The 240,994-nt window shown below is 36.5% G+C and overlaps 1 protein-coding gene across 1 annotated transcript; it reads right to left on the bottom strand.

Annotated features, from left to right (window-relative positions):
• Positions 1–2,682: 2,682 nt before the first annotated feature.
• KCNH7 (potassium voltage-gated channel subfamily H member 7) lies at positions 2,683–239,135 on the bottom strand. The gene is made up of 16 exons (XM_056350514.1): positions 238,284–239,135; positions 236,019–236,249; positions 101,004–101,159; positions 92,969–93,001; positions 86,456–86,884; positions 78,402–78,616; positions 57,818–58,243; positions 47,186–47,585; positions 46,270–46,469; positions 35,502–35,754; positions 31,838–32,043; positions 29,073–29,172; positions 17,622–17,885; positions 12,472–12,640; positions 9,073–9,265; positions 2,683–7,722 (listed from the first exon to the last, which is right to left on the bottom strand). The coding sequence occupies exons 1-16, from the start codon at positions 238,357–238,359 to the stop codon at positions 7,456–7,458; spliced, it is 3,618 nt and encodes a 1,205-aa protein (XP_056206489.1). The 5' UTR covers positions 238,360–239,135; the 3' UTR covers positions 2,683–7,455.
• Between the last annotated feature and the right edge of the window lie 1,859 nt (positions 239,136–240,994).

Below are 240,994 nucleotides of genomic sequence, written 5' to 3'. Positions count from 1 at the left end.
CAATGGCTGTTCATCTGGGTCAGTAAAATCACTTACTGAATAGGTCTTACGTGATAAACCCATTCCATGATTCACTATAAAATCTCTAAAAGAAAATGATTCAAGCAAAGAAGTGTCTGGCTTGATGATAGATATTTAGACAGCACTTTTGATCAAAATATTTTGTGAAAACTTGGGCATCAATGGAGAGAAATGACCAGCTTTATTACCCAGATTTATCTTAGGATTTACTAACCAGAAGTTATCTTAGATTTTTCAGTTCCTTAGTCAGTGAAGTTAGAAGGAGTAGACATGGATATTACTTCCAGCTCTGCTTGAGGGATGGAGGTCAAAATGATACATGGAGATTGCTGTGTGTGTGTGATTTTCCAAAAAGCTCTAATTTTGTGTCTCTGTTCTGTGTGCTTCAAGCCAGTGAGTGGTGTCCTGTGTAATCCAGTGCATTTACGTTTATTCCCATGGTGCTACGAGTATAATAAATGCAATTTTTTTCCCCCCTCAATGTTTTGGTATAGATCCTTTTTGAAGCCCTGTTAGTGATTGCATTTTAGTAACTAAATTCAAGTCAACCACAAATGAAATGTTCACATCCTGTTTCTTATGACCGAAATAAGTGCATTGCCTTTATTTGTGCATATTTAGATTTCTTGCAAATACATTTTCATGTTGATATAAAATACTGAATATGTGAAGTGTACAAGTGCTTTTATTTGTACAGTAAAACATTTTCCAAGAGATCTTTTCTGAAAGGAAAATAGTAACTTACTTTAGCCACATCATTATACAAAAAACTGTTATACAAACAGGATTTGCTAGAGCTCATAGTAGTGAAGTATATATCTAGACTAAATTTCCAAAACTTCCTTTTGCCTTTCCAACTTTGTCATAAAGTTTCAGTATAGAAAATGTAAATAATGCATAAAAGGGGCAAGTACTTCCTGTGGGAGGCTTTAATTTGGTCCATCTAATTTCCATTTCAAAGAGAATAGCCATATTCTGCATTCATTAATAATCAAATAACTTCCCAAGCGGGTATTCAAAAAACTCCAAATAGCTAGATGAAGAAAAATGTTTCTTCATTAATAATGCAGCTCTATCTACTACTCATACATAAAGATACAGTGAGGAAAAAGTAAGCTTGACATAGCAGTGCCTTCATGCAGTTACAGACTCTGGGACATGCTCCTTTAGTAGCATTGATAAACCCCAGCGTTGTCTTGATTTTCATATGCCATCTATTCTGTGGATCTGGTTTGTTTTTTTTCCCATTAAGCTATTTGCTGGTTAGCTTCTAATATACTGTTTTTCAAGTGTAGAAAAAAAAGATGTATAGATTAGATGGTAGTATATAAGTGACACCAGGACTGCTGTATAAGTACATATCATTCCTAATAAAACTGAAGAAAATGTTAGGTTCAGAGTAATCATGTTAATGGACCTTCCACATGCTCTTTTTATTCCAAGTAAGAAAGAAGCTACTTAAAGATTATTTCTGTGTCTGGACAGCTGTTGAAAATATGCCAATAGCTGCAAACCAAATGTGTCTCCAATCTGAACCAATTTTACAATTTGCCAGTATTTTCATTAAAAATTTGATGTTAAATTTAGAAGTGAGACTAGGTCCCTTGCTGTTTGTGCACAGCTGCCAGATACTGCAGATCAAACAAGTGCTTTCCCCTGTATTTTAGTGGGGTTTGCATTTATGATAATGAGGTAAGTGTAACGTAACAGGGAGCATCGAGGTTGCATTTTCATTTGTGTGCAAAAGAAGAGGGGGAAAAAGTTGCCACCCCCGCTCTTTAGTAACTTTACTAAATGCATGACTGCAACCATTTGGAACAGCTGCAAGTAATGGTGTGGGTCTGAATAAGGTATCACAGATTACAGCTTAAAACCAAACCAAAATTAAAAAAAACAACTGAAAATCAAAAACCACCAAACTGACAAGCTAGTACCTTCAGCACACAGACCTTGCTTATCAGACCCATTTTAATTCACTTTATAGTTGCTCTTGTTAGTGAATATAAGTACAGGCACCAGGTCAGCGTTTCCTGCTTTGTTGGCTGCTGTCCGTAGTGCCGGAGTGTTGGCTCATACCATGTCTGGAACCTGTGTTTGTAAAGAAGAGGAGGGCAGCTGTCTCTTTGACTTGAGCAGAATTCACCTGGACTTGGCCAAGAATAATTTGACAGCCATTTCCTACAAGCAAAGTGCATTATTCTGCAACAGGAGTAGTGCAGCGCGTGTACAGGCTGTGTGGTAGCGGGGCATGGTAAAGCATTGCTTCCTTCTCAGAAGGGCTCAGTGCTGCGGGTGCTGAGCCGCAGCAGTCTCTGTGAAAGAGAAGATTAAACCCTGAGAAACTTCTGAGAAGGATTAGGATGTTAAAAAGACACTAAATTTTTATACCTACTGTTTAATTCTGGCTATGAGGCTTATGCTTGAGCTCTTGTGGATATCCTACATTTTGTTAAAAACTTTTAAAATAGCTTGGTTTCATGTAGGTTGAAGAACTGTTAAAAGAATAGATTTACCCTGTTCTAGAAGCCTGTCTGAATGAAAAAAACTAAAAACCTGGTTTCATTGAGCAGAACAGACTTTTCTGCTGCATGCATCAGCATTTGATGTTAGTTTAACTATGCAGGCTTTTTTTTTTTTTTTTAACCTTGAATAACTAGAAAGCACAAATCATGCTTGGAGTGACCATAGATGAAGTTAATCTAACAGTTTTTTCCAAAGACAACTGTCTTACAATAGCTTTGCTGTTCCTAGAAACAGTGAGTTTGATTTGAAGTGGCAGCTTTCAGTTTTTTGGGTTTTGATCAGTTAAATCTTTGCTATTGAGAAATTAATTGTGCCTAATATCTTAATTAACAAAACGCAGCACAACTTCACATAGAACAGTCAGAAGGTACTAAAATTGTGTACAATGCCAGCATAATTAATAATGCTTTTTCAAAAAAGACTGTCTGTTCATTTCCTTCATTTCTCTCATTGTCAAAATTGTAATGGATTTTAGTCAATTCCAGGTGACTCAATATAATTATATTGCTCTACAGGAACTAGGAAATCTGGGAACTGTAGCATTTTAGAAGCTATTTGTTTTTGCTGTGACAAAATACCATCAATTTGAGATTCTGAAAAATGTAAGAGGGAGGAAAATGACGTCTATCATACTACCCCCAAAATGTAAAAAGTATTTAACAACAGTTATTTAATGTTGGCAATGTTCCAAATTACTATGTGTTATTTCTCGGAACAACTAGCGCGGAATGTATTACACTTGTGGTGCATTTGAGGAGTCTGTGCAGATATTTTGGTGGAGAAAAATTCTTAGGTTTTCTTTATTAAAGTCAATTTTTGCAGTCTCTCAGTGATATTGAAAATGCCACTATACTATTGAAGCCACATATTTTCTGTATGTAAATACAGAGAGCCTGTAGATGAATGGGGAGGAGGTGCCCACTAGACCCAATTCTCAATCTGAGGAAAAAATACAATAACATGTAACTGCTGGGTCCATTGGAATTAACCCAAGAGATGAAGAGTCCAACCTTAAATGCTGGCGTAGACACCTGTTTGCAGTGTGAGACTATTTAAGAGAAGACTATAGAAACACCAAAGCTGCTAATCTGCACGTGTGATGTCACACCCCACTTTCAGGTGAGGAACCATGCCTTCCGCTGCGCTGCTGGTGCAGCCTCCCAGGACTGTTTGTGCCCAGGTTAGCTTGGCAGCTCCCAGATGGGAGGACAGACACACAATTTGTCTGTGGGCAAAACTCATGTTGCTTCACCTGAACAGGCAGCCAGAGGCCATACGAAGCAGTGCTTTGCAGCATTTTGTGTGTTTGGTGGGTCACGCAGATGCTCTGATGAGTGACCTGTGCTCACCAGAGAGAGGAGATTGCTAGGGCACAATTCCTGCAGCAGGAAAAGGGAAGATGGAGTCATCCATGGGCAGCCACTGTGAGATGGGAGGCCAGAAAACGTGCGTTTGGGGAGTGAACAGTGTGGGAACGCGAAAGGAAAGATGTGCGCTTGGTCACATGCTTCCTGGAAACAGCAGAATGAAGTAGGTCAAGACACTGACTTATCTGTATTACTGTGAATTTGTGCATGTACATGAACATGTAGGTGCAGGTTGCTGCACGGTTTAAATATCGAAAAGCATCTAATCTGAACAAAATCTGTTGTTTGCTTTGAACACTGAACTAGACCCATAGCTGGTGGAAGCTAACGAACTTCATGAAGACCTCTGCTGATTTGTACTGTCTCACCTCTTATATTTGGAGTGATTATCCCAGTTGCTTTGATACTTCAGCTATATCAGCTGTTCTTGAATTTCCAGGATACTTCTCTGTATCTACAGCTTATAATTGATAGGTATGTTTAGTCACAAGTTTTAAATGTGAATAGCCAAGATGAGCGTTACTAAGCTCAAGCAAGATGAGAACTTATCTCCCAAAGTCCTGAAAGCCTCTGTGGATATGTTGCAGCTGTGTTTTGTGATGTGTGGGTACACAACCCCTACGTTTTCCCAGATTGATTTGGATAACACAGACCCATTTCTATTAAGCCAAAAACCGACTGGGCTTAAAGGGAGCTGTGCCCCCCCAAAAAAACCCAAAATGAGAGACAATTTTTGCTGTTTAAAAAATTAATGCATTTCAAAAAACATTGATTTGTACCTGTCTTTGGAAGAAGAAAGCTTGAAGCAGTGGATCTTCATGCGCTTCAGTGTACGTCAACATGAAAAGAAGGTATCTGAGAAGGCAGATCTTTCTGTGGCAGGGAAGGGGCAGCTAGAGTATTGCCAGATATGTTGTCATCTTTCACGTTTTGTGTCTTCATTCATTGGCAGATGTCTAGGGAGCTTAGAATCTCCATAACTTCACAAAGTCTTATCTTAGTTGCCCCCATTTGAGATTTTTCTTCTTGACAAATACAGATGAAGAGAAGGGAAGGAACAAAGCCTCTCTGAGCCAGGAAAAGGAGAAAGAGATGGAGCTTTTCCTTCACTTGGGCTAATTGAAATAGTTGTTGCTTTTCTTCTTCACCAGTACTCCTTCCCCAGTCCACCTGTTTTGCTCAGTCTCTTTGCAGTAATGTGAAATACGAAGTGATGAAATTGGACAACAGGCATTTTGTAAAGCAATGCTCATGCATTATACTTTTAAAATTAATTTTATTTTTAATTTATACCAGACTTTTTTAAATGTAGCATAACCACAAATACTTTTTTAGAAAATGTGCTACCTTGTTCTTTGTAACAGACAATATTAGTTACTAGACTGAGATAGAGCAGAAATTGTTAATGCTTGCTACTTAAAAAAAAAAATAAAAGCAGAAGCTATTTCACTTTGTTACTCGGCACTCCTGTTTCAATGGAGTTTATGCAGGTAAAGATTCTGACTGGCCCAATGATGCTGTTACCTAGGACCTGATCCTGCAAGGCACTAAGCAGTGCAGACCTCCTGTCATCATGGTAGAAGAAAGAACAGTCAGCCTGTTGTAGCATTTGGACCTCTCAGCAATCAACAGTAGCATGAGGCAGAAGAAAATTTGATCTTGTGTGGGAAGGGTTGGTTTCTCTTTGCACTTACAAAGGTATTCAGTTAATTAATCTTTGTATCTTTATATGCAAATGTAAAGCAGAGCCTTGCTTAGCAGCTCAACACTCACACTAATTTTAAATGAGAGAAGATTCAGCCACCTTGGGTTTATCTGCTGGCAGTGTATGACTAAAACTGTTGTGCATCATTCTAACCCCAACATACTACATATATATATATATATATATATATATATATAGGTATAAAATCTATTAATGTGAGGTTTTACCACTATTGCATTACCCTGTAGCACTGGTTTAGAACAGAGGGTTTAGTTTGTTTTTAGTTAATATTTTACTGCTCCCCCACTAACTGGGTTACGTGCTTTTCTGAAACCAGTTCTCTTCCTAGAGGAATTTCACATTAAAGCTTTAAGATTAGAAAATCATGTGAACATTTTTAAATATTTTAAAACAGTAATAAAAATGTCAGTTTCTTCTAAAATAAACACAACATTGGAAGCAGAATAATATTTTAATAAAATTAAATCTAAGTATTCACAAAGCATTATGCACATACAGTACATACCGTATTTAAAGCCTACAGACCTTAAATCATTTTATTCTAATGTAGTCAGCTTTAGACACAAGCTAAGCTTACTCGTTTTGTAATAAGAAAGTTTACAATTGTTCCTGAAAGTGATTTTACATATATACATATATATATATCTATCTATATATATATCTGTACTCCTACATGTAAGTGTAGGTATATACACACACTTGTGTGTATGTGTGTATATAAATACATACACACATACATACACACATATGTACATATATAAAATACACACATGCACACATACAGGAATGTGTGCGTGGTGTGTGTGTGTGTCTACATACATATGTGCCCTATCTAGGATCATTGTAGAGGGGCCAGTCAGTAAAAACCGATAACTGCAAACAACCATCCTAATAATTATAGAACAAAAATGTGTAAAGTATTTTTCAATTAAACAGGTTGTTAATAATTTGTATTGAACAAAAGGAACACAGTCTTCTGTATTATATAGAAATCAGATTTATTGCATTTGATTATGTTTGTGTGACAGATGAAGGGTGCCTGCCTGCTCATGACAGCTAACGTCCATGATGCAATTTTTATTTTTTTTTTAAAGTAGTGGAAACAAATTATTTATTTAATGCAGTTTTGTGGATGCAACCTATGGTGATACTTTCCACCATGTGGCAGTTTTCCTGCCTGTTAAAATACTGCCCTACTTCAGCTGGTTTAGAAGGAGGCTGGTTTCTCTGTCCGAATTGTTTCAGATCCAGAAGACTTGGTTACCTTATTCTTTCTCTAGATTCAGAATCATTGTGATTTATCATAAAAAGCTCACTACAAGAAAGATAAATCAATTTTCAAAAGTGAGCTAGAAGATTTCGCTTGAATTTTGGCTTGGTCAGGTAGGAGTTTTTTCTATGTCAATTATCATTATTGGTCTCCTTTTTGCTCTGGAGACATATCCACAATAAAATACTATTTCCATGACAGTAGTAAATGGGTAAATGGTAATCTCCATGCAACGTTAACTGTAACTTCAGAACATGCATGTTTTTTTAAAAAAATAAAAATATAAGGTGCCTTGAGAATGCTGGCAGTTTTACATTTGGAACATACAGTTAGTGTGTGTGTGTGTATATATATATATATATATTTACATCAGAACATCTCAACTTTACCTTACAAGCTTCATATTTAGGAAAATATACAGTACTTTTGCATATAATGGTATATTCCTTGTAGCCCCTGAGTCAAGTATAGAGATTTAAATACAAAAAAAGGGAAATTCAGCCATTAAAAGCACTTACATTTTTATGTGAAGTAATAGTATAAAAGTATTATTTCCCAGGAAGACCGGGATCAGAAACATGCCTATGAAGACTCAAGATTCCTACAGTGCTTAGTGAAGGTTCTGGCAAGGAAGGGTGCCGAACAGGCTGGAGATAAGTTTTACAACGCTGTGGGGGACACTCTACAGACTGGTCACTTTCTTGATCTAAAAAAGAAGCCAGGTTGTCTTCTGAGGCTGTGTTAAGATGCACTCCACTTGAGAGGGATTCTTTGGATTTAAGTTTTGATTTTTCAAGGTCTAGAAATTCAGGACACTGGAAGGGAGGAGAAGAAACAAGATGGTAAATAATTAAATTTTTCTCTTCCAGACTCTTGTTCTGCCCAAAATTAGCACATTCAGATAGCTGCTGGAAAATTTTGTTTGAAAATTAAGCAGTGTACTGAGATATTTTTACATGGTACTACACTTGATTTAATGTAATTGAATGCAATTCTGTTGATTAATAGTAGAAGCCTGGATATCTTGTCCCTCCTTGGACTTGCTTATATGACATCAACACACACATACGAACAGCCCTTTCTGAAGGACAGAATATTCTCGAGATCTAAGAGTACGCATTTCAACATTCTCAAATTTACAGTTTTGTTTCAGAACATAACTCTGGAGGAAGCGCATCATTCTGTACATTATAACTATTTGGATTCCAGTTTCAGTACGCAGCACTTCCTTACTTTTAAACACGGAGTTCATGTGAAGTTTGCAGGGCACCTGCTGATGTTTTCAGGGAGTGGCCATATTTCTGTTCAGAGATGTGTTTGTATGTTTTATGCAGGTATATATGCGCTGTGGGCTTACACTTCTGAAAGCTACGGCTGCACATTTGCTGTCCTGATAATCTTTATGCATGCAAACTGATGCCTTCGGATGTGTTGGACTTACTGTGCCCATATGTGTTCCAGCGTACACATGAGTGATCTGACACAGGCAAGCATGCTGGATTTACTAATTGTGTGGTGCACAACTGATTTGGGATTCCTAGACATGCAGCAGCCTGTTTGGAAATAACATGCCACATCCCTGCCCAAGCTGTTAAACTCCAGAGATCCCAAATAAATTTGGAAAGTCATCCAATTTTGCCTGAACAGAACTGGGGTAGAAGATGTGTATTGGGAGACACAGGTATGTCACAGCTCTGTATGTTTATATTTCCAGCAGTAACAAGGGACTGAACATAAGAAAGGTTTTAGCCCCCCCCACTTCCATATGTGTATGACCAGCTGGGCTTGTCTGGCCTGTACCTTGAGGAAAACATAGTCATGGTTCTTCTCAGGACTTCATAAATGGGACCTGTGGCAGATGCACCCGTGCAGGCAGGTCTCGTGCTTGGAAAGTGTTTGTGGTTTACAGCCCAGTCTAGTATTTGTCATTTCTGCTAACTTTTGTTGAAAGCATGATGACAAAGTATATCAGTCTGATTATAAGATCGTTGTATGGATCTTCAAGATATCTACTATATCTAAGTCCACTGTGGAGATGCTAAACCAAAATCATAATTTCATATTTGTTAAACTTGTTAACAAGCACCTAGATTGGTATGCATTTCTTCTATCATTAGCTAAAAAGATTAGCAAATCTCTCATGATCTTATTGCAGCTGTACATACCTGAGATGAAGGACTGAAACTTCTGTCTGTTTTAATGGATGCTGCGGGCTGAAGCTTTTGTATCACCCTGATTGCTGGCTGTGGATACTCTGCACCTGCAGTCACCATGCTGTAGGCAGGCGGAATGAGTGTTGACTGCCTTTGCAGAAGCTGCAGGATGGTTTGGATATCAGCAGTCATTTGGGATTCAAGCCTAGGGAAGTAACACAAAATAAGTTAACTCATGTTCAGGAATAGGTATATTTTAACGTACTGTTTGCAGATACAATCAAGAGGGACTGCAGCTTCTTAATAAAGCGAACTATTGCTTGTTGACATGACCGTGTCTTAATGGGAAAGAACAGAAGAGGGAGTAGTGAGCCCTTCCAAAGCTTGCTGGCGCTCCCTTTGCTTTGCAGAAGGTAGCTGTATGCTCGCCTCTGATCTTTTTGCTACATTAAGATTGTGTTCATTGCTATTCCTTATGTTTGCAACAAAAAGTAACACGGGGGACCGGTCTTTGGTTGAAATGAACTGGAATAAAAGTACTCTTTTCGTTGTAAATAAATTGATTTGTACTGGCTGAGGATGGGATGCTATTTCTGATGCATCTGACAATTCTGACATTCCCAATGCTAATACAATGTACTGAAATAAAGAGAAAAACATGTTTGTGTTTTTCCACAGTTAGAAAATGAAAGATGCTCTCAAGATCATTAAAAAAACCAACAGCCCAAGTCTCCTTACTGTGAAAATTTATTAGGCTTATCGAGCCTCAGAATTAGAGTCAACATTTCTGATGCTCAAGATAGTAGTTTTTTTCTCTTTTTTTTCCCCTTTTCATAAATTTGTATATGACTTCTGAAACACCTGAGCTGCTTCTGTTGTTTATACTTACAATTCCATTGTACTGAAATGTTTTTCAAATGGTTTTGCCAAGATCCATGACAAACTCAGGAATAGGCAATGCCTGCTGAGCCTCCCCAGCTGCTGGAAGGTTACGGGACATGCTATGACAGACTGTAATACAGACATGCAGCCTTCTCTATTGCAACTCATCTTCTGACAGAGTAAACAAATTCTTGTCAGCAGCCTTTAATGTTGTGAATGTTACTACCTGGGCTGCCTACAGCAGCAGAATTGATCCTGTGCTGACAGATTTTCACTTTTACCAGGTGTTTCACTGATATTATTTTTTGTCATGTTGGAGTTGTCCATTGCCCGTGTCATTTATTTCTAAATGCATCTATGAAATTAATCTGAAGGTATGCTCAAAGGGTATTTAGGATGCTGTTTCTTCCTTTATCAGCAGAAGCTGGTTTTGTGGCATCAGGTCTCACAAAGGCCCAAACTTGGATGTTGCAGTCAGTCATGCCCTACTTGCTCTCTTGTTCAGCTTTCCTGGATTCTTTGCAACTTGCAAATGTGCTGATTTCACACAAACGTGATGCTGACGCCACAGGGGAAAACACTGCAGCAGCAGCAGCATGCCACCATCCAGAGAGACTCCATCTGCTAAACCTGGACTTTAACATCTCAGTCAATAAAAGGGATTTAGCACTGGAGGACTTGCATCAATGATTGTCTTTGGCTTTGAATTAACTCTAAAATTGTTCCCTTCTTACTTTTTTAGCGCTTGATGGGTTTCCTGGTACTTCAAGTCAAACAGTACCTCTGGTAGTCTTTATTCATCATCACTGCATATATAACTTCTCCCTTCTTTCTCCAAAATTTAAAACAAGTCCATGTCATGCCACACAAGGAGGAACAAACAGGAAAACCTTAGATGCTTGGCCCACAGCCTCCATGAAATTCCAATTGCTTGAAGAGGAGAAAGAGAGAGAGCTCTAGGGACATTCCTCATACAGTGGCTTTCCAGCCTTCTATATCCATTTAATAATTTGAGTTGTTATGCTGAGCCTCTAATATGGCATGGAAAAGTTCAGGAAGAATTGACCATGCTTTTTAGTCCAGCAGGTCAGGTCTGACATAAGCAGGAAAGAATACTGGCTGTTACATTCATAGAAGACCCAGCAAGGTCTGAAAGCATGAAAAGCTTTAAAACCATGAGAAAAGTAAAAGAATAAAATGATCTAATAAAATCCATAACAATTTAAATCTTAGATTATCAGTAGCAATGATCGTTTCTAACTCAAGAAAATACTGAGAACTTGGAAAAGAATTTGATAAAACTATGGGTAAATTTGAGATATAACTTCAGTTTCAAGAACTTGAGATTTCAGGAAAAGAAATGAATGGAATGTGACTACTGCAATTAGAAATTACAGCAATTTAGGCTTACATGTTAAAAATGTCATTTAAATGTACCATATAGTATTCAGAAATGAAAAAAACTGTGGTTTGATTGGCTTATGGTAGGTGAAGGAAGCAACACGCATTTAACCTGACTTTAAACTGCTTGCTAAAATATACAGCAGAAAATGCCAATGAAGAGCTACTAAAGTATAATTAAGGCTGAGTGCATGTCATAGTATTTGTCATGGAAAATATTAAAAGTAATGGAACTGCAGAGTGAAAAAAATAAAAAAGCCACAGACCTGAGCATAGGGCAATTTAAAATTAAGTAAAATTACATGGTAAATTATAGTGTTGGATGGATCAAAATTCTGTAACCATATTTTTAAAATGCTGTAAGCTATTCTGCTTAGCTGCCAGCAAAGAGTAGCATATCAGAGAGCAAAAGAGAGAAGGAAGAGACATTTTATTAAGTAAAGGTAATAATGGATTCTGACAAAGAAAACATCTGCTTTCTGTTGTAACAGGTATAAGTGTTTTGCCTTGGCATACTCCCATGTCTTATTATAGATAAAGTTGCAGAATAAGTTAATGCATCAAAAAGGGAATTTTTCTGCAATATTTTTTGAAAGAAGGCAGCTGATATACTTTGGGTGTCTAAGAAAGAAAAAGTACTTCAGATATTGAAGATACTGAAAACTGCGATTTTGTGGGCATGTAAATATCTAAGAATAGCATTCTGGGTGAGCTGAGATTTAAATTTAATAAGTTTAGGTGCCTCAATACAGTTTCCTGGTTAAATAGCTGGTCTCCTAAACAGTCAAGGAGAAAGGCTCTTCTGCAAGGCAATTCAGAGTAGCTAATGTGGGTACCTAGGGGTAAGTGATGTGAATATTATGGCAATGCATTAAAAAATTTGTACCCAGCATTCCCAGGACAGGTTTTTCCAAGATTCTGGAAGACTGCACTTAGGTGATATTTAGGCTCCTCAGAATACATGTAGAAAACAAAGTGATAATCCCAAAGTGTATTTTGGGCTTCTGAAGATCTGGATGCTTTTGGAAACTTCCTGCACAAATTCATTCCTTCTGTAAGCATCATTAATATCAGTTGTATTATGTATACTTTCACACATATGTTTTTTCTGATCATATCTGTTTTTACCTGTTGAGTTGTTCTTGAAGTAAATCTAATCGATTCTCCACTTCTCCATATATAAACTCACTTTCAGTTTCACAGATCCCCCATGTAACATGAGGTAACGCTGACTGAATTGGGGAGTCCTGGTACTCCTGGATAGTCTCCTGCTTCCAGTTTCTTTTATCAGTGATATCTGTTGAAAAACAAAACGTATAAAAGTATAGATTTATATACATGCTTTTAGAGAGAGGTTGGCACCCCTCAAGCCTCCCACTTACTCATATTTCTCAAAACCTTGAAAGTCAAATTGGTACATGGGCACACTGCCTGAACAACTTTCCTTACTTCCTCTCCTTACTACTATTTAAGAGAAGATAAAAGCGGTTCCATCCATGCTAACATTTTGAAGCTGTAGATAAACAGGCAGCTTTGTCTAGTCAGAATCATCGGAGTTCTGCCACTAAATGGCTCCTATTTTTTAAATTTTCTTTCTATCATTTTACTAATGAACCTCCAATTTTCTCAAGGTGTTTTTTTAGCAAGCCAATATTCGTTGAAATTAGATGTATTTTTTCTAAGCTAAAAACATTAATTGATGTATTTGATTGTCTTTGTGTGTTTCAGACACCTGGCTAAGACCTCTTGCCCTTGAACATGCTGTTGAAGTGTATCTACTGTTTAGGTTTTTGGTGCAAAGGAGGAGTAGATGCATTGCATTTACAGCACTAGGCATGCATTACAGTGCATTGGAACATCCACTCTAGAGAAAGCTGCCAGACCTCAGCTAGCTGCCTTTCTTACCAATAATTCTAACACTGCTTGTCTTAACAAGGTTGGTGGAGTGTAATGTGTTTTGTCTGAGACAGAGGCAGTTTAACGCAGCTCATACTGCTTGAAAAAGGATACTGGTTATTATTTTCAAAAAGGAAATTGATTTTCATTGATGTGCCTTTTAGCATCACTAATCTCCAACCCAACCCTTACATCATTATGTAAAGCATGTCTCAGAGACATTTACAGTACGGTAGGGTGAAAGGTGCCAGTTCATTTTGTTTAATAATTTGTGAGTCCTAAAAGAATGAAATATTCAACATTGTTGGGTCAGTCAGAGATCACTTTAATGATAATTGGTAATTATTCCTCCCCCCCCCCCCCCCCCCCTTTTTTTCCCCCCTGTTTGAGCTGCAGATAAAATTTTGGATTAAGAGAGAGAAAATAATTTTATTTCAAGCTAAAAATAGCCCAGTTACATTATTAGGATCTTACTGCAGAGTTTCAACTATCTTGCTGAATTTAGTTACCCTTCTAATCCTCATGTATGGTATATACAATACTAAAGTATTTAAAAACACTCTTTATATGAGTTGTTTATACTTATTTCTTCATGCCCAGTCCTTTGTGGAAAAAAAAAAAAAAAATAATTTCTCCAGTTCTGCTCTGTACCTGCTGTGCCCAAATTCCATCCTTCTTGTACCTCCCAATTCTAGGATCTCTGTGATCAGACATTGCACCTTAGCACTGAAACAGAACTCAAGGGTCTTCCTTCCTTTTGCTTGGATTTCTGGTTTGAGCTATTTCTCCTTCCTTTTTCAATTTACTTAATTTACACTTCTTTGGATTTGTTAATTAGTATACATGCTTGGCTCCAGGGAGTTTCTCCTGTTCACTAAGCTGGTGAAAGTTTAAAAATAATTTATCACGGGATATACTAGTTGCATGTATCCTTATTAGATACAGAATGAAGATCTTGCTGTGAGTTTTGCAGCGCCTACAGGTGACACATTTAGGTTGACAGTGCTCTCACATCTCCCCCCTGCTCTGCCCCAAGCCTTTGTTACTGAGTGAACCTGTTATGCAGTCAAAAATTGCTCAGTACTGCTCAGATTCTCCTCTCCTGTGTTAAAAAAAGGCTGTTAAAACTTTAACACTTGCTCAATACAACTCCCATTAGGGTTGTATCTGTAATTATTTAACTACGTGAAGTTGCAGAATTTATTAAAAGTTCTTACTGCATTCAGGCTGCTGCTTCAACATGCAGCTGGACAAAATCCTTGACTGTCTGTAAGGTGTCAGCCTCTGCTGTGTGAGCAGTTGGATTTGAATCCCACACCGCCCAGCAGTCCTGAATGGTTTGCTCAGAGCATCTCCTAACACTCCTCTTGGCACTGCATGCTGACAACTCAGCACAGGTTACATTCATTTCACACTTGTGACATTTTTCTAAGAAACCACAGCAGCCAGAGCCACGTTTCGAAGAAAAGAAAAAAACAGTGTGGGTGACATGTGAGAGGTTTGTCCAAATGCTATTAGCTAATCCTTTCAAACACATCTTTGAGCAGTGTTGGTCCAACTAAAGAAATTAAAAAAAAAAAATAATCGTGTTCAGATTTAATATTTCAAGTAGATTTAGCCAGGAAGGGGAGCTCTCACTACAAGACTTCAAGTGGAGGAAGAGACTTTCTTGTCATTTTTTATCTCAGAAAGGTGCTTACTGCATTATCTGATCTTTGGTTAGCAGGTGGTAGAAGGTTTCCTGGAGCAGTAGAGAGTGTCTGAATTTCATGTGGCATGACCTATAACTGATTTTATGCACCAGGCAGAAGAGGAAGGGGAAAGAGTTTTCATCTTGGCCACACGGAAACCTGTTCAGCTCCTCAGCCACTTAAGCCAACAGAAGGAAAGAGGCAAAACTGTCACAGAAACATGTAATTTGGTTTTAGTTGGCACACATGGCACAATTTGCAGTGCCCAGGAAGCTGGAAAGCTCTCAGGAAAGTGAGTGGAGCAGACTGACAAATTCAGGTGTAAATTTTAAACTATGGGTATGGGTGCAGTGGGTGCTGTAAATCCAGTGGACTTATTTTTAAGCAGTGAATTTCAGGAGTAGAAACTGAAAACATAGGCCATACATTTCACTGCTTTTTAATGTCCTGTAAAAACCAAGTTGTTCATAATTTTACACAATAAATCATTAAATAAAATCATGTATTTTTTCAATCCTGTGGATTATCCTAGGGAAATCACAGCTGTTTCTTGTCCCAGAATATGTATTTGTAGACCATTACAATAAACATTTAATTTGTGACGAAGCCAATGAATTGGCTCTTGATTTATAAAATAAGTTCAGACACTATAAGCAAGTTAATATACAGTATTGTACTGTTCTAATCATCTTTTCAGGTACTTCCACATACACGAGTAACCCCAGAAAAGCCCAACAGCAGTTACAACTTTATAACCAACTATGGTCTTCCAGGGGCTGAAGAATCCTAAACTGAGAACTAAATCAACCAATGTATAACTAGGTTCACTTTAAGAATCAGTCTCATAGCCCAGTTAATGACCAAGTGAAAATAAAAAATAGCATTTTTCCACAATATATAGATTAAGCAGCTACAGAAAAAATATTAGGTCTTCTCAAGAGAGTCATGTTTTAACATTAAAAGGTGCATTTTAGGATTGTGAGGAAGAAGTTTAGGCATTTTCTGCCCACATTATACAATCTATTATTAATAGTCTTTCCATTCATCGACAGTAATGACCAAAACTTAAGACAGAACTAAAGATAATTAAATAAGTATCAGTCACAGTGGTAATGAACTGCAGTGGCTTTATAAAGTGCTTTTGCATTCAAGATTTATAAGGTACCATACTATATGAGGATTATAAACATACATACATACAAACAGAGTTTATTTCAAAATTTCGTTATGCTTATAACTACATTTATCGTAAGTTATGATCAATCTCTAATTAATAGCAGGAGTAAGAATTTCATTTTAAACACATATCAATCAAAGCTGATTTTATTCTATTGACCTTGAAGTTTTTATGAAAGTTGCAAGAAAGGTAATGAGCTTTCATACACATTACCAGAAGTGCTAGATTACAAAGTGGAAAAAAGGAATGTGGTCTTAATCAAAATATATAACCTTTAGACATGCTAAATTTAGCTCACATAAAATCTGCAATAGGTTGCCTTGGAAAACGTTGCTATAGCTGCAAGGACACATTTCTGGCTATTGGTAGGGGAAAGGTAAGCTTTCAAATTGCAGTATGTATGCAACAAGTTTATGTGCTGCGGATTTATATAGACAACCTGAGAAGCCCAAACTTCAAATATTCATACCTTTGAAATGTAAAAATAACATTGTTTGGCCTGATTAGTCATTACATTTGTTTAAAATTATAGCCTAAAAGCCTGAAATTTATTGAATGATGGTTAAAAGGTTAAATTGCCTAAATGAAAACAAACTGCTGGGGAAAACAGCATTAAATAGTAAATACGTAATTCTTCCCTTCAGACTAAACCAATTATAAATGAACTTTCAGCAATATTTAAATTGTATATTAATCTGGAGCTTTTCATTAATTTCCCTTGATATCACTGAGAAAATTAATATTTTAGTATATTAGATGTAACTTTAATTATGTGATTTATCTTTATGTAAAAGTAACTGCAATTACTTAATAGTTTCTGATCGTTTGTCATATACAAAAGCTCAAATCTTTGTTCTTGTGTTTTACTTATGGAAGTCAGGATTTGTTCTGTGTGAGGTAATGGTACTCCTTTTAAGCAACACATGCAGCAAAATGGGATAGTATTCTTTCAAGCTATTATGGATTTTTGTCACTTAATATTCATTGTGCCTTGTCAATGCAAGGAATGAAACTAGTTCCCTGACAACATTATTTTTTTTTTTTTTTGGTGCATGTCATGTGCAATCATCACTAGGTTTATCTAGCTCTCGCTGTCTAGGATTTTTTACTGTCACCCAACCCTGGTATATCAAACACCCTCTGAGAGATTCTTTTCTGCTTTGAGTACAGTTTTCATCCATGGTCACTCAATGAAGTCCAGGTCTAATCGGCAATTTTAGAGTTTAAATGACTTTCCTAACGCAGCTGAGTTACAAGATAATTTATGAATAAAACCTGGCATAGCCTTTTGGAGATTCTGTAATCCAGTCCCAAAGCTAGGGTATTAAACTGCATTAATCTTCTTGAATAATAATAATTTTTGATCTAAAATATTTTTTCTTGTTAAAATTTCAGGAAATACAAAAGTAAATACTATTTAAAGAATCAATAGTGCCATTCAGAATATTATTTTTGATAGTCAGGCTAAAATAGATGTCTACTCAAACTTTACAAAACAGTAACAGCTAGATTACCTTTGCAAGAACTGCTTCTTTTGTCAAGAAGAATTTCTTCTGTGGCATGAACCATTTCTTCAAAGTCCACTTCTGTGGTCTTCTCTGTTACAGATGGATAATCAGCTATCCCAGAGAACAGCGGCTTTTGCTCATCTTCAATGGAGGACACAAAAGATGATGAGCCACTTTTTTTCTCCTCAAAGTGTTTCTTAGTAGATTGATAGTATCTGGTGGTGTCTTCTGAGGGTTCAGGATCACTCTGATCATCCTCTTTAAAATAATCTGTTAAACATAAATAATTGTGTACAATAATGCGCAGTTCATGAGATTATGTTCTAGTTTATTCTGGTCTGAGGACGGAGATGATTATTGTACCAGTTAGGAAGTTCACCATCTACTAGAATAAATTACTGTAAAGCCTTTTTTCTTTCCTGTATCAGAGGAGATCTATATTTCTTTTGAAGTCCTAGAAGACATCTGTATGTATATAGCAAGGATTCATAGTCCCTAAAACATAACTCATGATGGAAAACATTTGCCGTTTTGGTATAAGCAAAGTTTTATCCAACATAGCCCTCCTGTTTACTCACTGTTTTTTTCAGGTGAGGATGAGATTTGAGAAAGCCTTATATTCCAAAGTTTTAAAAAAATAATTTATTATTTCGTTCCCTATTCCAATTTCTCACATTCTTGGGCATTTTTCACAGTCTTGACAAGCTAACAGTCATGGATGTCAGAGTCAGTATCAGAACTACTCATTTAAGTTATGCCCACATAAGAGCATTTTTGCTGATTATTCTTTTCCCAGAAAAGGCAAATGCATTAATCAACCACTCAACCTCAAAATGTCTATGCCCACCGAAACAGAGAGCATATTTCTCCATGGTCAGTACTGTCAAACCTATATTTAGGATTGATACAGTAGAGAGAAGCCCTGGGTACAGAAAGAAGTGAGTTCCTTGTCTGTCTTTGAGGGATGATCTCAAAACAACTTTCCAAAGCAGCCTAAATTCCTTAGCTTTTAGAATTAATTGTGATTCTCTGAACATCCAATCTTTTAAATAAGAAAAGTACCCAACATGCTGTGATATATATGGCAGCAGAATACCAATGGAGTTGAGAATGACTCTTTCATTAATCATATTCAGGGTCTATAGTGAGACCTGTAGCTCTAAGTGAGCAGATTCAGTCCTCTTAAGAAGTGACACATAAAAACTAGATGCCTTTAAAAACACACTGTAAAAATAAAATGGGTTTTAAACCCAAGAATGATCATTTATGAAACACAGAGAACTCCTGATCTCTTTTCAACATAAACTTGAAGCCAATTTCCAATTCAGTATTTGGTTTTACCTATTTTTAACTGAAATGTCAAGATAATTCCAGTTCTGCTATTTATTTAAAACACGTTTTAGCAGGGTAGTCTCAACAACATATAAATACTGTAACTAGTTTGCATTAACTTCTGAGGAGACAGCATGATTTCCCATCTGCTTTGTGCTAATTACTAATCAACATAACTCTGGAATGTCTGTAGTCTTTACAGCCTAGAGCAGTGGTTAATACAACATTTAGTATATTCCCTAGATTTCTTCTCTGTTTTCTGGTCACTATAAGGAAATGAAACTGTGGCCTCATCTAATCCTCTTGATCTGCATGTAAAGAGAATGCAGCATCCATACAGAGCACAGGAGGCCAGGCAGCCTGAGCAGCGAAGGCAGGTAACGGTGACCACAGTAACACCAATGCCAAAGCAGGTCTCCTGTAACTGCCCCCTCTAACTGTACCCTCTAGAGTCTCCCAGGGCAATTAACACAGCCCTGGACTGAGGTGACTTTATTTGGCTCCTGGTAAGCAGCATCGCTAGTTTTGGGTGATACTGAGGATATCTAACACTGCAAAGGCATCAATACAGATGCAAATGGACTGGCAGTGTAAAGCGTGAGGAATGCTCAGACTGGATAGTCAAGTACCACGTTGTCTACAATCCCATCTCCAAAATAGTACAAAACCAAAAGAAAGCTTCATAAGAAAATTCTAATGTGGATGTCTCCTGTGGCTTTTCTTGTGGGAATATACAGTAAAATGCATACAGTCACACTACAGCAAATTGTCTTAATTACTTACTGCTTGGCTGACTTCAACCTGTGAAAAAGACCTTCTAATGAAAGCTTGAAATTGCCATTTTTTAGGGTAATTTTTTATGTTCATGGGATTTTGTGCACTAACGGTGACTGTAATGAGCACCCTGTGGAATACAAATCAATCAGTGGACTAATTTTAAGAGGAGGTCATTGAAACTAATGAAAAAATTGTATAGAAGCTGAAGTATAGCAGACTGTCTTATCTGTCATAATCATGGAATACTAAAACATCTAGGAACCAGAAGCCAGATTCTGCTAACAATTACATTGCTGTAAAACCAGGGTAATTCAAGCGATATCCCTCCATCTACGTCAGAATAACAGAACACTTTTCCAAATGCTGTCCTGGTATAATGAACTCACTGTCATTAGAAGGAAAGTGGAGATCTGTTGAATGTAGGGTTCTGCCTATTGAGATCTGGGAAGATTTTTTCATCAGCTGATCTATTTCAAAATATGCATCTTTGGCTTTACTGCTGTTGCTTTATTTGCTAGCCATCTGGCTACATTCAGAGAGTCCAAAGTTGTTTTCCTTTTAAGAGACTCATGTAATGCTAAAGATTCGTCTGTCTGGAGAACAATCCTGTGATACCCTTCACCTAAAGAAGGAATTTAAATGGAAACTGCATTTTTTTTTTTGGCTCTGCAGGACCTGACAATGGTGCAAGCTCTGTACCTCAGATCAACGGCTTAGCAGTGCCTCTGTAGCTCAGTGGAAATGTATTACAAAGAATATCTAGGTAGTGCCTTATTCAGAGTATGAATTTGTCCTTCCCTCTGTAATGAAATCCAGTCACCAGTTTGCAATGAATTTTCCAGAACAGAAGAGTTTTCTGTGTATGTGTGTGTATGGATGAGTTCACTTTCTATCACACAGACTCCAGGTTTCAATAGAGTTTTCTTCTCCTTTCTCTTCTGTTTCCAAAATAAATGTAATCATTAAAAACCCACCCTCATCTTAGTGCTTCCTACTTCCTTTTCCAGTAAGACAAGTTTCACACTCTGATTCTGACTGTTAGAAACTGTTTTGCTGACTATTGTTTTGTAACTTCCTCCTTTACCAAACACATACAAACATTTTTTACACTATTTATGAGTCTCATTTTAGCCTACTATGTATTTTGGTTGCCTGCCAAGTTTACAGGGAATGTCCTCTGACATTTGCTGTCTGGAAATTCCAAAACCTTCATAGTAATTATCAGAAGGTTTGTGTCCTGCTTTTCGCAATTGCACTGGCAAAGGAAGGGAAGAAATGGGGTTGTCCTGAGGGCAAAGAAATATAGCTATGACAGGGACTCACAGAAATACTGCATAAAATCCAGCTTGGTGGAATGGTCACCAGAGATCAAACAAATTTCTTTTGTGTGCCATTGTCAGCCTGTATTGCTGAAGTTTTCCGTTATTCGGACAGTGGCAGCCAGCGTGATCTAGGCATATTTTCTCAATAACATATTAGTCTGCTGTAAACAGTATTGGTGAAAGTGTCAGTAATATATTACATGTGGAGCAGCATTGTTTAATATTACTGTAATTTCATTAACTGGAATTTGTCATACTTAGGCTAGCTATGTAGCCTAGTGTTTCAGAAGGTAGCAAATATTTACTCCCTTTTTCAGCCATCCACTATAAAGTCTCATAATATGCCTAGAAAAATTCAATTTTGTGCAGGAAATGAGGTGAATGACTTCTTCACCCCTGAAGAAAGCAATTTATATCCCAAACTATTAAACAGATAATCCTTATCATTATGATCTGCATAACTATAGATCTGTTCAGCAGACATGACATCTTCCCTCTCCTTTAAAAAAACCTGCTATGTTATTTTACACTACACCAAGTATGTCCCTTGGTAAGGAGAAATGCACACTGTAACTTGGGAGGAGGGATGGCTGATTGCTCAAAAGGTCTGCAGATCTTCAGATCCCCAGCAAATATTTTGGTTCAACTGTTATTAGCTCTTTCTTAGTGATATTCACAAATATTCCTGCGGTGGTCAATCTGTCCTTCCTACACATGAACAAAATATTTGCTAGTCATCGTGACTGCTTGTTATCTGTTGTTTAATTGAAAAATATCAGTTACCTTGCCAGAGCGCAGAAAAATGCCTTATGTGCCCACCTGTGCACCACAGGCAGCAAATATTTGGAATGAAAAGTCAGTGACCAAGCATTTCAAATAGTATGTTATATATAACACCACAAAAAGGGTCGAAAAAGTGCAAAATCTCAAAGATGTAAAAAAATCAAAAGCTGTTTTTTCACTTAGTCATGTAAGAACAATATAATTGATACATAATATTTCTGTAATATAAAAAATTACTGGTAATATAAATTAACTGTAACATCAAAAATATATAACGAGGGGTGATTCCAGAGATGTCTACTCAAGTTTTATGCAGGCTAAACAGCTCTACGGAATGCCAATCAGGAACGTTAAGATTATTAAACTGCTAATTAAAATGCTTCTAATTCTTTCTCCTTGCGGTTTGCTTCATACTTAGTTGAATGTGAGTGTTATGGAGTACATTGCTAAATATAAAGGAGTGTCTTCTGACAGACTGGGTAATAGAAGAATATCAAAAAGGAGGAATCTGTCTGCTTGTAAACATGAAAATAAAAAGCAACCCAGACGGTCATTCAGTAGATAACTGTTGCTATGGTGAAGATACATCTTTTGGCCATATTTTTCATGTATCTAAGAATAAAAGAAAAAAGTTAAAGTAATTTTTATTCCTTTAAGATATATTGCTATATCAATGAAATCCACAGGCAAGATGCCTGACAGCTTTATTCCTGTTGCCATCCTTTCTTTGACTTGGGTCTTTTAGATTTGATCTCTTAATGCAGTCTGCAATTAATATTGTTACTTGAAAATTACATTCATACAGGACCTTCCAATGACAGACTTGAGTGGATTTTTAATTCGTAAGTTCTATTAACTCTTAATTGCTTAATTTTAGTGAATTTAAAACCTTCAGAAAGAAAACTGTACTGATTTTCAAACAGTCTTATGGGAAGCAGTAAGAAGAACGAGTAGATTTATTTTTCATGGGAGAAGGATATGATCCCCACAATCTTTACAAACTCATAATGAGCAATAGTAAAATTCTGGACTTCATTTGGTATGTAACATTTAAAATGAGAGCTACTCCACCTTTGCTACCCGAAAATTTGAAGAGTGATTTTGGCTTTGTCTATAGAGATATTTAACCATTATGAAACATTAGAAAGTACTATAACTTAACATGAATTCATTTAAACAAACCTAAGACATTTATGAATCTTGAATTTTAGTGCTTGAACTCTTGTCTCTCAGAATCAACCTGGCCTACACTTAGCCTCAGAGTCCTGACCCTGCATCGTGACGTCTGGATGTTCATCAAAACAGCCTCAACTCATGTCCTGACAAGGAACATGTCCCAGGAAAGGTCTTCTGAAAGTCCATTCCAGAAGATGAACAACTTGAACAAAACATTCTACCATTTTTCAGCTGAAGAGAAAATTGTCCGTTGTCAGGGCAGTCAGGAAAAACAATGTCTGTCTAGAACCTGATGCAGGAAGATTCCTGTTCCTAGGAAAAGTATGTTACTGGTTGTATTTTAGGGAAGTTAAAACATTTTCCCCTCTCTGTAGTAAAAAAGTTTTAAGTTCTTATTTTTCTGTGACTGTTTTTAATGATACAAGATTCCTTTAATTCCAATTTCATTCAGAATTTGGGAGGTTCTAAGTCATCACTGGGGAACCTAAAGTTACAAACTAGTCAAACTGCATTGTTAGAGCAAGTCCTGGTAATTTTGAGGAAAGGTTCCAGTAGGTTGGGTAGTGATGGTGGAGGAAATGAAGGAGTGACCTGTTTGAATTACTGTTCTGTCTCAGTGCTGCTTATGAGAGTTCGGTAAGTTAATGTGTCTTCTGCTGTGTTTCCTCTCTGAGCTGTGAAGGTTTGGATCATTCTGGAAATAGGGAACAGCAGAAGATGCTGAAACCTCCCCTTGCCAGCCTGGACTAAAGAGTGGGTAACTTTTCCGTAAGGATCCATGTTCCTTTTTTTTTTTAATGGAGTAAGAAAGAAGCTAGTTTTGAATAACTAAATTTGAGACATATTTTAAAAGCCAAGAATTTCAAAATTGAAGTGAATATGCAGTCCTTCATTTGTAATTATTTTATGCCATCTTCAGTACAATGACATAAGTTAGGGGTGGAGTGACAGACTTATCTCTGAGTTTTCTTTGCTCTGTCTGGCTTCGTATCAACTTTAATGCTAATCAGATAATAATGGAAGGACAAATCTTGATTTATACTTCAGGAAATAATACTATACTTAAAAAATCAGAAACAAAGAATTATAAACATGCATCTCAGAAGGGATTCAGGGAAAAGGCCAAAGTAGTTCTCCTATCACATTTAGAATTCTCCTATCTTTTACAAGGAATTCAGCTTTCACTGTAGTACTATTACTACTTTTTTTTTTTTTTTCTTTTTTTTTTTTTTCCCAAAGGATAGCTATGTGTATGTGTGACTGCATACAACGTTTCAATCAGTTTTGGCCTCTGGAAACAGCCTCTCTAGGAGCAGCTTCTGGAAACAAGTCTCTTCTTTGGAAGCTCCCCGAGGGGGCTCCTACGCACTGAGGGGGCTCCTAGGCACTGTGTAACAGCAGTAACGATAATGATAATAGGAGCAGATGGAACATGGCAGTGATGGGCTCTCTGATGACCACGTACTTTCTCTTAGGGGTTTCATGCTGAAGGTTAAGATTTTGGAGACATGAGGTCTTGTTTCAGGCCATATGCTGCCTGCCAAGATATTAGTTGTTTGCTGGTCATTTAGCCACCTGACACTCTGGCTGAATATTAGAAACTCTTTTCTAATTAAGCCCAAGCAAACTTCATCAGCATAATATTAACAGTTTAACACAGTTAGGTAAGAGCTTCAAGTTTTGTCCAGACTCTTATCCTACTTTCTTGCTGGGGACACAGCACAGTGCTCAGCTGAGTTATCTATTTATAAAATAATTGTTTAAATAAAGCTGAGGGAAGGGGACAAGGATGGGAGAGAGCAGGGGCAGAGGGATGTTTCCCCATTCTCTCAGTACTGCTTCACCTTATACTTTTAGGCAGGAGAACCAGTTCCTGAAAGATTTCCTGTTCTTCTGTAATTGCCAGCCATGGCCCCTGGGTACCTTGTAATAAAGCTATGTTAATATGGTTTGGCTTCTTAGCCTGGATAGTAACGACAAGCACTCTATACTTAAGGTAGCTATACTAATCAAGATTCAATTAAAAGTTTATTAGAACTCTGGCTTCTGTGCTTGCTTTGAGAATAGATCAGTAGCTACTTTAGGAAAAGTCTGGTCAAAAAGCATGACCCTTCAAATTAAAATTAAGAACTATATAAGTTTACTTAGTTAACAATATCCTAAAAATGAAACACCGCAAAGCACATTTTGTATCCCACTTGATTGTTACAGTCTGTGTCAATCTGGGTTAGTGCATGCAATAATTGTGTAACAAGATTTCATAAGAACTTTATTTTGTGGCCTTTTAAAATCACATCCATGGAAATAAGAATTCATTGTTATGAATTCTGACAAACTGACATGAGAGCTGGAAAATGTTAAAGATTAAGTATCACTAGCTGCCTGAATCTCTGGTTATTAATTTAAAAATATAACTCCATTGGAGTTTTTATCATCTTCTAAGCCAGGGTCCACGTGATGATGTTATTGTTTTTGTATCACAACTAAAAATGCAGAATAAAGATTTATTTCAGTGACATCATCATTACATTCCCAGTTATTATGTCCATGCTGGTTTATTTAGCCAGTATTTTATGAGCCTGGAAATGATGGAAAGATCCTATATACCCTGTCAAAAGAAGAAAGGGTGGCTATGATTTGGTTATGTAACAAATGCAGTTTTGGCCCAAAATCAATTTTTTCCTTGGAAAAGATTTTATACCTGATTGCTTCTAGGGCTTCAAGAAAATTATATGTGAGTACCCAGAACAGGTCCAGAACTTCAGCTATGGGTTACGTGAGTTAAATGCAAAGAAGATCTTTTAATGAGAATAATTGGACACAGGAACAGTCCCAAGAATGTTAAGGTTTAGAGCCAACATTAAAAAAAAGTTAAACAAGATACTAGCAAAAGTAATAACGCTTGAACTCCAGAAAAGACTTTTCAAAGCCTCAAGTTTTGAAGCTCTCAGTGAGCTTACTTATATTCTGCCTGTAACTTTTGTATTTTTCATGTGTATGGATTTCAGATGGATGTAATCAACTCTAGTGATGCCCCATTCACCATGGGATAATAGATCTGCACTCAGAACTAACAGAGCAGAAGAAACTTCTTGCTCATATGTATTTCCCTTGAAATTAGCTAACTTCCACAGAAATACTGGAGGAAAAGGAGAAATGGGCAAGAAAGGATTGTATTCTGAACTGCTGGAAGAGACAATTGAATGTAGATGCAGCAGCTCATTGTCCCTCATTTTTCAGCAGGAGACTAACTTGCCAGCCCAGCTGAAAGCTTTGTTTGGAGCCGCCAGGCAGGAATACTGCTTGCTTTAAGCAGTCATGGAATGTTTCTTGGCTGACTGTCAAGCATCTATGGCAACTGGCTACGGCTGCACCTGCCCCTGTGCAAGGTATATCATCCAGTATTCTCAAAGACTTGCGATGAATTTCTTTTGGGCGAGAGCAAGAATAAGCATCTACGTAGTGTGTGTGTGTGTTATTTTTTTGCAGGGGACCTCTTGTGGTATTGCAGTCCTTTCTGGAAACCAGAGAACCATCTGGTCCCTCAAGTAGCCTTGTACCCTTTAAAATCATATTATAGCAGATCCCAATGTAATAGCTAAGATCAGTTTTGTTGACACAGGTGAGAAATGGTGAAAATATGAATAGGTGGAGTGACAAGGTCTTGCATGGAATTGGAAAACTAGTGGTACTAACTGCAGATGCATAATGGAGAGCTGTGTTGATTTTGTTTAACCCCTGATAAAACTCGTGCAGGAAGAGTTACCATGGCAACAAGGTCCAAATCAGGCTAGCATGAACTAAAGGCTGAGATAACACAATCCCATTTTTAGCACTCCAAAAGGGAGAAAATCGCTGATGATCACACTAAAGATGGAAACAATATAATTTCAAGCTGCATAATATGCTAGTGGTTCAACAGCTGAAAGTAAAGAATGCCAGCAAGAAGGCCATTTCATGAGCAATTCCCACCTCTTAATAATTACAAATCAGTAAGAATTTAGAGACATTTAAAATATCAAAATATCAAAATATAGGAGTGAGAAAGCTGTGTGTGTCGATCCTGTTCAAAATGTAGTCCTGAAATCAAAATATGAAGGTTAAAACATTTTTTTTTTTTTATCTGTGAGAATACAGCGACCAGAAATGCATTTGCCAGCTGTGTGTTCAGGAACTCTGTCTTTTCTACTCCAGTTCTTCTCAGGCACCCTGCAGGATCATCCCCAAATATTTATGATTATAGATTAATTATGCTGAATCAAAATATGATGCCACACCCCCTTGTAAGTAGTGTTGAAATCAATAGAATATTACTTTACAAGCCAGTAGTAACCTCTAGTGCTCTACAACCTCATGCAGGATGTAGGATGGGCCATAGAAAAGTGAATTGAAGGTCTGTGACTATGAGGTGTCTGTTGCGGCTATGGTGACATACAAAGAATCTGAACAGAGACCGGAGAGGGCCAGTAAGCCAGTGGGGCAAAAGTGTACTCAGTTCTCAGCAAAGGGCTCTTATGATTGCATCTTCTCTTCAGATGCACTTCCAATGTACTGCATTCTGTTTAACTTAGACATTACCACATACTATCCAGTCATTACCAAGACTAAGGAGCTTTTGTCAGTCTTGTCTCTTCTTCCCCAATGGTGCAAAGTCTTTTCTTTTCAAAGACAAAACTGTGGGAAATTATGTTCTTTCAAAAGTAATGCAAATAAATGTCTCCAACAGGATGTTCAGTGTAATCTACTGGGCAAGAACCATAAACACCTAGGGGGCTTGGTACCACATTGACACCTGACAAGCCTATTTGTAATTCTGAATTACATTCAATTACATTGAAATTCTGTAAATTTTTAGGTGGCAGCATATGTTTTTTCATAAGAAATAAGGTTATTCAGGCAAAGTGCCTCTGTCAACAGGTTCTTTGTAAAGAGCAGATTGAATATTTCATTGGGACATTTTCGTGACAGATTTGTTGTCAGTCTTGGCTTCCTGCCCTAAAGACGCTTCTTTGATCAAACAGCAATGTCATTGTTCTGAGTAGCCACACTCTGGATTAAAGTATTCCTTCATGGAGCGTTATGCCTCCTATGTAAGTTTAAAGTGTTCCCATTTATTATCAGCTACTCTGCAACCCTATAAATTGGTATTATGCTGTATTTAGGAGTGGTGTTTTACTGCGGAGTGTGAAAGACAGGCATATCAGAAGCATTAATTTGTCAGACAAACCACTGGACCATAAAACTGTGATGTTATTCAAGGAATTGTGCTTTCCCTACATAAAAATGAAAATCCTGTGAGTATCAGTTTAGCTGTCTTCATGACTGTTGCTGTCTGACCACAGGTACTATCTATATTCCTGGTATTTAGCAGTACTGAATACTGGTGACATAGTTTAATATTTCACTGAATTTTCCTTCATTAGGATTACTCCCCAAAGCCTCTAAGGTAAACATAAGCACAGAAAATGTTACCTGAACTGTTGCCAGGACAACCATTTACACATTACCACATGAATCAAAATCTCACTACGATGAATCTACTGTGTCCTGAAAACAAAATATTTTTATTCTAGGGAGAAACACATCAAGCTCAACAAAGACCTTCGCTGAGAAAATAAAATCAATGCTGCTAATAAGGAACCCAATAGACTAGCTTCTCCAGACAGCTTAAAACATGGTGTCTCAGAAAACAGATATTGTTTAAGAGATAATATACATATATATACCAATGGCAATAAGGTAGCTTAGTGTTTGAACAGCTCTGCACTGATAGGTGTGAAGTCATGAAATGGTGAAACTCATATCCTCTAGTATCCTAGATCAATAATAATTGATCAATCATAACAACAACAACAATCATTAATAATAATGGACCACAATAATCCTAGATTACCTAGTATCCTCATAACCATTTAGGGGACAATGCACAGAGTGTTTTTGCTGCTCAGCTGTTCTCAAGAGCTGCTACAGTAACAGCCAACATGGGACCCTAATGTAGCCCACATTACAAAGTGAAATACCAATGAATAATGCAGTGCTGCCTAATGTAAGAAATGAAGTTAATTACCTTTCTCTATTTCGCTTTGAAAGGACAATTTCCGTCTTCGAAGTTTGCAGTTATCTCCATCTGTGTCATTAGTAGTTTGTGATCTTATTACGAGGTCAGACTTGATTAATGAAATATGAAACATAATGACAGATTAGTCCCATCTGAAGAAAGCAGGTTTTCAATAGATGATTGACTGTTAATCATGTTCAAGCTTTAAGAAAGGCAATATTACACAAGTCAGTCTGCATCAAGCTCTCCATGCCCAGCTAAAGGTATTGTTCAATGCTAACATTAAAAACTTCATGCAGATTGAGCAAACCCAAAAATGTCACAGCTTGATGATGAAACAAAAGTATCCTGATAAGAAGTTTACATAGAAAGACATGGGTTCATGTGTTATCAGCTTCCTGAACTTGCACAAATGTGGTTTAAGTGATCTTAGAGAAATAAATGAAAAAAAATATTAAATAACCTCTGGCACAGAATGCATAGTATTGCAAGAAGTAATGTGGTAACTGATTATAATTACATTTATATTTAACTACATGGTAATGGTTATAAAGGTTACATTTTACAACAATAAATATGACTGACTAACAACAGACACTTTACCCCTCATTATTTTATCTTTCTACACCCTCCCTTCCTCTCTATAGGATTCTGTTCATTCAGTTACTTATTTCCATACCAGAACAAAATGTTGTCTTTTTCTATCCATCTTACAGAAGATGGATGTGCTTTTTTTGCCGTAATAAATACATAATACATTTAACTTGTCTTTCTACTAATTTAAAACTGAGAAATTTACAAATAAGCAGATATAAAACCAGTTATGCTCTTGGTGTACATACCCATGGCACTGGCTTCAACCTACTTCCCTTCCCTGTGCTAGTGAGGTTTCCCATACCACTCAAGTAAGCAGTTTTGCATGTGGGAGAAGGGCAGAGGGAAAGAAGGAGGAAGTGTTTACGTTTTCTCTATTCCCTTCATTGTAAACCTGGTGGCTAAGGTGCTTCAGTGGTGGCTCACTGGTAAAGCAACTGCAGGAGGATAGAGGCACTTTTACATTAATAGGAGGACAGGAGCAGAAGTGGAGGCAGAAGCACATATTCAGATAAGAAATGTGGATCTGAGTGATGTTTTGAAGATCAGAATGTGCTCATCACTTCTTTTAGGGGATGATTTTCTGGAGTGCAATAGACAGTGGAAAGCAAGTGGAATTGCTAGAGAAAACTGATTTTGTAAGCTCAGAGGCATGGGAGAGCCTATCCTCCCTTCCCTGTCTCTGGGAAGTCTAGTGATTTTTTCTTAGTGGCTGGTACAGCAGTAACAAGTAACAACTGAAAAATTTCTAAGGAACATGAACAGTGAGGACTTGCTTTGTGTATTCTACGCCACCACACAGAAGATGGATATTTGTTTCAATTTTCTCAGATGTAAGGAAAAAATAATGATAAAACATTGATGATAATATAATTGCAGGAAATAACTGCTCAGACTAAAATCATTAATGTGAATTTAACCTCAAGGATTTTTTCAAATATGTGGACTTTCAGTTTTAAATTTATCACTAGACTATAAAGTCACTGTTTTGTATTTCACATGCAATTAATAATGATGACCTTTTCAATAAATACAAAAGAATGACTTTCAAAGTAAGGAATGTAATTGGTCTTTTATTTTCAGAATGCTCTTTTATTAAAAAAAAAGCTCAGTATAAAAGGAAGTGACATGTCTTGTCAGAATTTATATTTGTTTTAATTTGTTAAATTAAAGATCCACATGTGATTAGCAAAGATGTCCCTATGATTTACAGCCCCAAACTTAATTTTCTTTGTCTCCTTGTTTCTCAGAAGGGCGAATTATGCTAGTGCCTTCTCACGGAACCTCCATTTTTTCTTAAAAGTTTAGACAGAACCCACAGAACAGCACTATCTCAGAAATAATGAAATGTAAACTAGTCATTCTGTGGGCAGTGCAGTCCATGTCTGATGGCTAGTGCTGGTGTACGCCGCAGCTTTCCAGGGACAGCGTTAACCCCAGTAGCACCAGCTGGGCAATAGCCTTTCCCCTCTCCCCTTCTGGCTGAACCTCCCCTTTCTTTTCCAACTCAGACAGACCCGGGCAGTCTGAAATAAGGAAACGCTGGTAATTTTTCTGATTTCCTGAAGATGCAATGTGTGCAAAAGGGGACACTTAGGACAGTTGCTGGGGGAAAAAGAGACCAAGAAATCCCTGCAAATCTGAAGACTGAATGACATTTGAGAAGTCCCTTGTATGCTTTTAGTCTCCTCCAAGGTAGGGTACAAAATAAGAGAATTAGCAATTCGTGTTTGAAAGACAATTAAATATTTTCTATTGTTAGACACAGAATGAATCTGGATAAGCTGATTTGTCTTTATTTTATGGGTGTACAATTAAATTCAGTATCAAAAGTTCCCCTTGTGGTGACCCAGGCTACAGTCATCTGAAAAAAACATATTTTCCATGACTTTAACAAAACATCTGAAATCCCCCTGGCTGAAACTTTAATACTATTTAAATATAGAAGCAAATCCTGTTAGATTAACATCATCTGAATAATTTCATTGACTTCTGCTGAGTTAAACCGACTTCAGTAGGAGCAATCAGGTGAGTATATTTGTTAAAAATAGGATTTAGCCTCAGGCTTTTAGCTTTTAATTTTGCTAACCTTGTTTTTTCGATTGCTATTTTCAAGTTTTGTTACTGTGGGATTCAGATTCAGCCCAATAGTAAGGAAAAGAATCAGTTATTGCACATACCTTCGCAGTTTCATCTCTCAGATTAAAAGTCAGTTCTAGATTGGTGAGAAAGAGATCAGAAAATTCAGGATACATATCCAAAACTTCCAGTAGATCTTCTCGCTGGATCTTATGTAAGTCACAGTAAGTTAAAGCTCGCACATCGGCATTTGACTTCCCTGGTTTTGCATAAAGATGTACCATCTCTCCAAAAATATCATTTTTGCCTGCAGAAAAAAAAAATAGATGGATATTATTATTTTAAACATAAGCCATTGAATTGAATGATATATTTCTTTATGATAATGGTGTATAATATCACTATGTGATTTTACATGAAGTTTCACAATCAGATTACCATTGCACATGTTATTGTAAATCAAAAGTATTATTAATATTAATAGTAAAATTATGTAAGCCAATGAAGTTACATAAGCATAAAACAGAATTAAGTGAACAGAAAATCTAGTTCCATCACAGTTTTTCTTCAGTTCCATCAAAACAGCATGACTAGAGCAGTTTCCTTTGTCCTTTCTTGTAAAAAACATTTGCTGATTTAAATCCTGTTGTTATGATCATGAAGGTGTGATTTTTGTTGTTCACTGGAGTCCAGGAGCTGTCTGGCCTGGAATCTCATTTTGTAAGAATTGCATGAAGAAACAGAACATACTTTAAATATATTTTAGTAGAAAATTACTTAGCTTTTATATTTGCAGGGAGAATGCAAAACTTCCAAGATGCAGAACTTATTTTGAAGAAGCTGTTTAAATATAGCTGCCTCTGTTTTGATACTATTACAACTCTTTCCATCAATGTTGACACATTCGCAGTACCTGTTTTATAAAATTGTTATCTCTACTTAATTGCTTGTTTTCCCCAAATCTGCACCTAACCTTCATAAATGCAGAACAGCTGCAGCCAGAGACTGGTGAAAATAAGCTCCAAACCAGGGGCTGCAGGGCTTAGCTGTGAAATGGGGTTTGGTGGGGGAACTAGGAAAACACGTGTGGAAAAGAACAGTGGTCATAGCAACTGAGAAACGATAGACTTGTAAAAAAGAATACAGGGGTGATTTTGCCTCTGTTAAACATTTGTGGCTTTTGCATTAGGTTACTACAAGTATTTCTGATTTCTCCATTTTCTGAAAAGGAAGCTGAAAACTGAGTAAGCAAACAACTAAAAGATGCAAAAAATAATTTAAGGGCTGGTTTACAGTGAGAATCCTAAAGAACACTGTCTGTTTAGCTTATCAGTGGGAAGATTAAGAGGTAAGGTCATATTGCATATATCCTTATATAGAGAAAAAATTACTTGGTACTAAATGCCTCTAGAATATGATAAGGAATGCATAGTAAGAATCAATAGAAAGAAACTGAAGCAAGATAATTTTATACTGGAAATAAAGTACATATCTTTAACAATAAAAATCATTAACTATGGAAATAAACTGCTAAGAAAAGTGATGACTTCTTCATCTCATTACGTCTTCAGACCAAAACCCTTTTCTTTCATCAAACACAGTTCATTAAGCACAACAGATGGTTAAAGGTATGAAATGTAACAGGCATCAGTGATGTAACAGAGGTTACCCCATATAATCTAATAGTCCTTCTGGCCTTAATGCTTATGAATGCAGAGCTCCTATTCAAGGCACATTAATACCTTCTCCACAACACAACTGTTGACACGATTACAGTATTATTGTATCTTGCCTGCAAAGCTCAGAGAGGTGGTAGATTCTATGAGGTCCACAGGCACTGTATTTCCTAAGAATCTGGCCCAGAATTGCTGTTGTCAGGTCAGTACTGATCAGACCTTACTCAGAAGCATCAGACAGTGCTTGATGAGTTGAGGAAAACTGGGGGACAAAACCAACATTTCTCAGAACTCTCTGATTTCTGTGATGAAGTTGCAATACTTGCTAAGGGTGGAAACTTCATCCATTGTAGATCTATCTGACTGAAGTCTTTTCAACCCCAGAGACAAAACTCTGAGTGTTTTCTATGTCAATCTCTGTGTGTAGGTTTTTCAGAAAGAGGAATTAAGTAAAAATGTTTTGCTAAGTATTGATATTCTTTATTAGGTGTCTGTGTGATTTAATTGCAGAGTAATTTTCATTTCTATCATCCTTTATTCTTTTTTAGCAGATTCTTCAAGCTACCACAGACTCACTAACGGGAGCCAGCTACCAGGCAGGCTCCTGCCTCATGGGTTGTGCAACAGATGTGGGCCCGCAAAGCAGTTGTGCCCAACTGTCTCTTTCTCTCTGTCTGGACCACCTTTCCCTGGAAGAGCAGGACTCCAGACTGTGGCACCTGGTGTGAGGAGCCGCGGGCTGGAAGAAATATAGAGATATCGTCCTGCAAATACCTGGGTTTCTGCTGCAAAAGACCAGTCTGCATCTTTGGTTCAGGAAGAAATTAATGAGTTCATAAATTTGTCAGCTTTTCTTGATTGTGAGTGCTACAGAAATTTGTGTTTTTGATGTAAGAGATGAAATCCTCGATGAACCACACTGTTCATAATCAGGGGAAGACACTCCACACAGGCAAGTAAAAATCTCAGTGTTATACTTGCATGGTCCCTACTTTTCTTGAGTCTAAAGCTGGCCCAGATGATGAGATGCAACAGCAAGAGGTGACAAATCATCATGGTAACATCATCTTAACCTGGGGAAGGATTTCTGTAGGCACACCTTTGTACCTCTGCTCATGTATCCAGCCTGCAAAGGACTAGCAGAATAATCAGTAACAGGTGGATTAATAGCAACATATGCTATCTGTCCACATTTTGCTCCAGCTACTTTTCTGGCTGTAAGTTCCTACAGTGGATCATAAACATAAAGGAGAACATATGAATGATGTTACAGCTGGTGTACATTTCCATACACTAAAATCCTTACTCATCTATTCAATTATTCTTTGCATTCTTGTTACCTGATATTAAATTGGAGAAACAAAACGGTAGCTTGTTTAGGTAGGGTTTTAGTTATTTTACTTTAAAAATTGCTGTAGCTGATGCAGTCTTGTTAGTTCCACAGAAGAATCATCACCAGCTGCAGGTGAGCTCCCAGCTGGATTGAACATTGCTCTGAGCCATGTTCACTGGGAAAGAAAACAAGTAACTCCACATACTATGCAAACATGAACAAGTTATAAGAAATACAGAGGAAACGCTGGTGTTATTACACTTAAATATCAATCTAGATCAGTTTAATCTGTTATTCCCTTCCTTTTCTATATGTTCAGTGGGCAGAAGCAGACATTCCTGAAAACCTCTGGGAGACATTTCGAATGCCTAAAGTAGATACGTTTTTCTCTGGTTAGCATATAGGGCATCTGTGTGCCTCAATACCCTCATACACTCTTCAAGAAAAGGGTGTCCTTGACTTTGGTTCTTGCAGCATAATAAGAACTGGAGTAATTGGATATCTGCTTTACCACTTTCCTAGGGATAAATCTGACTCACTGCTGCTCTTGTATTTTAGGTATCCAAGGACATGGGTTCTTTGTTTCCCATCAATTATTGCAATAATGTAGACTTTGCTCCTTAAACAAATATTTCTCTTCTTGCTTTTAAATAACAGTCAGCAAAATGTTAACAAATTTCCTTCCCCAGGAACAACAATGGATATTTCTTTTTTATCTCATGACTCTTTTAACATGCCTTGTAGTAATCTACTTACCAAGAATGGCTACAACAATGTCACTCTTAAGGATTTCAATGGAGCCTCTTGACACAAAGTAAAGAGCAGTGAGAACATCTCCACAGTGCACTAAAGTATCTCCAGGAGGTGCATGTGTTGTCTTAAATTTCATAGCCAAAGCTCGAAGACAGCCTTTGCTGGCCCCCCGGAAAGCTTTGCAATTCTGAAGCAAGTTTTGGTTGAGGTGCAGACAAATGTCAGCTTGTAAGCATTCTGGAAACCCCTTCAAGACCTGGAAATACAAGCATAAAGATTTAATGTGAATGTTATGAAAGTTGCTTTATATAATTTTTATGTTTTCTTCCTGGACGGAAAGAAAGAAGTGGCATAGAAATAGAGGTGGCCTTAAGAGCTGTCGGAGTACTGCAATTCAACAAGTGCATAGTGTAATCTATATTGTGAAGCTTATGCAATGTGAATACTAATGTATGTGGTGGTTACAAAATTAATTATTAAGATTTCTTTCATTTCAAGAAATGGTACCAAGGTATATGAATGAATATACTGCAGTAAAATAGCAAGGCAGGTAAGGGGAGAGTCTTGACCGAGTTTCACCTATTTGGACTAATATGTCTATTTCCTTCTTATCAATCATAAAAGTACCACATTTAATATAAAAGAAGTTTTTGCTGAAATAACCATGACATTTGTAAAATGAGAGCTTTCTGAACAAGATCAGATACTTTTCAAAAAGACAGCATTTTAATGGGATTTTCATGTTATTCTGCTTTATAAGTGTAGGACTTAGATTTTTATCAGAAAAAGCAACACATGCTACTGAAACAATGATGTTATGCAGATTTACATAGGCAGATGATTAGTTCAGCAAACCACAGGGCTAGTTGCTATGGTCCTTGCTCATTTCTTACTCAGAACAATGGGAGCTTGCCTGAAGTAGAACCATGGGATTCCTCTTGGGTACCATGGTAACATGTTAATTTTGTTTAGAAGAAGAAAAGTGAGCTACTTACAACATGGTCATTATGTGTGAGCTTTTCTAAATTGTTTAGGATCATATTATTTCTGATTCTTTTAGAATCTATAAATATTTCTGCTACTGGCTTCTATGGGAGTACTGCCCACCTTGTGACTCTGCCTGCTGTGTTAAGGAATGGGTGATATATTATTGTGCACCACCCTTTCTTCCCTTTAAATCAGGGGTCCTCAAACTACGGCCCGCGGACCAGATACAGCCCCCCAGGGTCCTCAATCCGGCCCCTGGTATTTATAGACCCCCCCCACCCCCACCCCCGGCAGGGGTTGGGGGGGGAAATGAAGCAGCCGCAGATGACTGCCTGCCACTTCATCTGTGTGTCGGCCCCCTGTTTAAAAAGTTTGAGGACCCCTGCTTTAAATCCTTTAAATCTACTCTCAGTGATGTTATTGGGTCATGTGTTTTCCCTGGTACTGCCTACATCTGTTGCATATTTCTAAGAAGAAAACAGGAACTGATTCTACCAGTCTTGTGAATATGTGATCAGGATGTGTCTTCTCATTATTGGACCAGCCTATTCATTCATTCATATTTATCCTCTCCACTGTTTTTCTACAAACAAGTAAATATTTCTGCACAGAAAAAAATATATACAAAATGCATCACTTGTTGCTATATTAATTCTTACTTCAGCACAATAAAGGTCTGTGCGCTTACTCTTATTGCATAAAGATATTCACAACTCAAATCCCTTGTTAATGGAGAAGATGAACACATATCTGATATGAAGCTTCTGTCCACACAAGCCAGGCTATGATTTACAAATGAAGTATTAGTACCTTTAACTGAGTTGAAATGTTTCTATGATTGCTAATGGAAATCAGTGCTGTGAAATAACAAACAATGTTTTAACACACATAGGTACAAAAATTTTATGAGCTATAGGGCATCACCACATGAAAGTTATACATCCTCAGAAAAAGCCAGCATTAACAATAAGCAAAAGAAAATATGATTTATGAAAAATTTCTGTGGTGCCAGTCTGTTTCCAGTATCTATCACCCCACTAGAAATAGCTTAGTATGCAATTACTCTTTTTACTTTAATGTAATTGTGTTGAAAAAAGATTGATATACTGATAACCAAATAAATCTGGTCAGCGATAAAGGTGCAGAAGAAGTGCAAGTCTTTATGCTGAAATTGTTCTCTAGTCACTTGAGTAAAAAAGACCTATTTTGAATTAATTTGCTATGTATCTATCTATAATATAAAAGAGCTCCATTTTTTTATAGAATGCAAAAGAGGAAATATATTTTCAATTCAGAGTTACTTACAGGAAAAGGTATTTGAACTGTTAGAAAGACAGGAGCACAGCCTTAGTGTAAATGGTATTAATTTTTCACATCAGCTTCCACTTATCTCATTTATCAAGGGATTGTACTTTACCATTAAGCAAAAACCGTGCAGACCATGTGTGTTGGTTTATATTTCTGAAGATACTTTGGGTATTTCTTTAAAGAAAACATTATTTTGATAATTTGTTTATACTTACATGAAACTGTTCTAAAATCTTTGCATATTAGTTAATAGTTATTTATATGCCAATAAGCTCTGAAAGATACTAGCCTCTGTTCAAGTGCCTGTGATTAAAAAGTCCCTGCCCCATGGAGCTTACACTCTAAAATTGTTATACATCAGAGAGGAAGAACACTCACTCTTTAACACCACAGTTGTCAAATGTCTAGAAGGAAGACAAGTGCCCAAATAACATTATTTTCCAACAAAGTTTTGGAGATTACTCCACTAACACAAGTTTAGAAATGCAAGAAAGAAGCTGCATTCAAGATAAATTTGTTAAAATATTGCTATATACTACGTTACTAAAAGAAGCTTACCATATCACACACATTGTATATAGTGAAGTATTTAATCCAAGTCCAGTAGCTGACACCATACAGAATTTGATGTTTTCAAACTAAGTTTTATGTTGTGCAGTACAGACAACATCTTGCCAACCCAAGCTTACATGTACCTTCCTAATATTCAGGGTTTCATTACTTTGAGAAAATATTTCTTATTCATCAGTTTTTAGCTTGTGTTAATAAGGAAGTATCTGGTTTTCACAGAGACCTTTGTCTGTGTAGAGCAGGAACAGTTGTGTTGAAAATTACATTCTTACAATGTGGCAATCAACATCAATACATTACGTGTATGCGTCCTGACAATTCTAAATATTAGAAAATCATCCATGCAGTCTTCAAAGTCATGAGATTATCTTAAAATAATAAAAGTCTAAATATTGCATTTCACTTCTTTTCATTTGCTGTGAGCTTTTGGAGTCTTTAAACACATTGAAGTCACACTCCAATGTAACAGAAAAAAAATTAACATACACTTTTCTAAACCACTAAAACCCAACATAATATTGAAATTACATGAATACAGGGCTAGGTAGTGTGAAAATAAATTTCAAAATAATTTTTTGAAAATGATAAAGCTAGAATTGCTCTTTAAATAGCATTATTTTCAATGACAAATCCAAAACTAATAAATCAATTGAGTACAATTTTGGATTTCAATTGTTCTGTCTTTCCTAACATGTTTCTATTACACTCAATATCTCCTCCACAGTGATTCCACTGGGCTCTGGGGAGAAAAATCTTGGATTCTCATATTTGGAATCAGAACTCAAGCATATTTCAAAAGACACAGATCTTCTAAAAAACACATGTAACAAGTTATAAAACCAGTGTCCGCACCCTCCCCAAAACAAAAAACAAACAAAAAACCAAAAAAAAAAAAAAAAGGAAAAGCAATTGTGATGCTTCTGTGACATAGACTCCGGTTGTCTCCCATTGATAGCTGATCAAGTCCAAGTTGTTCAGTTGTTTCTTCCTGTCTGGAATAAAACTTATTCCACATCAAATAATGTTGGTTTATCCAGTTGGCATGCTTAGAGAGGAGGAAAGTGTCATTCAGACAGAAGTGAAGCATAAATGTGGAATGAGTGACTGAAGTCTGGTGAGGATAGCGGGACGTGATTCATGTTGTCTTGAAGAATGTGGTCTTTCATAAGTGGAGGGGAAGTCCAGCTTCATTAATTTGTCTTTTTCAAGATGACAACAAAGTATCGGTCATACATGCATCAGACATCTTTGTGACAACAGAATTGGAGACATTTATGTGCTCTAACTTCCAACAACTAGTAAATGTTTGGGGCAATGATAACTTTTTTTTGTCTGGAGACATGATAAGATTGATGAGAATGTTTAGATTTTCTGCCCTCAGTATTATATACTCTGGAACAAGTATTAACATCTATCCCACAAAAAAAATATTTAGAAAGCATCGAAGCTGAAAGATATCAGGATATTAGTGACAATAATTGTCATTAAATGTAGAAATATCACATTCTACACCAACAGAATCACAGAATGGTTGGAAGGCATCTCTGGAGTTCATCTTGTCCAGCTTCCCTGCTCAAGCAGGGCTGCCTAGAGCTGGTAGCCCAGGATGATGTCCAGATGGCTTTTGAGTATCTCCAAGGACAGAAACTCCAAAACTTCTCTGGGCAGCTTGTGCCAGTGCTCAGTCATCCTCACCATAAAAAAGTGTCTCCTGATGTTGGAATGGAACCTCCTGTTTCAGTTTGTGCTCATTGTCTCTGGTCCTGTCACTGGGCACCCCTGAAAAGCACCTGATTCCATCTTTTTTACAGTCTTCCTTCAAGTATTTTTTCACATTGATGAGATTCCCTGTGAGCCTTCACTTCTCCAGGCTGAACAGTCCCAGCTCTCTCAGCCTTTCCTAGTCTAAGCTCCAGTCCCTGCAGTCTGGCAAAGATATTCCTTTAATTCTGCATATAATGCTCTGTCATACATTTGCTCTGTGAAATATAAGTGGGATCAAACATTAAATGCCAGGCAGCAGCTGAAGAGAGCAGAAGAGGGCTCTGGTGTATTTTGGGTCTTCTCGGAGTGTGTTGAAACTCATTTTGACTAAGGTTTTCTTGTTCTAGAATCAGTCAGACTTTTTATGAGTGGCAAGTATCCAGCTTATAGAGGGAAAGATAAAGGTAAACTCTCAGGTTCATCTGACAATTTAAGATGGCATAAACTGAAAGAGGAATTCTGGTCCTTCCTGCATTATCTGTTTATTCCTGCCCTGTCTTGATCTCTCCTTGTGAAATGGTTTGAGAAACTGATCCACACAAGAATTAACCCAGCAAAAAATATTGAGCAGCTAAAGCTACAAAGAAGTGGGAATAAATATACTTTGTGTCATAGACTACACATACTTAGTCTTTATTTGGATCTCATCTATGTAATCTCAGGATATGTTCACATTGCTGAATAAAGTTCTTGAAAAATATATATATTATAAAATAATAAGTTTTGAACTAATTACAGGGAGCACCCCCATGCCTTGAAGGGTTCAGTCTAGTGGGAATTTATATTCAAAATTAACATTTTGTCTTTGTTTGTTCTGTAGGAATGAGTGAAATTAATTCATATGTTTGGTGAAATAACCTATGTCTTTAATTTTTATCTTTCTGCCACATAATTTTAGCACTAATCTGAGACTCTTTAGTTGCACAAATTGCACCGCGCTTATGTTGTATTAGGATCTCTGTCTCCCAGTAGCTGTTCCCTCTGACGGAAAGAGTAGTGTGGGATTTAGTTCTGTCACAAATATCTGATTTTAATAACATCTTCATCTAAGCTAAACATTTCTGTAATTCAGCCTAGTATCTATTTCTAGAAAGAATTTAGACTTTACTATTTCTGTGATAGTTAATTACAGAGGAACTATTTTTATAAGCAGAAGGCCAAAACCTTTCAAAGAGGTTTCACCTGTTAGAAAAGAATGAACAAGGTCACACGTGGCAATAATTCTATTCCAGCAGCTCCTGGGGTCCACACAGAATAAGCATTATTTCTGCTGATTCCTCATCTTCATACAGGAAAATGTTGCAAAGTCAGATTTAATTTTTATTTTTTTCCCCAGGATATGAAGGAGTTCCTTACAACAGTTGAGAGAGAAGAGAATCAGTGTGTGATGATGAGCTAACTCACCTTTCAGTGAGATTTGAAGTCTAACAACCTTATCAAGAATTATTGCCATGACACAGATTTATGTGACATTTTTATGTTGAAATTACTGGAACTGCAGTGGATCATTCTTCATCTATAATCTTATTACAATTTCTGAATACATCTGAAAGGTGATCTCTGAGAAATGATACATTGCTGGGTGAGGAGGACAGAAAATTATTGCAGTTTCTTTGACTGTTGACCCCTTCATCAACAGAAAAGTTTAATATCTGTAGAAGCTGGAAGATGACCTGATCCATGTCTTTCCAAAAATATAATGATAGTTGAAAAACTGTTAATTGCTCTTGTTTTTGAGATGTTAGACCACAAAATACATTGCAGTTAGAAACTGTAAAGGATCGCTTTGCAAATAGATTAACATTCTAGAAACATTTCTTTTTTTATTTTCCTATGATGTCTTATTTTCTGTAACTTGATTAAACAAAGGCATTCATGTTTTTAAGTGGTCTTGTTACAGAAAATGAAAGAACAGCTTTACAGCTAACCATATCTGAGCTACTTTCTGACAGGCTTATACATCTTATGATTTCCATTGTGAATATAGACAAATAGCAGTATCACTTTCCACCATGATTACATAGTCCCTCTGTTTAACTGATTACTAATAGTTTTTGCTCCAAACGCTTCTAATTTGGATTAATCTTCTGATGGTATAAGGAACTTCTCCTTGCTTTTTTTTTAAATTTTAATTTACATTTCTAATTCTCTGGTTCAAAGATATTGCTGGCACTAGTTCCATTGGTAGAATCATTTTAGTCATGAGAAGTGATCATCGTGGGGGCAAAACCAAGAATAACAAATGTAGTGCTGTCATCCCGTGACCAGTGGCTAATTTCTCGCAAAGGAAGCCCTACCAAAGCAATGGTGAACCTGCCTTTTATTTGATACAGTAGCATTACTGGCTCTGAACCTTCAAGATTGCTATGTTCTCTGCTGTACTTGCATGATCACTGTAGCCAAGACAACTTATCACAAGTGTAAAACCGGCCATTTGCTTCGATACTTGCAGAAGGTTCCATAAATTTATGCATAAAAATTCTGACTTGCTCTCTCCTTTCATGGTACTGAGTAAAATGCAAGATAAAAACACATCTTTCCCATATCCAAAATTTTAATTAACGTGTACATTTGACTAAAAACACTTTCCAATGCTTGTCCCACTTATTTACTTCTTAGAACTCTTTTAAAAGACAAAATAAACCAATAAAGCTGTTCAGATGCACAGAAGATCCATGGAAAGAAGGGGGTGGGGATTGTAAAAAACACATGCATAACTTAAAAAAGGATCTCAAACACTAAATATGTCATCTTTGTGGGGTAAGCATCACAGACATGCTATTATCAGCGCTGGACTGATAACATTGAAATGAAGGGGGAAAAGAAGGCAAAGAGAGTTTAGGAAAAACAGAACAGGATAGTTTAAAAAATTAAAATAATGTCTGAATCTTTGGGACTGGTGACACCTTTCATGAAACAATATACATTGTAAAATATTTGTAATTTAACTTTGCCAGTGTATACCACAGGGATATGATTTAAATTATGCTTATTCTATAGACTCAATATTTTTATCCAGATTAAAATAAATCCCAAATCCTGTTTATCCAGTCCATGCGTAATTATGTGGAACTGTTTTTGCCAAAATACATTATGCAATGAAACATAATCAAAGAGATGTAGAAATGAAACAGAAGGGAACAAATGAACAATGTTCACAGCATATTTCACCTGCAGATCTTTAAAGCTAATTTTAAGTTCAGCCATTTCAAATGAGTGTAAAGTACCAAATTCTGGTTTACAATATTAAGTGTAGGATTTTGTTTAGGAAATCAAGTTTATTTAGTCTCAGTACAGTATTATTCCTGAGGTTAAAAGTTGGTTGTTTGTTTTTTTTTTTTTTACTGTTCCTGAATTCTTAAGTATATTACTGATGATAATTAAAAGCATCTTTTGAAATATATGTCTAATATTATTTTTATATATATATGTGTGTGTATACAATGCATGTACATATATATATATAAATGTAAATTTTTCATGCATTTCAAATTGCAAAGGAGAAAGAAGACTGAGGTTTTGAATTTTATTCAGTTTTCTGTCATGAAATTAGAAAGAAAGACACATTGGATCAAATTCTGCCTTCAGATATTTGCAAAAAACTCCCAGTAAATATTGGCAGGAGTCAAACGTATTTGTCTGAGGACAGTATTAGCCTGTTGGTATGTAAATGCAAATATTTCATGCAAAATTAAGTTAATACCACATGCAAGTCCATCTCATATGCACATGGCTTACAGCCAAGAAAACTTCATTGGTGCTTGTGCTAACATGCATATATGGTTTGAACCAAGAGCATTCACGCAAGGGAAAATGCAGAATGATCAGCATGGCAACTTTGTCAGAGTGACATTCCTACAGAGCAACTACCTAATGCAAACCAATATGCACATGACCTTTTTTGGGCAGAGAAGCATGATTTAAGTTGTGGGGTAAAACAGCAATTAATAAATGTGGTTAGATTAGCAATTTTAATGTCTAATTTTTAGTAACCATTTTGCCCCACATCTGATTCTACTTGGATTATTTCTGTTTGCTATCTACCCCTTCATCATGCAAAGAGTTACAATTAAAATTAGAAAGCATTGAACAAGCTCTAAACCCGACAGATAACATGGATATTCTCCACACTTTATACTGGAATTAAATTTGATATAAATACCTCCTGCTCTTACCAGTGGGTGGTGTTATTCCATGTATTTAGGTATGAAGCAGACAGGAAAGAGATAAATCTTTCATAAGTACAACGTAAATCACACAATTCTTTTATTATCCTTGCACTAAGTGTAATATATTCAAACTCCCTTTTTAAGAAAATTAAGCGACTGCCATAAAATTTGAGGGATAAAAATGTGAACAGAATAAGAAATAAAATATAACAAAACAAGGTACTAAGCTTGATTTTTTTTTCCACATTTTATTTAAAACAAAGCCTCCAAACTGCCTCACAATCATATTGCAGAATATGGGCTGTTTAATCCATTTATTTATTATTTCACATTAATGACAAGTCCAGGACTAATTCCAGTACAGCAGTTCCTGCATTATGCAAAGTTTAACCTGGCAACATCCAGTTTCAGTTACTTCAAGTTATTTCAAGTGAAACAGGTGTTCTTAGTACATCCATTAGTGGTAATGAATTAGTTAAGGTGTACATGATTTTGTAATATCTTCAGAAATAATTCAGTGAGTTACTTTAGGCTTAGGCTCCACCCACCTGCAGTTTAAGGGCCTGATCCTGCAAAGTGCTGAGTATCCCACAACCTCATTGCCATCAGAGGGGGATTAAGGCCATTCAGTGCCATGCAGGATGAAGCTACTGATGTTGCCTTCCACTGCAGTAATCCCCAGCAAAGGTTTATACAAGTATCCCTCTGGAGGGGATGCGTGGAAGTGGCAGGTGAAGCCCAGTATATTTAATTTGCTGTCTTAGTTTTAAAATCTGCTTTACTTAATGGTAACCATAAAGTCAAGCTGTCAGTGATTCAGCTTTATAAAATCTTTTGATTGAGACCGTTGTTTCTGTTTACTGCATAAAAGTGTACCACTCTGACAGTCATTCACAAATATATGTATAGATACCACATGGAAGATGTTTGAATTTATGTCCAAATTTTGATGTTGATGTCTAGTTAAATTGTTACAAAAATGTATAGATTTTCTTGTCTTGCCAGCTTTATGGAGACCTCTGCAGTCTCTAATCTATAACTCAGAATAGCTCTGGAAAACATCTCTCTCGAGACACAGATTCACAGATTCTTAAGATATACAATGCTCTCAGTGTCTTCAAACCTATGTCAGCTTTTGAGAAAAAATGTTTCTGTCTCCAGAAAATAAGCCAGAAATATAAATGCTTATTTTTGCTCATTAGCAGATTGTTATTCTTTTTTAGCTGGCCACAGAATATATTTTTATACAAGAAACATTTACAGTTTTTTTATTAAAAACAGAAATTATGAGTGTTGTACCTTGTCATTTCCTAGAAATGAGATTTTGTGGACTGCTAAACAGTTGGTAGTACTGTGTTGACTTTCAGTGCTGAATTATGTAGTTGCGAATGCAAGTGAACTATTGTTCAGATTATGTTATGATTAGAATATTTCACTCTGAAAAGATCAGCTAATCCTCCTGCCTGGTCCTCTCTTCCACCCACCCTCAACGTACTTGTTCTAGATTACATGATAGGATTTTAAAAAAGAATTGATCTCCACAGGTTTTATAGAAAAGTAAATCTATAGACACCAAAAAAGGTACTCTTGTTTGATACTGGAAGTGGAAAATCAGGCCAAAGAACAAACAAAACTCTGGAACAGCTATGCCTGAAATGAGAAACCCATCACTTTTTTTTTTTTTTTTTAATTGGCTTAAGCTTATAGTAGTCAACGGCAGTTCTCAAGCTTTCCTATGCACAGTGAGTGTTCAGGTTTCTGGTATAGCTTATTATATATAGGTAATAATCTAGGGAGTTAAATGTTTGGATGCCAAACTTGTAATGGCTTGGTTTTCAATAATTGCTATATATCCACCATCTTAAACTTGTACTTTTATGGCTCATAAATAATGAAGACTTACAATCTGTTTCTAAATTCTCACGCATTTATCTATTCCCCAGCATCCGTGCCTGAAAAACTGAACAACATACCATGTTCATGTCAATGCCGTTGGTGTATGTCCATGCATGCTGGAAATATTCCTCAAGTCGCTGCCGCAGAGGGTTGGGGATTTGATGAAAGCGTATAAACTCCTTTACTCGCAGCATCTGCATGTGATACCGTGCAGTTCCTGAGTAGAGTCTTTGGATTATTGCAGATACGTTTCCAAAAATGCTAGCATACATTAATGCTGGATTAAATAGAAACAAAATTTACTTAAGTCATATTGGGTTTTGCAGATGATGCAACAGTTCTTATAATGTACTTTTAATGTTAAAGAGCTCAGGTGAGACTAGTAACATTTTCAGAGACATGAAATTGATTTACCTGAACCTTTTTATTGATTTGATTGTATCAGTTCCAACTCAGTTAGCAGATGAGGCTTAAATATTAATTTATAATCAAGTTGGTAATATTTATCTTTGGAGCTTGTAGTCCTGAACTGAGCATTTTAAATTTGGTTTATCTAATTTTAAGGACTTTGGTAGAACTAAGAACTAGGAACTAAGGTTATGTACAAGTTCTGAACAAAGGGTAGAGTTAAGGAGGTACACATACATTTATAGGTTTGGGGTTTAAATCAACAAATTAAATTTAGTTATGATTATCCAAAAATGATGGGCTACAGTTTCCTAAATCCACTCAAAACTCGACTTTCTACCCTACAGGACACTGCAGACACTGATACACAACACAAAATTTCTGACAGTTTGGATAACAGATTTGGAGTAGTCAAGCAACTTTACTTCCTGACTGCACGAGTCACAACATATTTTTGCATATAACATTGTTTTCCCTGGGAATCTGCCCTTCTGGCTGCATGCTTGTAATCTTATTAGCTTAGACTGTTAAGTCATTTGCTTAAACAATGAAGAAAAAATGAAAGAATATGGTAGAACTACTTACAGCCAATCAGCATGACACAGATGGAAAAAATCTTCTCTGAGTTGGTGTTTGGAGACACATTTCCAAATCCTACACTTGTTAGACTGCTGAAGGTAAAATAAAGTGCAGTGACGTATTTGTCCTTGATGGATGGTCCAGAACTTGCATCACTATTATTGTAATGCTTTCCTAATTGTTCTCCTAAAGAATCCAACCAGCCAATCTTTTGAGACAAGTAAGGTCTTTCTACGTTTCCAATGGCGTACCAAATGCAAGCAAGCCAGTGCGCAATTAATGCAAATATGCACATAAGGAGCATAAGAACTGCAGCACCATATTCTGAATATCTGTCCAATTTCCGTGCTACCCTCACCAAACGCAGCAGTCTAGCTGTCTTCAGAAGACCTATTAATGTTGTCGTCTGTAAAAATAAGATAGAAATTAATTTTCTCTGTTAACAAATGTACTGTCATAATAGTCAGCATGAACAAACCACTGCAAATTCCATTATTTTCTGGAATCAACAAAACCAGTAGATTAACCCATTTCAATGTAACCTTATTCTAATTTTCTTTAAACTATCAATTTTATTATAAAAACAGTGAAGAAAACAATAAGAAATGCACATCTTAAGATACAGAAGTTGTCATTTTCTGTTGAATGCTCTTTCATTTTGAATATACTTCTTTATCTGGACTCTTCATTCCACATTAATGGACTTAAATGATCCATTAGATTCATGATGTTTTGGCATGATAAAGTCTGTAAGTTATTGGAACATAATTATATGACTGGCCTTGCAGTTAACAAGCATTTATGACATTTGAACAAAGCTGTGTGACTATATTTGACTTTAACTTAGAGACTCCTTGCAATGCTCTGGCACATATGTGAAGTGTGAAGGAATAAAGCAGAAAATGTCTCAAAGAGTAAGTAACTTACTCTGCAAATATTCTTCCTGTTTGTAATGGCCAGAACACTATACAGGTAAAAGAAGATGAACCACTGAGAATAGAAAATCATGGAAAAGTTCCTTTTGCCAGACTCAAGATTAATCTTCTTTTTGCATCTTTCATCCTGAATTTTGCAGGCATAGTGGTAGAGATGACTAATAAAGGTACTATACCATTAAAAGAAAAAAAGGGTCTGTTATAAACCAGGGATTTATTCCAAGATATTTAGTGCACCCCTGCACTATGATTCATTGCAGACTTTTTGAGGCTCTGACCTTTTTAAAGTAATCTAAAGTTTATTAATGTAAATTTACAATTTTCAATATGTAAATTGTTTGCATACTTGTTCATTCCTTGTTAAAGAGATTGACAAGATTGTAAATAGTGAGTACTCAATTTCAAAACCAACTCAGCTACCTTTTCTCCTCCATTAAGTCTGAACATATATAAAAGTATTCAGTAAATGTCAAGCCTGAATAAGTTTTCAATAATTTTTTCTTCCTTTTTTTTTCAATGTGCATGTATATTACATAACACTTAACTGGAAAAGTTTTCTGAGCCCTACAAACCACTCTGATGGTAGTATGTGTCACGTTAGCTTTCTTTCAACAAGTACTAGACTAGTTCTTATGTTTTATTAAATTCTTGCATTTACCATGTTTTTGAGTAAAATCCCAGTTGTCAGTGGACAACTCAATATATTGTTCATATTTTCTGAGTAAATGAACAACAAGATAATGTAAGGTAACAGTGGGTAACACTCCTTGGTTCAACTTAACATCACAGAGAATAATTTCAAGGTGAATCTTATTGCCACATAAGGCTGTTTCATTGAATGTGACCTCAAGACTCTGAAAGATGATGTACTACAAAAAGCTGAGCTTCAGCATATGACTATTGCCATCAGGTACTTTTTCTGGTAAGGTAGATCAGGCTTAAATATTTTGATCACTTAAGGAAAAGAGCAATCTTAAGAAAAGCTAACATTTGTTCTTAGTGGTGTGTCGAAACCATTCTATTAGAGATGTAGTTATATCTGTACACCATGCAAGAGGCAGCGTATTCTTACAGTGCCCTTTAAATAGATCAGAAGGTACATTGTGATTGCAAAATATGTCAGCAGTGTTCCACCCCATTCTTAAGATAAGACTTGCTAATATTATGCATCCTCAGTGCCAATCCCATGCTTAGATACTGCATCAGTGTGAGCTCTGGAGTATGCGGGAAGTGTATAATACAAGCAGACCCCATCTCTTCAGGGTAGAATCAGCATGAGTAAGTTTAGATAAGCTTTAAAGCATCAAGAAACTCATCCCGAGTTTGATTTTTCTTTAACAAAGTGGAGAGGCTAGAGGCTTTGACACTAAAATATAGTTAGCAGTAGTGGTGAAAAGCATGATGTGTATGCTTTACATGTTGTCCACTTCTCAGTGGAGATGTAGCTTTCATACAGTAACAGTCCACCTCCCATATGTCACTTGGCCAGGGACAGTACCTGGGATCAGAACTATCTCTGCTCAGCACTGCACCCAAGGAAGCAAAGGTCCTACTCTGTCTGTTACCCACCTTATCACATCTGGTGCCAATGATTAATGTCTGCAAATAGCAATCTGATAGAGACTACTCTTTTCTCTGAATTGCTTGCTGCTCTGTACTCATCATACCTGGCTTTATCAGCTGGACTACAAGTTCAAGAGTTGCTGAACACTCACATCAGTATTTTTTTTTTTATTTTTTTTTTTTTAACAGTAGCAACATTTACTGTGAGCCAGAAGCACATAGGAATCTCATAGCTACAGAAACTGTGAATCTGGATTAGCAGAAGATAGGTACAGGATCATTTTCCCTCACTACAGTATATTAAGTGCAAAGTGTTCCATTTATGAAACACTTATGAAACACTTAACTGTTTGCCTAAACTGGAATTCATTAGGATCATAGCACATAAGTACTTCCAGAATCTAAAATCTCTACAATACATTGAAGATACCTGTCTTAATTGGTAAAATTTATTAAAAAGATAAAGGTCTTAAGCTAACACCCATTTTAAATAGATTCTGCCAAAACATACATTCCATTTCTTCAAATTTACTTGTTCATTGCACAAAACCAAAGTTACAGAGAAAAGTAAAATAGATCATCTTAGATTTCTCCATTGCACTATTATATATTCCAATCTGCCAATCTAACATTTTGCTAACCAGTATAGCCAATGTAATTTTGATATTTTTGCCTTGTTTGGTTATTATGCAATTTGACCTTTGAAAAAGCCTTTTGATTTTTTCTAGCTATAGTACAGGAGGGGGCTTGGAGTAAAAGTGTATTATTTTCTTCAGTTTTGACTTTAGTAAAAGCACAAAACCCCCTCACCAATACATGCCTACAATGGTTCTTTATTGCTTACATGGTTCTCTCCATGAGCTAAGTAGAATTGTAGAATCACACAGTCTGGGTTGGAAGGGAACTTAAAGGTCATCTAGTCCACCCCCCTGCCCCCCGCAATAAGCAGGGACATCTTCAACTAGATCAGGTTGCTCAGAGCCCCGTCCAACCTGACCTAGTATGTTTGCAGGGATGGGGCATCTACCACCTCTCTGGGCAACCTGTTCCAGTGTTTCACCACCCTCACCGTAAAAAATTTCTTCCTTGTATCTAGTCTAAATTTAACCTCCTTCAGTTTAAAACCATTACCCCTTGTCCTATTGCAACAGGCCCTGCTAAAAAGCTTGTCCCCATCTTTCTCATATGCCCCTTCTAAGTACTGCAATAATCTCTCCCCAGAGCCTTCAGTTCTCCACACTGGCCAGCTCCAACTCTCTCAGCCTTTCTTCATGGGATAGGTGTTCCATCCTTTTTTTGGCCCTCCTCTGGATGTGCTTCAACAGGTCCATGTCTTTCCTGTGCTGAGGGCTCCAAAGCTGAATGCAGTACTCCAGGTAGGGTCTCACCAGAGTGGAGTAGAGCGGCAAAATCACCTCCTTCGACCTGCTGGCCACTCTTCTTCTGATGCAGCCTAGGATATGGTTGGTCTTGTGGGCTGCAAGTGCACATTGCCAGCCCATGTCCAGCTTTTTGTCCACCAGTACCCCAAGGTTCTTTTCAGCAGGACTGCTCTCAATTCCTTCGTCCCCCAGCCTGAATTGATACTGGGGGTTGCCACAATCCAGATGCAGGACCCTGCATTTGACCTTGTTGAACCCTGTAAGGTTCCCGTGGGTCCCCTTTCTTGAGCTAGTTCAGGTTCCTCTAGAGGGCATCCTGTCCTTCAGGCATGTCAACCGCACCACTTAGCTTGGTGCTGTCCACAGACTTGTTGACGGTGCACTTGAGCCCTCTATGTCATTGAGGAAGATATTAAACAGTACTGGTCCCAATACAAACACCTGAGGGACACCACTTGTCACTGATCTCCACCTGGACATTGAGCTGTTGACCTCTACTGCCTGGATGTGACCATCCAATCAGTTCCTCATCCACCAAACAGTCCACCCATCAAATAAATACCTCTCCAATTTAGAGAGAAGGATGATGTGGAGGACTGTGTCAAAGGCATTTCAGAAGTCCAGATAGATGACATCTGTAGCTCTTACCTTGTCCACTGATGTAGTCATTCCATCATAGAATGCCATCAGGTTGGCCAGGCAGGACTTGCCCTTGGTGAAGCCATGCTGGCTATATCAAATCACCTCCCTGTTCTCCATGTGGCTTAGTATAACTTCTAGGAGGATCTGTTCCATGATCTTTCCAGGCCCAAAGGTGAGGCTGACAAGACTGCCATGACTTTTCAAATATCAAAAATTCAAAACAAAAAATGGAGGGTGGCTTGGCAACTACATCAGCCTATTCCCTTGGGACTCTGGGATGCATCTCATCAGGTCCCGTAGACTTATGTATGTTCAGGTTCCTCAGGTGGTCACAAACATGATCTCTTACAATGGGAGAAACTTTGCTCCTCCAGTCACCATCTTGTGGTCCATCCACTTGAGAGGTGTGGGAAGAGAGATTGCCAGTGAAGACTGAAGTACTGTTGAGTTACCTATTTGCCAGTCTTGCTCATTGGGGAGGTACACTTTCTTTGACCTTCCTTTTCTGGCTGACATACCTGTGGAAGCCCTTCTTGTTATTCTTTGCATCCCTTGCCAAGTTCAGCTCCATCTGCACCTTGGCCTTCATGACCCCATCCCTACAAAACTGGGTAGGATCCCTATACTCTTCCCAAGATACCTGTCCCTGTTTTCACTGCCTGTGCGTCTCCTTTGTGCCCTTCACTTTGACCAGCAAGTCTCAGCTAATCCATGCTGCAATCTTGCCTTCCTTTCTAGATTTCTTACACCTGGGAATCGAGAGCTCTTGCACTTTAAGGAAAGTATCCTTAAAGGTCTGCCAGCTCTTTTCTGCTCCCTTGTCTCTGAGGGCAGTCTCCCAGGGTGTATTAGTAACTCCTTGAAGAGCTGGAAGTTTGCTTTCTAAAATTCAGGGTCCTGACCTTACTCCTTGCATGACCCGTATCCCTCAGGACGATGAGCTGATGGATAGAACCACATAGAAGGCATTTTTAGTTGTTTTGGAATAATTATTCAGTTCTTCTAGTAAGAAGCTTGAGAAAGGGTAATGTTTGTCAATTGTTTTTTCGCCAGGCCGCTGATTTATTTTTTTTAACCAAATCCTTACATAATTACAATGGGGTATCCTTAACTCTGATTAGTCCTCTCCTTTAATAGTGAGATTGGTTTATACCCTCAATTTCTCAAGCCCTGGTGCTGAAATGACCACAGCAGGGAGCTATTTTGATAGACAGCAACTGATTACAGCATGATTTGAAAGAGGAGGGCATCAGTCTATCTGATTAAAGAGGGTGTCATTCATTAGTTATTATTGTATAATGCTGGAAGAGGAAGCTGGTATCACCTGATTCATTATCTGCATAAGGGGTATTCTGCCTGTGTAAAAAGCCATTTACAACTCATGACTTTGTCACTGATGGCCAAATCCTTAGGTTTTCTCTAGATATTTTTTAAATTTCTTTTTTTTTATTTCTTCATAACTTCCATTACTGTTAATGTATAAATCTATATTTCCATCTCTTATTTGTCTCTTTTTTAAACCAAATAACCCACTGATGTGTATGAGTAGCTCAAACTGTCTCTTCCAATGTGCATTAATGTCACTTGCTTACACAGTATTTCATTTGCTATAGGGTCCTTTCCAGCTTCTTGGTATTATAAAGCCCTCAGTTTCTCAATAATTTCCTGTCACCTACATTTTGTGTTAAAACCATCATCAACCTTTTTTGCAGCCTGTAAGTAAATCTGTTAAATACAAGTACTATAGCATCAAGCACAGTTAACTTTTCTCTCTCAGAAAAATCTCCAATACATGCCAGAATTTGGCCTTTCAGACTATGCTCCATTACCTTAATAGCCTCTTCTGAGCACTGTGTCATTGTTGAAGATCTTTATGCTGTATGCATCATGATACTGCTGAAAATGTTAGTACAAACACCAATTAAACAAAAATACTTCAACTAACCAAATCTTATTTATAGCAGGGTACTGGTACTTCAACTGCTGTTGATAAAGGACTGCCAAAATGGTCTACGAATGTCTGCTCAAGCAGTGCTGGGGTTCCTCTTTGCTTCATCTTGAAAAACAATTAAAGGAAGAAAAACTTGATACTAAATGCTTCTCTGAGATTAGCCAGCCACCTAAATAATTTCCAGAGACTTTACCCTAATGCTGTATCATCCTGGTCTGTACTCATTTCACAGAGCTGCTAATACAAAGGCAGACTGCCTGTACCATCAGCTATGCAGTCTTCAGTGTAACAGATTTGAAATTCATTGGAATAGGTTTTCCAAGTAAATTGCTAAATTGAGTACAGGAAACTATATTACTCTCTTCTTGAGATGTTTTCTGAGCTTGATTTTGAAATATATTTTAATTTGGAAGAGGGTAAAGTACTGATTCCATCAGCAGAGATGCAGTCAGGACTACGAGACTCAATCTCTAATTCTAGAAATGTGAGATTCTTCTTTTCAGTTTGCTTTACCAGATAGGCTGTGTAACAGAGTGAAGACATCAAAACCAAGAGAACAAGGGTACTTTTACTTGTATGTCTTCATTTTAGCCCAAACTCATCTATTTTCTTGATTTATTGCTACAAATAGAAGACACATTCACTCTTATGTTTTGTGAGTATGCTGGATACATACATCATGGTGTATTTATTTTAATTCTCTAAGGCAGCATTTTCCCTGCTGATAATGCTATTAAATTATGTTCTGTAAAATAGCTCTGGTCACTACTATTTGTAAACAGTAAAAGGAAAAGCCTTCATGCTTTTCTGCATATTTCAGCTGAGTGTTCTCTTTGGTGTCAATTTAATAAAACTATAAATATGAAAATATTCTTTCTGAAGCTGTTACCATCACTTGTTTGTATGTTTTATTGCAGTAGGTTCTAGATGAAAGGGAAGAAGCTTTGGTTATCTATATATCCATGTGATTTTTCCCTACAACATATCTGTCTTTGAAGTGAAAAGCTGATCAATACATTAAAAGGCACATTATTTTAAATGCATATATATATAAATATCTAGTAATCTTAAGCAGCATTCTACTTGTATATGCACACCATCTATAAGTGTGCTTTAAGGAGCTGTGCCACTGCAACTGTTATTTGTTTAAAAACCAAACCAGATTCCTCAGCTGAGCATAATGATTAAAAACTATCAAAAGAATAGAAAGTAAAAAGTCCATCTACTCATTATTTTTATCTTCCCAAGTATCAGGGATGCCACTTAACATTTATGATACACACCCAAAAAAAGAGAATAGTTTACTACCAGCCATAATAATTTTGTGTTGAGTCTGCTTAAACAGGAAACAATAATTTAAAATTATATTAGTTCCCTATTTTAGAAATTTGGAAGTTAACTGTCTTACTCTGTTGCTTTCCTATGGTTGGAAAAGAATGACTCAAACAGAAGCATTCAGAAATTGCTGTATGTGGTATTTGGATTATTATCTGCTGCCCTTTCTAGACTCGGTTTGATATCAAGGTGTTTTAAAGCTGGGTGAGCACACATGGAGCTCTCTTTGGAGCTTATGTTGTTTAATAAAAAGACTATTCTATACAATTGTTTGTAGGAGTTCTTATTTAAAGAATCTCTAGATAACAAAAAAGAACCATTTCATAAAAAAGATAACCCTTATGACTGAAAAAAATCTATTAGATGAAACGTGCTCTATTCTAACAGTTATACCTTTTCTGCTTCTTGCTAAACTATGAAAAAGGGATCATTGGAGAAATATTACAGTTAGCAACATAGGAAGCAAAACTACAGTAAGTAGCAGCTTAGAAAAAGTGACTGACATATTCAGTACCATGAATGAGAGAGAAATCATGATGGCATGGTGAAGGGGTCATAATCTGTGTATTTCATTGCTGCTTAGGTAAACTAACTAGTTTTTACAGATCATGAAACTGTTCAATTACTAGGTTTTGAGGGAATAAAGAATTAATTCACTCATATCTGAAACACTGCAAAAGTCATTACATGGTGCAATAATTTATGTTCCAAGTTCTGTGTTTTTGTATTTGTGTACTCAGCTGCCACAATGCACTTGTTTGCTACTAATTTGTACCATTATTTTATGTTAAAGTTATCCTTTTAATATCGCTTTAGCACCTGGCACTTTATTATTAAGAACGTCTGTAACAGGGGAGGTGTGGAAGAATGATGTTCAGGGTCAAATCCAAACAGCACTCCTTTAATGAACTCTGGAATTGGTCCCCATTGTAATTCTTGGTGTTCCACGCTTCCAATCACTGAACATAATTTTTGACATTGATTAGTTCTCAGTGATTGGAAAGGGATGCAGACACACCTGAAGGGAAATGATGTGGTCCAAGTTAGAAGTAATGCCATTGTCAAAATGTTTGTCTTTCATGTGTCTATACTATCAAAACTACAGAAAAAAAATCTGCAGAAAGACTGAGACCTACCACCGATAATGAGTGCAAAAGTTGATTAAAGTTTCCTTAAATTTCTGGGCTTTTTAGTCACAATCTGAGTAGAAAAGCTTTCTTTTGGTAAGAGAACTATTAACATGTTCCATCTGTGCTTTTTTCTTACTCTCTTCTTACTGCATTCCTTTAAGAAAATTTATTTCTTCTGCATGCTCTTACCTACATGTTTCTCCAGATTCCTTATGTACCTTGAGTGTGTATGCTCATATTCAAATTAGTAGGGCTATCACTATGGATTAGGAATGTTACATTGATTTCTATGACTGCTGAATAAGACCACATTATTATAATAATTTTTCAGAAGTACGAGACAGGAAACCTTCTCATTACATAAAATGTATGAAAATAAGTTTAAGAAAAGGATGACTTATAATCATCCTACTTATGAAAGTTTTAAGGTTGAATATGCTCACGAGACTCTCAAGGCCATGTAGGTATGTGCCAGTTGTTTTATACTGACCCTTAAAGGCATACTTAATTAAGTTTACATGTAATTTGTGAGGATAGCTAGGGTATCAGAATTCAGATCAGGCTTTTGGGGTGGACATAACAATTTTTGCTGTCACAGCAAATTAACAAAAAGGATATAATTTTAAAACAAAAACATTTTTGCATTCTCTGTATCATAACATGGAGACACACAGTCAGATCAGTAAATTTTCATGCTAAAAGTTGCTGATTAATATGCAGTTTTCACCTTTCTCTTCTCAATTAATGAGATGCACATATGGTTGACAAAACTGTCTGTTTCTCTTATGTCAATATGTGCAAAATGGTATTTTTAATAAATGGATTTGTGTCCTTTGAAAAGTGAATGAATCATATTTTGCTTGGTTTGCTGCTTTTTTTAATGAAAAAAAAACAAACCCTGCTGTATTCTATGCATCACACTCGCCCCCCCCCCCCCCAATCTCTACTTGTCAGTTCACTTTTCATCAACAAATATAACTTTAACATTTCTTAAATTAAATAAAATTCTTTGGAAGGAGATAGAACTAGGTCAGGCATCCAGAACATAGTGTATATTTTGTACACCTTGGGGCAATTTTCAGATGCATATATTGAACTCTTTTGTAACCTACTGTACAGATAGGGTAAGGACATTAGCCACGTCTGGCAAGGTTATCCCCATATAATATTTTTTCCTTTCTTTTGGTAGTCCATATTCTTGATAAAATAGGCAACAGCCAAATTTTTTTGTTAACTGGTATAGTTCACACTACAACTAATGTTTTACACTGAGTAAAGATATGATCTGAAGATTTTGCACAGAGAAAATTTATTCTAATGCTTTCATGCCAACACAACACTTATATGCATTAAGAGCAGTTTTTACAAAGCAAGCAGCAAATCAAAGGAGAACTTAAATAAAAGTGTTTGAACAAATCCTTCATGCATGATATATTTATTTCATTATTTATAAAGGCAGTATCATATATGGTATAATTGAAAAATACTAGCTGAATCATTCAGCTTGTTCTCCTATCAATGAAAGCTAATACTCTACATTATTCTACCAAGGAAGATTTATTTTTAGTTTAACTTGAGAAGATGGGGTGGAACTACTAAATAGCTTATTAACTGACAAGCAAAAAATATACTAGAATATACAGATTATTATAGTAAAGTCAAAGCTTAAGATTTAAGATTTTTTAGTCATTTAACCTTACCTCTTCAGAGCCAGAGCCAAAAATCAGGAGGTCAAAAGGTATTGCAGCAACCATGTCAATTAGGAACCAGCCTTTGAAGTAGTGAATTGCTATTTTTGCTGGGTCACTTACCACTTCTTCATTCTGGTTTACATATGTTGTTCTGAAGTTTATTAGAATGTCAATGATAAACATAATATCCACAATTAAGTCTACAACATTCAGTGGGCTGCAAGAATATCCACATTCTCTCCTCTTCCGTTCCTCACTATCATTCAGAAGGAAGGCAGCAGAGTAAGGGGTGAATATGGCAGTGTATATTACCAGCAACAAAATGAGCCAGTCCCAGACGGCTTTGAAAGGACTATAGTGCAATATAGTAAACTTGTTGATGCGAGGTGTCTGGAGTTTATATTCTGGTAGAACGTCAGCCCCTAAGGATAGAACCTAGAATAAGAAATATACCATGTCAATAATCAGGCAGTGTATATATATCTACTTTCAGTAAACTTAGCAAATACAGAGCTAACTTAAAGAATACTTTATTGTAATTTTGAGCATTAAGCTTCAATTACTTGGTGTTTTGGCAAAATAAACTTCTGTGAAATTCCTAATCTCTGCCAGGTCCAATAAGTTCATTGACAATTTTACACAGCTAGTTGATTCTTGTTCCCTCTAGCAACCTTTAAGTGGCATATCTGGTCCATAAAATCTGCATAATTAAGCATGTCATCAAATTCATTTATCTACCACATGGTAACCTTGCCAGCCTGTTCACGGCCAGTGAATGACTTTTTGCAGTGATGCAGTGATGCAGTGTTTTTCTCCCAAAGCAAATCTATTATCATCTGCTCAAGTTCACTGCACAAGAGTCTACTCTCTTTAGAAGATGTTTAGGCAACCAGAAATAAAAAAAGTTAGAGAAAGATCTATGAGTGTCCTTGACAGCTATTGCCGCTTTCAGTTTTGTGGTGTGGAAAACTTTCACACAGACAAATTTCACTGAGGCTATAGTACAGCTAAAGGTGTGACAAAGAAGCTTATCACAGAAATATTTCCTTTTGCTTCACTGCTACTTTTGTCAATGTCTAAAGCTTGTTATCTTTCCTTTAAAAGTATGGATTTGTTATCTGTTGGTGTTATCCAAGTTGGATTTAAATTTTATTTGGAAGGGATTATGTTTGTAAGCAGTGCTTGATTTGCTGGCTCTAGAAGCTGACGTTTACTTTCTTGCAAAGAAAAAGCATAGTGTGGGCACCCGATAAAACAAATTTCCTTTGGCTGCTCCTCCAATTTGATATGAAGGAACAAAACTTCTAAAGATATGAAGGTAGATTACATTTTCATCCCAATTCAATGCTTGGCATAGTTACAGAGACTGTCAGTAGTGATGTTAATTATTGCCTTCTGTGCTGCAAGTGCTCTCCAAATCCTACGGGACTCAGATCACCACTTCATTTTACACAGACCAATGAACAAACATCAGATGGTGACTACCTCCAGTTACTACCTATTTGGGCAAGTGACATATTCAAGAAATCTTCTACCCATTTTCCACCAGTTACTTCTACTTATTCCATATTCCCCTGGTACTTAAAAACTGTTTGTTTAAAAAATCAGATCTTTCAAAAATAATAAAAATGAATAATTATACTGAAATTAAATGATGCCTGGAAGGAGAAATACCTTGTCAGCAACATTGCCAACTTTTATTTCCTTTTTGATTGGTAGTAAGTAGTTAGGGATTTGAGTTTTCAGCTTGTTCAAGATCGAGGAATTTAATGCTCCTTGAACATAATCTTAGAAGATTATAATGGTCAGCACACTCCTTTCTGTTTAACTTTCCAGCAGCAAGTGTGTGTAAACCTTAGATCCTATCCTTAGTAATCTAAGTGGCACTTCTTATTCAGTGAGGTTCTACTTTGAAAATGTTGTGAGAACACCAGGGTTAATAACTGCTCTTCTTTGAACTATGAAGAAAGAAACAATTAAGCCATCCAAAAGATTATATGGTACCTTCAAGCAGCCATTAAGCACCAGACTGAGGTGATGGTAGAGGCTGTTCATCTATTTTTTATATTGTAACTAGGACTTGCAGTTAAGTAATGATGCTAGCTATTTTTTGTGCATTAAACACACTAGCTGACAGCAAGCTGAAGCATAGGCATTACTTAGTCTTTTAAGCAGTCTTAATACTTTCAGACCCCCACCTGGTGAGTTGACAAGAATGTTTTCCTAGTAGATGAGAGCACTGTGGCTATATGTGGCAAGAAAACTGCTATTTGTGAAATTTATATCAGTGTTTTTCTGCTGGATTTTCAGACAATGAAGAAAATGGATTAGACAACAAGAAAAGCAAAGCTCACTCTACATGTTTCTTGCAGTTGCTTGAAAATTCCAGCCAGTGTGCTTCACTTAGAGCAACACATAATGTAAATTGGATTTCTTTTGCCTGAAATCTGGCTCCTATTCTCATTTCAGTTAAATTTATTCCTAGGCTGGTCTAGACCAAGTTAGGTGAAACTGAAGAGTAAAAAAAAACCCTGCCTATTAGGCAAGATGAGAGAACAGAAGTATCAGAGTGATCATAGCAGAAATGGAACCGGCATTTTCATGGTAGTTTCTTAGACACACACAAGAGGAGAGGCTGACTGTTGGTTGTGAGTTTCATACTCATAATGTGATAAAGAACTTATATGCTGTATTGCTTATTCCCATGTAACAGGAAGTGAAAACAAACACTGTTAACTATTTTTGTTGGCTGGATTAAGAGAAAAAAGATGGGACTATGTAGAGTTGCACATAGATACAAAAGAGAAAACAAATTATTTGGTTTCATGTTGGCAGTTACAATAGAGACTGACTGAACATGTGAATTTATCCTTTTTTTATCCTGTTGTGTGACCGCCTTGCAAGGCTTTAGTGTTGGCATTGGCCAATCTTCACAATCTTGGCTAGATGGAAGACTTCAGTGTACTTAGCAATCCACTCAGAAGAACTTTACTGCTTCCACTTGCTTAAAATAGATGTTGACAAATACACTGTTAGTGCAAAGTCATTTTATTAACCTATCTCTTCTGGACAGTGAAACTCTCCTTATAGTTTGGATTGTAAAATAGGTGGCTTAGGGAATGAAATGTGTTTAAGAGTAAGGAGCACCACTGGGACAAGACTAAAGCTTTACACTTAAAAAATTTCTGAACCTTGGGACATGACATGATGGGGAAACCAAGCTCCCTTCCATCTTACTAAAGAGAAGACTATAATACTAAGTAGCAAAAGTCATACTAGCTACAATTAATCAATTAAAATGATAAAAAAATAATTGAAGGCTGTTCATCCTCGATGAAATTCCATCTCATGCTGGTTTTGCTTGAAGAAAGTGGGAATGCATTTTTAACTAGTGTGTTTTACAAGCAGTATTAGGTGATAAGATTTATTCTGTTTAAAATGAGAAAATGTCAAATTTAAATAAACTGTATTGTATTTTGCCTTTGAATAAAGAATTTTGATCTAAAATTCAGCTTTTCCTGTGTGTTCCTGTTTATTCCATTTACTGTTAAACCAATGCTGCTGCAAGCTTGAAGACTCTCCGTTCAAACACATTTTTTGACTCTGAGAATCTTGCTTCAGGTGTTTCACACAGATAGGGCTGGTGAACATCTTTTGCTCTTTTTAGGTTCATGTGTTCACTTGCTAAGATCACAAGTTCAAGGGGGCACTTATTATAGAAGGGCTGCCATCAGATACCTGGAAAAATATGGAGTGAGATCAAAGTAGCTGTCATAAATTCACACGGTTTTAGAGAGATTTATCTTTCTGAAGTGTTTGGTAGCTGTTAGTTTCTCAAAGATAACAGTAGTTCACTGAAATGGAAAGAAAAGATATTTAAGAAGAATGAAAATTTATCAATGGCTGCTGTTCTGTTAAGGAAAAGGAGTAGGAACTGTATGTACCAGAGGTACTATCAGATAACAACTAATTAAAAAAAAAAAAAAAAAAAAAAGAGAGAGAGAGATTCAGTAAGCCTTTATCATTTTAAACTGGGTTGAACTGTTTGTGGTGCTATCTCTTTTTTGACAGTTCTTACATCTTTCTCCTCAAGAAAACCTGCTTGGTACTGGATAACATTTCTGCCTTGTGTTGTGTTCAACAGATGTTTTGCACAGTGTTTCTTGGTGAAGTGTCAAGGAGGCAAACTGGGCTGATGTGCTTTGCAGCACATTGGCCATATGCTTCATGGGAAAACTGGTTTGTGTAGGGGACTCTTGTTATAGGCTCTGGAGCACCACATGCAGCAGCAACGTTTGACATTTCTTGGAGAAACACAAAGATTCTTCACTGTATAATTTCTTTTATAAAATAGAATATGTAGGCAAAATGCTAGGCGAAATGTTGGATGACCTGGGAATTATGTGCTTGTCTCTGCCATTGAGTTTCTCGGTGATCTTAGGCAAGCTGACATTTAACCTCTCTAACTTCTGTCAAGTAGAGAGAATAATATTTACCCACTAATCTGAAAGCATCCTGCAAAGGATAATGAGTGGAAAGCATACATAGAAGCTGTTATGCAACAGCAATGAGTTATCATCATTCTTACTCCTCTAAATTTAGTTGATTCTTTTTATTTTTAAGATTAATTCACACAAATACTTGTGCTCTTCTCCTTTTAATTTTGAATTTATAACTTAATGGGGACACTTTCCAGATTATTTTTATTTCCTGCATGAAAACACTTTATTTTTGTTACCTATTATGCAAACTGTACAGTTTCAAGAGACTCTGAGAGACCGATATTGCTATGTATCACATGTATATTCATAAGTTTTGTTCTGAGGCATTTTCAATCTAAATTTATTAAAGAATGCAAATGCATACAGTAAAAACTAAAGAACTAGAAACAAAGTAAAGAAGCATAATAGTGTGTTAATAAATCTTAACAGAAATAATAAGCGATAAACCATCTGTTATGAATACCACCATGAACTGTTAAAGAAATATTTCTGTCAAACCACTGCATTTATTTGGAGTATGGTTTCCTAGCTATTCTAGAACTGCATGAAAGCAGTTGTGGCGTAGGATTGTTACATGCTGGACTATGGCTCCTCAAGCAACTGTAGAGCTACGTAAAGCACATGAACATGGAGAACAACCAGAAAGCATGCCTGATGCTTTCAAAAAGATTTGAAATTCTATGAGCATATTGTGATTGCACGGACCAGACACTATAAACAAGTTATTCAGAAAGCATTGGGCCTTTTGCACGTTTGCTAAGAATTCACAATATTTTTGTGCTGTGTATTTCCAAACACACAGCAAATACATGAATAATGTACACTCACACAAACAATATGTAGCATATTCGCAGTCTAGGTAAGTCCTTTCATCATGGACAGAACTAATGCACATCTGGAAAATTTGAACAAAGTGCAATGCTTACAGCTGGCAAAATGAGTCATACGGGTTGGGGGAAAATGCAGCAGTGTAAGGTAGATGATACTGAGTATATCTGTGCAAAAGGTAGATGTGGAAGTTTGATGGGTGTAAAGCTTAATAAATTAGCTTTTCAGAAAGGTACTTTTTCATGTCTTATGAGAAAGTGTATCTCCTGTGTACTGTATATTTAAATGATGTAGTCATATTGAGTACTGAATACTGTTTTATCACTGCTGCTTTTGCCACAGATGAATTCAAGTAAAGCTTGTACTAACAAGGTTAGTTCTTACATAGCATTTTTCATGTTAAGAGAATTTCATAACCATTTAATAAATGTCAAACTATAAATATAGTCCCAAATTACTTGGGAACTTTAAAATAAACATTTACCTTACCCATAAAACATCTTGTGTAAAGCTATGGAAGGTACTACCAGTCCACTCATTGAAATACAATGTTAAAATTAGTTATTTATAGGAAATACTATACGACATGAACAAACATTATTTTGCCAATATCTTGCTGGGCTCAGTCCAGTGCTAGGCATAGATGGATGATCAGACCTGCATCTTTATTCAGGGAAGCTGTAGCAAATCTAGCAACATGTCAGCTTCTTGTATGCTGAGAGATTGAATATGTTTATTATGAGTAGAGATTGAAGAAACTTTAAAATTTCTCATTGCATAAAGTGTATTCAGCAGCCAAGACATGAAATTTACATGAAAATGCAAACAAGATGGTAACTGAACCAGGATAACTCTATTATAGACATTATTGTAGCCAGCTGAAAATAAAGGGAGGAAATCAGAAGAGCTTTTGACTGTTCAGAGTTTCTAATCCAAATACGCTTCAAAATTGAATCAGAAAACCAAAATCAGCTGTACTTATTATCTGAGTGTAACACTGGAAAGTGACTACAATAATGAAATATAAAACATGTTATGTTCTCAAAGAACATAAGCAAGAGGTGACGAGAACATTTGTATCCTTATAATTTTTATAGGAGGTTTCCATAGGTTATTAGGCTAGGTTAATCTCAATGACCTCTAAGTAATTTCACAAAAAAAGGAAAGCTATTTGGATTTAAAATATTTTGCAGCAGAATTTTAAACTCTGTACAAGTTTATGGTTCGAAGGTAGCATCTTCTAAGTTTGAGTAAAGCTAAATTACTATTGCTGTTTGCTCCTTGATGCAGCTCATGATGCACAATGAACATTGGCACTATTATCCAAAACCTCTTAGATATTCAGTACAGTCCCTTCCTTTTAACAGGTAGTTTTGAACTCATTTTCAGAGCTTTATTAATAAGGCCAATAATAGTATTGAACAGAAAAAACTGGGACAACAGAATGAGAAATGTGAAGCAGACACAGAAGCTAAAGCCATATTCCTTTAATAATTAACCCTTTTTATCATGACCATAGACCTTAAATCAGAATGATAGCACAGTTCAAAAAATGAAGTGGTATTACTTCAGCTTTAAAAGAAGACATGATTTTGCATTGGAGATTTTATTAGATTTGTGGAACTTCCTTCTTTTGATGTAGCCTCTCCTAGCTCTCTTTTCCTCCTGTGTATTAGCTCTACTGGAGCTGCCAAACTATAACTAGCAAGGGCATCTCTTCCCTTTTCTTCTCTGTTCATACCATTACTGTGAGACCCCTACAGACTGGACCAGCTAAAGAGATCTCTGAATTTAAAAAGACCTAAAAAGAAATATTACACAAATACTAATGAGCAAATGGAAATTAAATCAACATTTTCTCCCTGAGAGTAGGCATTACCTAATTTCCCAGAAGACTATAATGGTCTTACATATTTCAGTCAACCTGGTGATTGTCTTCCTTGATGCTGACAGGAACAACTAATAAAATTACACCAGTATGGAAGAAAGCTGAAGTGCTTTTGAGTTAGTGCATCCTTAAAACATAGCATTATATACTGCTTTCACACATCAGCATTAAAAAGCCTTTTTTCATGTAAAAGATATTTTTACAAGTTTTTCAAAGGATAGCTATTAAAAACATCTTCTTAACCAAGAAATACTGACAGTGGGGAATGTTAATACTTATTTTACTCTTTTTTCTGTATTAAATGCTTTAAAATTATGTAGTATGACAATTTGTATATAAAGCTGATACTGAAATTTCTCTATCAGACAGTTTGAAGTATAATCATGAGGTCTTATAACGCAGTGTTTTAATGGCCTCCATATTTTTTAAGCTTTTGTTAAAGAAAATCTGCTGCTGTGTTAAAATATGACTTGTCCTTGCCTGTCCTGTATGTTTCCCATTTGGGACTTTAGATACAAGAGGACACAAACCTTTCTTATTTAAACAACGGACTCAATATTTCTTTGTTTGCAGGGCCAGAAATAGCACAATAGATTATTTTTTTTTTTGACTATGCCCAAATATTCACCAAGTGTAATGTTAGGTAGGTATTGAAACAGGACTTTTGTTATTAATGGCTGAATCTCAAAAACTCAAAGCTTATCTAAGCATATTTTAATAATTTTTATTCTAGAAGTCAATCTGTCACTAAATAAAGCTTTTTTAAGTTAGTCAAGACAGACTTCATGGCACTCTCAACCTAACTGAAACACAGAAACAGTGGAAGGGTTTTTGGGTGTTCAGTTAATTAATATTCTGGAGAAGCTGCAATTTGGTAGGCAAAGAGAAACGCGAAAGAAAAAAAAGGTGTAAGTTTCAAGTGGTATGTGGAATCTATTTGATTTAATGTTAAGTAATTTTTATAATAAATATCAAAAAAAATTCAGTGAAGTTAAACATTAACATTGTTTGATGGTAAAATTTAAGAAAAAGAAAATTTCTGATACCTAGACATAACTTCTTAATATATTGTCATAAAATTGCTAGTTTGATATTGGAAAATCCACTAGCAATAAAGACCAACTTTGATTTATAAAGGTCTTGTGCGCCTATGAGTGTAACACTGCTGCTGTCACTGTTCAAGTTACATTGGTTGAATCATTCTATCTCTGGCTTTGGTACTTTAGTTACAATTTAATCTTTGAAGTTTTTGATATGTATTCACTGGTACAGGTGAATATTTTGCTGTCTGCATGCCTGCTTTCTGGTGCTCTGATTCCTCTTTAATCTCCTGCACTGTAATGTGTACAATTTGTGTAGCTGAAACTGCAAGCCTTTTTAGATGGAAAGACTGTCATCTCAAGTCTACCTCAAAACACCTGTTTCAAATTGCTTGTTTTGTCCAAAAGAGGAAAGAAATGCTGTTTTCCAGCCTTTGTTGGGAAATCTTGTGGGAATAACATTGAGCAAATAATATGTTGCCAACAGCTCTTTGCTGTCCTTGTTGGCTGAAGTTTTGACTTTTAAGCCTTCTGTAGCTTCAATGTTAATGGTACTGTGATAGCAAGTTGCATTTAAGCTGGAAATGGAATGTCTTTTAAAAGACACTTTTCAAAGGTGATACCAATATATGAATTGGAGTGTATAATTGTAAACTGGGGTAGATATATAAGGAACAGCCTGAACAGCAGAAAAGCTTTTACTTGATGTTTCTCCTACTATGTATCTTAAATTTGTGTGTGTGTATATATATGTGTATACACACACACACACACACACACAGTATTTTTAGAATTAAAAATACAGATCTATGTTTATCTTTCTCATCTGGTCTCCATATTTTCTATTTAGGTCTTCATTATTCTCATGAATGTGGTGTTTAGATAAGCAATAATAATATTTTACATCATGTCATCTAAAACATATGATGAAACAGAGAACCAGTTTGAGATCTGGTCCCATGGCTGAATCCCACACCCACACAGTATACGTATCCATCAGTGACATGACTCATCTGCCTACAGTGACTGGGTTGATGCCTTGAAAGTGTAGCAGCTGTACAGAACAATTACTGGACTGTCACTAGTGCTTGCACTATATAAATATAATGGTTTTCCTGCACACTGAAAACTCCAGAAATGTAATAGTTCATCAGAGAACTCGAGCAATAGTGCAATACAAAGCAAAGAGGCAGGCCTTATTATCAAGTAATTTGACCTTTCATTTGAAAAGAATTACAAAACTATTCCTCGTCTTACAGATTTACAAAGATTCCTCAAGAAATGTCATCCAATTAGTCTCCATTTGATAGGGCAGCACACTTCCTCATTGATGACAAAAGCTCTCAAATCTGACTTGGATTTGAGAGCACTGGGACTTCCTGAGAGTGCTGAGCACCTTACAGGACTGAGGCCATGAAGTACCACTTTTTCATAAGACTATCAAATAATTAGGTAAATCTATTCAGCTAAATATATTTAAATACACAGTAACCAAAAATCTTCAAATTTTCAAGAAACATTATGTATGCCATGGCATTAAAGCAATAAAACAACCTTCTCATGATTGATTTCAGTGAAATTTTGCAGGTTTCATGGAAATAATATTTATGTGGATGGTACTGTCAAACAAAATTGCTTCACCAATTTTGAATACATGTATTAATTTAGAAAAATCTCTATCTCTAACCTATAATTTATTTTCTCATGAAGATAGATATTAATATAGAAGAAGCATTTTCATAGTTCATATTCCATCCATTATTTTCCAAGATAAAATTAAGAAATGCCTTATAGATCCTAAACCTCAGGAGCCTCTTTCTGCCAGTCAGTATGTAATTACTTTCATATTAGTGGATAATGCATCATCAGAACAACACTTAGAAGCATACAGATTTATTAGATGCACTTGATTGAACTTTAAATTTTAAATTAGTGATATAAAGATTATCAAAGAAGAAGATATTAAAACCTGACTATGTTTAGCAAATGTTAATGCCGGAATAAGTATTAAAAGTTGTGTAACCTACTTCCTTAAAGTTCACTATGAGGTGTTATTTAAGAAGACAGAAAATGCTGTCCCTCAAAATGCTAAAGATTGTGAGTTATTTGTTGCTCTTCTGGCAATGCTAAACTGTTAACAAGCATTTTTTATGTCTGACAAGAAAACGTAAAGGGTCACATTTGTAATAATGGCTTAAATTATTGCTTTGGGTTTCAGTCACTTAAAAGATTTTATATCATTTATTCATGGCATGACAACAAAACAAAGTAAATTTTGTGCTTGTTGATGTTATCTTGTCTTTCTCACAATATTTATAAAAAAGGTATCTTTCATTATGATCCATTTAGACTGGTTTACTATGCGCCAAACATTTTGATGCAGCTTAAGAAAAGCATAAAAGCTGTAAGAATATCTGAAATGCGTGGAGTGAAAATGAAGCAGCTAGATTCATAGTTTGCTTCTATGATTACAGTACTTACTGATGTAACTGTCAGGAGTAAAGGAGAAAAGGAGAAAAGATCCTTATGCATACATTCATATTTAAGTTTAACCTTCAGTTTCATGGTAAATATTTTTTCCATAAACAGCAAAATAAGCAAACTTTAGTTTCTAGAAGACTTGCATTTTTTAATTAGACCCCTTAGTGTTTAAAAAGGTGTAAACTGCAATTGAAACTGCTCTGGTAGCTGGGGAAAAGCTTAATTTAGAAACATCCATCTCCCCTGTGGCTCTCCAGTGTTTATGCCTAATGAGCGTATGCCAACTTGGTTCACTTAAAGGAGTCGTTTAGTCTTAAGTATTCTGCTCAGGTTCCTCTCTTCACATCACTTGTAGTGTAAAGTTTAGTGCATTACCCATTCTTCTACCACATTTGATCAGTAACATTCCAACCAAAAAGCCATTTGGCAAGGGGAGGTGGAACAGATTGCATACACGTGTACACACAATATGATGACACAAATCACATTTCACTAGCAAAACCAACCTATTAAAGCACAATCCAGATTTCTAGAGCTATCCATTCAATTCATACTGGTTAGGCAGAGAAAAACAGTGGAGTTGTAACCATGGAGAACTGTGCAATAAAAAGCTGCCTTTCCTGGGTCAGTAGCTGGATCTTACATTGGACATTTTTCTTTTTTTCTGATGTAAAAACACATATTGGTTTTGGGGATTTCTGGTAAGACATGGTAGGATGTTCGTGATGATTCTCCATGAGCTTCTCTGGTACTCTAACAAAATTTTTGTGCTAGCACAGAATTAAGTGAGCCAAATGTAACTCCTTGAAAAGCTCTACCTCGCCTATGTTATGCTAAATGAAGCTCGTGTTCAGGAGAGAACAGGACCTTTTATTTATGGATTTGACCAGGTACATATGGGAATCTTTTTGGTACTATGGTTTATCACATGTATGATTGCTGGCATCAAAATATCAACCCAGTGTTACAGAAGCCCGAGTGTAAGCCTTAACGTTCTTAATGTTCTTTGTTTTCTAGATATATCAACTAATTTATCACACTGTGTAAACTGCTGAATGGATCATTCACTATTGCAGTTTCCTTAGCTTACTTGATATTATAGGTGTAAAGAAGAGAGAAAACAGCATAATATATGTCAAAATTACTATCGTATCCAAAACTTTTCAAGCTTTGCTTGAAAACCTGGAAGGAGGCTGCAGTCTACATCCTGTCCTAACAAAATCCATCAAAATATATTAACAGGCCTCTAACAAGTTCTACAGGATAAGCATGAGCCACAGGCACTGATTCTTGTTCACTTCCAAACCTGGGAATTAACAAGTTTAGAGACTAAGCTGCAGTGAAAGTTGTTACTCTCATAATGTTCATAACATACTTTTATAGTCTTCCATTGTTAACCCACCTATAAACCCAGTGAAACTAAACTTCTCTGAACAGAACAGATTGGTACAGATGTAAGATCATACCATACAGCAGTTCTTTTGTTTCACAAGAAAGTAGGTTTCTTCATAATTAATAGAATTAATTTATAAAGTGGAAGTATTTTCAAAGAAGATGGATACTTAGATTAGAAAAAAATGCAAAACTGAAATGAAGAACTTTTCTTCCTATGTAATAAATGTTTCTCATTTAGCAGTAGTAGTATTCTGAACAGCCTGTCTGGAGCTGAACATACCTTCTCATGGCAGCTTCCATGATAAATTAATACAAGGCCACCCTAATATCAGGAAGAAGAAACTTTTTGAATTCTCTATGTACTATGAATATCAACCAAATATTCATGCAATTTCAGTATTTTATTTCAGATAGATTTGAATTTTATAGTATATTTTTACATCTTAGAGGGCCTGACCTCGGAATTTTTAGTAAATATTTTCTAGAGAAATTTATTGTGCTATGCTCATTATTTTTGTGCTTATTATCACCTATACCACCTATAAAGCCCAATAAATGCTTTGAAACTATATGTTACCACACTGATTAGCACATTATTTCATAAACATAGTATTAGGGATTCAATGACCCTTTGAGTTTTTATTCATACAACTGGTTCCTGATTTTTCCTTTACTGTGGTTTTATTGATATTTCAATATAATTTAAGAAGCGTTCTTTGGTTGTTGTTGTTGTTTTTTTTTTAAAAAAAGCATTATCTCTGACCTGTTCTGGGTATGCACTTCTCAGTTACAAGCTGAAAGCATCATCCAGGTTCTAACACATGGTAGATAATAGATGAGAAGAATGGCCTTGTTTGGCTTATTAATTTTGAGGGCATTCAGAATTCATCAAACAATGTACTGTGCTGACTGGGTTTAATGGTCTTTGCATTTTTTTTCTGTTTCTAATCCTATGCAAAAAATCTCAAACCCTAACAAACCCTAACCACAAAATATTTTCCTCAGCTGTCAATACATCAAAACCAACCAATCCACATGCTTCTCTTCTATCCTCTGCCCAAGCCAAAAGAATAATAGATAATAGTCTTGCTGCTGTTTCTCCTTTATATGCTTGAGGCCATCTGGTTTCTAATCAGTAGTAGAAGAGAACTGCTTTATAATTATCCAGTTATATCGTCGCATTACTAGCTGCAAATTGCAGGAACTTTCTGCTCTCATATTTAGTTTATTCATCAGTTTAACTCAGTATTGTGTGGGAATTTAATTCGTTCATTGAAAAAGTTAATCTTTCAAATTATCCACCAGTTTTTCACTTTGCATATTAGCTAGTATTATGTTAAAAAGGAAACTCGTTACTTGCAAGAAATTAATATTAAATTGCTAGCTGAACATATCTGCATTTTCTTTCTAATGAAAATGATTCTTAACATAGTTAAATATGTAATTTCAGGTAAATGCTAAATATTGTCTGTCCAGGTTATGACAATCTGTGGCTATATCCAACTTTGGTACTACAGAGCGTGCATGTGAGGATGTGAGGCGTCTGGCATTAGAACAGAGTTCAGAATTCAGACTGTTTGAGGGTAAGGGCACTCACAGGGAGGGAATGAATCCTGAGTCTGAGTCCCTGGTACCCAGGGTTATTTTTGTAGATTTTTTAACAGATGGCCATTTATCTAAGATAAGTATCAGGCAAAATACTCTGGGACCACAACTGAGGACTGCCTCTTTCTAAGTGAGTACTCTAAGCATTAGCTATACCAGCAATCTTCCTTGTAAAATGCCAGGTCTGTCTGGTCCATGATATCCACAGCTTTCTGCCCTTTCCACTCCCTCTTTCTGCTTACTAGCTGCTATTGCTTTCTATTGCTGGGTGATATTCTCCAGGAAAATATATGCTTATGCTGACCTAAACATAGAAACTGTTTCTTGAGTTAACACACTAATCACCTGGCTCAGATCTAACTCTGATGTTATGCTGTTTTGAGTAGGAGGTTGGGCTAGATGGCCTCTAGAGGTCTCTTCCACACTACATTTTTGTATGGTTCTACGGTTATGTGAAAGAGCCTGTGACTTCTTTCATGGCTGTTTTAAGGCAACTCTAACTGCACGTGTGAAAGGTATTATTTCAGGCTGTGAACACCAAGTGGGTCTGAAGACTCTGCCAGTTCTCTGGATCTCAGTGGGGCATGACAGGAGCTAAGCAGGGTCTTGACTTCTTGTAGTTCATAGTGGGACAGTTCTGGTGGGTGTCAGAACTGTTGGTTTCAACTGAGTAACCTGCCGAGTTTAGAAAATACCAAGGTCAATGCACCATGAGGTGGAAGTTTGGAGGTTTAGAGCTCTGGTCTAGAGAAATGAGGTTTGCCTAAGTGCTGCCTGCAGCTTGGTTTTGATCAGTTTTACTTGCTTTGTAGGGCACTGGTTTTTACACCCTCAACATATTCATCAAATTCATTATTTTCAGAACAAACTACAGTGCAGTCTAAAAGCCTGTGTCTGCCTATCACCCTCCACTTATTAGTATCAAAAGAAGAATATTGCTTTGGAAAATGATCTGTTATTAAAAAAAAATCATATCCTCCATTCCCCATTTCATGTTAGCATCACACAACAGATCACTGATCATTTGGTTCAAGACAGTAACAACAAAGAGATAACACAAAACATTGGTTACTCAAAAGTGTTATTCATAGAAGATACTGGATACTTTTTCCCAACTCAGCAAAATCAGGCAATATGTTTTTCATAAGAATAGATCGTGGAGGAAGGACATGGACTAATTAAGGATGCATCCAGGTTACATGCTTCAAAGCAGCTGGGCTTTCCGACTGCTCCATTTCTACCATATGTTGTGAAATCTTCCCAAAACACTGCAGCAGTTCAGATGCCTTAGCCTATTCAGCTGTCACAAAGAGAAGAGGCTCTACTGGAAGGAATGAATATTTTATCTTTCCAAATTGTTGTGAATCTGTAACTATATTGGCCATTTTATTACTTGATGCAATAGCAGGTAATTCCGAGGAAAATACTATGTTTTCTTCTGAAACTGATCAAAACAGTGGACTTTCTCTTCTGCTTCCATGCACTTTGTATAGCTACTTGCTCTGGTGCAAAGAAGCCTACTCCAGTTTTGGTGACCTCTTTGCACAGGTGTAAATGATTAATCCTGAGATGGTTATTTTTACTGCTTTTGCCATCACCATGATGTTCTCTGCTTTTTTTCTTTTCACATACAGTGTGTTGTCACACTTCTAAATGATGATAAACACATTTATACTATTTCTATAATTATGTCTATAGTAATTATGAAGCCTAATTATAATGACAATAAAAGATGAAATTTTATTGCATGAGGGTGCTAAGTATGACTGCAAACAAAGGGAATAATTCCTGTATGAGCTATGTCATTTGATCATTGAGAACAGGAATAGCAAATTATAAAAAAAAGAAGATTCTCACATCAGCAGAAACCAATAACTTAAACTTTCTGTATAGTAACTAGGGAATATTGCCTCTGCTTATCCCCCAGTTTCATTATTATATGTATGCCTTGCTGTGTAATTGGAAGACATATCAAGATTTTTCTCCTTAATTCACAATTTGCTGCTTTATATCAGCTTGTGTTCCAAAATGAACAGCCTTGAAATGTTGTTTGTGTGTAAGTTGTAAACAGCACAGTGTGTCAGCTGAATCAGACTGCTGAAAATGTATAGATCAATAATCTGGTTTATTTTTAGGTCTTATATGGCCCCTCTCTGTCCTACATGCTGGTCTTCTTTTAGCCTGAAAACCTGAAGGTCAGTTTGAAGTCATGATCATATAATAGTTCTTTTTATATCAACAGCTGAGATTGGCTTTAGGGGATATTGTTACTTATTTCTTAATCTTTTGGGGAGCAGAATAGAGTCTGGCCAGATTACAAAAATGTGCAGTGAAACTACAAGCTTTATCACTTCATATGTGAACCCCCCCTTCACTGAGAGCTCCACTTTCAAAAAAGCTGTGGGTCTGAAAATCAGATTACAATCTCCCAATTAAAATGTAGCCCATCGAAGTGTGTATTTGTCATTTGATCAGCCATATAACCAGTTTGGGTGTATGTATTTCCTACAGGTGGGTGGATGATGAAACTGTTGTGAAAACTATTATTTATGAGAAGTTTAAAGGTCATAGAGTTTTACTTTCTGGTAAGTTAGTTATTGAGACAAATCATAAACAACAGATATGTGTTCGGTCTTGAAACCACATGATGTATCTCAACAGACTGAAGAATTTCAAGGGATCAATAATCTCTGAACATTAAAGATTAGGGGCCACAAAACAGTTTTTCTTAAACAATACAATAAAAAGACCAGTAATTTAAAAGTTTATTAACGGGGCCAGCTATTGTTTGTTGCCAATGTTAATCTGTGAGTATTCCGGAATTCTCTCTTTTATTTGAAAATAAGCATAGGAACTGACTATTCTAATCTTCACACTGCCCTGAGTCTGTTCACAACAGAGGTTAGAGCTTTGGAGCCATGCATCAGTGGGAAATGGATGTGTGAGAATATTTAAAATAAATCAGTATTTAAACAAAAGATGAAATTGCTTACTGTTACGCTTTCTACTTACTGTAATTTTAAGGCCGGAATTCTCCTTTATGAATTCATCAAAAATGTTATGGGACAGATGTAAAAGTTTTGCCCCACTGCTTTCTTTAATAAAAGTCTACTTTTTGTGTCTCTGGGAAGACTTGTCTCTTCCTAACGATCAGTGGCAGGACCCCAACTAAACCTATTAGTGCAAAAGAGTGCAGAAAGTAGACTGTCCCCCTGAACAGACTGTCCCCCTAAGCAGACTGACAAAAAAATGAATAAGAAAAAAAGTAAGTGGAGACTCTTCTAGAAGAGAGTCTAGCTTAGCACCTCTGGAAATTAGAATGTGAAACATCAAAAGGAAAAAAAATAATAAAGTGGAATGGAAATATAAATTTAATTCTAGTGACAAATGACAAAAAAAAAAGTATTGGAACTTGACAATGCCATTTTTTCAATAAGGACTATCTGGATACTACTGAGGTATTCCTCTGAGTAAAAGTCAATTTTATACAGAAACAGGCATCCAGAAGATGTTATGCTACCCTGCACAAGGAGTTTTGATCACCAAAGACCCAAGTGAAAGGCCAAGCGATCGCAGTATCTACTTATTCAGGACCACACATGTGCAGCACTTCACTGCAAGCTTTATCTTAAGGCAATTTTCTTCTCTACATAATGTCCTAACACTCCTATTAAGTAGTAAGACAATATTGGAAGGGACTATGCAGTAGAATGTATAACCTAGCACTTTTTGAAACGATCCATTTATTCGTAATACTTAAAAAAATAACATGCTGAGGATTGAATTTGTATATTTATTTGCTTATTTATTAAATTTTGCACTGAAATCTTTTCTCCACTGTATTTCAAAGTTCATAGTTTTCATTCAAAGTATCAACCACTGTCCCACAATATCTTCTGTTCCTTCTGAAATTATTTTCTAAACTTTATTCTCCTGTCTGCTCCTAATTTATTCCACTAAAATCTTACTCTAAAGCATCTTACTCCTCTTTAACTGCTTTCTGAAACTGTATAACTTCCTTTAAACACAATGGCCACAGCAATTTCATTTTATTCATTATTATTCCTCTACCTATGTGCCATCCCATCCTCTTTTACTGTATGCACTACCAGAATTCCTTCTCCAGCTTGTGGATATGATAGAAGTCATACAGCTGTTATCTCTGGAAAGAAAAACTTGCGTGCTATGACGCTGATACATAGTTTGATATTGATACTTCAGTGTGCTGCATAGCAAAACCCATGTCTCTGTATTTTGAGTTGCAAGATGTCAGGTTATAGCAGTTATATGACCACATTTGTCATAAAAGTTGAGGAAAGGAAAGGGAGAGAGATACACAATAAGGAATAAAAAGAAAGAGATGGATGGGTGTTTCAATGGTGCAATATGTGAGTGGAAGTGGCCTTCCATGTCACTAAATCCTGCAATCCCAGAAAAGCACATTGTGTTATCTATCCCTTTACTACATTTCTCACACTCTGTCTAATGACATTTGGAATTCCTGCCCTAACTTCTTTTATTAGAAGACTATTTCAGAATGTCACTGCTCTGATTAAGGATGACCTTTTAACTTACCATGCCCATTTTATACTCATTTGCTCTTTTACTTATATTGTCCCATAGATTAAATAGGTCATATTGCTCTCTGTACATTTTTAATGCTGTTTCACAGATTTAGGTATCAGAGGACTGTGCCAGCATGAGCATATCCTAATTAGCTCATCTGATGTTCCTGCCATATTCTATTCTAAACACTGTGTTCAAACTTTCCATAACCATGTTTGCACTATTCTGCAGATACAAAATGGATCTATGGGCCTATGAAAAGCTTTACAAAGGTACTTACAGGCAGACATGCAATGGAACCTTCAAATTGCTCTTATAAAACATATTGAAATCACTGGGGATTAAAAACATAAACAGAACTAAAACTAGCCTCTTTTGTCTTCTAAACGTCTATTTCTAATCTAATTCATGAATAACTAGCTAACTAGATCTTTGACTATCAAATTCAGTAGACCTACATTTATACCTCCTAGGAGATTCTCCCTGTTCCTAATCCTAGAGTTTAGGCTGCAACAGCAACTAAAAACATTGATAACTGAATATAAGAGAAAAAGGAACAGCTGTGATGAATTCTTTCCAATTATGATGAATGCTATGTTATCAGCACTTGCTAAACAAAATGTATTCTGCACATTGGTTGAGATAGTTCTAGAAAAGGACATAAACCAATGTTGAACTAATTTGGAAGTCTTTTGTGAAGTGTAAAGATTTTATAGAGCAGTTCAAATTTAATTTTGAATTTCGTTAGTATCAATGTTCCTGGAAGGTTTAGCTGGTCCAAGCCATTTCTATTGGACCTTTTCATAACATCTAAGTTGTTTAGAGAATAAACAGATTTTTTTAAAATTCATACCACCACCATCACCACCACCACCCTGTCCACCCCTCACACCCCCCCACCCTGTAACAGTGTCATTAGTACATAGAAATTTGGCACTCTGGCATTAAATAGTCATAATCTCGGGGGAAAAAAACCCACCACAATCAGGCTTGATTTATGCTTACATAACTTATAGAAATTAGTCTTTTTAATGTAACTTGACTTTTTGCCATATTTTTGCCATATTATCTGTGAAAAGATTTCTATGTATAACTATTGTGAATTATTTAGAACATATCAAAATGGATCTGGAAGAGATTAAATCTTTCACAACTGACCATGGAAGAAAGTACAATGGTTGCAGACTCAAGTTAGCTATCAAAGACAAAATATATGAAAGATAAAATCCAATTACTCTTTAGGCACTAACTAATCTCAAGATAGAACTGATAGAACTTTTATCTCTGTTTCTCTAGGAGGGTGTACATTTCCTTTTTATAACTGTCAAAGGGAGTAGGAGCATGGTCAATGTCTGGCATAGTGCCAAGGCAGAGAAGCGGCAGTCCAGTCTATGGGAGGCAGGTCAGCAGTAAGTCAAAGGCTACTCTTGGCAGTATCTTCCTTGCGGAATCTCTGCAGTCTAATGTAAAGCACTTCTAACCTCTTTCCATCTGTCAGTGGATTGGCATTTAAGGGCCAATGGTCTGCTTACTAAGATCATAGAAGATATTTGGGATAGTGTCACGTCTTAGTATTTTTTTCAGTATGTTGCACATAGGTAACCTGTCCTCACCAATCTCCATTTGACATTACAACACAAATAACAATGATACTGAATTTAGCTGAAAAATTCTGTTGTCTTCAGAGGACATTGTGTCTGTCTTAGAGTGAAGAAATATGCTATCTTGAATTGTTTTCAGTTTTGTTTCAACTGTATGCCTCATTCCCAAGTATGACAGAATATATCATGCATCCAGTGTAAAGGTATCTGCTTTTCATTTTGGTTCATTTTGACAGCCTTTTTGACATACACATATGAAAAAGATACTCACATGAAAGAGCATTATGAAAACCCAAAAAACTGGAACAGAAATTACAACGTGTAACTATGATATTTTTACCAGTGGCACAATCACCTACCATTTGTTATCATGTTGTGCCTTGTACTAATCAGTAATTCATGAAGCTGAGAAAAAGAAAAGAAAATGAAACTAACATTTATAACTGACAGGAATCACTGGAACTAGTGGACTGACTTGTGCACTTGGTGCATACTACAGCTTTTTTCCATTGGAAAAGGGAGAACTGAAAAATTTTAATTGTTAGCAGTATTATCTAATGGCTCAAATACTTCAGATTGTCTTGGAGATATCCAAACCATTCATGAAAAGAGTAACAATCTACTGAATGCACTGATAGTTGCCTCCACAAAACTGGAAAGGAACCAGAATAATGGGTATTACCTTACCTGGGTAACCTTCTCTGTTACATTGTGCGTTCGGTCTTTCACCTTAGGTGCAATAATTGCTTTCTCCGAAGAAGGAGGAGATGAAGATTTTTTTTCACTTTTGATATCTGAAAAGTTCAGTGTGAGTTGAGGAATTTTGTTGATTGTACTGTATTTGTTGAGATTTGAATCCGATGTGGATCCCAACAGACTTGACTTGATATGATTAAAAGGCCCTGAAAAATCAGAACAGATATTTAGTATTTGACAAACGCAGAGAAATAAGTTATCATTAATGTTAAAGTAGGATATGTTAAAGGGGTAGTTAAAAGCTATTTTTCACTATACTGTTTGTTAGTAGTAAAAATTACCTACATTTTAAAAATAACTCTAGTGTTAACGAGAATCAAATCTATTATTGGATGTAAACATGAAATTTCCTTTACATAGAGCCCCCAATGTTTTTTATAAAGTCAATGGATTGCAAAGTACAAAATGCATCCATTCTTGTTTTCATGTTAATAGGTGTGCTGGTATTCGCCATTATAATTCTGGCTGAATATAAAGACTATATACTCATTTGTTTATAAAAGTGGAGAAAAGATGCACAATTACATGATTGACTGGACTGAGCAAAGGCTGTTATCACATCCATACCATTGCCCATGCATACATGATAGTTCAAAACCACCTTCTGGTAGATGCAAGATTGAGTAGATCCCTGCTCTATCCCTGTGTATTTATCCAGTAACTCCATACTTAATAAATGGAAATATTAAACTAACATTGTCCTAAAACCCTGTAATTTTGGAGTATCACAAACTTAAAAAATTTATTTCTTCAGTTGTCATTACCACAAAATATTGAAAACAATAGGGATACACATATGTAGAATATTAAAGGAGTATTGAATTTATACTTAAACATCTTGTACTACTTCAGTGAACCACAATAGATAAAAAATACGGAGTTTGTATGCTTCATGAGGTACATATCCATTACAATTATTCTTTTCAATATTGGACAGAGTTTTTTGTACAACAAGAAAGCAATATAAACGATTAGTATATGTGTTTTGTACTGTCATCATAGTTAGTTCAGAAACCAAAAATATTCATGGTAAGGAAAATTTGCTTTTGAGAATGACAGTGGAAAACAGAACTCTAAAGATGTTTAGACAGTGAGAGCTAAATGCAGTTATGGATTTAAGACAAAATCCCAGTCTTGCAATGTATCTAAGGTGTGGCATCAACAGGTATTTCTCAGATCCACATGAGAACCTTACTGCATCCTAATTCTATTATGGGGAACACTCTGAAGTTTTTTCTTCTACTGTTTTTTTGTGTTGGTTTTTTTGTTGTCTTCCTGGGAGGGGAACAAGAACGGGTGCTACGATTCAGGAACAGCCAATGGGACAGGATTAGGCCTATGGGGTAAATTGCAGAGTTAACAGTGGGACAGCTGGATTGTATTTGCAATGTGTGAAGGAGCGAAATCTGAAGCAACTGGCTGCCTGGAGGTGGCTGTGGGGAAATGCTTCAGACAGTGCTGAATTCTATTTGTTGTTGTTGTTTGTAGAATTCTTGAAGTGAGGCCTGGTCTTCCCTCACACCTGGCTTAAGTTAATTGCACATGAGAAAAAAAACCAAACTTGCTTCTTTTAACCACTTTCTTTTGCTTTAAAAAGTGTTGGCAGGTATGTATGTACCTCATTGATATTGGTAATTAATTGAAAGATATTATTAGCTTAAGTACAGCCTAGGCTGGCAGCAATTGAGCAGATACTTGACAGCTAGGTGATCTTTGCTATACTCTCATAGCAGGAAGCAGAAAAACAGGGCCATAAAAAATCATAATTGACACTAATTGGCACCCTGATTGACAGTTTCAGCAGAGTGGCCAAGAACTGAATAACCAGGGAGAATGACACACTTCTGCCTACCCTACAAAGGAAATTCCTTAAGGTTGAGTTGCCCATTTTTATGGTAGGATTCCATTGCCCCTGCTTACATAATGCATTGAGAAATGATTTCACTCTCCTGAGCTATCAAATCATCATCTTTCACCAGCAGGAAATACATTTATAAAAGTTGGTTTACAGTACAGAGACCAGAGACTGCATTTCCCACCCCACCCCCCCCCCCCCCCGCCAAGATCTTGCCAACATACACATGACGCAAATGCAATGATTTCATAGTCCATGGATCGCTTTACAGAATTTAGGTCATGCACTGCATGCAGTTTGGAGAGAAGACTTTACCAGGTACACACACTTTTTGCATCATGCATGAAGTCACAAACCAGTTTTCAGACATAGCGAGAAATGTTGTAATTAAACTGAACGCTTTAGTAATTGTTTTTCTAGAAATGGAGGAAGTCACTTAAGAATTATGTCCAAATTGCTTTTAAAAGATGTAGGTCAGTGCTGGTGAATAGAAACAACTTTGTAACTGCACTAAATGTTATTTAAAGATGAAATTGGCAATGAAGTTCATGCATGCACATTTTAATACTACAGGAAGCTTGAAACCATACCCCCTGCCATCCAGGAACGTGAAACTAGTGTTAAAGAGACAAAAGAGGAATAAGTGAAGATACTTCCACAAGGCTCCTGATTACCAATTATTTTATTTTTGAGATAGTTAACTGAAAACTAAGCACCTTATAATAATAGATCGTTTGTTAGTGGCCCCACCCAATTATACTACCTTTCACAGGTAAAACTCCTGGTAGTAGCTTCAGTAGAAGTTTTGCCTGCTTAGGGACAACAGGACTGAGTTAAATAACTGTGGTATGTTCTATCTCCCTCCCTTCTTTTTTTGAATTAACAGATGATTAACTAAAAAGACTGTTTAACTATGCCTTCACTTTTTCCAGGGACTGGTAGTTAGTGCTTTGAGAAAATAGTTAAGGGAATAACTGTGTTTAACAAATATAATTTCAGTAATGCACCTGGCCCTAGAGAGGCCAGCATGAGAATGTTGCATTTGAACATTTCGTACAGCAGGCAAAGTAACATGCCAAAAAGTGCGGCTGTTTGAGACACTGGAAGGTATAGTCTAGATGTATACTTTACCTTTGATATTGCGACCATTGTCTGGTTTTCAGCATAGTAAAAGTGAAGAAAAAGAGAGAAAAAAGACAACTAAAATCTGCATCAGAAAAAGCAGAAAATACTGCTTCAAAATATGCGTGTGGCTTGAATCAAAATACTTTTGCACCACTTTGATTATATTATGTAGACTTTCAGTAAAGACGAAGTCACTTTGACAATTAAGAGAGACTCTGTGAAACTGTTAGGAGTGGATCAGCAGGTAGTAGGACTGCCTTTAGCTAACTTGCCTTAATAGTAACATGTCCGGTGCTGGGTTGGAGGTCAAAAGTGGTAACCCATGAAGCAGTAATTAGTCACATGTAATTGAGGCCGAGGCGTGCATAGCTGCGGGTGGCGGCATGGGCCAGCCGGCTGCAGGGGGTGTGGGCTGCGCGGGCAGCCCTGCATGGACTCCCGTGCCTGCCCAGGCCTCACAGGAGGAAAAGCTTTTACTACGGCAGTAAGCTGAGCAGCGCCTTTCTGAGTGAGTACTAGAGAAACACTGAGGACAAAGATATACCTTAAATGTTTCTTCATCTCTTAGGTACCTTTCTGCAAGGTAACAGTGGCAAAGCTCTCTGTCCTCTCAGGCACACCCAGCCCAAATCCCCTCATGAGGTCAAACTTCTTTAGGGAGAATATTTATATTGTTGCTGTTAGTATTGTTGGTTTTATTATTATTTAGTATTATTTTAAAGAAGCCACTTGGGTGGATAGGTAGATGCCACCCCTATTTATGGGTGCACAACACAACCCACAGGCCACCCTCCCTTTGTGTCATGCCCCTGCCCATCTGTGGCAGCTCGGAGGGGGTATGAGGGTGGGCAGCAGCCCCGGGGCAGGCAAGGGGTGAGGGGCCAGGCTCAGGATGCAGCCCTGCCCCCTGTGTGCTGCTGGCCACCATGATCAGCTTTCAAAGAAGCATTAGGCTCAAACTGATATTCACCTGCAGTTGTCTCCTGCTGACAGACCACCTCTGAAAATGAGGTGCCTGTGCCCTCTCTGCCCCAGTGGCAGCTGTCGCTGCAGAGGGCCCTGCTCCAGCCCCACTCTGGAGAAAGGCGTTGGTCTCCTACTGTGAGGGGAATGGGAGGTGGCATTGGGTCTTGTCTATGGTGTCATGTCACACCTGCTGCCTCTCCGGCTTTTTCTCAGCTTTCCGAGGACTGGGGAGCACAGGACATTGAGCTGGGCCCTCAGGACCGTGGGTGTGGGGGAGTGTTTAGTTCCTCTCGGCCTTTCTGTGCTGGGCCTCTGTAGCAGTAACGCAGACTTTGTAGGCTGGGTTAGGCTAAAAAGCCTGCTGTTTTTTCAGAAGACTGCAGCGATGTTGCTAAGGTCACTTTCTGAAGACAGTAAAATTGCTGGAGTCCCTGTGAACCTGTACCCACCTGCGAAGTCTGGGTTGCTGGCATTTCAGGTGAGAAGGGCTTGGCTGGAGTGTGGGTGGCAGACACAGCTCCTGCCCTGCTGCTTTTGTTGTCAAATAGGCAAATTTAGAATGGAGCTCAGTAGAGTACACTGAAACTAATTTAAAATCCTAAATTGTCACTTCTACTGTAATGCCTTTCAGCATATAATGGCCACAGCTATGATAATTTTAAAATTATAAGCAACTAGGATGCATAAATTAATTTAACACATGAAATCATTTATATTCTCAATTGTATTATCTTCCAAAAAAAAAAAAAAAATCACTGTGGGTGAATTACTGTAGTTAGTATAAATAATACTCTTCTCGCCTGTCAGAATTCTGTTATGCTGATGCAATTAATATTATTTGGACTGGAAGAAGTGGAAAGAAATAAAGTTTGAATACTGAATTGCATTTCAGACACTGGTAGTTTTTTAGTGGATTCAGAAAAATTCAGAAGTATTAGGATCAAAAAAAAAAAAAAGGACTGAGAAATATATTAAACCTTATGCTTCCTCGGGTAATAATTTAACCATTGAGACCTTAATTTACTTTTACTTATTGTACTTTTACATAGGGCTTTACAGTATCTACAGCTTCTGCTCAGAATCTGTGAGCCCAGAGAAGATGATTTAGGCTGAATTCTGGTTGCCTAACTTGTATGGATAATTTTATAGCAACAATAGGGTTTTATGGCTCACTAGTGAGTAAGGCAAGCAGGACTTGTTGGCTAAATTTAAACATCTTTTCAGCATAAGGTGTCAAATTCTAATATGCTTGGAAGCAGATGGCATCAATTCTAATGCAATTCTGAAAGCCTTCCTCTGTTCTGCTGTACTTTTTTAGAATGTCTATGTATGACCTAACTTAAGGCTAGATTCCCTACTATTTTGTAGCTTATGCAGAATGAAATGAGACTGGCAGTGTTTTATCTATTTAAACTGTAAATGATCAAATCATGTGAGAGGCCATAGGAATTCAAACAGCTTATTAAATCCTCAGAGTAAAATTCATTTTCCTTAGTATTTAACATCTGAAAAATATTATTTAGTGAAATGGAGCTAGAAATCTTTGCTCCTTCACACAGCAAGTATTAAATTATGAGGTGATTTCTGCATGAGCTTTATACCACTATCACTATAGACAATATTCAAACATTTTTACACACTTTTATCATATAACTATATGAAGAATCACCAATTGGGAAGTGCTTTAATGAAAATCAGTTCTGAAAATAGAAACTGACAAAACAGATACCTTTAAATGTGTTTTATTTGAAAGGTTAGTTTAAATATCTAGGGAAGCTGAAATCAAGATGAAGCTTATGCAATGGTCCAAAAGACATGCCAATGTTCAACCCTAGCATTTTTGCCTCCACATCCTGATCTTGAAATCTTGGCTTGAATGTGAACATGAAATACAGCAAAATGGTATGGTTTAGGATGGATCTAATTGATTTTTCAGGTTTATTTGAACTGAAAAATATCAGAACCAGAAGAAATCAAGTTGGTTTCCCACCAAGCTGGCCAGGGGTGTTGATCTGCTTGAGGGCAGGAAGGCTCTGTAGAGGGATCTGGATATGCTGGATAGATGGACTGAGGCCAATTCTATGAGGTTCAACAAGAAGTGCTGGGTCCTGCACTTGGATCACAACAACCCCATACAATGCTACAGGCTTGGGAAAGAGTGGCTGGAGAGCTGGCTGGTGGAAAAGAACCTGGGAGTGCTTGACAGCTGGCTGAACATGAGCCAGCAGAAGGCCAATAGCATCTTGGTGTGTATTGGAAACAGTGTGACCAGCAGGACAAGGGAAGTGATAGTCCCCCTGTACTTGGCACTGGTGAGGCTGCACCTCAAATCCTGTGTTCAGTTTTGGGCCCCTCACTCCAAGAGGGATGTTGAGGTGTTGGAGCGTGTCCAGAGAAAGGTGAAGGGTCTGGAGCACAAGTTTTATGATGAGTGCCTGAGGGAACGGGGGTTGTTTAGCCTGGAGAGGAGGAGGTTCAGGGGGAGACCTTATCACTCTTTACAACTATCTGAAAGTAGACTGTAGGCAGGTGGGGGTAGGTCTTCTCCCAGGTAACAAGAGAGGAAATGGCCTCAAGTTGCACCAGAGGAGGTTTACACTGGATACTAGGAAAAAATTCTTTACTGAAAGGGTGGTCAAGCATTGGAATAGGCTGCTCAGGGAAGTGGTGGAATGACCATCCCTGGAGGTGTTTAAAAAATACGAGGTGTGGTGCTTAGGGACCTGGTTTAGTGGTGAACTTGGAAGTGCTGGGTTAACAGTTGGACCTGATGGTCATTAAGGTCTTTTCCAACCTAAATGATTCTATGATTCTAAACAGAAATGAGAAAATAAGTATTTAGCCATTGTATTTAATACAGGAAGAATAACTGGAAGGAACAATTAGTTCTGCTATTCTAGGAGTTAATCTGGGTGACAGAGCATACAGATTTATATTTTAGGACATGTACAGAAGCAAAGAGCCCTTGATATAGACCTTCCAAAAGGCAGGAGAACTTGTAGGAATTTTACACTTGTGGCCAATGAATAGCAGGAAAACAGGCAATCACTGGAAATGAAAATTAATTTTTTGCTAATTTATGAATCTGTACAGTCTTACATAACATATGTTCTTGAAATCTTAACATACTCCCCATACATTCTTTGACATCTTGTTTGAATAAAAAGGATGCAATTCAAGGCATTAGATCATCAGTAGCTGCAAAAGCTTTGTGTATGTGGTGCTTTTCTTTGAAAGCCAGTTTCCATTCACAGGGCTTTCAAACCTCTGTTTGCTAAGCTGTTTCCCAGTTTTCTCAAACTCCCTTTCTCCAACAGGAAATCATAGACCACACCCCATGACTTTGCGTAATTAGGAGAGACAGTAGAAAAGGAAGACAGAGAAAACATCTTAAATTTTTCTGTTTGCAAGAATATGCTAACACAAAGAAAAAAATCACACTTAAATGAATTTTACACTAAACATTTCACCATTTCACCAAGTATTTCACTAAGTAATCAGAAAGCATTTCAATGGAATTGCTGAGGATATTTTCTCCAGTGTGAGAAAAAAGGCATGTCTCAGTGTTGGACCAGTGAATATACAATGTACACTTTACAGATTTAAAAAAATAAACTGATCCATTTCTGAAGTAGGATTTCATACAGTCAAAAACAATATAATATATGTGAGTGTGGGACAAAATTGTGCACATAATTGTAGCTTGATCACCTGATTTCCCCCCACCCCCACCCCCACCCCCCGCTACTAATATTCACTTATTAGCTTTAGGAATGTTGGGCTCAATTTTTCTGTCTTATTCTATATAATCTTCTCTAAAAGCAACCTCATGATTTCATTGGTTTGCTTAAACATGCAAAGCAGTATTTAGTGTAAATAAGCCTGACGTATTTGGGCCTTTAATATTTTTAGTGTGCCTTTGAATTTATAAAGCTCATTATATTTAGTTTTGCTTAGAAAGTGATGATAAGTACTATGAAAAATTGCAATAATTCCTTTCTTAATACACCAGAGAATACAGATTGACTTTCTACCATACCTTCACTTGCATGACGGTCCCTAAAAATGTTCTTGGGATGGACATTAAAGCCTTCTATGTCATGTACTGAAGATGCTCTCCGTATACTACAAATGCTTTCCTTTGATCTGGAATGGGTTAGTGGATTGCTTGTCTCTATCATGTCAGGGTAAAGTCTGTCCCATTGCTGTTTAGGTGATGAATGGTCAAGAGGTCCTGATATATTAACCAAAGGTGAACATTTACTGGGTTGAATCAGTGCTTTTGTATCATCCACTTCTGAAGGACTACAGCTTTCTTTTGTAGGTGATTTAAAGTGCTTCATTGCCACTGAGTCATCGCTGTGCTTAGATGAATCGACTATCACTGCATCAGGATCTTCCTGTGGTAAGGACTGCTTTCTGTATGTTAAAAGTCTCAATCCAGGTAACCGGAACCCAAAAAGTCTGCCTACAGGTAAATACATACAAAAGAAGAAAATATTACATATTAGTTTCTTGTCATGAAAACCTGCTTTTTCACACACAGTCAGAGGGCATAATAATAGCTGTAAATAATTGACCTATCCCCAATAAACTGCAATACTTAACAATGGAATGTGGAAATATGGAAATATTATATAGCTGTAAGTTTGTTATAGTTATGGTGTTTCAGGATTTCATACTTCAGTCAGACATAAATTATTTAGCCCAGAATAGGGATAGCAGCATTGATTTTACAGTCTGTCTTAAAAGAGTTAAGGTTTATCTGTTCTGATGGTCCTTTCTAAATAAAAAATTTATGCATCTATAAAAGACTGCTAGAACACATCAAGCTGCTTTGTAGCTGTTATTCTGAAATAGCTATTTGTGGATTCTATTATTAGTGGAACTCCTTACGCTTAAAAGTGTGCTGCTGATTTATTGATTTATTGGCTACAAATTAAACAGGAAGATACCAGTGCTAATCATTCAGGAAAGAAAAATAAGTTGTGTATCAGTTTTTCCAAAATCCTTTCCAATACTTACATCTCACTGTTAAATGAAACACTTATTTTGAATGAGTTTAAAATGAAAAGTAAAGGAACATGCCAGAAGCAGCAGCAGCAACACAGGTCTTGAGCCTTAGTTGCACCTATTTCAATGCAATTATTTTTTGTACAGTTGCATGGGTGTGTGCTTAGTTGGGCTTGGTATATTGAGTGGCTGGTTAGGCTATTCTGAGTGTGTGTAAAACTAACAATTTTGTGTAATGGTGAGAAATACCAGTAGCTGAGAGGAAGTGTAAAATGTGGTGCAAATAAAGAAAACAGAGGAAGAACTGTAAAATTTACAAACTGTCCTTCTAATAAAACCAAATCCAGTTAGTAAATATTTTAAGGTATTGTGCAATACAACTCATAGGTGGGGGCACAGGGACAGATATACAGAAAACAGAGTAAATAGTTTAGAAAAAGATTTTTAAAAAAAAAAAATTAACAAAATAATTGAAAGATCAGATGTCTTGCATAAATGGTTTTATTTATCTAATAGCTCCTTGTCACCCTTCACTTTGCTACGTGTTTTCCACAGTGAATCAATAGCAAAATGATTTCTCAGAAGTCATCTTGATATGTCTTGTTATATTTTATTGCCTTTTTGAGTTCTATTCCTAGCCTGTGCTATACTTAAAATATTTTCTTAATAGCTGAGGGATTTCTTGGTTGGTAGCAGATAGTTTAGTCTCTATCGTTATTTCTGTAAAAAAAATTATTTGTTGTTTTATCACGTGGCCACTCAGTATCATATGTCTGTAAATCTCATATCATATTCTCAATAATTTTGTGACATCCACAAACATTGTCATCTCACTTTTGCACCTTTTTGATCCAACTAATTTTAAATGTATTAAATAATAAAGTAAATGTGAGACTGTTGATAACATCTCAGTATTTAGAAATCTGGCCCTTTGTTTCAACCTTTTTTTCCTTTCTTTGAAATATAAATCCACGTAACTATCTTCCTTTATTTTTCCTTGAAAGTTTCTGAAAAAGCTTGTTGAATTCAAACTATTTAGTGTTCAGTCTATTGCTCTAATGCATATATGCACACAACAGTACAGTAGACAGATAACTCTATTACATAAAACCAGAGTCATGCATGTTCTAAACAGCAGCTAGAGGTGCCAGTTTTCAATCTGTATAGTGATATTCAGCAGAGTGCACCTTGGGAACATGCATGTTTTGCCTAACATTATATTTGAACACATTACTTACAGTTGAAATTAGTGATGTACATAAAAAAATATTTTTTTTTAAATGCACATAAATTGGGTTGTAAAGCAGTTTATAAATAAATTTTGAAAGCTTATTGCATCAAAAGTGAAACATACTATAATTTATTTTTCACAAATTACATTGAACTTAAAAATACCATTCATAAGGTTTTCTGGCATTAGACACTGTTAAAGGCTTTTTGCTGGCACTCTATTTTAGCCATATTCATGGTGGTCCAGATGGTCTTTTCTGCTTCACCAATTTAATATGTCCATGTTACACTGCATTACTGATTTAGATGTCTAACTGCAGTTCAGCTGGAAAGAATACTCAGAATTTTGCTTCTTGCTAAGACTCTTGGGTATGAATTAGAAAACTTAAATGAGTAGCTTTTTGCTATTCTATAAATATACAATAAATGGACTCAAAGTTAGAATCCTTATTTCCTGCTTTTTAATTTGAATACTTTAGAGTAGCAATATTTTCTTCTTCAGTGTATAGATAATGAGCTATATGTTGTGTTGGACATTCAACACTCCCCTGCAGTACTACAGTTAAAGCTATCAGGAGACCCATTCAGAATTTGTCTGGTTTACATTACACTTCCTTACTCAGCTCAGTAACAATACCATTTGTGATAAAGCAAAATTCAGGGTCCCAGGCCTGCTGTCCTGATATAGACTAGAATGGTCAGTGGAAGCTTTCCTGACATACTTGAAAATTTATGTTTATTTGAAAATTAACAACCCCTGATTTGTGTAGGTACGATGTTAGAGCAGATTTATCTTGGCTTATAATACTAAAACATTTTTAGAGATGTAACTAGCAATTTACTATAAATATACAGGTAATGTTACATTAAAATACTCATGGTTTATTGAATTTGAAGACTACATTGCCAAATTCTTCTTAATGCTGAGTCAGAGATTTGTATGATTGTGGCTTGCCAAGAGCAACTGAGGAAAGCAGTTGAGTCTTAGTCACAATTCCAGGCTTACATTCCGTTTCCTCCTTTCAAGCCTTGCTTCACTGAATAAGTAATTTGCAAATGAGTTAATCTGTTGGTTGCATTTATTCTCTGTGCCATCTCAGCTAACCCTCATCCAAAAATATACTACAGATGAGAAAGGACACTTCTAAACTATTTGCAGATGTAGTTATCTTCAAAGTCCCAAATTCAGATTGACTGTTCTTGCCCTCTGAAAGCCTTTTTAAATTCTGTCTCATATTTTGAGAGATCAAAGGAGAATTCATGAAAATTAAATGTTTTGGTTAATAGTGTTGTGGAAAAAGTATAGGAAAAAGCCTATCTTGGTAAGAATAATTAATAGCCTTGCTTGGTAAGAATAATTAATAGCCTTGCTTTTCTATAAGTATTGAGATGGGAAATCTTAATAGAAAATTGCAATTCTCAAACACTAAGTACCATCATATAGAATTTTGTGGCAGGGAAAAAATACCCAAAAAGAATGGTTCCAAAAAGACTTTATTAACAGTTACGATCATGGTTGCAAATTTCCTGCCCCATCAATATAAATTTGATTTTGAAAATGGGGTATTCCAGCAAAAACATATCTGAATAAGGATTTATTTAATAACCCAATACACTTGCCTGGCAAGTAATTCCCCTATTTGTTCTGTGCAAGCATTCTATAACACGGAAGGGAAATGATATTTGGCTTGAATATTGCTTTGCCACGGTGAACGTACTCTTATATATCTAGTAATGAAAAGGTATATTTACATACTAGACACAGTGGTAAAGTCAGAGAAATGCCTACAACTGAGAGATCTTTACTTTAACTACAATTTCTTTAGCGGCTTTGGGATTACTGGTAGGTGTTATGTGCTATCCTGAAGTTTATTTATCCATGTCAATGCACATGGGATTCCTAGTTTCCTATCCTGAGCACTGTGGAAGGGCAACCCTAAGAGACAGCAACTTGGAGGTCATGATGGCTTCTCAAAGAATTGGTTAGCCAGTTTTTATAGCATCTCTGGTAGCATTGTCACTTTCATGCTGATGAAGTAGTTATGCAGAAATCAGCATCTGAAGCTGCTTTAAGATGCATTAGCCAAAGAAAAAAAGTGGTAGCTGCTCTCAGGCTCCCTAGCTGTGAGCTAGATTTACTCTGTTACACTCAATCTTCTCTAGATTTAGACTGCAAAATCAAATCAAAGGAGCTCAAATGCACAAGGAGTTTGCACGAGAGAAATTAAGTGAGGTGTAGAAACTGTCAGAACTGTTTCCTGGTGTGACATACCAACCTGTCTTAGGCTACAAGTTAAACCAAGCTCTGAACTGCCCATGTTCTAGTACAACCTGTTAACTATCTTAGAGTATTGAAGAAAATAAAATCTTGAATAGTTTTATCGTAGTAGATGACTGGTCTGGCTAGAATATGAAACCTATGTCATTTTTCAGTATATATATATAGGTTGACCTATTCCAAACAGAGAGAGACTTTCTTGACAAGGGCAGGTAAGGTAGGTTGATTATGACAGGATATCTTCCAGAGCATGGGTAAATTCAACAATACTTTTGTTCTGAAACTTCCCCAAACAATGAGCAAAATTACTTTCACAAAAGGAGCACAAGTTGGTTCTTTGCAGAAAGATTTTCTGATAACTGAATGTCTACTACCAATGAATTTCAGGATCTAGGTTATCAGAAATACAGACACAGGCAATTATTGAATTGCTGCTCAAAACGATCTAACAACTCACACAACAGACTAAAGGATACAATTGCTTTTGAGAAAAGGAATCCCTAAACACTGACAGTCTAAAATAGCGGCCAATACTTGAACGTACTCTATGCAAACACTGAGGCATGTGATGCTGCCTCATTTTCAGTCTGGGGTCAGTAGGTCTTAAGACAGAGAATTACAGCAAGTGTCAATTATGGGGGTTTTTTCAGTCCTTTTCCCTCAAATACAGAGAAGTATACATAAGTGGATAATTTTCTTGCTCTGCTTATTAAATGATCTTAATTTCTTTTCAGGCAGGAAAAGAAGGCATATCCAATTATTAACTTCAGAAGTTCAAATGTATAGTTCTCAGATACTGCATACGCACATTTTTTTAATGCTTTAGTATGGTCTACTTTAATTTTGGCAGTTCTTCTTTTAGTTTTCTCTAAAATTAAGGTTGCGCTTGAGTTCCATCAGTATTGGTAACAGCAATCTCCTTTATGTTGCCTTGTAAGTGGGAAAGTTGTTTTATCTTTTTGCTGGTGATGGCGTATCGTTGTCTATAGTTCTCCTAGTAGGTACTACTGAGAATGGCTAGGAGAATAATACGGTTCCAGATCCTCCTGTCTACACATAGGCCTCTGAGGTAGCCTGTCAAAACATGAAAGGAAGGAAATGAAATCTCTGCCTACGTGTAGGGCTGTGCTGTGTGTGGTTGACCAGGAATTTAGTCTGAAGAATGTTCTCAGGGTCTCCCTCAAAAGACAGAATGGTTATATCTTTGGATGTTAATATGAACTTGTACATTTACCTGTCTTGTTTTCTTCCCATTTGTTGATAGAGATGTCCTTTTTTTTAGATCTTTTTCATTATGTTAACATTATAGGAGTTACAGTGTCTTTGTGAAAAAGCCATAAGAAAATAAATATTTGATCCTCTTAGAATGAGATTTTGCTTTTTGTATTTTTATTTCTTAGACTTAATTAAAAGTGGAAAAGAAGAAAACAGTAAATAACTTCAGTGAAATAACATAGCAACCATCACAACAAACATTATTTGCAAAGAATTAATCAACTAGCACAATATTTTGCTGTCTTGCTGACAAATATGGTTGGTTGTTTAGTAACTAGAAAAAATAATTATATCTATTAAATCAAGTTCTCAAGAATTTCTCAACCCTTTATCACCTTGGTTGACAGACTCCATAGAATAAAAAAAATCTTTCTTTTGTCTGAGACAAAAAGGCTGAAGAACTTCTCTTTATGTTTTAACACTGAATTTATATACTACTATCAGACACAGTGTGTTTTGTCTCATATAGCAATTGGAATATTTTATGATCTGCATATGAGAACTTCCAGTGCTAATAAGATGAAAACTATCATTACATTTGGATTTTATATGTCATATAATTATACTAAAGTTAATAGTTTAGCTGTTATATCTACAGTTTTGCAGAAATAAGTATTCAGAGAGTGGGAGCAAGATCCTTATTTTGACTTGCACTCTTCTAGAATTATATAAAATGTAATGATATCTTGAAATAATAGAATCAGAACAAAGCAATTAAAGGACTTTAGTAGATAGAATTTTAGAAGATAGATTTACCTGAAGCAGAGCCACTGGAAAGGTTGTTACCATCTGAAATACAATTAAACTGGATTTACAAAAAGCTTTAGCTTAAAAAGAAATAGCTAAAAAAAATTAAACAGACTGTTAAGAAAAGAAAGTAAAATATCAAATTTCCAAACGTTTTAGAAGGTAGCTTGAATTCATATACAATATATATAATTTGCAGAAGAATTGTTTAAAAGTACATTGCCTTTTTGTTTGGAAAGTTTCAGAACTATTCCATTAAGAAGTACTTTGGTAATTGCTAAATTTGTCACATAGATCAATATATGTTTCCAATTACCAAGTTTTGAAGTTGGCTAATGTTTCAGACAGAAAACTAAAGTAGGTGGATGCAGACTAATGTGGTATTTCTCATGAAATGGAACCTCTTCTAATTTCTTAGTGATCATTTCTTTGCTAGGAAATGCCAGTTTTGTCTGGAAGAAACTTATTGAAAAGTTGAAGAATTCATAATCTCCTTAGGAAGAATAGGCTTTATTCACTGACACTTATTCAGAGTATGACATTAGAGAAGTTTCATATTCCTGATAGAGCTCACTTATCTCATGTCTTCATGGGAAGAACTCTTCAGGTTATGTGTCTCTGCCAGTTGCTTTCAGGTCTTTGAAATGCCCAGCTTGCCTGGGTGCTATGCTTCTTAACATAGTCAAGTAGGACACAGTTGTGGTAAATCTCCTTATTTTTATCTATAGATCTATTTTGTTTGCTTACCTTAAGATAATGCCTACTCCATGTTGAATGATATAAATAACAAAACATATTCCTTATGACCAGTGTCCATCTCAAAGCTTCTCAAATCCATTTTTTTTCCTGATGTCTAGTAGAATCCTCTTTGTCTAAGCTTGAGATATGCTGAAAGTTTTGATTTCTCCCTCTTAAAGTTAAAATCTAATTTAATTTAACAAGTGCACAGATGTGTTAAGTTCTCTGGGATAGTTGTTATTATGAATAAGAGGCACAGGACTCTGTCTTCCATCAAAGAATGATGAAAAACTCACTGCCTTTATACTTCCCTGGTGATAAGTATTACAATGTGGGATGACTTTGCAAAACCATTATCCTAGCCTTCAAGTTACCTCACAGAACCCATCTGTTTTAAATGTCCTGAAAAGAACAATTAGATAGGAGAGCTGTTAAAAATGAGTAAAAATATAGGACTGAAAGAAACTTCTGGATCTAGTTCAAGCCAAGAATCCTTTTCAAACTAATTTCTCATACTGTGTATTTGTTTAAATAGCAAAAGGAAAATTTGCAGGGTCTCTGCAGAGCGAGTATTGTCAGTTTGTGTTCCTTCTCCTGTCCAGCGTGCACAAGTCACCTCCACTGAAAGCTACTGAAAGCTGTGTCATTCCCTCTGTTTGGTTTGTAATCTCTTTAAGCAGAGATTGCCTTTTTTATTGAATGTTTGTACAAGATATAGCACAATAGCCCTGTGATCCTAGCTGGGAGACTCAGTAATGCAAACAGCTAATTACAGTGGCTAGAATCCAGGGAGGCTTCCTTTCTAATCTAAGCCCCAGCCATAACTGTCATGAGGAAACAGAGGTATAGCCACCCCACTTGTATTTCTCTGTCTGTAAAAGAAGAGTAGTAGAATTTATTTATCTTAATTTTGTTCTGTTAATTAGGCAGCTAGGTATTTGTGGAGCACTCAAGGTGAAAGTAACAGAGGTTCTTCTGTCTTTCACTGTTTGGCTATATTCCTCTGCTACGAGTTCAAAGCTGTCTCAGTTTACCTAACATTCACTGTAATTTACCTTGGAGACAAGTACACATACTGACATTAGGGTTGTCAGAACTATGCTGCTGGTTGACTAGATAGAAACCTTTGTCCTCCTGGACACAATTTTTCTTGACTAGCCCTCACTTATGATGGATTTGCTCCTAGTGTTGCAGCTAAAAATAAGACCTTGGAAAAATTTCTCATTACATTTAGGGCAAATTCAGAGGGTTGCTATTGCTTCTAAGTGCCATGTTCTATGTGGCAAACTTGTGTGCCTCAAATGGTTTACAATATTTCATGACAATCTTGTTGTCCAGATATATTTAGAAAAAAATATATGCTTGCCTTTCACTAACTGCTATGTTTACCTTTATAGCAAAGTGTACCGCAAAGAGGAAAACAAATACCGTTTTTTGAGTCAATTCTTTGACTTAAAGAAAAGGCCTGATTTGAATTTCAGTTATGTTTGGTTCATTTTTAACTTCAGTGGATGCAGTGATCTCTGCTCCTGAGATGTAACTGTATTGCTAGGACCAGGAGGGAGGCAAACTTAGTGAAGTGTAAACACCCTGAAGAATCTCTTTGCTTGAAAGATTTAGCTATTTTAGCTTACATATTAATAGGAGTTTTGCTTTTGACAGGACTGGAGTAAATATTAGAAAAAGCACTTATATTCAATAAAAAAGCAGCAGGTGGGGCAGAAAATGAAACCAACTCAGAATTAAAGTTCTGAGAGGTATTTCTCATTTTGTGCATGCATGTACATTACAATCCCACAAATGGTCTACTTTGAGTAGAAAAATTATAGCTACATTCTTCATAGTGCAGTCAGTAATGTCAAATCTATGATTATTTGTTAGTGTGAAATGGCAGCTGATTTTCTCTGTGTTCAATCTGTGTCATGATTATTTTGATAATTTGCATGTACTAGCTTTACAGACACAAAGTACTTGACAGCTCTGAAGAACAGAATCAGGTGCCAGAATCAAATATTAATTTATGCCACTAATTCTGTAAATTTCTGTAAAAAGTTCTCAGTGATTTGGTGGAGTGGATGAACATGCTAGATTGGAATGTTTGACAGATCTGGGAAAAACCGGACACATACGTTCCCTTTCCTCAACAGATGATTTATAAGCCATTTTTATATACAGAAGTTATAGTACCTTAACACTTTATAATAAAGAATACAATGAATTTTGTACAACACAATGTACAGGAATTCTTATTTTATTTTGGTTTACAACTGTTACTAGTAGACAAATTTAAATAATAATTTAGTAGTGTTCATAGAGTTATTTTGTGAAACTGGTATAAAATCACATATCTTCTTAATTTAGTTCATTGTAGAAGTCTACATAAAGATTTTTTTTTCTTTTACGGTGAGCCTAACAGGAAGGAGTTGTCTTAATCTGTCTATACATTATTCATGCATTATTTCAGTTGGACTTGAAAATTTTATATAACTTTGGCAAATGATTAGATTCATGAAAATTTCTGAACAAGACTTTTGGAAATAATTTTTTATCATCATAGTGACAACCAAGCAAATGTTAGTGTCTTATCAGATGTGTAAGAGAATAGTCCATAGGAACTTTTATATTATGAGTAAAATTCATTTTTAGGGCCTATATAGCTCAAAACTTTTGATCTCAACACTTTAATAACCTAAACAAATATCCTTTCACTTAAAAAGCAGGTATTTATGTCTTCAAGCATTTCAGATAAAGTGAGATGGGATAAAGTTATTAAGTGTTTTTATATTTGGGTATAGAAGTTAATTTCTGGAATTATAAAACATTTACATGACCTAAGAAATGGCAATGCAAAAAGTAAACAATCAGAAAAGATGTGAAATAAGAATGAATAGAATTGTCATATCTGGAAATGAGACAAAGTTTAGAAAGAGTGATTGGATGATGAATGGACATCTATAGCAGAAATCAGTTTGTATGTCTCACTTTAACTGCACATTGTACAAAGACATTCTCAATGGAGTGGAGGATGAGACCCAGTCATGAAATAAGTGCTTACAGAAGAAATTTCCTTATATTTCTGAATATAAAGATGGGACAGATATAGTATTAAATAAATTTGGTTGGAAGTTTAAACAAAAAGATATGACAAATGTTTTGGGATTACTTTTTTTTCCCAAATGGAAAGAGTTATATATGAACAAAGATTTCCTTTGTTTCACTAGTGAAATGGCATATATTGAAAAATATAATTGTGGCAAAACACAAAAGCAATGAAACAGAAACTAGTGAAAAATCAGTTGGCTATGATTTGGTAGTTCTTTACAGATTTGGTGCATGCTAGGATTTCCCAAAAATTAGCTATGTGATTACACGAACACTGGTCAGACTGCCATAGAGAACTGATGATAAATTCTTGCAAGGAAGAGTAAAGGGAACAAAAGGATCAGCTGAAAGGATTTTTACACTGCTATTGTGAAGCCAGTATCTTCACTTTTCACATTAGTGCCTATTCAGTTTTCTGCTGCATATGAGATAGAAGCTTTTGAGCACCAGACTAGAAAGAATTGTATTTATACTCAAATGTGGTCATCAATCTCCTGGCAACATACTGTATTTTTAAAAAAATAATCTATTATTATCATAATCTGCCAAGCCCGATGCTGAATCAGAACCTGCGTTAACCATCATAATGGGTACAAAAGACAGGATCCCTGTCAAATAGCTTACAAACACTGTTTAAAAGTTCAAGTTCTGTCAGTATTTAGCTGGAAAGTTTAAAATTTTCTGCCTATCCAGAACTAAATGTAGTCTCTAAGCTCAACTTTGCAAATGTCAGTTGCCTTCCGTAGGTCTTTAATTTTTTCAGAAGGCCCTCAGTCCTTTAACAGATTGGAATCCTTCTTTCCTGCTACAGCTTTTGAAAACACAATGGGCTGTGTGTGCAGCATGAAATGCTTTTTTTTCATATTGTGTTAGATTACAGTTGTGGGGGCCACTGTAGTAAGCAGTCTTCTTCAAAACTGTTGGCTGCAGCTAGCAGAAAAGATGCTTTTAGAAAAAGGAAAGGTTTTACAAAGTCACAGGTAATAAATTTGATGTCAACTCCTAATAAATCAATTAGAGGAAAAATGATAGTATGGAAGTGTTATCTTATTTTCTATAGGGTCAGGAAAATAACTAGAATCTTTTATTTCCTATTCACTTTTAGTTCTTCTACAACCTGACTCAATCATTTTTTTTGCTCTCATGTTGAAAAGACATTCTAATATGACAGAACTCAATCTAAGGAGCTCTGGAAAGAAATCTCTCATGATCTGTGTACTTCTGGGTAGTAGATGTTAATGCAATCTGAAATCTTTTGTCATTAGCTGTTGCTTATCTTGGTGGTTTGTCAGAATTGTATTGCACTTGTTATATGGCTGGTTCCTCCTCTTTCATTCTCTAAATTGGTCACTGGATTTGAGGGGATTTTGTTTATTTGCTTTTTTTTTTTCCTGAACCGGTACCCTTTACTGTCCAGTGTGTGTGTGATCCAATGAAAATAGATCAGCTGCTTTACCTGTTGATGTATGTTCTAAATAGAGTAAGACGATGAAAAAATAACTTCCTCTTAGAGAATCTGCTGTTTGCCTTTATTATGATGGTAACATGACTTAAAAAAGATATTTTTACTGGTAAACACTCGACCTTTTCTGTGACTTCTTTTGTTGCTTATTGGTGTCTTTCTGCCTTTTCTAAATTTCAAGGCTTTTGTTTGTTTTAATTCAAATCCACCACTGGACTGTACACAATATCTTGTAGTTATTTCTGGATTTTTTGCAGAGGTTGGCCTCTTTCTTGAGAATTCTTTCTGCCAAGAGGAATTTTCTGGCTATGTAGCGTATTTTATATCACCATTCTTCCCATCCTGCCCACATAACACTCTACTCTGAAACCACAAGCAGTGGAAATGATAAGAGTAAAAGCAGCCATGTGCCTGCTCTAGTTTCTGCCAGTTTCTGGCATCTGGCTGTACCAACTAGCAGAAAAATGTTTCAAGTCACCTTTCTCTGTCTCCTTTTCACCTTGATCTTTCTTTATTATGTAATGAATTTGGAGCCACACATTCATTTTTCAAGAACTCTCAGCAAGGAAATCCCCAGTGTATGTCAGGCATAAATACTGTAAAACAAAAGAAGGATGTTTTGACTAAGTGATTTTTTTGTAGATTTCCTCTTTAGTGGCTTTTCACTTTAAAATATGGCAGGTGCCAACACTTCAAGACATACAGTGATGGATTGCAGATATGAGAACAAAAAGCTCTTTTTCAGGACATGAAGCTTCCACATCCCCCACCCCCTGTTAGTATTTTACCTTCTGTTTTGTCAATAAAACCACATTAAGCGTGAACCAGCTAAATAAATTTACTTATGTTATAAAGCTGGTTTTTAAAGCCAGGAAGTAAAATGTTCAAATTTCACAAAATCATGTCATCCTGAAATTGAAACAGAATGTAAGTGGGGTTTACTTGATGTAAATTTAATACATTATTTTATTTTTTTCTGATGCAATTTTAAATTTTTTTTCTGATATCCCTTAACAGTATTTTTACCATAACATTACTAAAAAAATAAAAGTGTTTTCTTGGTATCTCAAGAAAAATGAAAAATACCGCTGTATTAGTTATTTTTAAAAAACCCTGCAAAACAGAATAAGACAGGAAAGTATAAAAGCACAAGTTTTAAAATATGTATTGTAAAGAATATTTACAAAGGTTATTTTTAAAAAAATGTGATATTTGGTGAACAATAATTATCTGCAGACTGCTAATTTCCAGCAATGGGAATTTTCCTTTCCACAGTCTTGTATTTATTGCCATTGTAGGGTTATACAGACATAAGTATAAAGACTTTGGCCTATCTAGAATGATTCAGTCAGAGCTCTTTCTCCATGCTTAATGAAAATAGTATTTTTTATTTTCCCAATTAATTATAGAAATAAATTTCAATCTTTTAAAAATGTGAATGGTTTGGCAATATTGGGGGGGGGGGTTGGTTATGTATTTATTTTTTGATAGTCACAGAGCTTTGGGTGAGATCCTATGCATCTCGTCAAGAAGATACAGCGCAGAAAGTCTAGATTATGAAGAATGGCAAAGACTGCTTTCATCAGAAGGAGCCTGGTAATGCCGTTATATGTATAGTTACAGACTTGCTCCTTACAATCTTCTCAACATAACTAGCAGAAAAAATAATGCAGCATGTCATCACTTCAGGTAGTGCACGGTGCTTACATTGGGAAAGTTCTTCCCCCGCTTCTGGCAGTGGATATCATACCTTCTTTATCTCCTATCTAAAGAAAGCTGAAGTGTTGATTTAATGGTCAGAAAACTTAGGTTCCAGGTCCCTTTATTGTGCTAACATTAAAGATTATTACACTGTGGAAAGGTATTTTCCAACTGTCGCTGAGCCAACGAGGGGACAGTGTTAATGCTCAGTGTTAGAGTATGCGGTGCTTTACTAAGAGTTTGTACAAATGGGGATGTGTTCTGGGAGATCTTGTCGTAAAAGCAGATTACTGAGTGCAGAAGCAAAGCAGAAGGATTTGGCAAACAGAACAGCAAAAACAGAAGATGCTGTTGTTGCACAGAGTGAAGGTCAGGAGAAGAGCACACATTCTGCAGGTAGAAGGACAGAAATCCACACATTCTAGCTGTATAAGAAGTGGACTTCTGTGTAGTTTTCTGATTTCGGCAATACTTATGTTCCAGTGGGATGAAAACAAAAGCATTTCCTGTATAACAAAAAAACCCAAATCCCATCCTTCAAGCCAATCTAAGTACTAAAATTTGATAAAACCAGGATGTTTAATTATGCTTCAACTTTTCCCCCCATGTTTTGTATTTTCTAGTGTAATTTAATCAAACCTTCAACCAACAATTTTTCATTTGGAAAGGAAATAAAAATGTTCAATTTTGACTAGTTAAGGTGAAATAGTAGGCCTATATCATAATATTTTGCAGGTTTTCGTTCATAATCAATTTTTGTCAAGGCAATGCACTTCTGTGAAATGTTCTACTTTTAATGAATTTACATTTCCTAGCAGTACTTAGCAGATCTACGCTATTAGTACTATCAGAGATCGGATAGATTATCTCGCCAACATTGTAACAGGTTTGCCATGTTTAATTTCTTATTGTTTTAAACTCTATCTTAAGTGAGTCAGGCAATGGGGATTGCATCAGTTCTTTGGTATCATTATTGCACAGGTTAGTTACTCTCCCAGCTAAAAGTAGAGGTAAGCAGAGAACTTTCAATGAGTAACTTACGATTTACAAGTTTGGATGGCAGTATTGGCTTGCACTTCTCAGGAGATGCCACATTCTCTTCATCTGTTACATACTCAAAGTTAATAATAAACATCATTGCTACTCCCTCTTGATTTTTTACTGGAATTATGTGGGTGTTGCAAATGAAGGTAGATCCTGCAGATGGAGAAAAAAAGAAATACATAAATGAAAGGAAACGTCATTATTTTTTCCCTCCAGTAATTACAGTTATACCAACAGATAGTGAAGCATATTTCTTTGAATTTAATGATTTAACATTCAGACACACTATTTAATTTAAACAGGAACATTTTCATAGAAAGAAATACATCTTTTTATAATTTATTAGATTATTACCTCTTCCAAAAGATCTCTCCTTTAAAATGTCAATTTTACTTTTTGGTTTTTATTCACTGGAAGTACCTATATAGACAGACTTGTGATATGGAGACATTTAGCACCAAAAGCAGCAATGCGAACACTGTTCCAACCATAACACTAGCAAAGAAAGCAGAACCCCATTCTTATAAATGTCAAACATTCTTCAAGCTTTTGGTTCTATTACAACAGGATGAATCATGCATTAAATATTTATGGGTGTAAATATATGACTATTCTTATTTTAGCTCTCAGTCTTTTGGGGGCTATATAGTATTGTTTAGGTTTGTGTTAAAATTATATTTGTTACCTGATCCTATGGAGTTTTATATTCTATCACAAAAGAACTTATAAACTGTGGTAATATTTTTCAATAATCTTAATCAGTATTTGACTTAACTGATATATACAATTTAAAGGATAAATTTAAAAGCACCCTAGTTTTTCATATATATGGGCCATACCCAGCTTGTACTGATATAGAAGGTGTAATTCCACAACACCTCTAGTACTCAGGGTGTTGTTCCAAAGCCTAATTACAGATTTAAAGAATTCTTTGTGCTAATTGTTCCAGTATGACTCTGAAGAAGTTTAAATTGACAAGGTCATTAGTTTTGACTTAATTCCTTCTAGTGGTTCCAAAAAATTATGTGATTGCTGTAAACAATACAATAATGTGCTAAAAGCTTCATGCAAACACAACTGTGAGATGGTGTCTTTCTATGATAGCTAGGGACTGGTTTAATGTACATCATCTGCAATTTATGCATTCAAATGCAGTAATCACTGAAACTTGACAGGCTGTGCAATTTGACAAAAACAGATCCTGATCTAGGTTACACAAGATTATTTTTTTTTTTCCATTGAGGACAGAGATAGTAAAGATTGATATCATTATAACCAAGATCAGATTCTGGATCCTCATATTTAAAGTAGTATTTTCTATAATGTGGTATATATGGCAGTATGAGCTATGTATAAAATTGACATGCTGGCTTTTCAAGTTTTGCAGCTGTACCTTCAATCCATTTAATAAAACAGTTAAGCTGTGGCACTTGCCAAAGTTGCCATGGTTACAAGCTCAATGACTTTAGTAAACAGAAAATAAGCAATTTAAGACTGTTCCATTAGAGCTAAAAATAGAAGTGCTGCAGGCCAAGCATTGCAACTTAGACGGTTAAACAGAGGGTCTGAACATAATTTAGAAATAATCTTTGTGTTTTTAGTTAATAACAATACATATTGATTTTAAACGGTCAGAATTATATTTATTGATTTGTTTGGAAGAAAAGACTTACTATTTCATGCTATAGACTATGCTTTGACATGCAGATTTCTAGATTGAGCAGATATCCCCCAACTAGACACCTTTAACACAGAGGACTGGAAGTGGGGCTAGGCTGAGGGGTGCGTGGCTTTGAAAAACACTGAACTCCAGTGGATCTAATATTTATCAGTTTATGCAAACAAGGATGACAAGAAGCCTGACTTCTTTAAAAACTTTCCTGTTTTTGAAGGCAAGGGTGTTTCAGCTTTTGAAATGCTTCCCACAATGTTAAGTAATGACACTATCTCCCGTTTATGTGGAACATTCCACCCTCAAGCACGTACAAACCTCATTTGTACTGGAGCTAGGGATTTGCATCTCTTGGGAGATGCAGAAGATGTTTAACGGGCCACAGATTAAAAACCTGGCAAAGAGAGCACAGGGTTAAAAAATTTAAGCTGTATGTAGAAATATTTTGGGAATAAAAAATGGGAAAGATTCATATTTCATATAATTCATCATAGTTCCTTTGAGGACAAATTGCACCAGCAGGCTAATGACTCCAGTGTAGTTCCTTAGTTTGAAGTTTTTCCAAGATACCTGAGCTTATTTTAGAGGCATAGAATATTTACTTTATGTGAATGACTGGAATTGGAATTCTGCAACTTGATCAAAAGATAATGCCTGTCACAGTTACTGTCACTGTCTTTAATACAGAAAGAGTTACCTGCTATACAATTATCAGTATCTATCTGTATTGAAACAGCCATAAGGAAATACAAAATACAAAATAACAGGAAAGACCCCAGTGTGACTGGAAAATAAGAGTTGGGTACAAAGAAAGAATACTAGCAAAACTAAATCAAGCATTCAGTTGTTGGATTTGATGGCAATAAATAAATAAATATTAAGAAGTAGCTTGTTTATAAACAATCTTCTTCAGTATTTGCACTCTGGCATTCCACTGCTCTTCATTGCACTCAGCGTTTTCCCTGTTTTGTCTCTATACTGTCTCTCTTACTTTGAGAGTAAGAAATGCTTCTCATGAGCAATAAAAATTCTAATGAGGTTTCTGGAATTTACATTTCTCATCTAACAGCACAAGGCAAGTGGATGATATAATCAGAATAATTATGAAAATTATACCTTTGTAATTAATAGATGCAATATCCAGGGATATATCTGGATTTTATAAAGATTACTATTGAGGAGTAATCATGAAATATACCTGTTGTGCTCTCTTGTTATCATCATTGGAGGTGATAAAGAGGAAAACCTGGATATTTTCTTTTCAGCTTGAATTACATAGTTATAAGGGCTTGTTTTCTTCTGTCTATGGCATTTTAAAGCCTACTTTTTCATCTAGTTAAATTAGTGGCAAAAACCCATATGTGAAAAAATTCTACTCCCCTGTATGCTGTGTGGATATGATGTATAATTCTGTGGTTATGTATTCAACAGTATGATTTCACAAGACGAGACAGGCTGGTGTGAAACAAATAACTGCCAAAATCTATGCATAAATGACAATAAATATTTAAGAAATAAAGTTTTAGGATATAATAGGATTATGTAAGGCTATATTGCACCATTTGAGCAATCCTGGTGAAGCAAAGTCTATTTAAATATCTGGCTGCATAGTATTTACAGTTTACTGTCTTCGTGAGACCAGCACAAAGCAGGCACATCAAACCAATTAATTCGGTTCATAAAATCTATTAACCTTTTCAGTGATTTTCTAGAGAGGATTTTAGGACAGATTTTTATCAGGCTGCATCCTAGATACAACTGCAGTCACTTATTTGAACTGTAATAGCTCTGTTTATGAGCAATTGGGAGAGGACATTAATTTTAATACAACAGTGAAGGCACTCCAAATTACAAGAGCCTCCATTCTCCTGTGAAAAACTCTGACAAGCAAACTTTGAAAAATGACACGTTCCAAACAACTATGTTGATTCAGTCTTCCTTGGAAGAAATTTTCAGAGGCCATTACATATGCCAAGCTCAGAGGATCTCTGAAAACTGAGACACTGTGGCATTTAGATATTTGTCCTAATTCTTCAGAAGCCCCATGTTTCACACAACAGTGACACTTGAAAATCCATTGTGGTTCTACAGAATGGCTCTGCAGCCCTGTTGCCCTGAATAAGTCTGACAGTTGCTATCTGCATTTCACCATTAAAACATTCAAACTCATCCACCTCAATACAAATTTGAGGACTGCCTTTGCTGGGGCTGAGACTTGTTCAGACATATTTTGGTATCAGTCTTGGCTCCCTGCACCAATGCATTTATGACTTCTTAGATATTCTAGCAACATTTTCTCAGATGTTGCTAGTGCTGGTGTGGACAACTAACTAAGGGTGTAGAAAGAAAGATGTTGAGTATGTCATCTGTGTGCATATATAAATTTCTGGACAGGTTGACCTCATAAAAGAGTTTTCTAGGATTATGATAATTTTTCACCATGGCAACATACAAGTATTCCAGTGTAGATGTCTGTACAATCCATAGCCACTTCTGCTCATTTAAAATTGAAGGTGAGAAGGAACAAAACCAAAACAGAACAAATGAAGAGCCAACAACCCCATGCCTACTAGAACAAGACCAAGGGCAGTTAAAAGTTAGAGGTAGAGATACTGTACATGTTTCGAGAGCTAGGCAATCCTGTTTTTTCTTTAAAGACATATCTAAATGAGACAATTCTGCAATGTGACCATATTATGATAATAGAGGGACAAGAGAAAGAAGCTGAGTATTCTTTGCACTTTTATTAAATAATCACTGCACTTATTGTGGAGATAACTACCCATCACTTCCCTTGATATGATTCACATTTTGTCATGTTAAGAAATGCTCAAAATGCCTTCTCTCAGAGGCATAAACTTAGAACATATTAGTTACAAACACAGAGTTTATACCTTACATTTTAATTTATAATCTGAAACTATCAATTATAGTAGAAAGGCAACTAAGTATGTTTCGTATTAAATTGTGTCCTAAGCTTAGTCTTAATTCTATCAGCATTTTACAGAAAAGGAGCTCAGAAAAGTCTGCATAGTTCCCATTTTGTTAGTAATGAGGTGAAATGTGTGTTGTTTTCACAGGTTCATTTTTGACCAGTTACTCTGACATTAGATTCTGATCACTGTTACAATAAGTAGAAAATTAATATTCCTCTGTTCAGAAAAAGTGGACTTCCACAAACACAAAGTACAAAGAACATCATGTCATAAAACATAACCAATGGCATTTTGTTATCTTGTGTTCATATTTACAGTCTTATCTGTCCTTTCAACATATCATGACTCATGGAGTTTGGCCAATGTTAATAAGAACTTCTTTGGGGAAAGAAAAGAGAGAATCTAAGGGACAATTAATGTGGAAGATCAGAACACCTTCTCTTGACTTTGCCCATCCTTCACGGAGTCTTTGTTTGGGATGAGAAGCCAAGGCATGGCTTTCTACTAACTCCTTAACTCTCCAAATTCAATAGTCTCTTCCTCCCTAACGGACAAAAGAAACATCTCTCTCTACATCTTCCAGACTGGGACAAGTCTCAGAAAGCTGGTTACTCTGTTTACTCAGGTCCAGGATGATACTTGTGCAGGCAGAAAGTAAAGGGAATTTAATTACATGGAATGTATGCCCTGGTCTTAGAAAGAAAAAGGCTGCCCTAATTTGCGTGGACCTTTGGAAGGCTAAGGCTGCGGATCTTGTCCACATGCCCAGCATGGCAAATATGAGTAACTTAGGAACATATGAAATGCTGAAAACTCAAGTCTTGTTCTCTGGCCTGGACTGCTGTATATAATCTATTTTGTTGCCACATGCTGGCAGATAAAGGACATGGACATGCTCCTTGTATGGACCAGTGTGGTAGGGTCACAGGGGCTGTGTGTTAGATGAATTACATGGAAGACAATGTGGGAAGAGGCACACAATTTCTTGTGACGTAAGGCTCTCTCTTGCACCCTGCTGATAAAACTTTTGCATTCTTGAAATGCCCTAAGGATTAACAGAATACCCTTACTCCAAGCAGTTTCATACGTGATCTTCAGGAATTGTGACTTTATTCCCTGTTGTTCTTATCTGCTTTCAATCAAACTTTAAAAAAAAAAAAAAAAAAAAAAAAAAAAGGAAGCAAGTCAACACTTTTTTCTATATCTTGTCAAGATTCTGGTAACAAACAGGTTAAAAACTTGTAGCAAGCAAGTGCTTTCATCAAACTATGAATGGTGCAGAAGAATGAAGCCTGAAAATGTCTGGTTGTCATTTACTAATGAAACCTGTAAAACAAAGCATCTTGTATCCTTGAAGAGTTATAAAAAAAGAAAAGGAAATTGGAAGAAAAATAGTACCCAGTGAATATTTGCTCTCCTTGTGTTATTTCTGTGACTTATCACTGAAGAAAGTCCTTTTTCTTTACGCTTAAAATTCAGAAGCCAGTTTACCTCTGGTTTCAGGTCCACTCTAAGCAAATAGGGTACTTAGTTGAGCTTTGTTGGCATTTAAGGAGAATTGCACTATGGATGTGTGTTGAATATTCAAGAGAAAACCAGTTTGCCAAATATTGACCCATGTTTTGTATTGTGATGTGGGAAGTCACCATGACAAGTTAAGGGCTGAAAATCTATTGCTTTGTGTTTCTGTTCAAGCACAAGCCAGAACAATGCAGCATGTCACAAGGAATCTAGTCTTCAGTGGACTTATCAGAAAGGTTTGCTTTCTTTCCCAAATCATACTAAGAACTCCGTTCCTGTAGTGTTATATTGAAAATAGTCATGTGAAGATCCTGCAGAATGTTAAAAATGTCTTTGCCAGCCCATTTATATGTCAATTAAAACTAACTGCTAACAGATTTTCACAACTTAGTCTGCCTGCTTATATAATAAAAACGAGTGGAAAAGTGACTGAATCTGCCCTGAAAAAATTGCCCAGCCCTCTGTGGCGTAGAATCAGATCAGTGGAGACATGTACCACATAGCTACTTGCTCAGTTCAGTAACAACCCCATGAAAGAAATATCGGACAAATATTTCTGTCTGTTTTTACCTGCAGCTCTGCATCTTTGCACTTGATGCCATTTATTCAGATCTTTGAAGACATCTGATCTGTAAAGACCTATTTAAGTTTTGTCAAAACTTTGGCTCTAAAGGAAAGAATTACCCTTGGATGTTCCATTTCTCCCAGCCTACCATTTGTTATGTAGCTGTACACATGAGGAATAGGAGGAAACTTGACGCTAAAACTGAAGATGATAATGTTTGTAGTCATAAAGTGCATCTATTCCAGGAATCTCAGGCTGCATTATAAATGCTGCCTGTTGCTGCCCTTCAAAATGTACAGGTATTACTTTACTTTCTTCTAAAGGCGGTAGGACTAAGGCATAATGAGGAGAAGTGTTTTGTCCAAAGCTGCATCAAAAATGAATGAAGAAACTAAGGGTAACACAAAGAAACTCTTGATCCCATTTTCACAATTGACTTAGTAAATAACTTAATAGATAACTATTAAAATGTGTCTAGTACTTATCCACACAGAACTTTGAGCAATAAGTTGTACAATTCCTTCCACCTCTTACCTGTATCTTCTGAACTGTGTTTTTATGTCATTATTTTCCAATTCCGTCTGACTGAAAATGAGCTACTTGTGTGGCAAGAATGGGGAATTCACAAGCTTCCCATTAAACATGCTGCAGATGTATCTTTATGACTGTCTCTTTTAAAAGATTCATTGCAGAGAACAACTGAAAATAGATGGCAGGTTGAAATGTATTATGTACCTTTCCAATTGAATAGCTATTTTTAAGAGGGGTGGGTAGAGACAAGAAGAGTGTATTTGGCTGATATTTATTAGGGATCTTACAGTGATTAACTGGGACCTGTTTCCTTTGACATTTCACTCCACCCTCCATATCAAATAGATATTCAGTCTGTCACTGAAATGGTTGCCGAACACTAAAGAGTTGATTTATAGGACTGATGTAGGTTTTGTAATGTATTAACTTACAGTGTTTAGAGTTGAGGGAAGAATTTTTAAACTACCAAACTAAGAAAAAAATTGTCCTCTGGAGGCTGTGGACAAGTTCACTATTGGACTTGCCTATATAAATATCTAATTTTCTCTCCCTTTATTCCCAGGTATAAAATAATTGAATAGCTAAATAAATACAATTTAACTGCTCACTCCACTGTTTCTTATGCTACTGCATTGACACAATTATTGCTGACCTCCTAATTATAATATCTATACCTACTGTAATAGAAATATGGTGATTAATTGTAATGCCGAACACATTTTATATGGGAAGAGAGTTTCCTAGTGCTTTGTTGTTTAAGCATATATAAACATGTACAGAAGATGTAGAGCAATGAAATATTTGGCAAGGAAAAAAAAATTGAACAAGCAGTGATACTATATGTCTATGAAGTAGAGACCAAGAAAAGAGTATAGCATGAAAAAATGTTTAAAAACTGTACATGGAAGGGTAAAGACTTCTGTAGCTCCCAGGCTACACGTAGAATGATTTTTAGGAAACCCCAGCTGGCGGAGAAATTGCAAGATAGGCTTTTTCCTTTCTGTTTCAGTTCAACTTAAAACTATATTTGAGTTTTGTCAAAGGGTTTTTTTCTAGAGCACAGACTGAAGTCAGAAGGCCCAGTTCCTACAGTCAGTCTTGAACATCCTCTCAAACTGATCTTTCTGAGAGATGTGCTCTGGTACATGCATAGTGGGGTGAAAGCTGGGTATGAAATGGTTTTCTGGATGGATTCTCATTGCTGGCACTTTGCAAAGCTGGTGTATTCAAACATGAGTGTTACTTGGCAACATTCAGGTCCTAAGGTTAGTCTAAAATCTCTATTATACATTGTCTTTTTCTTCCAGATGAATTCAGCAAGTAGTGCTGCTTCTAAGAAGCAGTGTATCTGGCTTGTTAATGAGAATATTTCTGTCTCTTCATATGCGGTTAAGTATCTTGTGCCTGGTTCCTTACACCTATGTAAAGCCTCTGAGTGCACCACACACTGCATATTACCAGATGCTAAGCAGTCACACATGGAAGGTCAGTGCAGATTGCACAAAGGGCTACGTCTCTGAAAAAAAAAAGTAACTGTTAAGTCTGTAAACTCTTTGCAAATTGACAAATAACTGAGGAGGATTTTTCATGCTTTTGTGTTATAAATGTTACATACTATGTGAATGAGGCAAGCCCAATGATTTTCATCTTGTTTTCTTAGCATAAATGCTTGATTTTATGAACTCTTGTAATGTAGTTGTGGGGAATGCAGGATACGCTACACTTGACAAATATCATAACTGAACTTTTTAACTGGGAAACATTGCAAGCAGCAGTGGTATTTTAGAAAAACTGAAATGTTTCACTTAAACATTTTCAAATTGAAATTTTTATTATTTTTAAAGGACAATATTTAAAAGTAATTTTTTTCTACACTGCACAAGATATTCCTGTGAGGCAAAATTAATATTTTGAAATGTTAATTTAATTGAAAATATATAAAAATAATTGTCAGGATTAACAGCGAATAGAAAATCCATTGTTTGCTCAGCTGTATGATACACTTGAACTGAGGACATATTAAAATAAGAGCTTTTTATTAGATACTAAAATGTGGATATCATTGACTAGAGTTTTATGTCTGCTAACAAAAGAGAACCCAGAATGTAATGCTGTAAAACACAATATCCCGATATGTGGCAGTAGACAATAAAAAATTACCAATGTCCAATGTCATTGGACACAGATCAATACCACTTGAGAAGGGTCAGTGATTAATATCAGATTCTTTGCTGAAATTGAAGAGTTGGGTGGAAAAAATGTAGTAACAGCCCAAGTAATAATAATGAAAAGCTATGAAAAGGAGTTTGTTATACTATGTTTTCAGCTGTATCAACAGACATTTACATATTAGGGTAAATTATTTTCATTCATTTTTCAGGCTGTGTCAAGACAGAGAATTTTGAATTAGGAAGGGTCATAGCAGTAGGGATTACATTAATTCAGTGGAATTACATGTAATTAGAAGTTTTGAAAACAACTGGATTTCATTGTGAAAATGCTTTGACTCTTTTCATTCACATTTTCAGCAATTTTATTTAAAGTGTAGCACTCAGCAAATACTAGATGTATAGCTCAAGGCAAAAAACAATGGTTGGAAACATTTTCTCTCACATATTTTTAACAGAAAAATTAAGAACTACAGAGCTTTAGTGTCTGTTTACAAACATGATGATTTTAAAGTTAATTACGCCTTAAACACAAATCTTTTAAAAAACCGCAATAGCTAACAAATCATCGTTCTAATTTCTTATTTTTTAGCTAGCTGTCTAAGAGCCAAGATGTATTTAATTGTATGTGCTAAAATTGAAGATGCCTTTTTCCTTCATCTTCTTTCCCTCTCTCTTCCTTTCTCTCTCCCACCCCCCCCCACCCGCCACCCCCACCTTCTTTCTCTTTCTCTCTTTCTCTTTTCCCCCCCTAGCTATTCTTTTCTAAACCCTCATTAGAAGCTATGCAACTCTGGGCATTCAGCTGAGAAATGTCTTATTATGTTCATGAGAAAGGGATATCAGGTTTGTTGAATATTGTCCACCTTGCAGAAAAAGTGCAGATTAAGACATTTTGGTGAAAGTAGCCTCATTTATTTTTCCAAATTAAACTGCATAAACTATTTTAAGAACTAATTGAATAACCTCACAAAGCAGAATGGAAGGAAAAAAAAAGCAAAAAGCAAAAAAAAAAAAAGCTTGCACTCTATTTCAGTAATTTGTTTCATTCCTTCATGGTCCAGAATATACTATGAAGTAAAAGAGTGATCCAGATTCTGTTCTCACACTGTGCCATTTCAGGCAGACTAAGGGTTTTTTTGGTGATACAGTTCTTAATAGCTATCAAAAAGAAGGCACTAAATGACCATACAGTGTGAAAGGTGATATAGGAAAACAGATCAACAGTAGGTCCCCTGAGGTAAAAGAGAAATGCTGTTATTGCTGCAAACTTTCACAGGTGCAATGTACATCCAGCTCTGTTGGCCAAGTGGAAAGAGTACCATTTTCTAAATATGGAAATCATAAGCTTAGAAAATTATGCTCATGGAAACATCCTTCCTGATGTTCCATAAGAAAATTGATCATGACTGCATAGAAATACGCAAACCCCAAACTTGTAGAAAAAAATTAAGAGTCATCATAGACAATGTCAGGTGTAAAGTCCGAGTATATGTTTTTAAGTACTTAACTGTAATCCAGCAAAATGTATCTTAAGGGAGAGAACAGACAGATGCAAAACAAGGGGGCCTTGTATGCAGTAGCCATCATGGGGTCTTGGTAACAATGATGATAATCTGGAAGCCCTCATCAGTGAGAAAGCCAATCCTGAAAGCTGATGGGAATAGTCAGGCTACTGGGATGTAAAACAAGTGGGTGTAACCTTCCAGGACAAACAAAGTAGCTAAAAGAGACATGTATTCTGAAGCTCTTGATAACACAAAATTGTGGGATCTTAAATGCATGTTAATAAATGTGGTGGGAGGCCTAGGTACTGGGAGTGCGTCAAACACATTAGTAAAATACTAAATATTTGTAAAAAGAAAAAAAAGTTTTCTAACGGAAAGTCTCCATGCCCAACATGATGTAATTTTGATTTAAGATCTCATTAGAATTGATAAATATGAATAACTTACTGGATTAGAAGTTCATGACTGTTCTAGGGGTGTTTTTCATGACCTGATTGCAATCAATGTAGACAAACAAAGAACAATCCTAAGCATTAAAATGGTGATTCTTCTAAATGGGTAATTTTCTATGGTTGAGAAAAATGTAAGTGGAAATAAGTGGGAGAAGAAATCAGAGAAATATATCAATGAAAAATTGGAATTCTTAATGAAATTGTTAGATAAAAAAAGAATGATGATTCCAGGATGCTCAAAATTTTAGCTGCAAGTGCATCTGTAAGTAAAGGTAACAAACAGGAATTAACAGGCATATGGTGAATGGAGAAAGAAGAGAGTTAATAAACATTTGTGGAAGCCGAGAGCTATGAAATATAGAAAATTGACAGAGGACTGTGACAACAACAGTGCAAGAGTAAGAAGAATAAGTAAGTATGTAACTGCATTAAGCAAAAAAAAATTCCAATAATATAGTGAAAATCCATAAAAATCCCAATAACAGTTGTGGCGTAATTGTTAATATGTACGGATAATAATTATGTAACAACCAGATGGATCCTTTAAGAAATATTTCTGAATTGTGATTAGTCTTTGCTAGATACAAATTTGCTAGAAAAATTGTAGTCAAAGGTCTAGGTCTACAACTCAGCAGTCTACAACTCTGATGTAACCTCTTAACAAATCTTGCTGGGCAAAGTTCCGGAAGGTTGCAACAATGCTAATATTGTGCCAGCATTCATAGAAGGGATATAGTGGTTGGAATGTATGGCAGCGAGCCTGACATCAGTTCTAAACAAAATAATGAAACTTGTGATATTAGATTAATTTAATAAAGAATATCTGAAAGGAACATAATAATTATCACTCAGTATGGTAATGCAGATATTAATGGACAAGAAATCTGATTTGGTGATTATATTCTTTGTATAATAACCCAAGCAAGTAGCCATTACAGACATATGCTTTTGTGAGGTATTGTACTGATTGCTATACAATATGCTAATAAAGTAAAAACAGTATACTTATAGAAAGCTCATTACATGGTTTACAATTTGACTGAAAACTTCCAAAAAATTAATGAATGATCACAATTCAGGGCCAGTTTCTAGTGAAAGTCCACAGAAATGACCACAATAGCATTAATTTGTTTTGAAAAGATCTGGAGAAAATATCAGATCACTTCTATGAAATATATGGTTGCTTCAAAAACTAGTTGTGAAGTGGCTAATGACATGGTAATGAGTCAAAATAGAAGAATTTGGATTATTCTGTAAGTGAGACATTAAATGCAAACAAATGCATTCTGAAGTGATAAATCTAACCATACAGTTACAGAACCAGGGCATGTAGGCTGAAACTAAAAAATGGTAGCTATATCCTAAAATGCACTGTCTCACAAAATAAATAATAGGATAAGAAGTAAGAATGGCGAGCATAGCCTGCATAATGAGGTAGAGTAAGAAGTCAACCTTTCTCTACATCAGAATTCTGAAAGGACATTGAAAAACTGGAGAAGGCATAAAAAAGAGCAGAGGAATAGCATTCCTCAGAAAATTCCTTTGGTGTGAATCTTAAACATGTCAATCTTTGTTGTTTAGAGAAAAGTAGTTTGAGAAGTGACTTGCATTGCAAGCAGTAACTTCACGGAAAAGAGTGCTGAATACTAAGGAGCTGTTGAGTCTAGAAGAAAGAACGTAAATGTCTGGAAGCTGAAAGCAGATAATTCAAGCTATATCCTCTGGAATGAACCACTCTGTTTTCCCTCTCTTTATGTTTTTAGATCAAGACTGGAAGAAGCAGACAGATCTTTTTAATCAACAAAACCTATGTACTACCCATCTTCATAAAGTTCTAATGTTTCTTCTGAATATCTCATTTCAATTATAGAAAAATGTAGTGCTTCCTGGTTCAACTTTGCTCTGCATACACAGTGTTCCATGAAGCAATAAACTGCTCTTCCCTGTACTAGGGAACAAAATTTCATGTGCTCTGCTGAGTCAACTGGTAAAATGTCAAAAGCCCTTCATGACCTAGTCAGGTTTTAATATTCTGACCTTAGTAATCGGTGGGATCACATTTCAGCAGCAGGCTTTGGCCCATCCTTGTGTTAAGGTGGTGTAGCAGTGAATTAAATCCACATGGCATGACTCCTAACCTCTTTCTCTCTCCTGCTGATGGACACAGCAGCAGACGACTGTGGGATACACATGCCTGTTTTGCACTCAGATGCATCAGCCATGCTAGCTCGGTACTCTCCGGGGCAACGTGTGTGGAGGTGTTGTGCCTCTGTTCTTTTCACTGCCTCCTCATCAGGAAAGGGCAGTGGTTCCCAGCTCTGACTCTACCAGTAACGGTTGCTGGAGGGTGCATTTGGCTATTTGGGCTGTGTTCGCTGCTCAAATAGCTGTATCCTGTCTCCTCTAGGGAAAAGGCACAGGCCAGATGGTTATGCAGGGTGAAAGCACTGCCAGTGCAAAATCATTATCATTAACTACATCTCCCCACAAATAATACGTTTATTTGTCAGAATGAAATCTTCCTTGTGAAATGTTAAAATTTTACCTCATAATAATTCTGTTAGAAAAAAGCTCTTTTTAGCTACCAACAACTCCACCTGATTAACTAAGAGCGTAACTGTTACCAGACATGGCAGTGGAATTTATTCTTTATTTTTGAAAGTAAATCCAGCTTAACATCCCCTTAACCTTCACAGAAAGCTCATGTTCTTAGCTTGGAATCATGCCCTTAGTATCCATACTTGATGGCTACACATGATGTCCTGACTACCCATATGTATGTCCATCTGTTAGGCTGGCATGGTGCCCTCCCACAAGTTGCTGGACTCTTGCCCTAGGACATGGCTGAGGACTGAATGCTTACTTAATACTTCATGTGACTTCCTGTCAGTGTGGATGTGCATGTGTGTGCTATAACCCTCATGGCTGTAACGGATGGGGTGGAAGGTATTTGCCTGAATCACTTCAGATAAAATAGTCTATGTGCAAATCAGAACATCTTCAGCTTCTGATTTTTTCAGGGTTTTGCTAGAAAGATGGCAAGCAATTCCATGGAGTGAATTGGATTTTCTAAGCTATCTAAATCTGAACAGTTTAATAGCAAAACATTGCTTTTTTTTGTTAGGAAATAGTGCAAATTCTACAAAAAAGGGTCAGTGGTGAGTAATATTAATGAGACCCCAAAATAAAGTTTTCATGTGCTAAACACTATATGGAAGAGGATAGGAAAGGTATCCTTTCTAGAGGGCCAGATTTTTTAAAGTCTTCACATAGTGTTCCAGCTTGCTTAGCGTGATTTTATTTTGCCAGATTTGTTTTTCAAGTTGAACAAAATTGTTGACTAAATAGCTAAATAAAATTGTGCTTCTCTTATCAACGGCTTCTGGGTGGCATCTAAATCAGAGCACACATCCAGGCTCAATCCACTTCATCAAAACGGGTAATTCCAAAGTCCTGTCGCTACAGACCCTACAGCTAGTGACTAAGGCTCTCCCCCATGAAATGCTTCGCCTGCTGCTTTTCCTTTCTATCACTTATGAGTGCTTCCTTAGAGCTCCTGTTAGGCTACAGATCTCTTAGCATCTCTTGGCAAATGTTACTATAAAGTAAGCACTCATACTCTTGGCTTCTGATTTACTCCTTGAGGACAACATAGGAAAGGAAGAAATATAGATGTAGTAAAGGAATTTCTACGGCAAAATCACTTCAAAAACAAATGAGTACTTTTGCAAATGAAATATGTTTCCTAATGTTTCCTAGAAGATGAAAATTTGGTGTGCGCTCAGATAAACACTGTGTTCTGGTTTATGTGCTCTGCTGGGAGGCTTTGGCACATTCACCCCACTTTTTGTAGAAAAACTAGTGAATAAGGCTCTGAGTTTAAGGCCTTTTACTTGCCATCTTGGCTTTCAGTTTCCTACAATAGTCCATCACCCTTCCTTGGACATCTGTTTCAAATGCATTACAGTAACCTGTTTGAGACATAACCTGCTTCAGGCATAGTGCAAAATGGAATTCATAATACAAAATGATGCAGTGTTCACAGCCACAGCCTACTCTTTCAAACTGCATGTTCCATGTTCTGCTTCTTAAGACAACTTTAATAAATTATTTAGGTACCAATATGGGAAATAAACTCTGCGTATAATTTCGCTCTGTTTGTATGGGCTGAATTGCAATGAAATCCTGGGTAATAATCAAGAATAAAAAGGGTTGATGCTGTGTCATCATGTATCCAGCCTTGAAAACATCCATTAGCAGAACCCTGTCAAATACAAGTCAAAGCATATTTCTCTCATAATCATCTGTTTGCTGCATTTAGTCCTTATTGATTCTGAAGTTTAATAACTCTAGGCATTGATTATCTTTCAGCTTGCTAAATCAATGACCCTCAGCAACTGAGTAACATACATCTTACTAGTATTATCCAAGCATTTCATTTAGATTTGTTGCTTCTATGGAACTGTGTAAAATGTATGGATATGTGACTTACAGGTAACTAGTTGACCAGTTACTCATGTAAATCGGTGCCTGGCAATATTAAGTGCTTTGGTGTCTTAGTTGTACGGTCCACTTGAACTTACACATACTGAATATATATATATATATCTGTTCTATACATGAAACACTGTAATCAATGGTCAAGTTTGTCTGACATGTTTTATTGTAAAACTGTATTTTTCCAAAGTTTACAGTTGAATTGTTCAGCTTGATTTTTTGTGTTGAATGTTTTCGTCCAAAGCTGTAACTTTATGGGAATTTTGCACAGAATCTATAAGTTATTAATGAAAATAAGACAAGTGCATATTTCTGGCAAGGGACTGGAAATGAAACTTAACTTCAAGTGTTCTGAGTTATCTTCTTTTACAGGTTATAAATGCATCTTAGGGAAACTGGTCTTAACAGGCAATAGTTAAATACGCTATATGGTTTCTTGAATAATTCATTCATGTTATGCGGGACTGAGCAGTTGAAAAAAAAGAAGAATAGTAAAATAATAATAAGAAACATGAGTGCAGAAAATAACACTCAAAACTGCACACTGTAGCTTCGTTATAACATTAAAGTTTGGTAGAAGGAAAATGAATGATCAGACCTAAAAATCCACTTTTATTTTCTTAAATGCCTGGTATGTTATTATTTTTGTGAAAGACTTAATGAGTCTTACAGATTTTATGTGCTGATTGACCTTTACTTCAAGAAATTAAAATGTGTAAATTGCATTCTATTCATGTCATTTATGACAATACCACAAATTTTAAGTCTATTTATTTAAAGTTAATTTTTTTTAATATATACACTATGCATTTTTCTGCAGAGTGCAACCACTACAGTCCACTGTAAGATCACCCTTTTCTAATTGCAGTGGATAAATCTGTGATAATCTCCTTTGCAAGTATGGCATAGAACATGTTATAAATACCACAAGAAGGGCAAAATTTACTGTGCAGTAAAGGTCAAAATGATAAACCTCATAAAGAGTATAATGAAGCCCATTGGCTAGGATTCAACTAGACACTTAAGTAGATGACAATTTTTTAGCTTGTGAGAAGTCCCATTGACTTAAGTGTCCTGCTGAGTAGTGTCAGTAAGGTATACTTTGCATACTACTTTATTTATCTTTATATTGCTTAGCAATTACAGATAAAATCTTATGCTTTGTAGAGGTATCTGAAATGACAGCACAGGAACCGAAATATTTACTAAGCCTCTTGTGTGTAAGAGAAATTAACTAAAGCTTGAAAAAAAATTTTTAGGAAAAAAATCTATCCACAGAAACATGTAATTTGAAGTCAAATCTGAATTCCTGCCCTGGCTTTTTTCTGCTTTTGAAAAATTTCTTGTCAGGAGCTGTCTCCTCGTATTTCACTTCTACTTACATCAGGCATTGACTCTGAGAGAGGCAGAGAAAGGTAGCTGAAGCCCTCCACCTTTTTGTTGCAGCACCGTAGCCCTGTGAGGCACACTCTCTCACTCATGGCTTTACCCCCTCTGAATGGCATTATGTCATGTTGATTAGCAGAGTACTTTGTGTTTCAGCATACAGCTCCATGTGCTTTGATTATTGCTTATTTTTACAGGACATTCGATATATCCCTATAAATCTGGGTATAAGGAAACTGTAGTGTTCTCTTGACTCAGAAGCAAAGCAGGCTTTGTGCCCCTGGGCAAAGAGATATCAAAGCAAGTCTGCTGCTGTCTATGCGGCAGAAAATTTAATTCAGCTCAAGGTCTTTTGAAATTAATTTCAGTGTCCAAAATACACGCTTGATTTTCTTTTCACTAACAGATCTTGAATGAGTTGCTCTTGGCCTGTGCAAATGTGAGAGAGGATTTTATACCCATGCTGTGCATTTTCAAAATCAATTTCACAATTGTTTTGTAGCTCACTTTGGAGATTCCAAATTGAGCTAAGGACTGATTGAAAAATTGTTACAGAAATACATTCCTGTGAGAGTTTTGACTAATGTAGAATTTTCATAACGTTATCTGGGGAGAAATTTTGACTTTTTCTTCGAAAAAGAACCAAATGAAATAACAAATATAAATATTTTTTGTGGAAGCTTGATCTTTCACATGGGAAATACTAAATGGCTACAGTGCCAGGTGTAAGTCGTAGTTCATTTATAGCATATCTTCCCTGTATTTGCTGGATTCTCTGGCCATGTTGTGTCTCCCATGTTACCTTATAAGTGAGTAACTCTTAGAATAGGCAAAGTACTGTAGGAATCTTTCAAAAAAAATACCAAGCCAACCAAACTTCCTATGGCTGAGAAAACTAAAATCATTCCATCTACATAAATTTGCTATGAATCTAAAGATTTGTTTTCATTTATTGTTAAAGGGAAGATATAGTTTGGAGTTTATTTATTAATAATATTTTTTCCATTAATTTTCTCCTCTCAAAAAAGGTTTTAAATGAGATTGATTTAGATTGACTATATTTCACAGTTGCACCGTGCCTTTGGGTCTCCTTCAGGTTTATTAAGTTTGCATACCTGAGACTAGCTACAAGATAGTAATTTTAATAGGTTGTACCCGTACTGTACAGTTGTAAGAAAGGTGTCCAAATTCACATCCGTCAATTACGGAAACAGTTTTGGTGGCAGTGAAAATTCTCTCACTGTACAACTCTCAGGCTGTTCCCCTTTCTTAGGCAACTCTGAAGTCAGAAAGACTCAACTGCAGCATGCCTCTAGAATAAGCACATATATGATTTGGAAGGAACAAATTATTTTCACTTCAGAGAATGCACTTTGTCCGTGTACTTTTGAAGTTGTGTAATATTGTTCTTGTGTTCAGGTTTGTTTTGTGTTCTGGCTAATCTTGCGCTATATGTAATGGAATTCTGAACCTCGCTTTCAGCCTTGTGTTGACGTTTGACACCCAAGAAAAGCAGAGGAGCTAACCTCACTAAATCATAACTGGCAAGGAAACTGAAGAGGTGGATGGAAGCAGAAATTAATCTGACATGAGAAAAAAAGAGTAGGAACACTACATGTCCTGTAAGCCAGCAGTTTTCAAGCTTGAAGGGAAGTATAGCAAGCATTCCAGATTGAGATGTCTGTTAAAGTCAGTGGGAAAGAAATTTCTCTTGCTTCCCTGCTAAAACCTATTGCCTGAAATAAGGTAAGCACTAATCAATATTAAAGTGTGTTTGAAAAATAAAAAAAAGTCAGTTCATATCCAGTTAGGAATATATTCTGCGACCCCATTCATAAGTCATGGTAGCATGCTAGCATGGCCAACCCTCAATTTCTATGCTTTGCTGGAATTTGCTATTCCAAATTAATGTTACTTTAATGCAGCATTTTGTAGCTTCTCCCTGCTCCCCCCCCCCCCCCCCCCCCGGCTTAAACTCCCATTACAGAAGTATTTGAGGGGTGGTACAATAGACCATAGCAATGCCTTCATGGTTACTCCTCTCTAAAGAGAGAATCTGAAAAGGATATTATTTGCCTGTGAGGCTTCCCTTAAGATGTTATTCCCTTAAGATGTTAGAAAACAGGTAGTAAAATCCTTACTTAGGCACTTGCTGGCATTCACTTGTTAAATAGTATTTTAAAATAATAATTTTCTTGTTTAATGGCAAGTTTTTAATTATCAGCACGTTAATTAGACTGTTATACAGTTGTTCTCTTCCAATGGTTTATGGTAGAGGTCTTCAGTTGCATCTTGCCCAATTTTCCTTCACAGTTTCTCTACTCAGGACACAAACATCACTGTTTGGTAATTCTTATCTTAGCCATAACCATTGAAATGATATGTGAAATTCATCTCTGTACAGATGAGATATCTATGTTTTGAACAGCTGGACAAGGATGAATTTCATGCACATAGAAAGCAAACTAAAGGCAAATTTTTAGCATTGAAACCGTAATGACTATGTAGATGGACCCTTAGACCCCATTAGCAAAGCCTGGTGAAGTCCATTGAATGGTTCTGGTTTTGGCACTGATACTGAAAATTGTCATGAAAGCTTCATTCTTTTCACCTGTCTACCTGACTTGATGGGAGTGTGTATTTATGTCTTGTAAAGACAGTGGTATATAACATTAGAAGTCAAACTATGTCAGAAGACCAGGACCACTATATGTTGTCCACAGTGTAGATTAAAGCTAAACTCACCTTGGGGCAGGGGAAAGGGGGGAAGATTCTTTAATTCCACTGTTTTTTCTATCTGAACTACACTGTTGGAACACACTTGCAGTTGAAAGGATACCATAAAATACTGAAGTTGATAAAAACAAGTGACATAAGCTGAAGACTAATATTAGAAACCTATGAATTAGAAAATTAGGAGCTGTATTTCTTGCACAGTCTAAATTAATGTGTGGTCTAAACTAACATACATGCATATATTGTCAGTGCAAATTTTGAAAATCTAAAAACAATTTAAATGGAATATTTATAATAACTTATAAAATATAAAAGAAATTACTTTTTCTAATAATTTATAAGTTACTATCAGTAAGATTTATATACAAGATTGATTATTTTAGTACATTACAGATTATTATATATTTATGTATTCATAAACTGGAAAATATAAACTTTGTAATGGAGGCCATATATACAGCATTCTGTAACATCTCTGGCAATAATTTATTAGTGAAATTGTGTATTAAATCAATATTGTATTGTTTGAGAAAACATTTATATAGCTTCAGATCTGATCTAGGAGCCCTATAACTCTGATATACAGCACTGTTGCAGTTCAGAAATGCTGAGAACAGTATGTAACATGACTAATTTTGCTAGACTGTGATCTTCAGACCTGTTCTTACAGAAATTTCACATAGGTTATGTCTTGATGCAATACTCTAGAACATGAAGAAATGAAGTCAGGAAAATAATATGTCATTAAAGGGCTTTTGCAAACTTTGTCCATCTCACTAATCCTATCCTACTCCCTGCAAAATTCATAAGTAATTTTTTTCTGTTTCACTGTTGCTTACATTTCCCAACCACATGAAGAGTTAGTATCACTGGTTTTTGGTTACAAATACAGTGTTACTGTCAGAGCTCCGCTCCAGTGTATTGGCTCTGTTCCAGTTTGCGGGTAGAATGCTTTGGACTCATATCATCTGATGTATATTTATTTTCACATGGCAGAGGCAGAGTTCTTTCTATTTTCTTACAATATTGTGGATGTGAAACTAAAATGCACCCTTGAAATGGCTTAGACAGCTACCTAATTTTGTGAGAGCTGGTGTGGTACTTAATGCAGAGAAGGACAAATTTACATTTTACATTTTAAATTTTGCATTACATAGTAAACATTCAATTATGCAGAGTTCCTTCTAGTCTTGAGCTCTTCATAATTTTGTGCCTGCATTAGAGCAGAATACTGCATATCTGTGCTTGTCATGCAGTAAAATACAAAATGTGAATAACCGTCTACATTCCTTTTCTGAATCGCACAGGGCTATTTTATGTTGTCCAGCACTATTTAATATACCATTGTATGTTATTTTTCCTTTGCAACTCTCATCTGCCAGAAATATTCAGCCTTATTCACACCCCCAGGAAACACAAGAAGACTCTTCTATACCGTCAAGATACATTGAAATTTTACCTCTTATATGGACAGAATATTCCCTAAGGGACAGCATAACATCTGTGCTTTCTGCCAATGTGAGAAAACTGGTCATGCTACTGAAAAGCAACAATGGTGGCACAGGGAGTCTACCTTGTCCTTCAATCTTTTCCCTGCTGCTAAACAAAGAAATGAAAATTATCTTGCAAATCAGTTGCACTAACAGATTTTCTCATCTGTTAGATGAGATGGAGTTAGGAACAATTTCCTTGATAGCTCTCCAGCTATCAGATTAAGTCCTAGACCTTGACTGAAGGGAGAATTTTAGAACAAAAGTAGATACTGGTTCTTCTCCCAGAAAGGCTGGAGACATGTTAGGAAATAAAATATTCATAGAACTAGTAACAGTACTTAGTTTCTCAAAATCCTATATGTACAAAGTACACGGTACTAGCAAAATACTTAAAATCATATCACTGCTAACTGTATAGATAATTTTGAAAGTTAAAAAATATCATATCAGTGAAAGGGATTACAGTCTGATGTATAAAACTTAGAAATTAATTAGAAGTGGTATTTTTATGAGTGGTGTAAATAGCTAAGGAAAGTTTGCTCGAACACCTCATTACAATTGAGTAATGACAGTTCAGTGACTGGTAGTTAACTGATAAAATCATCTGACTGCCTTTTCATCTTTCTGTTGTCTTAAATTCTTAAATGTGCTGTGGAATATTTTTTCCTTATTAGTTATACAGCTTGACCCTCTTCTAACAGATTGGTCTTGAACAGTCAATATCCTGCCCCCAAGAATTTCTGCTATGATGCAATATCATATTTAATAGCTTCCCCATATCAACAGCAGATGATTTGAGCTGAGTATACATAAGCATATGTGACTGCATGTTGCCATTCTTTAGTTCTGTTTAACCCTTCAGCAGCTCTTGGCCTTTGATTTTTAAGTCTAGTTCGGAAATGGGAAGGAATTCAGACTGTGAAAACATGTATATTTTTTCCTGCTTACACTAGTGATTTTTATATTATTGTGATAGATAAGAATAATCTGCTTGACTGGTCAGTGGAGATGAAAGTCTGTTTAGTTTTCATCTGCTTACAGCTCCTCTGTGTTTAACAGCAGACAGACATGGGAAAGTATGATTTGGTAAAAGACGCAACACATAATTTGTGAGACACTCCTTCCAGCCACTTACCAATCATAATTTTGTTCATTTTTAGGATTCTATTACACTTTGGTTTGTTTTTATTTTCTCTTTCTGTTTTATGCAACAACAGGAAAGTCTAGTGTTCTGGTGTTGATTAACTAGCAATTTTGTGTGTGTGTGTGTGCTCTGAGTCATTTTACTTAGAAATATAGAAGTGTTCTACATTCTTCTTATCAAAAGACTTTTATTGGATGGTTTTGACATTGCTTCATGTCTCATGTAATTATTTAAATTGTCAGAAACAGTCATGACCTACAGAAGCTGAGTGCTTAGTGACAAATATGAGTATATATGCACCTGCTTTCTGCCTCTCAGGAAGATTGCAGCTGACCAGATTTCCTCTAAAGGATACGAGCATGGAAGAAGAATTGCCTCCAAGCCTTGTGATGCTTCCGTGGTTGGGGTGCTCCACAACAGCCCTTTTCATGCAATGTGGGACATAGTAGGTTGGGACATAACTTAGGGTAGATCTATCTTTAACTACAGTATAAACTAGAATGTGCAATTTTGCTTCTCTCCTTGAAATCTAGGCTTTTAAGCCATATCAGCACATGGCTTGAAAACATTTCTAAAACGTATTTGGTATCACCACTGCCTTCCTAGGCAGATACTTATCTTGATTGCAACCTACTCCTGTATTTTGGGATGACAGCCAGACATGCTGTAGCTTGTCCTACCTCCTTATTAATGCTTTGGCTTCTATAGTTCAAGCAAGAAAATGTATTGCTTTCTACCCATTACGTCACTTAGTCTAGATGAAAACTGATGAGGCTCTGATTAGGGCCTGAATTTAAATAGCTCCTAGTGGAGTAGGAATAAAGGCAAATGCAATTTTATGTGGAAAAAGATCCACTGTTAGCTGATCTGTCTACAAATGCAACAGCTCAAACTCACTGGAAGACTTGCATTACACAGTGATGACAGAATCACAGAATCATTTAAGTTGGAAAAGACCTTTAAGATCCCTGAGTCCAGCTGTTAATCTGTGACATTTTCTTTTCAGTTTTGTACATTAGGAATTACTTTCCAATGTATGTTTTTCTGTAACTATATGTTTGCATTAGCTGGTTTTGTTTACAATATTTGAGGAAGTAATAACTACTTGCTAAATATTAGTTTTGCAATATAGTTAAAATATACAAATAGCTTTCACCAAAGCAATCATCTTTAGCCCCTAAAGTACTGATGATGGATGAAGTGTAGCCAGTTATTAAAAACACGGAAGGTTTTTAATACCAGAATGACTAGCTGCTTGCATCTAGGAGCTGCTGCTTTTAAAAAACCCAGCTTTGTACTTTTTATGAAATATATCTGACTTTGTTTGCATATTCATTAACTGTAAAAGCCTGTACAGAAAGAGAACAACACTAGAGGAGTGTAAAAAAACTCACTCTAGTAGTGTTAGTAAACTAAGTGGAATTTATAATCCTTTTAGGCTGTCCATATTACTACTCAGAAACCATTGGTGCTGAATAACAGAAGGAAATCCCATTTAACATCTGCCTGTCTCTGTCCACCTTCACACCTGCCCTGGTTTCTAAATACAATGAGAAATTAAATGACAGAAATGGCAGTTAAGTATCTGAGTCTCAATTATTTGTCTATAGAAACTGAAGAAAATTGGATGCCAAACTACTATGTATTTATAGCTGTTCCTGCCTATTAGTATACTGCTTCAGTGAAAACGCAAACTCAATCAGGCTAACAAATTAAATGCCACATTTTCACTAGAATTCCTTTAACATATAGTAGCGTTAAAAAGCCTATTGTAATAAAGTTTTATAAACCGTAAGATTACTCAATTTAATATACAGACAATTGGTTATAATGACTTCAACTAAAACAAAAAATATTTTCAACAGCAGCAATTACAGAGATATTTAGGGGGAAGAGGCTTACAAAATGCAGCACAATACTGAAGAAACCAATACACTAGTTCGTCACAAGAAAATTAACGTAAATGGACATTATTTTATTTAAATGTTGCACAAAACCAGAGTAAGAACATTTATTTTCTTGTCAAATGAAGAATAATGAAAAATAATGACCCAACTGAAATATATTAAGTTTTATTTGAAAATAAACACTGTGGATATTGTGCAAGAAAGAATAAAGTCAGTTATTTAAACTGAAATATTTTTTGGTTGTTTTAATATGAATCACAGTAGTTTTCTGTGTGGAATGGAAATGAATGATTTTTCTGCCGAAACATAAAAATAACCCAGGCTGCATAGTTGGGAGAAAGATGTTTCTTTAACTTTTTTCTGTTTAACCTTTGCTGTAATGCCAGAGCAGCTCCATCAGTGAGATGCTACTGAAAAGCAGCAGCCTGCAGCTTATCACTGTGATTTATCTCAGTACTCAGAACTACTCTGTATAGCAAAATGAGAAACCCCATGGCTACAATTGCTACACCAGCTAAAGCTGACAAGGTGCTAGATTGGTGGGAATTTTCAGAGAAAAATCGGTGATTGAAGGAGCTGCTGCTGAAACTGACGCTGCAGGACTGTGTGTGAGAGAGAGTTGTCTGTTTGTAAGGCAAATAGACGGACATGCACAAACTAAGACTGTAAGGATTTATTTTTTTTTAATCAAGATTTTTAACCCATAACTGTTTTATCTTATGTTATTACCACCACACCTTAGCTTGGATTTGCATTTTTCCATCCAGTGTCATTTTTGCTCTCTTTAAAAAATGTTTTGGCTTCAATTTTGTACCACAAAATGCCAGGGCAACTCTTAGACAGCCTGTTTGTCTCCTCTGCTACATTTAAAAGTGGAGGGACAATTTTAGGTACAGATGGATGAAGCCAGTACACAGTGTCAGCCAGTACAAATTGCAGCCATTCAGGACTAGGCATACTGGTGATAGTGAAAGAAGGAGGAGAGAAACTTCAGGTTGCCTGTCTACACAAGCTGTTTATATATACTGGCAAAGCATAGGAATACCCAGTTATCAAATTCACTCAACTGCGTGAGCCTGTCTGTGAAACAGAGGCATGTGAAAGCTGTGCAGATTTGTTTAGTTTCAGTGCAAGTTTGGGAGATTTTGAAGATAGCAGCCAATATTTGAAAGTTTGATCAATCCCATATTTTTGTTCCATGCTTCACCTTGAAAAGGTATTAAATAATGGAAGTAGGTTGAATTGCATAGGACAAAGAGATAAGAAAAGATTTCAGAGAAAGAAGTCACAACAGTTGTAACTGTTCTTCTCAAAGCTCAGATTCATATTGCTATTTAGATAATTAGGCATCTAAGACTGTAATTATTTAGAGTTACAACTTTAGAAGGCCCTGGTCCAGTCAATTTCAGTGAGGGAAATTTCCCTTTGAGATCCCTTCTAGATCAGATCATAAAGTTGTTTTTCTCTAATGACAGGTGGGTACTGTTGGGTCCATGATGAGAATTTTTCTACTCAGAAGGAAGAGAAGCATATACAAAATACAATAGAATGCACCATAGAAAACCATTACAAAGCAAGGAAAAAGTTTTGGATAGACTGCTGAAAATTTTGAGGGACACTTTTTTACTTTTATTCCTAGAAAGTATGTTTTCAAGCTGCTTTTTTTTTTTTTTTTTTTTTTTTTTTTTTTTTTCCCCCTTCAGAATAAATTTAAATTCCAAAGCTTTACAGTCCTGACTGGAATGGAATTTCTCTCCCCAACAGTTCTGGTAATGAGAAAAAGGTTGTATACAATATGTTCCAGGGAGTTGCAGCATTGGAGTGTTTGACTGACTGTGTTTCCTTTGGGCTAGGAAAGTAAGCACTGAGTTCTTCAGGCTGCTGCTTCTCAGAACATAAATTATTCTTGCAGCGCAGAAATGTGTATCACATGCTCTTTCTGGTGGTTGGTATAAGAGAATTCTTTATGTCACATTTATACAATATTTGACAGGAAAGGAATTACATTTGGTGAAATTTGTAAGTTCTGCACATTTGTGAGGTTTTTGTAAATTATATGTAAAAAGCTTTTAAAGTATTGCATACTATAATTACAATCATTACATGTGAGTACTTGCTTAGAAATTGCTGGTAGTTAATACAGTTTTTCATCTTCAGAAGTATCTTCATTACTAAAAGTTTTCTCATAATTAATTTTTTTGTCTACTTTACAGTGTTAACAGTTTTAAAGAGCACTCACTAGCTATATGAATAGCAGTTTGAGGCAGTGCAGCTAAAAGCTAAATTTCACAGAAGCTATACATCAGTATAATCCAATGCTGCTGCAAACAAAAGCAGTCCTGGCCTGTTTTGGACTGCTAATTTTCACGCTATGCAACCCCTTCCTTTGTGCAAGTACAAATGATTGTGTGACTATGTGAAACCATAGTGAACTAAAATTAAACTGGTTTTTATCTGGCTAATATTAACTCAGTTCTCCTCCTATTCCAGTTCACTATAGACAAATATCCCTTTGTGTAAGGAGGTAACACGGGGTCAAGAATAAGCACTTGAAACAAACTGAAGACAAGACCCATTCTTTCAGCATCAATGACAAGCTGTTTATGGTTACAGACTCATTTTCAGAAACAGTTAGTCCTAATTACCTTATTAAATAGATTATATAGCGTCAATTCTTTTGCCAGCACTGGGCACTTCTTTGGCAGTATCAAACAATAGAAAGCTCCAACTTAAATTTTGCCTCAGCTGTGTATATCACTTGTGCTTACAATATGATTATCTTTGTTTTCACCAAGACAGAATAATACAATTCATAGGTGTCCGAAAGTTTCAGCTGAAAACCTGAACTTGACAAGTGTAGAACTTTCATTTTATAAGAAAGCTGTTGACATCAGTCATGTTTCACTAACAGGAGAAAAGTGTATACTTCAAATTACTATGTGATTACTTTCATTGATGCCTAGCCTTTAAGGACTGAAACCTGTCAGAGACAAACAGGTTATTCAGCGAAATCCTGTAGGGTTTAATCAGGTCTGGTTGTAACAATCCTACCTACTGTAATACAACACATTTTTGAAATAAAACACTTACTATAGTCTTAAAAGCAGCTCATACTGTGACACTGTTCCAAGATGATTGACTGTGATAGTTACAGATTGGTTGAAATGCATTACAAGATATGCATTATATATCAAGACATTATAAATTATGAGAAACTACTGTCAGGCAAGCAATTATGATAGCTCATCTTGCAATGCTAATTGCAAAATGTCTGGAAAATACCTTATCTACATTTATGAAGCTTTCTGCATTGATCAATGAAGTAGATATAGCAGTGTAAAGAGGAGTGCTACTACTACTAATCCTTCAGTTAAACGGGTATCTAACACTGGAGATCTATTCACAAACATACACTGGTGCAGTACTAACCTATGGAATGAGTGGTGTTTGAAAGTGGATTTTGTGACCTTGTAACAGCTTTTAGATCTGTAAAATAGTTTTGATCAGTTCCTCCAGAGTAAATAATATCTTCCAACACAAACTTATGATGGTGACACCAAATCTGACAGCTAACTAGGAAACAAGCTAGGTAAAAGACAAATGAGATCCTGAAAAGCATTTCATAAAGTATACATGAATGCCACTTTACAAGACACTGTTGACACTTCATCTGAAATGTTAAGTACCATTCTGGGCACTCAAGTTCAAGAAAATTTAACTGAAATCATCATAGATACAGAGAAGGGTAGCTAAGAGAATTAGAGGCTTATCTTGCTAAGAAAAGCTGATATGTAGTCTTATAAAGTGAAGGTTAAGGGGACAGACAAGTCCTGTATGGAAACACATGGGGATGAGATAAGAAATATTTGAGCCAAAGTCAAAACCAGCAGTGAAAGAAATCGTTATTAATGGCTTAGGTGTATGCATCAGCTGGAAATTTAATAAATGTACATAATCTTGAAATAATCAGGTTCTGAACCAGCCTTTCAAGCAGTTGGTCCAAAAATCCTGATTGAATTTAGGTTGGAACTTAGTAAGTTTAGTAAACAGATTATTTGGTGTGATTGCAATAGAAGCAGATGGGACTTGATGTTATTGAAGTTCTTTCAGCTTTAACTTTTCTGTTGCAACTGAATTACCTTCTAAAATCTGCTTTTCAGTCAGGTTTCCCATCCCTTCCAATACATTTTATAAACTCAAGGGATTATTTTTATCCTTCCCTATGGTATTAATAGCAAGTCAATGGTTATTTCCATCAATCTCCTCATCAGTATGTCAATGATGATTAAATGTAGCTGCATTGCATTACGCAGTATCATCGCTGTTCAGACTGGAGAATCCTTCTCTGCTGCAACAATTTGACTAAAAAAATTAAAAGAATTGAAAAATTGAGAAGAAATTTCTTTTCATGTCTACAGTCTTTGGGAGTGTCATGGAAAATCTGATGTTATTTGGAAGCTACACATTATATATGGTTAGAAGGCCAGCCTCTCTTAAATCCAGAGCTTCCCTTTCTACAAATAAGGGCATAAGAGTAGCTAAAGCCATGGCACCATTTAGAATGGAATAAATAGAACTAAGCTATGCCTGACACAGACTAGTTATAGAATAATTCTCTTGATGCACAGCAAGGAATTATATATTCCTTATTGAAGAGTGTACTCTCAGTCTGCAGAACTACAAGATACCATGGTATGAAGCTCCCAGTCTGTGGGATATCTAAAGTGAATATGCTTAGAAATTCTGGAATATGGAGAATTATTGCAGATTTTTTAGTTTTATTTTTCATCAGAATATTTTAAACATACATCAGTATATTTTAAATTATTAATCACAACTTACGATTTTTAATTGCTCTTTTTAGTTCATAAATGATTTCTCAGTCAGATAATCATAACTATGTAATAGATAGATATGTAAATAAAATAATCTGTGAACAAGTGAGTAATACAGTACTTGGGAACTACTGCAGCCTAAATTATTAACAAATCTGTCACAAACAGCACTGCTAAATTTAAAAAAATTATGTTTCTTTTGCATTTTACACTATAAACTAAGAATATTTTCTAGCAGCAGTTGCTACTGGGCAAGGGATAGACAGTCATTAACTGTTAATTGTCTCATACATTGGAAATTTGTCAAGAATGTAACAATGCCTATGTCATTAGAGTCATAGTGTCATATCCTAAATTACTTGTAATGCTAAGTGGAGCTGGTAAGGTTGTTCTGCACAGAAATAGGCTCATGCTCCTGTGTATGTACTATCTTTATGGTAGCTTGAATGTATCTGATTGCCAATTTTAGTTAAGCATTTAAATGCAACTATTTTCCAGTGAACACATATTCTCTACTTTAGGACACTAAATCTAGATTTATTGATTTGAAGAAAATATCAGAGGCTTAGAAGAAATAAATTAGTATCACAATTGAAAATCTCTTCTGTCACCTGGGACAGGTTGTATTTTTAGCTTTGGGAGAAAAGCCAGAAGGTACTTCAAAGCCTGACCTTTACTCTTCAATAATCAGACCTATATATAGTGTTTTACCCGACAGACCTTTGTAAAAGAGCTCCAGGTCCTTGGTCTCCCTATCCTGCTCATTGAAGTAAAAGGTTTCAGTTACGGAAAAGCATGCTTTGTTTGCAAGCAGATGTGGTAAATGTTATTCTAAAAGTAATCTATTCCTAATCTCATATTCCATACTTTTACTGGATTTAGGAAGAAGGCATCGTCACATAATTGCCTATTTTGCTTGTTGTTTCAAAATGGTATGTGCCTGCTTGGGTGTATACTTTTTTGCCTATTCTTTCTATGGTAAGTGAAACATTTGCAGCTTGTATCTGGCTGCTGCTCCTCTTTTGAAAAGGAAATACCTTATTCTTACTGGAAGGACCTGTGAAAATAAAAATATACCACTCTCCTTCAGCTATGCAGTATTGTTCTAATTGAGAAAGGCAAGGCTCATTAATCATCAAAAAGGCTCCCAACATGTTCACTTTCTTAGATTTAGTACATCATAAACAGCAAGACATACTTGCCTCTAGGGCTGACTTGACCTATGTGCTAAGCTTGCTGGCTGTAAATGTGTCATATCTCCATAACTGTTTAAAACTTTAGAAAAAATAGAAACAAAGCTCTGTGTTAGAGTGGAATACAAATTTTCAAGAATACTTCTTGTCCGTCAGTAGCCTCATCACACGGTTATCGTTTTGTGACAGCCTTTAAAACTTTTAAGTGAGCCAATACAGAATATACTTGCTTTAAAAGTCTTGCGAAATTTTCTGAGTAAAATCATCTATCGTATATCATATCGTATGGCTTTGTAGGGTGTAGCATTTTGATTGGAATTGATGACAGAGAAGAAGCACAAGATAGCCCTGAGCCAGGTTCTAGATCCAGAGTTTATAAATTTAGAAAAAATAAATTATAAAATAGAATTATTTAATTAATTATAAATTAGAAATAACCGCTTGTAATCTTTCAAAGCTTTGACAACCAATTCCAAAGCTGAATTATCTTGTGATTGTGTATTTTATAACAATAAAACATATTTACTATACACAGAGCAGTTGCTCACAACTGTCTACATGTGGAAAAGATAAGGAAACAAAAAATACACATGCATACTAAAAAGATTTTCTCTATCTTCTGAAAACGTTATCTCTTGTTGAAGCAAAATCTCTTTTCTTACAAAAGATATTACTTGTAAATAAGATAGGCAGACACTGCACTTTCCTGACCCCATACACAAAAGAATTTTGCATTTCCATTAAAAATACATAACTCAAGGGACTCAGCTCACAAGCATGGCCATCTTCAAAGTCTGAGAATTTACCTTTGTGGTGAACCTGGTTTGTGTGTTCTTTGGCAGCAATTTCTTTTGTTAATAATTTACAGTGGTTCTCAAATGGTTTCAGACAGCTTCAGTACAAAGTTCTAATTGGACCTTAAGGAGAATCATATAACAGTTATGGCCAGATTCTAGTGCAGTTTGAAATGAAAACACTTACAGGTGATTAAACATTTTCACAATCTAACCAAATGCAGACTTGTTTTCAGGGAAATTCCTGTCTATTCATCTTGAAAACACATGACAGTTTAACATTAATATATATGAAAGAAACACATTATGGGGTAACATCTCTTGCTCCAGCTCCTCCAAGAGACAATGATATCTTAATCAGAAATGTCTGTTTTCTGAAGATCCATGCCAACAATAGAGATGTCTGACTACTCTTCTAATTGATAAATGGAATATTCAGTAACACCCTGCCCTAAAGAATCTTATTTTTAAAGTGAAATTTGCATTGAAGTTTTCCCAATATTCCTAGTAGTAATATCAAGGACTTAACAGAAGATTCCTTGTTTTAATTACAGGTTGTCCAGCAATGCTGTAGACAGGCTTGAGCAAATCATTCTGCCCAAGTTATTCACAAGTCTGCTTTGATTTATTCAAACTCATTCCAAAAGACTGGTGAAATATTTATCCCAGAAAGGTACAGAAAGTCTTGTTCATTAAGGAATATGGTGACTAATTTTTCTGGAATTTAAAATCTATTCCTACTATCTGTCACATTCCCATTCACACCTTTGTAAGATGTTAATAGAGAGCCAGATGTGCTTTCTATGTATCTGACAAACAAGGTTCAAAAACAGAACATGCATGTTAGAAAATATGAAATTCTGGCTTCATTCAGGTAAGCAGACATTTTGATACTTTTCTCAGTGGGGCCAGATTTCTCTTCACAGTTCTGTTGGGCTTTTGTTTTTTTTCTTGAATTTTATCTTGACCTCTGATATTGTCCTTTTCTGGTTTTGGCTGAAGTGGAAGAATTAAAAAAGACCCAGTACCAAATGCCTTCTATAATGGCAGTCTTTGAAAAACTGATGAGTATATATGAACCAAAAATTTAGGGATGTTGTAGGTGACAAGTAAATGTCATCTACAATGTAAAATGAAATGAAATGTGAATAAAAATAAATGAAAAGTAGAACAAAATGAAAATTTTAATTAAGGTTTTCTTTAATGACAAATTTTCATGCTAGCAGTTATTAGGAAGAATTTCAGTTCAAAAGTCTTGTGTCTGTTATTGATGAAATCCTGTTTCAGTGAAGTGATTCAACATGAACTATAAGTCACTATTGATACCAGAAATTCAGTGCAGTGTATCTGCATCAGTGACATCCCAGGAAGAATGATACATTTAGAATTAAATTTTTACTTTAGGCTTCAAAACATATTTTTTCATCTGGGCTCAGTTTGTTATGGCTGTAATAGGTAATACAGATGTAATCAGTTTATGGAGCCTCCATGCACAAAGTAGTATGGAAAAACAGCTGTGTGTTGGAAATCAAATGTACACTTCCCTTGGCAAGTGCAATCAGTTCCATTTGCTCTTAGAATAGTCTATTCATGTGCTTTATTTTGAATTCATGTTGGGTGGGTACTTGCCTGGCTTTTACGCTACTCAGGAATTTCTTGTACAAGAGGAAGCTATAGCTTCCCTGGTAGTGTGATTTACTTCTTGATAGCTGCAAGAGCATAAGAAACATGTCATGTGGCTGAGGATCTGCCCTCAAGAATTCATGACGCAATATTATGCCAGGATGCATCCAAGAGAGATGCAGAGATAGAGAACATAAGGAAAATAGTGTGAGATAGTCACAAAACATCAGACCAGAGTTCAATCTAGCCCAATATATCCATAGCAAGAGTCATTATCTTCAGGAAAATAATACTTTATATCAGGTTTATATCATGTTGGGACAGAACAAGCAGATCCCTTGGGTCCTGGGGACCAACACTAAGATATCAGAAGCACCATTGCTCTTAGAGGGTCTCTTTAGGAATATAGCCTCAGTACATTCTTGTAGGTATTCAGCACTTGGCTCAAATTTATTTTTCTGTCAGTTTATAAATATATTCCTTCTCTGATCATTAGTCTTCATATGCAAGTCTGTCTTGAGTCAAATTTTCTTTTTCTACTTTTTCCATTGAAAAATTAGAATTATATCCTCAGGGATTCTGATCCTCTATAGACTTCTAATTTCCATGCAGGTGTTATATAAACTTTTCTCTGATATGTCATATATTAACATTATTGGTTCACTGTTTGTATGTAAGAAACAGTCTAAATTCTGCATCATAAAAAAGAATAATTTGCAATTGGATGTATTTTTTTAGTTGCAGAAGAAAATAAAAAGTTCTTCCAACTGCTTTCTATCTTGATGGTAGAAAAAAGACATCATTACATGTTGGTGACCTTTCTGACCAGAAAGGAGTATGAGAAAGATTAGTCAAACGTGCCAAATGCACACTTTTAAAATAGACATAGAATACTATTTGTAATTGTATCTCAAGACCAGATGTAAATGACAAGGCATTCAGATACTGTTACCACATCTTGCCACCTTAAAAAGACAACACTATGAACAGGGAAATGTTGAATAAGTGGCAAAGACGGTCCATTAGTTTCCAAATTAACTCTGTAAAGTACAGTTGTTATTAACTTTAAACTTTTAAAATGGGGAATCTTTGTGACTGAATAAAAAGAAAAGATACTTTTAAATCCCAACATTCTGGTTTTATTATTAACAAATCTTGGCTTTTATTTATTTTTAAAGATTTATTTTTACAACTGCTATTTACATTATATTTGCTTGTGACAGTCATGCAGAGAAACAGCTTAATAGAAAGATCCATTTAGATATGTATGCAGCATTTTAGCACATCAAACAGTGCCCATGTTTTTTAAATTAATTTGTCATAGTTCAATACCTCTTTGACATGTATTAAAGGCATCATCACACATTTCAAAATGTTTTGACAAATCTTGTTTCTGTATGCACTTTCTGATAACTTGAATGCAAACCCATTTTGGCACTATTGCTCGATAGAATATGGTGTAAATTCAGATTTTTATTCTGGAATGTGAAAAACCTACTCCATCAAAGGCAATTACAGTAACATTTCATCAAATTTGGCAACCCACTTTGTCCTTCAGGAAAACATACCCATCATACCCCTTTCCTGCCTGTGTAACGTATTAGTTGATATCAAAAAGCTACTCAGAATTAGCGCTCACAATGAACTTGTCTGTATTCTTGTGTTGACAGTTAGAATTGGATGTATATTTCAATCATAGCTCATCTGAGTTAGCTTAATGTGATTGAATAACATTAATCAATATTCAGAACTTATCTGATGTTCTCTGTTTTAATCTGGGATGATCTTTAGCTTTTGTATAGTTCTCTACTGTAGTTCTCTGCAATATTTTCTCTTTTTCACAATATGTACCTGGATGAATAATGACATTTAAATTACCATCACTGGCCTCTGTGTCAGCACCTGTTGAAGTAAATGACAGTAGTTTACTCTCTTGGCTATTGCTTTATACTCTTTGTGGATTCAGGAAGACACAGCTGCATAATTTACAGTCAGGTTACATCAAGATTTTCCTGTAATCTAAACTGTTGAAGATTAAAAAAAGAAAAGACTGTTGTGAGTCTGGGAAGCAAAGGATGGACCATTCTTTTCAATCTACTCAACCATATGGTCTTCTGTATTCAAACTTTGGAATTGACATTGCACAGGAAAATGTTTCCAAAATTTTCTTGTAGATAAGGTAACTTCAAAGAGCTTGTATAGAAATAAATTATGTTTCTAATTATCACATCCCATGAGTGCTTTGTAAATAATGGATCCATTTAGCTATAGTTATACCAAGTACTTTGTCAGAGTTGTTAGGTTTGTCTTGAAAGTCAGATGTAGGCAAGTGATGTAGATAAGCATATACATGTGCTGGCTTTGGATGCTAACAGAGACCTTCTACCTTTTCTGTTTGACCTAAGTGGTAAGGACAATCTAACCCGTCTGGAGCTGGAGCTGATTAAATAAAAACGTAAGAATAGATTTAGTCCATAGGCTTAATATTACACAGAATTTTAACATGATAATATTCTGCAATAAGCTAGTATAAGTTAACAGGGTTATTAACTCCGTACCACTGGCACTAGCTCATTATATTTAAGGACTGAGTATACTACATTAAAAAATGATAAAAGAACCTTCTATTTTCCTTGAGCAAAGTCATAATTAAAGCAACAGGATAAAGCATTTTATATTTCATATGTACAAAAAAGTATATCTACTAATGTAGGTAGCTACTCATTATTTCTTATTTTTAATGAAATAAAGGTACTGTTATGCAATTAAGGTGTTTCAATTAGGATAAATACATCTAAAACAGTTTTGGAAGGGCATCTTGCATCATCATAGCTAGTGTCTGGCTACACAGGCAGTCATGCGCTATTGTTCTTTTCATTGCTTATTCTCACCTTTGCAAATAGGGTTCCAAACATTTTCAGAAAAATGTGTGGCAGTTTTATTTCTGCAACAAAAAATATAAGCAAGAATATTGTGCTTTATGCTTGCTCCCTCTTAAATAATAATAAAAAAGAATATAAAAGGTACAAATCCACTAATATAATTTATTGTATTCTCAGCCAATGTTTTCTGTATACAACTCTCTTGTGTCTGCTGTTTGAAAAATGTAATGCAATGCTGAGTGCAGGAACGTCTCATGTATTCAGGTATTCCATCACAATGGAAGGTTGGATGATCATGAGAAATCCAGGACAATCATTTAATTCAATAACATTTCAGACTTTTCACTACTTCAGGTGTAAGTCCCAAGATGCTAAAAATTTTTATTGACAGTGATCTCACTGTGAATTACAGGTGATGATCATCAATTAGAAAATAACCTTGTAGGAATGAGGGTGTGTTGAAAGTATTTCTGTTCCCTCAATACACATTTAAAGATTGGATATAATGTTTTTTTAAGAGTACTGTTTTGGGTAACATTCAACTTCAGATCCCCTTTCACCCACGTATTAAATCATCAAATCCTCTAGATAAAGATAAGCTTATGTAACTCCTTGATCAGCGTTAGATGCCTGAATCACTGAGGATACTGGTCTGCTACAATTTTTGGCTAAAACCCAAGATTTTTTATTTCAGGCTTAACAGTTTGTATTTTAATAAATGCTCTGTTCAGTTTGCAGTCCACGTGACAGCTTCTATACTCATAATGAGAAAGGTGTAACTTTATGAAGAGTTTTCTTAAGGCAGTTGAACTGCAGAGTCACAGGCAGGGCCAGGACACCTTTTGCATACTTAGGACAGACTCACTTTAATCTTCTAAAAGAGTTTGTGCACCAATAGCTTACTTTTTTTTTTTTTTCCCCCAGCTGTAGTAGTTGCTCTAATACATAACGTTGCTGTTCCATGCAAACCATAATTTGCTTGTATCTTTAGATGAAGCTAACTGTGACAACAATTATGTTAGTCATTCTTGAAACATGTTCTTTTGGCCAACCTCTTCTCAAAAATTCCTTGCACTGGACTCTCTGGTATATTTATTTTAGAAGACTACTGAAGCAATGTCAATTTCTTGCATGTGGAAAATAGTTTTGGAGTAGTCTGTCAGCTAGACTAAATGGGAAAAGGTTTTGCACTAATTAATAGGCTTGAAGTCCCCCCCAACTTTAGGGACACTCCACTGACTGGAGGAGTTTTATCAGGCCACCCCCAAGGTGAGTTTGGCTTCCTGTAACTGGTGCTGCACCTCCCTGAAACATCCTTTTACTCCAGCCGTATGTTCAGGATTAGTAACTGAAAGGCTGTTGTCATGGGAACTACTAAGAAGACTTTTCATTGTCCAGAGTTATCCTCAATAATGGAAAATAACGTGGATAAACTCTAAAATGTAGTTCTCATTAGAATTCAGGAAGACCCTTGCTCCAGTGGGGAAATGCATGTGTAAGAGAGGATGTGCTGCAGTGTAGACATCTCTCCAGTCATGTTGAAATGCTGAAGAAAAGCTGTTTTTTACTAAGGATCTAAAGCTCATAGAAAAAAAAAAAAAAGTAAGTTCTAACAATGGAAGATTGTGTTTCTACAGCAGAAGCTTAAGAGCTGATTAATATTGTGTCTGGGCATGTGTCCTACAGTGGCAGAATCGAATAGAATAGAATAGCTTATTAAACACTGACAGGCTTGGGGCATCAGCCACCGCTCTAGGAAGCCTGTTCCAGTGTTTAACAGCCCTCTTGGTAAAGAAATGCTTCCTAATGTCCAGTCTAAACCTCTCCTGGCACAGCTTTGAACCATTCCCACATGTCCTATTGCTGGATACCAGGCAGAAGACATCAACACTGCCCTCTCCATTTCCTCTCCTCAGGAAGATGTACAGAGCAATTTCCCTATTAAATTGCCAAATCTTTTCCATGCCACATCTAAACAGAATGCAGTCATGAAGTTGGAACAAATTTGGAGATCGTAATGTGCTGCCTTTGCCTACCACTGTGGTCTTCCAATTTATTTCTCAAAGTTACAGCACAATGCTGGTGGAAATTGCTTTTTGCTGTCAGCAAAATAAACAGATCTGAACAGATGGAGTATCACAAAAGCAAGCCAATGTAGTTGTCTAATATATCTCTGCTTATGGAACTATTATGGACTATCAGTCATGTCTCCACAGAGGGGGTCTCTTTGCAGTTAATTCATAAGCAAAACACCCATGAAGCCATTCAGTGCTGGCTGAGTGGCACGTGACCACCAGGGAAACCAAAATAAAAATATTTAGTAGGAGTGGACTAGCAGGGGACAGAGAAGTTTTGAGTAGACAACTTATTATTTGTGTTTCTTTCTTCCCAGTGTATTACCTTACATTCTGATTTGCTGAAAAGGACTTTGTATAGACAAATGTATGCATGAACTATAAAAGGCTTGTTGGGCAGACAAAGCAGGATTTGAAAATATAACTCTATTTTAGATACTTTCAAATGAACATTTCAATGCTAGGTTTTGTCCAGTATCTGGAATAGAAGCCATCAAATTAAATAAGATTTTTTTTTTCTTTTTTAAACCATTTGGAATGGAGTTTAAACTAGTTGAGTTAAAATATTGAGAAATTCTGTTCCAACCACTGTAAAAAAATTAGGGAACTTTCCTGCCCCTCCCCAAATGTTATTTCTGCCACACAATTGATTTTTTAATGCTTCCTTTTTATACCTCTACTACCTACCACCACTTTGGGAGTGAAATTAAAACCAGTTTCTCACCTTGACATCTCAGCTCGTATCACTGCAGATCACTACAAAACAATTGACTCCCCTCTTTTTTCAGTACATGAACTTCTGATTTTTATTTTATTTCGGTTTTATTTTTTGGAAGATGTGTAATGCTTCAATATTGACAAGTAAATTATCTATAAATTAATAGGTGATGAACTACTTGTTTAATGTATTGAATAATTCTTATTTCTCATGACTGAATGATGTTGTATGATATTATTTTTTTCCCTTCCTGCTCAGATGAAAGTAATCATTAGCTTTGGAGAGTAATGAATTTTAAACAGCAAATAAAGATTAATGAGCAATGAATAATAAATGTTCTTATTTGAAACTAAATATCAATACTGGCTTATATGGATGCAATCCTTTGTAGAATATAAATTTTCCAAACATTAGTTGTGAATAAAACTAGTTTGCTTACTATTAGGAAGTACAAAGCCTGCTCTTATGATTATGATATTATGATATTTGAAGGGTACTTCTGCTTAACTACTCTCTTTGAAGAATGATTATGAAATCTGAATCTCATGATCATCCTTCAAAGATTATAATAAATAAATAATAAACACAGAAGTATTTAACATGCTTAACTACTCAGCCAGATATTACTTCTGTGCAAATAATATTTTCTGAATGATATAGTATGATAAATATACTCACTCTGCCGTACTATTTAAATGGATAAGGGAAATAAATGAACAAATTAATTCCAAAATAGCTTTCAAGATTTTCAAAGGCAGAAAATGTCAATTTTTGATTGATTCTGCCACAGTTTCCATTATGTGTCCTTAAATATTCTTTTAAAATACCTTTTACATACCAGACTGTAATTTTGAACTTTACTTTTTTACATGAAAAAAATCGTTTTACTTAATTTCCATATAAACTATTATTTTGAAATTGAAATGCTACAGAATTTGGTTAGGGCAATAATAAAAGCATTGCTCATAATGTTGTTTCCACTGAGAAACTTAAAGATTTCCACCATACACTTTCTAATTTTTACTCCATACCTTCCTGTTATAGTTCATAGTTCACATTACAATTTTAATTTACCACCATAATTAATGTTAATTAAAATTTGCATAAAATAAAAAATTTACAATTAAAATAAATCTTTTATTACCTGTTTTTAAAAGAATTTATAATGGTTAGAATATTGTCATCATTTCAGTTTTGCAAGTAAATTCATCCCCCTCAAAGGTTAACCCTTTCAAGTTTTTCAAAGCATGCATTTTTTCATTGTATAGCCTATGATGTGGTGTATGCATACTAGTTCCAATAACTTTTTTCCTAAGATGTATTTTTGTACATAGTAATGATCCATATGTAAACAGTTGCTTATTATTTGATTGCACATTCTATTAGAAAGCATTTAGAAAAAGCTCTAAAAAAGACAATTGTGGGTGGAATATTCTCGAGGTCATTAACTGTTATTTATTTTCATCACCAATTGCTGTCATGAAAATTATGTCTGAAATTTTACAGCATTGTCTCTTATCATACCCGAAAATGTCAATGGAATTAATCCTCTTTTAAATTTTACTTCTCAAATCTTTATGTCAATTTATCTTCTCCTAAACTATAAATCTGTTCCTTTACAAAGACAAAATGACAGAAGTTTTACTAAATAATGGCTAGAAATAGAAGTCAGAATACCTATAATTCTAATCAACTAAACTATCACTAGTTCTGTGATAATTTAAAATTTTTTTTGGAACAATAGCAGAAATTAGTCTTGCAGTTGCTGTTTTTCTTATTTCTCTCTCTAATAATAATGCCAAACACTGATATTCTCCTGTTCTTCATCATTCATCAGAACACCACAAACAAACAAAACCCCCAAACCAGTGGGATTATTAACTGAAAAATAATTTCTGCTTAAACATTGTTGTTCCCAGCTTTCAATTAGGAATTTTTTTAGGCTGTTTTTTTCTAATATTTAAAGGAGTTCGTAAAATTATATTGAAATTAGGTGAAAATCGATCCTCTAAGTTCATATAGTTTCTTTCATATTTATAGTCTGAGCAGTTTCCAAAGTCACAAACACATTGGTTTTAGCAGCAGGATTAGGCTCTGTGTTACACACAGAACTACAGTTCCTGTCCTAGATAATCTGAAATCTTGGCAGATTCTACTGTCACTTTCAGACCTTCAGTTAGTCCTGAACACACAGTCTGGAAACTGTTAACTCCAACTTCTACCAGCCCATTCAAGTAGCTGAATGTGACTCATCCTTTTATGGATAAAATTGAGATACATCTATATTGATTTGATGCTTTGTTTAGAACATTACCTTTCCTGATCTAATGAAATGCAGCCAAATAGCCCCTGAATAGGCTCTCTGCTCTGCAGTTTTCTTTGTCAGGATACCATCAGTTAGAGCTCTGAGTTATCACTAGGTCTTTTCTAACTGTTTCTCTTTTAAGTGTATAAGATTTGTTTTTATTTGAGGAAAGTGTACCCACTTCTCTTTTCCTTTTTTGAGGGAAGTCTTTCCTATTCATCTTCTCGGGACTTTTAACTGCTACATGTATTGAGAGATATAGCCTGCTCAGCTATACCTTTGGCCAAATGGGGTGAATAAGTCTGTTTTTACCAGCCGCTGAACATTTGGCCCATTCCCGTTCTATTGCCTTGTCCCCAAAAGTGAAAAGCCCATCCTGTACTAAGTATTTCAGATGTCTATGGACTTCCATTACCTTACCAACAGAAGGAAAGTGTCTGTAATGGTGCCCCTCTGCTCAGTAATATTCAGAGCTCAGCTGTCATGCTATGAGACACTATTCAGCTACACAGAGGTGGTCAAAGCCAAGTGGAAAGACCTGGCTGGCAAAACATCCTGGTAGGAAGCATGCACAATGACTGTATTCTATTCTATTTTTTTCTATTGATTGTATTCTGAAACTTAATCTTATTTCCATGAGAGCATGTCACAGCATTCACCACTTGCTGTATGTATTCTTGACAGATGCCTTGTCAGCTGATTGGGTTATGAATTGAAGAGAGAAAGAGATATAGTCTTGAAAGTGTATATGCACCAACCAGAGATATATAACCACAGCCACTGCTCTGCACTGTGTTTAATTCTTTACCCCTGTTACACTGTACAAAGTATTTTAAAGCCTCTGCAGACATGCAGATTCATCTGTAGGATCTGGAAGTGCTTGAACTACTCAGTCATGCTTATTCCTAGGAAAAGATATTCTTTGTCTAGCATTTTCAAATATTCAGTGCATCAACCTGTTGAGGAATAAATCATTATAATGCCATTAATAAAGGGGGCTACTCTGGTTTATACCAGAGGAGTTTCTGATTAGATAAAGCTTTCCATTTAGCAGTGACAGCAAGGGACAGAACCTGGTTTGTGGCTGGAGTCCCCTTACCTCTTAGTTACAGAGCAAATATTCAGTGACTCCAAAATGTATTTGCATAGTGGCAAAATAAAATGTTTATGGTCTGCATTCTGAAGTTTATTTTCCACTAGCTACAGAATAATTTAGAAATATTCACTGAAAATAAATAGGTAAACACTTCTATTTGTGCTTCATTTCCTGTATTTTATTTCTGTCCTGATTTTCTTCTGCTGTTTTGCTGAGATCATTGACTGAATCAATTGTTTCACTGTAGTGCTGAAAATTTCAGCTGGATAATACTGCCTGCTTGTAGGGTATTTGTTGCACCTGCTAAGTGTCTGTCACTTGCAAAGTCACCTGTATGTTGAAGGCTGTTGTCGTCTTTGTCACTCAGACACTCTGTTTGCTCACAGTCTTCATGATACCACACTTTGTTGAGTCTTACATTCCACCTTCATGGTGTCTAGCTCATAGCTCTTACATGCTTGCTTTGTGCACATCCTGGCCTTCCAGTGTCATATCTGAATTATATGTCTTTTTATGATTGTTAAACTATTTCAGACCTATTGCATATATCACAAATGATCGTAACAATCTATATACCTAGGATACTGTCACACTGAAGACAAGTAAAAAAAAAATCTGTATAGGGCAAGGTTTCTCTTTTCACTAGAGAAAAAGCATAATACTATTAGCTAAAGTGCTTGCTTCTTCACGTCCTCTCCCACCTTTACTCTGTGCAGTAAGTGTTAATAGAATTAACAATTTTTTTCTTGTACATTAGAACTATTGTTCCAATCTACAAGATTTCTATTCTAATCTACAGTGTACCATTATTCTAGTCACCTTTTGTTTCAAATTTTTTAAGATTGATAAGTCCAAGAAAAAATGATTATTGAGGGCTCCATACCTAAACCCTTAATAAATAAAGACCATTTCCCCTGTTTTTGGTACAAGGCTGCTTTGCTGAGACGTATCCTGCCAGTTCTCCATATATGTTTATCAGATTACATTGCAAAGGGCAGTGTAAAAATTCAGCTGTAACCAGAACAGTTGCAGGTCTGTAAACATACCAATAAATGTAGCAAATCACAAGTTTATTCTGAAATAAATTCATTCAGAGTCTTGATATGTGCTATGATCACATAGTAGATATTCTAGTTCTCTTAAAACATTACTTTAAACATGTTTGGCTTTTCTTTAAATTCCCTATTGCTTACTTAACTTCCTCATGAAAAATCTACCTAGGCATCAAAAAAATGATGTTTGGTTGTTCTGCCGTTTTGTGATCTCATCATTTGCCCACTCATCTCATCCTTTTAAACATTCACCATTTTTGGCTAAGGAAGTTGGAACTACCACTTCTCCAGGTAATTGTCAAATCAGAGGAACCTTGGCCAAAGTAAATTGAACAAGGCCGTGTAAAGTCAGTCCTTCTTAGGCACAATGAAACATCATCTTCATGCATATGTAAAAGTAAGATCTTTTTGGTACCCTAAACTGATGACATTTATTAATGATTTGGAATGGGGAAAATGGAAAGGAATTCTCACCAGGATAGTTCTGTTTTCAGTCTGTAACATTTTTTAATAATTAAAGCTTTCCTCAAAGGCTTGAAATGAGAAATTGCAGTTAAGTTTTTTCAAGTATTGCTGAAAATATTGTAACTATACTTTATAAATACAGTGAGCGCCTTTCAGTGGAAAAAAAAATTATCATGCTGTTTATGTAAAGTCAGCAATTGATTAAATATTTCACCTACTATTAATAGTTTATCAGATGCACTTATCATTTTTGATTTGTCGTTTCAATGACAATTTCAATCTAGACCGCTTCTTTCTTTTCCAGTTTATGATGCTGGGTAAGGATAGCAGTGCTGCTGCTTCTGTAGCATTTACTAGATATTGAATTTTATTTAGTGTATCATTCAAGGAAGGAAAAATGACCTTTATTCGTGTTAACGTTTTATATGAAATGCTATTCTAAATTTACTTCAGTGGACCTGTGTCTAAAAGAATTGGACTTAGTAGACTTCTATTCACTCTGAGAAAAAACCCAGGGAGACAACCAAATCAACATAGTGTTGTATGAATATGTGGAGGCGATTGAGTTCCTTTGGTTTTGGCTGTAGTTCTGTTTCTTTTAAGTGTTACTGAAGTTTTCACTTTGCTTTTGTGTTCAGAAAGCTCACATTTCCAATTTGCTCACTTTGCTTCTGACCTTGAAAATACTTGCTACCAACCTGACAGTAATGTGTTGCATTACAGTACTGCAGTAAATGCAAGTGCTGCACAGTGTATTTTCCACATGGAATGCTCCTCTAGGGTTCCTAATTCTAGCTTAAGAAATATTTATATTCCCCAGAGCCTTCTGATCTTAGGAGCTCTTACAAGTGCTTCAAAAGCAGTAACAGATATTGAAAAAAACCTCTTCCCTATTTTGGAATATAAATTATTTAAACAGACCAAATGATCAGAGATTATAAAAACTATTATTTTATGACATTTATACATGGACATGTACATGTTGTTGACATACAGGTAATATAAAAGCTACAATAACTGCAAGAGGTGTTTGACTTAGCAGAAATATTAGAGTAGACTATTGATTACTGAGGGTAACAGGTGAAGAATTATTTCAATGGCAATCTTGTGTAGTCAGCCACGGAAGAGCTTAGCTGTCATGGAAAATTAAACTGAGCCCTCTCTCTCCCTGTCTAAGCGTATAAAGTTTGGATTGAACACCTGCTGGTAAAGAATAAAATATTCACCATAAATCGGGTACCTGTAGTCACAGCTGCACTGCTTTAAACCACATGAAACTACTTTTTGTATGACAAAGCTGGTACAAAAGTTATCATTCGACAAGTCTTCTGAAAGTATTTGATGTGACTGCTTTAAAAGATCCTGGTTCTGGACACAGCCTTATTAATATTAATATAATATTAATCCTACTAAAATCAAAGAGAAATTCTGTATATCTAGTAAGATGATGACATATCTGAGGCCTGAAATCAGACAACAGATAATTTTTAAGGAAACAACAGATTTCTTTTCCTCTTTTGTTCTTCTCACTTAACTTATTTCTAGAAAGATGGTATACTAATGGAATGTTGAGTTAGGAAATACCTGATTCAAAGAAGAAATTATTATAGTGGTAATAAAAATATATTTTTATTTTAATAATGCACTGACTTTTATATGTCTTTTGCTTTTTCACTCATAGAAGCAGTGGAAGTCTTACAGTTTTATACATGGTTAAACAGGAGATTCAAGAGCAGTTTTCTTGCAAAATGTATTTCATTAAGCAGCCTAGTATTGGTTATTACTATTTTCTCCAAACATTTGATTGTTGACAGTCAGAAGCATTTTTTTTTTCATCTTTGTCATGGCATCTACACAATACATGCACTTTTAGTCAAGGTACTTACAGGTGCCTGTCAGTGCCTTAAGAAGAAACAGCAGGTGACAGGACACTTCCCACTTGATATACAAAGAGTAAAGGATGGGTACTATGGAGAACATAGTTTGCCATCATATAAGCTTCTCTCTCAATACATCCACTTTCCAGCCCACAAATCTTCCAAGTGTGAATGGCAGGGAGTAAAAGGGCTGTGGGGAGTTTGGACAGAAGACCTAGGTTCCATGCTTGTCTGGAGTGCTTCTACAGTCCTCTGCTAACCCTAACTCATAAAGGATTTACAAAGAAAAAGATAAATATGCTTTGAAACATTCTGATTTTTCTTCCACATCAGGTTTCATCTCTAATGGGGCTTCTCCAGAAGCTTCTTTGTGCTGATGTGGAGGTATGGCCTCTATGCATATGCATACAGCCCTAGCACTTCTCTGGTTCGCTTGGGATCTGCAGAGCTTTATCACAGGAGGAGTGGATCGGCCATTTATATCCAAGTAGGGAATTCAAGGAAGCTGCCAAGTCAGCTATTAGCAGACAAATGAATGACAGTATATATAGAGTTCATGTTTCTGGATGATGGAAATTTCATTAGAGTCTATTTCCACTATCAATTATTAAATAAACTCACTGGAGTCTTTTCCTTTCTTGCCTTACTAAAGACAAATATACTCTGAGGAAGCGTGTGCTAACCCTTGTTATGCATGAGCAGATTTGGAAATAAGATGTATTATATCCCTTTTGTGCTCTGGGGATTTCCTGGAGTGCCTCACTAAAATTCTGTCAGGTGTTTGTGCTTTTCAGGAATGGCCTGATGTCAAAGGAATACAAAACTGTATTAAACATTCAAAAAAGAATTACAAAATGGTTAGTGGGGAGTGGCAAATTCTTAAACCCAGGCAGACATCTGAGAGAAGTGCAACTGAGTAAGGGATATGAAATTGGGGATTTAAATATATAGCATTCTCTGATATTGGGTGTTCCAGCAATTTTACTGCCTAATTGAAAGGAGAATATTAACACAAAAATGAAACTTTCAGATGCTTTCTGTGCAACCCTCAGGCCCTATGTCCTTTTCTTTCTGTCTTCCTGAGTCCATACAAAAAGACTTCAGAACTAAGCCTTATATGATAAGTAAATTTCAGGATAAAAATTTACCCTCAACTGAAATATTCATACCTAGATTTTTTTAGTTAGAATAAGTCATTCTTTTGAAAGAGAGCTCATGTTGTTCCATGCTATTTTCTCATTGAGGTTAGTCATTCCATTTCTTAATTTATTTATTTCTTCTTAGCACAGTTTTTGAATATTGTGCTCAGCTATAACCCTTAATGCAGTCAGCTAACAGCTGTAGAGCTAATGTAACTAAAAAAACAGCTGTGAAAGAAAGAAACAGTACTCTAGGACTGAACCCATTACCTGCTGTGATGGTAAATATCTAGGGGAGTTAACTCAAGGTGATTTGCTCCTGACTCATGCTGTGCTTTACAACACTGCAAAGGTAAGCAGTTAGAAAGTTGTCTCACAAATAGTCTACAAACCAGCTTTGGTTTCCACTATTCTCCTGGGAAGTATCAGTGTAGGTCTTCTGAAGGCTGTAGAACCATTCAGTTTTAGAGCAGTATTAATTTGTAATTACTGACTTATAGAGATCAGCAGGATTAAAATCATCAAGGCTGAGGCGCTAGGCTGGATGACTGTATACTCTCCTTCAAAACAATCCATTTAAAGTCTTTAGCAAGCTGGTACATCACACAGTTTTAAATGGGAATATAGGAGAAATTCACTATAAGAGTAAACCCATGCAAGAATTCCAAACATGTACTGCTGTGAAAATTATTGTATTCCATAGGAAAAAAGGAATATACACTAACAGTTACTAAACAAACTCCAGCAAATGTATAGGGTGTACATGGTCCATGTACAAAGGAGATCCTAGGAATTCCCTGAAATGTTTCAACAATTACTAGAAAACAAGCTAAACTGAGAGGGTTCTCTTACTTTCTGTACTCTTATGAGTTAACATGTTAAATACACTCTGCAAACACCTGTGCATTTACTCATTTGGATTTTTGCAAACTGAAACAAAAGCCCTTGGAGCCTGGACACACACTTGAAGACAAGCAAGCCAAGTACTGTCTGTGGCTAAAAAACTGACCTTGAGATAAGTCAACGAATGCTACCATCCACTAAATGTGGTTGTCAGTCCAACAGAGCTGCCTGTACCCAGAGAGTAACATGGATGCTTTTTTCACTGTAGCCTGCACTAGCTCATGTTCTAGTTAGTTGTCCTAAAAAAAAATCTCTCAAAGTCCCCTGCTGCTAGTGATACTGCCCACTTTGTGTCTCTGGGTCAATAAGATGCCAAACTGCTACATGGAAGCCAGAGAAAAATCAATGTAGCCCCAAAAGACAGAAATGCTGTTACCAAAGGTCACTAATACTACTGAGACTGTTGCTATTTGGGAGTGAAGTTTTAAGATGCAATCTAGAGAAACAGCCATAGATGGGAAAAGAAACGTCCAGTTTTGTAGAGGAATGAAGGCAGTGGGTTGATTAGCATTGATAACATGCAGCTGTGGCCTTGCCTCAGAGGCAGTGGGTTGATTGACATGGATGATGTGCAGGTGTAGCTCGTCCCACTAAGTGGTTAAATATCTCTGAGGATTGAGGGAGCGGGGGTTAGGCGAAGTGGGAGTGGTATGGTTTGGTCTCTGGGGGAAGGAGATACAGCACAGATAGAATCTGACCAACAGTAAAGCCTTGTTGCAGTCTACTAGTTTGATTATGCAGCAGCAATTGGTGCCATGTGTGAGTCTGACTGAGTTGGACTCAGACTACAACAACTGGTGCCCAATATAGCTGAGACAAGTGGGAGAACCTGTGACCTGTAACAGACACCATGAGAGGTGAGCCGTTGCAACTAATCCATATGGGTATATTGCAATATTTGTTGTCCATCTTGACTCAACTTGCAAATTTTGGTACCCAACATAGATGGGGGCTAATTGATATGGGTACAGAAGAAGAAAAATTCCATTTTAACAATGCTTTAGATATATGTGAAAAAAGAAGTGTAAAGTATAACAAAAAGGCAATAAGAACTTTGCTAGGATGGTGCAAAGTAAATGATGTGCTAGTTATGCTGAAAAATATCTCCAGTGTTCAGACATGGCAAAATGCTGGAAAATTTCTTTTTGAGGCTGCCTTGAGGGGTGATAAAATTGCAACATCTCTAGCAACATGGAGATTAGTCTTAGACCTACTAGAACAATTAAATGTGGACAGGGAGACAAATTCTATATTTGCAATGCTTATGGATATATTTGAGAAAGAGGTGTAAAATATGACAAAATGGCAATAAGAATTCTGCTAGTGTGGTGTAAAAAGTATGGTTTGCCAGTTACAGTGAAAAAGGTTTTCAGCATTCAGACATGGCAAAGCATTGGAAAGGTACTTTTTGAGGCTGCCTTGAGAGGAGACAAAATTGCCACAGCTTCATTAACAGCATGGAGATTGGTCGTAGATTTGCTAGAGCAATCAGATGTGGACAGAGAAATAAACCCTATATTAAAGATGCTAATAGAAATATTTGAAAATAAAGGCATAAAGTATGATGAAATGGCAATAAGAACTCTGCTAGGGTGGTGTAAAAGGAATAATTTGCCCATTACAGTAAAAAATGTCTCCAGCATTCATATATGGCAAAGTGCTGGATTGTTACTTTTTGGGGTTGCCATGAGAGGGGACAAAGTTGCTACAACATCATTGACAACATGGAGATTGGCCTTCAATTTACTAGACCAATCAGAAGCAGACAAGGAGACAAAGGCTGCACTTGAAATAGCCACATCCCTGGTTGCAGAGATGGTGCCCAATAAGTTACCTTCGGTGCCATCTGATTCTCAACTATGACCTGATTCATGCAGTCAAGGCCACAGCTGCATGTTATCAATGCTAATCAACCCACTGCCCTCATTCCTCTACACAGTTTGCTTTTCCTTCTTCAACATATTTACATATGCTTAAGATAATACATACCTTTCACCTGTGATATTTATTTCCTTGCTTTGTCTCTTAAAACAGCAATTGGCTGACACTAGTAGAAACCTGGCACTGGCTACATCAACTGGAGCTAGGGATAGTTTGATTTGGAATGAGGAACAGAACTCTGCTCATACATCCACTCTTGTCTTGCAGGACTCCACTTACTTTGTTCTGACCTTGCCGGACTAAAGGGTTAAAAGTTCCTATAATAGCCATTGGGAAATCCTGTGACTGCAGAATCTTTTGAGCTATCTGTGCAGTTGCAAAACAATATTTGTGGCAATAGATGGAGAGCTATATTTGCAAATATTCACCAGCTGTATAGAGGATCTTTTCAGCTGGAAGCAACGTGGATGGGACTTTCATTTATAGGATTGCTCTATATATAATAATCAAATATTTCTGTGTGAACTGTCTAGATTGGTATGTAGGCACTACAGCAGGGGTCCTCAAACTTTTTAAACAGGGGGCTGGCAGGCAGTCATCTGTGGCTGCTCGGTTCCCCCTCCCCAACCCCCAGCAGGGGGTTCTGTAAATACTGGGGGCTGGATTGAGGACCCTGGGGGGCCGTATCCGGCCCGCGGGCCGTAGTTTGAGGACCCCTGCACTACAGTGTTACTACTCTGTGTGCTGATTTTGGCTGGGATAGAGTTAATTTTCTTCCTAGTAGCTAGCATGGGGCTGCATTTTTTATTTGTTCTGGAAACAGCATTGATAATACAGGGATGTTTTGATTACTGCTGAGCGGCACTTACAAAGGGTCAAGGTCTTTTCAGCTCCTCACCTCACCCCACGAGTGAATAGACTGGGGATGCATGAAAGGTGGGGAGGGGACACAGCCAGGACAGCTGACCCCAACAGACCAGAGAGATATTCTGTACCGTATGACCCCATGCTCAGCAATAAAACTATTTCTTTATTAAATTTTATTTTTTAAACTGGGGTTTGCTGCCTGGGAACTGGCTGGGTGTTGGTTGGTTGGTGGTGAGAAATTGTTTTCATTTGCATCACTTGTCTTTTTTTTGGTTTTAATTCTCTCTGTTATTTTACTCTTCATTGTTATTATCATCATTATCACTATTATATTTTGATTATTAGACTCTTCTTAACCCAGCCCACAAGTTTTCTCACTTTTACCCTTCCAATTCTCTTCCCCTCGTCCTGCTGGGCCTGGAAGTGAGTGAATGGCTGTGTGGTGCTTAGTTGCCAGCTGGGTTTAAACCATGACACTACCTTTTTTAAGAATTCCTGTATAATCTACAGATAGTTTTCAAATGAGTTTGGAGCATGCTGAAGTTTTTAATATATGTGGACTATAATGAATTGCTGCAGCAGATCCTGAATTGTGATTAATTAATGTGGCAAAGATCTATGGTTTTATATCTTCAGCCTCAAAATTAAAATCCCTGTTTTCCAAGTGGGTAAAGCCTTATATTTAGTGATAACATCCCTCCTAGCATTTAAGAACTTACAGTCTTGTTATATATCTACTCAATTTCCTCTATAACACTGCCCATTGTAACGTTACTTTGGGGTGCTAGATTATGGAAGAATGGACTCAAAACCATCTGAAGTTTGTCTTGATCTCACCTCTTTTATCTCTGATGGAATGTGACAATCATCAGACACTTCATGATGATGGTAACCTCTGAAGTCATTGGGAGCATTTTAGCTGATTTGACTGGATGTGAATTACCCTGCTCCTCCCATTTCATCATCATGCTGCTTGTTGTTAATATGTTATCTGCTGTTAGTATGTTAGTGCCACTTGGCAGAGTATGATTGTTGTCTGTCAAATCTGTTCTGTTCTGGATTTATCCTCCATCCAGACCTCCTTGAGTAATGAGTTTGCCTTGGGAGAAAGCTGCATTGGTTCTTTTTTGTAGTTTTACTGAAGTGAGGAAAACTTTTCTCTTTAGCCCGCTGTAGGAAAAAAAGATACTAGCTCTGCTAAATAATCAGTGCACTTGCATAAAGGAAAACACAGCAAGAGCAACTGCTCAAGGAAAATTATTTATAGTTGAGCTCTGTAGTCTTTTAGCACTGTGGAACTTAGTTCACCAGGTTTTGTTAAAAAGTAATAGCTTTTGCCATCTGCAGCTCCTTGGTTAACCTTATCTGCTTACGAAGAAGAGCTGAATTCTGAAATTGTCTCAACGGGCTACGATACCTGTTGGAGAAAATAAGGTAATACATATCAAAAGGGGACACTGTTTATTGTACTTTTAATGCAATTGGCTTTGGTTTATAAAGGAGATAACTATAGAAATGGTCTGCTCCATTGTATCAAATTCTGTATATACCAAGTGAAAACAGGAGAACAGCCACTTAGCCGCTGAACAAAGACTGGTGATTGTTATAACCAAGCAACACAGTGCCTACTTTCATTTTTACTTCCCAAACGAAGATGAGGAAAGTGTGAATAACTTATTTTGTCTCACTCAAATGAAGAGTTTTCAAAGGAACCAGAAAATGAGATCATAAAATTTGTCTCATTTTAAACAGTATTTCAGATGGAAAGCCTGGCAAATCTATGTTTTGACAGTGAAGATTGCTGATTATTTGGGAAAGATGTATTGTTTCTAAATGATTCATGAGCTGGAATTTAACTCTCATTTTATTCTACAATTCTTTATCCTCGCCTCTCTGATTGCAAATCACTTCAGTTTCTAATAATTGAAGGCAGTTTTGACTATAAGAGTAATTCTTTCGCTCTTTAGGAAAACAAGGAAAGATCAGGTACTGTAGTTCCACTGTTAAGTGGCAAATTATTTGCACAACTTGGAAAATCTTGAAGAGTAGTGAAAAACCAATTGCCAGAATAAAAATGTGAAGCAAATTAAAAGAATGTTAGGATGCATATCTGTCAGAGAACCCACTGAACAAAGCAAATCATTCAGGAACAGAATGTTATCTATGTTAAAGAAAATGAAAATAGATTATAGGGACAAGAAAATAATGTCAAATGAATGCTCCAAGGAAATGAAAAAGCAAAACAAAATGCAAACGATTTTTTGTTCTGCAGTTAAATCTACAAAACAATTGGAAATTTCCCTATAATTATGCAAACACATACAGGAACAAAAGGCTAGAGAAACTGAAAGGCCCAAAATAATCCCTGAGATTTTTGCTTCTGAAGTCAAGTGGATGCATAAAAAAAAGTCCAGTCATGCCCGTTATTTTCCTGTCATTTGAGATTTACAATTAATGATTCTTTACATTCTTAATCTACTTTAATCATAATTGGGTAGGGATTTGTGTATACCTCTGTAACAAGGGCTATAATTTCAGAAGAAAAAATAAGCCATCATATACAAGACATCTGCTCTTTACTGAGAAAGGTCCTGTAATTTAGGACCCAAAATTTTATAGAGCAACGATTCTTATAAGCACATGAAATTTTGAGTATCTTGGTGAAGGATTTTCACAAGATAAGTAGTTACTACTTTGTGGGATTTAATGAGCCTTTCAGTTTCTAAAATTGAACGTTGAAAAAATGGAAGAATCCCAAACTGTTAGTTCCTTTTGAAAATGTGTTCCTAACTGGCAAGTTCTTGGCCTTGAGTTTGTAAATATGTGAAGGAGAGGGTTCTCCCTTCAACACTTCCTACATATGCCCATAGAGGTTTACTGTTTTATGTAATTCTCCTGGTAAACCACTGCCTGAATGGTGGTTTCTATTAAAAAGCCTTGATTACCTATAAAAGCTGCTTCTTAACCAAAGAGAAGGTGCAATTTTTTTAGGATTCAAATCTGTGTGAAATTTTGCGGAGGTAAGATCAGTATATTTATATTGAAGTTTATCAAACATTGCTTGAATTGTACTGTCTGCTCAGTTTATCTTTTATATTTGTATATGCTAAAAATATCTTGTCTGTTGCATGTAATGTAACTAAGCATCATACAAAGAAAAGTCTCAAACTTGGTAATGAAATCAGAAGGTTACTGTAAACCAAAGAGGTACATGTGAGGGTTCTGGAAAGAAACGGCAGGACAGAATGCCTTTTCGTACACAGCCTAACAGTGCTTTCTTCTCAGTCCTGTACATGTCATTGAAGTTTCCCAATGAAATGTAATATATGGATATTTCCTTTTTTAATGTCTAACTATTCTATTTTTACTGCAATGTTCTTCTGTACAAAAGTACCAAAGGTCAGTTATCCAAAATTTATCTCATAATTTAATGGAAGAAATTAATTTCATAAGTCAGTGCTGATAAGATTGAATTTTACAGCTACTTTGTTTTATATGTTTGAGGGGGTTTATTTATTTTAGTTTTAAAGAACACATTAATGCCAGTCTATTCATGCCAGGAAATCAGCTACAGCTTCTGATTCAGTTTAAATTACATTTTTTTATGGGAATTGTAAATTTATTGTATTGTGTGACATAAATTTTGCTACAAACTACTAAAATATTCAGATAGGAATTGTCATATGAGACAGATCCTTTATGTGTACTTCATTTAAAACACTGCTTAGGCATAACACTCAGTAAATGTTTTCCATGCATAATGAGAACAATTAAGCTCTTCTTTTCATGGGTAAAAGTACATATTAAATTAAAAATCAGCATCACTGATCAGAGATAGACACATTTCACCAACAAGGTACACCTTGACTTTTTGGTGTGTGGTTCTTTGGCTGAATGAAGGGTGAGGATGAGTTGTGCTGCATCTACCCCAAAGTTCCAGAGAAATTTTAATGTTAAAAACAATAAACATTTTGGGCAAAAAAAATTGTTTTTCAATTCAGAACAAAGTATATGGGGTTTGGAAATATTTAAAATGGTTAGCTACAGATATGGTTTCAAAATTAAAAGTAAAAAGTAGCTGGCTGTTTTCAAATGGTAAAGCGAAACAGCTGGCTTTTTAGAAAACAAAACCCCACAAAATTTTAAAAGGTAAATGTTCTATGAGTGAACTTCAGTTTTGCAGACATGCTTCATAGAGCCCCAAATGTCATGCTTGTGGGAGAGAAGATTCCACAGAGTTTTTACCATGTATTTATATTAAGCACTTCTTTTGGCTGCTTCACCTATGGTTTGTTTGCTTTCCTCTAATTTTTCTGTTTAAATAATGTAGTCCTTTCAGCAAAGATGGGTCACCAAGCCCATCCAAAGTCCATAGAGGTACCCCTTGAGTTTTTCAGAAAGCTCAGGAGGGAAAAGATGTTTGCAAAGTTGTCTAGTTCTGTCTCTCTGCTTTCCAGGGACACTTAATGTCCAGAATAGCATATTTCTATTTCATTGAGCTACTGTGGAGTAGGAACTCCAGATAGAAAGTTTCCCAGGAACCCCATCAGGCTGATTTCAAGTTAATAAAAGAATTCAGCTGGAAATTATGACAACATTTGGCTAAATTGCTGAATATTTTGTAGCAGTCTGGGGAAAAAAGGGGCACCAATCACTGGTAATCTCAAAAAGTCAGAAAAAGAAAGATTGTGTCTTAATATTGAAACAAAACTTTTGATTGAACCTAAGAAAATGTTTTGGGACTATTTCAGTTATTAAAGCTAAATCAGTGAAAAATTTGAAATAAAATGCCATTTGAGAGTGGAGGAACCAATCATTTGCCTTCAAAGCTGAAAATAAAACTTTCAGATTTGGAGGAAAAGGGAGGATGTTTCGCTCTTCCTCAAATGAACAGATTTTCTTCAAACTGATATGTCGTTCCATCATAACTGAATTTAAAATATTTTGCTGGCCAAACTTTTATGTGAAAAATAATCTACCTTCATGAAATATCTTTTCAGGCTGAAGAGGATTACATGATGATATTTATTTCCTGACCTACTAAACTGCAGTCTCAGTATCTCACAATATAAGGACTTACTAGTGAATGGAGGACAGACTATAGACATGTCTGTGTTTTTCTTATGTGCTGCCTCTAATTTTGGTGGAAAAAAAGGAAAATACTGCTTTTAGGTTTACATACTATTTTCTGCCTTTGGTGAAATGAGGCAAAGTTTTCTATAACCACATTAATATAGGCCTTATAAAAGAAATGTAAGTTCAATGATAAGGCTAGAGTTACAAATCAAACACAATAATCATCAAATTGTCATCACTTCAGGACACATCATACCCTTCATCTGCATGCTTTCTAATTGAATAGAGCTGCCCACATACTCTGAGGGCAGAATATGGCTGTGAATACTGAAATAATTGCATATGTGTTCTCTGGAGATTTATGGACAATTCAAGAATTTACTTTCCTGTAGTGAAAGTAGTTCCTCTGCTAGTTTGGCTCAGTCCTTTGGGTCTAACACCAAACAGGACACCATCACTGAACTTGATTATTCAGGAAGGTACCTACTTGCTCCCGGTTATTCACCAACTATACCAGTGCCCATGGAATACATTAAGCAGGCTATCTGCAATATCTTGAGACTGCTGTTTTCCTGTCCCTGTACAGCTAGAGAGCAAAAATAGGCTTCCCAAGAAAACTGAGTGGATGGAGCTGCTTGGAAAAGTGCAGCATGAACATAAACTACTGTGAGAAATAATGACGATGTAGCCAGCTGTAACACGTAATGACACAGTATGGTTTCCAGAGGCTGGGCAAAAATTCTTCAAGTAACAATCATGGGCATTAAAACTAAGGAAGTGAACATGAGCGCTCACTCTGCATATTAATTTCATGTGAAGGAATGCAATCAAGATGGATAGTGACACTATATGGGAATTATTCTCATTGCTAGGCAGGTTGGAAGAAACACTTCTAGTTCATCTAACCTTCTTTTGGTCTAGGTAAATCAGTTAAAGCCACACAATTAATCTGTATTTTGGATGGCCTAAAACATTAGGTTTTTTCAGTATCAAGGCTCTGCCCTGAAACTGTGGACAGAGAAATCAAAAAGTGTTTTTTAAACCATCAAGACTAATCTCGGTCTGAGGTACTATACAAATATTAGGTCATCAGTACTATCTGTAGTGCTTTGAAATTTTAGATTCTAGTTTAATTTCCAAGCAATTAACATTTTAAAAATATACATTTTATCATGTATGGTGAAATCAGCAACCTGAATATTTGGAGTGAAGGAGAATCACAGAGCAGCAATATAGCATTTCACTTACAGCTGTTCTTGAATTTCATCTTGATCTAAAGGGGAGGGAATCTTGCTTCCACCAACATCTAAAAGATTTTCTGCTAATATAATTTCCAAACCAACAATAATACTTTGGTGATGTAAGCAGTTGTTTATCCAAATTAATTTCAAGTTTGGATCAGATTATTTTCAAGCTGAATGGAAATAAAATATTTAAAGGAAAAATGTTCACAGCACTAATTAATGCTGTGTTATCTTTGGCAGGTTGACCTCTCTGGCTAAGATTTCTTGTGGTATTGATCAAGACTTTGTTTGCACAGTGGCAAGTCCAGTACAAGGAATAGCTTTAACCAAGAAAAGAGTTGACATTTGGCAGGATTACACTTGCAGTAAGATTTTATTCTGAATTACATCCTTATGGTTAATTGATATAATAGAGACACTTTAAAGAAATATAAAAGGTACAGTCTTCATTGACATTAAAAGACACATAGATTTAGCCAAGGTTTTAATTAGTCAAATTTTTGTAGCTCATGCTTTAGCTGCAACAGTGACAATGTAAACATTCCAGACAAGGTTATGTAGGCTATGTACATCTGAGTCATTGATATGTTCTTATTTAATCAGATTGACATTAACTAGGTTGTAAACAATTGCAAATATGCTGTAGTGGGGAATAAAAAGGCATTAATTTTGAGTCTTCTGCCCTGTCACTTTATAATTTCATACTCACAGAAGAAAGCTCTTGCCCCAAAATCTTGGTTAGAACTATTTTCACACGTGTGTTAGGTGAGACACAAAGTCTGTGTGGCTACTCTTCTTGTTGCATACGTTACGAGGAAGAATTTCTTCTTAAATATGTTTCCCCTTCGCTTTGCAGAGAATGATATCCTAAGTTCCCCGTATAGCCTCTTTGTTCTAGCAAGTTTATTTTAACGGTATGGATGAACTAACCTGGAAAAAAATTATATTGGTTGAGTGTCAAGTGTATTTTGAACTTGTCTTTTCTTGTGATTTTCAAAGTGAAACTGTAATAATAGTTTCTAATAATCAAGCTTCTTACTAGTAGCATTGTGCATGGTGTGTCATCTGTATCCACTACAGGTACCTAACTGCTTGCTATATAAAAGGAAATTAAGACATTAATCTCATAGAAACTTTGGTAGCAATAAGGATATGCTTTAGTTTTGGATTATTGCTACATATCTAATCATGAAGACACCTTTATTCTTCGATTAATGCAAGAGTAAAACGTGTTTGCATTTTGTCTTCTCAGTCCCAAGAAAGTGACACATTACTGATGGTGTGGAAGACTCCAGCAGAACTTACCCTTAGTGATGTAATTGAGATAAAAATCAGTCACATTATTTACATTGGAGAGGGAACAGGTTGCCCTTTTTTCTCACTTTCTACTACAAATTGATTCAGTGCTTCAAAATTAATGTAGTTCTTTGTGATTATTTTTCATGGTTTGAGCAATTTGGCATTTCACTTTGCTGAAATAAGGCAGTCTTGAAAAACAAAGAATCTGACACAGTAATGACAGTGAATCAACAGAAGAGGAAACTGCTGTGCTTGCTCTTTTCCTTACTTGCTAATCTCTATTTTCTAAACTGAGAAAAGGTTACAAAGTGTATAATAACTGCTTTTACCTACGCACTGCTGTTGTGCATATAGTTTGCAATGTTGTGGGAGTATGAGCACCATTCTGATGCATGATTTCATAATTTATCTTTAAAGACCATAAAAATATTTTCCTTAGGTCTGTGTTAAAGCATTATACAGCATTAAAAAAAAAAAGGAAACAAAGTAATGTAACAGCGCACTGTATTTGAAACTAACTTGATGTGCTGGCTAAGGGGATTTAAAGTATGATTTTCATTCTCACTTTGTAAACTTAGAAGGAGTTTAACTATGGTCACTGGAAAGAAAATCTTAGCAAAAAACCAAAACAAGTTCATTAGTTTATCTGAAGCAAGCTTAAGAGAAATCCTGAAACAATATTACGGATTCATGGAAATGTAAAAAAAAAAATTATAGAATCAATATGAGGCGGCTGTGTGATCTGTATGACCACTGTTGTCAAAATATTGGAATTAGGAGTCCTGAGTCAGGTGCCTCTCAGAAGAGGCCAGTGTGTTTTCCTACACGGGAAACATGCCATAAACACACGTTCATACTCAATCAAATGTATGTCAACTTGACTTTCAAAGGGACATGTTACCTGTTCCTGCAGAGGTGTGATGTGTTTGAAAACAGTGAGACACAATGTAGGGGGCTCCAACCGGATCATGTATTAACTGTATAATTTCACTTGCACCACTGGTAAAATGATGCAAGCTCCTGTCTAACCTACCTGCCACAATGCTCAGAAGGGCAAAAAGAAGCAGATATGTTCTAGGTCCTTTCTAGAAAAGCCTTAACATCCCTTGATATTACAGTAGAAAGATTAGATAGTCTGCACTCAGACGCATTTCAATAACCTCCAATTGACATATTCTGGTTTTCAGAATACACTGAGCTTTTGGCTGCTCATTATATCCTACAACTCGCATATTACATTCATAAACCTACTCTGTGCTCTGTCAGTCTCTGCTGGTTTGATATATACAATTTATTATGTCATTTCGTATGTATAAAACAGGGAGACATGGACTACTTCTTTGTCAGAGGGAAATAAAAAGTCTAGTTTTCCTGTTTCATTAAAATGCTCAGAGCTGACTTTTCCAGGAGGATTTTCTAGATCTGTAAAGTCCCATAAAAAACATGGAAGTACTTTTAACTTTTAAGACTGCTGTAATCATCCAAAATCTTTATCAAAGACATGCATGCATCTAAAACATTCCATTGAGTGCTTCATTGGTAAATGAAGACTAGTTTGCTAAGTGCTTTAGAGTTGTTACGATCACATGGAAAAATTGCTAACAACATGACGCTTTGCCATTGACAAGTCCTGCAGACAGCTCTGGGGAAAAGAATTTTATTTACTCTGCTGAAGTACTTTTGTGAAATATCTGATCACTCTATCAAGAAAAAAATATTGCAGGGGTGTTAAGCAGTGGGAAAATATATGGCCAAATACACATTTAAAGAGCTGCAAATAAGAGGGGGGAGAGTGGAGCAGTGAGGCACGAAAGAAATCAGTCAGAAATGTGTGCTTTACGTTTTCCTTTCCTCATCACTTCTTAAAAAAAAAAAAAACAAAAAAACTTGAAAAGTAGAAATAAAGCGTTTTTATACTGTAAGTGCTGAACATCTACAGAAAATTCACCTCCATAACTATAAATTTGGAAGATGGGATTTTCAAATGTACTTCGTACTGTTACACAAGTTCCAAAAGTATACCTATAGACTCGCCAATGAAAATAGAGCCAGTCGCTATCAAGTATCCTTTAGAAAGCTTTGGAGAAGTAAAAAAATAAAATTAAAAAAAAAAGTCTATTTACCCATTACAAGTTTATTTAAAATGACACAATTTTTTTCTGTTTAATTTTAGATGGTGCAATTTTTTTTATCTGGTGGGGCTGTAATATGAATATTCAAGACTCCACCTGCTTCTATCAGACACATGCTTATTTTAGTTTTAAAAAGCCTGTACAGGGTGCAATTGCATTATGTAATTCTAAGAGAGGGTTAAAGTTTTCATCCCCCTTTTTTATTATTCTGATTAACTAATATTCTGGCAGATATGTTAATTTCAACATTTCTATATAATTAATCACCTTTTGTTTAATTGTAATATGTTCCAGTGGAAGCACACATTACTTTGGACACTTCAGACCTTTAGATTACCAGTACTTAGGTATAATTTTCCACATACACTGTCATTTTTCTTTTTCTCATTCAATCCCTAATAAAAGGTCATTGCTGATCAATAAAACTCAGCTAAGCTCACTTTTAGCACCAAATTAAGTGATCAGAATTCAAAACTATTCTGCTCCCAGACAGAATGAGCCTTTTTGAAAACCTGAACCTGATTTATGTGCTCAAGCATGGAGACTTGAAACTGACTCTAAAGTTCTAATAGTGAATTGTTCTTTGGCCTCTGTATTTTGTCAAAAAACATACTGAAATACAGGATGACCATGTGAATCAAGGGTTCATTGAATCTTAGATAGTCCAGCTATATTGGATCATCTCTGTGGTGTTATTAAACACATATAAAATATGAATATGGCCTGTCATGTTGATGAACTTTCAGCGAACTCAAATAGTATTATATCCTTTTTTCTTGTTCTCACAATACATTTAGTGTAATTTAAGATTATTGCAGTAGCCATCTAAGCTACTTAGGACCATTTAAGAACCATATGTCTACTGAGCAGAGGCTTCCATGTTAGATATGTACTTCTGGACTTCATGACTATCCCAATCCTAATTTTTTATAAAGCCCGTTTACTGGGGTCTATGTAGCCCCTGCTTTGGTCCTCACCCAGGGAATGAGAGCTAAAAATAGCTTTTCATGCTTTCAGTCCTAGCCTCCTAGTTTAAATCATCATTCAGAGAACTGAATAAGATTTGTTAAAAAATAGAGGAACTTCTGTACCTATATTCCAGTATTTTTTAGGCAGCTTCAGTGATTCTGAGCTCTAATAATCAGTTTCACAGCAGTTAGCCTTTATTTTGTTAAGGATTAAATATTTCCAAGTTGTAAACATGCTCAGCCAAAGTATTTTTCTTACCCAGAAACTGTCCATCTTTTACAGCTATTTTGGGCTTTGGGGAGCTCACAAATGGAATTGAATGTGATCTATTATGAAACATGCTGTTAAAAATAAAATGTTAGAAATAGCACGTTTCTATCTAGCAGGGAATGATTGATTATTGCAGCATAGAAAAATCAGGATGTTAGCAGAATAACAGTAAAGAACCACATTAGAGTTACTGCATATAAAACCAGAATCTTTTGTTGCTTAAAAGGATGTAGATTTTCCAGAACTGAGGTGACTGCCTAAAAATACAGAAATGGTGGTATTTATGGCATATCAGATTAATTTGTCTTTTTTAAGATATATTGACAGGAGTCACTGTATTTAAGTGCCAAATAAGTATGATGAAAAATATCTATCTGTTATTTTTCAACTGTTGTTGTGAAATCTTTTGTCTTCCTAGAAATGTCTGATGGAAAAATGTTCAGAAAATGATTTTTTAAAGCCAGCTTTCTTAACCTGGTATTATACTAAACCCTTCTGTCTTCCTTTCTTCAACATGAAAGAAAAGAGACAGTGCTTATAATGAGACAGTACATTTAACTTTAGCTGGTTTAGTTAATACCTACCTTTGCATTTGTGGGGTTGATTATGCTCTTGATTCCAACTTGTTTGTTCTAACTCTATTCTTGACATCGCAACCATATCCCTGGGGCAAAAATCAATTTAATACTGGAGCACACACCCATTAGATCTTAGTACCACTGAAAGCTGAGTTAGGGTATCCTGCTTTGCTGCTCTTGTAGTGGTGTTATGAAGAACTAGAAAAATGTAAACAAGGTTCATCACAAGACCTCATCATATACCATCAGACTTGAAAGCATGTTACAATTTCTGCCATAAGGCTATCCTGTCTTGGCGATGAAACTTCATTGCCCAGTGAAACATACTATTTTTAAATATACATCTCATAAATATCTGTGGAGTGTTTGAAAGAACAATAACATAAAAGCTGGAGAAGCTAACCCCCCTGATTTTTACAGTATCTCTGTCTTTTCTATAACAAGCGCATGAACTGGGAGTGTAGCTTTACCACTAGAACAGATGATCATAATCTATTGATCTCAGTCAAGTTTTTCCTCCAAAGTCACAGGTGAATTTGACCCTGTATTCACTATGTGGCATTGTGCAGCCAAGCAAATAATCACAAGATGCTCATGAAATAGCCATGTTGAGGTTTTGCTGGAAAACTTTCAGAATTTTTTTTTTTAATGGTAGTTGTTGTATTTGTATGGATATTTATTCAATTCACTAGCGCAGAAGGTGATGGTCATGGGGAAAGTTCCACACTCATCAGCAGTATGGAATTAACCTGATATCTGATTTTCTGAACTGAAATTCTCCTTCACATTCATGCATTTATAGGCACATTTCAAGGGTGACACTTCTTTCCACAGTCTCTCATAGGCTTTGTGATATATTGTACTTTTTGAAACTGAAAAGTAAGCACATGAACCTATACAGCTTCACCCTCTTTGTTCAGGGATTTATGAAACAATTTGAGTCTGAAATGCTGAAGATTCTGCTGTTGCTATTTCTAAAATCAAAACTACGCCATGTTAGAAGCATATCATCTTGTGACCTGTTTCTCTAAGCAAGCACATGAATGATAAAGGAAAAAGTAAATGAGAACTTCAGAAGTCTGATGCTTTCAAAAAATGTGGAAGCTCTTCACTAATACATTATCTATCCTGAGGAATAATTATTATTATCATTATAAGGACAATGATTTCACCAAAGCCTTTCTTTCACAGTGTGTTTTTACCACATCTACATCTTCTGAATCCTTTTTCCCAGTTTGTTTGTCCCATTTTTTGGCATTCCATCCTCAATAGAATATAGCAACAGTGAAAAGAGCTGAACAGAATCTACAGATGTAAAACTTTTCTATTGAGAAAAAATTTTAATTGAATTAGAAATTTTCTTCAAGTAGGATGAAGTAAGTTTTGTTAAATTAACCATTAGAAAGTTTCTCATTTCAATATTTTCTAAACTAAATGTTACATCTAATATTCCAGAATTACTTTTCATCTCAAACTTTTAATGAATTATAGTAAAGAATATGTAAATCAAAAGCTTGAGGTTAAACTGAAGCAGTTTAAATGTAGCTAAAATGTTTCCACTAATTTCCACTGATTTACGACTTGCAGCTTTTGTGAATATTTTGACTTTTTGTCCCAATTTATAGTGGAAAGAAGTTTTCTAATTTTAAAAGTGTTCTCAAATTGGGAAAATTATTTCCCACCTGGTTCTAATAATAGCATGTTTGTGTGGGCTGTGCTTTCAAACCTACTGTATCTGAGTGCTTTGCCAACAGTTAAATCAGGGTAACCTACCTCAAGTTCTTAAAATGCCTGGGTCTTGTATAAGTGCACCAGAAAACTATATGAATAGAATAAACTCACAGTCAGTGAATTGTTCCCCATCAGCCAGAGAGGACTGAAGGTTACTTTGCCCCTTAGACTGAGTTGGATATTTTCTAAAATGACTGTTAAAGTAGACCCCTAGCCTAGCCCCTCCCTGAAGATTTTGGAATTGTCTGCACCCAGTGGGGAGTACAGAATGTTTTCAGAAGGAAGATGGTGACTTCACTGGCAAATTGAAGAGGTAGCTGGTTGCTGAGCATTTTTAATCAAGGTTGTATCGTTGAGACACAATGGGGCTCTTACATTACAGTAGCTATTCCTGGTTTTGTGGCTGTAGTTGTGGGAACTGAGCAGTTAAAAAAGGGGATGCATGAAACAGAGAATGCTCTTGTGCCTCCAACTCTGGAAAGTGTCAGTCCAGTCCAGATCCACTGTCACTATCTGCTCCAGAAGGTCAGAAAAGATTGAGTTATGGCAGAATTAAGGAATAAAAGAATTTGGTTAGGGAACTTAAAAAATTAAACACAAACTCTGGCTCCTTTGATTGTTGGTGTCTACTTGTGTATCTGTGTGAGAGCGAAAACAAACCTTTCCAGCTTCTCTTTTTAAGCTAACAAAATCTGTTTCCTTGTATCTGAAGTATTTAAACATAAAAAAGAAAACTGTTGCTCTCAATTTTTTTTGTAACATTTTAAAACCTGTTTCTTTTTTGACTCTGTCAAAGACTTTGGGGGAAAAAATAAATTAAACTCTTGCTCATCTAAGCAGGTTTCATTTTTTATGGGTTGTATATATTCAAACAAATCTGTTCCTCTCTTTCAGCATGGTGGGTTTTCTTGTCAAAATGCTCAAAGATCTGTTGCTCTCTTTAAGCTCACTGAGAAAATTACTTAAAAGATTTAAAACTCTGTGTGATTGTCTATTAGTACCTACATTTTTTCTAAGGTACATGAATCTTATAATTTGGGGTCCAAGGTATTACAATTCCCTTATCAGACAAAATCACTGTAAGAAAATCCTTAGAAAAATCTCATCATAATATATGCATCTCTGATCATCACACGTGCACATTCAGAGTTTGAACAAAAATCATTTTTAAAGTACAAATGACTCAGTGCATTTGTGCAATAGTAATCCAGTGCAGTAACATTAATCTAGAACTTGCTTTTAAGTGTCATGAAGCGATTTTTAACAGGATTTTGGGCTTCTGTTTGTCAGCAGAATCATCTTAATAATATATATTTCATAAATACATTAAAGCATCTATAAAAAGATTAATTCTGCTGGCTAGTGCACATGGTAATTTTTGCAGGCTCAGAATTCCTCTCTTTGTAAAGAATAAAGTATTCCAGTTGAATTTATCTGAAAAATCTTGTACTGGGAGAAGAAACTTGCAGATAATTGGGCAATAGAACAAACCCAAGTATATTCATATGAGACCCATGTGAAAGACTGGTTGTCAAACACACACTTTCTGTGACAGCTCTTTTTTTTTTTTTTTTTTTTTTTTTTTTTCCCCCTGTATTTGTTTCTAATTTCTGTTCTAAAATGTGCTGGGTACCTGACTTTCTTGCATGTATGTGTGGTGCGCCAGGGAAACCTAGACTGGATCACTAAAAAAATGTTCTTTCAGAATATGCTTGGCGAGGATTGTCTCACTTAGCTAAGGATGCTTAGGTCTCAGAACAAATTATACAAGAATCTTTGACTACCAGACTGGACGAGCCTCTCTCCCATTTCTTACTGAGACAGAGGCAAAGATAGGCTCCAGGAGGGGTGAAGATCACAGTGTACAAGCTAGTTCCGTCTCACTGATCACCATGCCTGCTACCTGGAGCAGGGTTTTAATGTTATGAAGAACGTTGATATCAAATGAAAAGTGGACTCGAGAAAAATGATTTAAGAAGCCACATTTAAATGCCAGTCATGCTAAAGTCTGTGACAGTTTTGAAAGCACTATACTCTAGAAGTTGTATAATAGGAGAGCTAGCCATGGACCAGGGCCTCACTGCCCTGGACATCTCTTCAAGAATGGATTTCATTCTTAATATTGCACTAGCCAGTTGTCAAACATTTTTTACAAAAACTAATGAAGGGATTTGGTTATTCCTTTAGTCCTATTATGAAGTTTCATTTGTTAATGAGCAAGTAATTATGGCAAAATCCCAAGATAGCAGAACTTCAAATATATGTAGAATCCGATATGCACTTCTTGGGGTTCCTCAGTGAATCTGAATTTTTAGCATTCTGCATAACTGGTGAGTAATGCATACTATGAGAAATATACCATATTCTTTTAAAAATCTAACTAAACTTTTATACTGCCTCTTTTTCTTGCCACAGCTGTGTCCCTGTCTGCCCAGCATTGAGTAGGAATTTTGCTCATTTTGTGGTTGTGTCATATTTTATTGAATTCAACTTGTTTGTGGAAGGTGATAATTTTTGATCTGTTATACCCTGACATGACAGTGACTTACTGCAAACCATGAAAAGCCCAGAGATTTCCCCTGAAATTAGTTAAGACACATTGCTGACAATCATACCCTATGAGATTAAAATTACTTAGGTTACTTACCCTTATAAGCAGTGCTAAGATCCTGCTAGGCTTGGGCTTCATGTTGGTAAATGTTAGTGCTGGAAGTCCAATCACCATCATTCCATTGGAATGGAGTCAGTCTCCATTTTCAAGGTCTCATAACCAATAAATTAGCACTGGATTTGCAAAAGTTTATTGCTCTGTGTGCCATGTTCTATCAAATTCCAGCTGTTTATATTTCTACTAGGAGAAAAAATGTTTTGAAAAACTTACCCTATTTGTCTGTATGCCTATATATTAGACCAGCAAATGCTAGATAAATAATTTTGTTTGTCCCTGGTTTCCGTATGTTATACATAAAAGCACAGTCTGAGGGTATTTAAGAGCTTGTCTAGTCCAGCTCCCTGCTGAGGGCAGGATCAGCTGTATCAAATCATTCCTGACAATTGTTTGTATAACCTGTTTGTGAGCTTCTCCAGTGCTGAGGGATTTAGTCTCCCAAGGAGTTTCTTTCCCAGGGTAATCTCTCACAAAATGTATTGCTAGACTTTTTTTTTTTAAATATCTAGTCTAGTTCTTCCTTACTATTGTTGAAGTCTATTATATATTCTGCTATTCCATGTTATACTATTTCTAGTCTACACAGAGAATAGTTTATTACATTTCTTTTTGTAACAGCCTTTTATACATTTGAAGACTGAGATAATTGATTATGAGTCAGTGAGGAGAAGAATCAGCTCTCCTTTTCTTTCTTAAGGAGGGCATCAATTTGCGAATTTAATGGTTTAATTTCAATGTTTGTTTTCCTTGCTGCATTCATTTTTCCCTCTACTGAAGCTTCACCACTGACAATTGCCCAATGTCCTGTAGCCTAGTCCAAATCTAGTGAACACTGAAAGAGCTTAAGGAAACACCAGGCTTACTCATCTGTAGGCATATGTCCTGGGGTCTGTCCTGCTCCACAGAAAGGTTTTCTGCTTGGCACATAGTCCCACTATGACAAGCATGCTTTGCCGCATGCAGATATCACACACCAGAAGAACAGCTGATATCATCAGAGATGCTGAAATGTGAAGTCTGACTTTTAAATCAATCCCATTTGTGTTGAGTGTGTTTTCTTAGCATTCTAATTTTGTCACATCATGAATACTCCAGCTGGAAGCAATGTCTGACAGTTGATTTGAGGAAATCTTGTTTTATTTTTAACTCAGAACAGAATAATTGTAGTCCTGCTCAGCCAAGGTTCTCATAAAAATTTTAAGGACAATATTTATGGAGGATTTTAAGGCTTAAATAGTTCTGAATGTCAAGATTGTGTTGTGGTGTTTCCTAGGAATGTTACAATTCCTATGAGTGTTACAAACTTTTGCTGTGGTGTCTACCTGTGTTGCATAATCTACTCTGCAATTTAAAAATCAACAAACAAGTTGTATAAAAATGCTTTCAAATTTTGAAAATTGTCATGACTTATTTTTTCATCAGTCCTGCAAATGTTCAGCTGTGGAAAGACAGAGACAGACTGTGGTACATCTATGTGTGAGTCTGTGCTTCTGAGTACAGACAACGGTCATTGGTAAGAAATCTTCAGATCAAAAGAAAATTCTGAAGTTTGTCTCAGAAGCTCTCAAAGCACCAAACATTAGTCTTTGACTCAGATTATTGGAATAACGTTACATACTATTTGCCCAGAACTGCTTTAAAAAGAACAGTTCTCTGACTATGCATCACCAACAGAGAATCTGATTTTACTGCCATTTAGGACAGCATGGATAAGGAAAAATGAATCCCTAAATTAAATTACTTAACCATTAATAATAATCTTTCAGGAAATATGCAAGGCAGAGCTCTAGCACAATATGATGATATTATCTGAAAGTAATGATTTTTAATACATACAGTGGGTTACTCTCAGCAGTGCAGAGAATGAAACTGCAGGGCTTATATCTCCAGAATAACTTGACACAAAACAATTCATGTGGCATGCCTGACAGGGTCAGTGTATATGGAGAAATTAGACTGCAATCAACCACTGTTTCTACTTTTCTACTTTGAGGCAATTCCATCTTTTGAAGTTGATCTCAAACAGCAGTCTGGACCGCTTTATAAATGTCTTCAAACTCAACAAATTATCTACTTTTCATATATATTTCTCACCTATTTGACTAGAGCTGATGACAATGTGTTTCCATTCATTGTGGCTCATCAAGAAAAGGTATTTTCATCTATGGTATCTCATTCTTCAGGCCACCATACAAGAATCACTTGACTTGTAATGGTGAAAGTAAAAATATTAACGTTGTAGTCAGGTAAATTATGCTGGTGTAAACACAGCAAATGAATGGAGAATCAGTTCTGGATCAATATTCTCTTGTAACTACTAGAATTTCTGCACCATAAGTCTGGGACAGTTTCTGAGCTTGGGAACATTCTAGTCTGCACTTTGTTTTGTAGCTTAGACCACTACCATATTAGCAGGAAAGTTTTACTATTCCTGAGCAAGTACCCTGTTAGCATACCGCAGCCTTGGCTATAACTTCTGCCACTTCCGAAAGAAAAAACATGATCCCATCTTGAAGACTCTCCCTCACTTTATCTTTCCACTTAGCTTTTCATGCAACATTGTTGTGGTTCTTTAAACAAGTGGGGGCACAATTATGGAGGGACTAGAGTAAAAGAGCTCTTAAAAAGCCATAAATTCAGAGAGCTTGATGGAATCAAACTGTTCATTGTGGTATAAACTGTAAGAAAAAATGTGGCTCAAGGAAAGTATGTTGTGCTGTTCCAGCATACTATCAGACTGTGACTTTTACAAAAAAAGTTTAACATAAAAAGTAAAATAAGATAGAATCTTAATAACTTTAATTTCTTTCTCCTTACTCTGTGTAGTTAAGTTTTCATAATACTCATGAAGAAGTCTTATTTACGGCTTAGAGAGGGAGGACTGAAAGACAGAAGGTGCCGTACAGAGCACTCTAATTGCAAGCGGTTCCACCTCTGGCCTGTCTTGAAAGCTTCACAAAGATCAGCACAGATCTCTTTCCAGCTGTCACATGAAAACCCTATTGAAAGCTACTAACAGTCTTTATTTCAGTTGATCATCTGTTTTATCTAACTTTAGAGCCAGTTGGTAAAAATACCTTTCAGTTAATGAAACATGGCAATTTCTAAAGTTCTTAATGAAACCTAGATAAACACTCTACTTCTTGTAGTAAAAGCATCATTAGGGAAGCTCCTTCCACATAGGGGCAGAACCCTGCTCCACGCTTTCTGCTGTGCTAGCCAGTCTCATTTTCTTCCAGTTATATGTGACCTGCATTGTCACTACCTTCCTCTGCAGCTGTGTCATGCAGGGGCATAGATAAGACTTGCTTGCTTTCACATTTGTGATCTTTAAGCACATGTCTGGACAGAGGTTCCTTATGCTTGCCACCACATCTAGAATGTCCTCTAAGCTCTCATCTAGAACTCCTTGAAACATCTCATCTATACACCTCTAACAATAGTTGCAAGATATTCAATGTGGGCAAATGTAGGGGAGGGAGAGGTCATTCCTTTCACAGGAGGAAGAGAATCACATTCTGAAGTACCAAAGATGGGTTTGGGGCCAAGTTATAAGAAAAACAGAAACTAGATATAAATTTCAACATGATCATTTGCAATTTTGCATAAAAAGAATCACATTAATGCTCACAGAACTTAAATGAATCTATAAATCTGTAAGGATTTGCTGCTGTATCTAAATTAATGCAATTTCCTTAGACTAATGATGTAGTAATGGACTTCGGTTAGAAAATTATGATCTTGATGCTTATGTACATTAAAGATAGGCCAGAAATTAAACACTTGGAGGCAATAACAGAGTTGAGAGATTAATTATTGTACATGAATAAAAGTCATCAAGCTATAAACATATACACACACAAAGCAGAGGTATGAGAAAAACATGGAGAACAATTAGAGTAAAATAATCTGCGAAGAAAGGTTTTTTAGGTAAAAATACTGAGGTTCTAAAAAAGAGATTGAAGAAAACACCTAAAAGAAAACAATTCTAAAGACTTTTTAATATCTTCACCACTTTTCTTGTCTGTTCTCTTAATTTAGTCTCTATTCTGTGTGTTTCTAAAACCTGCCTTTAATTGCACTGTTACCTATTTCAGAATACATATTATGCGCTTGGATATAAGCATATTTTTTTTAAGTCTCTATTAGAAAATGGAATTGGAATGACTACTGGAAAAAATTTAACAGGGATATAGGGAAGTAAAGAAAACAATTTCCATCTTCTAGTAAAATTCACCATTCAGTGTTTGAAGAAAGTAATCATTTTTGTTATTCTCTACCATGGCATTTGTATAATTCTTAAAATTTCAAATATGTAAGAAGAGAACAAAATCCTGCTCTCAGTGACACCTAGTAAAGTAGGTATTTCTAGTTTGACAACTGGACCCATAAGTCAGATAACAATATTGTAGGTTACGATTTGGCTGAGGAGTGGAACATTTGCTGTAGCAAGAGATTACAATTAAGTTTCTCAAGAGGTCTTCACCCATCACCTACGGATGATGTTTAGCCTTCTTAACATTCAGGTCATGTGGCTGGAGTTAGGCAAAAAAAATATGGAAGCAGCGCTGCTTCATGAGAGCTCCCCAAAGCTCCCACTGCCTTTTGAATTCTGGTATAGGTGGGAGTATCCAGTCAAAGGTGCTTTGGAAGACAGACTTGTGTGCTTTACATAGTCACAGAACTGTTGAGTTTGGAAAAGACCTCATGAAGTCATTTAGCCCAAGCCCTCTGCTCAAGCAGGGTCAACTACAGCAGGTTGCCAAGGACAATGTCCAGGTACATTTTGAATATCTCCATGGATGGAAACTCTCTGGGAAATCTGTTCAACTATCCTCACAGCAAAAAAGTTTTTTTCTTCGGTTCAGATGGGATGTAAATGTGTTTAAATTTATGCCCATTGCCTCTTGTCCTGTCACTGGGCACCACTCTGAAGAGCCCGGGTAACTCTTCTTCACGATCTGCAATGGAGTATTTATACACAGCTGTAAGACACAACTGAGCCTTCTCTCTTCAAGGCTGAACAGTCAACTTTCTCCTTGTATGTCAGATGCTATAGTCCCTTAATAATTTTTGTGACTCTTTGCTGGACTCCAGTAAGCCCATATCTTCCTTGTATCGGGGAGCCCAGAACTGAACACAGCACTCCACATGAGTCTCACCGGTGCTGAGTGGAGGGCAAGGATCACCTGCCTCAACCTGTTAGCAGTCTTCTTCCTAATGCAGTTGGACTTTTTTTGCTGTGAGGATATGTTGTTGGCTCATGTTCAGCTCATTCTCCACTAAGACCCCAAGGTCCTTCACTGCAGAGCTGCTTTCAAGCTGGTCAGTCCCCAGCATGTACTGGTGCCTGGGGTTATTCCTCCCCAGATGCTTCATGGCATACTTTTACTGCTGTGAGTACAAGGGCAGAAACAGATCAGATGTTCCTGATAGAACTGGACAGAGGTTTTGACCAAAACATTTCTAACATTTATAGAATGTTGACAAAGACATAATGTCTTTCAATATAGCCTCCTACAGATCAGATGGAGCATTCTCTAAAAACCATTTTTGTTGAGTTTGGCGTGTATTCAAACTTTTGAAAAACTGATACAAAGGAAGGAGAACTATTCTTTTGCAAATCTGTTCGCCCTTTGCAAATTTCCCCAGTGTCTGTCACACTCGTGAGTCTGAGTACTTGCTGAATGGAGACCGATGCTGACTTACTACATAGCTGTTTTTAGAAATGCAGAAACAAGATTTTTTGAGATGACAATGACATTTACCACTTATGAAGAGTCCCCACTATAAAAAAAAAAAAAAAAAAAAAGCAGATCTTATTTGCTGGTCTGCAAAATATTCCTTAGAGAGACCATGAGTAACTTGAAATGTTCCAACCCAGCTTTTTTTGACTGGGACTGCATCTGGCTGCATCTGGAGTGCTGTGTCCAGTTCTGGGCTCCCCAGTTCAAAAGAGACAGGGAACTACTGGAGAGGGCCCAGCAGAGGGCTGCGATTAGGGGGCTGGAGCACCTCCCTGATGAGGAAAGGCTGAGGGAGCTGGGCCTGTTCAGCCTGGATAAAAGTGAGAGGGGATCTTACCAATGTCTACAAATATCTGAATGGTAAGTGTCAGGAGGATGGGGCCAGGCTCCTTTCAGTAGTGCCCAGTGACAGGACAAGGGGCAATGGGCACAAACTGCAACACTAGAAGTTCCATCTGAATATGAGGAAGAACTTCTTTACTTTTAGTGTGACAGAGCACTGGGACAGACTGCCCAAAGAGGCAGTGAGGTCTCCTCTGGAGATATTCAAAACCCGCCTGAATGTGATTCTGTGCAACCTGCTCAACATGAACCCACTTTAGTAGGGGAGTTGGACTATATGATCTCCAGAGGTCCCACCTGATCCTGACCATTCTGTGATTCTATGATTCTGTGATTCTGTCACTGGTGAGGACTTTGACAGCTAACAAATGAGTACAGCTCTGTCAGAAAAAGACAGAAGAGCCAGGGCTAGGGCCAGGGTCCTAACCACAAGTCTGTACCACCTATATGCCTCAGAACTGGCTGCAGGGTGGATCTCTTTGGCACTGCATGAAACAAAGTGAGTACACAGAGATTAAGCATTTAGCAGTAGGACTGACATCAGCACGGCTACATGCATTCAGCTTGCTGTGAAAGAAAAAAATACACGTAGAAGCAGAGGCAGAGTAATTATTGACTTAGCTTTTTTATTTGAGAACAGGAAGAACATAGCGCACTAGCCTGATTCTGTGATGCCCTATTTGTTAGCTGGTGATAGGTAGACAGGTTGGGTGCGTGATTCACTTCACAGACTGGGAAAGACAGTGTTCAAATGCAAAATGAATTCTTAATGCTATGTCCTTTCTCACTGTTCTTCAACCTTGAACAATTATATGTGCTCAGCTCAGTTTCCCAGTTCTTATACTGAGCCTGGGATTTGCTCATTATTTGTATTTTTCTAATTAACATTGCAAATCCACAACATATCTAATAGCACATTGACTCTTTAGGATATGATTCCCTTTGGGAAACTTAGCAGGATGCTTTTGAGCATTCATATTATTTAAAAGTAGCAGTGTGTTGCCTAAGTTCATTTTTGCTGACTTATTCAGCAGCTTTGCTTTATCCTGCAGATGAGTACTTCCCCTTCTGTTTTACAAGTACACTGACATAGGAAACACAGACAACATGCCCTATGAACCCAGTCACAGTCTGACTGTGTCTCATTCAAGTCATGGAGTTCAGCTCCACGAGTTTAAGTTTTCTAATGATCTTAGCAACACTGAAGTAGGTAGTGTAGGAATGTAGTCAGGCGTCTTCTACACACGTCATACTGAGAGTGACTCCATACGTAGGGTACTGGATCTGAACCTGCAGGCGGTTCAACATCCAGGCAGACTCAGAAAGAACACTGCAGAGACCATAGAAAGGTGAAGCAATTAGAGCTGCTTCGGTCTTCCGTACGCTTTGGTGCAACCTGATAACAGCACATAGTACCAGGAATAAAACCAGGCTGAAGAAAATAACCTGAAAGAAAGAATGGAAGAGCTAAAAACTCCAAGAAACTCTTAATCTGGGAGATCAAATTTAAACCCTAAATATGGGAGACCAAATGAAAGAGATTCAGACAGCCCTGTCATTCTCCATTTGCAGACAGCGTACGGTTATTCAGACAGAAAAACTGAAGTTAGTCTGTAATAAAGTTTAATGAGGTTCATGTTTTTCAGTTAGTCTAGGCAGGGAAGATGACTGTGAACTTATACTATTATAAAAACACAGTCTGCATAAAAGAAGAATACACAAGGGACATATACCTCATTATCCTAATTTTCTGAGCATATAAAAATGAAAATGAGTGTACAAACACCGGTAAGATTTTGATTTGGGTCTGGAACTGAAGCGAGAAATTGGCAGATAACTGGGAGATTCTGACTTGAATCTTTATAATAAAACAGCAATTTCAAAATTTCAGTTTGAAATAAGCATATGGTAACAGTGTTATTAATATGAAAAAAAAAAGAACTAAAGGTAGTAGAATCTAGGAAGACCTTTAGAATCTGAAAGATACTGGCAGAGTAGATTAATGCATAAATAGGAAACAAGCAAAGGTAGTAACCGGTAAAAAAATAAATAAATGAGTAGAGCCATGGAAAGAAAACTTAGGGTAAACATATATCCAACTGTGATTATGTCAGGAGCATGCACCCACTTAGTCTTTCAGCAAGGTAAGTAAGTGGGGGCAGAGAAACCCGCTAAAAGAGTGACCCTGCTCCAAAGTACAGAAGCGCCTCATTCAGTGATATTGCATGATCTGTAACAAGTACTACACTGATATACTTCTTGAGTGAACAGAGGAATATGAAAGATGGTAACCGGAAAAAAGATGACAGATCCTTTAGGTACTGATGCAAAATAATTAAGCATGTCATAAAAATACTATTTTCTCCTGTTTCAAAGCAGAAATTTTGAAGGCTAAAGGGTGGTGTATATTTGAAATACCACCCTTTCCCTCACAGTCTGTTTTAACAGCAATACTGACAGATGTACAGTTTATTCAACAAGCAAAGCAAACATTTTGATTGTGGGCTTGACTGCACAAAGCAGTGATGTTGCCAGTATAAAAAGAATGCTGTGTTCTTTTTATATCTTCTATTTTCAAAACAACAAACAGTGCAAGTTTCCAGCCTTCGACTCTTCAACCTTACAATAATATTACCTTAAAAAAATAAAAGGGGTCTTTAATGACAGCAGGCTTAGACTGTAAACCTGTGTTCAGTACAGTATCATTAAAATATTTCTGGTTTATACTCCTCCTGTAATTTTAATCTTTCAAGGTATAAGATACATCATTTCATCAATGACTGGTCACATAATAGCTTAGCCAGAAGCAAAATCTGGTTGAATTAAAACAGTAGCTTGAAAGTGGGAGTTCTGTATTGTAAAATGATGTAGGACAGAGCTCTTACCCTGAACAGTCAGTGTATACTAGCCATGCTAACAATAGTATTCCGAATGTGCATGATGATCAATAAACAGAAGTTTTCTACTGTATTTCATTTTGCTTTGCAAAAATAATATTTTATAGCATTACAAATTTATGTGTGTTACTGCTCTGTAGCAAGTTCTTTAGGTGAAGCTGAAAATGGCAAGTATTTCATTGTGTAAGCTATACTGATAGCAGGAAGGTAATTTGGTCTCTCCCTGGTAAGTTATTACAGCAATATAGGCAGTGATCTTGTAGTTACATTTCTGCAATCAGTGATTGGAGCTTCCTGTCACTGTAGTAGGTTTCTTGTGTGAGATTAGATCAATTACTTTAAATCAAGCCTTCCACAGTGTCCTGAAAGTGTCCAGACTGAAGTCAGGCTTCTTACAGGACTCTTCTCTCATTTTATGACCTGACAAGAGCTAGATTTTCAGAGCAGTTCAAAAGCTAGAGAGTCAGATTTTTATGAAGCAACACAACAAATGTTCGTGATTAAGTATGGTGCCAGTCCTTTTAAAAAATCAGGTCTTTAAAATAAGTATGTTCATATTCACCCTTTTGTCTCATTTCTCCACTTCTAAAATGGGGACAATATTGAATGTATCTGCATAGAATATGAAAGGTGTGACTATGAAGTGGTGTGACTTTGATGAAATACCTACGTTTTCTGGTTGTAGAAGACTATTTAAAAGCTATGTAGAGAATAAATTAAAAACAATACAGAAACCAAAATTTCTTTCTGCATATTTTTGTCCAGATATGTCCTTATTCCTACTTTCTCTTTACAGAAAATTTTTAGAGTGAACTGCCTTTGCTGCTTGTCTTTTCTCAGAGGCTGCAGCAAAAAGAGGTTTTTACTGACTTTTGACTGCATAGTCTCACATATTTTACAATACCAATACCAGGAATGAATCTTATATTGTTTACTCTTGATTGCATTATATACTGCAATATTGTTATTTTAGTCTTCCCAAGCAGCACATTTTCAGGAATATAAATTAGACATGTATCTTTCTTGCCCTAATTGCAAGCTCCTGGAATCTCTTTGTGAATGAGATACTGTAATCTAAGGCTGGTTTCAGAAAGCAAAATGTTAACAAGTATGAAACTCGTCATGTAGAACTTTTTCCTGTTTCCTTGTAAAATCTTCAAATGAGGTGAATATGATCATGCTTTCTTTCTGATTTATAGCAGAGAATAAATTCTCTCTAATTTAGAGAACATAAAGGTATAGTGAAGGTTTTTACAATAAATCTTTCATGACAATTATAGCTCAGCATACCCCTGAAAGATATAAGCACATTTGTCCAGAGGACAGCCATTAACCAAATGTTTGCAGTTTATTTTCAAATAGAAATCTGCAGGTTAGTCACTTAGTAACAAAACATTAAAGCAGTCTACTTCTTTTAATTATTTGCTTGTTTTTAACTAAGCTTACAGATACATCCTGCCTGAATCTGCTTTCAGTGCTTCCCCTCTCTATATCTGTTAGTGATAAATAATGTCAGCTTATGTGGTCTATTGCAAGGCCGTTTATATCATTCTCTGAATTGGTGGGTATTTTTAGTCGTGTTTAAAATACTAAGGGCTGTTGGCTACTGCCAAGATAAGTAAGCAGAGAATACTGTCACTGTAGGGTTTGCTTTGTCTGTTGCTGCTTAGGAAACAGTCACAAGTCATGCACTGATTGACAGGGCTTCACTGCTACTCTTGACAACTATAGGGAGGGTTGTCATGTAGTTTAGATTACTTGCATAAAAAAGGACAAAAGAATGGAGATTTAAATCACTTTTGCACTAATCATAATGTTTGGGCTCTTCAGAAAAGCTCATATGTAAAGCTATGAAATCTTTTCTACACTTACTCAAAAACTAAACTACAGAACAGTGAACGGATAACTACTGTAGAAACAGTACTACCGATTTTAGAAAAGGGGATCAAAAATGGTATTAATAACAGCATAGCCATAAGCACTGGTTTCAAAAAATGGAAGAAATTATCCTGCCAATTTTTTTATTCCAGCTTCTAATTTAAAATCATACCTAACCTAGAGCAACTGAAGCTATTGCTTACTCAAGAGTTATGCCTGTATAGCATATTTCCCTTTGTCTTACAGGGAAGACACTGTTTAGTGCTCAAAAATAAAACATAACAGCAGCTTTCTTGGCCATGAGACCTATCCACTCCCCAGACTGGCAGCACAAGCTTGCCAGAGGCATATGCTGCTCATTTTTGGAGTATTAGAACAGCATATCCCATACTGTCTTCAGTGTTTCCCCATGGAGCCCAGTTCTGCCCAATAGAGATCCTGCAGAAGAAGAAAGTTTCCCTAGTGTCCATGGAGGAATATAATCTAAAAGGAGTGGTGTGCAGGTGATGTTTCAAGTGATCTGAAGGCTGTCAATACAGTTTATTATAAAAGGAGGCAGATTGTATACCAGCAAACACCACAATAAAATGGATGCAGAGCTTAAATTTCAAGCTCATAGATTGGAAGGAAACTGTAAAAATTGATTCTTGTTCTAGTTTCATAAGAGGTGATTGAAAAAGTGAGCTGTAACCTGGTAATTCTCTGTGATGCACAGAATTGCTGTATTGGAATGATAAACCGTGAATGAATGAAATCTCAGCAAAGTCATGCCTATTTTACTTTGATAGACCAACAGCCCTTAGAAATGACCAAGTAGTTTGGTCACAAAACCGATTCATTCACACCCCACTAACAATTCCCTAATCTTGGCATGCTGATAAAGCCTTTTCTTATGAGTACCTTGAAGGCGACTGTTCTGACAAGCCTTATTCCACACTGAGAATGTATGGAAACTACATGGAAGCAGTTGGCTTCTACATCATCCTACTGTCAAAGATACATAAAATGCCAGGCTGCAACTAGCTAACTTCAAATCAGTTAGCTAGTTACTGCTCATTAGTGAAGCATGACTATATTCTTCAAAGTTAAAGAGATCTGAAAGCAAATGCCTTCTGATCTCAATAGCAAAAATGTATTGTAGTACAAAAATAGAACTAGAGACATGGGAAAACAGCATACTATAAATTACTGCCCTTTGAGGGTCGCAAGAATCACCTTTTTTTTCTTTCTTTTTTTTTTTTTTTCTTAAAACATGAACATCAAACCTTTCAATGATCTGTCTATCTGGTAAATTAATTTTCACTTCTAATTTTGGTCCATAAACTGACAGAAAAATGCAAAGCAGTTCTGTCAAGAAAAAATGTCTTTATAGTTCATTTTCTTAGTGAAATCAGAAGTATCAGGATTTTCCTAGAATATTCCATCTCATGAGATTCTCCATCCAGCCTTGAGTACTTAACAAACTTTGATACTTGTAGTGACTTTTAGGTTACTAAGTTAGGTGGGTTACTTACTAAGTAAGTTTAGGATCTAAACTGAACACTATTACATTAGTAATAAGCACTCTACTTATAGGTTTTATGTCTTCCTGTTAGGCAACTTCTTTTTAGACCTTATCTCCCACCTCCATGATTCCAGAAGTGGTGGGAACCAACAAGCTATGAGATCAGTAAGTTAACACATGATTAAAATATTTGGGTGCCATAAGAAATGACAGACTTTTACGTCAACAGAAGCTATTACACTGATCTTGTTAATGGTTCCATTTTGTACCAGGTTTTTCTACCTCATGTACTTAATCCTACCAAAGTACTTACTTGAGAGCATTTTTGTTACTTTCATAATTATGTCTTATACATGTCACAGACCAACCCTTGAAACAGAAGTAGTACAATGATTACAAAGGCTTCCTTGCAGAGAGTTTGCAGAATTTCTGATTCCTTTTTTGATACCTACTTAACATTTTCTCTGGTTGTCTATGGTAGTCATTTGTATGCTAGGTTTTTTTTTAAAAGATCTTTCTCAATTCTGTAATACTTGCTGGAGTCAAATCAAAAGATAGTGACTTCAGTGGACTTTGGACCAGTGACTCTTTGTCATTAAGAATAGGGAGATAAAAACTTTGGTTCAAGCTGGATTACCAAAATGCCTTTGAATCCTTAGCATAACGTGCTTTTGTTCTTGAAGCTGTATTTGCATGTGAGATGTTTATATTTATTAAATATTATTCTATGGATATGAGTGTTCTTTGGTTGGATGCAGTGTTTTAACTTAGATTCACATATGTGCATAGATATGACAAGAAAGGAAAAGACAATGGAATAAATACATTATTTTCCCATTGGTCACTATTCTTACTGTTGTCAGCACAGTAGCACACAAGCTGATTTTACACACCAGTCTCTGGTGCTCCAGTGGACCTGTAGCATGATTTGAAATGCCAGAAAAAATACTTGCTGTGGAGAACTAGATAATGTGCCTAGTCACTGTGTGAAAAGTGTGTATATTTAGGGGAAGAACTTGGAAGGACTAATTAAATAGGTGGTGATTCCGGGGAATTACCTCCACAGCCTCTCAGTGTTTGGTGGTACGTGATCAGAGAATGACAAAACCACAGAATTACAGGACACAAGGTTGGAAAGGAACACACAAGATCCTCTAGTCCAACTCCTCTGCTCGAGCAGGATCAGCAAGAGCAGGTTGCTCAGGACATTACCTAGTTGGATTTTGGTTTTGGATATCTCCAAACATGAAGGAAACCCCACAGTCCCTCTGGGCATCCCCCTCTGTGCTTCATTTCCATCCCAGTAGAAAAGTTCAGATGGGATGTAATGTGTTTCAATTTGTGTTTATTGCCTCTTGTCTTATCACTGGGCATCACTGAGAACAGTTTGGCTAGCTTGCTTTTACTCCACCCCTCAGGTATTTGATAAGATGCATGTTGATAAGATCTTTTCTTCAGGCTAAGTGGTTTCAGATTTCTCAGCCTCTCCTGTATGTCAGATCCTTCAGTCCTTAATCTTTGTGGCCCTTCTCTGGACAAGCTTCAGTATGCCTGTATCTTTCCTGCACTGAGGAGCCCAGAACTGTGCACAGTATTCCATGATGTCTAAAGGTTTCTGAAATTTTTAAAGAAAAGACAATAATTGTCCTTGTATTACGGTCTAATTAAATATATTTATATATATATATATGTAGTTATTCTATGCATTTTGTGTAGACTGACAAATTGAGATCAATAATTTTTACCGCTTTATTTGCTGCTTGATTCCTTTCCTAATTCTTTCCTGTCTCACATTCTTAGTGAGCCAACAGTAACTTCCAATTAGTAACTTCAGTAGTAAGGTGAATAAATCTCCATTTAAAAAGAGTGCAAGGAACCAAAAGGCTTAGTAAGTCCTAACAAGTGTACCTGGAACTGTGCCAGTAAATTTGGTTATCAGGACCACCTGGAAAGAGTCAGGCTTTTGTTTTAAAAGACCACAGAAGGGTAGCTGGTTTTTGGGCAGGGAATAGAAGTTTTGGTTGCAGAGGGAGAGTATGGTTAGTGGGACCCTCCTGCAAAGGACAGCGTGTAAGGGAGTGAGCTTTCATGTTCTTATGGAGTGTCAGCAAGTCTGGGAAAAACTCAGGCTGAAGATGAAAAGTCAGATCAGCAGGAGGTTAAATTCCTGTGAGTTAATAGCGTTTTCTTTGTATTCTTAACATTAGAAAAGTGGCAAGTGGTTTCAGGGAGAGGGCCCAGCAGATCATGACAGGTTTTAAGGGAAAATGGAATCTAAAATAGCAAAAAAGGTTTATATTTAAAATTAGGGTTCAACAATGTTTACAGTATTTTTATTTTTATTTTTTTTTTTAGCTTTGCTGTGGACAAAATCCTGAATGCTGTTTTTTAAGATAGCATCCACAAACCTTTATGGAAGATTGAATCCTAAGAAAAGACGGTTAACTGAAAAGGTGATAGATCTTTAGACTGGTGTTATCATTGCAGTAGTTATACAATGCCTAGTCATAAGGCAGCATTACATCTGCTGTGTTACATTTCTATAGTTACCTATTGTTAAACATATTTTACTGCAGTAGCCCATTTTATTGTCTAGAATTCAAGTGAAATGTGAGTTTTGTTTCAGTGAAGGTCTGAGATATGAAGATGCTATTACATATGTTGTCCCTGAGGAATTAAGCCATCTGCAGAAAAACCTCCACCAAGGTGACCTCCCAGTTCTCAGCTGAAGAAAAGCAAAAGATCCTACTTAATGCCATTAACTCACATTCTTCCTTTGTCTTTTCTATAGTGATTATAAATATTATGTAATAAGGATGTATAGTAAGTTCAGTGTGTGAAATATGCCTATGCCACAATGTTTAAAGAGGATTTTGATTGTTGTGATGGTGGCAATTCAAGGGAAATGAGCTCCAATTAGTCAGACAAATAAAACTAAGAAAAATAGTACTTGCTTTAGCACTGTGATAACTCTTAATGAATTCTTCATAATCAAAGAATGCTTGATTACCTGACCCCGTGAACACAGGGTTACACAATGGTCTCCTACATAACAAGTGTGTAATCAAACATCTGTATGTCATAAATTAAACAGACCTCCAGCTGGTCAGCCATCTACAGAGTTGTTGTTCTCATGGAACTGTCTGCCTGTTCATTGCTTCTCTTAAACTCTAACATTTGTGATGGCTTTTGTATGTCTACCTGTTAGTGTATGCTTTTTTTCTGTTTGTATACTCTTTTTTTTTTTTTTTGGTGACGATATGCGTTTTCTATCAAAGTATAACTGAAATTTTGAAATGAGGAGAGAGAGGAGGAGGAATTTGTGGCCAGATCTTCAGGATGGCTCTTGTGATCCACAGATACTAAATGCAGCTTATGTTTTGTGCAAGTATTACAACTGGATTTACAGACACATTTCTAGTTGGAAAGTTAATGAAATACTGCTGAATATTTGGACCTTGTTACATGACAATTACCTTTGCTACATTTTTATTCCTTGTGTATAAATCTAATTTCTTTGTATACTACCATGTTTCTGACATTGATAGAATGTTGTAGGGCATGTTGCAGTATTTTCAGTTCTTGAAAAGATGTGAACAACTATTTTAGATACATGTAGCCTATATCACTGGTGATATAATCAAATTGGGTAGGACCCCCAAATAGCTATGCTCTGGAAGTCCTCAAAATCAATTTGAATGTTCATGAACTGGGAGTTAACACTGAAATTAATTTTACAGTTTGGCTCTGTTCTAGTACATAAAACATCACATCAAGATAGTAACTGCCTGGGATTCATGTTACCCTTGCTTGTGGGCAATATCCTTTGGAGTCTAAACAGATAGTCTGTGTACCTTTAAAACAGGTTATAAGAAAGATCCTACAGAGAAGCATTAGAGTTACAGGAAACAACTCTGCTTTCTCTAATACTTCCATGGCGGGGTGTGTGCATGTGTGTCTTGTCCTAATTTTCCCATACTTTGGAATTAAGTTCTCCCTAAGTCAGCAGTGTCCCTATATGAGGCAGTTATTCAGAAATTCACACCATGTTAATTATCTTGCCTCTTCCGACAACTCTTCTTTCTGCACCTAGCATGCACATGGATTTTAAGAGTTTTCACTGTTTCAACTCCTGCTAATATGATTTTAATATTTACATGCGCTGTTGTAAGCACTGCAAGCGTAAGTCTTCAGCCTTTCTTTTGAACGAACTCTGACTTATTTTTGGGTGCATGCAATGTAAGTTCAGCGCGTCTAAGATTTATTCTTAGTCTCAATGGCTTTTGTTGGCTCTCTGCATAAATTTTTCTGCATTTTTATTTTCTGTAATTCCCTTAGGGAAATGTATATGCATTTTACACTCTTTGAGGCTTCTTAATATATCAACACTCTGTGCTGACCTGCATTCTTTATCTTCATTTCTTTGACAGATCTACACTTTACATTTGGGGGCAGGGAGAAATCTGGTTTAGATCGGCTTGCCATTCTGAAATCTCACATCTAGGACACATGGATGTTAATCTAAATAACTTGAAATAAATCTGAGGCTTGTGGATGCTAATGTTATGTTGGCAATATAGACTTTTCAAACTGTCATTGATAAACTAGCAGACAGAAGCTGATAAAGCAGCCTAGCTAATCCAGTAGCAAAGTCGCCAGCTAAGTGAAAACTGACTAGGTGAAAATTTTCAGTCTTGTGTTTCTGAGCCTATGTGGAAGGACCAAGGGCCAAGTCTGTACTGTGTCGCTGCTTGTACCATTTCCTTAGTAATTGAATCCCCAAAGGCTCAGCTAGAAATGTGTCATCTGCCCATTTCTCCTCTGTATGCCAAGAACTGGCAAAAACGGTGGTGAAGGCATGAAGGCAGTGAATGCCGACATAGGTGTCCTGCTTTCACCCATTTGGACCACAGCTAAGTGGCCCAAGCTTCTGCTGGCTGGTCTTTTCATCTCATGCGTGTTCAGGAGAATATATGGTAGTGTGCCCTTCTAACGATTGTATATAGAAGAGTTTGGGGAAGAACGCTTTTTCCTTAATGGGTCTTTGTGCACCAATTCTCCTGGCTGAGATTCTGGGACTCCTTTTACTGGAAGCTGACCTTCCTTTTTATAGAAACTTTATAGCATTGTGCCTTCTGTTCTTGAGAACAGGAACTTGATGCTTTTCTTAGGTCAAAATTGTGTTAAATTTTTGCCAGGAGAATTTTAGGTTAGGCTTTTGATTACATAACTGCCTACTGGCAGAAGGCCTAGTATAGCTGTACCTACAGGAGCTGAAAAGAGCTTTGCTGTGATAACTTTTGTTTACTTCTGGCACTAGTTAAAACTACTTTGAAGGATCCACTCTTTGCCAGGAGAAAGGGTATCTGCACTTCAGGATCCAAAGCTATACTTGTGGGTATTTTCTGCTGTGAGGCAGGATTCTCTAGTATAGTACCTGGAGTAGAGATGTGCTGCACAAGCAGGTGCATCAAAAGCTGGAATACTTCTGTAAATAGTGTGAATACATCAAAGATTAATTCAGTTCAGTAAATCCAGTGACTCAGTGACTGTTTAAAAGCTGTAGACTGAGATAATACACTTCTTAATAGTTCTATCGGTGATACTTAAGCATATATATGTTGATAAGAAACCAAAGGACTTGTAGTCTATCTCATTCAGGTAAGGAAAACTTGAATTTTACCAATGCTACCATGAACTGTTAGAACTTCTTATATTGTTTTCCATGTTTTGATTAACCTTATGATTTGATTATATGTTTTCAAAGTTTGACATTTTTGGAGTTACGTGGAAATTTGAGAACAACCTTAGTAAACTTTCTTCTCTTACAAATGCTGATTGTAAAATATTTGTCTTTTTAAAATGTGTGATTTAGTATTGGGAATCTATGGCTCAGACTGACCCTTTGCCACTTTAATAAAGGCTGTAAAAGGCCTTGGAAGTATGGAAGCGAAGTCATTTATTACAAAAACATTTGGGCCTAGTAAGCTGGAAAGGTCAAGCTGACAAAAATCTTAGACTCAGAAAAGCTGCTACAATGTGAGAAGACATTATCAAGGGGAAAACAAAAATTCAATGAAAATATTCTTGGTAAAAACATAATTTGGTTAGTGAAGAAAACAATGAAAACAATGTAGTTGTCCTGTAATGTTCTTATTTCAGAAAGCTCCCTGTAGAGGGTCTTTTCTATAGAGTAGGGGCTGGAAAGTTGTCGATGTTTCTGAAAGAAAATGTGGAGGAAGGATTCAAGCAAGATGCAAAATGAAGCAAGAGAAACCCATCACTGAACAACTAATAACAGTAGTTAAGCTATTCACTAGCACTGAATACCATATTAAAGACTTTCTTCTAGGCTAAGCATGGCAGAAATTAGAAGCCTGGGATTCCCATCTATAAAATGAGCATTTTGGCTAAAGGGGGAAGAGGGAACTGGGAGGGAGGGGAATCCATGGAGGGTCTAATGGTCAAAAATGATCCTTGTCAGATGGTTCTCAAACATTTCAGTGAGGATCTTGATTCTTCTGATTTTTATATTTTTAATTAAGAATTAATTGTGAAGGAATCAGTGGGATTATACAAATTGATGAGAAAAGGAGCTTCAAATATCGTCTTGTATTGTTTAGATAGAGAGACTGCAGGGAGAGCAAGGTTAGATGTTATAAATGGTTACTGAATTTGTTTCCATTGTAGTGACTGCAATACTGACTAAAGTCAAACTCTTCCTTTTGCATTTCACTCCAAGTTCACCACAAATAGCTTTTCATTCAGTAAAAGAAAGCCACATATTTCCTGGTCTTCACAGGAGTTGAACTCCATTTTATACTTCTGAAGCCATCACCTTTAAGAGTTAAGTTTTCTAAAATATACCACGGATTGTCACTTGACTAAAGTGTGGAGCAGCACAGGAATCCTCTTAAGAAGGATGTACCCTGGACAGGGGAACTGGAGTGCATCATATGACAGCATCAAGTTCAAAATGACACTATACACTGGACTTCCTGTGAGGATGGTCAGAATATTTCTTTTTTTATGATAGAAAATGAGTTGTCAAACATAGAGTAAGAAACTTCATTCATTGTCAATAATATTTGTACTTGAAGCCCTCCATGGAAAACTTTAGCCTTCTATAATAATATAACTGTCAATAGACTTGCCTTTCACATTTTTTTATTTACTTTTTGTTGGGGTTTTCTTCTTGATTTAAAAACTTTGCCTTTTCACATTTCTAGATAGGCTGTAGGTTAAAAACCTTAGGTCAAATGGCATGGAAAATCACTCCACTCTTGAAGCATACATTGATGCATGAATATATGCTTTCACTAGAAGAATATCATTTCCTTATTATCATGTAAGGAAATAAATTGTGCTCAGGTGCTTAGAGTATATGTTTAGAATTTGAGATCTCAGCAAGTTACCCTGTTAAGAAAATGCACCAGAAAGTCTGGGATAATAACATAAATCAGGAAAATACATGAGAAACTAGGCTGTGCATCTTGGTTATTTAAACACAAAGGCTTGTCCTTGCATTTGCAGTAATGCTAATGATCCAGTCAAATATTTGAGACAAACACATCAAATCTTGCTGAAACAAACTACGATTTGTGGACTGTACTCTACCTCTGACCTTTCTAGCCTGCTGTGTACTCTTTTATGTGAGCATCTGAACAGCATTTCATTGTTTCAAGCTGTCTTAGAGACAGTGACTTTTCTGCCTAGGAAACATGTTAATGTTCCTATTCAGTTTTATTTTAAAAATCTACTGATTTTATCCCTGTGGATAAGTAGTATCATACACTTTAAATACAAAATACTGTGCTTTTTGCAGGCCTTTACAGTGCTGAAGTTGGATTTTTAAGTATGAGTTTGAACATGTGCTATAAACTTGTAAGTGCAACTGCAGTAACTTATTTAGCTAGCAGTAGTTTTCAGTGCCTTCTGTGACTCATTAACACAATATTTTGCTCCTCCCAAGATCAATGGGAACTGTGCCAAGTAGATAATAAATTTATGCATTTATTCTGCAACATTCAGTTTTGTGATATCCCAGTTCTAGACAAAGTAGAGCTTTTCTACGTGCCAGAAGTCAAGCTTTTCCAAAGCACAGATCATGAAGACCACTGATGTGAACTGGCTCTACCTCAGTCTACAAGGGAAACCAAGTTACACCAATTTAAAGTTATCGGCATATGTTCCCATTTTTTCCTGACAGAGTGTTTAAAGTGAAAATATTCTCTATATTTTAAAATATGGACAGAACTTCCCTTTTTAAAAATAATCTAAGTTTGTGTTGGAAAAGGGGGAAGGAAATGTAAACAAAAGACAGAATATCCCTTAATTTTGAAAAAAGTCAGTGTTATTTTGCAATATTTTCGATTTTACTTTCTTTTCTCTGAGGAAAGCAGTGATCCTCCCTCCAGGGGCTGACAGATGTGGAATTAGATCTGCCAGTATTGCAGGGACAGACACAGTCATTCCATGTTCAAAAGACTGTAATGCACAAGTGTTATGTACCCGAGAGTATCTTTAATTTTGTCATATAATTTTAAGGGCCAGGGGAGGTTCATAATCCTCATTGATCTTTTGTCCTTTTTCTGAGTCAAGCTACAAAGTCTTAATACAGACAGCAATATAGTTTACTTTTTTCTTGGGGATTGCTGTCCACTGGATAATTAAGTCACATTAACAAGTTGAATGATCTAGACTGTTAGACAAGCATAATTTTTTCATCACCAGCTTCCAAAAAGCCTTTTGAACTAATGACTAATCTTTGAGACAACCTTCCTTTCTACCCCATGATACTCACATAATCCCACTTGAAACTCATTTCTGGTCCATTCCCAAAAGTAGCTTAAATTACACTGCCACAGCTGTATTTTTTTTTCTCCTTTCAGAATGTCATGTACCTTGATCTAATACCTTAGCTTCCTTTTTAAAAATCCAGTTCTCCAACAGAGCCCTGCTAAAATGGATTAAGGATGCCTTTATATCTCTAATAACTCTAATAACTTGCAGCAAAAGCAGTGTTTTGGCATATATTACTACAACAATGAAATACATTATCCATGAAAATGTATTACTTATGCTAAATACATGCATTGTTTCTGCCTTTCAATTAACATATTTACATCTCTCTGTGCTACCTCTTACAGACACTGTATTTTTGGATTTGTCTTCAATGGAGCAAACATACATACCATAAAAATAACAAGCTAGCATAGAGCAGCATTCTTGCTCTATTTGATGAGAAAATGTAGTCATGAAGACTGTTTTGTATTTAAAACATGATTTCACACATTACTGAAACTTAAAATTTAAGAAAAATGTACTAGTTTGCACTGAATATCAAGAAGTACCCAACTGTGGAGACAGCTTTTTTTATCTAGTAAAAGTTTTAAACATTCCACTTCTCAGATAATAAACCTCATAGTAAGGAAACCCAAAGTATATTTGCTAGAAAATAGGGATTAATTCCTGCTTTGCATTGGGTCATCTTTTCTTCATTTGTAAAGGAATGAAGTTGTATAACAGACAGAACAATAACTGTTCATACCTGGAGCAAAGAGAGATCAGAGCAACTGTGATTTTTTTTTTTTCACCCCCCCCCCTTCCCAGGGGGTGAATACCATGCTTTAGAATTCATGAATGCATGGAATCTTCTATTTAATTTTATATTTAACAAAGATTTCATAAGAACAGCTTTCTTGTTTCTCATGTATAGGTTCTTCCTCATGACTTTTTGTAGTTTATACAGATTATGTTTGTTTATTGGAATATTTCATTAATCTCCATTTTTCCTGGTGCATGTTTCTATTTCCAACATACAGTATATTTCATCACTTTTCTTCTTCACTCTAATCTGCTTTTCTCAGCGCTCATGCTCTAGGATGTTCTTTTCCCATCGCTTCATTCTAACAGTGCCCATAGCTAGAAGTGTTCTTTGACATCTGCTAGACCACAGAACAACAGCTTTAGGCAAGCTGGAACTCCCATTACTTGAGAAATCTAAAACAAGACGAAACAAACAAACAACATGTGTATGGAGCAACACTCGTATCAATAAGGTCTGGATCTAAGAATTTTGGAAATCCTTTAGAACTGACTTTTTGGTTAATTTTTGAATGACTGACTTATCTACTGGAGTAGGGTTGTAGTAGAGAGGAATATTTAATTCTTCTGTTACATCTGTTTTGTTTTTTCTGGGTATGAAATTAGAAGGTAAGCCTTCTCGGTTTTTCTCAGTACACCTCTGTCCTTAGATGTCACTTATTGTCTGTCTGACAGCAAGGACAGGAATACAAAATGTTTAGCTTACCTGTATCGTACAGGGCATGAAATAAAGAAGCTTACCATGGGACAAAAATTACAACTTAATCCCCAGCCAAGAATCACTTGTTCTGGTATTTATTTAATACATGACTGAGTACTGAGCTTTTTTTGGGTGTTTTTTTCCCCTCTGTTGGTCTAACTGAGATTTGCAAAAATTTGGGTCTGTTCCTGCACCTGTAAATGTTGACAAAAGTTTTGTCACTTTCACTGAAGTGAGTAGATGGCAAGCTAAGGTATAGGAGAGAAAAAAAAGTGAAATCCTTTATTATATTTGTCTGGAACGCTAGAATATTAGTTTTAACCTTATTCTATGAGTAATGGGAAAAGCATACTTAGAATTTAGGCCTTATTGGGAGACTTCACCTTTGTTTTTGTTTTCATACTGGCCACTTGTTCCTAATAAGGTCGAATTGGATAGTTAAGTAGTAAATGCCCATGTCAACCTTTTAATTATCCAAACTTGAAGAACCTGGTTTTGATTGTGATGGCTAGAGTGGTATTTTGCCTTCCATCAGAAACTCAAGGCTCTGGTAGTATGCTTCAGATTAATGACACTGTTACTGATGAACCTTTCTAAATTATTTTATTTTTTTAATTAATTGCTTGTTCATTTACTAAAGAAGCTACAACATTTCTAGTATACTAAACTTTTTAAATGTTAATAACACAGGGGATATGTTTTAGAGCTAGGGGAAGCTGAAGGTTACTATTTGCAAGCATGAATTCAAAAAGCAAATAGCTGGATGGCTCAGTCATGATATTGTTCCTCTGGGTTTGGATATTTTCAATTATTCACCTAAAGATGTTTTCTTGCAGCAATGCTTCAAGAATACCTAGCCCTTAGGAATTCCCGTATTTGTCTTAAATGCATAATATTTATGCAGTGATTCAGCATGTCTTCATTCATCAGCATTCAGTACTGGTTATTCATTACTTGCCTGTTTGCAAAGTTGCAGTCATTAAGACATGCAGCTAAGAGCTATGCCATGTGACTGATGAGACCAATTACTTACAGCAAGACTAAATAACAAATAAACAATGAAAACCAATTGAAATATATATAGATAGCCAAGAAACATTTGCAGAAAATAAAATGCATATAGAAAAATGCTTTAAATTGGTCAAATAGTTTAACTGGCATTGGGAGTTTGATTATTCTAGAAAACATGTATTGTCTTAGGGAGGGCTTGGAAGTACATATGTAAACATGTATATAAGGAAGAAAAACTACCAAGTCTCACAAACTTTTATTAATGTCCAATTATGTGGAAACTCAGCTAAGCTATCATTTGATTCTAAACTTATACTTGCATCCAAGGGCTCAAGAAGGGGAAAAAAAGGCATTATGGTAGATTGTACCAGCATTTGAGACTGCAACAGAACATTAGAATTCACACAACCTCAAGGTCATTGAAAACTACACTAATTTTCAAATGAATTACAGGGCAGAAGTTTGGTCAATGCATAATGTTCTCTTATCTAGTGAGACCAGAAGTCAAAATGCCTTATGGTAAATAATATATGAATAATCTATCCAACTTTATTAATTAATGGTTTGAAAAGTCCACTTCAATTTGCAGACAATACTAGGCTGGTAGGGGCTGCAGAACACCAGAATTAGAATTTAAAAATTACCCTGGCAATATTATATAAAATGGTCTGACAAAATAGGGTGCAGTTCACTGGGAATGAGTACAGAGGTCTGTCCTAGGAGCAGTGTGTTGGGAGGGGGAGCATCACTGTAAAACGTGAGATTTGCCTGCTCCGTATAGGACTTTTAGGGTCTCTCTTGCAGTGCTGTGAGTCTGATGTAGGAAGCAGTGTTCAAATTCATATACTTCAAGAAAGATGTGGATCAGCTGAAGGTAGTCTAGATGAGACAGGTTAAAGATAATTAGTGGTAGAGAAGCATGACTTCTGAAGAAATAGCAAACTGAGTTTGTTAACCTGGAAAACTAACAGGAAACCCAATTATTTACGTATATGAACTATGATGGAACAAAGGAAAGGAATAAACTTGTCCCTATGTCCAAAAATATAAGAATTAATAGATAGAATCTGCAGCTTGGAAGATTTACTTTAGCAGCTTTGGGGAAAGCTTTTAAAGATGAAGATAAATATATGGGGGAAAGAACAGAAAGAACTCATGAAATCACTGGTTTTCCTCTGAATCACATTCTGTTCTATTTATTCACATTTAAAAGGCAAGTGGAGATACTAATGAAAATAAAACATAAATACAAAAAACTATCATGTATTTGGAATAAAAATATTGGATTATTGAAATTATTCCAAGAAAGTTAAATAAATTGATTTGCAGAAAAGTCAGTCAGCCACATACCTTGGAAATGCAGCCTGAAGCCACTTTAAAATGGGGTTTGCAGTTTGCTGTATAACCTCTCAGGACTGGCTATACTCTGTAGATACAGAACTGAATCCTAGAATAAAGACTATTGACTGTAACAAACTGGTAGGGAGATCAGATGGCATCTGCTGTAATTGGTAAGATTTTAACTTGAACTCAGGGTTACCTCTGGGTTGAGAATGAGAAGAAATATAAATCTGTCAGTGACCCAGGAAAGTGATCTTTGAAGGAAATCTTTAGGACACTTTGACTACATATGGGTCCAGATAGAGACAGAATAGCGCTCCCACACATGTTTGAGTGTCAGTATAAAAAGAAGGGTATATTTTCTGAGAGTTATTCTGGTGCTGTTTATCTATATTATAAGAATTTTGGTATTAATCAGATATTCTATGTTTCATTTTCTCCTGTGTACACTAAGAGATTCTGAGTTGGTTGAAGGTCCTGATAGGCAGAGATGCAATACATTCAAGGGTTAAGGTTCCCTGAAGATAGTATTTAAAAAGCTGATATTGTTTTTCAATACAATGGAAAAGAAGATCAGTGTGTAGAAGAAAATATCTGAGATGAAAAAATGTATGGATCATAATGACTCATAATGAGGCAAGCACCTGACATTGCCTTTACTTTGAAGCTTTTCCCAAAGTAATGGCAAATGCAATATAACCTGAGTACTCAGATAATAAACACAAATGAAAGGGAAGGGAAAAAAGCATAATAAGAAAAGTGCATTTATCACCCAGCTAAACTATTAACAATTTGCTTTCTTCTTTTGGGAGAAAAGAAAACCAAATCACTGCATGTTCTGAATGTTACTCCTGTTACAGTGGATGGACAGATTTAGTAGCGCTCTTCTCTCTAGATTCCAATAATACTGAGGTTGAAGCTTCCTGTCATGGATGCCAACTTGCTGTCATAAATGCTCAAGAGACTAGGTCCTCTTTCTCTTCAGATGTCTTAAAAGAAAACAAAAATCCCAGACTAGTGAATCCCACTGAGTGCAAGGAAAAGGGGGGCAAACTTAGAGCACACTTGCAGCAGAACACAGTCTCAGAGAAAAGAACAAAGTCAGTCTCATTTGTACAATATTGACTGATATGTACTCATTAAATGAATGTAAACATTAAATGAATGTACTCATTAAATACAATATTGACTGATACATATAAATATATTTCTGTTAGGGGTAACACAAGACTGCTAAAGAATATTTCAGCTAAGGAGTTGGAGCTTTTAGTGCCAGAACCAGAACAGCTTAGCTGCTACTTCCTCGGTAAAAAGAAGGGTAAGAACATACTGACTTGGACTGAAAACAGCATCTGATATGAAGTATACAGCACATGGTTTCTGTTCACAATGGAGCATGTGTGGGTGTGTGTGGTGTGAACCCATAATCAACCAAAGCCCCCTTTCTATAGTTAGTATTAAATAAGTTTTTAAGGAACTTGCACTAGCAATCTAGCAAATACCAGAGAAATTAGTGATAATTAAGCAGCTGAGCATTTGTTTAATGATAATGCAACTTTTGATAGAACTTACAAATAAATAAATTGAGGTATTGATAGAGAGTTTTGGGTGAGGGCAAATATGCAAACATACATACCTGTAAGGCTATAATCTAGGCAACATCCACTACCTCAAGCAAAGATGAGCTCATAATACTCTTTATAGTGGTCATTCTATATGTGACTACAGTTTGGCTTTAAGATCTAGATTAGTGTCCTGTAGAGTATGTGTATGCCTTCTCCCTGCTCTTCTGTGCATTTTGTTCCAAGTGTGATATGCCATCGTGTCCTTTCAGGAACAAGTCAAGGAATGACGGACAGTTGGCTAAAGTCTATCTTCCTTTTCTACTCCCGTTCAGGCTTGCAGAACTGAAGGGTCATGTGAGAAATGTATATAAATTGCTGAAATTGGAAGGAACAATTTACTTCTCTCTAATACAGCCAAATATTTTTCCTGTGGAGTAATGGTTCTTCACACTTCTTCTATATATAAACTGTATGTTAAAAGTACTGCCCAGCTTTACATTATGGAATACAGCTCCCTCATCTGTCCAACTCGGTGCATTAAAATATGTCAAAGGCCAAATAAGTTTATGATTAGTGGTATATCTTCTCTTTTTTTCCCCCGAGGTTTTGTCTGCTTGAAGACCTGTTTCTACACTGGTAGAATAATTTCTGTGATGCTCATTGGGTATTCTGAAATTCTCTGCAAGATAGTCGTAATGATGGGGTTGAAGGTGGTGATCACAGAAAAGAAACCAGACTGAAGTAAAAGATCCTTTGATGTGTTTCACAGTTTAGAAAGCCAAGAAACTTGGAAACATAATGATTTAATGTTTCATATACATCCTTCTGATTGCATCTTTTTTTGTTTTATTTTATTGCTTCTGAATACTACTAGTTGAACTGGTTAGGCTTGGCAGCCTTGACTCTTGGTAGAGGGGTTCCAATATAAATAGCCGCACTATGGACTTATATGTCAATGTCATATACTTGGTCCTTGTCCCTCAATATTCATCCGAAGTACCCATTTCATTGTTTGGAATATCATTAAAAATGGTCAATGGCCATGCTAAAAGGTGCCCACTGTGATGTCCTGAGGTGTGTTTTGGTGACTTGAATACACACCAAAATTGTCTCACAGGCCACGTAAAGTCATTTTGCTGTCATCTATGTTACTATTCTAATATTTATGGGTTTTTTATTAGAAACCAGAATGACCTTATTATGACCCTTTTATCGGAATATAAGTACTGAAAATGCCTATGTCGAGCCATTAATCTCTCTATTTAGTATGTTGTAGAATATAGTGAATATAATGCAGTTCTTTTATTTCACTGAGATCTTCCTGACTGTCAAATTTAACATTTCAGGTTTTGTCAGTGTCGCATATCCTACTCCCAAACAAATAGTTCCATTTAAAACTTTAGCTGCGTTACCCAACAAAAGCAAATCATCAGTTAGCATAATGCTAAAGCATACTGATTGCAGACTTAATTTCCTTACTCAGCATCGACATTTAGAAGGGGGAAAACCAAATCTTACATTGCATGCTGTATCATAACAATACCACAAGTGACTTCCACCCTGAAGAGTGAGTAAGACATTTTGACAGAGGAGTTTAAACTTTCTTAAATAATGAACAGTGTGCCCACAAACTGAACTGTTTGAACTGCTTATGTATTAAAACTATGTATTCTACAGTTGTCTTCATGTCTAGTTGAAGTAGTGCATGAGAGATAATGAGATATATTGATATGCCAAAAAATGTCATTTGCATGACCTAGTCTTCCCAGTGCTGTGATTTTGAGTGCTGGCGGTCACAGCTGTCATTGCTACTGTAAACACTCTTGCAATATAACTGACTTAAATGTTGAGTGTCAGTTTGGCCCTTTGTATCTCACCTGTGGGCAAATCAAAAGCAGACACACCAGGTTTTTTTCTTTGCTTACATTACTAAAGAAATCAAGCATCATCTGCCTACACAGCTAAGGTGTGACAAATGATGACAACAATAAAAACAACCTCCTTTCGCTCTGTCTCACTGATGAAGAAAAGGCCCTTTCAAAAGGTCTGGAACAGGGAAGTTAAGAGCAGGTGCATTTCTGACCTAAATAGGAAGCTACAGAGCTGTACATGGTTTTCAATGACAAATATATTATGCTGATTGCTGTTAATGTTTACCAGTTTGCCTCCGCTGGGTAAATATGAAACCCTGAGCTGGTGGTGGCTGTGTGGGCCTTATTGTCTCAGATCTTATAGATTGAGAACCCTGTGTTTTATTTTACTTTCCTTTCACTGAAGTGAAAGCTGGGTGGCTGCAGCTCTGCAAAATCTTGCTGATGACATGGGGTCAATTTTATGGCAAATACCTCTTTTCACCTTGTTTTTGTCTTCAGTCTTGCCCCCACCCTAAAATGGTCTCAACAAGATAACAGATCTCAGAACTGGAGTCTAAAAATACTATGACAGGCTATTCGGATGCTACAGACCCCAAATATAGGACAGCTGTTTGTTTCATAGCCATTGCAAATAGGTGTCCAGCATATCTGGAAAATGATAGATGAAATTCAGAGTTAACTTGGGTGTCCTGTTATGTTAAACTACAAGGAAATACACATATATAGCAATTAAATTTCTTTTCCAGGGCTTTGGAATTTAATGGGTCATCACTATTTCCAAGAGTGAATGATCCAGAAGTCTTTCACACAACATGGGATATTAACGTTAGGTTATCTGGAGAACACATTAGTGACATGCTAGAATTTTGCTTTTTATCCATCTGTACATGAAGTTCCAACAGCAGCCACCATTGTCCTGCAGGCCATGCTAGCTGAATGAATGTGATTGATTAGTTATATTGGACAAAGTACAATTTCATGACATTTAATGTAGGTGAAATGTTGGTGTGTGCCATTAAATAATAAGTTTAAATATAGCTTACTGAACCAGCTTTGGAGAAGGTTTTAAAAGCTATCATTGACCAGCAAGAATAAAATATATTGGGAAATAGTCAATTGAAACATTCTCCATGCTTTCATAATGTAGTACTGGGGCATAAAGAGGTGTTCAAATTTTATCCTTTTATTCTTTCATTCTGCTCCTTTAAATCCCAGTTACATGATAAATGTTCACGCTCTAGTTTGCATAAAACAAAGCTCAGTTTCAATCTTTTAGCTAATTGCAACATCTGCCCTACAAGGTTTTTCCCTTTTATATACAGGCTTCCCTGAAGATATAAATATGGTATTCCTACTAAACACATTTAAAATGTCTCCAGAGAGAGAAGCTTCCATAGCATGTGGCATTATAAGACTCACTAAAAATGTTTGATTTACCTTACCAAGGGAAATGGTGCTCACCGTGACTTTGATATGAACCCAGCACCAAAAGAAGCTGCAGAGTGTAAATAAGAGTAGAATGTGGCTCCTGATCTCTTTATATCAATGTGCTTTAAAACTAGAAATGCATGAGATTCTCCCTACTTTGATAGAGAGGCATACTTGTGAGCAATGTTCCCATGAGCTCATAGGAGTGAGTGCAAATTCAAGCTGTTCTGTCTGACTATCAGTATATCAAGGGGACATCCTGTCTTTTCAGCTGAGGGGATCCTTCATGATGCTTACCATGGAAGTAAAATATGTGAAAGTAAACTGTAAAAAGTACTAGATCTTTTGATTTTTCAAAAATAAGTGTTTCTTTGGTACTGTAGTCAGCTATAGTATGACAGGAGAAATCTTAGGAAGATCTTCTGAACCTTGGTGAATCAGTTTGATTATGAGGCTCTATATGACTTTCTGGTTTGGAATAATATTAATCTCTTACTGGTATGGGTGAGTACACATGATAGTTTTATACTTTAAGTGAATCCTTGGTCACAGTCAAAAATTCTGGTCCAGCTAAAGTGCTATCAAAGCATCTGTGACCTGTTTGGTTGGCCAGTAACAGAGCGTGAGTGGGAGACTGTCACCTATTCACTGTAAGCTTCACTGTAGGAAGCTGATGTGTATTTTGTAAATCTGAACAGGAAGGTATTAGAATAATGAATAAGAATAAATAACATAATGGGCTACCTTAGGTGAAATGTTGTTTAGTGGCTGTAAGCCCCCTAAATTGGGTACAGTTTTCAGCACCAAAAGTAGTGATGCAAGGTTTAAGGTTTTTCCTTTATGCTTATGCTATTTCTGCATGTGCACTCTATATTTCTGTATTCATTCTGCATATGTTTGAAATATGTCATATTTTTAGAGAACTTGCTGATAAAGTCTAAAGTTAGAAATGCATCTCACTGAAAAGCAAGCTTTGATATCTAGCTAGAGATGCCATCACTGATGGCATGCTTAGAAGGGATGACTGGTGACTGTGTATTCACAGATTGCAAAGCTGAAGCCGCACATATGAATCTCGTAACTATTTTTGAGGTGTGGGGCTCAGGAGGCTCCATAACCTTAGTGCTCTCCATAACCTTAGTGCTCTCTAAAATTACATTTCTATGACCCAGATCTGTTCTAAATTCAAGATGGTAATAGAGAAAATAATACCGGCTAATTAATAGGGTTACTAAAATCATGCTCTCTGTTTTTTTTCTATATAGGTATATAAGTTATTTAAATGAGGTATACCTCAGTACAAAGTCAATTTTTATCACTTTATTTCTAGGTAAAGCTACTCTATGGTAGTATTTAGCTGTATCACAGTAAAACTATCTAAGAAAATGTTAGGAATGGCAGCTGAAAGCTGAATGCAAACGTTAGCTCTGATTCCACTTTGTCATTGAATCCTACTGAGTGAACTTTTGGAAGTTTTTCAGCCTACAAAGATTTCTCACAAAAGGCACTATTGGAATGCATGAGAATGAAATTAATTTCATTAGATCCCTAAACAGTCTTATATACTAACAGGGTGGTCATGTAGCTCAGGAGAATAGTAATGGAAAATTGGAGTGTTCACTTCTAGTTCATTGGTTTACATCTGGGTGGGATGGGAGTAACACATTTTTCTTACAATTGTGCTCATAGACTTGATGGTCTATGTGAAGTAAGTTAAAGATTTCTCTGCTCCTGCAAGATCCATTTCACTCAGGTCTTCAAACGCACTAAAAGGATTTGAACTCTGTGTCATTTTCCATAAGCACTGTAATTTCTTTTTAAAGGTCAACGATCCCTTAGATCAAACATACTGATGCATAATAAAGTGAAGCTTTTATGGTGCCTCATACTGTATTTCAGTGGCCAGGATGTGTGTTAGATATCTTGATTTTAAGAACAAACTCTTCTTCTCCTCAACATAAGGCATTAGCAGAGCTGAGTGTTTTCTAGTGGTGTAAGGAGCCAGGCTACGATGTTGTTTGTTGCACAGTCAAGAACATTTTGGTTACAGCAGCTCCAATTGCTGAAACTGATCCTGATGGTAAGGATATATTTGATTATCTAAATTTTATCTTACTGTGTGTTGAGAACAAATGCCAAAGGGTTGAAGAAAATTTGGATGGGTAAGCCATGTTAAAAAAAGTCTAACTGTGGAAACACTGTTGAACTTAATGCTGTGTAATCAAACTGGAGCTAACTACATTTGAGGATGTCTTTTATAAGTACCAGCTTTTGCTGGTACTTAAGAAGTAAGGGATCCATGTATTATTGCCTTCATTAGAGGCTAGGCATCTAATTTCTAGCTCAGGATATCAGACACATTGAATGTCTAAAAAAATATCATGACTGAGTACATGAGAACTTGTAGAGCAACAATGGTACAGAGAACTCACTTATACTCAACCGATAATATCCATTTTTGTTTCGGTGCTTCCTGATATAAACAGAGCCAGCCATCAGACATCAGTCCAAAGAAATATAAAGAAAAATATGTACGCTGCTCAGAGTATCAGTTTTCCTAGATGCCAAGTTTTGACATGGTATTAGCACTCTTCCTATCAATAGGTCTCTCATGATGGGCTGGACAAACTTTTAAATATCAGTGGAAATGTTACCACTCTTTTCTTCTTTTTTTTTTCCAGTGCAATGTTCATGTCTTGTTACACTGCAAAAACATGGTTCAGTAAAAGTTATGATTCCTCCCATGTGCTAACACTAGTATAGTGAAGTAACTTGTGGTGAACTCATGTTCTGAATATTTTTACATGAGTTTGTCACTGACAGGAACTATCAATTGAAAGGGGACAATGAATTAAAAAAGTCCTTGCCAGTGACATGATATGATTATCTGTTCACAATGAATTGAGTATAATGTGGGGTTTCCACTTAGCTGTGAGAATCCAATTGAGCACGTGAGATCTGTCTTCTTCATCTTGCAGAAAGCATTATCTCCCGAGCTAATCACAATGAAGCACATTGTTCTGGGTTTTTTTTTAATATGATTCATGGAAACCTATATTTTATATATGAAACACCTAATGCTAATTATAATAATCTGTATAATGTGATTATAATTGTAATAAAAAACCTCCACATTTTGGAAATTGAGTCCAAGAGGATCTTTTTAATGGGTCCTATGTATTTGTCAATGATAATGTGACATTCATCTCTTTTTGGCTTCTTACCACTAAAAGCTGACACCAATATTAGCTATTGTGGGTCCAGGGATGCTGTACTGATATTGCATCTCCCCACAGTGAGCATAGGAATAAGGTTGGGGACAAAATCTAATTTGCAGGCACTGGATTAAGACCAAAAAAAAAAAAAAAAAAAGGATTTAAATTTGCAGCATGCTGTTATCTACAGTCCATCTCTGATTTCAAAGGGTATTTAGTTTTCTGTATTTTTTTTTATTATTCTGTATCACCACGTAAATTACTGTTTACCCTACTAATGTACATGTGAAATGTATACGTTTAAGGACGTTCCACCGCTAGGACAGTATTTTATGATGGCTTCCGCGGCAAGCGGCGCCGCTGGCACCTCTGCGGGGCCCTGCGCCTGCGGCACCGGGCGGGACCCCGCCGCGTCCCCCGCCGGGTGGGCAGCACCGACGTGGCGGCCCCAGGGGGTGCCGGGGCGGGGGACCGGGGGCCGTGCCGGACAGCGCTCGCCGGGCTGCCGGGTTGCTACGGGAACCGGGGCCTTTGTTTGTACATACTGAGCGCAGCTGCCGCCCCTGCGGGCCCTGCGCGGCTGCGGCTGCGGGAGGGCAGCGCTGGCCTCACCCGACGCCGCTGCGCTCGGCGCGGGCCCTGCCGCTTGCGTGCGCTTCGCCTCCTTCTCCCTGGGGGTTTCGCCCTTGGGCGTGTGATTTCTGCAGCGGGAGGTCGGTTCGGAAGGATGCGGCTGATCCCTGGGGGTACCGGAGTCCTGCTGAAGGAAACCGCAGGCCGTGGGGACAGCGGCGGTGTCCCAGCAGTCGGGGCTAGCCGCTCACCTGGCTGCCCGGCCGAGGGAGCGCTGTCACCAGCCTGACGCCCGAGAGCGCCCGCTCGCCCCTCGGGCATCCCTGCGGGCACAGCTCACCCCTTGGGCTTAGCAGAACCTAATGTCCAGTTTCCTCATCCTGGAAATAGCTCTGAAGACGCTGTGTCTTTAATTCGGCCCTTTTCCCTGTACCTTCACATAATTTAAGAACAGCTGACTAATAAGTAAAAAACCCAGTAATATTTGGTCATAAAAGATGAACTTTCAGCTAATTTTCATTCACAGAGCCCTCACAGAGCTGTTCTTGAAGGCAGACTTGAGGGTAGCAGAGCTGAGTGCCCTGGCATAACGTGGGTACCTGTATCCGTTGACAGAATGCTCTTGTTAAGAGTCTGTTAAAAAAAAAATGAATACATAAAAATATGCGTATTTTTACATATTTCCATTTACAAATGCATAGCACATTAGTTCCTGGTTGGGACTGCCTTTTTCATTGCACGATCTTAGTAAATGACTCAAAGCATTAGGGTTAGTTCAGCAGTCCTTAGAGGGCTGACAATGATACCCACTTTGCTGAAAATTTACAGAATACTTGCATGTACAATATTTGGACAACTTTATCCTGGGTTTCCCTAGAGACATAATACCCATGAAACCTTCACATATTTTCACCTTTCTTCACTGTATGATGCACCAGAAAAAAGAATGATTGTTGATTTTGCTCAGTTTTAAAAGCTGGAGACAGCAGTGGGAAAGTCTGAGGACTTGACACCAAAAGACATACAGATTATGAATGTTTCTTTAAATAAAAGCCTTTCAAAGCCATGGTATCTTAACAGTAAATGGAAAGCCCAACTAATAACTTCTAAGACTCTTCTCATTTTCAAAAACAGAGCTACTTAGCCAAGTTAAAATTACATTAAATGTTTCCTACTATGATTTCATTACAACCGCTTACGGTAGAGGATAGTGTACCACTTTACTGAAGTGACACTGTTTCAGCTATAAAAATGTTTGAGATCTCACAAATGTGAATGTAACAGCACAGGGAAAGATGGTAATTTAGCCTAGGTTTCACTGCAAATCCCAACTTTTGTGAGTAACACATTGACTCAGATAGCCTACTCAGAACTGAAATCATTTGAGCCTTAAATTCTAGCCAGCTGAGGCTGGCTCAGGCAGATGCTTAAAATGTATTGAGGATCTCACAGTGAACTCTGTCTCAAGTGGAGGAACTGAAACTGTGAAAATCAAAATTAGTAAACTGCCGGAGGAAGTTAGCACTCAGATGTACCTGGCTTCTGCCAAAGTTCTTTGATGGTGCTTGCTGTCACTTTGAGATTACTGGTTTCTCTGAATCTGGTTGAGTTACAAATGGGTTTTTTTTGCACAGAGGATCCTAGGTTTCAATAGCGCAAGATTCCTATCTATTTACCTTCACAAAATGAAATATATTTTTAAGATGAGACTGTTCAAAATAGTCTGATCACACTCGCTCTACTTGTTTTATCAATCTGCTCTTTACTGTATTTGTGATACACCTCCTACAGTGCCTTTCTAAAGATATAAGATGAATGAGTAGCTGATGTCAACATATCTGAAGACAACATTGTCACAATTCATTTTTTTTTCTTTCTGATAGAAGTCTTTAAAGTAAGAGGACTATGGAGCAGGGGTTTTGTGACACTAATGGTGATTACTCTCTGAGACTGGAAACCCTAACTAACTAATCCAGGCAGAAAGTGGATGGAATCAACAGGCTTGTAATTTCATTTAAACAAGGGTTTTCTCCTATGAAACCATCTTTTCTTGTAAACATTTAAAGTGAAATATTAGTGATATTTTTAGTAATATCACAGTCTTTTCCATGGCTACAGAAAGAAACAGTGAACAGTCAATCAGGAGAAGAAAACTTTGAGGAGAAAAGGCTGTATTAGTACTGATATTCTATGGGTTTTAAATTATTTCCCTTATTTATTTTACTTTTAATTATTACTACACTTTTCTTTGGTTTTTAGAAATTTCCTTTTAACATTTCTTGACTGTGCCCTTGATATGGAAAACCAGTCAGGGAAAAAAAGATGTGTTTCATTTAAAACCAGAGAAAATGCATTCTATGTTACAAGCTCAGCAATTCTTTGGCAGCTCACTTCATTTTTTGGCAAGGAGAATAGTGAATTCTTAGGGAGATTATACTGGCCACATCCTAACAGAGATTAGCCCAGGACATACATGACAATAAGGTTTCACATTAATAATACCTCATTATTTTTTACCAAAGGTAACACAGAACAGTTACCTCTATGATCTGTAATACTCTAAATTATTAAAACTGAACAACAAGTACTACAGTAAATGAACTAAGTTCATGTCATCATCCATTATTCTTTGGTTTTAATCACACAGGTGAAACTCATTACCCTGTGAAGGGAAACAAAAAGCTTGCTTCAGTGGCATACAACTGAAATGGAATTTAATCTGTACATTAGTGGTGGTTTCTTTGGGCCATCAAACTCCATCAAAGCGAACTTGAAATAATTTGCTAATTCACAGTATTCAGTAATTCCTGGGGGGCACATTATCCCAGTCAGTTCTAGCAAAAAGCTAAATTCTTGCCCTAAATGCTGTAGAGGGTGTGCTTCGGATTGAAGAGAAAACTCTTTAATGAAATACAGGTTCTGGTTTTCTGCTTTGTTTTAAAACTCCATTCCCTGTATTAATTATTAATTAGCACTTAAAAGTAGAGAGACCAGTACTAAGTGGATACAGTTATATTTAGATCACAGCTGCCAGTAACCAAATTTGAAGTGGGTGTCTGGTTTCATATATTTGTAGGATAAAATGCTGCACTCAGAGAGGTGAAAGAAAGACAGTTAAAAAAAAATAAATAGTTGCCATACTGAAATATTAAAGCACAAAACTGGTACAGTGAGTGTCCACAGAAAATAGCAGGCAAAGGAATGTCTCTTCACCTCTGGGAGAAAGATGATGGGAAGAAAGGGGAGTCCTCAACCCCCTTATGGGAAAAGGGGAAACAAGGGAAAAAAAGAAGTTGCCATTGTTTTTGGGGAGGGAAAAGAAGTTTCATCATGAGTAATAATAGCAAAGGGATTCCCTCCCTGCACAGAGAGGAGACAGAAGGGGAAGGGAATTCCCTCTCTCCATTGGGAAAGAACAGAAGGGAAGGGAATTCCCTTTGTTGCATTTATACTTCGAGCTCTAATTAATCTTGAAGGTTTTACACTTCTGTTAACATCAAAGCAATTCTGTACATCAGGCAAAACCTGCTTTCCTTGAGCTGCAGTAAGTCAGTCTTGAAATTCTGATGGAATTTTGGGATTTATGTCATTATTGTCAGATGGCCAGATGCAGTCTATAACTTTTAAATACAATCTACAAGGGGTCTTGGTTGCTTTAGCCTCAGGCTTGGAGAGATTGCTATTACAGCTTAAGATTTGTTTTTCTATGATTTAATTGCCACTTGAGTTAAAGGGCAAGCAGCAGAGGTGCCAGTAGAGCAGCAAAAAGCGCCAGGAGCAACATATGGGACTGAAATTCCTTATAAAGTAAGGATCACATGAACCCAGTTGCCTGCAGGGGGAAGGTTGCATAAACAAATATTTAAAAAGGAAAAACTGTGAGGTCTTTGCAGTAATCGTACAGGGATCCAAAAATAGATAATGAAGACATATAAAGCATACAATTCCCCTGGCGTGCTGCAGCCCATGCGCATATGCTTGAAACAGCATGTTGGGCTATGCCTCTTGTGAAGATGTTTTGAGTTTTGCAGTTCTAGTGTAGGATGAAGAGAGGGCAGTGCTGGGTACTGTGACCTTCTAGGAATCCACGTGGCTTCTCCACTGCTAAACAGGGTTAGTTCTAACTAATTTTCTGAATGGTGCGATGGCTGGAAAAAGTGGCAACAGATCCGATGCAGTTGTGATCATGTCGCGAGGGGAAGGTTACAATGTTTGAAGAGCGTTTTATACATATTTCATTGGTTAAAAGGTTGAATTTCTTATCCTGAAGGAACATCAGGACTCTGTCATTTCTCTCACCTTTATCTCCTTACTTTATGTGCTAAGGTAATGCTAATTAATGCTTGGATGGAAAAATCAGCTAGTGTATCACAATAGATAGCAAGGAAAACTTGTATTGGCAAAAAAAAACCAAAACAACCATGCGTGAATGCCACAATCACTAATTGATTTGGGACTTGATACAGTTAGTTGGGGACCCAACCAATTTCATGTGTACATAATTTGCTGTGCAATTCCCAGAAGATACAGTTGTTATTTCCACCTGCAGTGAATGGTCTCTTAAATAACACTTAACATAGGCAGAGGACTGTTTTACTCAGCTGGTTGTAACTGGTCCTAGCAATCCTTAAAAAAGGATGGTGGGGCATAAAGACTAGATGTTTGACTGAAAAACTTCTAGTGTATATAGATGTGAGTAGTGTATGTATTTTGACCTATTTTAATTTGTTTTGCTTGTGTTTGAAGCAGTGAGGGGAAATCACCTGCTCCTGCTGCCTTTCTTCAAAGTGAAGACTTCAGATAAGAATGCCAAATATACCGCCCTTTGATAATCTGTCAAAACAATTTTTTTTTCTTCTTTTTTCTTATTCTGCCTGCAGAACAACCACTGTCTGAAAAGCTGTTCTTAGGGTAAATAAGGAAATGTATGAAAAAAAATCTGGGGGAGGTACCAAGATTGATCTTATCTTTGTGTCACTCTGTTTTAAGGCACTGAAGTTGTAGGGGAGAGAATACTTCAAAACAAAATTGTAACATTTTTTTTCTCCCTCTGACATATCCCAGAAACAGATGTGTGTTTTAACTTGAAAATTTGCTCTGTTTTTATATCTGATCCTAGTTTCAGAGTGTGACAACATCACTAAAAGAACTCTGGTTTGTACTTCATCAAACCCAAATACATAAAAGAGGAAAGAGCTTTCTAGAGTTTCATTAAACATTTATAATTGCTGCAGTAATTCTCTGAATTAAATTTATTTTTATGCATGGAAATATACTTCACTGCAGTAGTTGTAAAAGAAACTAGTGGCTCATTGAAAAGATCACATCTTACGTATTTTAAATAAAACTCCTTCTCTCCTATTTCCCACTTGGATCAACAATCAAATGTACTGAAAATTGAGGTGAAACGGGGAAACTGCTGGCACTATGACTGCAGGTTCAGGGAAGAATAGGTGGGAGAGGGAAAGAGAAAACAGCCTTAGTGACCAAAAATAACATCCACTAATGCTGAACTCGGGGATAAGTATTCAAAACATTTCTAATGTCTCCCAAATGACCCTTGGTAGGTAGTTTAACCATAAATATGATGGGTCAAGAATATAATTTTTGCAATTTATGGCAGATAATATTGAGACCATGGGAGGAATACCTATGATCCTGCTAAGGGAAAATGGGAAAATACTGTTCCATACAAAATGGAACAGTAATGTGGGAGCAGCAAACACATTGCAGAAGTTGTAGGAAGAGCAGCACACTTTCAAAGTGCAATGTATGCATCATTGACAGGAGAGCAATGACAACCAGTGAACCATAGGAATAGCTCTTCTACCACTTTGTTTATGAAAAGTCACTTGCTATGAAGCCGTTGGGATCTGAAAGGTGAAGTTTGCTACACATAGATACTGAAAAGCTGTTTGCAAGGAAACAGTATGGCACGACAGCCTGGAACCAATCTTCTCACACCCACCCTCAAGTGCTATTTACAAGCAATTCACCCACTGCAATATGGTTATCTGAATATAACAGAGGACACGGGAAATGTGTATTTTGCTAGAGACAAGTGGCATTGCCAGGTTGCATTAAAAATCTGTTAATAGTATATCCAAATAGAAATAAAAGGTCAGCTGCTCAGCTCAGAATGGCCTCCTGAATTGAATGAAAATAATCTAGTTAAAATCTGTGAAGAATCCAGTGGGTGGCCCTACATTGTTCTGATAAGTCAGTAGTAACCATGAGTGCTGGCAGAGCTCAAACCTTTCATTAACACTGTGGTATCTCAGTTTACTATATCATATGCCAAGTTTTTGGGAAGTTGGACAATGATGCAGGAGGGCTGTTACTCAGGATGAAGAAGGTACACGGGCTGAGTTCACCAGCGTTAAGCTATATATTATGGCAAACTATTGCATGTGAAAATACACAGATGAGAAGGAAAGCAGCAGACAGAGTACGTGATTATTAAAATTAATCAGCTGTTATTGAGAAAACACATTTGGTTATCTTACTGTCCACTAAGTAAAAGCTTTTGGAAGTAAAGTTAGGTTTTGCATTTCTGAGTTTCATTGTGCTTAGATTGCCACAAATTTGTGGCTTACTTTCCAAGATCCCTGTCTTGGGCTAATTATCATTGACACTGATACTGAAAGAGAAAATTATGAGCTAGCCTCTCAAAATATCAGAAAAAAACAGATGTGCTTTATTTCTAATTTCTTCTCAACTGATCCGCAAGCCTGGCTATGCCCAACCACACACTGAAAGAAAGTTTTTTCTAAGCTTTCCTGTAGTAGGGATGTGTTCCTTGACATAAACATAGAAATAGCTTGTAAAAATCATTCAGATGCCTCTTAAATACCCAGGCACAAGAATACTGGCAACATTGCTATGTTATGAAACTTACAGTTAGGTAGTAATCTGCTTGCTTTTTATATAATTTTTTATGTGACATGGAAACAGTAATCCTCTGGCTGTCATAGAATATTTGGTGTATGTTTTGCTTGATGTTGCATAATGTGAATGGGAAAATATAAAAGATCAGAGATATGGCCAAGGTTAAGGTATGAGAGAATAATGTTTCAGTGTCTAAACCTCAAAAAGGATGAAAATGAGCTGGTGCATCGAGGTGGCAAGTGAAGAAAACAAAGGTAAAGCAAGGTCTCACAGAAGCTGGCTAAATAAATACATTTTCTGGTTTAACTCAGGAAATACTGCTTGAGAGTCAGAGGAATAAAATTTTTCTTTTTTAAAATTCTTATTTAAAGAAAGTTCTTACTCCACAACTCAAATATTTTCAGTACTTTCCACATGGATTAGACTGCGAGGGAGAAACAGAAGTTGCCAGTAAAATCTAACAGAAAATTTTACCTCCTTTATTTAAGCCAGTTTGAGTGGGTTCACGGTAAATAATGAACAATAATATTAATAATAAAAATCCTAGAGAGAAAGGTTTTGGTAGAAAATTTAATACCACAGAGCATGGCAAATTTTTAGCTCATGGTGCATTTCATAGTTACAGAAATGTCTTTCAAAGGTACCTGGGAATGCTTTTAAAAAATTAGGAGCAGTGAATATAAATAAAAATTTATCCGACAACAAATTACAGTTTAAAAAGCATAAATGCCCTGAATCATTAATCTGTTGATGCCAAGAGGAAAAATCCATAGATTTCAACAGGTTTTAGGCAAAGACTTAAGAAAAACGGTCATTATATTCCCTTCTTATTAATGCTGTTGTTAATGATGGTGACACAGATGAGAAGTTATGCAGCAATATCTTTACTGCACAAGAGCAAAGATATGACAGGGAATCCTCCAAACACAACTGTCATGATAAATCACTAATTTGGTAACATCAAATTCCTAACTTGCCAGTTTTCCCAGACTTGAAGTTTTATTTCAAATTAGTCTGCTTACTTGTTTGGGGTTTTTTTGGTTGTTCTTTTTTTTTTTTTTTTTTCTTTCTTTCTTTTCCAGATATATGAAATTTTGACTAAGATATAGAAAAAAACCTGAATGTCATAAATAACATCTGGATGGGATGATCTAGCACTCCAATCAGTAATGGGAAGCAGAAAATGACTAAGCAAAATAACTGCCCTTTTTATCTTGTTTTCACCCTGCTGTTCATGGATGAGTGCCTCTACTCCATTCCACCATGTCATTACAATTCAGTATCAGTTGTCTTTAACTTATCCCATCCCACACGTCAATAACAGAAACTGATAGAAGGTCTATCTGGGACTTCAGTTGTATTCAGTTGCTTTGCTATATTTTGTTTCACTAATGGATTTCTTTCCTGCTGAATTTGTCAGTGGCTCGAAATGGGAATGATCCACAGATACCGTGTATCCAGACGGCTTTTATTGTGAGTCGTGCTTGCTAGCCAGTAATCCATGCATTCCTTGTAACAGACCCTCACTACTGCCTTCCTAACTGGGGCTTTTCTTGAGATAGACTCTTTCATAGCTGATCTTCCTCATGGTACTGAAAGTGATGTACAGTTGAACAAAGCACAAATTCAGAAAAAAAAAAAATCAAATCTCAAGTCAAAACATAGTAGAAAAGTGCTCTGTTCTGCATGCACCTTCCTGTTAAAGTCAAGGAGACTGCACAAGCAGAAGACAGTTCAGAACAGGCTTTGACCCGTAACTACTGCTGTTGTGCAAGGGGATTTACAGCTCTTTTAGCTGCTTGGTGTAAGGGCACATGACACTTGCTTCAGTGGGAGCTATCTGCTTCATTAAACTGAACAATTAGCCTCCAGAAAATCTATACATTGGATTAGTTAAATCATCTTTTGTAGATACAGAAGTGCTCATTAATTAGTAGCAGGAATAATTTGTGCTTTACTGCAATATCAATCAGGATTAAATGTGTTATATAATTTATTCATTAGGCAATACAATTATGCTGCAGTTTAAAAAAAAAAAGTATTTTTTCTGTAACCGAGCAACATAAATAAAGGAAAACATACAGCTATGCTTATTATAACAGCACAAGAATCTATTACAGATGATACAGCTAGGAACCTATGCCACTAAAAGAGAAGGTGGTATATGACTTGCCACAGTTTCCTTGAATTGAAGCTGTCTTGAATACTTGAATAGCTTCATCAACATGTTTCTTTTCTTTCTTATTTTTAGATGCGTAAAGATTACTATAGCAATTCCTTTTCATTGCCTCCCAAATCTTTCACTGCAAAGTACAACAGAATTCTTTTAAAAATCAGAATACAGGGCAAAGGTATTTCAGTAGTGAACTGTACCACAAAGATACAAGTAATAACTTGCTGGCAACATCAGCAAAGGATAGCACCTTAGATATTGTAAGAGTTCAGTTACATTTTGATCAGTGACTCTTCACCACACTAAGCAAAACCAAATATGGGAATTCCAAACCAAAGCATCTCCTTTATTCTTCTAATCCCAAAGTTAAAACAAAGGAAGAGATGTGTCAGTCTCAGCTGTGGCAAGCCCTCTCCTGACCTCTCTTTCCAACTTTTAAATACCAAGCCAGGTTAACTTAAAATGCACTTGTATGCAGGTTTTAGCCCAAGTTCTAATTCCAGTTAAACTGATGCACACATCTGAAACAATTTTAGTGGAGTTATTGCAAAGTACATTCAAATCAGAGAAATGCTGACTGAAATAGGCCTATAACTGGATAACTTTAGTTTGGGGGTTAGATTGCAGAAGACTATTTTAAAATATACTCTATCATTTGCAATAAAATAATCAGAACTTTTCAGGCTTTGATTGTAACTGATAGAAAATGATTTTTAGCTCTTGCTTAAAAGCTTGAAAGGTGTTAAAAGTTTTATTCCGGGTTTATCCTGTCGTGGTGAAAGGTCACTCGCCTGAATGACTTGAATCTGTGTTGGACGAGACTAATCCTTTCATCAGCCTAGCAGTTAGACTCTAGTTGTGTGTGTTTCTTCATGCTAACAAAGTCTGTCATGAAACAAGTTTTCCAGGAAATTTGAAAGAAGAAATGTGAAGAGATTTGTTCAAGACAAGTTATTTTCATCACAGTTGTAGTTAATGAGTAAGGAACCAGACTCCTACATGGAAGTACTTTTGCTGTTATTCCTCTGATCTTCCTGACTCCCTGCTGGCATAACATCCCTAACACTTCGCATTTTAAATCCTCGTATCTAAAGACCTAGTTAACAAGTATTGGTCAGGATTAGCAAGAAAACAAAGACAGTTAATTCAGGAGTTTAACTACATGAATTCATGCATGCGTACAAAAATGTTATCCCTACAGATTTCTCCAGCACATTGGGTTATATCAGGGACTGCTCTGACTCTCAGAGCTGCCAGAAACCTGGTATCCAGCTGTATAAGCTCTATCCACCTCCCCTTTTTGGCTGGCACTTTCTACGTGCATAATGCATAATGCAAGGTGCTTCTACAGAATCTGGCCAACTGTTTTGTCCTAAGGATTCCTGTCAATTATAGCAGCATTACAAATAGCTTTGTAATTTTAATTTTTGCCAAATACATTGTAGGAAAGGGCTTCTTTATTCATTTTTGTTGCACCTAGACTTTCAAAAGCAGAAAGACTATCAGGCTGTCTGTTTTGGTATTATAAAATAGACATATATAATAACAAGCAGTGATTATATATATTGCTTAAGCCAACAGTATTTCTAAGGATCAATGTAAGAAGCTTTTAAATTAACTTTGAGAAATCTATTATTTAAAAAAAAAAAAAGTAAATTTGCAGTAAAAGCAAAAGCAAACCAGAAACTATGACTTTGGATTGATGTGGGGAAATTTTCTATCAAAGAGAATAGATGTAAATTTTAAAAGGTTAGTACATTTTCTTCAGACAGCTTCATGGTGTGCAATTGTGAATTGCACCACTGATGAGGTATTTTGTGGCTGAAAAGATTTCTTTTGACAGTTTCAAAGAAGAAAGAAGTTTTCAACTTTTCCATCTTGGAGCAGTAGTTTTGGATTTTTTTGTCTCATTCACTCTATTGAATCTTTACCCTCCAGCCCAACAGTCCTGTTTTGGTTTGACCCAGAGCAGCTTTTTTTTCTGTCCAGTTTTCAGTTCACCAAATAGAAAAAAACACCAAATTCTGGTTCACACCATTCTTCACACTCTTTCATAATGAAAGCCAAAAGCAAAACAAGTGGTTCACTCCCTGAGCGCAAACCAAATGCTTCCCATTCTTGTATGCATGAGCCTGAAAAGCAGGTAGGAATGCAAATGAAAGCAAGCTACACCATCCTCTTCTACCTGAGAAAGCTTAGGAAGAGCAGAAAAGGTTTCGAGATAAAAACTCCACAAGTTCTCTTTTTACCTGTTTAGCAATTGATTATCAACCTGTTTCTGCTGCTTCTGCAATGCCTTTGTAGCTTGTGACCTGTACTCCATCTGTTTTGACTGGTTAGCGCTTAACTGGTATCCAGTAGAAGCAGGGTGTTTCTTACTAATGCTGTGTGTATCATGGGGCTTTTGGCTGTGGCTTGCACTTCTGGGGCAGCCTTCAAAGAGGAGTGATGATTAGAGTTGCCAATGCTAGCTTTTGTGAGACAGAGCACACTAAGATGACATTAGTCTGTGCTGCTCCTTCATCAGCTATACTGGGCCCTATACGTTCTGAGACCACGTTCAAATAAGCCACTGTGACATCTGTAGCCTTTGTAAAAAGTGCATTCCTCAGATTTATCTCTTATTTTCATTTGGATCCTGGGATGCAGAGCCAAATTACACCTCTGGATTTAAGTAGCTGTTAGCAGTCGTCACAATCTCTGTATAATTCAAAATAGTCACTTTTACTGCAAAGAGAGCATTATTAGCCACACCCCACAACTGCAGTCCTAGGTTAACACATTAGTTATGCCATCCACATGAATATTTAGCTCTTGAAGGAGGGCTGTTACATTTTAAAAGAAACATTAAATTAAATATTAGTCATGCAACTTCAATAACATGATTAGTAACTCTTAAGCTTAGTGGGGTCATCCTATGTCTGCAATAGGCTGGAAGAAATTGCTTAGGTGTTATATTGATGCAAAAACAGGATAAATGAGAGTCTGGTCCACTGTAATTTAGTATCTATGTATATTGTTGCAGCAATGCCACAAATATTTTTAAATGAAAAATACTTAATGCAGTATATCTTAGTCTTTAAATTGGCTTTCTGTGCTATTTAGGCCCTTGATTATTTGCCTAACACTTCTATCATTTGTGCTATAACAGTGTGTATTCTGCTGCATAATTCAAAGCACAGTGAACGCCTTTATGGTTGAGTTCATACTAAGTTTCTAAGCTGGCTGGGAAGCCATGAGTTCAAGTCCCACACCAAGACTTGGACAGAAACCCAGAAGTGATACCGCAATGCAGTATTAGAGATAATACTGCCTTTGATGTCCATTCTTTAGGATAAAACGTTAAGCTTGTGTTTGCTTCATTAACCTTGAGTAGTGGTTTTGTGGAAGTGGTTCAAAATGCTGCTTTTTAAAAAAGAATGTATAATAACCCTATTTCCTGGTCAGCTGTCATTTCTCCTCCTACTCAATATTTAAAAATTCTCTTACAAGCTGTTAGTGAGCAAACAGTAGTTGTTCTTTTACACATCTGATAGGTATGTCACTATTTTGGGAAGCACTTAGAGATGAGCATGAATGTATCAGGTCACATTCTAGTTTTGCACTTCTAACACTCTCTTTGGGCTGTAGAGTTTTTAAGAAAAAATGTGTACTGAAGCAACTGTTAGCATCCTGGTGATCTGGGGCACTGCAGTAAAAGCCCTGCCATCTTTTAAATGGGTACATGTAACACTGTGCCAACAAATAGGCAAGCTTGTATTACCATCCACCAACTCTTTGCATAAAGCTACAAAGGATAAAGATTCTTGAATTTTCCATCTACTCATTTTACACAAGTAGAAGACTGGAAAAGCAATTAATTAAATAAATATAGGTACCTAGTTAGATTTCGCCCTGGTCGCTGACGTATCTGAATGCTTCATACAGACCTTGTTTCTCAGCCTGCTTTCTGCTCAACTTCCACCACCTGCTTGTTTGCCTAAGCATGAAGTGAAATATTTTTATTCAGTGAAATAATTCAGGGCATAATGGGTAACTTAGTATCTAAGGAAATTTACGTTTGGAACTACAATTTACCTATTTTTAGTTGTTAGTGAAAAAGTGTCTGAAATTTTGTAATAACAAGGATATGTGCAAACGTTAGTTATTTTGGTGGTTTTTTCCAAAAAAATGACTGTTCTTTGAAGTTCTGATTATAAGCTTCTCCATTGGAACCTATGCTCAGTCTTCGGTTTCTGTGTATAACCTTGACACAAGGATGGCAGCTGATCATGACTTTACTGTTGGTCTTGGCATATTTGGTTTCTGCAGCTCATAGCTAAAAACTGTGTGAGGACTAAGTGATATCTTCAGTATTAATTGAAAAGTCAGAGATTTGTCCTGAGCTTCTGCTTCCCTGATAGACTGATTTATACTGTGCTTGGGAGCATACAGTTAAGGGGCAGGGGCAGAAACAGCCCTTTAAACAACAAAAAACACTTTCACAATGGGAATATTTTTCCATGAAACTTTCAAGTGTCTGACATTTGCCCTGTGTTTGCTTGCACGGCTCTACAGTTAGGAAAATGCTGGTGTTTCTGCCAAGGATTAAAATGAAAAACAGCTAAACAAATGACAAGAATGAAAGACAGACTGGAGAGGAGAGCGTTAAACAGAGCAGAGGGAACTAGAAAAGCTAGTTGGGAATCAGTCTCCTGTTTGCAGCTCTAACAATGCCTTTAGAAATAGTATCAGTACCTTCACTTAGATAAAGAGCAATTTAAAAATACAGCCTAGGCATTGAGGAATTATAAAAACAGAATGGTGTTTCTGAGGAAGCCAGGCAGATATTTCAGTTTTGTAAAATTTTATGGATGTAATTATAAAATTTATAGAATTAAACCATAAAATAATGATGGGTAATTCTTAAATTTTTATTTGGCTGTCAACTTGTATAAATATGTGTATTAAATGAAAACATTTTTTTCTAGATTTTTATGTAACACAAAGGGCTACGACAGCATCCTACAGTAAGTACATCGTAGGCCTATTTTATAAGTATTTTTAGTATTCCTTATAAAATATATTAAAATCATATGAAGATATTATATTATGCATAATAAAATACAGCCCAAATATGCAGATGTTGACTCTCCTTTAATTCTGTATCAGCCATTATAATTACTGAATTTCAGAGAATCTAAGAGGTTAAACATATTAAAAACCTTATTTTACCTGTTTTTCTTTGTCACCCACAAAAATGCTCCAATTGGTTCAGAGTGAACATTCTAAGAATATAATGCAGATCTAAGGGTGAGCTCACTTTTAACAACATTTCAGATTTCAAAACTATTGTAAGTTTAAAACTTGAGAATTTGTAAGAAGGTTTTGTTGAAGAAACTCTATGCCCATATTTTTCTGGATTATGAGATGTTTGGGATCGGTATTTGAGTTCAGACATTATTTGTTCTCCTCTTTGCACATTTCATAAAGCCTTATTAATTGCTGGTATTAATGAGAATTATGTAATGGGACTAATCACATTTTCCCATTAGGAATTAATGCAATTAAAATAAAATTGTAATCATACATGTGTCCCACCTTCTTCTGTTGTCTGATTGTTTTTTCCCCTAGAAGATCAAGCATTTTTAAGTAAAACCTGACCTTAGATCACTTTCACCCTTAGTTTTTAATATTTTAGTCATATTCAGTTCTTGTTTTGGCAGTTTGAAGCCCAGTGTTTCACTTGGTTGATACAGCAGCCTTCTCTGTGTGCTGAAATAATGCTTGCTTTTTTCCAGGCTTGCATTTTGCCTCCTGTGTTTTCTTCTGCCCTTTTTACTGTCTTCAGAGATGTTTTTGCAGAGGGCCATACTTTGCTTGAAAGCTTTTGCAGCAGTTTAGTGGGAGGAGGTCTTCACTTTATATGCAGGTAGTTGAACTGTTTATTTTATTACATTTCCATTGCAGGGCATGTGCCTCTCTGTAGCTCTCTTTGCAGAAACTGCCTTAGGTACCCTATAGAATTATGTACCTCAGTTAGGTAATACCTGTATTTGAAATAAGTTTGTAAATAATGTATGGCAAATAAAGCTGTATCGTTAACAAACAGGCAAAGATGAGTCCTTTAAATGGCAATAGTCAAAACAACATTTTAACAAGTATCTGGAAATAATTTGTTTATGTTGGTGATTTTAAGAATATTTATTCTGCACTTGGGAGCAATCCAAAGGAGGAGATGCTCTTCAATTTACATCAATTGGACAACTTTATTACCTTGATGCATCAGAGGGATGACAGTAAAATATAGTTCATTTTTAATATGAAGAAATAAAATGGTCTTTCAGGGAAAGAACTTTTCCAATGAAATACCCCTGAGATGGGTATGGTGAGAAGGGTTAAAAGATCTCTTGGAGTTTTTCCATAGACTTATTCTCCAGTTGGGCTGACAGGAATAGTGAAGCAAGAGTGCTTCTGCTCTTAGAAGTGGTGTGAGTCTCTGACCATCTTCCAGTTTCAGAGGACCCAAGGCTTAACACAAGGTTTGAGACCCTTGAAATCTCTGAGTTTTCTTGGGCCCGGGCTGCTGTAAGTTCCTCTTTCCATTGCCACACACTGGAACTCTAAAAATTTTCTAAGTAGTAAGGTGAGTTCTTAGGAGTTAAGTTTACTGCCAGCTGCATTAACTCAGATATAGTCCTTCACATTACATCTACATGTATGAATCTGTGCTGGGAATCTGGGTCATATTAGCACCTGTATGCTGTGGACACAGCTGCACAGCCAGGGGCACCACTCAAAGTAGTTCAGGCTGGTTCACAAAAACCAGCTGTGAAAATTACAGTTGATTCCTGAACCAGCTGTTAGCATGCTCTCCAGCACACCTTGCTTTACCCTCTCCTGGAAGTCCCCGTCCCGTACCAAAGATGATGAATTGTGTCCTGCTCATGATGAAGAAGAAGGAGGAAAGAGAAGATCACGAACTGTCCTCTGAATTGAACTGAATTTTCAGGCGTTACTCACTACCCTGCTTTTCATTCTTGGCACTAGAAATCCCTGGACATTATTTGGTGATTACTTCTTACGACTGGAAGAGGATGCTTATCCACAAAGACCCTTCTGCACAGCTCCCTGGCTTCCTGCAGAAGTGCTTGTTACTGTTTTGTGAACTTTTCATGCAGAATGAGATGCATGAGCATTCAATAAAAACTATACAGACCTGGCAGTGTAGTTAACGGAGTAAATAAGAGGCCTGGCCCAGATTACAGTATCTCTGCACTGTACATATAATCAGTCAGATCTTCAAAAATATATAGGTAGCATCAAAAAGTTCTGGATAATTTCTCTGTTATTTTAATCACGTTTATTTCTAATTGAGTACTTTAGAAAACAGATTAAATATAGTGAAACAAAAGCACACCAAGAAAACCTAGCATTCAAATTATCTCCATAGAACATCTTCTCACCACACTGCCTTACATTATATCTTTACTCTGCTACATAAAAAATCAATTGACATTTTGCTATCCTATAAATAACCATGCTTTTATCAAGGTTAAAGAGAAAGAAAAACAGTTTAAAACACTTCCAAGAGAGTCTTGACTTTCAGTCCTCTGCTCTGTGTAGTGTTTGCTTGTTTCAGTTAAGGTAGATCAGGGAAAGGGGTGTTAGCTCACCTTCCTACTCTTCTTGTAAGCCTAGACAAAAACCAAAACCAGCTCCAACTTGAATTATGGCATTTGCAACACTTCCCGTGGAATCAATGTGTTAATATTACTGTAAGGTCGCTGTGCCCTGTTCATGCTCTCTTCCCACCTGGTGGATACATGCAATCCAAGATTTGCTTGTATGGCCCTTTGGCATGTTTCCTGCCTACTTTGGGCTATTTTGTAAGTAGGTTATAAGCCTTGTATGTTTGGAATATTCATTGTAATGAAGATGCTGTTTACTGGCACAAGCCCAAACCTACCCTGAAAGTTCAGTTATGAAGATGTTAGGTATTTGAATTTCCAACAAACCTCGGATGTGGTTTTCTCACGGTAGCGTAAAAATGTCCAAGCCAGTCTTCCTGCTTTTAAATTCAGCTATTTTAAATCTGGGTACAGAGAAATTCAGCATTTGCAGAAATGACTCAGTTGAAACATGACATGAAAAGTTAGCAGGGTGGAGCCTGAAAGGAAATATTTCTGTTGTTGCTATCCCACACTTCTGCCAAGGACTGAAATATTTCATACAGTCTCATACAGTCATTTATGCACATGCTTTCTTATTGTGCTTGTATGTTTCCTACAGTGCTTATACATGCTTTCTTTCCTTTTGGAATGATCTGTAATATCCAGCTTCTCCAGAGGATCCTCACCTGAAGTCTGAAAAGAGCTCCAACTCAAGTGCTACATCAAGCTTTCTGCTTGACTTTTGCACTTTGATTTAATACAGAGCCAAGCCAATTTAATATGGTAATATCAACTATATCCTTGTTTGATAAATACTGTTAGGTACCCAATTTAATTATAATTATGTAATTAGGAGTAATTAAAACTACCATAGTAAATATATCTGAAGCTATTTACTATATTTCCCATAAACTGTATTAAAGCTAAAAATCCACATTGGTACCCAAACCAATGAGTATACACTGCTGGATATTGCCAGTTGCTCTGAAGAAGTAATGTGTAGAATATTAGTGAATTTGTAATTTGTCCCTTCTGTGTTTTACTGTGTGATATTTATTTTACAAATAACATGAAAAAGATGTGCAAATAAGCATAAGTGGCAGCAAGGAAAAAGACAACTTTACTACACTTATTTCCATATTATTATTTGTAGATATTAATGGATACGGTATATTATTACTGAGCTCTAATATTGCAGAAGATAGATCCTTTATGATATAACGAAAAGAAAAATAACAGTGAACTATTCAGCAAATCAGATGTATAACTTCCCTAAATTTGCAGCTTAGGCTAGATTTTCAGAAAAGATCAGATCTCATTTAGGTATAGAATGCAGGCCATTGTTTTCATACCCCATAAACAACCAAAATTAAAATCTTCACGAAAGGAAGAGCTGAGTATTCTAGTTCACTTAACTTTTCTTGAAAAATCTTACCATGCATTGTAATGTCTGGCCTGAAGGAAAAGTGAACATATCTCATAATCCGAAAAAAAATACAGGGTTAAAATTGTGGGCACCTTTGTAAAAAAAGACAGTATGATTCCTAGCAAACTACAGAACTGAGTAAACAGCTACTTGCCAGGTGTGCTCAGCTGATTCGTGTTCAGCGTATGACCACACCAGCTGCTTTGCTTATGTTGAGCTGAAAGAGAATTTCAATGGAAGAAAAAAGACAATTCTATGTATGCTTAAGAATCCACATCCGTTCCTCTCCCCACTGAAAGCTGTAGTGGTGAAATGAGCTTTATGTATGGACCTAACTAGGAACTTCTCCAGCAGGATTTTGCATGCTTTTTTTCCGCTTGCTTAAACATGGAAACTCCTCAATGACTCTTAAGATTGCAGCCCTGAGATCCTTTGCAGATAATATCTAAAAGATAGTGTGTTAACTTTTATCACTGACCTGGGTTTTATTCCCATAAAACATAAGATACTATCAACCTCCAACACAGGTATGCAGGAGGGCCTCTACAGTACCTAAGATATTGAAAGGAAAGCTGAATTTACCATTGCAGGGTTTGGAGCTATGCACAGAAGCCTTTAGCCTGACATTTTCCTTATGCTTTTTGCTGCACTTCAGAAAGGCCAATTAGGTAGGCTTAATGGAATTGCCAGCCCTGTACTCAAAAAAAGGGTTTATATTTACCATTAGCACTTTAAAATAATATAATTCTTTTTCCCAGCCAATAGACCTGGGCAGTTCCATGGTTGTGAACTTACTGCCCTGATCTCTAAAATTTCCTATTATATTCCATTTTATTATCTTGGGTTCCAGGGAGAAAATGGTAATTTCAAGCAATAATAAAAATGCCATAACCCTACAGATTAGGGCTGTAGTTAGCATGAAATTACTTCAATTTGAAAATATCTCTTAAGTTATTTTGCTTTTATAATTGCTTGCAAAATGTATGTTATAATGTGTATCTAAAAAAGAATGACTCACTGATCATTAGAAGGGTGATCTCTTCAACAAGGTCTCAAAAAAGCATATGCTTGTAAAGCCTTTATCAAGTATCTGAGTATCAAATATGTAATTAACAAATATTTTCAAGAATTTCACATCCAAATAGAAACACACAAGGATTTCAGTTATTCAAAAACCTTCTTAGAAGTTATACCTATTTGGTTTGGGAAGTTGGGTTTCTGTTTCTTTAGTTTTACATAAAGAACATAAATAACTGGGAAGTAAACACCATTTCTGAAGTTGTTAGTCATAAGGGAAAGTTGTTTTGTAATACCTACTTGTAAAGAGAACTGTATTCCTCTGCAAAGCACAATATCAGAAACAAGGCTTAGAAAAGCCATCCTTTTGGCTCTTGGTCACATTCTGACTTTACACGAAGCTTGTATGGCCAAGTATCTTTAACCACTCTCTGTGACAAAAACAAGTCAACAGTTGTAATTGGCTATTAATGGGCAATCTGACAATGACAATTTGGTCCAGTCCGAGAATGAGAAATAATTTGTATATCCTCTTTCCTTTAAATTAAACATAAGACATATGTCACAGTGCTATGTGCCCTAAATTAACCCTATGCAGAAATGAAGCACGTACAAGTAGCTACCCCGCATACTATGCTATATCTGTTACATGCAGAAATGACTGCGATTATACTGCCAATGTGTGAATCTCTCATTGACTACTCAAGAAGTAGGAATGGCTTTGCATCTGAGTTGAAATAAAAAACACGCTTCAAAGAAAAAAATTACCAAATCAGAAATCCTTACATAATACTATATTGTAACTTGTATGCATCATCAAATTGATTGTAGGGCAACCAGCACCGGTAGTGTAATGCCAGGAACTGCTGTTGTACACCACCAGGATTCTTTTATCTGTCACTCAGGGAAACACTGAAAGACAGTTTATTTTAGACCGTCAGTAAAGCAGGTTTTATTGATGAACTTTTTAACATCACATTAGGATGATTAAAAATAAAATCCAGCATGAAACAAACAGATATGTCAAACATGCATGCAGTAGGGAGAAAAATTATTTTAATAATAACATTACAAATATTGTCAATGCTGTTTTAGTCAGTGGAAGTATATTTAATGGAGCTTATCAACACCTTCAAACAGCAGTTGAACTCATTAAGAATATTCATTAAATATGCTTTAATTGCCACGTTCTGTTTGTTTAACAGTTCCTGTCTATTTATAAAGAACTGAAAGAAAACATGGAATGGGTTACAAATCTGAATAGGCTGTCAGGCCACCCAGCTGGGGTGACTTAAACCAGTGAGATCATGTCTCAGTTGTGTTTTTTAATATCCTCACATGGAATCACATCCCTAAATGATGGGTGTTTGAAGGGACAGTGCTTAAACCCATGGATCTGACATCACTGCAGTACCACAAAAGCTGCAGGATTCCCGGTGCTCTGCTGCTGACACATTGTGCTCCAGCTGTTAGGGGCCAGCTCCAGCAGGGTGCTGAGTACCACCAGTGCTGGCAGCCGAATGTGCTGAGCTCCTCTCAGGAGGTGGTAAGCACACTTCAATATTGATTGTGTTGTTTGACAGGGTAGGGGAAGGCTAGTTGGCATTGGCTTGAAGGAAAAGGGCAGTATTAACCCTTGAAGGAAACAGCAGATTTCTGTCTCCCCTAGTGATTAACCTAGAAGAAAGAGCATACAACAAATCACTGTATCTATCATTTCTTGAAGAAAATGTGAAATAAAAAGTGGCAGAAGATAAATGGAGAAGAAAGCGCTGTCTTTTGCCATGACCTATATAAGGAAATGTTAGCAACAAACATTTTCTTCTGTGATGAGACAGTGTTTCAGTGAGATTACCTCACTACTGAAAGTCACTACAAGAATTCCACACGATGTGAAAAATATTTCTCCCTTAGAAGATCTGTTTTTTTCACATCTTTAATGACAGAAATGGAGTGCTGAATAATGTGTGCCAGGGATGCCCTAGTTGTTTGCTAGTGACAGTTGCATTTAATTCCCAGTGGCAGTTGCATTTATCTCCCAATAAAAGGCAATTGATTACCTGCTTCTAAAACTTACAAGAAGAACTCCATTGCAATTATCTTTAGCATTAAGCTGTTTGGATGACTGTAATCCATGGCAAAATAAGCATTAGAATGTCTATTTTCTTCTTAATTCAAACATGTTATTATAAAAAATCTCCCAAAGACAACTGGGCAGATGCCTAACAGGCCTGGCAGATTGGCCTCCAAGATGGAAAAACGCTGAGCATATAGTTCCTTATAATAAAATGGGTAGCAACATGGAATTTATACCATGTAGCACATCAGTAATGACACTTGGAAAAAGATCTTCTGGCGAACAGTATCTAGGTTACGCAATTTCAACTGTCTTTAATACACAATGTAAACAGGATTTTGTAATGTATGTGTAAGTGTACCTAAGTTACATAAAATGTCATGTATAAAACTTGCCATAATAGTGAATAGTGAAGAGGAATCTGTAAAAGTAGTACAGAATGCCAATTAGTACAATAAAAGATGTGCAAAATACCTATATATGTGCTACTGAATTGAGAAAGAAAAAAAAGGTAACTAACAAGATGTATCAGAATACCAGCTGGCTTAGCAAGGAACTCATGACTGATCTCCAGTGTGATAAAAAAAGCCCAAACATTGTCCTGGTTTCATGATATAAAGGGCATGGGAGCAAGGAGCAAGGGCAGGTTACAAAGGAGGAATACAGAAACACTGTCCAGATGTGCTAGGATGGTTTTAGGAAAGGAAAGGCTGAGCTAGACTTGAAACTCTAGGGACATCAAGAGCAACAAGAAGAGCTTCTGTTGCTAGCTGTTAGCAGCAAAAGAATAAACAAAACATGAGCCTGCTGCTGAGCGGGGAGGGTGATTTAGTGACAGTGGATGCAGATAAGGCTGAGGTACTCTATACATTCACTGCCTCAGTCTGGGACCCATATGAATCTTGAGACAGGGTTCAAGGGAGTAGAAGAGGATGGAGTCAGGGATCCCTTGAGAAATTCGAGTTCAGCTGTGTCCAGGACAAAGCATACTGGGCTGTATCATCAGGAGCGTAGCCAGTAGATCGAGGAATTTGATACTTCCTCTTTCCTCAGTGCTCATTAGGTCACACCTGGAGTAGTGCATCTAGCTTTGGACCCCTAGTACAAGAGAGGTGCTGATAAGCTTGAGTGAGGCCAGTAGAGGCCACCAAATTGATATGAACCTAGAGCACATGTCCTGTGAGGAGAGGCTGAGGAAATTGGCCTTGGCCAGGAGCCTAAAGAGACAGCTTTGAGGGATGCGATAACAGCCTTTCAGTAGCTATGAGATTACTAGGAGATGGAGGCAGGTTCTTTACTGAGGTGCATGGCAGAAGAATGATAGACAAAGCTTTAAATTAAAATGGGTGAGGTCCTGACCTGGTGTAAGGAGAAACCAGTTTCACTATGAGGGTAACTGAGCACTGGAACAGGTTGCCCAGAGAGTCTGTGTGGTCTCCATCGTGGCCTCAGCTGGACTAAGCCCTAAACAACCTAGTCTGAATTTTGTGTTGTTCCTGCTTTCAGCTGGAGGCTGGAGTGGACAACCTCCTGAGTCTCCTCCTGACCTAAATTCTTCTTGATTCTGTGAAACTATGATGGCTATAAAAGACCAATCTAACAAAAGGACTTCTTGGCAATACCGGAATGGTAAAATGTTATATATTGGCTAGAATATGTGCCATGCTAACAGAATGCTTTCTGAAAGCAAACACGGCTGAGTTATTGCTATTTAAAGATTCCTATGTGAAACAAAGCATTACTTGTTATACAGATTGTGCCAGTTTCTAAAAAACAAGATACAAACAAAGGGTGAAATCCAAGAGAGGAAAAAAGTTACAATCTCAACTATGTAAATGAGGATATCTGTGGTTAATATATCAAGTTTAGAGATGAGCCAGCTGAATCTAAACAGATGTACTATATCCTGCAGAAATGTCCATTTTCTTATTGGTAAGTTTACATAATTCTCACAAGTATTCAGGATCATTGTGGACAGACTCCATTATGCACACCTAAAAAGCTGAATCAAGCTAGAGAATGATGAAATTTCAGTTATTTGACTATTTGGAGAGTGGGAGTTTTTTATTTTGGGGAGGAAGTAAAGCCTTGTTCATTCTATAATACAAGCAGCACCAGTTAAAGACAAATAATGCTCAGATAAAATATAGATTTTCTTTCTTTTAAAATATTGATGTGGTTTAAGAATGATGCATAGGCTCTGTATGACTGATTCACAGTTCTCCTGAATAAGTGCTATGACTGTCACAAAAAAAGTCCATTGTGAGAACTGCAAATGATAAACTTTTTCTGTTTGGAAAAAGCGTGAGCTTACCAGCCACTGAACTTTATTAACCACACCTCATATTTTTTCTTTGTCATTTATTTGGCAGTTCTATTTTCTGTATTAAATTTGGAAAACCTGAAGGCTGAACTTGATACAGGGCTTACATGGGAAAAAGATGAGCAGGACTTGATTTCACCCTTGCATTCTTTAACCCTGTGGTAAGGGAAGTAAACAGTTTGGCACCTTCTGCCATTCAGAATAGCCCCAGCTGTCTCTAACCCCATTCTAGCACTTGAGGGTCATTACAGTATGTATTCTCTCTATCAGAAGATGTTGTTTCTCTATAAATTATCTTTTTATTACAGACAGGACAGAGACATGTACACATCTGTATCATCCTAGGGTGTGTCTTTTCTTGGACTTGGCCTGTGGTCTGAGATACTAATTTAAGAATAATTCCTATTCAGTGCAATCCCTACGGAAGATTGTTTTATAGAACTATTCCTTGTTGAATATCATTTCATATTCTCACTCTGTTATCCATTTCTTGGATCATGTTGGGGTTGGTGTTTTTTGTAGCATTTATACATATACAGTGCTCTAGTCTATACAGTGTTACAATGCACTTGGTACAGTCTTAGAAAAGAGAGGATAGTGCAAAAATTATGGTAGAGACTGAAGGCTTGGAACTGTGAGTTTTTCAAGAATAATCTGTCTTTCAAGGTAAGAGTCTTACTGCATTAGTCTATCAGCTCATTAGGAGTCACTTTAATTTGCTGTTCAGTTCAGACTTCCTGTGACTGAATGTATTTTATAAAAATCTTGCTTTATTAGTAAAACTGTTGTGAACTATAAAACATCAATAGTCTATGATGGGGTAGGAGGTAATTCTGGCAGCTCCTCAAAGTGGTTGTTAAACCTTTTGAGAAGAGAAATGCCTTTATATAATACATATATATATATATACTTTAAAATCTAGTCCTAAAAATTGCTTTTACATGTAAAAGTTCAGGTCAGTCGTTTCCCTTGGAGTAATTGAACCTCAGTGTGATCTTTGTGACTATGAAACTTCCATTATGTCTGATATTTCAGTGCCTGTGGCCCCTAAGAGGCAAAAAATAGTTTGGATAATCTACTTCACAGGTACACATCAAGACTAAACCAGTTGATCTATTTTCTTAAATTCATCAGAAAATGGAAATAAAGTGCTTTATGCACAACTTTTTTTATGTACAGAAAGATGATCCCAAGGTGAGAAGAAAAACAATTCACTCAGTTCCCATAAAGCAGGGACAAATGCTCTTGTTCATTCAAATGTGAGAGAAATCATGTTTGAAATGCAAGCAGCCATACAGAATGTATTTATTTGGCTAATAATTATGTTTTGTATTTGTCAGGTTCTGCAGAGACAGTGATGCTACTGGCAATTCTGCTTCTGCAGGATCTGTTTCTTTATAAATGAAGTCAAAAGACAACCAGAAATGAATGTAAATAGGCCTGCATGGTCTATTGAAAAGCTCCCTCAGCTGTAATATTATTGGTTTGTGTAGTTGTTTCTATAAAACAAAATTTCATACCTGTCAGCTAGGAAGAAGAGTTGCCTGCAAACCATGTATTCCTTCCTTTTTCCTCCTCTTTAAATAAAAAATAAGCAGAGGAGTGAGGAGTCTGATGTCACCTGCACTGAATGCCTCATCTACAAACATATCAGAAACTAACTCTGCTTGTAGCTCCAGTAGTAATGCATAGTTTATAATTAACTTTTTAAACATTTAGGAGCAGCTCCTTAGACCCCGGCTCTACTGAAGTGAGAGAAGTGATTTGCAAGTTTCAGGATAAAGAGAAACAACGTCTTAGTACAATTTTGTGGTCACCCACAAACAGGACTCAAATTCTGCTTTATCCATCTACAAAACTTTTCTTTGTGGGTAAAACACAAAAGCTGTTTCTGTGCCACCTCATATTCTCATTGCCATAAACGATCAGTATAACTTACAGAAGCACTAAGGATGCTCTGAACTGCGCAGCAGCACAGACCGGCTCAGGACTGACATTACCCATAGGCTGTCTTTCACACCAGTTCATGAGCTGCTCCATTAAGCCACAAAAAAGGCTCAGATATTGATTTATAGGTACCTGGTTTTGTACTTCAAGGCTGTTATTCTCTTGAATAATAAGGTATGTTGTCCATGACTCCAGAAATAGTCCTTTTGGGAAGTGCTGACTTTTCTGCTGTTGGACTTCGGTGTTAAATTGATTCCTGGTACATTCTATCATGCAAAAATAATGCTGGGCACTTATCATGGGGAAAATAAAAAGAACCCATTTTCCTTTCTTTTATTACCATTATTTAAAATTACATAGACTTCAGGTTTTCTTTCTTTTTTCCATTTGTGAATTGAAAGCCATTTTCCAAGCAAGCAGACAGAACTGCAGCAGTATTTTACCTTAAATACCATGACAATAGGATATATGGACTACTGAGTTTCATGTTTTTTTGAAAGTATAAAAAGAAATGCTTTCTTGAACAACAGCCATAAACATGCAAAATACTAATGAGATTATCTGGCATTTTTTCCAGAAAGGAGGGAGTAAAGCAGATTGGCACGAATGAGTTTTGAAAGAAGGAAATTTGCAAGCTATTTTCAGAGATACACTTGCATTGATTTGAATGAAAATTAGCAGAGAATGCTCTAAGAAACAATCGCAAAAGGGCACAGATGCCAAAGTCTGAGAACAGCTGGGAATAAGTGCTTTAGAACATGTGTGTTAGTGATGAAATGTATTTACATGATGATTAGCTGCTTTTCAAGCAGCCTAGGTATAATACAAAGGCAAAAAATCTGATAGAAATCTCATCTTGTTCTGAAGTCATCTCTGTGTCCCCTGTGGATTAAAATGGAGGAAGGTTTTGTCTGCGTTTTGCATGTTTCTTTTATAACTTTCTGTCTTTGTATGTAGTATCTCAGATCCAGCTAATACTAGTTAGCAATGGCATAATATGCCTCTACCAGCAGTGCTCTAATACCTAAAGATCAGGATTGTTAGTGCTGCAAAAATTAAACTTTGCAGTTTAATTCTGTGAAAACTGTGGGTGCACAAGCCAAGTCCTGTGTCTGTAGGTATTGATATCTTGCTCTCAGGCCTTTAAGAGTGTTTCTGGGAGCAGAAACAATCATTTACTATATAGTCCCATGCATTTGCTCTAAAAATGCCAACATTTCATAAGTTGATACTGTCAAGATCAGTATATTTGGGTATTGTGATAAATCCTGATTTCCCGGTATTTGAAGTAAACTCTTGCTGTGTTTCTCTGAACTGAATTGAACGTTTAGGCAAAACTTTCTGGTTTCCACTGCAGTCTCATGTGGCAAATCAGTGAATTAAATGAGGTCATAGCAACATGTAAAAGAAAGGATTTTAATTGATTGTGGTACTATGGAGGAACAAGGACAGGAATGTAAAAAATTTCAGCAGGTAAGGAAGTACTGAGGGCAGCTGTGATTTCTGGCCTAACCTTTCTTCTGGACATTTCTACTCAACTATAGCAATTAATTAGTTACTAATGTTTACATTTAAACACCACCTTTAGGTTGTGATGATCTTTGTTAAGAATGAAGCTGGAATATATTCTTTTTGTGGATAACACTTCCGTGCTATAATCAAGGGCATTATCAAAACTAGGTAAAATTAAATGTATAACTAGTCTGGTAATGAAACAGAAAAAGAAAACAGGGCCTTCCCTGTATACTATTTACTTTGTATTTCAGATTGAATTTTGGTATCCTTTATGGTGATCTTTACTCATGAGATTTCACTGTGATTACAGAATTAAAGAATTAAGAAAAATAGAAACTAAAACGCTATACTGTACCAGAAAGCTGGTGGGGCAGCTTAAAATGGCGTATCTATGGAAATGCTGGAGGTCAAAAAGCATTTTGTGACTAGTTATGGCTGTAATTCTGCTTTCCAAATGAAATTTTAATTTAATTTCTAAGAAATAATTCAAATGTGAATGTTATTTCCTTAAAACAAAAACAGTATACTAGACTAAAAGGTTCAAGGTATACAAAATTATAACATCAATACCTCTCACCTCTGAGATGAACTTTCAGAGATGCAGACTGTGTGAAACCAGCTGTAACTATAGAGCCAAGATACCCCACTGTCATTGTCATGCATCTGCTCTGCCTAGATCTAGGTTCACAGCTACAGTTCTGATTGCTTTTGAGATAGAATGGTTTCCACAGTCAGTTAGCAATTTCCATAGTCAGCTTGGTCTTGCTCTGAATCCTATACTGCTTGATTAAGCATTTTCCATACTTAGCTGGGAAGCTGAGAAGAATATGGACTGTCTAGCACATAGACTGAGTCATACACTAAGTTAAATATGTAGGGAACCCTTTAAAACTGGACATGAAACCACTCAGATCAAATCTGATGCATACCACTATTGTCTTCCATTGCTTGAAACCAGAGGGAACAGCACCAATGTCCACATCGGGACTATTCACAGTGCCATGTTCTGAAGTTTGTATAACAGCAAATAAGCCTAAGGCTGCTATTAGAAAAGCAGTTGCTCTTCCCCCATGTCTATTGCAAGGTATGATGTCTGATTTCCTCTCTGCATCTCCTCTTGAAATACGGGCCAGTTAGGTGGAGAAAAGAACGAACAAATCAATAACACATATTAGGAGTATGGAATAGCTCCCTTATCAGATTGTAACATTAGAAAGGATGCACGCTGCAGATGGAAAGAGGACACAATAATATCATGTGAAACCATACCAAAAAATAGACTAACAGCTTCTGTTCTTTTTGTCTCATAACCCAAAACCAAAATAGCTTTCACTAAAACTGTAAGGAACATATTCAAAACAGATAAAAAAACTTTGTCAGGCAATGCCTAATTAAAAGATGAAACTCTGCTCGGCACTGGTGAGGCTGCACCTTGAATATTGTCGTCAGTTTTGTGCCCCTCACCTCAAAAGGGACATTGAGGTGCTGGTGCATGTCCAGAGAAGGGCAACAAAACTGGTGAAGGGTCTGGATCACAAGTTTTATCAGAGGGGGCTGAGGGAACTGGGGTGGTTTAGTCTGGAGAAGAGGAAACTCAGAGGGGAACCTTATTGCTCTCTACAACTGCCTGAAAGGAGGTTGTAGGTGCGTGGAGGTAGGTCTCTTCTCACAGATAACTAGCAGTAGAACAAGAGGAAACGTCCTCAAGTTGTGCCAGGGGAGGTTTAGATTGGATATTAGGAAAAATTTCTTCACTGAAAGGATGGTCAAGCATTGGAACAGGCTGCCCAGGGAGGTGGTGGAATCCCTGGAGGCATTTAAAACACATGTAGATGTGGTGCTTTAGGGACATGGTTTAGCAATGGACTTGGCAGTCCTGAGTTAACGGTTGGACTTGATCTTAAAGGTCTTTTCCAACCTAAATGATTCTATGATGTTATCATTCTAAACAGCTTAGAAAACTTCAATTTTGAGCACGTGTATTGTACTGTAAACTTCTAGTCCCATTTGACACCAGAATGTGACACCTTTCATACCCCTGTGGGACTCTTTTTGAAAGTCAGTAGTCATTGATTTTTTGTAGCTGTCACAAGGGAAATTTGGGTCCCTTGCTTAGTGTAAGTTGACCCTGTGAATTTCTGAATCCTGCTGTAAAACTGTACTGTGAGAGTCCAATGGCAGAAAAGTTCCCTCTGGACACTACTGAAAATGAAAGACTCCTCCTAGCCTGCAGGTATTTTTATTTGTGCCATGGAGGAACTTAAAACTGTCAGAAGGGATTTTTCCAAACTGATTAAGTTGGGGTTTTTTTTCTGTTAAAGATGCAGCAGCTATAATAATAGCAGTTGTATTTTTCATTGTTTGTTGAAATTAGACATATCTAATCATACCTTTTGGACCTTAAACACTGACAAAGAGAATAACTTTAAAGGCAATTTAATTGGTGTTCCTTTTTATTCAGACACCGTCTCTCATTAGCAGGAATATGCGAATGGGAAAAAAATTACCTTCTGTGAAAGCCCTCTTCTTATTGAAAATAAATTCATCTTAACCTGGGAAGAAAAAAGAATACATTGGAAAGCCAAGGAACTGAAAAATATTGTTGAAACTGGCCCATAAATAAACATGCTTAGTATATCTGAGAACAGCTTTATAATAATTATTAGGTATCCCATGTGAAGCGTGCATAAGTGACCCATGGCTCTAGGCAGGCACAGGAGCCATAACTAAGCAGGGATGGCTAAATGAGATATTCTTACCATTGAGGTATCAGCTCGCTGCTGATAGTGCTCCCTATTGCAAAAAGAGCAATACTGATTGGGACGAGGAACGGTCTTGTCTCTTCGGTCAAGTGTTAAAAGCTAAGGTAAAACCATGACACTACAGGCATAAGAAAGAGTCCTCCATTTCCAATAGCTCAACACCTTCAGTCACATTCTGGAGTTGATCAAAGTTGATTTTTATAAGGATGTTTGAAAGAAGTTTGCATTAAGACAGAGGGCTTGGACAGCTTTTTGGTGGGGGGGTAACACTTGCTTTGCCAAAATGCAGTCAGATAGTATTCTTACACCAAAACCTCCTACGGTATCAGGGTATTAGAGAGTGACTTGATTAATCGACATTTCTCATCAGCTCTGGTAAAGGCACTGAATCTACAGTCAAGACTGTACTTGCTGACCCTCACATTAGACCTAATCTAAGGGGACCTGACACACATGCAAGGGTCTTTCTTTTCAGCTGTATTGTTAACTGATTGGTAGGTTCACAGCATTTACAGAACACAAACAGGTGATAAAATGCCTATGCTGACTGAAGTCTAGGTGCTGACCTTCTAAATGACACCCTGATATTTCTATTTAAGAACATTTAATATAATTTTCACTTTATTTTGTCAGTAGTTTTACGTATGTTTACGCATTTTTTTATTTTCTTATCCTCAAAAAAGAGCTTAAAGGGCCTTAAAATATTATTTTGGAATCTTAGTGTGTTTTGAAAACACAAATATGTTTAATTTGGAAAGAATTGTGGCAAATTACATTTCTCAAACTGGGTAAGTGACAAGTAATTTGTGAGGCTTGTAAAAACTCTGCAAATAATTGCTTAATCTTATTTTTACTCAAACCTATACTCTTCTGTAGTGCTTCTTATCTCTAAAAAATATCCGATGTATACAGTGCAAGCTTAAATGATCGCCTTACCTCCCTTTAACAGGTATACTCTGTAGCCCATTGTTGTCCACAAAGCGTAAAGAAGTAAAAAAGCATTCAGTGTGATACAATCCTTTCAGATTATCACATATCCATTCTCAATCCCAAAATAATTATACTTTTTATGTCAAAAGCTTTACAGCTTTACCACCTCAAGCAATATTTTACATCTGTCAAGAATGATTTATGCAATAATAGCTTAAACTGCAAAATGGAGTCCTCAGAAGAAGAGCTGTCAAACATTTTCACCACAAATAATTTTATTAAAATAAGAATTTATATTCTCTATAAACAATATCTTACCTTCAACTATAATAATGATCATAATAGATATACGATTTGTGAAAATGAAGTTGTGAGATAGCAAGGAGTATACTATGCTGCTACTTTGATATCAGAGTGTAATTTTTTAATTAAGCAGATGTTAATGCCTAATGGGCAAGACTTTAAAAAAAACTGTTTCAAAATAATAGTTCTTGTGATTTGTCTGTATTGTTGATTTCTGTATTGTCTATCATTCTTTTTAAAAAGGGATATTTACATTTAAAAAGAAGTTGACTGAGTGTAATCCCGTGAGTACATCCAGTGACATTTGTGGAGCTTCTTGTGTGATGGGAACCTCTAAATACAAACCCTTAGTTTTGGCATCCATCTGTTCCCATTAACCATTTTTCTCAAAAGAATAAATTACTATTGATAACTCTGTAATTGCCTACTGTGGCACTACTAACAACAGGCCAGAGGACTAGAACTTCGCCTGGATTGTGTAAATACTCTTCTAAAAGGAAAAAGGAGTGAGAAGAAATTAAAACCAAATGTAGGCTATATTAATCTTATTCTGATACAAATACTGCAAGAGGAGCGAGTAAGGCTTTTAGCTGTGAATGTTAAAAACTGCGAAGACAGGGCACTGGTGTGGTTGGGACAAGACCTGCTGGGTGTGTAAGTAATGCTGGCATCCCACCTCCATGCCATCTAAACAATTACACAAAGCTATCACAAGTATTCCCCCCGCCCCCGCCCCACCCCATCCACACATGGCACAATGAAAAGGAAAACATGCCCAGTCTAGATAACACGTTTATAAAACCATACTACATAGAATTTGTGTTCTCCTTTGACCAGTGTATCTTCTGTCTGCTGTGTTTAGGGAAGTGTAGATTCAAGCAACTGCCATTTTCTGAAAATCAACCTGCTACAAAATATCTCCCATCCTTCTGCCCCCTTTTCTTCAAGTGTGTAATCTGGCCTAAAGATTAAAGCAGTGAACAAACAGCAGCATTCAGTCTTGCATCAACAAGATGTTTAAAACTCAGGATCTTGCACTTTCATCTAGAAAAAGACTATAGACCAGTTGAGAACATCAGAATCCTAATTCCTAGTACATATGCAACACCATTTTTCTAGTACAAGATTTTCCTTTTAAGTTGAACTTTAAGGCTGTGACATTTTAAAAGTGTGAGGTGGTATTTAGAATTAAAAAGAAAAAGCATTAGTTGTAGAGTGATTCCCTTTCTGATATCTGCATTACTGGACATCTGATGACAGATTACCTTTATAAGTGAGGGGATGTATGATCCCACTGACATTTGCTTTACTTTGAAATATTAAAATTTTTAATATAATCAGTGCCTTATGTAGAGTAAATGATAGCATGATGTGGAGTAAGGTTTTATTTACAAATGGTCCTCAGAAACTTCTGTCAGTGGAACCTCAAGCAATTCACATGTTTTTAAGCTGTCTTCCTCCTCCATATGCTTAATATTATGTTAAATATTATACAATGAGTAGCTATGAAACGTATTGTAAAATCATATTTTTAAGCAACTGATAGTTCATTCTAGTAACTTGGGTTACTCACATGGAGAAAGTTACATTTCTAACTGTACTGTATTGACTGAAAATATTCTCATATTTACCCACAGCACACAGTAAAAAATAAGCCACTAACCAGGCACTAAACTCTCAGATTTTTTGAAAATTCTTTAAAATAATTTTTTTTCAGAACCTGGTGGAAGTCCTTGTTAGTATCACCACTCTGTATATTGTTATTATATGCAGAGTATGTTATATATGGTGTATATATATATACGCTGTCTATATTGCAAAAACAAATTTGCAATTTTGAAAAGTGGCGTAAGTGAAGAAGTGAAGATGAAAAGTGTAATATTTGTTTTTAGTAATTTAGAATAACTATAGAATATGTTTGCTGACATTTGTTATATCCATCATATCGGTAGTTTCAATTTTATGATGCCACTTAAACAGATGTTTTAATCACATTTTGTAAAGGAATTGATTATTATGTGGAAAGAAACAAAAAAGTCTGCATATACAAATGATCAAACTGTCAGACATTTACATATTCGAGTGTCAGACCTATCTTGTATTTTGTCAATTTTTGCCTGTAATCAGTGACAGGATATTTTAAATTATATTTACAATTCAAAATAATTCATCTGTATTTTTTTAAGTTTAGCAGTTCATATCAGTGCACATGGTAAATCCTATTTACATTTTGACCAGTATAATTCTAAGGAATTCAACCCAGATTTCTCTAGAACTGTTGTCTGTAGCTTTTGAAATTCCTTAACCTTCAAACATATGGTCTAGTAATTTAAAGAAACTGTTCACAGAAGTGAAGTTACTGAGAACCCTTATGCATAAGGTTGTTTACACTGAATAATCCATAACTCTCATTTATAATGCACTTCAAAATTCAAAACTATTTTCAAAATATATGGCAATTTTTATGGCGAGTTTTACTTTGGCTTGCCTCAAACAGATTATGGTGTGTTGCATGATGCCAGAATTCAGCATTTTGGAAAAAATATATCCTTAAGGTAATTGACAGATCAGCAATACTTTAGATAAGCACCTTTCCCTCCCTCGTAATGTCTCGGGAAACTGAAACACTTTTAAAAACCCAGATCTCACAACAGTGCTCGAGGCTGATGGCTGTGAAAGTTAGCAATGACATTCTCCTTTTGCAATATTATTTTTAACACACGCCAAACACAGGCTAGATGTGCAAAAGACACACGGTGTCAGGTATTCTGAGAAATCTATGTTTGAGGCACAGCTACAACAACAATCTTGACCAAAACCTGCTCCAGACCACTGAACCAGATCTAAAATTAAAGAACTCTACTGAGAACGTGCTAAGAACATGCTTAAATATTGGTAGCGTGGGTAGAATGGTTGGCCCGAGTCCTATCTGAATTATACCAGCCTCAGCTAAAAATAATATTACTTAAGTCTCCCTGAGATAACAACAGAATTATTGAGAACAGGATTTAACTCTGTGACTTTAAAATTCAAGAGCATCCATTGCATGTGATTCTAAAATTGATGCAAACACCGCACTGGCACTTCCAGAACTAATTTAAGCTCAGCATTTGAATACAAATTTCCTTTTCCTTCTCCCAAGAGTCTACACAGCAAGAGAGAGAATAAGGTACACCACACTTACCCATTACTTGGATTTGTCTGAGAGACAGATGTTTCTGTAAATAACCCTGGGTAATTAAAAAATAAAACCACAAACCCATATCTCTACATATAACTATGGTGTATCATATTTAGGTTTTTTGCTATAATGTATCATATTTAGTTTTCTTGGTATGCATTTTTTAATCTGCAAATACAGTCATTTATTCATTTTATGCTCTGAACAGGAAAAATGCATCAGCATAGCAGATTTAGCCGTTCTTCATATATTGAGTTTTCAGCGAATAACAGGGAAACTCTTCATAGCTTTGCCATGCCAAAATTTTTACTCTGACAACATAATTCTAAGACAACTTCTGTGGCTCAGTTGCAGGTACTCCAACTTCACAATACCTCATCTCTGAAAGGGACTCCTCCCTTTCTTTACAAGCTAATGCTTTCTTCGTGACAGGCCAATTTTTGCTACATTTAACTTTGTTGTACTTTTTCCAGGAAAATACTGTATTTAAGTCAAGGCATGGTTCCAATTGTGTGAGGCAGGCAGAGTTAAGCCCCTGAAAATGATACACCATTCCTATGTCCTGTGAGATGAAACAGTTAAAAAAAAAAAAAAAAAATCACATTCACAGGATGACCCCCCTGTGCTTGTGTTATCTGTTCATTGTTGTAGGAGTGTTTACTTTAGGAGATTGAACCAGCTGAGAGGGGAACTTTTGTTCCAACAGTTGCAAACACAGTGCTAGCTTCATTCAGCTGTTAGAGTCAGCATACAGTGATATACTCTATACACCCACTACTTTCAGAGCAGATTCCCCTACTGGTATACATAAGTGTACTTCACTGGACTTCAGTAAAATTACAATATTACTCCAGCAAAGGGTCTGGCCAAGCAGATGCTAAACACTTCCTTTACCAATCAACTGATAACCAGACAAACAAAAAGTCTTGAAAATAAAACCAGACTTTACCGTCTTTGTGATAATAGGTGACTTCAACTTTCCTCTCCTCTGATCCCAGCAGTGCTTGAGCTATTTGGGCAATATGATGTCTTTTGGTCTCTGGCCCATGAAGAAAGTCACAGGTGCAAGGTTTCTGCATGACATCTGGCCTGGAGAACCCAGTCATCTCACAGAACCCATCATTGCAGTAGATGATAGCACAATTCTGCACTCTAGCATTAGCAATGATGAATTTTTTATCTGCAATAAAGAAAGTGATGCATTTTTTAGTACTCTTTCAACATTTCATAAAGTGACGATTGCATGGATGGATGCTAAACAGCCCTTCTTTTCACTGGGATGCCTGAAATGCAGAGATTTTTCAGTCATTTAATGCAGCTAATTTGATTCATAGCTTTTAAAGAAACTTCAATCAATTTAGAATACATTAAAGATTATGATACTTGTTTTAAGGATAAAAACCCCCAGATTATGCAAGTCTTCTGCAAAACTCCTTTTGACTTCAAAATTTTGTCTTTTTTAGCTTCACTGGAGCCCAGGTGATGAGTGCCAACCCATCAGCCGTAACTCCAGGAAAGTCCTTGAAAAGTTAGTAGCTTGTTTTGGGGGGAAACTGGGGGCTCTACACAAGTGAACAGCATCCTGGAATACGGTCCAACCAGCCCAGTCTATCTGTAGGGATTTTCATTGAGGTGAATAACAGCAAGTTTATAGTCAGTATTTCAACAACAGTATCTAGAAAAGAACATAGAACATGATAATTTTTTTCCCCTCTGTGATTGTTTTAAAAGTTACTTTTGTAAAGGAAAATATTCCTTAGGGGAAAAAGAGAAAAAAAAAAAAAAGGACCATAAAGGTACAAAGGTACATGAAAACTAAAGACTATGATGGAAGCATTTTGTGCAGTGCACTGACATTCTGTGCTTCAGTCCATCATCCTTCCCCAAATGCTCACCTGACAGAAAGGTTCAAAAGTTTTCAACTGTTACTTCATTTATTTCTATATATAACAAACTATTGGTATTGTAATTATAAATGTGCAGCTTTGATACATTTACTGTTAATAACATGAATTTCTGCTTACTTAATCACACTAGGATGTCCCTTACTTTATAAAAGACTTTTTACGTGACACCAAGTTTGCAGTACAAGTCTTAAAAATTTTAAAGATAACCTGTCTTTGAACACAGTGAAATATTTGGAGAGAAAAATATAGATTTCATTCTTGCTTTTTCTACTGTCTTTCAATCATGCTGAACTTTAACTTATTGCTTGCTTATTTAGTAGATACTGCTTTGTCCTCTTCAAAATATATACACTTTACTGCACAAAAACTTTACTTGAGTAGCAACACTGACTCAGCATTTAGATAAATTAGGACTACAAATACTGTCTTTATTTTTTCCCCCCTCAAATATTATAAATATTAAACATGGGCTTAAGTGTAAGGAAGTATATCAAAGGGAGTTAGCTGTAAGCGTTTGCACCCGACTGATACTAAAACTATGCTAAATATTTAAATAAATGTACATATATCAAAACTACTGTTTCTAAATGAAATTCATTTTAAGCATCAAGTGTTCCTTCTTAGTGTTAACAGCAAACCTGTGTTCCAGCCAGAAAAACACTTCAGCTTCAGCCTCCTCGACAGGTAGTAAACTGCTGCATTGGAAAAGATCTCACAGACTCTCCCCGAGGATGCATTTGCTCCGGTTTGATAGATATTTTAGGCTTTCACAAACATAGCAGAAATATTTGACAGCTATGTTAAAATGCAGTCATGACAACAAGGTAAGAGAGTATTTTCCCTTTAATAACTCCTCTGCATATTATCTGTTGCCTCTAAATCTGTTTCCTCTGAACAGTTCTGCTTTATTTTGAAAAGACAATTATAATTAATAATAACAGTAACAATTGTAACAGTAATAATAATAAATCTAGCTTATTTTTTAGACATGCACAGGCAGCAAGATCGCACACTGCCATCTCACCAATTCAGAAGGTAAGAGATATAACTTCTATAGCTATACAACACGGATACAGTCAAAGATAAAAACTATCTCTTGAAATAGTGGGGGAAAAAAAATCCCAACAATTCAAGTCGGTAATCTGTATTCTAGATGAAACCCAATGTTACTCCTGCCAGGGATCCCCTCCTTACCTCTGGGGTTTTCTTTCCAAGCTACAAACTTAAAATAGTCTGGAGCTGCTGTCCATTTAGTCACAAGCAGAATCAAACTACTGTAGCAAAATAGAGAGAAAGAGAGAACTTACTTTGCCCTTCAAATTTTCGTATGATTGTACCCAAAAATGTATTTTGTGGTGCCACATGACCTCTGCGAACAGGCATGTTTGTACAGGTCTTCGGTTTGCTGTGCACAATGACTTCTCCAAGGATCTCCTACACGGCTCCAGCCCAAAGCACCGAGCCCGCTACCCTTTGTGACAAATCATCGTCCTCTGGAGCTCGGAAATCTCTTCCCATTAGCACCACTTCTAGACACACGCTTTTCCTAGCGGAGTCAGATCCATCCCCCAGTTTCTTTCTTTTTCTTTCTTTCCTTGCTTTCTTTTCTATTTTTTTTTTTTCCTGGAGGAGCTCGGATGCTATTGTCTGGGGTGGGTAGGGGTGGGGTAAGCAGGAGGAGGTGGTGGGGGGAAGATTACAAGGGTAATCGATCTCTACCACCAAACATCGCCAATTTTCCAAAGCAAATGGCTGTGACCCGGCAGTTTCCGACGCTGTAGTGATGGTTAGAGGGCTGGAAGACTAATGTTGCTCCGCTGCCAGAGGGAGTGACGTTCCCCCCTCCGGGCTTCACCACGGCGCGCGGCAGCTCGGATTACTCAAGCGTGGCTTAGCAGGAGCCAGCCAATAAATCTCTTCAAAACTCGGCGACAAGCAGCGGCATCAGGAACGAGCTACACCCCGGCGGCACCGCGACGTGCCACATCCCCCGCGCTGCGGCTACAGGGGGGCAGCGGGCAGCCAGGGCGCTGGCGGCGGGGGGGCCCCGCCACCTCCGGCCGCCCCCGCTCCTCCGTCCTCCCGGCACCGCCGGCCCTTGCGCGGCCCCCGAGCGCGGCCCGCCGGGGAGCCCCAGCGCTGCGAGGCCGGGGGAGGGAGGCAGTTTTGTACACGCCCCGTCCGGCGGGGGGAGGCGCGAGCGGGGGCGATTTTGAGCGATGGGCGGGGAAGGGACCACCGGAGCCCTCGGCATCCTTCCCCGCCCCGACGGAAGGGATCGCCCCCTCCTCCCGCAGCGTGGCCCTGCGAGGACTTCCCCCGCCCCACGCACCCCTCCCGCCGGGGAAGGGGGTTCCCCCCGGTGCCGGGCGCTGCTCCCCGGGTGCCGAGCAGGTGCGAGCCTCCGCCCGGGGGCCGGGAGGGGGCGCGGGGATGCGAGCGGCAGCGGGCAGAGGCCGCCCCCGCCCGGCCGGGGGGGGACCCGGCGGGCACCGAGGCCGCCCCGCCCCGGGAGCCGCGTCCCCGGGCCGGCTCCGCCCCGCCGCTCGGGGCCGGGGCCGCCCGCTCGGAGCTGGCCGCGGTGCTGAAGCCGCCCCGCCGGCGCGCACGGAGGCGCCGCCGCCCGCGGTCGGGCCGGGCGACCGCCCGCCCGCCGCCCCCGCCCCACTCCGCTTCTGCCACCCGCAGGAGCGGCCGGGAGAGCTCCCGGGGGAGCGGGCGTTGCTGGCCCGCTGTAATTAAGGCTTCCCGCAGCACCCAGCGCGCAGAGCGGGCGCGGCGAGAGCCGGGGGACCTCGGGGGGTGACACGGGGAGGGAGCCGGGGGCAGCCATGCGGTGCGGGAAAGGCGTCTCCAGGGGAGCGCGAAGCAGCAGCAGCTTCTTAATAAACTCACAGGGGGGAAAAAAAGAGAGGAGCACCTGCTCACCGTTCTTTGTAATCGCAAACGCAGGATATTGAGCCGGCACACCACCGCCTCCCACCTGTTCTTCCGCACCACAAACAGGTGTTCCCTTGTTCCCGTGGGCTTTTCTCAGGTGTGGCCTTTGTTTCCCTGTTACTGTGCGTCATCCTCTGTGTTTATCAAGGGGGGACATGCTCCGTGGGCTGTGTGGCTACGTTTCTGGCCTAATTTCATTTGATCTCAGTGGAATTGTTCTGGCTTGACACCACTTTAAACGTTGTCTGAAAATTTCATTTATATATATGCATAAATTGTATTTAGGAGGCTGCATGGTAATTGACTGTATACTAATTATGAAGCCTCAGCTACATTAAGTGATGTATAATAGTACATAATCAATCTTAGGAAGCGAGTGTTGCTTATTTACAGAAGCAAATGTTTCAATATCTATACTGAGAGGCATGAATCAAAAAAATAACAGCCATATATTCTTTGCAATCACAATATTTGGAGAAGTATAACATTTTTGTGACTTCAATCAATACTAGAGAATAAAACTCTTGCAATATTTTTACCCACTTTCCATGTGGTTTGGACAGTGGGTAAGGCTGCAGGTTGAACTTTTCTCTTTCTGCTCTTTGTCTTAACCAAGAACATATATTGTCCTGAAAATGTATTCAAGTTCTCATGGACAGCAGTGGAACTAGGGTACACAACACGAGAGGACCTTATTTATTTTAACACTTTACATAATACCTAACATCTAGTCAAGTCATAATGGCCAGCAGTGACTTCAGTCTCGTTTTTACACTAATAATGTCACTTTGATGGTTCTATAACAGCAATAGAAAACAAACACAACAAAATTGTGACCTGTACTGAACCACAGGTGTTTGTTTCTAGTATTCCACAGTTATAAGCAAACTGGATCAACTACAGGCCAGTAGAGTCCAGAGTCCAGTGCTTTAGGTGCCTGGCTAGAAAGAAAAGAAAATGGTAAAAAATATTTAAAGAATTCAAATCTCACTGAAGCCCTATCTTTTCATGTTAAGTTTGGAAAGCACACTATGCTTGCCTGAAAACCGAAATACAAAGGGCTAGGACTCCATGACCC

The sequence above is a fragment of the Falco biarmicus genome, chromosome 8 (assembly GCF_023638135.1).
Source record: "Falco biarmicus isolate bFalBia1 chromosome 8, bFalBia1.pri, whole genome shotgun sequence".
Taxonomy (NCBI): domain Eukaryota; kingdom Metazoa; phylum Chordata; class Aves; order Falconiformes; family Falconidae; genus Falco; species Falco biarmicus.
The sequence above is the reverse complement of the archived record's forward strand: the minus strand, read 5'-3'. Positions and strand labels throughout refer to the sequence as shown.

Bases quoted from the DNA above. Each gene is read 5' to 3' on its own strand.
- KCNH7 (XM_056350514.1), bottom strand. From the start codon at position 238,359: ATGCCTGTTCGCAGAGGTCATGTGGCACCACAAAATACATTTTTGGGT. The intron at 58,244-78,401 runs GTAAGGTAATAC...TTCTTATTCTAG, and splicing joins TAACAGAGAAGGTTACCCAG to GTTCTATCCTTAGGGGCTGA. The intron at 12,641-17,621 runs GTAATCTAGCTG...GTTTTTCAACAG, and splicing joins AAGAAGCAGTTCTTGCAAAG to ATATCACTGATAAAAGAAAC.